Source organism: Corvus hawaiiensis, chromosome 4 (assembly GCF_020740725.1).
Source record: "Corvus hawaiiensis isolate bCorHaw1 chromosome 4, bCorHaw1.pri.cur, whole genome shotgun sequence".
In the NCBI taxonomy this organism is placed as follows: domain Eukaryota; kingdom Metazoa; phylum Chordata; class Aves; order Passeriformes; family Corvidae; genus Corvus; species Corvus hawaiiensis.
The window spans coordinates 27843082-28072684 of NC_063216.1; the positions used below are offsets into that span (position 1 = coordinate 27843082).

The window sequence follows — 229603 nt, forward strand, 5'->3', positions numbered from 1 at the left end:
AAATAAATCAAATGCCTGGATTATGTGTGTGGATTGGCCTCCTGCAGACTGGGTGAATGAACCTATTTTGGGACAACACTGTCATTTATTGAAATTTTGTTCCTGGTTAATAGCCACTTAATAAGGAAAAACATGCGTGAGTGCCAGGAGAGTGATGTTAAGGATAGTGTAAATTTGCCCTGTTGATTAAAATGCTTGAGTTTGGCTTTTAAGTGTAAAAGCTGGGGGTGACATGTGACAAAACCCATTCAGTTTGTACCCAGATGTCATAAAGAGGAAGAAAACTTGGCTTTCTGTGTGTACTGAAGGCTCAGCAGAGCATAGCAGCTCAGACAATGGTGAGGTCAGAAACATCTCCCGTGCTAACGATGGCTAAACTTCCTGGAACCGTGGAACTTCTCTTGGCAGAAGTATTCCGCCCTGTAGGTAGGCAAATGCCTGTTGGGAATGGTTTTGGTGTAAATGGCTCTCCTGATAGCAGCAGGATGGGATAGGTGTCTAACAAACTCCCTCTGCCTGTCTACCCTCTGTTCTCAGGAAAACAACTTGAGCTTCATGGCCACACAAAGGACTGCCCGATTGGAAACTTTTTTCCTTTAGGAAAACTGGAGTTCAACTTACGTTACAAAAATCATGTATTGGAAGAATGACGATCCTCAGCTTAGTCAAATACAGATTTCAACCATTAATGGGCAGTTCCCATCTGGTTGTGCTAGTTTGCTTTGCAGACATGTGATGGAGTTACTGTGATGTCCAGTAGGTAAATTCCTGTTTTCCCAGATAAAAATGGAGATAGAAGTTAAGAGATGACTTTGATAGAGAACAGACTTACAGGACTTTGGACAAGAAGTATGTCAATAAAGCCACATGCTAGGACAGGAAACATGACTTAATACTGTACCTCTTCATTTTCTCTCACACACAGCTTCTTGAAATAAAAGTACAAATTCAAACTCTGCAATGGTTCTGTACAAAATCAGGTACTTTTCAGGCTGTAGTTGTGTGATCATTCAACCAACTTTGTGCTTTAGAGGGTGTTACAAGAACCACTTGACTTTGAGAGTTAAAGATGTGTAAAGAATGGGAATTGCAGTTGCCCTTGCTGTGTTCATAGTGTGATAGTCAAGCTTTCCCATTGTCCCCGATGGCTTCCCTGGACCTGCTGGAGGGGAGGCCTAGGGCTGGAAGTTGGATTCAGCCCTACAGCCTCTCTAGGAGACCGTAAGCCAGTGATTTAATACAGCAGTGCCTCGGGTCCCTGTCTCTGTAATTGGGATAGTATTTCTTCTCAGGGAGTGAGGGCAATAAATCAATAAATCCCAAATGCTCTCATGCCAGAGTGATTGAAATTTTCTCTACCCCTAAAAAGAGCAGGATTGGTTTACAAATCTCTTCAGCTCACAGGCTGGAAAACTCTTCAGAGAATTTTACTAAGTATCTTTTACCTAGGAAGAGTCTAGATCAATATTTTCCAGGCAGAGAGGTGTGCATTTTGTTCTTTATTTTCCACTTGTGATTCCTCCTCGAGAAAGAACTGAAGCTGCAGTGGTCTTTGCTTTGACAAGATATCCTGCCATTAATCAGAAGTGGGATTATTAAAGCACCTCTTCCCGCTAGCAAAAAAAAAATCCACTTATAGAAATACAGTTTATAAAATACAATTTTTAACTGTCTCACCTAAACAGCCTTTTTGGAGACAAACATCATTAGTGCTGGAGCTGCCTCGCCGGTCGCTTGCAGTGGCTCAGTGGGATCCCAGCTCCATGTGAGCCCCACAGCGCCTGCCCCTTGCCCCCCCAAGCTAGGCAGTGGGCCCAGTGGGCTCAGAGGGACTCAGAGCTTAGGAGATGGTGAGGAAAAGACGAAGAAGTTCTGGAAAGAGAAATAGACTTAGGAATAAATGAAAAGAAATTGATAAAATCCCTTTCTTTCCAGTTTCCTCTTCACTCCCGAGTCTGCGCGAGGTGCATGCAAGAGAATGCAGTGCTGCTGCTGTCTACCAGAGATGGCAGATCACGTGCTGCTTGGTCTTAGCCCATCAGATTTCCTTTTCTGGTGACACAGTTGGGTATGGTGTGGGTTGGAGGAGACAGCATGCATAGGGAGTGGCTGGTGCGGGATAAACGCTTGCCTGGGCATGGCTCTAACCTTCCATTTTCTTAGCAAGGAGAAGAAGAGTTCTACGAAAAGAAAATCCAGTCTTAAGCAGGTGAGATTTGCTGCCACATTTAGAATCATAGGATGTTAAGGGTTGGAAGGAACCTTAAAGTTCCTCTAGTCCCAACACCCCCTGCCATGGGCAGGGACACCTCCCACTAGGCCCAGTTATCCAAGGCCTTATCCAACCTGGCCTTGAACACTGCCAGGGTTGGGGCACCCACAACTTCCCTGGGCAACCTGTTCCAGTGTCTCATCACCCTCACAGTAAAGAATTTCTTCCTAATATCCAGCCTAAAATTCCCTCTTTCAATTTGTAGCCATTAGTCCCTGTCCTATCACTACAGATCCCGATGAAGAATCCCTGTTTGGCTTCCTGGTAGTCCCCTTCAGATACTGGAAGGTTGCTATGAGGTCTCCATGTGACCTTCTCTTCTCCAGGATGAACAGACCCGACTTTCTCAGCCTGTCTCGGGTCAGATTTACTAGAAGAGGAAGCAGGTCTGTCTTGCTTCCCACTTCACACCAGGCTCTGCACCTCCTGTGTCCTGCTGGGGCCCCATAGCTCCGTGTGCCTCTGGTCCTGTCCTGCTGACCCCACACTCTGCTGCTGCTGCAAACAGTTCCTCTCGCCGCCTTTGGTTTTCATGAAAGGCACGTGAAATACGTCGCTTCCTGGAAAAGTACTCCAAATACACTTGCTTTGCAATCATTTGATCCTTCATCCATAATTTCAGTTCATCAGTTAATTAATCATTTAATCAGTTAATAAGACTAATCACTCTTCCCTGGAAGATGCTCATGAGAACTGCCAGGATAAATTGCTCCCATCTGTTTTTTCCGTTCTTGTCTCCCACTCCTCTGGCTTTGGGCTCTGCGCTGGTGTTAACAGGTCCCTAAAAGAGGGGCTCATTCCAGCACCTTAGATGTTCCAGTCCAAAACCTTCTCTGCCATCCCTCTCCTCTGCAGTTTGGGGCTCGCTGTCGCCCCGTAAGCTGGCGCTGCGTTGAGCAGCCACCTCCTGCTGCGAGAGGATGATACACAGCTCAGGCAGTGTTACCAGGGGCTTGCCAGGTTTAAGTGAAGGAGAGCAAGTCCAAGCACCCAACCCATTAGGGGCCTTTCCTAGAAAAAAGATCACCTCTGCCTTCAAAAAGCTTTGGAAAGCCTTAAAACAGGTTGCTTTCCACCTTATATGACGGTACTTCCAATCAAAGAGGCAGCTGAGGATTGAAAGACTAATGTTCCCACTAAAACACTATTTTCCAGTAGTTCCTTTTCTCATTCTTCTAAGAAATGCATCAAAAATACACAGTTGGGTTCCTTTTCCTCACTAAAGACCAAACACACCGTATGCCTGTGCCATATGTTTAGTCTGCACTGCCCCGTGCTTCTTGACAAGCCCAGAAACCAAGGGAAATAGTCTTCAGCCTTAACACATTCCCACTGCAGGGAGCCCTGATGTTCACACACACCTCCTCAGGTCAGATTCCTCTCCCGCAGTCATTGTCATCATCTTTAAAACAGCAAAACTTACTGCTGGCTCCCGGGCTTTTGTTGTAACCAACCTTGGCCATGTGTGAACTGGCTCATGCCCCAGACCGATGTTCATAGGCTGGGAAGCCCTCCTTCCTTCCCTGGCCCTCCTCTTTGCATCCCATCTTTTCCGTGGCACTTTTATCTGCCTCCTCAGTCTGCTGTTCTCTCAGGCCAGGTGCTTTGCTGCAATGCTTGGCCTCCTTTCCAAGAGCTTCCTTCCTCTCGCTGGTGTCCTGGTTGCTGAACTATAAACCTGTCCTCTTGTGTGGTGGTTGCTCACCAGCTTTTTCAGGGAAATTCTTGATTGGATTTTCAGGAAAATTCTTGATTGGATTTTCAGGAACCCTGGAAAAATGGCCATAAAACAGTATTACTGTGTACGTGCGGTGAATCTGATTTTTAATTTGCTGTCTGTGCAGTCTAGTGGGGCTGGGCGCTGGTGGCACATGGCAGACCTGCTGTGTGTGTTCAGACCAGCCATGTCTGTCCAGAAAGGTCCACACCAGGAATGTGCTGAGTTTATTATTCTTGGTAGCAAATAGTGTTTTCTCTGTAAGGCTTTCCCCATCTTCCTCTTCCTGCTGTGCTGAGCTCTCCCCGACTGCTGGGCTGGACTGTCTTGTCCTCACAGACAGACAGAAACTGAGCAAGGACAGACCCCCCTCTTAAACCACGCTGCTTCTGTAGGCTGGGCTCAGAGCCTGACCTTGTATTGTCTGCTCCTTCCATGCTACCAGGAAAAGCCACATACTTTTGATGTACCCAAAAAATAGTCTTTCTCTGAATTAGTGCTGTCTCTTGCCTGGTTTTGACTGTTTTTGCGACCAGTGTCAGAACTCTCCCAAGGTTTCTATAGCTGTGACCGTCAGGGTCTGGACCACACGTATTGCCAAAGAGGCAGTGTGTGTGTCACGCTGCATCCTCACCCTTGGCTGCTGAGCACTGCCCTTGCCAGAGCTGTAGAAGGAGCCCAGGTCCAGCTGCCTCCCCTCAAACTGTCAGCAAGATTGTCTCCTTTGATCTGCACTCAGTGCTGGATTTTATCCCAGCAGCCAACAGGCGAATGCCACAAGTTTATTCTACAAAGCTCAATTAGAGCAGCTGGCGCCAGCAGCGTCCCTGCTGGCTCCAAGCCTGCATCAGGAGAGGAAGGCTGGTGCAGTGGCTGGGGCATGAGCTTGGGAGTCCACAGGCTCAGCTGCAAATCCCCACTCTGTGGCTGTTTTCTAGGCTACACCAGCGAGCTTCTGCAGCAGGAGCTTGTCACCTCCATGCTGTGCAGGGAGGGACAACATTCCCTGCCTGACTGGAGGAGATAGAAGCTATCATGGTGATGGGGAACCGTGTCAACAGAGGCTGCTGCTCCTGGGAAATGCTGCATGAATCCTGCTGGATCTACAGCGGGGAGGAGGATGGGGCCTTGGGTGGTGGAAGGTACAAGGCACATAATGCCTTCTCACCACTGATTAGCAGTGTGCCTTTCAGCTGCAGGAGCCCCGCTCCGTGCCCCTGCGATTATCCAGTGCCTGAGTCATACGGAGCACTGCCCTCAGAAGGATCTCGATCTGAGCAGAGCTGTGAGCAACATGGGTGTTCTTTACAAGGGCCCTTGCCCAGCGCAGAAGCACCCACAGTTATTTCCTTCAACATCATCAGTGTTAGAGTAACTTCTGTGAAAAATCAGAATCTTCTGGGCTAAACGTGCTATGCAAATGCTCTTGCCTGGCTGGTCTCTTTTCTGGAAAGCTTAATGTTTATGCCAGCCAGGAAAAGAGGTCTAAGTAGAGTATCAGGAGGCAGAAAAAGAGTGCAAGCAATTTCTGCTAGGAAACACAGTTGAACCCTATTTGCACAAGACCTAGTTTCAAGGCAGTAAGGAGCCAAAAGCAGATGCCACCTATGTATAACATACTGTTCCCTTCCCAGAGACTGTCAGGAAGGTCCCCACAAAAAAGAAAGGCAGCAAGGGATATGCAGCAGCTCAGAAAGTCCATGGTTGCCATTCCCTTCTTTGCCCCTTGGTAAGCCAGAGACAGGGCTGGCCGACACGCTTGGCCGCGGACAAATGTGCCTCTCGGGGTACAGGGAGTGCGGAGGGTACAGGGAGTACGGAGCCTCGGGGCCATTCCTTCCTCTCCTCTTGAGCAGATTTCAGCACCATCTGCTCTCTTCTGTCTTTGGAGGAGTCAGCCGGGTGCTTTTGTCCCTTCTGGCAAAGCTGTGCTGCGTATGTCCCCCATCGGGTGTCAGGTACCCCGAGGCAGCTGGGACGGATGCGCACTCTCAGCCTTGCTCCAGAAAGCTCCCACTGCAGCAGTCCAAGGTCCTTCTTTCTCTGCTTTTCCCTGTCTGCAGCCTGTTCCTCTGGATCAGGCACTTCCCAAGGTCACAGCTGACTCCCAAGGTCAGGCCCAGGCTTTGCTTGTGGCCCCTACTGTAGGGGACAGGAAGGGGTTTGGGCTGGGAAGGAACCTTCCCTTCCCCCCTTTGTCCCTAAAGGACCCACAAGCAGCATCAGGCACTCGAGGGAGAGGAGCAAGGGCAGAAGGAGACATGGGGCAGCCATGGGGCTCCCTGACCTGGGAACTGCTCTTTGGAATTACTCTTTTTCCTGCATGCATGAAGTATTACCCTACTAAACACTCCTAGATGATCCCTGGCTAGGCACCAGTCAGAGCTGCAGATTTTAGAGTAGGAGAAGTGGGGGGACTTGCTGATGATAAGCAGCTTCCTGGGACATGCTGCCTCGAACCTCAGTGGCCACACCAAGCTCACAGTAAGAGCTTTGTTGTCTGCCTTCCCTTCTAAAATAATACCTGCCCCTGTGCTGGCTGGAGCCCGTCATGGGTGGGATTAAGCTGAACCCCCCAGGTAAATTATGTCCTTGTACCCCCTCTGAACTGCTGGAAGGAGAGGGGGAATGAGGGAAAGCAGGTAGTGAAGAGCCCTGGCAGAGTGGAAATGTCCGCTGGCCACCCTTGTGCACCAAGGGGACCCCGGGCAAGGGTCCCAGCGCTGCATCTTCCCTGGAAGCTGTGGGGCTGCTCCAGCTCCCGCACGGCGCGGCTGCGAGGCTCTGCTGCTGTGCCGGGCTCGTCCCACGGGAGGGCACTGCCTGCTCAGGAACAGGCAGCCCGGCCGGCGCTCCTGGCAGGCATTAATGCAGCAAATTAAACGGTGCTGGCAGATTCTGATTGACAGGTCCCTAGAGAGCAAAGTCCCTTGTTTTTTCCATCCCCGAGGGGATCAGGAGCAGCAGGAGGAGCAGCAGCAGAGAAAACCCTTTCCCAAGCCCAGTACTTTGCCCTTGTGGATCTGTTTCTGGGACTCAGCCCATCCCCGTGTATCTTGACCCCTTTGCTGAAGCCGTGGGTATCGGGCCAGCCGGCTCCTCCACTGCGGACGTTCCGCAATGTCAAGAGCTGACCCTGCAGAGGATGCAGAGGATGCCGAGGCCCAGCCCTTGCTGCGCACATGAGCTGCGGCACCCTCGTCGCTCCGAGCCCAGGGTGCAAGGCCCGGAGGTTTCAGTAAAGGGCAGGCGAAATGAGGCCAGCGGGGTTTGGCGTCATTCGCACGTTACTCCTCTCCACGGTGTAAAACTGGCACAAGTGACAACACTCTGCCAGAATGGTTCACGTCTGTGTTGGCTCTGCCACAGCCAGGTCAAAGCTGGGATTTGCAGCCAGGAAGATGGAGGCAGTCACCCATTTTTTGCTGCTGCTGTTGTGGGAAGCAGCATGGCCTGTTGGGGTCCTGGATCCTCTGTCTGGGTCCTCAGTGCAGCTCTATGTCTGGCAGGTCCTCAGCACCCCTCTATCAGCCAGTGGTCAATGGCTTTAGTAAGGAGTAGCCACCATGGACACTGGGACATCACAGATGTCCTCCCTACCCTTGTGGGCATAAATCCCCAGTTAGAAGTCTTTTTAAGACCTGTCCCATGTCCGGGTGACAGGGCCCTGTCCCCTCTCAGGCTGGAGGGGAGTTTCTCATGTCCACGGGGCATCTTGGTGGCCCAGCTACTCTGGAGCTCTGTGGAACCAGCAAAGTGTGGTACAGGTATGCTCGGTTTGATCAGAGGTCCTGTAAATGCCCTGCCTGGGTGAGGAGCTGCACACTGCACAGCAGCCCACATGTGGTCCAGCTCCATGCCTCTGCTTAGCGTGAGGGATGATGTGTTCCCCACTCTTGGAGGTAAAACTCAGGCTGATGGCATTTAATTCACACCTGTTTAATCTGCATAGGTCCTACTCAAATTTTATCCTCCATCTGTCTCCCTTCCCTACCAAAACTGTTGGCCCTTCTTTCTTTGTCTCCAGAAGGTGTCAAGAAGAGCCTGGGGAGATGAGGGGAGAAGGTCCCAGCAGCTGGAAGGCACCTGGGAAGGAGATGCCAAGTTGTCTGGAGCCCCCTCTACCTTTGGGGATACTTCCAGGACATTCAGATAGCCTGTCCTTTGCCATCCTTAGCACTGCTCACTTAGCAGCTTTACTGATGTTGACTGTACCTCTCCACAGACCCTCTTCCTCCATCAGCTCTCCTCAAACTTTTCTCTGTCCTTGGCTGCAGTGCTTGGCTTTTGAAAGGCGAGCTTTGTGGCTGTCTTCTTCCCCCGTGGCAGTCCTCACACACAAGCAAGACAGCAGGCTTGCGTGTCTGACGCTTGGCCTCTCTCTGTAGTCATCTGGCACTAAAAATTATCTGCAGAGAAAAATACTGGGCTCCATACCTGGGTCTTAATATCCTCCCTCACCAAACCATAATTACTAATTAACACTCCTGGGTGTTTAAACCATTTCAATGATGCAGTTAAATGCCCGATGTTAATTTAATAGCCAAGTATCTGGGTTTCCCCACATGAGGAGCTCTCAGAGCGTCTCCCACTAAAGCAAAGTGCAGCCAGCTCTGGCTGTGGTCCACATGAAAGAGGCAGCAGAAGAGTAGCAAGCACATGTTGACAGCAGACCCACACATGTGAGGGCCTGGGCATTACTCAGTAGTAAGTGCTCCCTCGCCCCACACTGGCCCCCAAAGGGAGCCCCCTCCTCAGCCGTGCTCTGCCTCCATGGGATGGAATACCTGGCACCACTGCCAGCGCAGGCCAGCATGCCTTGGGCAGTGCAGGCCCTCTGGAGCTCAGATCCTTTGCCAGAGCCATCCTTGCAGATTGCTCTGTCTGAGTAGGGCAGCACTCTCTCTTGGCAGATGCCCTGCCTGCCTTCTACCCATCCCTGGCCAGCATTTGAGAGCATGTCCTCAGGTTCAGAGGGGGACTGTCCAAAATCAGCCCTGTGCAGGGCCAGACATTGCATTCCTCTGACACCTGAAAGCAGGGAATGACCACTGGCCCCAAAGAGGTCACGAGGCTGGGGCATGAGAGGGACCTGGCTGAAGGCATCGGACCAGACTTTGCTTGCTCCATCTCCACTCTGGCTGTGCTGCAAGAGGCCTGCTGCCTCTCCTTCCCCACTGCTGGGGCTTGAGTCTGAGGCAGGAAGTTTTCCAACCCAAATATTTTAACTGACCTCTCAGTCACGAGTCTTTGGCTTCCCTAAGGCCTCAGTGGCTCAGTGCTGTTGAGGAGAAGACCCTGGTGCCATTCTCACCCCTGGCATACTCAGGGCCTGCCAGAGCACACAGTCAGCAGTGGGAGAGGCAAGCACGTGGCATGGGGAGCACTGAGAACTCGGAGGGGCACAGGATAACATATTAGGGTCTCTCACCTACCTAAGTGTTAATGTGCCTGAGGAGAGATGGGGAATGAGAGCTTCTGCCCACGCACAAGTCGTTTGCTTTCAGTGCTGCCCCTCTAAGACATCACTTAATATGACATTAATTAGTTAATGTTTGCAAAGTGCTTTGAACATGAAAAGTGCTGTATAAGTGCTGAATATTAGTAGTAATTATTATGGCATGGAGGCTGGCGCTGTCTGAGGAGCATTCCCCACACCTAATTTCAGGCCGGTGCTGCTTCCCTGGCTCTCCCCCTCCCTTGCCTCATCCCATAAAAGCCAGACAGAGAAGGGGAGAAGCATCTGCACCCTACGAGGAAGGAGCCCCTCATGGAGCTGTGTGGAGGGGGCGAGCCATGCACCCCCTTCATTCCAGGCAGGACATTGTTTGGGAAGTGTAGCCATATCTCCCCAGTGCCCCACTGGCACGGGGGAGGATGAGGGAGCACAGTCTTGCCCCAAGCTCTGCAGCGGGCCAGGACTGGAAACATCACAGGGTGGATGGAGGAGATGTGGGGGGGTTCCTTCAGCTCATCCCACCCATGCCTGAGTGGGAGCACCCAGCACTGGTGGAGGCTTCAGAGCCAGGCAAGGAGATGAGGAGGAGGTGAGAAGGTTTTGGGGTCTGTGCACTAGAAGGGGTGGGAAGGCAGCTGTCTCCTAGATGTGCACGTGGCAGGGCCGGGAGCTCCCTGGTGTGCCCCAGACAGGCTCCTGGCCTGCTTTGCTGCCTCTCCCCTCCCTGTGCCCTCCTTCTTGGTGAGGCTGCTGCTGGGAAGGGTCCCTGGAGGAGGAGCAGAAATGGGTCGGCGGGTGCCCCCAATTACCTTGGCAGCAAAGTGTCCTGCCAGCTGGAATGCTGGGGTGAGTGTTAGGTGCTACAGGGGCCCAAAGAAGAGGGAGGAGCTGTAGGAGGTTGTGCTGGAGAGGGTCCAGTGAGGGGCAGAATGGGGACCCACTGGTGCTGGCCAGGGGATACAGATGCTGAGCACAGGTACCAACCTGTGCAAGGTGCATTGGGCAACAGGGAGAACTGCAGTGCAGTGATCACACTGCAACCCAGCAGTGTCTGCTGGGGCTCCTGGAGCCAGCTGTGCCTTCCTTGCTGCTGACAAATTAACTCCCCTGGTCCCACCTGCTCATTCAGCTCGAGGTCCCATTTGTCTGCTGTGGTCAGACCCTGGCCACACTTCAGAGAAGCTTTGTCACTCAGGCAGCTGTCCTTCTGTGTCACCCCTCTGGAGCTAGAGGTGACGGAGTCTGACGGGGATTCTGGTCTGCTTCAGAAAGCCATGGAGGGTCTCACAGCAAGTGAGAGCCCAGTGCAGGGTAAAGAGAAGCTCATTGGTGACACCCTTGCTGCCAGTGGTGAGTGAGAGGTGAGGGGGCATAGCGGTAGCCTAGTCCCCTTTGTGGGGATCACACTCCCTCCTCTGCTGCCACCTTACCTGTTGTTGGGTCTGCATCTCCAGCTCTAAGTTATTCCCTCACTCCAGGCTCCTACACTGAGCATTTCCACCAGGCACCCCCTGCCAACCCAGCTCCTGAGGAAATTGCCAGAAATCCCATGAGTGGCTGAACAAACCCCCAAAACAATGCTAGGGTCACTTTCTTTTTCCTTTTTGAGCCCTCCAGTATGTATGAATTCTGACCTTGCTGGCAATTCTTGGCTTGCCACGAGAGCCACTGTTTTCCAGTAGGAGTTGGAGCATCAGCCTTTGTGGTATCTCCACCCCAAGGAGAATGGAACAGGAGGGAGATGCTGGAGGCTACAGAGAGGCTGGAGCAGGTGTTTTGGAGGGCAGCAGAGAAAGCCCACATGTATGACTTGAATTTACCCACACTTACTTCAAAAAAGAGCTGTGGCAAAGCCCTCTCCTCTTGCCTCATCCGTTCCTGTATCTCAAAGGCTATCACGAAGCAAGACCGTCCTCTGAATTTACAATGAGGACAAAATTGTCCACAGCAGTAGATTCTCTTGCTGGATTTTAAGGTACTCTTCTGGCACTACTAATGCCCCCAATAAAGCCACATAAACGAGGACCAAGTTATAAAAAAAAAAATCTTTATTTCATGTACCAGGATTTTTTTTTTGTCATTTTCTCTTTTTAAAATTTTTTTCTTTTTAACAGTCTGAAAAAAACCACGAAATAAAGAAAATGGAGGTTGGTTTCTTGTACTGGTTTGAGCTGGACATGAGCAACACCCTGGGGAAGAAGCTTCCCCGCCAGCCCTTGCCTCCTGCACACGCTCTCCCGGCGCCCTCCCGCCCTCTCCCCTTCCCGCCCGGCCCCGGGGCGCGCTCAGCCCTGTGAATGCTCCCCAGCTCCGAGCAGGCTTGGGCGGGCATGGAAACCCCAACGCCACCTTCCCTCTACGCTGGGATCTGGGGAACTGGCTTTAACTTTTTCCTCGGGGGCCACTGGAGGGGGTGGATGTCCCCCGTGAATCTTTCTTAAGGGGCTGGGGGGCCACCGGAGGGGATGTCAGCAGTGGGCTGGGGTCTGAACACCCAGCCAAGGCGCTCGCATCCGCCTCTTGCTCTGTGATGCCGTTTTTGGGGGTGACCCCGTCCCTCTGCTGCCCCCCGCCCTACCCCAGAGCGGGGAGGTGGGGGTGAAGTAGCAGTGGGTCGGGGGGAGCGGGGACGATCGGGCTGCTTTAAAGCAGAAACCCCGCTGGGACCTGGAGCGGGGACTGCGCAGCTCCTAAAACTGGAGCAGCAGGAATGGGGACGGAAAAAAAGTCGAAAAGTGGGTCTGAGCTGCCGAAGGGCTCAGTGGCCCCATCCTGCAACCCTCGGCTTTGTGCCTGCCGCGGGCGCTGCTGCTTTCGGGGGGCAGCCCCAAAGGGGTCCTGTCCTCGCCCCGGGCTGGCCGGTGTCTCATGGGTGTCACAGAGATCCCCCATCACCTCTGCTGCCACCTCCCCTTCTGCCTCCATCGGCAGCGGCTCTTGCGGAGGGAGCTGCATTAAAAGCTGGCATCCCGGTGTCCCGTTCCCGGCGTGGCGGGGAGGGAGGGGGCGGCAGCCAGGCCGGGGGCCCGGGGCGGGATGGGGGGACCCAGCTTGCCTTGCCTTGCTGCTGTGGAGGAGACCACGGCAGTCGGGGATCCCCTGCAGAGGGGTGGGGAGGAGGACAAAACCCAGCGGGCATGGGGACACCCAAGGGCACCTCTCCCCGGCACGGCTGCTGGGGCTTGGGGGCTCGGGGGGCTCTCTGGGATGGGGGCTCGGGGGGCTCTCTGGGATGGGGGCTGGCAGGCTGCACGTACCAAGGCCAGGCAGCCTTCGGCAGGTTTTGGGTCAGGGTGTGCTGTCTGTGCCCAGGCGAGGACAGGAGCGATTTCAGGGGGCGGCTGGGTGGCCTCACCGTGCCCCCACATGGCTGCAGCCCCACTGATGTGACCCAAGGGGGATCTGGGCAGATTTGAGGGGCGCATGGCCACCCTGCGGAGCCTCTGGAGCATTCACAGGCGAGCATGCGCACACCAGGGCACGAGTGTGTGAGCGTGGGCACATGTGTGCGCGAGTGCTGTCCCCCCCGCAGCATCCCGTGTGTGTCCCCCCACAGCATCCTCATCCTGAAGGGATGGGAGCCCCAGCTGCCCTCCACCAGCCCCCCCCCGCCCCGTCCTCTACCTGTGCCTCCCACACAGCTCCCCACTCTCTCTTTTCCTTTCTTTTTTCACAGTTTAAAGCTGAAGAAAACAAAAATTAAAAGAAAAAAAAATACTATCTGTTCTTCTTGCAAGTAAATCCACTTATTATATTTACATTTATTTATAGCTGTTGTTTTATTAAAAAAATTGCCACTTTTTTTTTTTAAGAAACCTCTTTTGTCCTTTTTTTTTTTTTTGTCTCTTCATGTGTGTCTTTATTTACTGTGTCTGTTTGTTTTTTGCACTGTCACCGTTAACCCCAGGGTCCCCAGGGCCGGGGAAGTGGGGACCCTCCTGGGGACCCTGTGGAGGCGTGACTCAGCATCAGCTCCTGCACTCCCTAGGGTCACTCTAAACCCCTACGGACCTGTGGGGGGACGAGCGGATCCCCACGGATCCCAGGGGAATGGAGTGGATCCCCATGGGTCTCGGGGGAACAGAGTGGGTCATGGCTAACTCCGGCACCCAGGATCCTCCATAACGGGCCCAAGGACACCGAAGTCACTGGCAGCCGAACCCCCATCCCCTGTTCCCCAAGAAGCCTGTGCTGGGCTAAAGGTAAGTGGGAAACAAACCATAAAATTAAAGAATAAAACCTCCCAAAATTAAAAAAGCTGCCTCCTCCTCCTCTTCCTCCCACTTGATTTATTGTCATTTGTTATTTCTTGGTTCCCTTTTATTTTTTTTAATCTGTTTTTATTAAATGTTAAAATAATGGTACATGGGAAATCATGCATTTTCTTTTAAATTTATTTCTATTTTTTAAATCTTTCTCTCAGTTTTAAAGTTTTTCTTTTTTTTCTTTTTTCTTTTGCTTTTTTTATTTTAAGAATTTTTTTTCACTGTTGTCTCTTTCCTCATGTTTCCTTTGCGTTTGTTTGGTTTTTTTTGTTCACTCACTTGTTTGTCTGCTTATCTGCTTGTTCCTTCGTTGGTTTTTTTTTTGTCAGTTTTTTGTTTGCTTTTGTTGTTTTTGTGGTTTTTTTGTGGATTTTTTTTTTTTTTTTTTTTTGCATTGGGAAGGTCCCCACTCCACCAAGGGGCACTTCCACCTCCTCCTTCCCCACCCCCCCTGCTGCCCCCTGCCCCCTTCCACCCTCCCCACCCTGCAGCCCACCCCTGTCTCCTCCTGCCCGTTCCTGCCCCATTTTCAGCTCCTGGCGACGGCTTCATACCGGGGTGGTCCGGCGGTTGGCTGTGTTGGTGTGGATAGAGTCCTTGTTCTCTTTCTGGATACAGTTGTGAACCTGGAGGAAACTGTTATCCCTGTCGGAGTTGTAGGTAGCGGTGGGGGTGGTGGTTGCCTTCAGCGGGTCCCTGGTCAGGGTGTACATCGAGATCTCTGTTGATGGGAGGGTGTTGAACCCTTTGATCCCGACGGGAGAGGCATCCCTGGAGTGTGAAGGCTCGGTGGAGCGGGAGCTGGAGCGACTGCGTCTCTGATAGCGGTACCGGTAGCTGGGGATGCGGGTAATGGCGGAGGACTGGAGGTAGTCCGTGGCACGAGCATTGGCGCGCAGCTGTTTGTGCCGGTCTATGAACATGTGGACAGCCAGCACTCCCACCATCTCGGCTATAATGAAGGACAGGGCCCCGAAATAGAAGGACCAGCCGTAGGAGTAGCTGTTCTTCTTGGAGTCACTCTTGGAGGGGTCTCCAGCGTTGGCTGATATGTATACGATGATGCCAATTATATTACTCAGACCTGCAAGCCGTCCGGCGGGGGAGAGAGAAGGATATGTCAGGAAGGTCACACATAGCAGTGGTGGGGGCTGTGGGGTTGAATCCCTGCCCATCCCCTCCTGGTGGACAGTTTTCCTTGGGAAACTCGGGCAAAACCCTCCTCATGTGCCTGCTGCTTCCGTGGACTGCACTCCTGGCTGGTCCCTGAGAGATGTCAGATGTTAGGGAAACACTCTCCCTCCATCAGCTCCCAAGGAGGGCAGTAGGAAAGCCCCTGCCTGCCTGCCTCTGATGGGCGAGCAGGCAGGATGGAGAGGCATCCCTGTGACACTGCCTTCACCCCAAATAAAGCTTGTCAGGGCTGGGAAATACACACACTCCTGCCTAGGCAACTGCGCCCCTGCAGACGTCCTGGCTGGGCAGCCCCCCAACGCCTGGAGCCCATCCCTGGGGCATCAGGCCCTGTGCATCCCTTTACCTGCAGACACGAAGAAGATGCCGGCACTAAGGATGATGTTGTGTCGGGTTTTGTAGAACTCGCTGGCTGCAATGCAGAGTCCACCCATGAAAAGCAGAATCACACTCAGGATCGGGAAAATACTAGAGGCTCTAACAGCCCCTGCAGAGGAGAGAGGGAGGGCGGGGCAGAAAGAACAACAGAGGTGTGAGAGAGAGGAAACAGGGGCGTGGAAGTGGCACCGGAGTGAGGGGAGGGGGGCACGCAAGCACGTTTTGTGGGTGTGGGTGAAGGGGAGAGACAGAGGGCAACGTGCCATAGGGGAGTAATTTAAGGAGAGAATAAAGGCATTGGGGAATGGAGGGAGGGAGGGAGAGAGAAACAAAGCGTGTCAGAAAAAGAGAGTGGTCCAAAGCAACTCTCCCATGCTCTGGCCACTGCTGCTGCCAAGAAGCTGGTGGTTCGGCACGGGGAGGCAGAGAGGGCTGTGGGGCTGGTGGCTGAGCTGGGAGCCTGCCTGTGTTGTCTGTTCCCCCTCACGCTGTCTTTTCCTCTGTTTTTGCGGGGACTGTGGGCTGGAGGGGGAGCCCAGGCACCATTCAGCTTCTTCTGCGGGGCTCTGCCGCTTGAGCCTGCACTTCAAAGAACAGCAACCCAAATGCTTCCTGCAGAGCTGCTCAATCTCAAATCCTCCCAAAAGGGCATGAGCATCTCAAGGAGATTTTTTTTTTTAGGGCTGAGAAGGAGCTCCTGGTGCCATGCACTGCTCTGCAGCTGCAGTGAGGATCGAGAAGCAAAAGTCCCAGCCCTGTGTGCTGAAATGCGGGGCTTATCCTAGTGATTAAATGACTGGGCTCCTTCCAGAGGGCAGTGATGGGTTTGGATGTGCCAGTTCCCACACACGCACACTCTCCATCGGTCGATACGGGAAGAGCTCAGCCAGCAGAGGGCAATGGCATAGATGCACAGATGCACGTATATGCTCATATGTGCATGCAAAACATACCCCAAAGCTTCTGGGGGGCCTGACTCGTGCTCACACAGCGAAAGGCCAAGCCTGTGTGTACGCACACCCACGCACACAGGCACGCACGCACACTTCGCTTGTGGGCGGCTCGGTGGGAGCCACCGCTCTGCCTGAGTCTGCGTTGAGAATATTCATTATTTTTTTTTAACTAGGAAGGCCTTCTCTCCTCCCTTCACAAGAGAAAATAAGCTGTTAAAGTGTGAAATGAAGCCTTGCTTGATAAAGAAAGGTATCAGACGGGCTGGTGCAATTCTGCTTGTGGAGCAAAGATCTGGAAGGGGGGATGAAAGCTAATCCTTCCTTGCTTGCGAGAATGAACCTACATGAAGCAAATGCAGGACTTCTTCCTAAGTGAGCAGAGACCGCGCTTCAAAGACCCCGTTGGCCTCTGGATCCTGCCAGGCACAAGCAACCAGCTCTTTGAGGGGGGCCTAGCCCACTGCTTGTGCATGGGGAATGCAGAAGGCAGGGAGAAACCTCTCTTGCTTGCTTTCCAGCTCTGCCTGGCTGTGTTTCAGGGAACAGGATAGCAGTAATAACCATCTTAATAGCTTCTGGAAAGCAAGATGGGATTTGACGATGAGAAGCTTAAATGGCAGGAAGCAAACATCAAGTAGACACCCACTATTGAGAGGGTTTCTAGGGGGATGCTTGGTCAGTCCTGCAATCTGGTCCTGATGCATCAGTTTTATCTGTGTCTTAATTCTGAAATTCACGTCTGTTGGGAGAACACAAAGTTGCTGACTGACATGGGGAGCTGCAGGTGTCATAGGATGGAGAAGGACAGCAGCCTTCCTCAGCCTCTCAGGAGGACCATGCCACCAAGAGAGGGGCAGAATATCATCCAGTCTTCCTGGCTCCAGAGCCTGTGGCCTAAAGAGAAGTGGCTGGTGTTTGTATGCTCTCTTGAATCCTCTGTGTCTGCTAGCAAAGAAACACAGGGATGCTTCTGCTTCCTCTCTGATAACAGGCATTTGATTTCAAAAAGCCTAAGACACCTAATGTGGATGGCTGGCAGAAATAATGTCTAAGCCCTTCTAGGCCATGGACACTACCCCATCACTGTCCTGCTTCCCTGGGGCATGAGGGAATTGCCCAGTCTGATACTAATAAGCAACTTCCTAGCTGTTCCTGATGGTACCGCCAGGCATTGCCCATGCAGAGCACCCAGGGACTCCAGTTTGGCAGAAGTTCTGGGAAGAAGATCTTCAGTGGGGTCCCTCTCCAGGCAGGTCAAAGCCAGCAGAAATCCCACTTCCCTCAGGAATGACCCAAGTAGTTCTTTATTGACTTGCCAAATCTCTCTTTGAACCTGGTTCTTTCTTAAAAAGGGCTCTACCCTGGGGACACTGTCAGGTCCTGACACTGGGCCAATTTTTGTCTTCAGATCTTGTTCCCTCTGAGGGAACAAACCCATCCTTCTTAAGATGTTTGGCCCCTTCCCCCAGCTCTTTTTTCTGAAGTGCACTTGATGCTGCAAGCAGCTTCCTTGCTCCCAAGCAACTCTGCAAGGGCTGGTTTGCCCTCGGAGGCAGCCTGCAAACCTTTGGCATCCCTGTGCCAAACCAGATCAAACCCCTGTCTTCAGCTCTGCTGTCCAGGGGCCATGCAGCAATTAAGAGACCGGTACTGCAGAAAGGCAGCTGAAAGAAGCAATCTCCCTCAGTTATTTACAATTTACAGTGGATGAAGGACTGTTTGAGAAACCAAGAGGAAGCAGCATAAGATCTGCCTCTTTTCACATACAAATGAGCCTCACAGATCCTAAATTATCTCTCTCATCCCTGCCGCAGGGCTGGGTCTCCACATCTGGCTTGGAGCACACCCGGCTGACAAGGAGCTATTCTGAAAGACTCCCGGTCTTTGGAAGCCTCTGATGATTAACCTTGGAAGGTCAAAAGCACTTATCTCAGATTTCTGTCGGGAGAAGATCTCATGATGTCAAAAGACGTTGGGCTTGTGGAGGGAGGGCAGGACAGTGAGGTGGGGACCTAAAAGGAGGAGTGTTCCCTGTTCAGCTGTGCTAAAGGAAGAGTAAGCTCCTGCCTCTGGGGTGGGTGGAAATGCTGGCTGGGGAGGGCAGCCGGGCAGGGCAACGCACGATGCGGATCTGTCCTGCTGGCCAGGATGCTGCTGTGCAAAGCAGTCTGACCTTCACCCACACACCTGAGGCTGGGCTTGGAGCTCAGGCTAGGCTTCCTTACAGACATGCCTTGTACCTAGGGTTCAGCACCTCTCCTAGGGGCTCTGGGTGAGCACCAGGTCTTTCCTTCAAAGGGCTCTGGCTGTCCTTATTCCCGCTTCCTGCTCCCATCACTAAAATCACTAAAACCAGCAAAGATCAGATCTGTAGCCTCTGTAGGGAAGTGGTGTTTGGGGAAGGGTGAAGACAGCAGTAAGAGCTCCTCAGACAAAACCCAGCTAATTTCTTAAGTCTGGTGCCACTGGAGTGTCAGATAAGGAAATGTAAATGTCTCACACATGGACACGCACACACACACTGCCCCAGCTAGCCCAGTCTGACCTAATGCCCAATCAGCTGCTTTTCAATGGATTTGAATTGAGACTCTGATTTTATATTGCAATTAATTGCTGCTAATAAAAAAAATGCCATTGGTTTTTACTGTGAGTTCGAATTTGCACTGTCTCATGGGCAGGGTCCCAAGGAGGTGAGAGTGGAGCCAGTTTTAGGGGGTCACAAGGCTCTGGGGTCTCCACTGAGCCTCACAGGTCCCAGTGTCTCCACCACCCTGTGTTCAGAAAACAAAAGGCGCCCGACGCTAGCACCTACAAGCCATTGCAAAAAGAGCCTGTGGACTTACGGAGGAAATATTCTGCTGTATCGGCTTCATAATCTGCATCCTCAGGGAAGTGATCGATTTGCTTACACAGACCTTTAAAATTCCCTAGGGAACAAGAGGAAAAAAGAACAAATGAGAACACCAGAACCTGCCTTGCAGGAACAGCTGCCCTCTGCGTCACCTTTTGTGCCCGCCTGCCTTCCTCCCAGGCAGCACGCCCACTCGTGTGTGCATGCCCGGGAAATGCCCGGGGCCTCTCCTTGCACACTCGCACATGTATCTCCCTCTTACTTGCACAGGAATGTGGGCTTTGCTGTCAGGATCCAGCCTGACGCCCACCTAGCCCAGCACGCCTCGCTCAGCAGAGGAGAGCACCAGAAGCTCCGTGACTCCTGCCGCAGACGGCCGGGAGAGCTCTGCCCGCCTCTGAGGGAGGCAGGATGGGAACAGGTGCCAGAGACTGGGCCATCCTGCAAAGTACAGGTGTCAGGGTCCCCTCCCTCAGCATCGACAGGCGTAACTGTGGGTTACATCAGCAGAGCTCAGTGTTTCCCCTGGCGTGGGCTGGTGGATCCCAGCAGTGAGGGGATCGTGGCAGGATGATCGGGTGTGGGTTGCGAGAGTATTTGTTTCTCTCAGCTGTGAATTTGCTGCCCTCTCATTCCATGGGCAGGATACATCCCTTTGTTCTGGTTTGGTGTGAGAACAAAAGCTCTTAATCTACTTTCTCCATATGACTGCTTGTTTTTGCATACCTTTGTCAGGCCCCTCTTGTGTCCTCTCACAGACTGAGGCTACAAGAAGCTTGGTGCAAGTGCGTGTATGCAGCTCAGCAGCAAAACGCCCTTGTGCTGGGGGAGCAAAATCTTCCACCATGAGTGAGGGAAGCTGGGCTGGACACAGTTCCATCAGGCTGGTGTATGCACAGGGCCTTCTGCTAGTTTTACTCATGGGGCTCCCTTTTTCACACACTCCATGGCCAACAAGGCCATCCCAGCAGGAGGCCAGTGACATCTTCCAAGTCTTTTGTTAGCTGAGATGTCTACCAGACTCTTATTTTCATCATTCATGTCTCGACATCAGGAATACCACTCCAGAGAGGTACTCCTCAAGCCACATCATAATTTTCACCATGACCACTGGTTAATTAGCATCTCAAATGATCAGGTTGTCCATTCTTGTACAGGGGTCACCACGTGAAAGACAATTTCATTCTATCTCCTGGGGTTCCCATAATTTTTTTCTCCTACCCTCCATTCCATTTCCCTCTGGACACTTGCACTGACTGGCCATCAACACAGAACTGATGGACATAATCTGTCCAGAAAGGAGAAATGCATTGTCTGCATGAGGTGTGTGGGGAGGCATTGTGATCCCATGGGCCTCCTTGCCAGAGGTCAACCAACAAAGTGGCTCAGGCTCATTGATCCCTCAGCAGACGCATTTGGAGCCTGAGTCTGGAGAGTGACAAATGCTGTGGCAACCTGGGTGAGCCTCCTGCCACCCTGACCCTGACCCCAGCTTCTGGACCAGCTGGGTGTGCAGGGCAAGGAGAAAATGAAGCCACCACACTTGAGGTTGTTGCCTCTGGGAGGAAAAACAGAGCTCTTCCAGACCAACCCTACCCAGGCTGAGGACTGCAGGCACCATGTCAGGTCCCCAAGTCATGTCTTGGGAGGTCTATTCCTGACGAATTTGAATGATCTTTCAGTTATTTGTGAATAGATGGAAGAGGAACCAAGCTCAAAGGGTTCTCCCTGAGTTTCTTGTTGAGAAATTCTTGATGGATTAATGTTTGGGATGCTTTGGGAGGCAGTCCTGAGTAAATAGCTGAGTAAATGGAAGGCAGGTATGTGGGTTCCTTTAGGTCAGCCCCCAAATTTGACTTCTTCTGCATCCATCTGGCTTGTGTCTGATGCCTCTAAGGTATCTATCACATTTAGCTACTCATTCAAAGAGCTTGCATAAAGAGACTAGAGACAGCAGAGAGGAGTGTGTGTGTGTGCATTAAGAGGTAAGTAATAGGAGAAGAGAGTAGGAACAAAGCCTCTCTGTGTAGCTCTGACATACTATTCCCACACTGAAACTGTGGGTTATGAAAGAAGGTTATTAATCACCCATCCCCAATCCAGTTAACCTCGTTCGAAAAGTGTCTGCTTCTCAGCCATGGCTCTTCTGGAAAGGCAAGCTTCATAGCCAAGCAAATTGCCTTGGCACACTTCCATCCTGCTAGTTGCCCACTAAAATCCCTATGAGGCAGCAGATACAGCAGGAAGTGGGTCCTTTCCCTTGCTTGCCCCTGACTGCCTGGGGCCATCTGCCTGCAACAGATGAGCAGCCCATCATCCTGGTCCTTTGGCTGAGGTCACTGCTGTACAGTGCACATGAACACTGGCACTCTCCGGGGCACTGGGGAGGTCTCCAGCTTCAGATTTCAGTTCCTTGCCCAGCAGGTCTTGAACACCGAGTTCCTCCTGCCCATACGTGCTGGGAGAGCAGGCAGAACCTGCATGCACCTCCCAGGTGATGTTCCTGGCACGCAGCCGGAGCCTCCCAGTTGGAATCAGCCGGGGAGGGAAGGCGCAGTGCATCTGGAAACCCCCTCACTGTGTGACATCCTTTCCCTGCTTCCTTTTTTCTCCCTCTCCCCCGCTCTGCTTCTTGCTGAATTTGAGGCTGATTAATTCCTATGTAAAGAATTGAGCTGCTTGGGGAAGATGCTGCATCTGGTGCAGGCTGTCTTTTATATGGACTTGTGTGGGATATCTGGGTAGAGGTTCAGCCACCTAGGCAGGCTGAGGGCATATGCAGGCTTTTTGAAAACCTGCTCCTGTTGCTGAGCCTCCCAAAGGCTTTACTGACCTGGCTTAGCAGGGTACTTGGCCATTGGAGTGCCCAGCCTAGGCTTCCTTAAAATGCTGTGGCACTGTGGAGCTGCCCTTCTCCACAGGCTGATATGCTGTGCCAGGTTGATTCCCCTCCCTGGATCGACCCTGCCGGGGTTCCCGAAGGCAGCGTTGGTCCCACTTTAGCCCCTGCATTGTCTGTGCTCAGCACAGAGTGCTGTGGATCTGGATGCTGACTGTTCGCCTGTGCTACCACACCCTCTCCTCCAATGCCTCCTGGCTCCTCTGGGCGATGGATGGGGAAAGGATGCAGAATTTAGGTCATTAATGCGCTAACTGGGAATATAAGAGAACAAGATTCAGTTTTTGCTGTGCCACAGGCGTGCTGTTAAAACCACTTTTCTCTGCCTCAGAATCCTACCCTGTAAAATGGGGGTGACAGCACTCCTCTGCCTGGTGCCGTACGGGGACGTGTTAAACAGGGCATGCTGTGGGTGTGCTGGTGCCAGCGGCTCCGAAAGCGCACGGAGTAGGTGAGTGATGGATGGCAGCGGTTCAGAAACCCGCTTGGTGTGGGGAAGGCCTTGATGTCACTTCTTGTGCCAAGGTCACTCGGCAATTCTCTGACGGACATCTGTGGCCTGCTGAGATGGTACAGCAGCTTCCCTGGCACCTGTGCTGGTGGAAGCACGGAGGGGGGATGGAGCAGCTCAGCAGTGCTGCTGAGGTCTGACACAACAGCCTTTTCTTGTGCTGCATGTGTGGTTTGCAGAGCCAGGGATGGTGAGAGCCGTGTGTCACCCTATAGTTAATACTCCTGAATGCCTGAGCAAGATCAAATCGTTATGTGAGAGGGCATGTAGGGCTCTGAGAACCCCCCAAGAAAGTAAGAGCAACAGCTCCTCTCTACTTGAGTCCCCTTGTCCTTCCCATTCTTCCCAGCTCAAGGAATTTCATGCTGTAAACCTTGAAACAGGGCATGTGTCTCTGTCTTCGCCCATACGCCTCTCTGAGAAACCTAAGGCACGTGCTTCCACCTCCTCCCTGTAGCTCTCCCAGTGCAGTTTGGGCTCTCCCCTCATCCTTGCTCATGCTCACCCATCAGATCTTCCTCCTTTTTCTCAGTCCCTCTCATTCATGGCAGCCACCTCCCTCTCTCAGGCATATCAGTGTGGGCATCCTCTGAACAGCCTGCTTTGGGGTGCGCAGGCTGCAGAGGAGGAGGGAATGAGCATCAGCCTGTTTCAAAACAGGAAGGCTGGGGATGCCCAGGTCCATGGAAAAGCAGAGAGCAGTCCCCACATCCCCTGTGTGTTACTGGGAGTCATTAGTCACCACTGTTTGCTTGTTGCCTGCCCAAACTTTGGAAAATGCAGTCCCAAAGAGCCAGGACTGGTGCAACAGGCGCCCCTCCAGTGCCTGGCTGAGGACTGAAGTTGCCCAGTTGGGTCATTAAGAGCAGAGACAATCTCTCATACTGCCAAAAGGGACTAAATATCTAAGATGCATGAAATTCAACATCAACTGTGCGTTCATCTCTTAGAGAGACCTCCTCCAGTGTGGCAGGATCATTGTTTGGGTATAAGCTGTCTATCCAGGACAGCTGGCAGCCGCCAGCCCTGCTGCAGCAAGACAGACTGAGTTACCCCTGATGAGAACCTGGCTCGGTATTGTTGGTGATACAGTTTATTTTTGTGCCGCTTTGTGCAGCCCTGTCTCTTTCAGAAGTCTTGCTTGCCTGCAGAGTGCAATCCATTGCAAAATAGTAAGTTCCAAAGAATGAAAAGCTACTCCCTTCCTGAGAGGTAGGAACACTTTTAAATGGTCAGGACCATACATCTGAAAACTGCGAGCCAGAGGCAAAGACATCCAAAAGGAGAGAAGCAGACAAAGAGGGACGAGAACAGAAAGACCTCTTTTCCCAGAATGATTTGTGATATTTCCATTTATGGAGAAAAGCAATCCACTGAAAGCTTTTCTTCAGTCTCACTCTCTAATTTAGCAGAGGTTTTGGCATGATGGCTTCTAGAGAAATAAATAAAGGGGGCTGGATATAGCTCTTGTCTCTAAAAGGTGAGAAAGATGGCTTGGTGTTGGCCAAGGATTCAGTATCACTTTCCGTCATGCACTCCCTGTACCATTTTAGGCAAGCCACTTACTCCCCCTCTTCTTTCACTCCAAATGGGAATAATGGTATTTCCCAGGAGAGTAGGCTGAGGATATTTATATTAAAAATATGAAAGTGATCAGACACTGGATCATTTGGGCCAGATAATTCTTCCCACCATCTAGTTCAAATGTAACATGCTCACTTTTGATGTGACCTTCTCCTTACATGAAGACTGTGCAGACATGACAGTTCTCAGAAGCTCCCATTTGTGCTGCCTGCCCTAGGACTAAACTTTGGCGCAGATTAAACTGTTTTTGCTATCTGCACATGAAAGAGATACGAGAAATAGCACACAAAGGGCAGGTAGTCAAACACAAACGTTTCTGCTCCAGGATTCTGTTTCTGAGCAGAGTCCCTTTGGTACCAGGTGGTGAAGTGGGGCTCAGAGCCAGCCTCTGGGCTACGAAGACAAATTCCACAGCTACAGGGCAAACTGCTGGCATGCCTTTCTTACACACAAAAGGCTTCCAAACCAGGAGAGGAGGTCTGCCGTCCCTGTCAAAAATTGACACTGGTGACACTGAGTTGTTAATGCCCAACCTGACATGACTGCAAGACGAAGGAGTGAGGTTTCATGAAGTGACAAAGAGCACAGGAAAAGCCTTTTGAAGGCATTTTGATTGCCCTCCTCCCTTCCAAGAATGAAGCACTTGAGAGCACACATAATTTTGGGAGATTCGGAGCTGATGAAAAGGCAGTGGCAGGGAGCACAGACAGTGCTTGTGGGCATCTGCTTTTACCCACCTGTGCTGACGCGCCCAAAAGAAAGACTGGCCCTTCAAAAGGGCTCATTTTCCCTCTCTGGGAATCTCTCCATAGATAGCACCTTACAAAAATTAGGCCATCTTTTCACCTGCCTCAGTACGCAGATTACAGGTGTAGGGTTAAACCAGCAAACGTAGCACAAGGTATGAGTGTTCTGGGGCTTGAGCATGTGCTGCTCTTGCAGCTCTGACCCTGCACAGTGGCAGGGGATGCTGTGCTAGGGCAATACCTTTTAACCCAGCTGAGTAATTTTAAGACTGAAGAGTGCTCAGAGGTGCTTAGGGACAAAGGGACTTTCTACTACAAGGTGAAGATCAGTGGGGCAGTAAATGTGGTCTGCAGAGCTGAGCCTGGGACAGTAGCGGAGATCCCATGGGAACTACAGGCCATCAAAAATCTTGCCTCCTTCCTGTCCAAATGCAATGCACCTACTTTGACGTGGTCTTCTTCAATGCAAACATGCAGCAGCGCATGTGTTAAAACCCCCAAACAAAACCCTAGCAACATAACCAGTATGTTGCATACATAATTCTCTCCCTGGGGAGAGGATAAAAGAACAAACCACATGTGACTGATATCAAGCCCCATCACTTAATGTGCCACTGGAAATCATTCAGATATTGTGCTGAAGAAGCCTGTAAAAGAACTGGTGCAAAATAGAAATTGATCTTATAGTTATGAAAGAATATCTACCCTGCCTACGAGGTAGAACATTATACCAGCTCTCCTCACCTTATTATTAATAATCATGTTTATTACAGCTGTTGCCAAGGATCAGATGATAAAGGGAATTGCAGTAAAAATGTTACAAACACTGTCTTACAGACCATTGCTGCCTTGATGAGCATCGAGGAAGAGGTGTATCACAGCACATTAGCAATGACCAAAGCTACAGCAGTAAAATGGCCTGAACATACAGGTTCTGGGGAGATTAATTTATTCAGGAGATGGCAGATAAATAGGAAAAGAAATGCAGACCTAGATGGGAAAAATAAGTGGGAGAAGCCAGTATGGGGCAGCACTGAGGAGGAGACGATGAGGTGGAAGGAAGAGGGTATAGAGAGCCGCCAGTGAGCACCAGGAAGATTAGTCCCATCCAAACCAATACCAGGCTCCTGTTCCACATTTTTCAGCTCTTCTCCTCACTTACTCCCAGCAGCCATCCCTGACAATCACCTGGCAAATGAGAGGGGGCTAATGACAGAAGGCTCATAGAATCATTTACGTTGGAAAAGACCTCCAACATAATTGAGTCCAACCTTTGACTGATCACCATCATGCCAACTTAAACAAGGCACTAAGTGATGAGCCATGTCCCGTTGTTTCTTGAACTCTTCCAGGGATGGTGACTCCACCACTTCCCTGGGCAGCCCTTTCCAACGCTTAACCACCCTTCCAGTGTGATGACCACACACATGCTGCTGGAGGTGACTTAGGTCCCTCCTGTAGAGCCTCAGCGGTGTGGGAGTGCAGGAGAGCCCATGCCACCCTGGTGTTGCCCGCATGGTGCCTTGCAGAGCTCTGCTGCAGCAGCCAAGGGGGCCCACGCTGTGCTAGGGCTGGACTCTGCACTGCTGTCAGCCTGGGACCGCTTTGCATTTTTCCTTGGAGGTGGCAGCCTCCCCTCCTTCCCACCCTGCTCGCTGCTGCTGCTGCTGCTGCTGCTGCTGCTTAAGTAGCCCATAGGCTCTGCCTCAGAGCTGGCTATAGCTATTCCATGTACGTGGGTGGAGATGCAGTGGTAGCAAAACCTATTATTAAGATTATATGAAGATTTCCATTTATAAACACCCTCTTTTTACAGGGTTGTAACTTTCAAAAATATCTTCGCTGTGGCTTGAAATTTCCCGTGCTTTGTCACAGGCAGAGAAGTGAGATTGGTTGGGAAAATTGGGCAAAGGCTCTTGAATGCTTTTTGGTGCAAAAGCAAATCCAGCATGTTTGAGCTTTACAAACTGAAACATTGCGGGTGGCTGGATTTCAGGGACTGCTAGACATCTGTCCAAGTCACAAATGCAAAACCTCAACACAGCAATAATAAAAATCATTCAAAAATTCTTTTTTGCAGATACCCAGTGCAAGCGTCTCCCACAGTAAACAAATGCCTCTGTTTTCTAGATTTGCCAGAATCAAACCTGGACTGAATTTCTTCTGAAAATAGTACTTAACACAAAAATGTATTAGGCTCATCTAGATCGTTGAAAGCTGTGGGTAACTGTGCTCCTCCTAATGTTCTATTTTTTAAATTTGCCTTCTGGCATTACAAATAGTTTTATATATACATATGTAACAAATGTGTGATTTCATTTATATGTCAATGAAATAATTTGGGGTTTATAATGATATTTTCCTGTGTGATTCAGTGAATGAGTAAAGCATGAACAATATATCTTTGTTCCTCAGCAGAGAGATCAGAAACAATTTCTACTGTTGTTACAGTGATTAGTGTCACTCTAGGAAGGAAAAATATATGAACTTTCTGGCTTACAAGCCCTATATTAGTATTCAAGGTATACTAGCTGAGTTAGTAAAAGTACTGCCTTTGCCTTGCAAAAAAAGAGAACTGGATTTTAAATGAGCTGGGAACCAGAAATAGAATTGAGAAAAGGGCTTGTAAGGAGTTGCGCTCAGATGTGGTAGCATGATGTTGGGTTTCAAATTCCAAGAGCACAACTTAAGTGCTGGACCTGCTGTGGTGGAGGATGGAGAAATAAAGGGAGAAGTTGATCAGGACATGGAGAAAAGTACAAGCAAAACAGAAAGGGCAAGTGAAAGAAATCAAGAAATTACAGATTAAAAAAAAAAAAATCAATCAATTTGTAGCAAAACCATTTATATGTGTGTATGTGTAACGAGTCAAATGTGACACTACAATTGTGAGCCGAGTGACAGGAAGGGTGATGCAATTATCTGCAGTGAGAGAGAAGTGATGTGCTTAAGGTGTGGGAGGAGAGGATGCTCCGTAGCTACCACAGGCAATCCCAAACCACAGCTGCACATCCAGATGTCAGAGGAAGGGAGACACTCATGTAAGCCTGGATGGAAAGGGGTGAATGGGATGGAGGAAGTATTTAAGAGCTGTTGCTTCTGTTTTCTTTTTTTTTCCTTTTCCCTATCATGGCAACAATATTGTAACTAGGACAGTTTTTGCATATAGGGTTACAACATCAAACTCTCAGAAATGAGAGCGTGTAAACAACATCCTAGCTGGATGAGGCCATAAGGACTGAACCATCTTGAATTTGGACTCAAAGACCCAGAGCTCAAATGGGTTAATCTTTCCCCAGAAGTACAAAGAGGAAAACCATGGGCTACAAAATTTGTGATTAGTTCATCCTATCAGGTTGCATTTTTCTGCTCAGATGTAACTGTGTTGCTGATCTATGAGTGTGCATCAGAGGACAGAGCCAGGCTCACCTTGTATAGTAGGTCATGTTTTGGATCAGTGGTGAGACTGTAACTCTAGTGGTCACTGGAGTTAACTGTGCACAGACATGGATTTAACAGGCAAGAAAAGAGGGCAAACCAGCCCTCCTTACATGGTGAAAAGTGCCCTGCACAGCCTGGGGCAAGCCATAAGCTGTGCATGCCTTGGTACAGGTATGAGCTCAGCCCCTAACTCAGCAGGAATCAGGGCTTGGCTATTCCCAAACTCCGAATCTTGCAATTGCAGTGCTGTGTTCACAAGGCTTTTTGAATGCAATTTCCTTAGTCATTTTTAAATTATGAAGGAGGAGAAAAGGCACTTCAAATCTTTCATCTCCAACTCCACATTGGATTTGTCTCTGACATATCCAGCTGGATCTATGGGGAGACGCTGTCCTCAGTTAAACTGGTGTAAATCTAGTGTGACTCTGACTGCTCCTTCAGCAGTTAGGGCCACAACCAAGAGAGGAATTAGGCTTGCAGCTGTTAATTAGCTTATGAAGTATGTGGTGTGCTTTAGGGTCCTTCAGGATGCAAAGCGCTATATAGAAATTATTATTAGTTATTAATAACAAAAATACCCAAGAACCCCAGGGAAATAATCCAAAGAATGGAACAAGTCAATGACAGAGGCAGCATTCAATCCATCCTCCCTCTTCTGCGCCACTTAAGCTCTCCTCCCCCTTCCCCTCCGAGACTCAGACACATGGAGGAAGGGAGAGCCCACCATCACACGTGTTTAGCAATTTGGCAGTCTCAGCAAGTCTCCTGTGTTCTCCCACACAACATCATCAGCCTGCAGTAGGAATTGTGAAATCAGTAGCAGAATTGACACCCAGCAGTAGAAATTTTGGGGAATAACAGTGTGTGGGAATTCCTCAGCTTGCCTCTCAGGGAAAATTGCAACCCTGCCCAGTGGTCTTCAGGGCTTTTTATTTCACTGCCCTCCCTTCCTCTGGGAAAACGACTGAGAAGCACTGCTTGCTTTCTTTAAAGATCTCTAGATGAGAACTGGGGGTCCATTTGCTGATGCCTGAGTTGGGGTGAGTGGCTCCACTGGAAATTCACAACCTGTTCTGGCCATTCCAGCCCAGGAGATGAGTGTGAAGTCTATTTTAGGTGAGGAAATAGAACAAGGGAAGGGCTGGACTTTCTCTAGTACTTTTTTACCCCAGGGAACCCAAAGCCCTTCATGCAACACTGACCGAGGTCCCCCAGCGCGGTGGCTCTGCAGATGAGCGTGGCAGCCATTACGCGCTCACTGAGCTCACACACACTTGCCCTTGGAGAGTGGAGGCAGCTTTGCCCAGGCAGGGAATATTGGTTGTCCCTTAGTCTGCTCAGGAAGTGCACTGGGATTTTTGCTGTGCCTTCAGGCAGCCCACCAGAGATGGCCAGGAGGGAACTGGGCGTAGGATTTCCTTGGCAGGAAGCCCTGCTGACTGCAGCGCTTCAGGTTGAGCTGCAACGTGCAGGGCCATGCACTCACGGAGCTTTTCTGCCCTGTGTCCTTTATGCCCTGGAATGCACCACCTACAAATTAGAAAATGAAAGCCTCGAGGAAGAGGTCAGGACTTTCCCATTTTGCAATTTCCTCTGGCAGTCACTATGTCTCACCCTGGAGCTCTGGTGTTTTGGGAGAAGCCCGACCCAGAACAGATACCCCACTGTGCTCTGGGGAACATGCTGGGATGAAGCGAATGTGAGTGTGCTGAAACTCTTCAGGATGTTCACTCCTGGTGAATCCAGTCCTGACCTGGACCTCACTCACAAAACTATCCAAAACCTCCCAAATGTTCCTAAATCAATAAGGAATAAGGAACAGGAGGGAAAACAGGGCAGGAAGGGCAGAGGACTGATCTGATGTACAGTAAGCTCCTTCCTACTGACAGCTGAGGAGGAAGCCACTGGTCCCTGCGAGCTATCCACTCACAGAAAGATGAGTTCCTTGACTTTGCAATGTCCCCAGGATGGGGACAGCCTCCACTGCAGTCCCTTCCCAGTGAGCCTGAATACTGAATCCAAACATGGCTTAATATTGTTTCCTGCATTTCCCAGCTATGCTAGGATTTGGGATTTGAAGAGTTGTCTGGATTGCATGTATGCGTTCCAAAACATTTTAGGCTCATACCTCCCTGTGCTTATTTCGGTGCAATTGCTGGCAAGGCAAATATCCAGACTAACAACCACACTGGTCTGTGAAAGTTGTAGGAAAGCATTGCCCTCCATGCTGAAAGAGGCAGGACACAGAGTTTGCTTTGTTACACACATTATGCTTATTTTTCACTTGGGTCACTGGAATTCAGAAAATGTTGGTAAACACAGCTTATATCCCACAGGGCCATGCAGGGTAGCTGTGAGTCTGATCAAATTGCCTTAGCACAGCTATGCCAAGGCTCCCAATGTCTCCAAATGAGCTACTGCTGTTCTAACTTGCTGCTTTACTCATAATCCACCTCAAACACTGGGTGTTAAAGTAGATATTGCACAGATTTGATTTTAGGTCCCTTTCTATGCAGCTGAGCAAAAAACAAATGCCAAGCCTTGCAAGTGCTGCTAGCTTTTAGAGGCTGCTATTAGAACATTAATAATTTTATTATTGTTATTTCCTCAGGGTTGCGGGTACCCCAGTGATTTACAGGAAAACAAAGTGATTTGGCCATCTCCTGAAGCTCTTACAACAAAAGTTAGACTTAAGCACAGCACTGGGCTTATTTAACAAGCAAAGAGTGCCAGCAGGGTGTTTGGAAAAGGGAGGTTTATAGCAGCGCAGTATCATGAGACATTTACGGTTGTGTGCACGTGTATATCCTGTTAGTTTATGCTGGCTTTTAAAAAGAAAACCATAGAGGGGAAAGGTGTGCTAGGTTTAGGGATGATGACTGCAAGAAAAACGAGTGGAGGTCAGTGAGGGAAGGGTGATTTGGAAAGGGGAGGCTGAGGGGAAGGCTGCAAAGGAGGAGTGTGAATCTACCTGTGGCACAGCCAGGGAAGGCATACGGGGGGAGCAGGTACTGCTGCTCAGTCATAATAACCCTTTTGAAGCTTGACTGCAAGTCGTGCCTGCTCCACCAATATTTTTTCATCCATTGAGCACACTAATTTATTACAGGAGAGTCTGTAGGTGTGAGCTATGTGCTAAGGGTAATCTCTGAAGCGTTTTCAGCTACTCTACACGTAACATTGCTCTTGCGTCCCAGGGAGGAGGCTATTCATAATGGAATAAAACTTACTCACAATACTAGACTGGGGAATATTATTTCTAATGTGATCTGGTCCAGTTACACTCAGTTAGAAACCTGAAAGGCCGTTTCAGGAGTTTGAATCATGTCCAAGCAGGTACCAAGCCACCTCCAGTGTCCTGGCTTGTACTACCTGGAGACACATCCTTTGGAGCCTCTTACACCAAGTTGTACCTCCATACTCCCCACCTACACCACACACGGAGTAACGTAGGTCTCAGAACTGAAATTTCCCTGCTTTAAAGCCTTTAACACAAGAACTTGTCTCCTAAACACTGCCAAACCCTAAATCCCTTTCATATATGCCCACTTTTCCTTGGAAAATATTATCAGTTCTCCACTGGAGTCACCGGTCTGAAGTACCAGCCCCTTCCTCAGTTTCTAATTTACTGCTATAGCTGCAGCAGTCTGTGAAGTAACAACAAAAGTTGTGCTTCATCTTAGATCTTAACCTCTTTCTCTTACCTTTGAACTCAGTTGCCAGACAAGAAATGTGCCAAGATCAAAGAACAGCATCATCTCAGCCTCACTGTGTGTTTGTCTCTCCACGAGTAAATCCTTTTTTTTTTTAATCTGTGCCACAGCTACTGCTGAAAGTCTTTATTTCTTGAAGTTGGTCAGCATTTTTCAATGAAAATTTCTCAGAGGGATGCAGAGACTTTGACCCGGTCACCTGAATCCCAGGGGAATAAAGTGAATACCTGAACTATTGGCTTACTGAAAATTTCAATGTATCTAACTTATGGTTTTGGTTTAAACAAAAAAGACAGAAAAAACTATCTTTGTCCCACCCCAGTGTAGAACGGGAAGTTTTATAAATCCAGAGCTTTGTGGGATGGGAAAGTCATTGTCCATATTTTTCCAGCCTGGTCTCTGCATCTGCTTGACTTCATGTCAGCTACCATGCACCTTACTTAGCACAGGTTGGCAGCTTCTCTTTGGGTCCTGCTGGGACAGCTGTGGCTGCTGAAGGCACAGCTGGCCAGCTGTTCCTGGGGCACCACTTGTCCACTGAACTCTACTTACAGTTGCCACACCTCAGTCTACCAGTCTGCTCCTTCGAAACTGACCTCTAAAATCCATTGTGCACCAAGGCCTCTTGATCGGCACGGCCTTGGAAGGTGCTGGCCTTGGTTTTGCCGAGCCAGCATTAGAGTCATGTCAACCTCAAACATGGAATTCATTCTGTTCAGTAGTCTATGGTCCAAACTGTCCCTCGTGAAGCCCCCTTTATTGAGCGCCTAAATGAGTTTTGGCCAAGCTGGAACCAAAACCGTGCAGGTTTTCCTCTTGTTTCCTCTGTGACCTGACACAACAAATGGATTGTGCAAATGCCTCTTGAGGGCTGCCCTCCACTTGTCCTGCAGGGCTCCTCTTTTCCTGGAGTGCACTTCATGGTGCGCTGCGGAGCAGAGGCGATTGATACATCGAGAGAATGGACGACTTTGCCTAACCCCGGGATCCTGTAACAACCCCAGCACTGGAGATTCCCCTGCAGGGGGTGGGAGGGGTGGGGGTGTGGAGAGAAGAGAGAACATTTCCTCACAAGCTGGAAGCCTTGTGTATAGAATACCTGTGGAGACTGGCAGGGAAAGCAAGCAAGCTGGGACTGGATGTCTTCCAAGCATCAGAGCAAAACCGAGTCTCTCAGTGGAGGATGCTAAATTTTGACAACGGGAAAGAAACAGATAGACAAGGGGTGAGTGGGAGGGGAAAGCCTTTCCCTGATAATGCTGTCTGCTTGTAGCGCTAAGCATTATTCTGTATTTCCACATGCCATCATGAATACACAGCATTTTACTGGCAGCTAAACAGGCAGAATTTTGTCCCCAGGATTTTGCAATGCAAAGACCCCAGCATGTGGGGCACTTGCAAGTGAGGACACTCAGCTCTTCAGAAGAGGCTCTCAGCAGCCATTAGGCAGCAGCTACAAGGCCTGGATCCTGCTCCTGGTGAGGTCAGTGGGAAAACAGTGGGGACAAGATTAGGCCTGAGACCTGCAGGATGGAATGAGGGAAGGAAGTGCCTGAGAAAGGTCACAGTCTGAGTTACGGCATGTTCATACCTTGTTTGCTTCTGGCTTTAGTTGGGTATCTCTGAATCATTCCTCATTCCAAAGATGTAATGTAGTAAACAAAGTTAATAGTCAGAAGGGGCAAGGCTTGCCAAGGGCATAGGAGAAGTGGAAGTCATTAAGGCAGGGAGAGTAACTGCAGTAAATGAGTCCTGAGGGCAGGCACGAGGGAGGTGAATAAGGTTGTGCGGTGGAAGGAGGGGAGAGGACAGCAGGAGAGGAGGAGCACAGTCATTGCTGCAGGGCAATGGAGGGGGCTGGGAAGGGGCAGATGTGCTGAGTGAGCACCGAGTAGCATGGGAGAGGAGACAGGGAGCAAGCTCCAAGAGAGCCACGTGAGGCCCTGAAGATGAAATGAGAACTGAACTTTGATGTAGAAGGAGACTGGAAGTCAGCACAGGGATTCAAGAAGAGGGAATGACACAAGTGGAACAGCAGGTAAGGAAAAGATAATGTAGCTGCTGCATGCTGGGTGTTTTAGTGTGAGTATTAAGCCTCCCCTACAGTCCTGCTGGGCCTCTCTGGCTCTGAGAATTGAGCGGGTTTGTGCTTTCATGATCTGGTCTAAATAGCTGGGTAAAACATTTTCCCTGTATTGCTTTTGCCTAATCAATCAGCCACACATCAGGAGTGTTCATTCGTAAGGGAGGCAGTGGCGGGGAAAGGGCTGTTGTGAGTAGTGGGATGGGTGCCACCACTGCAGCAGAACAGTGTCACCGTGGGACAGAGGATCTCCCAGCACAGCCCACAGGTTGTAGGGTGCAGAGCATTTCTACAGAGAGAAAAGTTGTGGGATTGCCTGCAATCTCATTACTTCCCCACAAGTTGATCAAGGGGATAATCCCAGCAGTAGAGCGTTTCCACACACTGTGGGTTCCAAAGAAGATCAATACCACTGTCTCTGTTGTTTATTGCATCTTCCCTAGGTCATGCCTTGTCAAAGGTGTTTCCTGCAGGACAGAACTGCCAGAATAAGCAAGAAACATTCCTGTTCCTGTGGCTTCTTCTGAGGAAAGCTTCATCTCCGATCTCTGAAAACTTGAGTAGATTCTATGTATTTCTTTTTAACAGCTCATCTCTCCTTTCACTTCTGAAACATTTTTCTACATGTGAATTTCCTCTATTTTCTTACCTTCCATGATTTTTTAGACTTCTTAGTTTTTAGCTTATTGATCCAACTCTGGTGACTTTCTTCATGCTGCCCCTTCCTCTTTCTTCTCCTTCTTTCTCAACTATTGGCATGTGGTTTCTCGACTTCAGTTTTCGGATCTCTGGGACTTGGTCCTAGTAAGCCCAACTTTTCCCACCCTACCCAGTGCTGCCTTGCTTAATTTGCACCAATCCCTGTTGTCTCTTAATCTCAGAATTAATCTAAACCTTTGATTCCCTTCAAGCATTTTCCTCATATGCCTACTTGTGCTCATCTGCAGTTTGACTGGCTCCCTCCTTTCATCTCTCTGTTCATTATGGCAATATTTCAGTCCTGTGTTAATCTCCATTTCTGTTCAACACCATCAGCATTAAAACCCAAACCCAAAACTAAACAAAATCCATCACTTCTTCAGGATGCTTTATCAAGTCTCTGACTGTCAGTTGTTTGGGTTATACTTTCAGGAACAACAGTATGAATCCCTCCTTCATATCCACCAGAAGCAGGGCAGCTTATCAAGGATAGTCTTGTTCCTATTCCTTCTCTGTTTCTCAGGTTGTATTAGCCCTTCCTCCCTGTTCCTCTGACACCACTATTATTCCCAGCACACCCATGTTGTTCTCACCTCCTAGCCCTTTTCCAGACAGAAATATACTTTTTCCATCTTTCAATCACAGATTTCCCTGATTTATCTCGTTTAGACTTAACAGCCCCCTTTCCTGAGCCTTTCTCATGCCTTTCCTCCTACTCTCTTTGCAGCCCTGGAAACATCTGACATAATTCAGTCGCTCAAGAAAACAACTACTTCTCTTGACCCTGATACCTCTCATAATTTAGGCCTATCTCTTTACTCTGTCTTTTTACTTTACTCCTGTTTCCAGTAATTCCATAGCTTCTGGTACTCTGCTCAGCTCTTTGCAAAGAAGCCATTATCTGCTGTGTCCTCAGGCTCCTCCATCGACACTGCCGTTCCACTTAACAAGCACCCAGAGCCTCCTTATTCTTCATAGAGCACTTAGGAGAGTCACTCCCTGCTGTCTCTCCTACATGACTGTCCTCGTCCATTTTCACTCTAGGTTCATGCAGACCGTAGTGCAGGAACCTAATGATCTCCTCTCTGCTAATGATGCCTGGTCCCATTTCTTTTTTACCTCGTGGCAGCCTTGTGAAATGGTTGCCCACTCCATCCGTCTCGAGGTATTCATTGTGATGAAGGTACTCTCGTTTCTTAGCAACTGCTCAACTTTCAAGTGGTTCTTCAGAGGGGGATGCCTCTTCTATGCTGGGATCCCTTCCCCAGGGATAAATGATGCTTTTAATCTTTTTTTTTTCTTATACAAATTAGAATCATACCTAACATTCATACTGATTTTCACTCGTAGAGCTCAAAGTATTTTGCAAAATCAGTAAGCACTGTTTTCTCCATTGTGGAGAGAGAAGAGCTGAGTCACGGAGACATTAGGGCCAATATTTTCATGGGTTCATTCATTTTATGCATCTTCATTTCTGGGAACCCAGTCTGAAATAACTTAACCTAATTGCTTTGCTGTAGGACTTGAAAGGGAGCAGTAGGTCTTGAGCACCTTTGAAAAATACAGAATAGAACAGTAGGTACGAAATATCTCAGATGAGGCACAGAGAACTGAGTCCCTATGAAAATGTAGTTGTATACCATCTGATCAAGACCACAAAGAGCTCCCTTACTTCTGGCATCAGAGCCAGAGACCTCCATTCCTGAGTCTACTGCTGCTTCAGGGTTTTCTTTCTGCCTTAAGTGGTGGAGAGATGTGATGGTGCAAAGCGTCAGGGTATTTTAGAAGTTTCAGAGTAACTCTTCAGTTTGTACTGTGGCATATCCACACCTCCTCAGTTGTTTTGTTTTTTTTTTCTGTGAGGAAGGTAGGAAACAACACTGTCCTAGAAGAACTAGTGGATTAGTAGCTAGACTTAATATTGAAATGGTGGAAACTGGTTCAAAATTCTTCTCACCCAGCAAAGACTTCACCCTGGACTTCTTGTATTCTAGATGAGTTCATGAATTATTTAGTTCTTCTGACCGCCTCTTCTCTTTCCCTCCTTCCGGCCAGTGAGTCCATCTCAGATCTAAGCAACCTTTTCCACTGAGACTAGAAAGTATGTTCCTGCAGTGTCAGCTTCAACAAACTGCCATTCACAGACAAAAAACGTGTTTCAGTAAAAAATTTCTGTGAGCTCTATTGGCCACTTTGATGTCAATGGTACTCAAATACACACAGCTTTTATAACTGTGTTGGCTTGTCCCTGCTTACCCACAGCCTCTCTTGCCTAAGAAAGTTTCTGGATTTGTGTCAGCTTTTCTCAGTTAACTTCTTCACAGGTAGAATAGTTCCTCTTAATCTGAAAAGCTTCAAATAATCTGTATCACTTTTCTGTCCCTGTTTGAAAGCCATTCTGCATATGTTCTGTGATGGTTGATGAACAACTCAACATGAGCCAGCAATGTGCGCTCTCAGCGCAGAAAGCCAAAGGAATCCTGGGTTGCATTACCAAGAGTGTGGCCAGCAGGACAAGGGAGGGGATTCTCCCCCTGCACTCTGCTCTTGTGACCCCCCTCACCTGGAGTGTTGTGTACAGTTCTGGTGTCCCCAGCATAGGAAGGACATGGAACTGTTGGAGGAAGTCCAGAAGGGGGCCATGAAGTTGAGGACTGGAGCACTTCTCCTACAAAGACAGGCTGAGGAAGTTGGGGCTGTTCAGCCTGGAGAAGAGAAGGTTGTGTGGAGACCTCATTCATTTTTTCAAATCCCTCTCCTTTATTTTCCAATCTGGTTTGTTTCAGTCTGTGCCATTACTTAAATTTCTCCACTAGCAGGGGCTTCCTCAGTGTCCCACAGCTTCAGATGTTGACATCCCTTTTTCCAATACTGCTTCCTTGGCCTGGACTAACATTTCTCTCTCTGCTTTTTGAACTCTCTCTCTCTCCCCTGTCTTGATTTCAATTGATAACAGATTTTTTTCCAATTTTTTTTAGACTTTAGTCCTGGGTTTTTCCACTGTGAACCCAAGCCAGCCTGTGTTTTTCTAGCACTCAGTACAAATGTTACAAAATACAGGATTCGAAAGTAATGTAAAACTGCAATTCCATGCACCATCAACAGAAAGTCCTTATTTCTTTTGAAGAGCCTGGGAGGTACCCACTTATTCAAAACTATTAACAGTCTCTCCCCTGTGTTTTCAAATAATTCTTGAAGGAAAATAATAGCTTCGCCTAATTTGTTTGTTGATTGACTTTTTGACAGCACAAGGGCAATTCAACCTCTGATTTGTTTGCTAATCTGTTTCTGCCAGCATGGCTTTAAGTATATGAGATGTGAATTTCAGTTATTTTCTAACTGGACACATGTACTCAATGACTTTTATCCTATGCCATCAACTGAAAATGGAAAATGTTTGGGTTTCCAGTTCCCCCACAAAAGAAAGAATGTATCAAAAATATGCCCAAAAACCCAGATGCTTTTGCAGCTTTTCCCTCGGACAAAAATTTCCAGTAACAATTTTGTAGTAGCTTTAACTCATTAGTAGTAGTGTCTCATCAGAGCGAATACTTTTTGGTTACAGAATCAACATTTGCTTTTTACAAACATGTTCACGTAAATGTTGCTATTTGAGGGAAAATCCATGCCAGTAAATATGTTTCTGGAACAGTCACAGAAGGCAGACAAATGGAGTGGGAGCACAATTGAAGCAAATTTGTTTAAAGTAAACTGAATAATCATACACAAATATTTTGTGTGATATTTGCTAAAACCTATGTTCTTGCCCATCTGATGACAGCTACATAATTTTTGCAAAGTAAAACAGGAGCATAACCTCTCCCTTCAAATGGTAGGAGTTAACCGACATTGGGAGATGTACCATGCTGAATTTTTGTTTAAAGGGTAGTGTTAGAGGTTAGTCTAAAAATTCAGGTCACATACACTTTTGACTCCAAATGCATGTGTGCACTCAGTCAAAGTTTGACTGCAACCACAGAATCCTTCTTTGATGAAGAAAATGTGACTGCAGAATCAATACTTTAAGGATAATGACAGGTAGAGGGTATGAATAGCTCCCTTCTCTTGGTGGAAATATATCAGCTTTCTCAATTATTGGTCTGTCCAGCTATGTTTCTTTCCTTGGCTGCTGTTGTAGTACAGGATAATCTTACAGGTGCTATTAAGGAGCACCACATCTTTATCCTGTTTATTGGACAGCAAGGGGCAAGTGTGGAGGAGTCCAGCAGTAGTTAAGGTAGTTTAAGCTGTGTGAGTTACATGCTGGCAGGACAGGGAGAAATGCACATTATAGCAGCTCACACTGCCTCGGATTCACTCAGTTCAAGCTGTGAACACAACCAAATATATACATTTTGCTGACATTTTTATTAATTATAGACTTCCATCTTTTCCATCCAAGCCAGTGAAACAGCTCATGCAGCTTGCTGGGTGAAAAGCCTTTGCTCCTGAGTGGGAAAGTCCTGGAATTATACCCCAGATGTTGTATGAAGTGAAATGGCTGCAGCACAAAGTAATGGTTGTGGACAAATAAAGTTGTCATTGGAAATTTATGTTGCAAACATCTGATGAACTGTTCAAAAGAGAGACAAGAGATGACAGTGTTGCCACATCGAGCTCTGGATCAATCATGCCACTGTACACCATTACATGCCTAACATATAGATTATCAGCCAGCTGTGAAGTGATGAGCAGCCCTGGGAATCTCACATATTCGAAAAGGAGCAAACCGCCAAGTGCTCGTCATGGGGCATACTGGTGAATGTGGGCAAACAAATTTGGGGCTGTTTGCAAAGCCATATGACTGGGTTCCTCTGCTGCACAGCATCAGGTTTGGAATACAGCATCTCTCTCTAACATAGCCCCATTTCCTAGCTGGCCTGAGAAGCCAGCTCCAGGCAAGTGGGATTAACGACACGCTGATACGCACGCGTGCAGGGAATTAATGGAAGTGGCAGTAAAGAGGAGATGCCTGTGACCAATGCAGCCACTGCTAGGTGAAAGGGGGAATCTTCTGATCATACAAGACACCCAAGCTGTTGCCAGGGTGCAGCCTCCCCGGGAGCTCGGAGTTTGGAATGGCTCCTCTGGCTGCAGGTTTGACTGCCCTGACCAGGATAGATCCAGTGGGCAGCCTAAAGCCTGCTTTGTGTGTTTGTCTAACACGTCACAGTAGGAGGTACTGCTTCATGAAATACTGTTTCTAACTGCAACCCAGGGCTTTCCAGACCAGTGGCATTGGCTGACAGACATTCACGTGGTCTCAGATTGCCTTTTATTGTGTTTCTCATCCTCTCATTTGTCCAATAGACCATTGAACTATTGAGCAGCTCTGGCTGACACAGTTTTGCAGCTCTGAGACCTACAGCACATGATCCTCAGTACATGGGGACTATGATCTCTTGTCACATTAAGGGAAAAAAAGGGTAGTTTTTATCTGAAAACAGCTGAACTGGTTGATGTTGCTGTTAAAACTTTCTGTCTACTTGGCACTGCATGATGAAAGTTGTATAATCCTTGAGCTGTTGTGCAATTTCCCGAGTAAGGAGCCAAATAAATAGGATTTCAGAGGAATATCTTTTCTTTGTTCTTCCTGACAGGACATTATATCTCAGTGGAGGAGTTCAAATCCGGTGGCGTCCATGCTGACCAGAGACAACGTCACTGCCCCTGCTCTGGGACTCTGAGGCTGTGCTGTGATATGGTGATTTATCCAGCCTAACCCTTTGCCAACAGTAAGCAGTAAGTTCTGTTTCATGCACAGAAGCCTCTAAGATGGCTCACAAAGAGAAGTCCACCCCTCCCCAGGACAGAGGGGAGCCCCATGTGCCTTTGACTTCAGGGACTAGAAACAGTGTGCGTGAGATTTCACCAGCTGGTGCAGAGAGGCATCAGACATGTTCCCATGGGTTCATAGCCCTCAATTCACACACAGTGAGCTCCCAAGGAGCTTGATTCCACAGAGCACATTTTCCTACATCTCTTACTCTCTGGCTACTCTCTCATTACTGTGATAAGGTAGATGAAACAGTGCTATCTCTTTTCTTGTGTGCACAACCTAGGAAAAGCCATACAAGGTGCTTCCTTTGGCTTTCTTACAAGCATGTGGCCCAAGCAGGGCTTACAGTTTTTATTGATTTGAGATCCAAGATGGGCTATTTTCAGTTCTTGATTGGTACCCGCTGAGGACTGCCAGAATGAGGAGATGGGATAAATCTCAAACGTGTGATGCACAAACCACTAAGACGGAAGTATAAATTTTTAAAAACCCATATGTCTCTGGAACTTAGGGCATAGCTGCTCTTCAGTGATGTACCACATTCACTCAGAGTTCTGCTGGGATGTGATATCCATGAAACCTGGCCCCAGCTGAGTAAAGCCTCGAGCAGACTGGCCTGGCCTCACAGCTGACCCTGCTTTGAGCAGTGGCTTGGACTAGAGAATTTGTGAGGTTCCTTCCCACCCAAATGCTCCGGTTATCCTATGATTCAAACTCAAATACCACCTGCAAATGTCTGACTGGCCTTTTCTTTACTGACACCCCTTGCCCTGTGACCAGAGGGTGCATATAAACAAGCACAACTGGAGGTGAGAATCAGTATTATGCCATTGCAAAGTCTGGAAATACAGTGATTCAATACATACACAACATGGTAATGACCAGACTATAGATACCTATGCAGTAACTCTAAAATTCTATTCTTCCACAAGATCCAGCTGCTGAAATTTGTGTTACAAACAGAACTTATAAGGAGAAAAGGAATCAGATTGAAAAACATATACAGGCAAAAACAGACTTTCTCAAATTGGCAACGTGTTGATAGATTTCTGTCAGTGCAACATATATTAAAGTAAAAGAAGCTTCCATACTAGTCTAAACATAGGAAATGCATAAGTGCTCCAGTGGATCCACCCCATTGGCTGGTTGCGATGTTCTTCAGAACTGGTAGGTCTCTGAGAACATTTTGGGATGAAAGTCCAGACTTCACCTAAGACACAGTATTTATGCATATTATTTATGATGCATTATTATTTTTATTTCCAACTTACCAGTGAAACTGAATCAGAGAAAAACAACTGAAACTGAATTCTAACTCAGGACAGGGATGTTTTATTCAGCTTGGGTTGACCATGGGTCTCACATTTGAGAAGAGCAGGAAAACTGGAATCCCAGAATCCCAGTGAAGCAACCTCAACATCCAAAAAAACAATGCACTTCACTGCATTCTGTTGCTGCAATGTTCCTGAATTCTGGTGGGAAGTAAAAAAACTGGCTTGTAGTTTACATGAAATTTCAGCAAGAATCCAAAATCTATCGACTTCTAAAATGACCAGTAAGCCCCAGTTCCTTGCCTATCCAGCCTGGGGCATAAACTTCCCTCAGAGGCACACCAGGACTGTGCATGCACTTGCTGTAGAAGACAGAATTGGGATTATCAGTTTTATCTCTTTTCCAGTGGGGCTTGTACAAGTTCATTCCGTTTCTGCACTGACGAGACCGGTGCAGGCAATGAGGTCATGACTGCAGTTACCTTGGACCTTTGAGGGTCCCTGGGGAATCATAGCCCTTTTCTCTAGGAATGCAGCTGCATGCTTTCAACCTGCATTTATCTTACAAAGCAGTGTGTCTCGATTTGAAGTTCTGCACAACAGGATTCTTCATAATGGACTTGACAAATCTGGGGCAGTGCATAGAAAATGTCCCTTCAAGGGAACAGGTTCAGGTGCACCGACACCGATTTTCACTCTTCAGCAGATGGAAGGCTATTTAGAGGTGGAACACTGAAGATGGCATTATTTGCCAAGAGTTGCATTCCAGAGTTAAAAGGAAAGGATCTGTCAGAGAGGTTATGCTGGTAAGAAGCTCCCAGACCACCCCAACTCCATTGCATCAGGAGGATTGAATGATCAGTGACCTTGAGCAGATACTTCTCTAATGGGGGTAGAGGCCTTCGGGAACACTTTGTTCCTGTGGAATGTGTCCAAGGACAGATATGAGGTGTGTCTAAGGAATGAATCTAAGACAAAACAAGAAGTGTACAGCCATCCAAGCAGCTGGAAAGAGGTAGCACTGGCTGACCTGACAGACTTGTTTGTATGTGCATGGTGAAGCCTGAAGATGAGCTGCCAGGGATGGCTGAGCACAGTCTCTCCCTGAGGATTTCTGGATGGGATCCTCAGCCTAGGATCTGTTTCCCTGGGAACTCACTGAAGCATACACCAGTTCCAGACTGTGTTGCCATGCTCAATAGCTTGTGGGAGAGGAATAAAGACAGTCTTGCCACGCTGGACTTAAGAGGTTACTCTGAGGAGTGGGGATCTTCTCTGCTGCAATGAGAGAAATGTCCCAGGCAGGAATAGAGTCCCAGGGATAGGGGTGTGTGACATACAGAATAAAGCTAAGATGCTAAGATGACCATACTTCAACTTCTGATGAATGGCAAAAGGAGAGGGATGAGCAGGCTTTTCCTTTCTTTGTCCTATCCTGCTGTTGTACTCTCTAAGGCTTCTGAGGTATTGCTAACTCATTGTGTTAGAATCTGCTTGTTAACTCTTCATGGAGTTAATGAGAGGAGTGAGAGCACATTCGGGAAAAGGTAGAAAGAGAGAGAGTATGGGAAAGATCTTGGAAGGAAAGCCAAGGACAAGCAGATACAGTCACGATGCTTTGGCTGGGATGTATACTGAATAATACTTCCGAGTTGTCCATAAAGTCAAGATCCTGGCAGTGGGTGGATCTGGATGCTAACGCAGCATTTGTATGCTATGAAGAGAATACCATGGGGAGTCAGTCCATTTTCCTCATTGGAATGATCAACTCAAGTGAATTAACTTGGTTTCTAACGCATCCAACCTTAATCATCCTCCTTTGAAGTTCTTCCTCCTCATTCATGCTGTAATTGTGCCCTTTATAAAAAATCCAATGTGTCTCAAAGGCAGCTGGAGTAGAAACCACAGAAGGGACATGGAGGCCTTTTATCCAAAACAGACCTACACTGAAAATTAATCCTGGTTTTGGACACAGTAATAGCTCTCAGATTAGAGAGACAGAAGAAGGTAGCATGGCTGGACTGCTAACTATGCCTCTGCTTGCTGCCCTTGAAAGGGACTGATTCAGGGGACTTTGTTCACCCTCACTAAAATACTTGTTGAGTTAGAGGAAGGTAGGAAACCTTGTTCTGATGTTACATAAGCACATCATGTAACTTAAACTGAGGGATCAGTTCAACTCTGTAACTCTGAGCAAGCATAACTGTAGTGAAATAAAATTGTTACAAGAAGGAGTGAGAAGGGGTTTAGGGACTGACTTTCCTGTCATATCTCTCGGGAAGAAAATCTTGATGAAAGCCGCCAGTATTAATGAAAGCCAATTGGAACTTGATAGGAATTATTTTGCTATTTTGTCAGCGTTGGTTGGAACACAGGGATTTAGAAAGATTTCCTTTGTAGAAGTACATCTAGGAACACTGTGATGTCTCCTCTGAGCTGTGAGATGCACAAGCCTTTGGGAATTTGTATTTCTCTCAGGATCTGGTTTGTATGCAGCTTTTCAGATTTTCATGGGAGACCAACAAACCCACATTACTGGCATCTGTTAACTGAATGAGAACACACAAGCCCAGACCCAAATCCTACCTACATGCCATGAAGGAACTAGAAGGATAGAAGGGAAATTCAGGTTGCCTGGAATCACTGCACCTCTTCTAAAAATTGTCCCCATAAACAAATACCTTATCACAGTGGGGTAAACTGCCAAATCCCAAAGACTGGGCTTTGAGAAAGCCCTTCTCAAGTCATTAAACAGGTCCTATCAAAGAAATGGCAAATGAGAAAGTGGCCTCTGTTACTCACTGTCACGATGGGTCCAGGCACTGGAGAGGTAAGGGGGCACAGTAAGTGGGAACCAGCACAGCATGTAGGGATCCCAGAGAATGGAGCGTGCTACAGTTGAGCCACTTCCTAACTGCATTTGCTGGTATTGCACTTGGCTCTGACCAGAGCAGTTCATTGTTTTTTATTGGAAGCACACAAACATTCTCTCCCGTTTGAAAGGAAGGAGAGGGAAGAGCTCAGCTGCAGCGAAGAATAGAGAAATCAGAGAGTGAGGGAGAGCTGTGAAGAAAAGAGCAGGTATAGTGCATGTCCGATGAAGTCCATCTGTTCCTCATTAACCAGATGTCTCCCACCCACCTCCTGAAGTGCCATTGACTGCGTATTGTCAGGACAAGAAGGGGATAACAATGCCACCATGGTGCAGACATTCATACACCAACAGGAGTCCTGCCATGCAGCCATTCCTCCCTCTACTACCCTTCCAGATTGGATGCCAAGTCCCTCTTTTTCATAATCAGCTTTTGAACAGTTACATCCTCATAAAGCTTTTTGCATTCTAATTGCCATGTGTTCCATCCTGCTCTGAAAATGGCAAGTTATTTCAGCCCACTTTACCAGAATCAGACCTTACTTCCTGTAAGTGTGTCACGACTTCCTGCAGCATTTAAAAGAGAGAGAAGTGAATCCTTGCTTTAAAAAGTGATTTCTGCTTGCCAAACTTCATCATTTTAAGAGTCAGAGAGTCCTTGGATTCACACCTGTATCCAAAGTACAGCAGTAGATTTATGGACAATTCAACCTACTAAAGATTATTCAGAAATGCAGGAAGAAGCATAAATTACTTTCTCTGTGTTGTTAGCCAAGGATCATTTATAGTAAGAGCCCATCGAATCATCCTTAGTCCAAGGGTGATCTGTGCATTGGGCATGTCAGCCCACACAGGAAAACTCTGTTTTATTCTCTAGGCTGTATTCACAGCCTGTTCATGGCAAGTCTTCCCTTACCTCCATGTCCCTGATGAAAGCAAAGCACTCTGTCCTCAACCCTCTAAATCATTCCACAGCACAGCTCATAAATTGTAGTGTGCAAATGGAGCATCTGCTGAGCTGCAGCTACAGATAATGTGATGCTTCCACCTATTTTCCTTTGTAAAAGCATGCAGGCTCCACTGTGCACTGGGCCCCTGACTCACGTAACAGCTAGAAAATAGCCTGTGTCTTAATCTTGTCTTTTTTGCTCCGAGCTCCTGCACATTGAACTTGAATGGCTGGAGGAGATCCGGGTGGGCATGTGTCCTCCAGAAGCAGCAGCTCTGAGCACTTGCCAGACGAGCAGCTGAGGGCCTCAAGAGCTTGTTGAGATAAATATCTGTACCTCTTTCAGAGTCATTGTAGTTAGTGAGCCTGCAACGCTACTAGAATAGCACTAGGTTTAAATGCCTTGTGAACAGCTGCTGCTGAGCCTCATGTTGATGTGAGACCTCTGCATGAGTTGTGCACTCTCCTTGATGTCACGGTGTTATTACACTGCTGTAACTATGAGAGTAACTCCAGTGTGGATTCCTGCTCGCTGTGACGCAGAAGAGTCCTTCATACATCAACAGCGGTTGGTCCTTGAACCCTGGTGGGTGATGACTGAGACTGCACACAGGGGAGATGGGATTGCTGAACCCTGTGCATGTTGCAAAAAGCTGAACAAAGCCAGGTAAGGATGGAAAGGATTAAAGAAAGACTTGGTTGAGGAACGAAACAGGAAACTTCATCAAGAGACAAGACAGAATGGATAGCAGAGAGAGGAGTGAATGGTTTTTTAAAGAGAAAAGCCTTGTTTGGTGAGGGGAAAAACCTCGATCAGAAAAGACAAATTATGAGCTGGCATCTGAGGCAGGAGATCTCCCATTGAGTCCAAAGGAGAGGGAGCAGTGGGTGGGGACATTGTATTTATTGTTTTCTCATGATCTGTTTTTCCTGAGAGGTGATGGGTTCAGACATTGTATGCAAATTTCATCCTTTTCACAGAGGTGTTACATCTGGCAGTGCCTATAAGTGAAAGTATAAACTCATGCCTTGAGATAGGGTTCTGTGAAAGGCTGTACTTAAGCCACCTGGGGAACTTGTGTGAGCCTGCAGAGAGAGGCAACTGCAGTAGGAGGTCAAGTTCCCAAGAAGGAAGGGTCGATAGAGCTCTGTGCCCCTCTAACATCCCTGGAGATGCCCAGTCAGGTGTAGTGCTTTAGTCTCTCTTTTCGCTCCAGAGACTAAAAGCACACTGGAAACTCAGCAGCTGGATTCTGCGGCAGCAATCTGATTAGTGTCCAACAAATGGCTCCTAGCCAGGTTTGTGACAGCCTGATCAATCAAATTCACAAAATCCCTTTTTAGCTTCACAGCTGACATTGGGAAAGATCTGGGAACATATTTGGGAATTGAAGGCACCTGCTGAACATGAATGAGAAAGAAAAAAACCCCATAGACAGGCAGGTGGAGAAAGAGATGAATGGAAGATGGTGTGATGATTCCATGTTCTGGTGTGTGGAAGAAAGCAAGCCACCTGAGGTGCCAAACTGCGTCCTTGCCTGCATCACATGGCAAACATGAGGCTACGCTGTGATGGCAATTTAATGTGGATGCATTTCCATGTGTTCCTTTTGCAATAGGAAAACACACCTGAAAGTTTCTCCAAGCGAGTTACAACTGACACGGAAAGCCTGAGGAGAAAGCTGGGATCCAGCAAGACATGGGAAAACATACCCAGAGTGCCTGTTGTTGCTATTAAACACCATCTGTCAGGAATTCAGTATTGGATTCTTCTTACATCACAAAGGCTAAATGAGATAATCTGCGTCTTAGCCTCACACGCATCATGGCTGAACGTAAGAATTAGTAGTTTATGCTCACTTGTAGTAGCCATGGATTTGACCCAATATGACGACTTCATGCCTTATTTTCCTGACACGGCCCAAGACTTAAACAGCATGGATTTCATTTTTCTTTTTTTCCCTTGCTGTTTTCTTCTTCTCACTCAAAGCATTGTAGAATTGGTTAGTTTTCTAACAAAATCTTTTTTAGGTGCCAAGTAAGCCTGCTACTGCAGCAAGAACAATACCCCAGTGTTCTCTCTTTCCCCTTTGGTTCTAACAACCTTTGAGTATCAAAAAGGCAGTGCTTTGCAGAGGAAAAAAAGATAATAATGAACGACTTAAAATAGCTCTGCTGAGGAAAATATGAGTTTGATTTCAATTTCAGAGGGAATAACTTTTTTCCTGGCTCACTCACTGACTCTCTAATAGAAGACCAGCAAGATCTGATGTGGCTCCTGCAGAGACCTCCTATGTTTAAAGGATTTGGGAGCTTGCAAGAAGTACCGTAGAGCTTTAATCGGCTCTAATATGTTACTGATTGCAATCCATGACATTTCCCTGGAGCTTTAGAGAACACCTGTGTACTTCACACTTGGAAAACAGTCAATATCCTTCCATGGTGTGATAGGCAGTGGGGCCAGGTAAACAGCACTCTGGAAGGGTGGTGGAGTGATCTGGATATGGACTTACGGCTTGACGAAAAGTGAGTTCAGCTCTGCTGCAGTCTTTGTGAATACTTGGCTAACCACTTAACCTTCCCATGTCTGGAATTTTCCACAAATAGAATGGGCATGGGAGCATTTTCTTGTGCTCCAGGGACACTGGGTGATGGAAAGCATCAAAGGGTGTAAAACCATGCACTACCAGAACGGCTTCTATTGCTCTGAGCCGAGGACAGCAATCGCATGCATAGAAAACACAAGTTGAAACCTCACCCAGCAGCGTTGGTTTTGCTGCTGAAAACTGGGACATTGCCTTCAGTAAATCATCTGCTAGCCTTTGTTTACCTGACCAGTGATGGCACCAGTGGGTTTGGAATGTCATCTTGATTGGCACCAGTAAAACTTTCATACCATGATCTGCTACTCTGTTCTAGAGGGGCCATGTGTATCACGGAAAATAAACTTATTTTGAGAGGTTTAAAAAAATTATTGAGACTATCCTTACATTCCTTTTCTGCAAAAGTAAGCAGCAGTTACTACTCAACTAACCACACAGACCTCACAGGGGGCCATAATGATCCTTAAAAAAACCCCTAAATTAGTCTCTCTATGCATAAAAATGTCAACATTTTAAACTCATGCCATTTGAAGTGACTTCTGTAGGGAAGCTGTGGATTTCCAGCTTTCTCAGTGGTATCTGAAGCAGGATGGTTGGTGTGGGGGTTAAAGGTGGCTTTGTGCTGCGTTTGTGTTTTTCTGATCACCAGACCAGAAGAGATGGGCTTGGTCTCTGATGCAAGCTGGATTACCTCAAGGCTGTTGTAACATATACCTGACCAAATCCTGACTGAAAATAAGGGACCACTGTAGCAGAGGACTCCTGGAACATGATTTCTTGTTACTTGTACTGTTTATCCTTTGGCCACATCCCCTCACTGAGGAAAAGTTTCTGCATTCCTTGGCTATGTGGGAGTTCCTGATAACAGGAATCTAAACCACCAGTGTGCAGCAATGTTAGCACAGGGCAGGATCTGACTGCATGGAGTCAGGCGGCAATACAATTAACTGAAATAGCATGATGCTTTCTGTCTGAAAAAAAGAAGCTGCTGCCTCAAGACTAGATCTTATTCATTTTGGGCCTTGGGCAGGTGTTATTTTGGAAAGCAAAATCACAAATGTCACGGTGTCTGCTTAAACTAATAAATGAGAAAAATGCACATTTTCCAGGGAAGAGGTACTTCAGCCATGAGAAGTGGCCTTAACCCGGTGCAGTAGAAGGCTATGCAGCAAACCCTTCTCATCATTCCCCTGATGCACTCCAACAGGGCTCCCAGTGAGTTCAAGAGATGGTATCTGAGGAACCCAGCATGACCTCAAAAAAACCTGTGTGGCACAGCAGTACCTGATAGGACCAGTGCAAATCCCCATGATAACCTAGCATGACCCACAAGACTGACCCTGTGACAACATTTGATTTACGGCAAATGACATGGATTTAATCACTCACTGGAGAATGCCGAATGACGCAGCACAGCGTTGCTCACTGTGGCTCTACTGAACTGGCACGCTCCGATTGGCTTCGGGAACACACCCATTGGGTGATTCATACAATTAAAGAGCTGCCAATCCTCCCAACACTAATGAAATGCATCTCTATTTTACTGGTAGCACTTTCTAGCAACCCATTTAGGCTTTTCTGCTGCTCTCATCACCCTGAGGTATGAGCACATCACAATTGATGGACAGCTGGTTTGCAGTTGAGGTTAAAAGGAAAACCTGGTTCCAAATAGGATGGAATGGAATAATTCATGAGTTTATAAGCAGAGTACAAATATTCAGTCAGATAATTAATTGCTATACTGACTTAGCACGGGTTGGATGACGTACCCCCACCTTGGGAGGGGGACACATTAACATTAATCCAGAAATGCTAAGAACTGTGTGTTCTAAGTAAACCAGCGTTACAAAATTGTAGCGTGTAAACTATATCTCACATGGGGTTTGTGATTTCCTGCACACCATGAGAAGACACTGTGGTTCTTCTCCACTGGAAGGAAAAGAAAAGATAGCTTCAAGGTGCACAGCAAGCTGCCTCCTAAGATCACTGATGTATGAGCATCCATCAACCAGAGCAGGTGTATAGGGCTCAGTCCTCAAATTCATTCCAGTTGATTCAGCCCATTTAATAGCACAAAACAACAAATAATTTTGCTTACATTCCATCTGGAGACATTCTTTCCGTAGGGGAAACTTTGGATGACATAAATTAAGGGACATGTGGGCTCTGCTTAAGACTCTTCTCTTCTTTTGTCATTCTGGACCGACTATGATCCAGACATGCTGGAAGATTTAGTCTATCTAGGACAGCCAATAGGGTCTGTCATGAACTAAACTAGTTCAACAGTATTCTCTCAAATCTTGCAAAGGATCTACATTTTTCTATTAGAGCCTCAGTTTCCCTTACTTCCCTTGGTCTAACACCCATGAGGATCCAGCTCGCTTTCTTCCCTGCTTGAAGATTAAATCTTTCCTCAGCGTAGGCTCTATGCTGATTCCCCACTCATTTTTTGCTGCTGTACAATTAAAAATGAGATTCTCCCTCCTTCACTCTCTCCACCCTCCTAATCTAATGCCCTGGTGTTATCCTGATAACAGCATGTAGAGATGTGAACAGATCTGCCTCCCATCTTGTCATCTTCTCTCACGTATCCGACCCAGTTCCCAGGGCCTGATTTTGTACAACTATGAACGTTTAGTCTTGAAAATTGATCATTGGCCCAGAGGCTAAATGTTTGTTACCCGGAAAAAAAAAGATGACGTTACAGTTATTCTTATTTTAGGTCCTGAAAAGGGCAGGAAGTCCTACTATGTTAGCAGTGAAATGAACAAGAGTGGCTCAAGAGGGTCTTGACAGGTTCCAAAAGTCACAACATTTGAAAGAACAGTCCACATCTGATCACCTATCAACAATTTATCAATAGCTCAGTGATTAAAAACAAAGCTCTTTCACTTCGTTAAACACATTCAGTGCCGTTTGCTCTACATTCCAAATGGCTGAACTGATGTTCCAGTGCAGCCTATTTTTAGTCTTTCTGATTAGTTCATTATTTGGGAAAAGCTACTGACTGTGTATCTGTTGCAGAGATCTAATTCTTCATGTGGATCCCAAGGAAGAGAAGAAGTTCATATAGGTCTTAAGAATTTATTGGGATGTGGGTTCGACCACCATCCCTGCTGTGGTGCAGCTCAGTGAAGTGATGAGCATGGAGCTTTCCTCTCCTTGAGTCTTGTCCTTTATTTTTGTTAAAGGAAGAAACCCAGTAATATATTATACTTTTTTTTTTCCCCAAGAAAACTAAGATGTAGATTGACAAAACTAGCAGTCTCAGTGAGAATTAAACAAGATACTCAAGTGATCTCTTGGGTGTCTGAGTAAATCACCACCTCCAGATCAGATTTTATTTATTTTGAGAACAAACTATTTCTTTGCTGGTAAATCCTGCAGTTTTGTCATGACTCCAATGAATTTTCACTGGTAAGTGACAACCCTAGAGACAGAAGTGGCCGTGTATCCCCAGGGCAGATACCACATGGGCAAAAGCATTCCAGCATTGCCTCTTCAGCAAGCTTCAGCCCTCATGTGAAAGGACAGGATCTGCAGGTCACATGGAGATCTGTGTCCTTCAGCCCTGCCTGCTAAAACCGCAAAGGAGAAATCCAGCTGTGATGGCATCTTCTAGCTCACAATTTCTCAAGCACTTGCACACATGTCTGGGCCAAGCTCCATTTCAGAACCCCAAATAATACAGTACCCTTCCCATAGGAACAGAATGAGATGTGATCATTCATTTCTTTCAGACCACCTGTGGTTACCAAGCATGGGGGAAAACCCCTCCAGTCACACAGGCATGCCTGTTTGTGGATATGAGAATTAGGTTTGGACTGAGAACTGAGAGAGGATCTTACTGCAAGTCCCCATGGCACAGTGTAATGTGACCTTGCATGGGTTTTGGAATCTGCACACCTGAGTAAGTGCTGCATCCTGACAGCTCTCAGACACTCAGCTAATTTGCCTGTGAAGGGCACCATGCTTGAGTAGCCATTAGATCTTGAAACACCTAAGCTAGCTTGCTTAGAGTTATTTGGGAATCTCCTCCTGGCAGTGCCTGGTGCTGGGGAGGCATGCCCTGTTCTGCATTCTGTCCTGCCTGGAGAAGGAGATGAAATCAGTTCTAGGTGCAATACCCTCTTAGTGATGTCAAAAGCAACAACACAGAAACAAGTTCTACACATTTTCTGTCTTCTGCTATGCTACCTTTCATATGTCATTTGTCATCTTAGATTGTCACTTCTTTGATGTAGGGACAACAGCTTTTGTGTATGCACAGTGTCTAGCATAAAGGTGTTTCCACCCTATGTGAAGCAGTTTTGGTGCAGCTGCAATGGCACAACGGCAAGAAAAGGTAAAATTCTCAGAAAACCTCTGCCGAAGAAGAGCAGCTGGAGAGGAGCATTAAATGTTAGTTCCCCTGCTTTACCAAAGTTAATCTAGCCAAGCCATGGGTTCTCTGCCATGAAAACTGTACCCAAAGACTCCAGAAGAAGGACAAATTCATGTGCTTCCAGCTATGAGATCAGCAGAGAGCCTCAAAGTATGAGGTGGTCATAACTGCCTTTCTTGGCATCACCAAGTCAAGTCTAAAATTTCATGCTCTAACTAGTTTGTTTCTTCTTTTTGCTAACCTTTTCTTTTTCTACGTTATTGCATGTAGCCAAAACCACTGGTCACACTTTCCAAATTGCTGTAGGTCCAAAGTTGCTTGGTCTATGGGATTAATCCTGCCCTGCCTTTCTGTGTCTGAACCCTTCTTTCTCCCATGGACTGGGGCAGGAAGAAGCAAGAGGGAAGGCTGTTAGTGGTGGCAGATGTTGGCATCAGCAGGTGAAAATCCATCCCATTCCACAATTCAGAGAAGGTGGATGAGGGGGTCAGTCTCTCCATCCATCAGCTCAAGCTGATACTGCTGCTTCTCTCAGCAATTCATACCTCTCCTACCTCTGAGTCCCAGGGTTTCTTCTGACTCATCTTCCTCTTTCAGACCATGTATCTCAATTATCTCCTTCCAGCACTCACACTGCACTCCTATTACCACCTTCCCCTGTCATGCTGTGGCCAAGTCCTTGGTCCCCTCTTGCCTAATGTTTCCTTCTGGCCAGCCATGCTTTCCAGCTGTCACAGACCCTTCCAGCCCCAAATGTCTCTCCATTACCAGCATGCAGAGATGCTTTCCTTCACAGCTGAGTCAGTTTATTCCCAGAAACAACCCATCCCTTCAGTTTCCGCAGAAGAATAAAAGTCCTCCCTGGTCCTGGTGCCTTTATATCCTCACAATGCTCTTTCTCACAGTCTTGCTTTGCTCTAAATGCTTTCCCCCTCACTGTTCCTGTAAATGTGGGCCAAGCTGTAATGATGCAGCACTCAGAAAAACACCTTTCTCCTGTGATCTTAGACAGCCCCTGGAATTAATTCCTGGAAAGCCATTCTTGGCCTTTCTGAGTTATGCTTTCCTGTGAACAGATGGACAAAGTGATGGATGAAGAGGGGAAGAACGGAACAATGATTGAGATAGAGTGGTGCAATGATTAGGTGCTCACCTAAAATTTAGAAAAATTGTCAATCCCGTGCATTTTCCTGTGCTGTGCTGCTGTTTGCATTGCGATTCACGCAGCAGGGTAGACATATTATTTTCTCTTTTGCTCCCTTTCCCAACAGCAAAGCAGCTGCACTGCTCTGCTCTTGGAAGTTGTTCCCTTTGAGACTACTGAATACAATTCCAATGGAGCCTTCAGCTGAAGGACACTGTGCAATGTTGAGCTCCAATTACCTCCAACAGCAAGCCTGTTCACAGCTGCTCTGTTGCCCCAAGCCCTTGCACTTCATGAGAGACTCTATCATCCTCCCAGGTTTCCTCCCAAATTCTCCAATTGAACTTTTTTTGTGAATTTTCTCTTCCTTGAAAGAAATACATGGCTCCTACTTTTGGAGACACAAGGGGAGCAGGAGAGATTAAAATAACTCCATGTCTAGAAGACTTAGAGGTCTAGCCCATTGTGCAATCCCTCCAAGCCTGGAAGATATGAAGGAACCTAAGCCTGGTTATTTCTTGAGGGAGCAGCTACATGTCTGCACTTCTGTTATTTCACAGGTCATCTTACAATTGTGCTGCATACACTGAGATCATAGGGCTCCAGGCAGGCATTTTGAGCAGTATCTAGGACAGAAGCTTCTACACCAAATTGTAGCATCCCCCATACCAAAAGCATGCACTGCAGTAGTGCTCTGAAGCAATTGGAGGAGAAAGGAGCCTGGAGATAGCTATTCCTGGACCTTTCCTCACGCCCACCCAACTGCATTTCCACAGTACATTGGGGATCTCAGTCTCTCACTCAATTGTTTCCACTGGATACCAGCCCCTCTTGCTATCCCCAAAATACACTAAACCAGCTCTTCACCCTGCTTACAATGTTCCTGCTCTCTGTGGCCAGTTACGAACTCCCAAACACAGGGAAACCATCCATCCTGTGGTCATGAAATTCAGTAAAACTTCATAGTGACTCCAGCTTATTCCCTGTACTGAATTTCTTAGTCTCTGAATATTTGATTTCTGTCTCCCTCCCCCCTGCCTTCAGGCAGGATGACATTCTTTTCTGCTCAAGTCCTTTCAGGCGCTACTGATCTTGAAGCTCCCCAATTACAACCACTTTTCTTGCTATGGTGACACCTTAAGAGACAACAGCAGCTGCCTATAAAGGGCCTCTGCCATCTGTTTCCTCTGCCACTTCTTTGAGACAGCTCTAGTTATATACAGAAAAATATTTATCACAGTTCATTCACTCCTCACTCAAAAATGAGCAAGAGGAAAATGTCTTCTTTCATGATTCTGCCACTACCCTTCAAAAACCCATGACCCTCAGCCTAAGGAAAAGGGCAATGCTTGAATCTAAAACGAAGCAGCAGAAATTCTTGATGATTGATCCCTTGAGACCCTGTACTCTGAAGGCAATTCTGGGGGGCATCTACATTCGGGAAGGACTCCTCGTGGCTGTCTAAAAGGCAAAAGTCAAAATTAGACCACTTCATCTCAACCACCAATCTTTCATACCGATCGTATCTGAAAGGAGATGCACGTGTGCACACGTGCACACACATATTTGAACAGACTTGGTTGTGAGTCCTTTTTCACCACTTCTCCAAAGAGGCTGAATGGGATGGGATCAAGGGGACTAGTTTCTACCCGGGAGGACCATGGGCTAGAAATGTAAAGGGAAGGGCAGAAATGTCATCAGGCGCTAGGGCTGTGGGAGAAAACTGCAGACATGAGAGATGATGTGGAGAAAAATGGAAGAGAAGAAGAAACAGTGAATTCTGAAGAATAATGATGAAGAGAATGAAGAAAAATGGAAACCAAGGGTGAAAAAAAATTGAACTAAGAAAGAAAAATATTATGCAACATCCTCAGGAGGAGATAAAGCTCCAGGAACAGGTTCTCAGAAATTTACTGTTTACAAAGGACAGGTCACAGTAAGGTTGCAGAAGTCAGCAAACAGGGTTGGATGAAAAGTCGTTTGATTCACAGTGGTCTGTGATACTGAATGGACACAACCTTAAACCTGGGAAATATTCAGTGTTCAAGCATGATCCATCTCACTGCAGCTACACTGGTGATATAAACAAGACCTGAAGAAAGAGAGAAGTTCTCTGAGTGATAGCAAATTTAAGAATGAAACGTTGTTATGAAGGAGTGGGAGGAGAAAAATAAAACAGGCACTAAAAAAAAAATCATGTTCCGAAGGAGAATGAAAACTGAGAAATAGGAAGAGAAAAATCAGAAAGGGATAGAAAATCCAAGGAACGGAGGTGGATAGTGTTATTCTTTATTTGACAGAATGTATTCTTTATACAACAAGCTAAATCAGAAATTTATACTTGCTTGCTTCTAGCAAAAACACACATCAGAAAAATCCCTACCCATGAATAGGATGACATTGCATTCTCAAGTTTTTGTATACCATCCTCATTTTCTGTTTTTCACAGCTAGCAGATAGGAGTGTATGCTCTGGGGGAATAGGAAGTGCAGGATAAAGTCCCTATGCTTCTCTGGGGAGTTATAGATTTGATAGGAAGCTAGTATAAATACTTTAGTCGCCTGTGCCACAGAAACAGAAGTGGATTTCACCTATTCTGCAGGGCTTGGTATGAAGACTCTGATTGTGTAGTTTGGAATTTTATGGAAGAACTTTTCTGTAACACAAGGAGAATAAATGGGGCTGGGAGGCAGAAAACAGTCAATAAAAAAGAGATTCAAATAAAGATAGAAATGCAGAAAGAAGAGAAAGGGAAAGGTGAATGCCAGCAAGTTCATGGTCACCTCTGCCATTTTACACACTCACCCATCCAAGGTGAGGAGTCTGTATGAGAATCTTTGCCCCACAGGAAGGGCAGCCAAGTCGAATTTTTCTAATGAGGGTGAAAGATGATGAAAATGGGAATAGTTTGAAAAGGAACTGCTGGCCTTGGTGAACAGCTGGCATAAATAACTGCAGAATCTCATTAACTTTGGGGCTGTCTCACCCACTCATACTAGAAGTGAATTTAGCCCCTGGTTTGTTGGGTACGTCACTGGTGGAGCGGGGACACGCAGTGACCTTGGGGCATGGCTGTTTAAAGCACGCACAGCCCTTCCTCAGCCTCGCTCTCCCCTTGCCTACATGGGCAGTGTTAGCAGCTCCATCCAAGTCACCGAGGTTACATCAGTGCACACGAGGGGAGAACTGGGCCTCCATCTCTTGTGCATAGAAACACTACAGTACTGTACATCATCAGATGCCAGTGCAGTAATCATTTCCACAGATACAAGAGAAAAGAGACAACCTCGTTTCTAATTTAGTCGTGATAGCATCAAAGAGACCCAAAGCCTATTGCTTTCTGGGAAGCAGGGACTTCAACAATAATAATTCTTTGCACATATATAGCACCTTCATTGCCAACTACTTACTTTATACCCTGGGGTGTGAAGAAAAAGGACTCCACTTAATTCCATATGCTCTTAATTGCTTTCTATCCCAGATACTTCCTAGAAAAATATGATAGAAATACCTAAACTCACTGTTAATTTGTCAAATTAGGGCAGTCATTGACATCAGCAGAAATGCAGGCCTAGTTTGCATCTTACATTGCAACTGCACAGCATAGCATCTAGAAACAAAAGAAATGCCAGACAAAGTAAATCTGAGCTCTGTTTAATCCCTGACAAATGTTTCAGGGAAGAGGCAAGAACCACATGGCAGTCAGATAGGGGATAGACTGCCCTTGTGAAATGTTATCCTAGTTTTTATGGCGACTGACTTAATTGCTGAATTACAGAACACCCAAAATGCTGTTCACATCCATTAGGAGGATGCTTAATTTTCGTGAACTCTGTCGTAAATGCCCACTTGCTTGCTAAATGTTGTTAAAATCTTGGCCATGAGAGCTCCAGTGGCAATGAGCTCCACAGCCCTGATATGCATCAAATGAGAAAGCTTTAACTGGGTCTCCGGTGACTCATGTCAGGTCCTCTTGTCTGTGTGTTACAAAATGGGGAAATCAAGAGCTACTGATCCACCTTCTCTAGCCCATTCATTATTCAACACAATCCAATCACTTTCCCTCTCATTCACCTCCTTTTCCAGGCAAACATGCCTAGCTTTCATGCACACAGTCTTTCCTACTCTTCCTTGTCCCTGTCCCCCTTTTATGAACCCTATTCTTTGCAACACCCCACCCTTGGATGGCCCTTGCTCCTGCACTCTCTGCTATCTTCTTTGCTCTACTCCTTATGCCTGGGGACTTGCTGGTGGTGGGTTTTCTGTCTGCAGCCATGTGCTGCAATAGACCATTAACAGCAGTGTCCCCATTTCGGCACCCCGTGAGTCACCACGGTTCATGTAGAGCCCTGCATGGTGCACAGTCCCCCTTTTCTCACCAGCCAGTGATACCCTCTGCCCCTCCTCACTGAGGTTCATTCAGGCAACCATGGGGCTTGGAGCCTCCAGACCCATTCACCTCCCCACCTTAGGTATTCCTGAGAATCTCAGAGAAAATCATTCCCCTGAAAACAGTTCAAAAAGGACGACTGCTCACTGACACTCTTCTCCCCGATAACCAGAGATCCTTCACTGTAGTGCACAACAACTGCCCCAGGGTTATGGCTTCAGAGACCCTTATTCTCCACTTGGATCCTGGCCTGATCCATGTCTGAGGGTTGCCAGGGAGAGCATTTAGGGCTGCCACGAGCTCCTTCCAGCCCAGTTGCTGGCTGCACGCAGATGAGCCAGCTCATCAGCTGAGCTGCCAGTGAGCCCTCCGGCCATGGGAGGTTGGAGGCAGCAAAGTGGAGGGAGGTTGGCTTGACCACAGGCAGTGAGAAATGAGGGGAGCAGAGGGAGGGGCTCGGGTCTCACCCCCCTCAGAGGTAGCTGAGCTGCCATAGGGGTAAGAGGAGATAGCGACAGCAACTGGTGTCATACACTGCTTTGAGGAGGGGGCACTGGCTGAAGAAAGGAGGAGGGGGACAGCCAGAAAGAGGTTGGAAAAGTGTTTGTTTAGAGCATACAGGCAGCACGGCTCCAAAAGAATGGGGTCCTTTGGCTGGGGGGAATGACTGTATGTAAGATGGGGTAAAGCCAGGGGAAAATGATGGCCGGGAGAAGAGGAAAGAGGAGAGATGTGACAGCAGGAGCAAAGGGGACAGAGAAGAGCAAGGACAAGATAATATAACAGAGGAAAGAGCAAGGGGGATGGGCCTCAGAGAACTTGGAGACAAACAGGGAGAAATAATGAAGGAGAAGATGCTTTTGAGAGAAAGCACAGAAGAGACATAAAGATGAAAGGGAAAAATAAAGAGGAAAAACAGGGGAGGGAAACGAGAACAAATTGAAATGGAGATGGATAGAATGAGTCAAAGATGGAGGGTGAGGAAAAAGCTGGGGTCATACAGGCAAGAGAAAAATAACTTTTAGGCGTATTGTATTTACATTCCGTTCTGCGTATGCCTAACCTGCTCCGCGTTCTGTGTTTCCCCTGCTGGGTGGCTGCTGCCTTGGGTTGGGGGCTGTGGGGGGGAGGACATGGAGCAGGAGCCCCATTGTAACCCATTCCACCAGGAGCAGCCCCCTTCCCTCCTTGAGAGCCCCCTTCAAGGGGGAAGGTTTCGTGCCCGTGAAAGGAAGGCAGCAGCACATCCCCTGACAACGAGTGCAATATGGAAGGGAGAAGCAGCGCAGAATGGAGCAGCGAGGGCTCCCCCTGGGATAAACCGGGTATGCTTGATTGGGAATCTGCTCTTAAAACAGGGGCAGGGGGCAGAGCCATCTGAGAGCCTGAAATGTTCCCTGCTCCCCCCGGCAACCTCCTCGCTACTGCTTTTAAATTAAATAAATATGGAGATTCTGCTGTCAAACCTCAGCAGTCCTCCTCCCCCAAAACTCTTGCTTAGATCATACCAAACCGCAACCAAGTGAGACGGGGGCTCAGAGGGCTGCATGGGGAAAGGGGTGGGTTAAAAGGGAAACATTAGATAGGAATAGCTCCTGGTCTCCCTGGCAAAGAGACATTTGTTCTAGCTCTGTGTAATTTCTTTATACATTACTGCTGCCACACTGCATCTCCATGTCCCTCCCACTGCATTTCACTCTCACTCTTTTCAGCAAGGCAATTTCTGGTGCATTTCAGGACAATATTAACCCATTCCTCTTTCTCTGTCAGCAGGAAGATTCATAATTTAAAAGCAATTTAAAAGTCTGTTCTGGCAACTCACTAGTGAGGAACAGCATTTCCTTGTCAAATCTTACAAAGGAGCTGAGCTTGCAGGTCTCAGCCCCTCAAATCCCTGCCTTCTCAGTGACTTCAGTCAGGTGTGAATTTAAGCTGAGAGGAGAACCAAACCCACCCAAGTCTGGGATCCTGAGTAATTCTTCTTCACCATCTGCCACCCCACTTTTTAAAATCCTTTGTCTTCCTCTTCACCCAAGGCCTGTCCAGCTCTGAATCCTTTTTCTCCCCAGCAGATGCAATGCCAGCAGCAATCAGCTCTGTGCCCGGTCATTTCCTCCTGCTGCATCTCATGGCTGGGCTAGGATGCTCCTGGTCCTGAACTGTGAAGACATGGAGACCCTGACTTAATCTACTGCTACGTCCACTGAATTTTCAGAAAAGGCCCTGGATTAGGTCAGCAAGGATGCGAGGAAAGAACCCTGGTGGGTTTGTGGATCCTTGGAAGTAGGACGGCAGGCAATTCTGCAGAGCAAAACTAGGGTCGTTGACAGAAACAACGGCTGAAAGAAAGAAAATCATGAAAGGTAAGAGGGAAAATAGGGAAAAAACCCTACACGTAAAATGGATGTGAAAGGAAAGAGGTGCACCAGGAACAAACAGCAGTGGGAGAAGGCAGTGAGAGGAAGCGACGCAGCGCCAGAATCGTCTGGCAGAAGCCTGTCCACTGCCTGTGCCCTGCCTCACTTTGCTGTCAGCTTTTCATTTTCGCAAACACTGAATCTGCACTTAGCTCTCATGCACTGTTCAGATATAACAAGCTGGAAAGGGAACAGATCAGCTCATTAATTCTCCTTGGGAAGGGTCTCTAGGCAGGAATTATTTTCTCCACCAACATCCATTCAATTACTTGCCTTCACACCAGTCAGATCTACAGGGATGTCTAACCCCATGCGCATCACTCATGCCTGCCTGCCCTGGACTCTTCTCTCCCGCCTTCTCAGTATAAAAGCCTCCCAGACCTATCCGTTTCTTAATAATAATGACAACATGACAAAACCAATAACCTACAGATATAAAATACATTTCATTTTCTTGCTTCATAAGACCCTGATAAGGCATCGTCCCTCACTTTTTGAGATCCTGTAGGAGATCTACAGGAGCTAATGAAAGAATTAGAAAAGGCATCACTCATAATAAAAAGTGGTTTTAAAACATTCAGGGCCAAGAAGGAATTAGGCTGGAAGTTCCGCAGCCATTTCAAAGTTGTAAGAGGTGCAGCATCCATGTGGGGCATGAGCTTGCAGATCTCAATTGTTTGCTGTTTGTGTGTGTTTTGTACCTATACAGTTAAAGGGCTGAGAAAAAACATTTTCCTTGAAGGGCAGAGACTTTGGAATGGCCCAGAGACCTATCTGGGCAACCCCAAAGTCTGAGAGAGAATCATCTTGAGGAGGATTAGGAAAAAAATCAGAAGCATGATCTGCAGTAATGTGAACTGACACCACCTGTCTGCTTGAGTCCCATGATGGAGCAGGGGTGCACTGTAGGAGAGAAGAAAGGGGGGAAATAAATCCGAATAGAGGAGTAACTTCCCAAATGGCACTCTTCTTTGAAGTAATACAAAGATCTGAAAATGCTGACTGACAGTCCATTGTAGGGAATAGAATGACTGAAGAGAGGGAAACCCAAAAATTGAGAGCCTGGGGACCAAATTCTCCAAGAGGAGCTTGCAATTCTGACCGCAACATACCTATGCATACAGCCCAAGATAAGTGCTCACATCCTTTTTTCCTACTGGAAAAAAAGGCCTCCTTCTTGTCCAAGAAGAGAAAAGACAATTTAGCAGGATAACTTGAACATGAGGTGTCCACCATCTCTGACAGCCTACAGTGTTGACTAATGCCAGTGTTCCTCCACGTTTCCAGAAATGAAGGCAACATCATCAGAGGCTTCCTACCAGTAGCAGATGGCAGTTTGAACTCCTTCTTTGATTATTTTCTTGTTAAAAAGCCTCCTGCTCTTCTCTTCACTACCTCTCCTCACTCTATAGACCTGCCCTGACATCCACCCCAGGCAGAGGAGTGTCTATCCCACATCCTTTGTCAGGTGCCTCTGCCACACCGTGGGCAGGCTGTGAACTGATCCAAGGTTTTTGTCCTTTTTACAGCCTCCTGGGACTAAGCCCTTTCCTCCACAAATCTACCCACTCTATGTATCATGGGGGAAAGGAGCCTTTGCTGCATCCTTCTCTCCCCTGTTCATGAGCAGGAAGCTTTCACTGGGAGAGGGAATCAACCAGGGACGCTCTTCTGATTCCTTCTGACAAGAAAGAAGATAACCCCCCTAAGGTGATCAGACATGACAGTAAGAACCCTGCCATCCAAGGGCTGGTGGGGATATTTGGCTGTGCTGTCCTGGGACCAAGAGAGTGCCAGCCACCACCTCATGCAGGCTGTGGGGCTGAGGGAAGCCAAGCAGAGGCATCCCATCAGTGCCAGTGCCAAACCTATGCTGTGCCACCTCATGAGGCAAACCCATGCTCAGGGCCTGCACAGCATGTGCCCATGGGGATGGTTTTGCCCTCTGCTGAGATGCTCTTGCAACAAATTCTTTATCTAAGTTTTAGTGCAACCTGTGCCCTCAGGCGAGGGACTCAGAGCTGGGCTTGACTTCCCTGTGGTGCATTGCACCCTCCTACCCCACTTGCTGCTGCTGCCCAGCAGTTGGGAGCTGGGGGATTGGGCCAGCCCAACCCTCACGTGTGTGGGGTGAGTGAGAGCACGCTGCCAGGGCCGTGCAGGTTGTGCTCAGGCTGCATTTCACACCCTTCACGCAGGGCTATGATTTTAAGCCCACTGGAGAGCATCAGCAGGGAGAGCAGAGGACCTGGGCTGGCAGCACAACACTGGGGGCTGGGGGCACTTCAGAGCTTTTAATTGGAAGTATCCTGGCACATTCTTTTTCCATGCAAGCCACTTCTCAACAGTGCCTGTGGGGTCCTGTCAGATGTAAAGGAGAAGGAGCCCCGAGCTCCTCCAATCTGACAAACCTCACCCGCCCCTTCCTCCTCCCCCTCAGACCGCGTCCCTCTGGGTACGGCTCTGTGGGCAGATAGACATGATCTGAATTCACTGCCTCTCCTGGCTGGGGTCCTCATACCTTCTACCTCCACCCCAGCCTCCCTCCGCCCTCCAGCCTGGGGACATGGCTCAGGAAGGGAGTTCATCCCCGCAGCCTCTCTTCCCTGCATGGCTTTGCATTTGGGCTTTTTTTTTTTCCCTTCTATCTCTCATTAATTTTTAATTAAGGAGATGTCTCCTTCCCTGGTTGTAATGAATATCTGTGTGAAAGGCTTTTCATTTTTTATTAATATATACCTCTATGTATTTATCTATTTGCAGGAAATCTGTGCATGTGTGTGAGCAAGTGTGTTTAAAACATCCCCCATTAATTTACTGCTATTGATTTTCTGGCGTGGATACAGCATATAGTATTCAGCATAGAGCTCCTCTGCAGGATATGTTAAAAGGCAGCAGTTTGGGTTGACAAAGGGCACTAAATGCAGTATGCGTCAAATAGACCATCGCTCAATGAAGTCACTTAGCTATTCAAAACATGTCCAGCCATCACTCAACCGTTTGCACCAAGAATGGGGGGGAAATTCACGCTTCTTCCTGGACACAACCATTTCCAAACAGCAGCTTTAGCTTTCTTTGGTGAGAGACATCAAAACATACATAGTTTATTTCCCCTTTCCCCCTGCCTTCCATCTCCCGGTGCCGGGTTAAGAAAATCAGTTCTGCGGTACCCACTTGCCATTCTCTCCTGACAGGGAGCTCCAGGCACACCCAGCTCCCGTGGACACCGGCAGACACTGATCTTATCCCTGGATGCCCATGAACCCCTGGCAGCCCACCATCCAGCTGGGAGCTGATTCACAAACAGGGCTTTCACAATGGGCTGGAATGTGTGCTCCTGTGCTCTCACTCTCTCCTTCTCACTACGTGTGTAACATAAACCACGCATTTACATCGGTTGCCCCTCTCCCTCCAGCACAGGCTGAAGACCACCTCCCCAGCCCACACGTACGCCAATAGCAGGACTCAGCAACACATATTTAAAAGCGAATCACTGGCCCCTCTTTTCTTTCCCCCTCCCTTTAGAACGTCTGATTCCAGAAGTTGGCTGCAGTGGTGTCTCTTCTGTCATCAGACATGTCACTGAGTTGCTATTCAGTTTCACCACATCAGACTTAGGCTGATTTCTCCATTCAGAGAGTTGTTTATTTTAAGCCTTTACCATAAACCTTAAAAAAAAAAAAAAAAAAAAAAAAAAAAGAGAAACCAAGCGAATCCCCCCCCAACAACAAACAAACTGGGGAAAAATCCCAGCCCCAAACCAATGAGCAGCCAACTAGACCCCTCTGCACCCAGCCCAGTGAGATGTGGTTGCTTACAGACATTACAAAATGCTCTGAACTCTGTTTGAGATGACTGGTATCATTCTGCATGAGACATTTTGGATGTAACAGGGTTGCTTCTCTTTCTCTCTTTTTCCTTCCTAAAGTGAACTAATAATTGCATTCGAAGTGCTTTGCAATCACCTCCTCCCCACATAGCCCCTCACTCACAGTCTTGTCTTTGCAAATAAGCCATTTGCAAAGAGAGCAATTATTTCACTCTCTGGTTGCAGCTAGAGCACAGCAATAACACAGCATTTTGGCATTGCTTACCCAGGCAATACAAACAAGATGAAGACAGGCAGACTGCACAGTTGCTTTTTGAAAGGATCTCTCGGTGGTTTTGTAACACACACATTATTCCAGTTGGAGAGAGGAAGTGAATTTTTGGGGAAGGTGGGAGGGGGGAGGGTGGGAAAGAAGAAGGGAGAAGGGAATGGAACAGTGAATGTTTTGCCTGTCTTCTTGCCTCTGTGTCCTGAGTAACTGAGCCCACCACTCTCAATCCACGGTGAAAGGAATGAAGTGAGAAAATGGTGGAATGTGGAGGGATTTACTGGGGGGAGGAGGGAGAAATGTGGGGTGGTGGGAGAGGAAGGGGTGGGGGGGGTGGGGGGTGTGGAGGTCCAGAATCAAATACCTTCCAGGCAGCAGGTTCTCCATAATCCAGAATGGGTCATGACTTCCTCGTTCTTTTTGCTGGTTTCGTTCTCACTGACAGTTTTAGTCTTGCAAACCCCTCTGGAGTAAAGCCAGTAGTCGGTCCCCACAGCTATGGTCATCAGGCTGAAGGCAGCGAAAGCACCAACGGTGGTTAAAAGCATCTGAACACCTCTGTCAAAGAGCCCCATAATTCTTCATTATACAAATACCCAACCGCCTTCTGATTCTTGGGGTGTGTGTGTTTAATAAAATAAAAGAATAATAATTCCGACTAATAATATAATGGGTATAGAGAGAGAGATAGATATCAAAAAAGGGAGGTAAGAAAGCCCACGGAAAAGAGTGTAAATTAGAAAGACCACACGGGAAGAGGCTTGCCTTTTAAATCGGAAACGTTCTGGTTGAAATATAAAAAAAGGAAAAAGGAAAAAGAAAAAAAAAAAGAGAGAAAAGAACCAAGAAAAACCAAACAAATAAAGAGAGAACCCCCCCCAAAATGAGACGCCTTAATCCCTTTTTCTAAAATTCTGGTCTCCAGTTTCCATATGTAATGGCTAATTTGGAGATGGCTTCCACAGTGAACAGGGGAGCAGCAGCAGCATCCTCAACACAATCTCTCATTATCTGGACCTAGACAGTTAGAGACTGTAAGAGCAGAGATGCAACCTTCAGTCTTCTTGCTTAGCTCTGCAGCCTGCGCCATGAAAATCCTTTTCCTTCCCAGTTATCTTCCTTGGGTTTTTATTTTTTTTTTTCCCGGCAGCGGCAGTCGCTCCAATCCTCTCTCACTTTTTCTTGCTCGCTTCTCCTTCCTTTTGCTCGCTCCTACCACCAAGCCAGAGTGCCCAGTATACTGTAAGCCCTTGATTTCAGCTGAACAGGTGCCGAGGTCTTGCCTCCCATGGCTTTTCCGCACAGCCGCGGCGCTCGCTCCCGGCGGAGGTGGGCGAGGAGAGAGGGGGGCTCCTGGGGTGGGGGGTTGGGGAGGGGGAGGAGGGGGACAGGCGCGGCGCCCCTCCGGGCGGGGGGCGCGGAGCGGAGCCCGGCTGCGGCACCCCCTGCCCCGCGGCGGCTCCCGGCGACTCCCGGGCCCCGCTACTGCATCAAGGCGGCGGCGGCGGCGTTGGCGGCGCGGCGCTGGACGGCTCCCCCGCGGCGGCGGCGGCGGCGGCGGCGGCGTTGGTGTCGGTGTCGGCGCTGGCCGGCGGTGCTGCAGGACAGCTCCCCGGGCGGCGGGGCGGGCGGAGCGCTCCCGGGCCGGCGGTGCTGCAGGACAGCTCCCCGGGCGGCGGTGCGGGCGGAGCGCTCCGCGGCCCGCGGTGCTGAAGGACAGCTCCCTGCCCGCGCCGCCCGCCCTGCCCGCGCCGCCCGCGCCCCAGCATCCGCGGGCGGCAGCCGCCCTCCTCCTCCGCCCCGCTCCGCTCTGCGCGGGCACACACAGGCAGCAGGCAGGCAGCGAGGGGCGGGGGGGCAGCCTGCCCCCGCCCTGCGCCTCGCCCGCTGCTGCCGGCACCGGCAAGGGTCGCTCCCCCGGGGCCGCCGCGGAACCCAGGGGAAGACGGAGCTGGGGCGCTCCCTCGCTTACCGCCTTTCCCGCCCCACCGCCGCCCCCCAGCTCAGCCTCCTTCGTATCTCCGTCGTGGGTGCCCGGAGCTGGGAGTGCGACCCGCACACCGCAGTTAGACCCGCACAAAACTTCAGTCAGCCGTTTCTCTCCCCAGGAGGGGTTGAAATGTAACGTGGAAGGGTAATTTAAAAAACAAGCATGTATTTCTGCTCTTATTGCTGGTGTTACGATTTTTAAGTGCTTGATCTTCACTCTTCTCGGGTTTGCTGCAAGTTGCATATGGCTTGGTGTTGCTCGTTTTCCATCCCTCTGCCTCCCCCTGACCAGTGTTGTGTGGATCCCTGTGTTCTTACTTTGTCTTTAGAGCTTTCGGCAAAATCCCAATGCCTGCTCCAAGAAGCAGACATTTTGGGAAGATTCTTCATGAGAAAGGACGATTTATGATAATTAGTATCATTTTGTTAAGGACAGGAACCACCAAAATTGAGTACCTCCACCCCCTCAACCCTGGGAAAGCAATCCACCTTTCACATCCTCATTTTACACAGAAAGATGCATGAGCTGAATGGATGCAGACTGAAATCTATCACTGCTTAAGTTTTCTGTGTCAGACACAACCTGATAGTACAGGGAGCACATACAAAATTGTGCAATACTGACATCTAAGTATGTCATAATCCTCTCTCTCTTCCTCAGCAGTATCATTACACCAGGTTAATTACATTAGTCACCTCCTGGTTCTATACATGTAGCTGCTCATTAATGCAACAATCATGAAGAAAAGAAATCATCTAATTCTTGATGCTACCGATTTTGTTTCTCTCTGATCAGATTCATTGTTCACTGAAAAATGAGACCAGAAGATCTGCTTTAGGTTCACTGCTGTTCTATGCGGGGGAGCAGCGCTGGGGGAAGAGGGTGCTGGGAAGTTGAACCAGTTGGAGGGCTTCAGCCATGCTGCAATTTCATAACTCCAGTTATCTCTTCTCCCTACTCACTCTCTGGGTGCAGACTGGGACTGCCCTTCCAGGACAATCTGTCCCAGGACTGATGGACATGAAGGGCTCTATAGCAAGCAGCCAGGGGGCCACTGGCTGCCCTACAGACCCTTGATCATTTCCCCCATTTGGAGGGCACAATCCAGGCTGCCCTCATAGCTGAGACTGAGGCAGAGGCATTTACCAGCAAGCACTCTTGGTGTCCCACATCAGCCATGCGCAAAGCACCATCAGCAGGCAGAAAAGGCCCCGGGGAAGGCAGAAAGAGGAAGAGGTGATAGGAGACAGTGCAGTTTGAGACCACTGAAATATTTTTTGTGGACAAACACAGTACCTAGTTCATCTGGGGGATTTCCAGCCTTGCCCTCTGCCTTAGGAGCTGGGGGGAGGGGGGCTCTTTCTGTACCCTTGGAGCTGCTGAACAGCTGGTGATGAACGTGGGGGCAGGTGCATATTGTACTCTGCATTTTTAGTACTCTGAGTATAGCCTGCTGCAAGAATGTGGAGGATGGTAGTTTGTGGACAGGCTCTCTGGACTGTTGTCCTTGGTGCAAAGGAATTTGAGAGGCAGAGAGATGTGGAGAACACCCCTAAGATGGTGGGAGATTATGGCTTTACAGGGATGGTCTGTGTTGAGGAGGAAGTTCCCTGAGGCTCTTCGTTGGGAAAGCTAGAGAAGATCACCCGAGGGCCTCTCCTCCCCTTGCATTTTGCCTGAAAGAAGGAAGGGGCCTTGAAGAGGGAAGGCATAAGGGAAGAATAAGTAATTCTTGGGATTCTGAGCATTTTCTTTTTGTATTTGTGGTTGTTCCTTTCCAACCCAACCCTAATATTCAAATCTTCTCATTCTTCAAAGGAAGACAGAAAGTCTGGGCCAGGGGCCTGAAAGATTCTGAAGAAGAAAAAAACTTCATTTGGCTATTCTTGCACTTAAATCCATCAGGCACAAACATCTCATGTGTGGACAAGAAAACCACTCGGGAAATCTGCAGACCTCATACTTCCAAGAAAAGTTGGCTCCTCAGTTACTCTGTACTCTCAAATAGTGTACTACAGCAACAAGAGAAGGGCATGTTCTCCCCAAAGAAACTGCCAGTATAAGAAGGCCAGGTTTGCAGGGTGGCAAAAGGAGTGAGACCTATGAGAACTCAGCACATCTCAGGATCAGAACTAAACACGCCTTCCTGCCTCACACTTCCCAATTGCCAGAAATAATTCTCCTCCTGCTACCCTACTTATATACTCTTAGACCATCCACAAGAACCCCTCTACAGATCTAAATGCCACAGGAGAAGAATGGAACAAAGGCAATGCAAATGCCAGACTGTCCTGTGTGACTGCTTGTGCTGTGGTTAGATGCTGTGCTGAGATTTCATCTTTCCTACAAAGAATCATTAAAAATGGTAATACAAAACAAGAATACAAACACTGTGGCAGATTTTTACAACAGTCGCATCTTCTGAATAACGCAACACAGAATGACATCTAGAGAAAAGTAAGGAGAGAGAAATTAATAGTCTGGAGGAAATAGAGAGATTTTAAATTACATTTTAAATTACTTGAAATGAGAAGCTGATGAGACAGGGAGCCACAGGAAGTCTGCTTCCAATGGCAAACCAAGAGTGCTGCTATTTGTGGAGAGAAGGGGCAGTGCTGTAGGAATGAAAGGGGCATGAGAAAGATGCAGGAAGCGAGATGAAGGGCACAAAGTCGGAAGCAACTCCATGGGATGGTAATGAGACTGAATAGTGTTTGTGGATTGAGTGCTGCAGTGGAGCTCTTTGGCACATAAGATAAAATCAAACAGCAATAGTGTATAAAAATTTGATCTAGGAATCTTCATCCTGGGGAGGCCAGCTCAGAAGGAGCTGCTGTAATGAGATGTAAAAGAGATAGAGTTGATGCAGCCATATTTGCAGGCAGAGCAGAGGTGTTAATAGGGAAATGCACCAGCAGAGGAGATGTTAGGAAAAACAAACTGGGGTTAGGGTGATGATCATAGAACTGGAAGCCAGTGGGGCAGGGAAGAGATATGGTATATAAAAAGAATGAAAATACAAGATATTTCACTGGAGAAGAAAAAAGTCACATATCTGTATTGTTAGAAAAGCAGATGGGGTGATCAGAGCAGTCATCACTGACATCCGAAGCTGAGGGTCCCAAAGCACTTAAGAAACATTATTCGCATCATATGTGCATGCTGTTGGTTTTCTTAGACCAGTTCAATAAACTAGCAAGCCATGGAAAGAAGATTTGTGGTTTTGGCCAGAGAATCTCAGGTGAAGGAGCTAGAGATGGAGATGATAGACACAGGGAGATAAATGGTGATGGAAAAAGCCTCACTGGTCCTCTCTTCTTATCTTCAGGTTCATATAACTGGAAGATCAACAACACAGTTTAAACATCAGACATTCAATACTACAGCAAAGTCATCTCTAGTGTAACATTGTGACCAGAAAGTAAGAAAGAAGGGAGATACAGGATATAGAGGTCTATCAATTAAAATGAGCAGATTTCCATGCAAAATGGGTGGGGGTACTGCCCTGAGAGTGCATTAAAAAATTCTTGTGATAGACAGGAGCGGACTCCTGTCTATCACAAGATGGACACCAGTATGGGGTTCCAAGTATGAGGTTCTAATGCTGTCATACAAAAGTCCCTCAGTTTCTCACTTATGTCCTCTTCCAAGCTAAATGTTGTACCAATGGTTCATTTAGCCTCACAACAGTCTTACAAAGTAACATGTTCATTAGTTTGTGGAGGCACTAAGGCACTGAAAAATCCAGAACATAATCACAAAGCACACCAAAATGAAAGAGTTTGCGCTGATTTTAGTGGGATCTGGGTGCTGTTACGAATGAATTGGGTGCTCATGGGTACCCAAGATAACTGTTTCAGATTGAGTCTTGAAGCTTGAAGCACTCCTGTGCTTTCCATGTGAGACTCCTTTTTCTCACACAACCTTTTCTTCCATTGAATGATACATTTGAAGATGGTTGGGAAACAAAAAGTGTCCTCTCATGAGCCCTGGTGGTTGATTTCTGCAAAAAAGGAACGACTTCCTTCTCTATTTGGAAGAGATAGTTGGAGAAGACTGAGACTCCCAGGATGAATTTTCCGCCATGATGAGTTGCTGGGATGTGAACTGTTTTGCCTCCCTTTCTCTTTCCATGCTATGCTAAGGTTTGTATGTACAGCAGCCTCCTAATCAATAGAAATAGAAAAAAAATCAATACCTGCAACCCATTAGCTCTAACAGAGGGTAGGCTGCTAACAAGTCATTCTAGCTGGAATTCTAATATTTGGTAAAGCGCCCTCAGTGAGGATATATGCATATGTGTATATATATATACACACAAACTTACCGAATCCGACTAGCAGAGAAAATAAGTTGTGAGAACATTCCCCCTCCCACCAGCACGTCTATCCCTATGTATTTACATAAGTATGCTAAACTAAAGACACTCTTCCCCACTCAGATGCTGTGCCTCATACTTATCCTCTCCAGAACACACATTTTTCTATTTTTCTACACTTAATCTATAATCCCAGGCTACCTTCATGTTGGACTATCTTGCATATAAGTAAAATACATGCCTCTACACTCCCTTACCCCTATGTTAACCATGCACATAGAAATCCAGCTTTAGACCCACTTATTCCCAAGCATACACCCATTGTTTCTCCTCTGCTGTATCCCCAGATCCTTCATGGAAATCCTCTTTTGAGTTCCCATTCATATCCAAAGCCAGGCACAGACATCTAGATACATCCAACCCTGAAAGCATATTCCAGGCAACAAAAAGTTGATGAAAAGTTTTTGGCACAGGTTTTGTAATCAGAATCTGTTCTAGGGTCTAAGGCACAGGGAAAGGTCTCCAGAATGGACCAGAGAGGCAATGGGTCTCACTGCCCATTGTGCCTGGAATATGGGCACCAGTAACTATGTTGCCCCCAGTAAAGCCTTTGTCCTTTTATCTACTGACTGTAACTAGATTAGATTCTCACTCCTGATTTGTCTCTCACGGAAGGGGTGGTCTCTCCAGGTCAACTTCAGAAACTCCAAATTAAAAGCACTCATCATTTCTTGACAAACAGTTTTATGAAACTCCACTGAGGAAATGTACATGGGCTGTGGTTTGGTTCTTAAAGAAAAAAAAAAGCCTGTTTCCACGTAAACATAGCAATCACAGAATTGCAAAGAGTAAGTCAAGAAAGAGAGGCCTTACTTTTTTCTAAAGGCTTTCAGAATCTTCTTGGAAGCATCAGTGCAATGATAAATGCTGAGGTAAAGGTGAGGCCTACAGTGAAGACGGTTTGTGTTGACACTGATCGATATTCTCTGATATCAGTCTTCCTTTCAGTGTAAAGGGCACAGATGGGGACAGACAAGAGGATCTTGTGCAGCCGCATCTATTCAGTGTCATCATTTAAAGCCACAATCCAGCCCTAATATGAGCTTTTGCCATCCAGACCTCTGCAGCCACAGAGGTATCACTGGGGCTTCCTCCACGGACAGACTTGCTCTCCTAGGTCTGGTGGTACTGACACAGGTAACCCTTCTGCAAGACAGCTATGCAGACTTTCATCTTTAGGATACCCTGAGCTTTTCTTCTGTCAGATAGCTTAGGGTATTGGGGCAGGAATATTGGACATTAAACATCTCTGACACTCAGTGGTATATCAGGGTTAAAAGGATACTTGAAGGAACATCCCAAGAAAAGCAAGAGAAATGGTTAGTGTCTAGGATAAGCTATTTCATCCCTCTGAATTTTCGGAGGGACAAATCAAGAGAAGCACATATCACAGCACCTATTCAGGAGTTCAGTGAGCTGGCATTCTAAGAGAATTCAGAATCACAGTATCCAACTGATGCCAGTAACAGGCTACCAATTTCAATGTGAGAAAGATTTACTTCTGTAGTCCCACATAGTCAGGGAGGCATCCCATGAGGACCTGAGACACTGTTTCAGAGCAAGTCAGCTGATATATTGCGACCACAGAGCTCTTGTATTGTATTAATTCCTAGGATTTATTTTCACATTACCATTGTAATGGTTTAGGATCCCCCAAGTGAATTCCTATAGAGGAAGTAGGTTAAACACATCAGATTAAGCCAGTCAGATGTTAGACTGGAGCATTATGGTGATGCACAGAAGAGTATTCCATGGATAGAAATTGTCGAGAGGTGGTATTCTCTGCCTCGGGAATAAAGGCCTCCTTTAAAAAAGTAAGCAAAACACATACATCTATTTAGGCTTCTAACTCCATGTTTAGACACTGAGGAACTGTCCTGATTTTCAGTTGTGCTAAGCAGTCAGCATCTCACATCGAATTTAGAGAGATGCAGGGGCTCCAAACACCTCTAAAAATCTGGATTTCTGTTTTGATGTTTTAATGTCATTTTAACAGAATAGCTTTGATGTCATAAACCAACGAATTTCTTAATAGAAATTAAATTGAAATTCCCAAGGCCACATGCTGGGCTCATCAGTATCTGACACAGTCGTTCACTGCAGCTACTGACCACTTTTGAAAATTTCTGGGAATGATCAGGAAGCAGGGTTTACTCATATGGTGGCAAATCATGGGAAGTGAGTAGCCTACTGAAGAGCAAAACAATTCCCAGCAGTGCGCTTGGCTCATACAGCTCCACCAGCCTAAGCTCAGGGCCTTGATGATGCCTTTCTGCCACTGTGGGGGTCTCTTTGGCAGCACTTACCCCAGCAGAGGCTCACCAAGCACTCCAGCCCATCCTCCAAGGGTGTGAGGTTATGGTTCTCCTTTGTGCTTCTCTAATCTGTTTGCTTGGTTGTTGTCCTCTTTGACACGGCGAGCAAGTCTGGCAGAGGACACAGGGAAGCATCTCTCAGCCATGCTCTGCAGTCCATAGCAGAGACATGGGAACATGCTCAGAAGTAGGCAGCTCGGAACAGGAGAAAGGCTGTTCTTTCCCTGGGTTATGGGGGTGGCTGGGAGATGAGCAATCCCCTGTGCAGAGCTGGTCCTCCTCCCATGCTCACCACTACTGCATTCTCTGACAGGACGCTTTTCCTGCGTCTGTTAGATAAAACTATTCATTTGCCATCTTTCCACTAGCCAGTCTGAAATGACAAAACACTTCTCTATTTCACAGACCATTGGGACTCTTCTCTGCAACTGACCTATATTGGTTATAAGCTTCATTTGTTCTGGCCTGCACTCCTCTCTCTTCTCCCACATGGAGCACATGCACTGCTCCTCCCCCTCAAACAAACACCTTTACACATCCAAGGACATTGTAAAAATAAAATGATCACAACCTGGCCCTCCGGGAACCTTGGTTTTACAGTTTGTCCCACTCTGATGCCAACAGAATTCAACAACCCAGTTCAAGAGAGACAGACAGTGAGTGAGAGAAAGCAGGCAGACAGGCACAGACAGAAGGAGATGGAGGAATTGGGGAGAGAGAAAAGGAGCAGAAGGAAAGAAACAAGGCTCCTAGTCTAGAACACAATAGAGAAAGGGGAATGGAGTTATAGGGACAATAAAAAACTTCAAATTATAGAAAATTGAAGGAAGAGAGAAAGTAGTAGATAAAATAGCAGAGGAAAGAAGAGAAAAGAAATGGTCAAAGGGAAGAGGGGGAGGTCAAGTTAGGCAGCAAAGCAAAGTGGTGTCTATGAAACAAGGCAGAAGAAATAAGAAGGTGCCTGTGAATCTGAGTACTACTTTTTAATGTCTCCTTTTCTATTGTGAGTACACTGTGAGGAAAAGGGCAAGAGGGAAGGGAAAGGGGGATAAATAAATACCTGAGCTGCCATCTTAAACAGCTTCTAATAGTTAAGCAGGTACGCTTGAAATAGGCAGTCCACAGGTTGCAAACGCTCGAGTACACATTGCAGTTCGACAGGCAGGAAACAGTCTGCACTAGCATAGTGGCATTTACATTCCTGGGTCCACTGGGTCTCTCCGTGCAGTGGCAGTGAGCCCTTGCATGTATAAAAATGCTTCTGTTTAGTACTGGGGAATTGTGCTCTGATGTCTGCCCTGTGTCCTCTCAGGTTCCAGTAAGAAAACCTCAGCCCCAAGCACATGAGTGCTGTTAGTCTCCCTTCTTTTCATACAAATCCCTTCCTCCCCACTGATGCCAGCTCTTGTTTGCTCTCCAAGGATTCACCTCACTCTAGCCTTGTTCTTTTGTTGCTCTGCTTTCACTCTCCCCTTTCCTTATAGTTCCTCTTCCTCACTCTCATTCATTCAGCTCACCCTTACACAGGCCTATATAAACATACACACACTAAATTTATCTCCACCTCTGTAGTTATCCACTTACCTATGAGTGTAGTACCTGGCTGGCACACATCTCTCTCCCACAGTCAATCCATTGATTTCCACACCACAACCCTGCCAGATCTGCCTGTCTTTCCTTCTTTCACAGCCTTTCTCTTGCTGCCCCCCAGCCAGTCTGTTTCTTTGTCTCTCCCTGCACAGTTCCTTATGTTTTTCCTTCTCTTCAATCCATTCTTCTTCCTTCTCCCCAACTCTGCCCATCTGTCTGTCCCTCCTCCCCACAGTTCTCTCCAGCTGATACACATGTACCCCAGTGTCTCTCTCTCCCCTTCTCCCCCTGCCACATTTCATCTCTTTGTGCCTCCTACACACCCAGGCCCACACTTGCTCTCTCCCATACTGAGAGGAGGCAGCAGCAAAGAATTTGCTGCTGACCGCTGCATTGCTAGGAGGCAAACACATGGCCGGCCTTGTGCAGGCCAGTTTCTGCCTGAGTGCCCCAAGTCACATATCCCCAGCATCATCTCCAGCACTGGGAAAACAGATGGTATAATAAATGAGCGCAGTCTGATAAAAGGAGGAAAGGGTGCCTGCCTCGGACGCTCCTCACCCGCACAGAGACATACATCCGACATCGGCACAGCCCTCCCGCTCCTATACCAGTCCAGCTTTGTGCCAGAACTAGCCAGCTGAACAGGGCACAAGCTCTTCCCTAGTACCAGACGGAGAGGAGAGGGGGAGGAGAGGGTGGCAGTGGATAGAATGAGCAGTGGCTATTTTTCTGACCACAGCTTATCATCCTGGAAAGCAAAGTACATGGGAGGAACTAAGCAGTCTTAAGGTCATGGGGAGGGCTGATACATGGGGAGGTGTAGCAGAATTGTGGGGACATATAACACCTCCACATGCAGAGACAGAAGGGAAAAGGCAAGAGGCATGGACAGGGAAGAGGAATCAAGTATCAAAATAGCTGTGGACCAAGATGGCATTCAGGGATCATGTCTATCTCAGTGAAGAAGGAAAGCCAACTTACTGGCAATCTTAGCTGTGAGGGCCATCTAGAGCAACGACATGTTCTGCTTAAGTGAAATAGCCCCATACATAAAAAGGTACAGAAACCAGAGGGCAGGGTTTGCACTACTCTGCTTTTGCTCATACCAGAACCATCCTCCTGCTCTTATCCAGTTCCATGACACTGTCCAAGAATGCTCCTTTACCTCCTCCACTACCTCCCCAGATACCTCCATCCAGAGCCTTGCAGCATTCTTTCTTCTGCGTTTTCCTGTTAGAAGAAACCCATACTTATTACCCTTTCCAAACCCACCAGCATTCCTTCCTCATCTAACATTTTCACATTAATTGCAGCCTCTCTCTGCTGACAACAGCACTGAAATGCATTATCTTAACCCTGCAAGACATCTTTCCTAGACACTCTGTTCTGCTGTGCCTACAAGCTGATTTTATGCCTTATGCTTCAACTGTAATCTGAAACTCAACACTTCCAGTTTTACAATCCTCAAAATGAAGCCACTCAACATCACAGAAACAAAGTCCTAAATACGGCCCACAATGGCCACACAAAACTGTTAGAGAGAGCAACACTTCACAGGAATCAAAATGAATTATCAAAAGCAGGGAAGGCAAACCAACACAGAAAATATTCCTTCCATTCCTTCTGCTGTATGAACTGATGATGAAATTTCTGTTGCGAGATATTGATGCTCAAGTTGTAGTGGGCATTTCTGCTTGGTCAGGTGAGGTGCAGGTTCTCTTTCCATTCCCTGAATGTATTCATGATGCAGCATCACAATTAGGCATAAATGTATGTGTTGTTCCCCACTCCCCCCATCCCCCCTCCCCAAAAAAAAGGTTTAAGCAGAAAGGTTGGGGCACTTTCTGGCAAAGGAAATAGAGATAGCGGACATAGTGCTGAATTAATTTGTGGTTTAAATGTGTTTTATGAAGATGTACAGGTACCAACTGTAGATATCTATTTCCCTCCACTCAGAAGTTCCCTCAGAAGAGCTGTACTCAAATATGAATTTCCAACATCTCTTCACACTCTTCCACCCTGATAGTCTGATAGTGCCCTTAGCATAGCTACTCTATTTTTTCTGGTCTCACCTGGATGCGCTGTCTCCAGCCACTGCTGCTCACAGCATCACAGCTTGCTGTTCTTATCTCCCCACACTATTCCTAGGTTTATCATTCTGGATTCTTGCTACTGCCCTTTCAAATCCCAGTGTCAACCCTGTCACACAGACTTTAACTCTTCCTGCCTTGTTCTAATGCAGGCCCTACATCTTCAGCCTAAACTGATGGCTACCGGTGACCTTCCTCATCATGGCTCTGAACCCCCCTGTCTGCCCTTGGCCTTGAGAGCTTGGCCCTGAAAATCTTCTTTCAGTTTTTTATTCTTACCACCTGCCCTTCCACCTGCAAAGTCTGCCCTGTATCCTCATTTTCCCTCAGTAGCTCATGCAAAAATTACTTTTCCTCCCACTTCATTTCCATACAGCATTCTAAAAGACAGGAAAAGCCTTAGGTCTTCCCATCCCGAAATCCCACCCTCCCAATCTGCCTCAGCAAGTCTTTTGGGCTCTTCATGAAGGAATATAGACCTACGTATGTCCTACATATTCCTGTTCCCCTACTGGTCCTGCATTTCCCCTGTCTGGGACACAGAACTCAATCGCTTCTGCCTTTATACCCTTTTCCTCACAGTCCCTAACTTGCAGCCCTCACATTGTCTATTTTTCTAGTACTTGTGCAGAAAGATTACAGGCTCCACATATCTCCAACTGATGTGTATCTGGCTGGAGGGAAACTCATCAAACTGACCCCATCCCTGACCCCAGCTTGACATGTAGGGTCTGTCACATTTCCCTTTTAAACATTGCCAGATTAAATCTCAGAGACCAGGAAAGGGAGCAATTCTAAGCTTCTCTTGACAAACAGCTCTAGGGGAGGAAATATGTGAAGCCATGACAGAAAAATGAGAGAAAGACCTCCAAGGAGTAAAAAAAAAAAATCTATCAAAAACCCCAATCAAAACTCCCAGTTAGAAGGAGAACAGCCAGTGTCTGACAAAGTTACACTGCAGCAAGCTCTGAAGAGGCGAGATGAGGCTGCCAGGACTCAGCTGGTGGTCTCCAGCCAGGAAATTACACCCTAGACTGAGCAACATCCCCATCTCTGAGGTGACTTCGACAGGGAGTCACAACAGCTAAAGGGCCCTGAAAAGACTCGAGACTGAGTAGCTCTCTTCTTTCTCCCTCCCCCAAGAATTGTTGTTCCGGGTCAACAGAGCCAAGGGCAACTGGCACAGAAGACATTGCTCTCCAGGCAAAATGACAGCAGGAGGAGGAAATAGGACACGAGAAGTAGAGAGATGATGTGCCCCTAGGCCAAAAGAGATGTTGTGGAGGCCAACGTGGCCCTTGAAGAGCTCCTGCTCTGACTCCACCTTAGTTGCAGAAGGTCCTAGAAGTCCCTCAGCCCTAGGTTCCACAGAGTACCATCTGCAAGATGGAAAATTTACTTGTTAAGAGCAAGCAGAGGTGGATATTGTCCATCAAGGAGAGGATATGAGATAGGAAAAGGACTGAGAATGCATGGGGAGAGAGGGGTCCCATCATGCAGGTGTCAATAATAGGGATGACTTTTTGCTATTAGCAAATAATCTGCCATCACACTGCTGAGTTTGTGCAGGCAGATGAGAACACAACTGAGAGCAATTGCCACCTGAACGTCATAGATATGGTAATTATTAAAAACAGAGCACAGCCTTGAGCTGCATAAGGACCCCCCCAGATCTGCATAATCACCAGTAGAAAGCAGTTGCTGTCTCCAGAACAGAAATGCAGTGTTTTCCCTGCTGTCAGCACCTGCGTCAGGCTCCCAGTTTCTCTTGAGATACAGCTCTTAATTGGGATAGATTGTACATTTTCTGCTGCAGCCCAGCCCAGCTCCCAGTTTAATTGCTAGTTTATGACTTAGCCTGTTTTGTGCTTTCCATGCTACTTCTTTCCTCACTTAATCTAACACAATTATAGAAAGCATTGCTGGGAGGACCTCAGGAGGCCACACAGTTTATCCTTCTGCCCCAAGGCAGTATTTCATTTTCAACAACATCATGTGTCTTTTGCTATCAGGTCAGATCGGTCCAAGATGTATAGTGGGTAAAGAAATGAAGCTTACCCAGGGGAGTCAATTGGCATAAAAGACTAAATCCAGCTCTTTAAGTCACCAAAGTTATATCAGAAATAACCCTGGTCCAAATGGTGTCATTTATCAGATCAGTCTTTTAAAAGATGTCCTTTCTTAACTTTAAAGTCTCTAAAATGAACAAATCTCTAGAAGAAACTGTTTTGACAGCCCCATTTCAGTATATTTAATGCTTCATTATGAACAGCAGTGACCACTCCATTGTTAAGACTTAACAGACCACAGTGTGATCGCTTTGAAACTCCTATTAACTCTCACAATAAAACCTGATCTTTCTGGAATTTTACATCCTGAATTTCACTATACAATAGACTACATCTGGCAAGACAAAACAGAACCATTAAAGCATCTTTAATATGACAACTTTACACAAATGAATTTCCAGTAAAATTTCAGAATGCCAGACAGCTTCTTAAGGCTTTTTCTTCCAAGACAATTTGACTAAAAATTCCACTTTTGTTTCCTTTCATCTATTAATCTAAGAAGAAATGTCTTGCAGCCTTGAGAATAGATAATGCAGAAATTAGAAGGATTAAAAAAAAAATCAGCTGGTGATGTATCAACCTAAGTAAAGCAGGGCACAAGTATAACAGAGATTCTGTGCAGACCCATGAGGACCAAAGGAGAGGTAAGAAGGAGGGACTCCAAAGAGGAAAGAAATGGTTTTGTCTAATCAAACAAGCAAACAGGAAAAAGGACTACATATCTATTAAAAACAGTTTAAGGCCTGTTTGTTTCCTTCCTCTTCTTCTGAAATTTCAGTTCTGGTTGAGTTGGGTCTTTTCTGTGTTGTTACACTCATGCTGAGCACCTGCAGCACTGCACAGCTGGACAAAGCAGTGGAACTGTAAGAAGACAACAAGCTTCCTGGTCAGCAGACAGGCTTTCTGTCTTCCTCCCACTGTTCTCCACAGCATCGGTTATTCAGACTGAAGCTAAGCGTATTAGTAGCAAACATGCATCCTCACCCTACAGATGTGACTGCCAGTTAGTAAACAGGTAGGAGAAACTTAATAATGCCTTCAGACTCTTACTCATCCTGCTGGTCCAGCTCACTTACTCACCACCCTGAAATCCTTCACACAGAGACAAAACTATTTCCCACAACCTTCCCATGTTTGGCTCCCCTGTTCTCTACCCACTCTTCACTACTAGCTTCTACAACCAAGGGCACAATTAAGCCAGGAAAACAGTAACAACCACCACTTGCATCAGGCTGGTACTACATAGCACATTAGCCAGGAAGGACAATATATTATGCTTTTAAAATGCATTTGAAAAGGTTGAGATTGTTACTGTCAAACACACCATTTTGAAGGACATTAAACTGTGTCCACATTAGTGCTGGAAATAGTCCTGTAAAAAGCAAGCTGGACAACATGCTTTAGACATTTTCTAATTGTAGTTATGGCCTGTGGAAGAGGGAAAGGGGCAGTGGGTGAATCCCTACTGTTAGCTAATTAGATCATACATTTCCTCTCTCAGGCAATACATCTTTCCCTGCATGGGCAGCATTTTTCTTCACTACTCAAAAGCAGCTTCCCTATAAATCACAAATCACCACTGCAAGCATTCCCTTAATGAGCTCCTCCAGCTTTTGCATTTATTTTATAAAACAGCATTCACCAATCTTCATCTTACTCGTGAATTTGAGTGTTTATTTGAAGTTATGGGAGGTCCTTCTGGTGCAGAGAGATGGACTCCCTGGTTAAAGATCGCACAGAATTCATTTTATTACCTATTCCCAAGGAATCCATCCCCCCTAGATACACCATGTCACAGGTGACATACACTTCTGGTATGTTATTTTCAATATGAAAAAATATGTGTCTTGTTTTGTGATCACATCATCAATAGAAACAGGGGAAATGAGATACCAAATGAAAACAAACCTTCTTTCGTTCTTTAACTAGATCAGCACAGCATCCAAAATAGCTTTTATTCTTACTAGTCAGAGGTACCAGCACTTGCAAGCAAAAGTCTATGCAGCCTATGTAAGTCAAAAGAAAACACCCAGGATTAACAAGAAAACCCATGTAAGATACAAATGCCAGTAATGCCAATCCAATTCAAAAAAGCTGGTTCTGTCATTTTTGAGTCGGCTTCTAGCAAAAGAACCTCTTGTTTTCATTTCTTGCAGACTGAGCTGCTACTCATCCTCTTTAACTGGTATTCATGCTCCCTAGTGAGTTCCCAGCATCAACACACTGTTGCCAGTGAAATGAGCCCGGTGCTTCTCCAGATTCTTGAAGTGCTTAATAAACTCTGCTACAACATCTGCAGCCATATTTCTTACGTTCAATTCAATGTACTTTTCCTAGCACTGGGCATAACAATGATTTTAAACCACATGTATAAAAGTCTTGAAACACAGATTCCTGAAAAGACTGCCTGAAAAATCACTTAGTGCTTAGTCTGTACAAAACAGCTTCCCTTGCCCAAGGGAGTCTACCCTAATCTGGAAGAGAATGGTTAAATTTTTGAAATTCTTGGTGTTAGGCTCAGTTACAAGGCAGTACTTTACCACAGATGTTTTTGCATACTGCATTAGCAAAGACTCTTACATGCAACATCAGTACTCCACACGAAAAAGCAGCTCTCTCTAGGCTTTTACCCTTTCTAATATGAAACTTCTAGCCAGACACAGCTGAGTCAGAGTAACTTAGCCAGGCTGTCTTTAATTTCCTTAGTCTGTTTCCACTAGCAACATCAGAACTGTGGTCTTTTATCTGAAATTCAATGACAAGCAGAGAGACTTTAATAAGAGGACTCTGATTTTGAGATTGAGAACTGAACCTAATCAGAATGGTATTGCCAAATTCAGCTAACAAAAATGACACAATATGTAAGATGATAAAGACATGAAGAAGAAAAGGTAATTTGTTATAAGTTTTAGAGTCATCCTTAGAATAGAAAATGTATTGCTGCAATTTGACTCCATTTTGCAGTTAAGCCAATTTGGATGTGCCTGCAGGAAGCCCTTCCTGCCCACTTCAAGGGAGGTGGCAGCCTCTGGAGAACTCCTGTGACCTGGGACCAGCAGAGGGCACTGCGTCACCAAGTGACAGCGGTTGGACGCGACACAGCTCCCACCAGGCAGGGACAGTGAGCCACGCCGAAGGGAAGAAACAGATTCTGGAAATTAGAAACATGTATTAGTCACCAGCATGTCAATCCTACAGCTGATAAGGGCAACACTGTTAAAACTGGCTTCCAACTCTGGGCACTCCTGGAAACACACCTAATCCAGCTCTGTCTCCACACATCTCAGTCTCCAGGTGCTGATTTTAGGGCATAGGCCTCCTCCTGAAAACGCTTTTCAAGGGGTAGGGCGAAATGGTTCCTGCCCTGCAGTGTATGTATCAAGGCTGGCTTAAGTCAAAAAACATCCTGTCAGCTTCCTCTCTCCTTTTCCAAGCCTCTAAATCCTTGCTTGTAGCAGCAGGAAGTCTGTTCAGACAAAAGATATCAAAGCAAAGAGCTGGCAATTTCCATTCTGCCTTCCCCTTTCACTCTCTGCCTCCTCCAACCTAGCAGACTTTCAGTGAGCAGAGAACCAAGTTAGAGGACATGAAAGGAATGCTGAGGTAGCAGCTTCAAAGAGTGTCTTTCCACTTGCTTATTTCTAGTTTGAATTACCAGAGGATGACCATGAAGTAGCAAATAGCTCATATTTTTTCTTCTCTCTGTATTCAGTCCAGCAGGATTCCCAGTACTAGAAGAAGCTTAGAGGATAAATAAATCATACCAGTCAGGCTAATGAGTGAAAAGTTTCCACTTTCTCTTTGTACAGTTGGTGGAATAACTTTGCCAGGATGTGGAAAGGGGCCTCAAAATTTTTCATTTCCTTCTGTAAAGAAATAAGAAAGTTGTGAATGGCAGATGGAATAAACATTTGACTATTTCTGCTCTGCTTCACCAAAGAAGGATTAAAACTGAGTTGGATGACAAACAAGGGGAAGAGAGTCCCCAGTTGGCCTGAAAGAGAAGATAACATTACAAACATCCCCTTGCACAGATGGTGAAAGGAGCAAATACTCACCACTGACATCTCACAATATTCCAGGCCATGTTTCTCAGCCCACTCCTGTGCTTGTTTCTGCTCCACAACTCGACGATCAGCTAGGTCTGTTTTATTCCCCACTAAGACACCTACAGAAAAAAAGACATGAAACAAAAGGAAAAAACCCAGCTCATCAATGCTGCTTGTAAGCCATAAATGCTGGAACACTTGTAGAAGTAGCTCAGAAAGTTGGAGGTGTGGAGAAGAGCCTATAACTACCTAGAAAATATTCCAAAAAAGGAAACATATTCAAGCCTTACCTGCTTTGTGATAAAAGCAAAGGATTTGGAGGAAGCCATGTCTGCCTTAAAACAAATGCTCTATGCCACAGCTGAACAAAAACAACTGCTGTCATACAAGAGAGGAGTAGATAACAAGGATCACACCCATTCTTACCTGGGATGTGCACCCCAACTGCTTGAGCCCTCAGCTTCTCCAACCATTTGTCACAGTTGTCGAAGGATTGCTCATTAGTGACATCATACACAAGGCACAGGACATTGGGTTGCTCCCACTGCACAGCAAGAAAGGAACACTGTCAGCTCTAATGAAACTGATGTGGTCAACAGCCAGGCTGTAAACACAGCAAACGCAGCTGCTAAGATGAGAATAAAAAGCCTAACACCCAGGAATCCTATGCCCTGGCTGAGGTTTCACATTTCAGTTGACCCAACTAAATCACTGGCATTGGGAGAGGTGGTCTTGCTTTCTTCCCTAGTCCTGTCTGTACAGTCCTGCCCCTTTACTTGCATCAGCTCTGGCACTCATCTGATTGCCAGGGAAGCTGATTTTTCATGCTGAATCAGCACAAAATTAATCCTAGGAAAAAAGTAGAGAGGTTTTCTTCCAGTTTGAGAAGCTGAGCCAGCTTCTAGAAGAGTCCCTTCCAAACCAGATTTAGAGCAAGGGCAAAAGCGGAATCGCTCTTGTAGACAATGAACCATTAGGTTGACTTAGCCGTCTTATGAAAGCTCACATCAATTAACTGATTCTGCTTCTCAAAATGAGATAACACAGTAAAGAACCATACAGGGAAGGTCACAAATACGTGAAGGAAAAAACCCAAGGGCAGGATTATGCTCAAGGACAAGAATGAGTTCTGTTGGATCAAACACATCACTGTAACACAAAAAAAATCCTCCCACTGTTGAAGTTGGAGCAAAACAGATGTTTTTCTAAGAAATAAAAATAACTTTAAACAACAGTACATAGAAATTTTCAGTTAAAATTCCCTATTTCTTTTATAAGAAAACTGCCTATCTACTTTCCTTTCTCTGGAAAGTATTTCTTCTAGTATTTATACAAGTTTTAGAGAGGTAGAACAGGATGCGTTGGCAACTGAGGTAATTGCTCCCATTTACACTAAAGACAAAGTTTGCTACATCTGCCAGACTGGGGAGCTCAGATCTTCAAAGCAAAAGCACTTCTATGGAAGAAGAGGACTGTTACATAAGACTTACCAGTTTCTCCAGCATTTCAGAAAATAGATCTTTTCCTGCAGAGTCAAAAATGAAGAATTCCTGAAAGCGGAAACAGAAATAAAGCTCTTGCTAAGAAAAATGCAGTGTAGGGAAAGGTTTTGAAAGTAAATACTGCAACTTGTAACTCCAACTTTTTATTTAGTACAGCAGTGCCACGTCCCTAAGGGACAAATTCCCTGCACTGAGAAAACTCCAGATAGTATGAGAAAATAAATAGCTATTTTTCAAGTATAACCAATAAAAGAGTTACTTCCAAGGCCCCAAGTCCGGTTTCCATCCCTACTGGAAACAGAATATGTGGAGTGGGACAGTAACCTCTACTATTTATGCAAAATTATACACATTCCATTAATGGGAGTATAGGGCATTAAGGAAAAATAATAGATAAGCTTCAGCTTCTGTAGTTCCAAGAATCATGAACTAAACCTGAGTGCCCTAAAGGACAGAGCAGAATCTCAACAAAGTTGGCTATAACTTTGGTTTAAAATGCTGTGTTGGATACAAGTATAGAAAAATTACATTTTTAAGACTAAACTAACCCTGGAGTATCAGCAATTATACATGATCAGCCTCATTTCCCCAATGCAACTTAATTGCCCTATGAACATGCATAGTGATCTTCCACCAGAATGAGACTCATGTGGGGCTTGAGCTTTGAATGTCTCTGACCCAATTTATGTCACAGAAAACTCACCACACTATCACTTGTCTCTGGAACTGATACGGCCTTCACCAACAGTTCTATGCCCATTGTCTGTCAAGAAGAATCAGGAAAATGAGGATCAGGAGAGTTTTTAAGAGCCTGTCCAACTGCATACCAACTGTGCATTGGATTGAGGCAATTCGTGTGAATCATTACAATTCCATCAAACACAAGACTGCTAGAAACTCAGCAGTACTCCTCCTAGCTCTGGTAACCTAATCTCACCAATATGTCAAGGACTCATAGATTTGCTCAGTTGGGGGAAAAAGGAGGAGAACCAAAGAGATTTGCTTATATACAGCTCAGAGTATTAGCTGAAGTCTGCGGGTCTACGTTCACTCTCACACTGCTGCTCTAACGCATGCCTTAGAACGTTTTGCACTAACCATGTGATGAGTTAACATATGGGACTGAGATTATTTGTGCTTCTTCCACCTTTTATCTCATTCTGCTTTGTAGCTCATTTGTTTGTTCTATTTCTATCCTTAAATTCTGGTTTTCATCTTTATTTCAATGAATAAACAGATTTTAGGGTTTTTTTTCTCCACACTCATATTTTCCTTTTTTTACTTTACTTATATTTACTTTTATTTTTATCCTGCTTCTGATTAGTCATCACCATTGATTCTTACACTGAAAGACTGCAAACTGTATCCTCTTCATCTGGGAACACTTTCTGTAGATTATAATTATCTTGGGGCTATGCAGCACATCTTGGTGTTTGCACAGTGATAAGCACACTGTCCACATGCACATTTAATAGTTGGAATTAAAAGCTTTCTCCTTCAGCAATGCTTTTTCATAGAGTACTCCCTAAAGGGGGAAGCTCTCTAACACTACAAAACCTTATGAAAACATTGGTTCAGCAGGAAAATCACCAGATTAACTAAATTATTCTGCCTTAAGTTAAGTTTCAACACCAGCACCTACATAATGCAGACTTATAGAACTTAAATGCTTTCTCTTCAGGGTGTAAGAAAGAAAATCCTCTAAGATCCCACCCCAAATGTCTCAAAATCATATTTATTTTGTTCTAGGCCTTCAGTTTTCCCATTCATTTTAGAAAAATGTTAGATAGCCGTCTGAGCCTGTTATATGCTTACCAATGTGTAGTTCTTCTGAAAATGAGCCCCATCACTGTGAAACATCTGGGCTAAAGCACTCTTACCCACAGCTGGATCTCCTGCAAAACCAAAACCACAAAACATTTGTTTCACAGTAGACAATCTTATTTTTCCTCAGTTCTGCTACTATCACATGTTGTAAGAGCTTGGATGCTCTAACCCTGAATACAGGCAAGGTAACTGTCACATGAAGCACAAAACAATCTAAAAGGTAATACCCACATGAGGAAATTAATATTGCCATTATGCGTACTGGTGCTGACATCTGATTTCTGACCTATGCACAACAGCAAAGGACTGCCAGATCAGGGTGGAACTGCTGTTTGTTCTAAAATTCATGCCTACGCCACAGCCCTTACCTAGGAATTAAAATTTCCCAGATATGTTATCACGTAGAAAAAAATGCAGTGTGATAAGGGACACTGGGCTTCCTAGGAGGCTATTTCTTCTCCTCAGGTTACCCATTTCCCCAGACTCACATCCTTGTTATATATTGAGATGAAGATTCTTAAGCTGGTAACATTCCTCAATGAACTGTTCTTGCTGACCCTGCTAAGAGAGCAACTCTTGCTGACTCAATGCTGCTGGTGGCTCATTAGTTGCATCCTGGGCATAACAGAAGCAAACATCAGAGAAAAAGCACATGGCTGGAGAGAAGAGCCTGCTGATTCATCCCTGTATGGAAGGAAAACCAAAGGGCTTTGGTTTTTGCTCTTCTAGAGCCAAGGCTTTCTGATATGGCTTGCACAACACTTCAGGCAAACGTGACAGCTGCCAGCTTTGGCCTGCTCTTACAAAACTCTGTGAAATCCAAAGCAATCTCAGGATTACAGAATATACTGAGTTGAAAAGATCACCAGGTCCAACTCCTGGCCCTGCACAGGACCACCCCCAAGAGTCATGTGCCCACGAGTATTGTCCAAATGCTTCTTGAACTCTGTCAGGCTTGGTGCTGTGACCACTTCCCTGGGGAGCTGTTCCAGTGCCCAACCACCCTCTGGGTGAAGAACCTTTTTCTACTATCCAGCCTAAACCTCCCCTGACACAACTTCAGGCCATTTCCTCAGGCTCTGCAGAACTTACATATGTCCATATTACCTCATGAGAAAGATCATAACCCTTTCTAAACAAAGACTTAATGCTTCCAAAGAGCTTCTAATTTCTTCACATAATGTCTCACTAGCCTGGACAGTTAAAAGGACAGGAGCCAGTAATTAAATACCTCAGTGGTTCAATCTTTACTCTTAAAGGTACACTCATAACAGCCAAGCCTGTAATACAAGTTTTTACATTATGTTGTTAATAAATAAAGCCAGAAAGGAAGTATTTTACATTATGTTGTTAATAAATAAACCAAGAAAGGGGTATATTTTTGACTCTATTAGAGCTTCCTAATGGTGTTTTGAAGGAAATTGGTAAAGCTCTCTGCTCACATACTATTACAGAAGAAGAAGGGTGTTTTGGATAGTGACAATTAGCCCCTAGATGCATTAACCAAATGCAGTTCTTGTTTAAACATTTTTAGCATACTTGCTTAGTTTGAGCTCAGTGGGGCTCATAATATTTAGACAGGAAAATCTGGTAAGTCAGCTTGTTTGTTCTCTGATCAGTTCAAGCTTGTGCGGAAGACAACACTCTGTTCTGAGTGGAAGCTATTCTGTATTTCAATAGACAATTAGATCTGTCTTTGTAAAATGAGATAGAGAGGCACACATTGCTCCAAACTGTGCAGGCATCAGCCAGCACGAATTCTTAACTAATGCGTTGCCTTCCTTCTACTCGACAGCCCCAGGTGTTCTCTCCCTCTTCTTACTCTTTGCCACCATCTTTAGTCCATCACATCACTACACTTCCTCAAAGTAAGTTTCCTTGCCCTTTTTAGTTTAGTCTCATGTGCCAGTAGTGCATCGTACAGTACATATTTGATCCATATTTCTGTTATCCTGCCAGAATCTGTAGGGTCTTTCTAAAATGCCTGCTACTGCCAGCTGTCTCTCTACAATGAAAACCTTTGTGTAGTGTCTCCATAGCAGGCTCAGACAACAGATTCTTTTACTTCGTGTCTGTAAATTACCCTTGAGATACACAGGAATCATCTTCTATTGTCAATTTAATAGTCTCTGTTTTGCTAATAAAAGCCCTTTTCCCCTGTTCTCTTTGACCATGGTGTAGCTCCCAGTTCTGTGAGTCACTGGCTCTTCATAACCATTTCCTTAGGTCCACAAGAGTTCCCAGTTCCATTTCTGATGGGTTTGCTCCTATCTGTGTAATAGCATTTTCTTGTTCCCTTTAGGTTGTTGTGGTTACTCATATCTTAGGTCCCTTTCACTACAGTATTTTTTTCTGCAACAGAGAATCTATTTTGCCTGGTCTGCTTCATTAATTTATTATTTTTAATAATACATGGATATTATTGTAGCACACAAGAGAATGACTTATGGGATAGGACATTCCTGTTCTTTGTGCTGTGAACAGAATTGAAAAGGCAGCTCCAGACCCAATCAGGATTAAGGACATAAACAGATCATCCAAAGAAAACTCATGTGATTTTAAAATGGCCGTGGAATTGGCCTTTGGTAACGCTAAACAACGAAACTGGAAAGACTTCAGCAAAGCCAGTATATTGGGAGCAGGAAACTTCCAAATTGGAAATGATGCTTACATTTCAAGTGTAGAAGACGGGCAAGATATTCATGCTGCTCACAGCAGTAGAGGCACAAGGGAGATTAATTCTTCTACCTTTGCCAAAGACCACTTCTGGCTTTGCGTGAGTTGATGGCCAGCTGCTTCTGAGGTTAAAAAAGGCAAACTTTTTATTCTGGATGAAAGAATTTGGAGCGAAGAGTTAAACCTGGGAGTTGACTGCACACAAAACTTTTATGGAGTTGTGCTTTTGGCTGAAGCTGCACAGAGCTTCAATGTAGAGGGAGGGGAAAAAAATAAAAAGTTTTCCTCACTCAGTGTTAACAGCCAGCTGTACTTACTTTCAACACCTCCATAATCCATCCTGACTAAATAAACCAGTGTCTTCACCTCACTTTTTTCCCAGGTTAGCCTCCAAAGTACTTGGAGAAAAAGATGCCACTGTGAAGTACACATGCTTCATGCTCCTACTCTTGGTTTAGGCTTTACCTTTCTATCATATTCTCAGAATCATCCTAATTTCTGACATTAATTTTTCACGTCAGCAAAAAGCAAGACTCACAAATGAGACGGGACTTATAGCTGCCTACACTGCTCCCTTCATAGTTTCCCCAATCTCTGCACCCACACTGCAGAAATACTCCTTTTGATTTGGGTTTGGGGTTTCTTTCCTCTTTCAGAGCCTGTCCTTGCATTTCAGCCGGTCCAACTACACCTCACACCCTTCCCGGGCACAGCTCGGCTGCACGTGGTAGCGGGGGCGGGCACCGTGGTAATAACACACACAACTTCGACTCCTCCCCAGGCAGCCGAGGTCCTCACTTCTCTCCCGTCGCCTCTCTCCCTACCTCTTCTCCGGCGGGGCGGCCCCTCCACGAGGGGCTGTGGGAAGCCGGGCCGCCGGCGCTGCCGGCCTCGCCCCACCCCACGGCACCCGCTCTAGGCCCCTGTAGCCAGCGGTGTGGATGGGAGCGGGCGGGCCAGACTCACCTGCCAGCAGGCACTTGGCAGCGAGCTTCACCATCGCGCCGGCCCGGGGCGGGCGGCAGGCCCGGACGGCGGCACCGGGGGCCGCCACAGCGCCGAGCCGCGGCCGTGGCAACCGCGCGGTCCTGGCAACCGAGCGCCCACCCCCCCATTCCCATTGGCTGGGGGCTCTGCTCATCAAGGCCATCCGCAGTTGTTATTGGTTCTCTCCATTTTCCCCGCCCACCAGGCGTGCTGGCAATCAAATGCGACGCCCCGCCCCTCCCGGTAGCACCGCGGCGCTGCGGGAGGTGCGAAGGGGAATTCTGCCTGGCAATTAAGGACGTCATCGGGAGCCGGCTTGTTATTGGGTAGAACGCAGGGGCCCGTACCACGGGGCTGAAATGACCCTCTGGGGGCACGGCAGAAAATGCTAGCAGTTACGGGCAAAGAGCTGCGGCAACACCAAGGCGGGAAGAGCCAAGCTGGGGGAGAAGCCTCCATTTCCTGCCTGTGAGCCCCCGGCACGCGATGTCCGTGCGGACGGGCCTGGGCTCCGTGCGCCTCGCTGCGCATGCGCCCGCGGGGAGCGCGTCCTCCCCCGGCCCGCGCGGCCTCGCGCTCGGCACCGGCTCCCCTCAGGGCTTGGGGCGGGAGCTGCAGCAGCCTCCGAGCTCCAAAGCCGGCCACGAAGCCGGCTCAGCACGTCGGGAACAGGCGGGTTTTGAGGCCTCTGTGACCCTGTGGAAGTGGAGCTGCGCTCCTTCCCTGCCCGGGTCAGCGGCTGATCCGCTCTCCTTTCCTCCAGCGCACGCTTTCCCTTGTGTTTGGCTGTGTTACTGGACTCGCGAAGAAAGTCCTCTTGGTCGCTGATTTCTTAGCTGTTTTCTTCTTAGTATTTCAGAATTTTGTTCTTTTTCCTCCCCTCTTTGTTAATTTTTGTAGCCTTTCACACTGCTGTAGGTTAATTTATTTATTTGTTTTTTCTTATTTTTAAAATATTTCTACGAAGCTCTCCCTTGGCTACTATTAAATTATTTCTATGCCCTTATTTTTATTCTTTGAACTTATTTTCTGTCTTCCTCAAGCAGTGCAAGTCAGTGGATTTAGGGTGGGAGCTGAAAAAGGTGACCATGAAACTTTTCCTCTCCTTCCAACCCATTTGAAAGAAGTCTGCCATCAGAAAGCATGCCATTAATAGCAATCCATATATTTTTTAGTCTCTAAACTTTGCTTGGTTGCACTCTGGATTGTTTATTCTGGAGCACTGAATGTGCCTAGTGTGGAAAGCAGCAAGCAAGCTTGGGAAGAACAGAATAATCAATAATACATCTGTATTTGGGTTATAACATTGGACATTCCAAGGGTTGTTTTGGTTGAAAATAAAGTTTTCCAAGTTTTGTTTTAATGTCAGGGTAGTGCCTGCTTAGAAGGCAGCTTTTTTTTACCTTTCCTGGGACAAATTATGTGTTTGGGACTTTGTGACATATCTGCCAGACACCTAGCCAGGGAAGCAAATAACATAAAAATAAAGAGAACCTGTAGCTAAATCAAAGGAGTCTTCCATATGCACATAAAATAACATTGTTTCTCTGATAAAAACATGAAAGGGACTTCACTAGCCTGAGTGGGCCGACTTTAATTGGAGATGATGACTGTAGTAAAATACAGTGATGGAGTCACTACTGGTTGTTCCTTTAAAAAGGAAAAGAAAAATTAATCCCTGGTCTCATTATTACTTTCCCTTTTTTCCATCCCCAAATCCTCCATCACATAAAACAGATGTGGGCTATTGATGTTCTCCATCATTTATGTCTAAATAGCTTACCTCCTCTTTCATCTTTTCTGCCTTCCACTCCATGCTCCAAGAAATTCACTTGTCTCTGTGTTGTTCCATTTTTTGCAATCTTTGCATTATCCTTTGTTGTCCATTTGTAATATTGCCCCAGTTTACTGACAGGTCTACATGAAAAGGCTTTGAGGCTCCATTATGATGTACTTGAGGTTTATTGATCGTGGCTGCAGTGTGGTGGTATCCATCAGCATTTACTGAGGTCGCAAGCATCCCCTAGCATTTTACACTGGGATCTCTGGAACAGAAGGCATAGATTATGTTGGAAGTGAGATTTTCATTGCTATTGAAAAAGTCTGCTTGGAATCTGGATATCTCCTTTCTGCTTGCTGCTTTCCTATTAGCACCCTGTTCCTTTATCCCATTCCCTCATTTCCTACCTCTGCATGCATGTGTGCACAGAACTCTTAATGGACTTGTATCCTCTCTATTTCTTCTGTCCTTTTATCCCACACTATTTTTTTTTTACCCAATCTATCTTTTCCTCTGCCTGACTTCTCATAGGTATAAGTTGTTCCCCTGCCAGCATTGACAGTGATAGATTAAGGATGGAATTACTTATCTGCACCTTGTAATCCAAACAGAATCACAGTCTGCTGTTGGCAGTCCACAGGGGTTGCTGCTGAATAAATTGGAATGCCAGTAGCTGTGCTCACTGAAGCTTCTCTCATCTCGAATACGTGAGAAAGAGGGGAAGAGGAACCCTGTGGATTGAAACAAAAAAAATACCCCAACAACAGAGGGTGATGCCCTTACCCTAGAGAAGTGTTTATTAGGTTAAATTCTCTATTTAGCAGCTGAGGAGGAATAGAACACTCTTTTCATTCACACATTTAATTTTTCCCTCAAATGAAACAAGATTATTTTGAGTGCCCCTTCTCTCATGTGAGCAGGATAGGTTTCCCTGACAGCCACAAGACCCTGAAATTTGGAGTCCCTTTCCTTTAGGCAGTGGTCACAAACCAGCAGTCAAACTGCACGTGTCATGTGTAGCTCGCATTTCATCCGGCTGCAGAAGGCAGCGATGGTGGAACTGCAGCTCCAGCAGGAGCGGCAAGGAATCTCAGATACACAAGGTAAGGCTTTACATTGAGGATTAAAGTGAGGTCATGCAGTCTTTTAGACTGAGGTATGGTTGGTGTTCCAGATTCTGCTGGGCACTGCATAGGTCACTTCATTATCTTCTTCACAGAGCATACCTGTTAAAAAGTGATTTTTTTCTGAGGCAGAATGCACTAATATTCCTAGGACTTGTTTTCATAGTTGTTCATCTATTGATGCAAACATTCTGGATATGATCAGATATGTTCAGCATGAGCAGGTTACAACCTGTAACTTGGACATGCTGCCTGATAAAAGCTACTGAGGAAGAACTGTAGCTTTCTTTGGAGTAAGCAGTGCTTCTCAGGAGGGCATTCATGTTGAGGAAAGGGAATTAGTAGGTCTTTCTGCAAGAAATCTCTTAAATACAAAGTATTTAATCAGTTCTTTTTAAAATCTTATGTTGCTAAAAGGAAACAGTGTGACAAAATGGCATCAGGAGTATCTTGTGAATGAATATTCAGAGTTCTGGTGGCTTTTAAAATCTGTGTGGATTCTTATAGGATTGACTATGAATGTTTACTGGTATGTCTGGAGAGCTGTGAAAACTGCAAGAAAGGATGTGTAAATTTTATTGTAGATTTCCATTCTTTACACTTCCCCCAAGCAGTGGAATAAATAGATACTCCATCTATTTTGAGGGCTACTTCATTTGGCATCCCCCAAAACTGGCTTTTATTTCTCTTCAGAGTGAGGCTATTAGCACAGAAGTGAGAATTTGGATGCTTTCTCTAGCTCTGTTGATAACACCATTATAGTTCAGGTCTTCAGATTTTGCTCTTTTGTGGTAGGGGCTGAGACAGAGATCTGAAGGCTTTTTGGCTGAGAGTCGGTGCATTGAAATGTAAGATGATTATAAAATGGTTGAATCAGCCAAAGGATTTGTTGGCAGTTACAACAGCCCTTCTGACTGATCTGGCATATCTGCCATTTGTTTCTGATCTACTCCGTTGGGAGAGTGGAAGTTAGAAACGGATGGCAGTCGTGGCATCAATGGAAAGTGGGAAATTACTAAATGTAGGGTAGGTACCTCTACAAGGTGTAAACTTGGTTTGAGTATGCTAATCGTAACTGTTATGTCCTAGCTTTTGATGAATATGAAAGAAGGGAAAGATTTCTCAAGAATGCATTCAAATCCACAAGGATGAAGATAAAGAGAATTTCCGGAGAGTAATTATTCTGCATGTGTCTGGAAAAATTCCAGCTCAAATCTTTATCTTCTTGTTCGTGCACATGGAAGCTTAAAAAAGGGCCAGGAAGAAACCCTGAAATCTTGATTTAATTTTTAATAATACTCCCCAAAGCAGTCGATAGTGGATTGTTGATCAGGGAACTGGAACATCACACAACAGAAAGTTGTCTGAATCTCTCCACGGCTGAGTGTCTGTGACAGCCTGAGGGCTTGCTGTGGCCTTGTGTGTGGCCTGAGCCCTCCTGAGCTGCGAGTGCCATTATTGGTTGTGCTCTCCTGCACAGAGCTGTGCACAGGGGGACCAGATGCTGGGGAGGGAGCACTGAGAGTGCTCCTGCATCCCGGGGAAGGGGTTAACCTGCCAAACCGAGAATACATGAATATGTGACAGCTTTAAATGAGCTACCCAGAATTCCAGCATGCCAGTCATTATGTGCTGATGATGACTATGATAGCAGCTGGGGATCTTTTTTTGGATCTCTAGCTGCTGTCTGCTTAGAAGGCAGATGCTAGGCTTTCACTAATGCTGTATCTTATGTTAAAAACTGCAAGACAGATTATATTCAAATAATGAGATTTATTAAAAACTAGAAATTTATGTTTGGGTTTATATCCTGTGTGGTTTTTTAGGCTTTGAATGTTCAAGGTTTTCTCTGCAGACATGACAGCTAGAATTTTTGTCCCTTTGCTGAAAACTAAGATTCAACCATATGACTCCAGGATTTGGAGGTTTAATGGAGGAAGGAGAAGAGAAATATTTGAGACTCCTAATTAAATTTTCAAAAGTTTGCAACACTCTGTTTTCTGTTCTCTTCCCTTTTCTAACAGGCTAAATTTTTGGGCACCACCTTTTTCACCTTAATTATGTCCTTTCTTTTCAAGGTCAATTTATTATAATGGATTTGTATTATAATAAATTATCTTCTGCTCCAAGCTTTTCAAATCCTCACTCTGATCATCCCAGTACTTCCTGCTCTGGATTTCCTTTTCCTCAGACCCTGAGCTTCAGTGCCTCTGACCTCTGTCCCAGAGCTCTCTGTCCATTTACCTCCGGCTGCAGAAGCAAGGCTCCTGCTCCTGCCTTCCCAGTAGCTGCTCACACCAGCTACTTCCTTCCCATTTGTGACTGAGCCTCGCTGGTCAAAATCTTTGTGGCTTTCTTCCTACAGATGTAGGGTCTTGATTCCTGCTTCTGGTGAAGCCTTAAACTTCTGGGCTACACAATGAACTGATAAAAATTCTGAAGCAGAAGGATTCAGAGCTTGTAAAAATAGGATAAAAAATTACGTGGGAGCCCTTCATTGTTACTTGTTCGATGCTTTGTATTCAACAGACTAGATGGAATTTCAGGTTAATTTTGACCTATCAGACCTTCAGTGGGAGATAATTTAAGTTCTATTGTATCAGTTACCTTTCAAGCATTCAAAATGAAGATACATTTGAACACTAGGATTCTCAACAGCCTAAAAAAGATAGAGACTCATGAAAGCTGTGGGCAATGTCTCCTAAGACTCTGCTTTGCTAAGAAGGCTCTCACGTGTGAACAAGGAAGTTAATATATGCAGAGAGAACAGAAAAACACTGGCTCTAGTAATGGAGGTTGTTACAGAACATAATTGAACACTGACTGCAGCAAAGCTAAAAGGAGACTTGCATTACAATGACAAAAAATCTTTATTTTTTCCCCTAACCTCTGATTTCAGCTGTCTGACTAAGAGCAGGTGCTGGGCAATAGCTCAATTTCAACAACCCATTGCAGCTGAAAGAGTAGATGCAATTGTGCTGTATCCAGCAAAATTGAAAATTGCTTTAAAGGAGAGGAATGCAAATGTTTTTAAGACAGAAAATCTTCATTCATCTGCAGAACGAAGCATAAAATTAGCACAGCCTCATAATTTTTATTCCTCTTTATAAAGCAGTAATAACTGTGAGGTAATTTGCTATTACTTATATATTTTAGTATCTTTCTAGTGATACTTTTTTTAAGCTGCATTGCATTGTGAATACACAGGGAGTAGAATTTGTTAACAATTAAAATGTTATAATTAAAAAAATCCTTCCAGACAATGTTTGCAAAACCCGAAAATGTCTGAACCACTTGGGTTTTCAGCAACCCGTGGACCTTTCCTCCAGTACTCAATGGTTAAGCCTTTGACCTCTGATCCTGCACCCCTCATGACCTGTCTGGAGTCACAGAATGGTTTATGCTATGAGGGACCTTAAAGATCATCCCATTCCAGCCCCAATGCCATGTACAGGGATACCTTCCATTAGACCAGGTTGCTTCAACCCCATCCAACCTGGCCTTGAACACTTCCAGGGATGGGGCATCCACGGCTTCTCTGGGCAACCTGTTTCAGTAAAGAATTTCTTCCTAATACCTGATCTAAATGCATGTTAATAGAGAGTTACTGTGTTGTACCCTCTGAAGGCCTAAGTTAAAGCCAGTGTTGTGCTACTGTAACACCAGTGAAACCAACTGCATTTCTGTACATAAACCTCACAAAGCATCTTCTGGAGTTAAAAACTGTTGTTGCAATAAGAGTTGAACAAGCTGATTCAGGCACTGACAGGGTCCTTTCACTTAGATTTTCCTGGGTGGGAGACAGAATGGATTTAGGAAGGAAACTTCTTTCTAGCTGCGTGTTCCATAGGCTAATTAGCTTAGGCCTTCCTGTTAGGTCCATAGGCCTTTCAGTATTTATATTTGGATCATCTGATCCCTTTATTGTTGTAGCTCATGCAGTTCCTTCTATTTTTCTGGAGAAGGGACTCTAGTATTCATATTTATATTAACTTCTGTCTTTAAGGGTGCATCAACCTTTGTTAAGCTTTGCTACTTTATTGACCAGAACAGCACTAACCAGAAATGTGCTTGCTCACTTGCAAAATAATTATCCCACATTAAGAGATCCTACAGTCTGGGAAAGTTTTGGTGATTGATCTGTCATGCAGACAGCTAACCCTGTTTTGACACATTAGCTTCACTTTCCTGTGCTTAGGAGAAATGTTGTTTGAAATGTCTGAGCCCTAGAGAGTGTTGATTTCTAAAGGGCATGTCTCTTTGGAAAAGGGAATCAGCTAAAATGCTTGCTCAAAATGAAGAAGCAGGAGCTCAGGTTCAAGCCCACGTTAGCAAAGAGAGTCCAGGACTTAGAGGAGGTATTTAATCACCAGCCTGTACTAAAGCCTGTGCTCTTCTCTCTGTGTTACCCATGGCTCCTGAGTGGGGTTAGAACAAGAATGTCAGCATGTAATTTAACCACAGCTGGATTTTGGTGCGGTAGGGCATGCCTTATAATTTCTCTTTCATTTGAAGTTGCTTTATAAATAAAAGAATGGCTTCTCTAGCTGCCAGCCATTTAAATCTCAATCTAGGATTTTAGAGTCAAATGAAGTTACTTTGTGCATTATGCTCATTAATAAAAATTTTGTGGGCTAACTTTTTACTTCAATGAACCTTTAGGCATAATTTTAGATGTCGTTTTGTTAAGGCAAAACTTGTTGCAAATATTGTGCAGTGATGCACTTTGTCATTCCATAACAATATTAACTCTGTTTTGAACATAATGTTATTAATGTTTAGATTATATGGCACAGAGGCTCTGCTAAAACTGTGTGTGTGTTGCAGGAAAGGGAAACATGAACTGCATTGCCAGTCTTAAAAAATATTTAGTTCAGTTAAAAAAGGCAAAAGAAGCAATGAGAAACCTTTGCATTGATAAAGTAGTGTCGAAGCAATCGCAGGACATTAGGCAGTGTTGAGCTTGGGACTGGTGGATAGACTGTAAATATAAATCCTAGTTCAGCTTCTGCAAAGTGAACAGGTGTTGTGGCCTCCAGTCCATTGATTCCCAAAATAAGACATGTGGAAAATTGCTGATCCATGAAACTCCATTAAGAGCTTGGCAGGACCCTTAATGCATAAACAATTATGCATTTGTTGGTTAAGGATTTAGTAATGGTAAATGGTGATTGGAGAAATCTTAAGAGTTGGTGACAGTCTGCTAATACAAACTTTCTGTTAAATGCTAATGTCATTTGTCAGGCAGTGATGGTTTAGCTATGACTTGAGGATTTGGCTCTTCTTCCTCTTGAGTTGTAGCTCAGAGCAAGCAATTTCTTCTCTAGCAGTACACAATACCAGTATGAACAAGTAGTGTCTATTTTTTTAATGTGTCATTCAATTGTGTCTCATTACAAACCACTGGATATGAATCTAAGTAAAGGATACGTACTGATTATTTTAAAATTTGTCTTTAACATGATGGCTGAAGTATTTTTTTTTCTTTCATAACTTCTACTGTATTACAACAGGGAAGAAAATTATGGAACACTTACTGTTCAGGGCAAAGAAGATATAAGATTGCAATTAAGAAAATTAAGGTAAATGTTTCTTGGAGAAATGTAATTTTGCTCCTTTGCTTATGCATCTGAAAATTAAAACATCTTTCTTCATGAAATAGTAAATTGCAGGGTAATGTGGATTTTTTGTATTTGTCTAGCATACTATAATCCACACTGTGCAGAAATCCTGATTAAATTTTGTAGCAAATTCTGCTTTCTTCAGGCTTTACTGTAGTTTCTGTGACAGTCTCAAAGACATTAAAGCAAGAGCAATATGAGAATGAATAATTCAATATTTTGTATATAAAATGTTTTGTCTTATATTTTGTTGTAACTTTAAATTTTGCATTTGTTTGCTGTATTTTGAGTCATGTCTAGATAACATCCAACTAACAGGAAAATTATGAAAATTTTTGCTGATTTGAAAGGAAACAGTTGAAAATTTGGGAGAAATTTGAGTGGGAAAAGTAGGAGTCTATTGAAGATCCAGCAGTGGAAAGAAAGTAATAGTTTGATGGCAGTTGATAAAACAGTCATTTTGTCTCTGGGCAGAGATTTACTTGTATTACCCTTCTATTTGAATTATTTTTCTTTGGTGATAGATGCATATTGAAATTTGAACTTTTAAAATGCGCTTGGGTGTGTTTAAATAGAGCTTTTGAGAATTCTGGGTATAAGATCTCAGAATACAGGACCTGAGTATACCAATTGCATATTTGAATAAACTGACCAAATGCGTGTTTAGAATATCTTGTACGGTCAGCATGAAAAGTAAAGATGGTATTTTGGAGGTCTCTCTACCCATTGTGGCTTTTTCAGTTTGAAAATAAAGGATATTTCTTTTCACCTTCTCCATTATTTTATGGCTGAAAATTTTCAGGCCAAATTAGGAACTCAGTGTTGCCTGTTCCAGAGTGATTGAGGTAACATGAAGAAACACTGAGACAGGGATCACTGGGGTATTCAGACTTCTATGCTAGAGAAACATCCCCATTGATGTTGCTGTAACGTGATTTATTTCACGTAATCTGCTAGAAATATTTTTTTTAGACTCATTAGTGGCTTTATTTATTTGCTATTTGTTCTATTGGGTTTTTTGGGTGGTTTTTTTTTTTTTTTTTTTTTTTTTTGCTTGTTTGTAAAGCCCAGGCTAAAATTTTAGCTTTCGTGCCATCCAGTGAAGCATTAAAATACAAATCCTTGCAGCTTCAGAGAATAGAAAGGGACTATAAAGGGCTTTATTTATATGGCGACTTTTATGTCGGTTGTGGAATTCCCTGGAGCTTCATTCTCACTGCTGCAGTAGCGGGGTTCCGGATGCCTTTTCGGTAGCCCTGTGATAAAGCTCCTGTAATGACGCTTTATCGCCACGCGAGGTCAGCAGCTGCCGAGAAAAAGCAGGAAATAAACTCGCTCTGCTGCAATCCGTTTTCATTTGCTTTATTTAGAATACTTAAAAATCAATACATCCTTCAGAACCGTATATACAGTGTGCAAAACCAAAGGATTTCTTTTGAACGCACAGCATCTTCAGCAAAAAGTCTTCCTTGCGATTTCCTACAGAGTGAGGGTCTAGAATGGCTTTAGGGAACGTTTATTGGCTTCCCGAGTAGCATTGGGTAATGGCTGTGGCAGAGGACCGTGTTCTGTACAGGGGGATGATGACAGGGGTTCAGCCGTATCTTTTTGTCTCTACTAAATTTGTGATAATAAATCTACATTGAATAAGGTATTATTGCCGCAGGGAATAGTTTGGAATACAGAAGTGGAAAATATCCTTCCTTTTTACTGCAGTCTGCAGTAATAATCGATGCTCTGTCAAGATGTGGGGGAGAAGTTGCCTGAAAGGATTCCCCCCCCCCCCCCCCCCCCCCCCCGCTTTATTCTTTGCTTTAAAAGCAAAACATCCCCAACAACACAGGTAAAAAGCATAAACTTGGTGCCAAAGTTACTGAACAGGATTTGGGGAATAAGTATTGAGATCTGTCATTGGCTTACGATTGGCTAATAATTTCCTTAGCATAAATGCCACTTTCCTATATGTAACTCCAAAGAAGATATTCACTTCTCTGGTAAAGTTTTAAAATAAATTCTTTCTGATGGGATTTTTTAATTTACTATTTTAACACTGGGATTATCAGCTGCAGTGTCACACCTGAATCTTGGTGTTCTCTTTCCTGAAATTCCTTTCTTGTGTCTATTCCATTCTTCCTGTCCTAGATAGTTGTGTAACGTTGCTAGTAAACATACCCTGTGTCTCAGAAGTGACTGCTTTTTAATAGTTTATGAAGTTATCTTCATGTATGATTGGCGCCAACTGATATTCCTGTCAAACCTTTTATCCAAAAATCCCCCTGCACTGGGCAAATTTTAAAAATGATACAGACAAGGATCAATTTACTGATCACCAAAATGCAGCAGAGGAGATGTAGATTAAATATTAGGAAATACTTTTTAGCTATAACAGTGATTAAGTTGAAAGAACAAACTGCCAAATGAAGTTGGGTAATTGCCATCACTAGAGATTTTCCATCACTAGAGATTTTCCGGACTATGAGTATGCATCCATTTAGCAGGGATGGCTTAAAAATAATGCAGTCAGTTTTGCCACTGTTCAGAACTTGAACTGAATGACTCATTATATGCATGTTTTATCCCAAATAATTTTTAAAATTTCTTCCTACTTTACCCTAGCTAGGGATAAAGCAGCAGCGATGTCAGCAAAAAACCGGTAACATTTTCTCTCAGCGTGTGCCAAGCCTACATGAAACAAGAAACAAGTTGTAGTGAGAGAGAAGAAAGCCCAGATTGATGTGACCTTTATTATTTTAACAGTGTCTTTCAGCACAATTACAGAGTTGCAGGATTGCAGAGAACAGAGCTGGAGTATAAAATAACATAAATAAATAGAACAGGAGCCAAAGCAGTCAGCAGGTGGTTGGAATTGGGCAGTGAAGGATGGGTGAAGGGTTTGCATTGGTCAAAGCCTTTATGATTCAGCCACCATAGTTGCAAATTCTGGAGAAGGGAAAGAATTTGAAAAAATGTTTAAAATACCAAAATTTAAAGAAGGAGGAAGCATATTAAAATGAATACAGTCACTGGTGTAGCAGAAACATCACAATAACAGAAGAGCAAAGAAATCCAAGTTAATTAAAGGGAAAGTATGATTTGGGAAATCTTACAATGAAATGAAAGGATGTTTTGAGAGTAAGGGAGAAATGCTATACATGCCAGACCGTAAGACTTCCACCACTATTCATCTGAAGAACTTGATTAGTTCTCGGTTATTTCTTTGTAAATCTCAATGGGATGAAGGCAAGAACTAGAAATTTAATCTTGCAGTGAGATAAATTTCTTTTATATCAGAGTTTGGCAAAGAGAATCATTAATGAGTCTTTCAAAGTATTCGTGTCCCGTATTATAATTATATTGCATTTAAACTCAATTTTGTAACTGTAAATTGAGTGAAAACGACAGATTACAAAAACAGAAGCCGGATACCAAGCTATGTAGCAATTTTGACCATGTTGTAAGAATGAGAAAAATTCCTGTGGTATCAGAGGGCCAGGATTTTACCCTGTGGCTTTTATTAGTGTTACATCCATAATATTTACATAAATGTATCTATCTGCAGTTTGGGGTTATTTTATGCTTTAGTATATATAATGCCTTTCAGCTAGGAGATAAAGCACGGAAAAGGCACATTTGTATCCTGGTGAATAGCTGCCTGGTTATAATTCCTAACTGCATCTAACCTTGGAAGAGTTACACATGAGAATACCTTGCACAGTTGTATGTGCCTCAGAGCACTGAAAATGACAGACTGGAGGGAATCCCAAGAAGGGCAACAAAGACGATAAAGGGATTAGAAGGTATGCAGAGAGAGTGGTTTATGGGTTTAACATAATCAGCTGAGAGGAAAATGACAAATAGGGGAGGCAGTCGTCTGTAAAGGCTCAAGAAAAAATTACTGAAGTTTGGAGTAATGAAGAGTAAAGTCTGGCAACTTAAAACGATAGAAGATGAAAATTAGGCATTTTAAGGAATATTCTAAAGTTCAGTTGAAAAATGCTAAAGTCTAAACAAGTGAGATCTTAATTGGCTGTTGTGTGCAAACAGATAGCACTTTTGATGACGTGTCCAAAAAACACGTTGCCAAATGCAGACAAACCAGACTGAGAAATAAAAATGTCAGAGGGTTTAAATTAATTCCAAATTTATCCATCGTTTTGAAAGATGTACATCCAAATTAGGATTAGTGATGCGGGTTACTTAACACAAAACATGTATAAATCCTGTACCTGGTGGGTACATAGATTGAAAGTGTTGCAAACTGCATTTAAGAGATAACATAAAGTGCTTGTGATAAAAACCCTAACTATTCTGGGCAGGAGAAAGGCTATGATTATTAAATCTCTGTGTGAATAAATCCTGCAGAGAGAAACATGAACTGCAATGGATGAAACCTTTCCAAAAGGGAAAACTAACTCTGCATATACTGTTAAAACAAGTTGTCATACTTATTACAGATAAATCCTTTTACAATAATTTGTATCTACAGAATATGTTTGGAAAAGGTTATTCAGACTTGCAGCCAAACATTTTCTATAATACATTTTGATAGTGCTATTATCCCTTAATAGCAATATATTTCACAGGTACTTTCTGACAGCCAGCAAACCATAAAATACTCCTTCTTGAGTAATTGTAACAATTTAACTTTTCCCAGGATTTTCAATGTATTTTAAATATTTAGAAGATGTTCTAGTTGAATAATCTTGTAAATTAGTTCACTACTCGTTTTTGTATGAAGGTTAGTTCAACCCCAGGTGGCTTGTAGAAGCATTGTTACAAAGTGTATTCACATATGCAAAACTTCTGAGATAAGACACGGTATATTGGTCCCTGGTAAATGGTTATTGTCTCTGACTGGCCTGTTAGCAAGGGAATCCTTGTGATTTACTTCATCCTTGTTTCCAGTTGTAGTTATGCTTCCAAACAAAATTAAGTTATATCTTTCTTTGCACAAGTAGTAGCTTTAAATGGCAAGGATTTAGACCATTTTGTCATGCAAAGTAATTTACTAGCTGTTTTGTGTCAAAGCTCTGACTTAAAAGGAAAAGATTGTTTCACTGTGTTCAGTACAGTTTAGTACTGTATACCAGCCTAATGCATGCCCTCTAGGATTTTACCGAAATGACAGACATGATTACAGAAGACACGTTGTAGGCTCATGACTTCTCTCATCAGATTGTTTTTTACATTTTCTTTACAACAGCAAATCTGTTTAGGAAACTTCATAAGTAATGACTTACACTAATGTATTTTAGAAGATAAAAGAGCACAAAGCAGGACAAGAACAGAAGGACTTCCAAATGATTTTGGTTTTTTGTTATGGCTTTCACCTGGTAAGGTCATGACTTAATAGTTGTAATTTTGCACGCTTAATGTCAGATTTTAACAACATTCTGCTTTACAGGGATAAAAATTTGGATTTGTTCTGCCTACAGTGCATGATCTTCGAAAGTTCGCTATGTACTTTCTCAAGTTCATTAATATCAAGAAACTAAAAGACATGACGTGCATGTCCAATGCCAATACACAAAATAGATTTTAAACAACATTTTGACTTTTTTTTCTCCTCTTTCTTGTAAATATTTTCCTGAAGCTGGCAGAGCTGCTTCAGCATCATTTTTCAGCCTGATCTGAAAGCTAAGGTTGCTTGTGTAATTAGCACAACCTGGTCTTGACCTGCAATATTTTTCAGATTCATCATCTTCTGACTGCATTGGTGGAATACGAAGGGGATTTGACACTGCACAGTAGATGATCATGCCTTACAGGAACTGGCTGCAAGTTTTCAGCTCTTTGAAACTGGTCCTTTAGCCACAAATTACAAATTGTGATCGGACAAGAGGTAAACTGCTGAAACTATTTCAGAGCTGAATGGTCTTTGTGGGAATGAGAAAAGGTTTAAAGCAAGAGACCTAAGAAAATTTGTAGTGTGAGATCCCAGCTAGAAGGCGGCTGATTAGGTTGGGATTGATGTTTGTGATGATACATCTGAGAAAGTTGTCTCTATGGTGTTAAAAATCCCTAAAGATCAGTTCTTATAGCTGCTGTGGCCTCCTGAGGGACAGCATTCAAGGGCCATCAGGAGAATTAACATTAACCCTTGTGAAAGGCTTCTTGTTTGCGATCTTTAGTGATTTAGGAAGCTGATATTTGAAACAAGGGGTAGAAATGATGCCTGACAATTCAGCTGCAGGGAAACAAAAATGGTTTGCAACAGAAATACAGCATTGCAATACTGCATATGAATGTGATGTACATTAGTGACTTTACATTTTATTTACATATGCAGTTACATTCTTGAATTGGATTTATGGACCAAAGGAAAAACTGGGAAGTATCTGTCCTCCTCATCCTTTGGTCACAGTCCCAACTGTTAACTTTCGTATGTATCTCAAGCCTTTCTGGTGTAAAAATTGGCTGTTAGAGTAAAATTTAAGAAATGGAAAAGAAACCAGTAGTGTTGTATGGTAGGGGTATGGTCAGAAGAATCAAAAGATAAAAGCACATCATTCTCTTCTCATTATCAAGTATAAATGCAGAGTAATTCCATTTCAAAGTTAGGGAACAGTAAAAGCTGCAGATGAAAGAGATAAGGAGAAGAGGCATTTCTTATTGTTTTATTACAATGTACTGGGTTTCAGGCATTGTTTCAACTCAAAGGAAAATGTTATGGTAGTCTTAAATATAAAGGTTAATGCTGTATTTTCTTGTACAAGCCAAAATCATTATGCAATATTGTTCTTTTATTCTGATTAAGACTAATTTTGATTTGCAGCCTTCTGGAATAGCTGAAAATTTATCTGATGTGAGGCTGGTGGATCAGCTGTAAGCTTACTTATCTGAATTAAGTTTTCTTTTGAAAAACTTGCCCAGTGATTTTAGTACTACTGTCACTAATTTTAGTGTGTATAAAGAAGACCCATATACTAAAGAATATGAAGTTTCAAGTAATGACACCCACGTTGGATTCAGCAGCACTGCTGAAGTTTAGCAGGAGCTTCCCCACAACCATAATATAGTCATAATTGGAGAAATTAAGAGGCTTTGGTCTAGGAACAGGGCCATAGTTACTGATATGCCAGTGTGCATCACCTGACTGATATGCTGGTGGCTGATTTTGTGTGTCATCTTCTAAGTTGGGAGACTGTGCTAGTTAACTGTTTGCTTTTTATTTCTCTTTTAATTGACCTGTTTGGTTTTTCGGTTTTTTTTTTAAAATAACATTTTTTACAAATTGCAGAGATTAGGTAACACAGAGAAGTGTGAGGGGGTTTAGGTATTTTTTAGATTTCAACATATGATATGGCTTATCAATATGGCAAAACCCTAGCAATTGTCTGCTCTCTAGGTGATTTAGTACTCTGGCCACAAACTTTTATCTCCTGCAATGAGGAAAGTTTTAGTTTAGAATTGCATCTCTTCTTGTCTCCTTCAGTGTGTTTCATTCACTCTCACCTCTCAAAAAGAGGAAAAAGGAGAAATTTTGTATGTAGGCTAAGCTTATTCATCCTAAGGGGGAATAGAAAACAGCACAAGCTTTTTAAGCAATGCTGTGAGAGGAAAAGTAGTTCTTTTCTTGTATTTCTCATATTCAGTAAAAGGGAGTGACAAGCTTTCTTAGGTGTGAAGACCCTGTAAACACTAGTATAAGCTGGATAGACTTTTATTGTATAGAAATTCTGTAGCAAAATGGGTGTGCTTTGAATTTTAAGAGCAGTGCTTTGCTAAGTCACACACTACTTTCCCGCTAAGTAATTATCAAGCAGAAATGCTGGCGGCTCAGCTTTTATTCTTTCCAAGCTTTATAGTCAGGCCTCGGTCTCTGAACTCGCAGTGTCCTGATCCTCACTCCACTGATATCAACAGACAAATTACAGTAACTGGAGTGGAGTTTGGGGGGGGTACTTAGTCCTGCGCTGCGGAGTGCCCGACCCACAGCCGGGTTCTGTGAGCTCCTGCCCCCTCTAGTGTCACAACTCGGCTCCTCTTCCTCTAACGCCTTCAAGCAAGGTATGGCAAATGGAGCAGGACTCGGCGTTTCATTAAAAACAAATTGTGCCCTTCAGAAGGTCACAGCCCCCAGTGATTACTAGGTTTCCTCAGTTCTTGTGTGTAAGGGTAATATTCGGTTGTTACTGTCAAAGTTACTCCTGTAATTACATACCATCAGCGCCAATTTTACCATCACCATCCTTATCTCCAGCAGCCAGAAGAGCCTTCGTTTCTTTGTCTGATAGGTCTCTTCCTTCTGGGGTAAAGCCCTTCAGGACAAACCTAAGGAGGAGGCATAGAAAAAAAGGAAGGTTTGTTTGGGTTTTTTTTGTTTGTTTGTTTGTTTTTAGGTTTGTGGGGTTTTTTTCCTGCAGAACAATTATACTTCATGTTTATTTGTACCACTGATTTGAGGCACAAGTTGGAATCTAGGGTTGTGTCTTCTGTTGTTGACCTTCTTTAACATTCAGGAGAAGCACTTTACTCTGAAACTGCATTTGGTTGAAGAGCTACCTGTAAGGTATTGATCATTCATGTGTTTCAGGGATCTTGCAATCGAAGTGACAACTAGCTATCTCCAACAATCTTTAGATCATAGGCTCAGCAGACAACTGGCATAGCACACAAATACTAGTCAAGAGCTTGAGCTGTATGTTACTACCTAGAGTCTTGTAAAAATAACCTACAGGAAATTAGACTCTTAAGGCGGAGTTATTTAAGAAAGGATGTAATTTTACTTACTTCAATTCTTCTTCTTCAATGAAGCCGCTCTTATCTTTATCAAGAATATGGAAAACCTTCTTCACATCTTCTGGGCTCTTCTTTTTCAATCCTACCATTTCGAAAAACTTTTTGTAGTTAAAAGATTCAGCAGCTGTAAGAGATGAAAAAACAGAGAACTTCTTAGAAAATTCCTTGAAACACACACCAACACATACCCGTGGTTTTCTTCCATGCTGCTGTTTCTCCTAACCTGGGAGGAACACTCGAGCCAAGCTGTGGTAAGAGCTGGATGTACTCAGTGAAATCGTCCGTTCTTCACAGTTGCTAATGGAAATAAACAAAGGGGCAGAGGGGCAATGTCTCCGTTTTGCAGATGAAGAGCTGAGCTACAGAAAGATGAAACTTGCCCAAGGTCATACAAGAAGTCTGTGATAGACTTGGGAGCTTTGGGAGCTGAGGTCTACTGTACTCGGTCTCATTTCAGTGCCTTAAACCTGTTTGGTGTGTTGTTTTTGTTTTGTTTTGGGATTTTTTTTTTGCTAAGTTTTACACTAGAACAGGCATCTGAGAGCGAACTCAGACTATTAGATAGCTGTCACTTTTTGTCATTCCCACCCCTGGAAAAAAAAAACCCAAATGCTCTTGCTCAAGCATTGGCGAGAAGTGTGTCACAGCACTGTTTGTTTCTTTTCCTGGAGACTTACTAGAAATCAGTGTTGCATTTCAACCGCTGAAGGAATGTGCAGTCGTGGTGTGTGAGCTCAGACACTGCAAGAGAGTGCTGCAAGGCGCGCTGCCTGCAAGACCTTGCGAGGAGCTGTCTCCGGGGAGGAAAAAAAAAAACAACCCAGAGCCCTTGAAATCGGAGCCGAGTTTACCTGCTCCACCTCCCTTGTCCTTTAACCGCGCCCGCTTTTGTCTCACCCAGGCAGCTTAACTACTGTGATGTGGATTAGAAATACCACACAGTGACCTCCAAAACGTGCGGTGGAGTTTTTTTTTTTCTTCCCCATGCATTCTTATTCCCGCCGCATTCTATTTTCCCATTACATAAAATTAAGGAGGCTCAATCTTTCGTGATCTGCTTGAGATCTGTCATTAGTTGCTGCTAATTGCATCTGCTCCGGGACTTGGAGATGGCCGTAGAACAATGGAAGCTAATGAGTAAAACAGCTGCTGGATCCAGCAGAGCAATTTGTCGCTCCCTCTGACTCTCCGGCTTCTGAGCTGAGTCGGGCTCAGCGGGTCTTGCGCTTCTGTCTGTTCGGGAAGGTCATCTCACAGAGCAGGACAGGCAGAGGCGGCTCCCCGAGATGGTGCGGTCAGCCAGGTAGTTTGGGGGAGGGGGGAATAACGTGCATCCCGGAGCACGATTTCTGGCGTTTCTTTGAGAGCAACCTTAACTACCTGAATCTCTGCAAGCACGAAGAGGGTTTGCTGTCAGTTTTAGGGGTCGCGATGAATGAGAGCGGTAGGGAGCATCTGATACCCCGGGGAGTCTGAGAGGGAAGTGTGGACCACTGCAGCCATTCGACATGCAGGGAGCCCCTGCAGTCGAGCAGTGCACCCGCTTGCTCTACTGTTGCCTTCGGTCCATCCCGAAAAGCAAAGCCCACCCGGGGATTCTGCAGAGGAAGTACAAGAGCGGTTTCTTATATTCTTGGAACGGGAAACAGCAGTTTTGTAACATCTGAAACTAAATTTCAGGGATGAGTGGGAAGCTGCCGACATCCACTGCTGACTTTTCTATCCCACACCAAGATAAAATGCAGCTTGGTTCGCCGAGGGGTTTGTTCCCTTTGAAAGTATCCTCTCGGTAGAAGCAAAGTCTGTCCGCAGTTACTGCTTGCTTTCCTTTAAAATAAATATTTCACCTCTGTAATGTGCAGGACAACTTTGCTGAGGATGCAGCCTTGTACTTCATAAACCTGTCAGAGGCATTCATTGAACATCTGAAAACACATCCTCATTAGAAATATTGTCTAGCCAGTTCCTCTAATCTTCCTATAGCTAAAATAAATGCACAGCTATCCTAACCTGGAGAGATGAAAGGAGGAAAAGAGAGAAGGAAAAAAAAAAAGAAAAAAGCACTCACCTGAAAAGGCTCCCACAGCCTTCTTGATATCCTCAGCGCTGAGCAAGTCAGTCATAGCCATCCTGCAACTGTTTGAACAGGGAAGCAAGTGCGAAAAGATTAAAAAGTGCTTTTCTCATCATTTCTGCTCATATGACCAAAGCTGCAGTGCTGTGTGGGGATGGCACACCGGGAAAGGCTGGACCGGTGCCAGCTCTATAGCTCTGCGTGGATAAGTGCCATGGGCTGTCGCTCTCCAGTTTGCAGAGCACCAAGTAGTCCACAGACACGAGGGTTCAGCTAAAGAGAGGGCACGGGGATGCTTTTGTGGGGACTGGGGTGAGGGAGGACGTGGGTGGGGGGCGCTCCCTGGGAGGCTGGAGCCTAAGCCTTACTGGAGCAGTGCCAGAGTCTGCTGTGATACCGGCTGGAGAAAGAGTTTTGCCAAGGTCAAGTCCTCGGGTGCAGTGGACAAACTAGTGGTGCAGAGCAGAGCATTTTCCTTTAGTCAGTCAGGATGAGCTTTACCAGTTATATTCAGTGATGAGTAAGGAACTGCAGCATATGCCAAGCTTCAAGCTGCTCTTGAGGTCGGGAAGCAAATGCAATGTAGCTTTTGAGTATTTGCCTTATTGTTCAACCACTTTAAACATCTCCTCCTTCTCCCTTCCCCCTCCCCTTCACACACATATTCCTTTTAGACCTTGTTTCTTTCGGGCCAGTCCATATTAAGCATCATCCTCACTGAATTAATTATCACATCCCTGCGAATCCTACAGATCCCGTTTGTAATGCACAATATGCTGCAGAATCTTCCACGATAGGGTATGGCGAAACGAGATGCGAGGTGACAACACGCTTGTGAGGAGCTCCTGTGCAGTAGTGGGTTTCTCAGGCAGGACCGGGCACTTCCCATTGGTGTTACAAAAAAAAAAACAAACCCAAAAAACAAAAAAAAACCCCCAAAAAAAAGCATTTAGGATTTGTAGTATGTTTTCTAGGGTTATTTTCTCCAAGAATCTGTGCCCATTTTTCACATAAAATATGGCAAGTGGTCCAACTTGCTCTCAGAGTTTGGGCAGGAGCCATTAGGCTGAGGTAGCCAAGGTTAGAGCCCAGTAGTAGGGCAGATCTCTGCAGGAGTATTGGCATCGCAGGAGAGACGGGGGAGGACAGAGCGGTGGCAGCGAGATCCCCGGGCGCGATCGACGGGTACGGCCCGGTCCCGCTGCCATAATCACACCTCTCCTCTGAATGGGGCCACCGGAGAGCAGCCTCGGAAAGGGGGCGGCTGGTGCAGAACCTTGGGTTGTGCTGTCAGTAATTGCTTGGTGCTTTTAAAAGTACGAGCCCCATCCTTTTTTTTTTTTTTTCCCACGGCCCAAGTGCAGCTATAATGGGTAAGGCATTACCATGCCACTGAATGCAGAAGGACAGAGGAGGAGGTGACATTGGGGTCCTCCCCCTTTTTTTTTTATTTCTTCTTTTCTTTCCTAAAGGTCATCTCTTCATTGTGGGAGGGACTGTCATTTTTCTCTCGTTGGAACTTTCCCCCCGGTCTCCCTTTTCCGTGTATTTCCTGAGATGCAAGAGATGCTTAGTTTTCTCCAAGGACAAACAAGGAGATGGATGGTGGAGCCAAGTCCCTCTCCCTAGGCTGAACGCATCCTTCCCTGCTCTACAGGGAAAGAGGAGCTGAGTGCTGGGATGCTGAACCGAGATGAGCAGCAGCCCCACAGAAGAGCTCTGTGCACCTTCCTGCATGGGTCGTTCTCGCTCAGCGGCCCCTGTTGTTTTGGAGCTGGGAGGTGGAAGGGTGCAATAAAGACAGTACTCGGCTGTTCGGGTCTTTTGTGTTAGCAGAGTTCAGCTCGGAGAGCACAGGTTAGAACCCTATTGTTAGTCCCTTTTAAACGTAGGGGAAATGCAGACCCATCAATATGCAGCTATTTGCCAGAGATCAAAGTGCCATATCTTATGAAATTGATGTCCCTTTACTTTTTCTTAACTGAGGGAAGAGAGGAGAATCTCTTTTTCCTCCCAATGCAGACACCGCCGGCCCAGTGCTACATGGCCCTCTGCTTTCCCTGCTTTCCTGCGTGCAGCATGGGTGCGGTCTGAAGAGGAGTTGGGCCTCAGTCCTCGCAGGTTTTTCCCCTTTCTCACGAATCTTTTGCAAACCCTTCGATGAGCCACAGAGCTTCCTTTTAGGTCCCTACAAACAGGAACGCACTCGACCACCCGCCAGTGAAGATGCTCTCCTGGCGCATGACTCGCGTTTCGGCGTTAACCCCGCTCTGCTGACAAGGCAGAGCACACATTTGGAAGGCTGCCCTCGGGGGTAACTCGAGCCGGTGGCTGGCAGAGGCGATGCGCAGCGTTGCCTGCTGTGCTGGCAGACGCCGATCAGGTTAACTAGCCTCATGCCAAGCCAACCGGCCAGAGGCGCATTCCGTGTCTGTGTCCTGGGGACGGGAACCCGGCGGCTCCCTCCGCATCCCTAACGATGCGCGAACTGCCCCGCTTTCCCTCCGTCATCAGATCTGTCAGCCCTCTATGGCCTAATCATGCTGTGGAGGCGAAAAGTGAGAGGTGTCAGAAAAATGAGGCTTCAGATCAGGTGGAGCCATCTGTAGAGCGTAAATAACATTTCCCCCAGCTCCGAAGCCGTGTGTACCCTCCACAGCCAGAGAGGTGAAAGCAGCGACACACAGGTTTGCGAAGCGGACAGATGGAATCTGACATGGAGGAGCGGCAGAGGCCCAGCTCCAGCGTCAGCAGTGTCTCTCTTTAAGGACAGCTAGCAAAATTCCAGAAGCTTTTAACCACCAACCTGTAGTCAAAACTGTTATTATAGTAAAAAAGGCGTTTCACGAATTGACAGTTTCTCACTCGACCCTTCGTCTTTTTCTCATCATCCCTGCGAGATGAATGACGCGTTTTCCTTTATCTCTGAGATGCTGCCAATTTTCCTGCCTGAACTATTTGCAAAATCCACACCGTGGATTTTTCCAAGTTGTCTGCACCAAAACTTTTGTGTAGATCAACTCCCCCTTGCACCAGCGCCAGGATGATGATATTGTTACTAAGTAAAAGACCAAATACATTAAATAGAAATCAGCCCACCCTTGCCAAAAGCAAACCAGTCGGGGAGAATTTCCTGAACAGCGCAAAGCCCTCACACCAAGAGTTGAAGCAGAAAGACGACGGTCCTTTGCAAAAAGGGTGACGCATTTCCTTTAGCTTCCTAGTGACCACGCCAAAGAGAGCATCTTCATCCCATCGCTTACAATCGTCTGTGCAGATAGAGAGGTGCCATTTCTAGAAGTGTTCTGGGTGGTTTGGGGTTTTTTGTCTTCGGTTCACAGCTGGCTGTTTCAGTAAATTCTGTTCACGAGCCCTTGCTCGCGTTCTCGTTCACTTTCTTCCCTTCCTTTCCCGGTTTTGTCATTTCCACCTTCTCCCCCGCTTTTCTCCTCATTCCCCCTCAATGAGTTCACCTATTTACTCCTTTTAATGGTCTATTCTTCTCATTTGGAATCTTCTCTGCGGGAAGCTATTCCGCAGTGTTTGAGAGATTTGCATCTCTTTGTTTCCGGGCTTCTGTTTATGGAAAGGGGGACGGGGCCGGAGTGATGGAAGATATCATTATCTGCGAGGTCCTGCTTCTTCCCTGGAGGTGGTGAATCCACGTTTGCTGTGGAAATTTGGGCATTTTCTTGCTACTTACCTCTTGGATTTTTCGTAAGCACGCTTGAAAAGGTGTTAGGTAGGGAGGTGGTCAAAAGGAAGTGGAACTCGGGGTAGGAACCCCATTTATATAATCTCTCTCGCTCTTTCTATTTTCAGCAGGTGATACCCACTCCTCACTGGTATCAGATATTCAGGGGTTTTGTTGGCGGTGTCACATTTATCTTTCCCTTAACTAATAGAGGAACACTATTAATAACCCTTGGCGCTTACCTTCCCCTGGCTGTGAAAACCCATTACATTGGCAAACTGATGGTCCTCTTGAAACTTGAATGTTAAGGGGAGAGGCAAGCAGTATAAGTGAGCTGTTAGGGGACAAATAAGCAAATAACAATGATAAAAATGCCATTGAGACCTATTTTCCATTGTGTAATCCACCTAGGGACACTTTTCCTGATATATAATGTTTTTCTGGCAAGGGAACACATTTTGCGAAGGACCACGAATCATACATCTGATGAAAGTGGCATCGGGGATATCACGATGCATCAGGAGGTTCAGTTTGAGACATGGGACTCCGCTCGTGAGGTGAATTGGAAGATGTAGCCCCCTCATCAGCGTGAGGAAAAGCAAAGATAGGCTCTGAAGTTCGCCCTTTTCTCTCTTTAGCCTTGCTACTTGAAATAAAATAGAACATCTCTAAACTGCCTCCTGCACCTGAAACTACAACATTCAGCTTTACTTCTTGGCCTTGAAGGAAGTCAGAAATATTTTTTTTCCTGCAGGAAACAGCAAACTCAATTGTGTAATTATGATTGCTCATACTTACAGGGGCATGCAAAATCTGCATTCAGGGCCCCATTGGGCAAGGTACTGTAGAAGTCTAAAAAATTTACAACCTGAGCTTTCTTAGGACAGACAGGGAATTGTAAACGAAGAGATCCTATATATGTATATACAGCCATTATACATTGAGTGTAACCTTTTCAGCATATAAATTCTCTTTATGCTGAGTTGCTCATTCCAAGGAGAGACACCTTTGAAGACACTTCTATTTTTACTCTGTCAAGCAATAATAACAACAATAAAAATGCCATTGAAATGTATTTCCCATTCTGTGATCCATCTGGGGACATGTTTCCTGATATTTAATGTTTTTCTGGCAAGGGAAAACATTTTATAAAGGATTATGCACTGCATTTATCTGTAGTGCATTTATCTGTAATACATTTATGAGTAAAAAAAAAAAAGTTTTTTCTGTTTTAGCACTCAAACCCAACATTTCTTAGGTTAAAAAGCAACCAAGGTTTTGTGATACAATGTAAATTATCTTTTGGGAAAGGCGGGTGCTGCAAAAGTGAGATCTGAGTTTTCTAGCTTGATGAACTGATCTTAGAAGTGAGGAAAAATAATTGAGGTGTGTATGGGTTATGGGTAGGAATATTCAAAAATATTTCTCTACTGCCAGTATAATTTATATGCTGAGTTCTGTGATAAATTAGAAGTACTCCAGCAACTTCAGATAATTTCTAAACAGGCAGCTTTATTGAATCAAGCATGACAAAGGTTAATTCAATCATTTTTGTTCTCTCTCTCTCTCTTTTTTTTTTTAATTACACTTCCTGTAGTGGTTTTTGAGTTTTCAGTGTGCTACAGTAGTATGAGAAGTAATACTACTTTTCAGTAGCGTCCTTAATTTCTCACAAACATAATGTCCGTACCCTAGCTCAGACAGGTGATAATTACAATGTGAGGTAGCTGGCTCTTGTGGGTCCAGATGTTTCAACCACATGATGTGTTGCCTTTGGAACAGGACAAGTCATGGTACAGTGTTTGCTAAATTCAGTCAGGTGGGGTTTGCATTAAGCTTTCACATATTATAAACCCTTGGTGTAGTACCAAGATTAGATTCTGGTTTAGACATACCAGTATCTCAGGGTTGTAAGCTGCATGCTTCATTTCCATTTGGTAGCTGGCAGAACAACTTTTCTCTTTCACATTCCTTTGGCAGCTTAGAGAGGGTAAGGATTGTAGGAGTGTCTTTTTGGCTAATGGAGTGTGACTTCCATTTCTGTCTACTCCACTGGAATGATTGCGTTTGTCTACCAGTGAAAGGAGAGCAAGCCAGTCACTGTGATTCCTCTGCGTAATTCAGCCATGGGAAAGCAATCCTGATTATTGGAAATCCTTTCTTATCCTTTTAGTTAGTTCCTGCTAAAGCTTATTTACAAAGAGGGAAGCAGATTTATGACCACATTCAGCATATAGAGAGGTCTTTCTTACATGTCCAGTATTTAATTAATTAAAAGGGGTTTTGTTGTTGGGATTTTTCTTTTTTTTTTTGGTAAGAAGAATACAATCAAAATCTGACACATCTAGGTTATTCATACAAATCTTCCTGAAGCTGGAAGGTGTGGAGAGTTGTGGCAACAGGCTCACTCAGAGTTCACCTAAGTGAAATGGTAGAATTTAGGGAGGAAGTTTGTGTTACTGCACTTGTCAGTTTTGGTAATGTGATTGCACATTTACTATCACCTCAATCAGGTTCATTCAGGAAAAAATTAGGACTGGGTTTCCCCTTCGGAATACATATATGGTGCAGAGTTGGGGATACTCATCCATTATAATTTCCTTTTATCTTTCCCACCACACATAACTAACTGTAATTTGAATAATAAGGTGTTCCAGGTCCCTATCAGCCAATATAGCCAAAATTTTGGATGTCACTATCACAGCACTAGCATCTCACCTTGCACTGCTACTATCTCCTATGTCCACTACACGTTGTGACAAGCAACTTCAGTCTTCAAGGATACCAGCCAGTCATCTTCTGCTCCCCAGAACTCCTCCTTATTTGTTAAAGAAGTAGTAGAATCATAGAATCATTAAGGTTGGAAAAGACCTCCAAAATCATCAAGTCCAACCTTTGACTGAACACCACCAGCACTAAGTGCTACATCCAGTCGTTTCCTGAACACTTCCTGAGATGATTACTCCCCCACTTTCCTGATCAGCCCGTTCCAATGGTTAACCACCCTTTCAGGGAAGAAATTCTTCCAGATGACCTGCCTGAACCTTTAGTCTGCCAAGGATGTTATGAAGATGAGTGTTTGTATGTGTTGCAGAGGAGAATGGGCAGATTCATGGAAGAGAGAGCCACTGAAAGTTATCAAACTCCTACAGGCCACATCTAGCTTGTGAAGTTCCTGAGCCAAAATGGTTGTGATTTGGGATAGGATTAGGGGAAGTTGTCATAATCTGATTGCCTTGTGATTACATTCCTCCAAACACTTTTGTCTATGTCCACTGTCACTGTTTACACTACTGAAAATGTCCTTTGTTTTGTATGTATTAATTATAATTTCCTTCTGCAATGGCCTGTTCTTGGGTTTGCCTGAGGGAAGTCTATATTCCTAGGATGGAAATGTAGTGGTTCCATTTTTACTGATTTTTCCATTCCTCTGATAATTGCCTCAAAAACTGAAAATAGCAAATGGCTACAAGAGATACCCCAGAGGTAAGAAATAGGTCACTACTAGTCTATGCTACCAGTGGGCTTTGGGGACTCCCCAGCTTGTATTGCAAATGGTGTGGAAAAGAAAGTGAAATGTCTCGCCCAAAGGGGATAATACAAATGAAAAACAGAGATAGGTGTAAGCCCCTGGTGAGAGTTAGGCTCAAATTACCAAACAAGAAAAAAGCAAGTGCTGAAAGAGTAGGTCTGTGTATCATAACACCTCCTAGCAACTCTCAAATGGATATTTACAGCAGGAAAAAAAGCTGTTAGTCCCAGTGGGAAACCCTGACCCCAAGGTTAAGAGAATGGAAACAGTTGGTTTTCTTTACAACAGACACTTGTAGGTATCAGACATTTGTCATAATTGACACTCTGGTGGTGTTCACACTGGGATGGATAAGGCCCATGTAATTATTACCACAGGGGCTATATTCCAGAAAAACTAGCACAGCAGAAAGATGGTTTCATTACTTATTCCTATTTATTCTAGGCTGCTGGTGGGAGAACAGTCAAAGTATTTAAATCAGGATAAACAGCTTTTGGGGAAATTGGACCTTAGTTTTAGCAGCTGGAATCCTGTGGTAACCCAAATTTTGATAGTTATTCTTTAATTAATCTGTTGGGGGTTTTTCTTTTTTTTTATGCTCTTATAATTCATTTCAGAGCTGTTAGTGCCCAGTGAGATGGACTTAAAAGTCAGAGGTTTGTAAAGCAGTCATATCTTTCTGGGTTAACAGCAAGTGGGAAGAATTTTACAGCTATGATGCTCAAATGGCAAGTTGGGGTTTTCCTGCCAACCTCCCAAGTGGAAATTGCTAGATATGGAAGTCTGTAACTATTAGCAGAACAAGAGCACTGTTGTGTCAGCTGTTTATTTATTGTCAACATTTCATTAGAAAATAGTTCTTACATTAACACAATTGGTAAATGAGATATCTTCTCAAGTTTAAGTGATGATTTGAATCCAGCTAAGGAGAATAACAGTAAATAAAAGTCATTATTCTGTAGTGTTGTTTCCATCATCCTAATGAAATGAGTTGATCAGCATCAGCCCAGTTGTTAATAAACAAATACAGACAAAATAAACTTATTTGGACTAGAAGAATAACTTCGTGTAGTCCATGGCCTGAATCAGACCCAAACACTGAATTCTCCTGTGCTTTTGCTTCTTTGTGTCTTTAGGTTGCCTAAATGGAAGACTACAGGAAGGAAATGTCTGCTCTTGCTACCTCTTCTAAACTTCTTAAGAGAATGGACAGACATTCAAGTGTTAGCTTGTCCATCTGCATTCACCAGGTAAATGTCAAACTGAAAATCTGGGTTTATCTCTTGTAACACCCTTATTCTCTGTGTTCAGGAAAAAAAATTATTAAAGAAAGACTCACAGGCATGTTCCTAAGGGAAGTATATTTTCCCTGCCATTTCCACTGTATCTCAACTGCTTCTAACAATTTCCTTTTAGGTATTCCTTCTGATAATCATCTTATCACCCTGTTCACAGTCTTATGTATGGAGATTTCTTTATTTTCCTATGAAAGTGAGTAAGTTTATTCCTACAATTAAAAAAATTATTTGCAAAAAGGAAATACATTTGTTGGACTAACCATTTTTATAGAAACTTAAATTATTTTTTCAAAATATTTGAATATATTTATCGATTTAATTAAAAAATTATATATTGTATTTATTTTATATATTTAATTTTATATATTTTTAATAGATTTGTATATTTTTAACATATTTTTTATATTTTGCACCTCTGAATGGATCCTTATTATGAGCATACTTTTTTTGCTTGGATGTTTGCATTGTTTCTCCTTCCCCAAAGGGTTCACAGTGGCAGTCTCTTGCAGGAATCACCTTATTGCAGGTCCTTTTTGCATTTCTCCTTTCAAAACTTTGTATATATTCCTTGTGTAGGTAAAAGAAGTGTTGTAATCTAGAAATGGAGCATCAATGCACTTGGTACAGATGCATCAGCCCTTTAGGCTCATGCTTTGGTATGTTGATGGTTGTTTGTAAGAGCCAGTAGCATCCCAAACCCTTTGAGTTTGGATCTCACTGGGACACAGAAGCTGCTGTCTTGAAGAAGAATGAGATATTTCAGAAAATTGATCATTAATAACTTGCTTGTGGATGATGCAGAGACTCGCAAGACACAGGTGATGTGCTGGTTGGCAGCATTTTGCCTCTGAAATTTATAATCTCTGTTATTTTTCTGCACTTCTGTTGACAATTCTACTCTGTTATTTGTGAAAGATAAAGCAAGTATTGGGGCATACTAAAAACCTTGTTGATCTCTGAGGTAGTGTAGCTCCATGTCTTCTGTTACTATCACCTGGCTGCCTAGGGACTTATTTTTCCAACACTTTCTCCTGTTAAAGGGTAGACAACTGAAATGCCAACAAACCAACTGTTTGCATGAGACCACACAGTATAGTGGCACAAGAAATTACATGTCACATCCTGTCCTGAGGTGGTATCTTCCAAAATGGACCATCCTTTTCTTTTTTGTTGCTCTAGATCTTGATGGTGGGAAGTATAGCTTGTGACAGCAGTTTTACTTCGGTGGAGCAAAGTGATCATTCCTTTCACACAGAGGGTTTGTTACTTGACCTCTTCTTTACTACCACATTCACCCTGTTGTCTCTTTTCAGTTGGGCTTCTTTTACCCTTTCTTAATAGAGCTAGATTTGTTCTGATTATTAATATTATTCAGAAGCCTGTATTCATACTCATATTGTAAAAATGCTTAAAGCTGTGTTCACAAGACACAGGGGAAGGACTGTGGCTCTTCCTTCTCCCAGGAGAGGGAAAGTTTGCTAATGCCCTGTGAGGGAATGACAGATGATTTCTCTTTCAGGTTATACATGCTCCAAATCCTCGCCACCATTTTTCTCCAGCAATGAGGAGACAGATGCTACTGTAACAGCATAGAACTTGTGCAAATCCGTTACAAAGACCTTTATTTCTGCTATGAATAAAAACAAGTGACTTGCTTCACCTTTCATCCTATTTTTAGATGAGCTTACGTTTCTGAAGGATGTATTTGATTCCCTTTCATGGTTTTGGCTAGTTTTCTGTTGGTTTTTTTTTTCCCTTTACTTTTAGTGTGATATGGGAGGATGAGGTGCGAGAAAGTGTCTATTTCTCTGAGCTGTTATGTTGGTATTTGTTAACCTGACATTTTGTGTGATGTGCCCAGTTCCCTTTCTAGCAGTTTCTAGTAGCCATGGGAATACAGACAGCAGAAATCACACTTTTCACACACAATTTCTCTCCTGAAAAAAAACCCCAAACTGGTGGAAAGGATAATCAAATTATTTCGTAAACAAACCTTTGATTTGGCTTCAGAGTAAATGCTATGGAGTCTGGGGAGCAGAAGTTTATTTTTATTTCACCAGTTTAGTGTAACCTGGTTTGCAAGGATTGCTTTTACATCTGGAGAGCTGCAGTCTTGACTCAGTTGTCTTTTGAGGGTCTGAACCATCTTCCATGGCTGTCATTGAGACTCTTGTGGTTTTTAATGGAGATTTCACCAGGCTGCTCTTCTAGAGCTTTTCTCAGGAACTGCAACGTGATGGGGATCAGTTGGTACCACTGAATAATTACTTTCTAGAGAGAAGGCCAATTGGTTAGGAGTTTCATTGACACCATAAATCTATGTGGGTACTGATCTCTTGTTAGATATCAGTGACTGCTGAAAACTACTGATGTTTTAGATTGTAATCTAAAGGCAGAAAAAAACAGCTAAAAGATTTTTATCTTATGCTGTTTTTTCTTAAGCACCCATATTTTATGCGTGTGCTTTTTTTATTTATAACAAAGAGTACATACTGAACTGTCCTATTTATGTTTTGTTTTGTGCTATTATTTTGAGGGTTTTTTGTGGTTGCGCTGTTTGCTTTGGTTTTGTTTTTGTGTGTGTGTATGTAGGATAAGTAATTGTCCATCTTCTGACATAGAACCACGGAAGTCCACAGTTCTGGAATGAGGAATTATCATATATTGTTACCAAAACTAACCAGGTATTGACATACAAATTTTTCAAACACTGTCTATTTTATTACTCACTGAGACTGGGAGGAATATCTGTTGTGGTAAGTACTTATGAATATGTGAGAGAAGCAAACAAGGGAATGATTGATTGTGTGAGGACGAAGACTGGGGAACAGATACATACATGCTGAGAGAGAGAGATGCAGATAAATACCTTTTCACCATGGGTGTCAGCTGGAACAGGTGCCTCAAGCATGCATGCAGCCTTAACCTGCGTGTGTGTGTATACATTCCTCCTCCCTACACAATCTACGCTTGTAGAGGAAAGTATGAACCTATGTGAAAAATTACAATCGTGTGCAAGTGCACACCTGATGTAGAGTTAAATGAAAATTGTTTCAACAGCTGAGCTCTTGCTCTTATAAGATCAGGGAAATTGTGGTCATCTTGAAAAATGTGGGGAAGCTTTCAGAAACCTGTAGAAAAAAACATAGTTCTCCTATGTTTTGCTAAGTGGAACATTTGGAACTTTCTGCTCCCCTACCAGAAGTGCATCTGATACACTGTACAGGGATTTCAAAGTTTAATTTAGCTTAACTCTTGGCTGCAAACAACTGCTGATAAATTTAGTTGGGGGATTAGGGAAGGCTAATAGCTCCTTAAAAGGAGCCTGAAGACGAGACAGCAAAACAAAAACATCTGCTGGAGTCTCCCTTAAAATCGTAGCTCACCATACAGTCATATTTTAGAGAAATAAATAGGTTGGATTTGGGTGAGAAGTGATTTCTGCAGATATAGACACTTGGAGAAAGAAAGCCAGATGTGTTTTTAAGGGAGTTGTTCCCTTTGCAAAGTGAAGGAGGAGATATTTTGACTGGAGTCAGTAGCATATAGCAAACACCCTTCTCCTGTGGTTCTAGACAGTTTGCTAGCCCTTTAAAAATAGCTATTGTTAACTCCTTTTCCCTGTTTTATGTGTATATATATATATATATATTTTAATAGACTGTCATATTTGTATAGTCTTTGGACTTCTTTGGCAGCATTACTTCAAGTGTACATTCTTAAGCATGGCCATCACATCTTCTTAAATTTCCCTGTGGTTAGTAAAGTAGTGTTAAGCAGTACTTCATATGCCCAGTCAAAATGGAGACTCAAACCAAATCAATACAAGAAAACTCAGTCCGGTGTTTATTTTGAGAAGAGACTTATTGGACATTACTAGAAGTTTCTCTTCCTAGATGCTTCTTTCTCGCTTGTTTTATACTACATCAAATTTTCTAGATCCAGCTATAACTGGGGCCTTTTATAAGTATTGTACTTAGATGTCTCATAGCAAGAAACAGTTCTTATGCCAAATGAACTGTGATCTTGCACAGTCTTCTTTATCCTTAACTTTTAGACTATGAATAGTCCCTCTGAAGCTACATTTGGAGCCTAAATGAGAATGAAGTAACTATTTAATACCTTTTTTCCTGCCTTCTTCACATAGCCTTCTGCTATCCTACAGTTACATCTTTAGTTTTTCTATTGCCCAAGGGCCCCAAAGAGAACTTGGGTGAGAAAAGGTTAAAAAGAAAAAAGTATTTGAATAATTATTATTAAAACTAAGAGGGAGTAATCATTTGATAAAATTTCAATCTGCTTCAAAAGAAATGTCCTTTCACAGAGTGTTTAATTATCTTGGGGGTTTAGCAGCTAGATGGTTATTATTTCAGCAAAGAGTTTATTGAGATTTGCAGAAGGATTATATATGTAAAAGCAGAGTGTCTGTTGTTAGCCTGGCTAAATCTGATAGACTTTGAAAGCATAAGACAGTCATCTATAAGAATGTGAACTATATTGCCAAGTCAAGCAAGTATGTGTTGTTTTCAATTTTTTTTTTTTGCGTTTCAACTATCGGAAAGAAAATACTCAGATTAGAAATACAGGTCTGCTCTGATGAATCAGAATGTGGATTCAAGAGTGAGAGAAACTGACAATTTTTCTAGTATAACAATTTCTGTTATGTTCATAAACTCTTTGTATATTTACATGATGATGTAGGTGGTCTGGGAAGCCCCATGTCTTGCATTTAAAATATGTGAACAGTAACTTTTCTGTAGCTGAGAGCAAAATGTCACTGACTTTTCAAGTTGTATCTCTGAAATACCAGTTGGAGTTATGTAGTTATGTGATGAAAGTGTTATTTTCTGTGGTTCTTGTTCTCTGAATCTAGTCTATTTATAAAACTCTGCAGCCTTTCTGACTGTTCACTAGTTAACAGCCTAAAGAGCCCAATTTCAAGTTGTGTAGATGTTTCTTCATCCTTTTTTTCATGGTGTCAGGCATATAGCCAGGCATGCTGAATGTCTGTAACTGTTTTATTTCGTATTCTAAGACTCTTGATGTCTAAAGGCCACAGCACTAGCAAGAATAAAGAGACTGAGGATAATGGGAGATGAACTACTAAGGCAAAAGAAAACCTGAATAAATGTATTAATTGCTAATCAAATTACTGCATGTCTAGTGCTTGTATGGTGTATAATTTTAGTGTCTCTATTCATTTTCATGGCAGACATACTTCCCTCCTCCCCCGCTTTCGAGCACTGAATACTTGATGTGTCAGGCAACATTTGAGGAAGGCTGCTCAAAGGTACTTTACGCACCAAGACCTCTTGACTATTTTACAAGTATCATTAATGCAGACCAGGTTTTCCCTGGGATTACCAGGTCAGTTTATAGGTTTCTTGGTCATTCCAAAGCTTCCCCACACACTTGATATACTTGATGACAAGAGAGCTGACAAAGCATGAGCAGGCCCGAAGCCAAATAATTAGCTGCTATTTAGGGGAGGTGCCTTGAGGAATTACTTTCCAACTCAGAAGTTCAAGACTAGAAGAAAAAAGGTTGGGATCAAAAAAGGCAGTAAAAGGTTATGTGAAGAGGAAAGTAGATTAAATAGGAAGATGGGCTTGGGGAGGGATGAGTGCCACAAGGGGAAAATGGTGAGGTGGGAAAAGATGATGATAAAAGAGAAAAGAATTTGCAGATGAATGAGGTAGGAAGTATAAGCAATGGAGATAAGTTGATTGCTCCTTTCTGTCAATCCAATCTGAGAATATTACTCAATGCCTTTTACTATGACGTTATTAAAGGTAATGATTTTAGAAGTGTTGATTTTAGGAGAACTTGGGTTTCATCTCATTCATTTTTTTTTTTTAATACAAGAAATTTAATTTTATAGCACCATACCATAGACTGTCTGAAGTGTTCACAGTTGCCAAATGCCTGTGAAATTTTAATTTAGGTCAAGCAGGTCATCTTGGATATGTTGACCAGTAACTCTGATAGAGACTTCTGTTGTCTGAAGATAGCATCTGGTATCTGAACATCGAATAAATAAGGTTAGAAGGGGCTACCACTTGTCATATATGCAACGAACAGCTCAAAGCTGACCTAATATAAAGGATAGGCTATGCTTGTCTAGCCAAAGTTTGCACATTTCCCATGATGGAGATCCCATACTCCTTCTAGGCCCTTGTTCCAGTGTCATGTTGAATATTTTTTCTTATGTCCACTGAGATTTTTTCACTTGTGCAACTCTGTGTCTTGTCCTTTCATTGTCCAGGAGTCTAGCTGTGTCTGCTCTTTAATCCCACTTTATTTAGTTGGAGTAACAATTATATCTCCCTCCCAGTCTTTTCCTTCTTAAGCTAAATGGAGTAATTTACTTCAGCCTTTCCTTGTATGTTGTGTGCTCCAGCCTTATTTGTCCTTGGCTGAGCTCTATCAGACTGCCAATATTTGTCTTGTTTTTCAGGGTCCAAAACTAATGATAGTATTCCAGATACAGCCTGATAAGCATTTACTAGACAAGAAAAATTATTGCTCTTGACCTACTGGCTACTGTTTCGTTAATGCAAAAAAACTCCAACAAACTGAAGTGGAAGTATAGAGAGAGAAATAAAGACTACAAGCAATGAAGATCTATGAAAAAAGAGGAAAAAGCAAGGATTTGAGCAAAGCTTGGTCAGCAAAATTGCAAGTGTTGCAGATCTGAGACTGTAGTTGTGCTAGGCAGCCATGCTGTCAGACAGTGGAAAACAGGCTCTGATTTATTACCTTTTATGATGCAGAGGTCTTGGCAAGGAATATTACAACCTCAGGCATCTAGAGACTTTCAGGTACCAACAGAGTATATTCCAGGTCATTCCCCAGAGGGTAAGGTCAAGATTCTTATTCATCAGTTTTCCCTTCCTATCTCCTAATGTAAATCATATTGGCGTATCTAAGAGATATAATTTATAGCCAGCCTGCTGGGTGGTCAGCTTCACATCTCATAAATTAAATGGCCAGACACATGTGGGTCAAGTTTGGAAATGCACTGCATTTCTTTAGGGGAAGGATGGATTCTTCCCAATTCTTCCTTACATTTGATTATTTCCACACATTCCTACTTTTACTTTTTATGTTCCTCTTTTTGTCAGCTATGCATTGTCCCTTTTTTTTTTGTCTCATTCTCTTCTCTTTCTTCAGTGGAGCGTATTAGTGGTTGTAGTAGATCAGTATATAAAATTATCTGACTTTTATGTGTAATCTTTTGTTTATCTGACTTTCCAGATATAGAATAAAGGACTATGTTCCCCTTTTCAGCCTTCCCTCCCTTGTTCTCTCTGCAGAGGCACATATTTCACAATGAAATGAACTGCAAAGAAAGTTCAAAGAAAGTTCTCTGGATGTCAAAGATCATGATGCTCTCTTGCAGGCAAACAGCAGAAGGAGATGTCCCAGCTCTTCTCAAATTCTAAAGAAAGATTTAAATAAGTCTCAGACGGGTCTGTGGATTATCACAGCACTCACTGTACAGCAAGGCCTGAGATCCTTTTTCTTTTTTTTTCAGACCAGGTTTGTGCTTGATACTGCTGATCAAAATAATTATCACAGAAAAAGCATTAGGGAGGATGATGCTGTACCATCCAAAGAAATCTTTAGGCAGTGCAGGTTATTTCGTTCTGCCATAAAGTGTTAACAGTAGAAGTTATTGATATAATTCTGTTATCGAAATTCTTCTGTTTTTTTCTTTTTATCCTGCAGTCCCCTCACTGCATGTTGTTGATACAGTCAAGAGGAAGAAGAGTGGACTGGGGAGAATACAGTGGTGTGGCGTGTTCTCCTTCTGGCAGTATCAGCACCCAGGAAGAAATAAGTAGTATTGAAAATGGATCCAATTTAATACTGTGGAAAATGACAATTCCACTAAAAGGCACCAGCAAAAATTGCTCCAGTGAGCTGGAAGCAAAGAGGGGCATCTGTTTTTTCTGGTTAGTTAATGGGAATACCTCCAGTTCAATCCCCTATTGAGTACATCAGCCCATGTTGTGAAGGTTACTTGACCATTCTCATTTCAGTAGAATGTATTACAGCGCAGACTATCTCTGTGAGATGCAGATGTTAACCAAGGTGGGGAGAAAGAGAAAACAGATTCTCTTTTAAATCCTTCATTATAATATTGCAGAAATCAGTTCTTATTCTATCTCATCAGGGTGGTGTTAAAAGACCCTTGTGGCCAGCCTGATTTAGTTTTAGAGCAGCCAGACAGACTCTGATATGGCGAAAAAAAGAGAAAAGGGTGTGTCTTAAGTTGACTGAATCTTTGCAATTGCTGGCAAATCCAGTGGATGGATCTTCTGACAAACTGGACAGGGAGAGCTGGAGATAGATCCCTGGTAGATCTAAGAGCCAAAAATCAGCTAAATATCTTGGACAAGTTTGGAAGCTTGTTTCTTTTTTCTTGTTTGGCTCATTTCCTTGCCCCATCCCCCCTTCCTCTGCAGCAGCAGCAGCATTGAAGGGGGTGCACTCCGTCTGGCAGGCTGTTGGAGGAGTCTCTGGCCTCAAATTACACAGCATGAGAACTCTGTGGACAAAATTAGCAGCAGAGTTCTCTGTATTAGGTGCCAGGGAAAAATGTCACATTCAGCAGAACTCAAGAGGTGAGATGTGGAACAGAAAGAACCGGAACAGGACATCAATCCCCCTCTACCTTTTACTGTTTTTCAACAGACATATCTGAGAGTGTCATAACCACCTTGTTTGGACTAAAAATTATTTGGGTAGTAAATAGATTTTACTGTTTATCTTAGTCACAGGCATGTTTGATTTTTACTCCACTTCCTCCTTTTCCTTTATTTTGAAGTTTTCTTTTTGCCTTTTCACAAGGAAGACACTTTTCAATCATGAAAAAGTGCTGTTGACACACAGTTTTCTGCCCCCTTTTCCACCTACCTGTGTTACGATTCCTGATGAGAAACCCACTGTTATGGCACTACACTCACATCGTGCAACAGCTTGTACAAGTTGTTTGTAGTGAAATCTGAGAAAATGAATAAAGTGATGGCAAATGAATAAAGTGATGGCACATAGGGCAAAGGCACTAAGGGAGAGAGGAGCAGCTACTCAAGAACTGTGTTCTATAGATTCTACCTCAGTAGCTGCTGTCTCATTCAGAAAAGCTATTACAGAAAAGGTCATGGTTTGGGGGTGTGTTTTGGCTTCTTTCATACATCATAAAGCAATAAAATTCTTGCCACACCACTGTTAGATTGCTCTGAAGCATACATGTGAAAGAGGCTGCATTAGTATCTACATGTGGAGATGGGTTGTCAGGAGAAAAAACGAATTATTTGGGGCTGTGCCCATAGACACATACACTCACTATTGTCAGAGCAGACTGATTTTGTAAGACAAAGTTATCAGGCAGTGTTTGTTTAATGTATTCCTCCCCATTCATTCTCCTAGTCATGTTGATGTCTGCGCTGTGAGCTGGGCTGGGAAATCGATCTGTGGCTTAAAAAAGTGTTTTTACGGCTGGCTTAGTTAGCTGATATATTTTGCAGCACAGCCTCAGATGTGCCATCCTGTAAGGCAGGAAAAAAGCAAGAGTATGTGAAGACAGGGAATTTCCTAAGCTGATACCATCACCATATACTCATTTCTTGAAATCACAACTTCAAAGTTCTCCAGTACTTTTGTTTGGCTCAGATTATTGAAGCAATCCACAAGCACGATGATGTATTCCAAGACTAAATAGCAGTCTGGGCAGAAAGTTAATTTCCTTTCCTAGTTGTTTTCTGTAGTAGGACAGGCCCATTGGCTACTGCTGTTTAACATATGTGATAGTTTAGCCATTACAGTATTTTCTGAGGGTTTGGGAATCTGTTCTAAGGCCTGGCATCGGTGCATTACTGGCACATTTTAGAAGACCTACCTTTTTGTGTTGTTTTCTGTTTGCACTGCAGGTGATTTGAGGGCAGGCTGGTTTCTAAAGATAATGGTTGTAGTTTCTCAGTTTTTACCTGATTTCCCCCAAGAATTATACCTCTACTGAGCATTTTTCCTTCTCCCCTCCCCCCTCATGAGAAAAGTCTTAGTCAGCCCTACTTTACAGATGGCAAAGCTAAGGCAGAAGGAATTACACACAGCAAGCCAGTGGCTGAACTTGCTGTGGCAGTTAATTAAGAGGTCTCTTTTTCAGACCCAGTCTCACATAACGAAGCAGCCTTCTGCCTGTTGAGGTATGGGAGACATAAACTCCAGCCTTCCAGACTTGAAATGTACAGTCCAGCCACTGACTTGGGATTGAATTGCTTATTGAAACGTTAATTGGTGCATTAATTCCACAAGTTTATCTTTCAAGGAATGAAGGCTGAGGTACTAAATGGCCAGTAGGTGAGGCAGCAGGTGAGGCAGGCTGTGAGGAATAGACAGAACAGAACTTTGAAAATCACAGGACTGATATTTTTTGCCTCTATATTTGCCACTTGACTACCTATCTTAATCTCTAGCCCCCTTGCCCCCTGATTTTATTAAGGAATATTGTCCCAATTTATGAACCATTAGAAAATGAGCCATAAACTCTCTACAATGAGCAGACTGGATGTTTCTGCACCAGAAAATTGTGCTTCTTTGACTATATCAGTGTATCTTAAGTAGTACAACTCCCCTAGGGTAAAGACAATTATACCAGTGTAAAAGTGCATATCCAAATATAGCTGAGTCCCGAATGAGAAGGTACCTTTTTACAGTAATAACTAGGTCCACAGTAAGGCACAGATTTATTTCCTTACCTTTAGAAACCTGAGGTGACAAAACTGGGAGTATAGCCATTTCATAATTCATATATATTCCTAGGAGACAGATAAAACCTTCATAGGGAGCATTGGCCCACTTGAGGTCTTACTTACTGGTCAGTGGTGCCTGTCTTTCTTCACTGTACAGAAAACTTCACTTAACTAAAGACATTATCTAAAGTTTCTAAATTAGCTAAAAGGAATTTGGTCACAGGATTTCTTCAAATGGATGGGGAAATTAAACTGTTAGGAATGCATCACTGCACAAATTTTAGCAAATCCCAACCCTGTTTTGCCATTTGGGGAAGTTCAGTGAAATCTTTTTGAGTAATTTTAACAGGTCTTTTGAACTTGTGAAATAGATGAAGCAGAATTTTGTCTGTCTTGAATAGCAATAACTCTGACAGATTTTTGATTCTCAAGACGATTAGAAGACTTAAAACACAAAGACCCTCCTGCCACAAAGGTGCACTGCTGCTATGCACTAAAACTAGATTTTAAAGTTCTGGAGGGACGGTTGTAGGCACAGCTCTCCTAGGAGTTCTTGAAAGGAACTTTCCTGCTTCTTTGTCTGCAATGGCCAGTTACCAGATTTTGACATTGGAGAAGTTGACTGGAGCACAGGATTCCACCTCCAGCCCATATCTGTCATGCACAACAGCAGTGACAAGCTCTGCCCTATTTCTTCCTTATTTGCCTCTTTTATCCAGGAAGTGATATGTGATCTGGATGAAGAAATGTTCTCTTGTTGGTTCTGAGCTTCCATTTTTCTCACTTAGTCTAGTCCTGGGCATCAATATCCGTCTGAGCTCTGCAAGAACAAAAAGCTCCATTGCTCATGAAGGAGTAGTTTCTTCTAACTCTTCTAATCTAAGTGATTCTACTCTATCAGGAAGAAATCCTGTATATTTTTAAAAGATTTTCAAAGGAAGCAGGTTTATTTTTATAGAAGAATTGTTTTCCACAGAGAGGAAGATCATAATACTGCTGTGATATTGGTCTGTGCAAGAAGAGCTGGCGAGATCTGCCTACTGAATCATGAACCATCAAACCTCAGAATGGTACTGTTGGTTACGTATTTCCAAAATAGCTGATAATGTCAAAAGAAAAATCTCACTTTTTGGGGTGTTTTTTTTTCCTGCAATACTTATTCCTTATTTTGCTCAAGCAGTAGAGGTGAAAAAGCCAAGATTCAGGTATATGATTTAGTTTGATGTTCTGAGAAGAATGTCATCAAAAAAAATGCTGCTCTTTCTTTAACATTTGGTTCTGTAAACCTCTTCCATGTTGAGTAATAATTTATTCTGGAAATGACACCATTAAATTCACTGTCAGGATCAGTGGTAAATGCTGACCTTTAAATTTCTTCAGTCCAAGATGGATTATTTAGTTGTATTTATATCAGCAGGGCATGAAAAGGGTCCTTTTCTGCAAATGCCTACTAGCTACTTTTTACCCTAAAAAAGCAATAATGAAAACTGTGCCCAGATTTAATTCAAAACACATTTACAAATTCTATCAATCCATACTCCTGTGGCTTTTTTAAACCCAACACAATGCATGAGAGGGAGAGTATCCATACATTCAGACATTACGAATTGAGCCATTATCAAATGAAGAATACAAAACCAATTAGCTCAACTCTCAACTTATGCCCTCTTTGGTTTTTTTCCCAAGAAGTTCAGAAAGATAGGACAACTTCAACTTTGGGGGTTTTTTGTTCGTTTTTTATTTTTTTAATGGTTTTATTTTCAACTGTCCTGAAGGCATATAGGAAAGAAACAGTCTTGTTGCTTACTATTGTGCCAACTGCCTCCTAAGGATTTTGTAGCACTACCTGCAAAAGAGCTCTGAAGATTGCAGAGCAGACATGAATAGCTTATCTAATGTAACTTTTGTCCAAAAATTTTACAGAACTGTAATTAATTATTCACGTGCTATAATAAAAATAGCAACTATTTTAAACATGGTTTTACACATGGTATTTGAAAATAAATATTGTAAAATCTATTGAAGGATTCCGTAAAGCTGATGGTAACCATACAAGAAAAATCTGTAACAAGTATTATTAAAGGAAAATGGAATAGATCCCTGAACACTTCCCAAATCAGTGTTATTACAGTTGCAGCTCAGTCTCAAGCAACCACAGAAGCCAAGACATCTGACTGCTAATGCTGTGCATGCTACAAATATTCCACATGTCCTTTGAAAACAACAGGATGAATGAGAGTATCTTGCAAGCCAACTCTGCCGTATGTGTTTCTATTTGATGTTCAGCTTCCTTGCAGTGATGGCTAAATGTTATTTCCTTTGCAGATTAATCTCTCATGAGATCAGAGATCTTTTAAGAGTATTATTCTTGTTCACTTTATCCTACCACTTGAAAGATTCATGCTATGGTGATTGAGCATAACTGCACAACACTTTTCTAACATCAGGTGCATCAGAGAGAAGCCATTATTCTATAGAGACGTGCAAAACGGTACAGTAGCTGCTGCCCTAGCAGATGTGGTATGTAGTGCTGTCATCCAAACTTGATTCTGCTGAGTATTTCTGCTGCATTTTTTGATTTACCTTTTATTAGCAGTTCATGTATTGTTAGTGATTTAGGGCTACATTCCTATTTTTCATTAAAATTCCTCACTTGCTTTGGTTGTTTGGTCCTAGCTGATACTCTCGGATTTCCAGGGTATCCTTGTACATGTGTTTTCTAACAACAGGTGCATTGGACAGAAGGCCACAGTTTCACAGCTCACAGGCATGTCCAAAATAATACAGGAGATAGTGAACTGTGAAGAGGCATGTAGTGGTGGCAGCATATGGTCATGATTCAGCCATCTGAGGATTCTCTTAGCAGTCTCCTTTAATGAACTAATTTTTCTTCTGTATTCCTTGCACTTGGATGAATTCCTGCTTTCTCTTGCACATGTATTTGGGTTGGTGCATAGCACCACAATGACCATGCTAGCCACAGTGTATGGATGAGTTTTCTCAAAACTGAGAGCTGTGACATCAGCTGATGAAATTGGATACATTCCTAGTGCAGGCATATCTCTTGACATAGGTACTGTCATTACGATATCAGTTCTGTAATGTGCATTTATTTCATTCATAAAATAGTTATTTGAACAGAGAAAGAATGTGTGTTTGACTAGGGACAGCCTATTTTCTCAGCCCAAATAATAGAAATTGTTATTTCTAAGACAGTATTACAATAGTAGAAATGAAGAGAAAACATGTGGTAGTTAAAGCATTGATTTGGCACAGAAGAACACGGCAAAGCAGTGTGTCCAACCTTAGTCTCACAGCCTTGGTGATCCCTCTAACCAATCAGCTATCCACTCTTCTGAGGTAGAAGTCTGTCTTTTCTCAGAAAAGAAAGTCTTTTTTCTGGTTGAGTTCAGAACAAGAAAATACTGCAGAATCATAAACTTTCTTAGTAGGTTTAGCATTATTCTGTCAGGTTAGTATTATTACTTGCTGTAATCTCCAGTAGAGAGTAGTGGAATTGAGCTGCTTTCAGTTTGTTTTACTCGTCTTACAGGAAAGCACCTGCATAGACAATTTGTTTGAGAGTTTCTGTTGACATGTTTTCTAAAAGCCACCTCCTTAGATAAACAATGAATGTGTATTTTTGCATTGTGTCATATTCTCTGTCTATTAAAAGATGTATCTGCATTGTACCTAGATTATCTTTACAGACATTTGAAAAAATTAGAATACCATTTCTGTGAGTTTCTTGTCAAAGCTATGATATGTAGCAGAGTAGCAGTTCACTCAGAAACTACAGTTCAGAGCTTTGTAGGTTCTCCTGGTCCCTTCTGATCAAGAGACACTATATCCCCTCTGAAATTCTATTGTGGTGCCTAGAGTTATCCATGGACAGGAGATGGGTGAAGGATTTACTTCATTAAAATGCAATGCAATGCGATGCAGTTACTCTCAAGGCTGATGATTACAGCTGTAAATAGAGTTTTATTTTGAAGGATGCTGGTTGATTTTTGCTCCATTCAGATGGGAATTTTTGTTCTTGGCAGCAGAAGGATGAGAAGGAAGCAAATATGTATTGAACACTAAAATGGAAGAGAGTCAAAGACTGAAATGGAGAGGCAAGGAGGCACATAATAGCTTTTGACTAAGGCAGATAAGCTGTGTTGCAACTTAGCCACATTGTTAAGAAATCATGGTTTCCTTTCTTCCTTTTATTTTCTTCTTGAAAGATTGTCAACTGATGTTATATAAATGCTTTGTCACTACAATTTGAGTACAAGCCAGAGTGAGCCATTACCTTGTCTATGTATGTGGCAAATGTGGGTTGTTTGGAGCACATGAAGCCAAAAAGATCTCTGGTCATTAAAGGACTCCTGTCTTACTTTCAGTGATCCATCCTTCAAAGCTCATCCTGTGCCCGATGCCCTGGTGTTTGACAAGGTTGAATTTTCTGATGATACATTCTGCTTCCATTTTAAAATTTATTCTTTAGCTCCACCTCCTGGCTCTTGGTCTGTGAAAAGGAGGATCCTTGGGAATCACAGAGCCTCAAGAAGTGATCAGAAGTATTCATCCTAGTTTACAAATATTAATGTAGAGGTGTATATGGGGATATTTTAGCTGAGGCAAAATAGACTTTGCTGAGCCCACTCATACTGGCTTTCAACAGAAGCAAATGTTTCGGTGGAGGGTTGGACAATGGAATATGTGGCTCATGGTTTCTGCTTTTTCTTGGGCTTTCAGTTTCTCAACTGTGGTAGTTTTGAGACATGACAGACAGCACAGCACAGTCTTTCTTTTTTACTGTTTTTCCCGTGGTACTTCCTCAAACTCGTGGGGGTGGGGAGGTAGAGCAGAAATTGTCTGACACTGAAACATTAAAAAAAGATCTCTGAGGCCTTGCAAAGGGGTCTTGTTTCATGCAGGGAGAATTACTTTGTGTTCATCCTGTTAAACCAGGAACTGCCCAAGAAGTAGAGGAATAGATCTTAGTCATCCGGATTTAAGAAGAACCATGTCTCTTCCCCGACAGCTGCGAGAAAAGAGGTAATGTGTCTCTACCTTCTCCTGCCTCCCCACAAGCCTCATGTAACTGCTGTGATCTGTTCATTTAATTAGGATGCAAGCATCTTCGGTGATTCTAAAAAGCTTCTTGTTATTGTAACTTTCACACTTAGGCTGCTCAGGGTACAGCAGACCATTTCTTATGCTGGAGTGGACTTTCTTTTTGTGGGGGCTATTCACCACCTAGGACATAGTGGGTCACTGTCCTCTTTATAGCTGCAAAACAGTTTCCCTTTATTGGAGTTTATGATATGAGTGTTTGTGATATGACTAATTATATCTCTTGATTTCTATAACCACATCCCTCTTCACAGTAAGGGGTAGTATTTACAGTATTGTGGGTGGTGCTGATTCATGGCATTCTCCATTTACAGCACTCTATTGCAAGATGTTGCATCATTACTTCATGCTATGCCTTGTGGAAACCCCTGCTTGGGATATTCTCCTAGCAGAATAAACTGAGACAACTACCACTTTTTTTGTGTTATCAGAATATTTAACATTTTGTCAGCTTGGCATTTCTTAGATGATCCTTTTAAAAGTTTAAAAAGTTTTATCTCATTTGTTACCTTGTTTTCCTCATTCTTGATGCTTGTTACTCAGGTGTTAATATAAATACCCCTCTAACAACACTGAGTTATAAGATTGAAGCAAAGGTGAATTTGTCTTCTGCTTGTCAAAGCTGTTGCACCAAGCAGAAGGTCACAAAAAGCACCTGCTAATCCATGCTGTTTTGTTGTGTGGACAATATAGGCGAGTAACATGACTGTGTGGTCGTATGGCTGCTCTTTAGGTGTTCCTGCAGGGATCCCTCCTCCTCACTTCAAATCCAATTCTTTCTAGGATCTGCAATGCTTATTCTAACCTTGCCTTCTACCATGTGTTCCTTCACACATTTTTGACATTTTCAAAGAAGTATCTTTGTGCTTGCTTCAGGTTGTCTGCTCTGACTGGGAGATTAATGCCAAGGTTGCAGGTTCGATCCCCGTGTGGGCCATTCACTTAAGAGTTGGACTCGATGATCTTTGTGGGTCCCTCCCAACTCCAAATATTCCATGATTCTATGCTGAATCTTATCTGCTGTGACTGGGAGGTCTCTCTCTAAATATTTGCTATCCTACTCATTTTTTTTCAAGTCCTCTTTAAGAGTTTGCTTTATTGTGATGTTTGCAAGAAAACTTGAAAACATTTTGACAGCTGGTGTAGGCACCACTAGTTTTGATACAAAAAATCCTATATTTTTGTTTCTTTGTTCTTTCTCTGTTTGTGCTTATCCTGTTGTTTCTTTTCTTATATGTATGTGGTATATTTTATGCATATTGCACAGAGTAAAAAGTTTTTAGGATTTAGCTTTGTGCTGTCAGTTTCCACAGCACCTAGCATAACAAGTTATTTTCTCAGAACTGTTTCCTATTCCCTACAGGAATGCAGTAATAACAGCAGCATAAATCATGATATATAACGATCTCCTTAGAATAAGATCTCCTGATGCAGAGTTCCTATTGTAAATCTTCTAGATTAAGGAAGGATTAGGAATGCATCCACAGCTGATCATATTTCTCAGGAAAAGCTTAGCAGTTCAAGTGTTTGTTTTGTAGTCCTGTTCCTCAAGCAAGGATAGGAATGAGAGGGGTATTTTTCAGGCATGATGAATCTTCACAGTGGTCACTGACTTGTGCTGAACCTATTGAAACTTGACATCTCAAGATCAGACCTCCAGAGGAAGAGAATGACACCATGAGTTTCTAATGTCTTGATTTTGATAATAGAAAATGTGATATTGCCTGTCTTTGCTCTGTGTGGCATAGGATATTTCAAAGGCTATTTTATTATTACCAGTATGAGTAACCTAAATCTTCTGTTCTTGCTTCACAGTGATTTTGACCAGCTTCCAGATGATGTACCTGTTTCAGCTAACATTGCAGATATTGAAGAGAAGAAAGGCTTTACTAATTACTATGTAAGAAGGGAGATTTATGCTGCCTCTATATGCCTTCATCTGTGACTGGTTTGGTTGTGGGAAGCAAAATGCAGTTATTCTGGTGTAGTTGCTTTTTGGCATGAGTAGTTCCATGTGGAAGACTTCTTAGTGCTTTATTTTTTCTGGACTGGAGGATAGTTATTCCAGATTTAGTCTAAACATTTATTTTCTGAATGAAATGTGAGAGATATCCTCTAGCATTGTAATTATTTTCTAATATCTGATTTATTTCCTGTTGGAGTGCTGTACCTTTGGTGAAGATGGTGGGAAAAGAATTCAGAGGGTAGAAGGGCAGAGTCTTGCTTCATTATTCCATGGTACTGGCAAGCTAGGATGCTCCCATCTTCACAGGAGGTAGCATATTAAGACATGAAAGAGCACACAGGAAGGGAATAGTAGGGAAAGACACTAAGATTTTCTGAGGGTTTTAAATATGACCACCTCAGTCTGACTTCTGCTGGAGACATTGCTTCCCACTGCAGTATTCAGGTTTTATTCTGGAATACAGTGATGTTTGGTTGCTCAGTCTTTATGTTTTCTGAAGGATCTGGCTGCAATGTGACTCAGAGGTCAGTGCACGGAAGTGGGTTCCTTTAGAGCAAAGCAATTTTGTCAAGAGAAAAATAAAATAGTGGTTGAAGGAGGTTGGACCATAATTCCTGAAATTATGTACATTAAAGTCAAAAAGAAGTATGAATGCCTTCAATTCTGAAAAGCAATTCATTTAGATGTCTGTTTGTATCTAAATTTAGATGTCCAAGGCATCTTACTGTAAAATATTTGTGTTTGTCTCCCTAATGTGTTTTGTTTGTCACTGAGGGAAAGTGTGTAAGCATAAAGTTGAATCTAGTAATTTCATGTTTCCTTTTAAGATTATATGACAGAAAGCAGCCACAGAGACATGCTTCATGTGCAAGCTGGACCCACACAAATACCACACTGGTGCTAACTTGTTACTTCCTAGTTCTTGAGTTTGCAATGCTTAACTGAAGGCTTGCTTTCCTCTTCCCCTAAGAGAATATTCCCACTAATGGAGCACTGATCTTATGTTCCAATTTTATTCCTCACGTTCATTTGGTGAGTATTTATAAGCATGAACCTCAGCCTGAATCCCTCTTCTCTGTTTCAGATGTTTGTCATTGAAGTAAAGCTTAAAGGTGGTGGCAGATACCTGATTTTCCGGCGCTATCGTGAGTTCTATGCCCTGCACACCAAACTGGAGGAGAGATATGGGCCAGAGAGCAATAACAGCCCATTTACCTGCATGCTTCCTGTACTGCCAGGTAAGCTGTCAGTACCAAATCTTTGCATAATCAGCAGCTTTTTCAGCTCAGGCTGTCCTAAAGAGGAATGCACTGAGAGAAGCAGTTGTGACAAGGAACTAATTCCTGGCTATGGATGCCAGAGAAGTCATGTTCCAATGACAGTCCCTTCACTTGTGGTAAAGTTCATTTAGAAACCTAAAGTCCTTTAGAAAATATGTATTTTTTTTGAGCTTCTACTTTCTCCTGATTGCTTCATTTTTTTTGACAGCCTCCTTTTATTTTTTTCCCTTCAATAACTGTCACAGGTTTTATATTTTCCAGGAAAAGTTTTTGTTGGTGCCAAAAAGGAAATTGCTGAGAAAAGGATTCCTATCCTAAATGTCTACATAAAGGTAAAACTTAATTTTAAGTAGAGAATGCACTGAGCACTGCAGATACTTAGCAGTTGAAATCAGCTAAGACAGGCAGTACTGTTAGAGTCCTAAGTGTCTGCTTCTCTCTGCATTGCTTTCCTGAAGACAGTGCCCATGCTGTGGTACGACCTGCAGTCCTCTTCCCCAGATTGTTCATACTGTAGGATCTTCTGGAACACGCGGTTCACAAAGGCTCACTCTCTGCCTTCATCTACAGATAGATATCCTTACCAAACCCCCCAAGATGTATGAGGAAATGGTGAATCTCCAGGTGTTGCATGAATAGAATTGGTGTATGCATCTAAGGGACTAGGAGAATGGTGTGTGGGTTTTGCTTTAACAACACCCACTATCTAAGTGCCGTGCAGCCTCTTGCTCACTCCCTCCTCCCCTAATGGAATGGGGAGGGCAGTCAGGAAAAGGTAAAACCCATGGGCTGACATAAGAGCAGTTTAACAATTGAAATACAGTCAAATACAATACTAATAATTGTAATTAGAAGGGAGGTAACCAAAAAGACAGAGAGAAGTAAAACTAAAGAAGAAAACAAACAAATGATGCACAATACAATTGCTCACCACCTGCTGACCGATGGCCAGCCAGTGATCAGTGGCTCCCGGTCAACCCCCTCCAGTTTATATACTGGGCATGATGTTCCCTGGCATGGAATATCCCTTTGGCCAGTTTGGATCAGCTGTCCTGGCCATCCTCCCTCCTGGATTCTTGTGCAGCTCCTCACTGACAGAGCATGGGCAACAGAAAAATCCTTGGCTCAGACTAAGTAAGCCATTAGTTAGAAACACCTAAAACTTCCATGTGTTATCAACATTATTCTCATGCTAAATCCAACACAGCACCGTACCAGCTACCAAGAAGAAAATTGACTCTCACAGACAGAATTAGGACAGGTAGGCTTCTGAGATCACCTGAATTAGAGTGAAGATGCAGCATACATCAAGGAGAGATATTCTTTGTGCGCAGGTTAACTGAAGACCTGAATTTTAAATCAGTAAAAGTCTGAAGCACTGGCCAAGACTTCCACTACTTAAGATTGCCTTTTTTCCACAGTCATTCATGTTCTAAAGAGAAAGACAAAAAGCAATTTACTCCTGCAGTAAATCAGGTACAAAAAGAGTGAAGCAATACATTGGCCAACTCCAGGAGTAAAGAGGAGAGACTGTCAGCTGTTCAGCTGCATCCTGCTGAGTGAGAAGGGAGAGGAGGGAGATTTCTGGCAGTAATGAATATCCTTCATGATCCTGTAGGTCAGAGAGGTATATTTGTTACATGTAAATAAACACAGAATTGGTCTCTCCCACTGTTACACTCTGCTTCCTGCTTGCTCTTGGCACAGAACCTGCTCTGCCTCCCTGCTTGGGTGTTGATGGATGAAGATGTACGGCTGTTCTTCTACCACTCAACCTTTGACGGTGAGCAGGTGCCTCACAGACTGAGACGGCTTCGCCCACGGACACGCCGAGTGTAAGTGATTGACATGTTTTTTTCAGCATTGCTTGATGTAAGAGATGCTGTCCAGTTTTGGGGGGAGAGAGAGATGAGGATCACCACTGTGTTTTCCAAGTGAATCCATGAATTCCTGTTATGAGGGTCTTTGTGGTGGAGTGAACACAGACTATTTCTTGTTTCAGTAATCTCACATTTTTAAAGTGGATGTGGCACTTGCATTAAAGGAAAATTCCAAAATGAGAATATACCTTGCTTTTTAAAAATACTGTCCAGCTCTATGTGCCTGTATTTCTTTAATGGTAATCTCTACTATAATGTGCAGAATACACAGGCCAAGCATAAGGGCATAGGCTTGCACCACTGAAGTCGATGTGAGTTTTGGCACTGAATTCAGTGAGATCTGGTTCAGACACTAAATGAAACTGAATACTTAATTTCTTCCTATTCTTTGTCTAAAAAAGGGCCTGTCCTACATAGCAGCATTGACACCCCTTTGGAGAACTGCTAAGTAGATGTCATACTTCATTACCCTCCAGATAAATTAATTCTCCTTTCAGCATTCCAAAGATGGACTTGCTTCCTTTTCACCCACCTCAAACAGTGCAAAAACTGCATGTGTGTATGATGGCAGTTTGAACTAAATGCCATAAATGCTAGAAACAGAGATGCCCAGAAGGCAGAGTAGGGGGACTGAGCAGTCTTGTGGAAGAGAGGTCCAGAATACTGACTGTATTGAAAATTCCATCTGTTCTCAGCAGCAGACACCATCAGATTGCTGCTGCTCTGCACTGAAACCAAGAGAACTAGGGCAGTGTTGTTGCATCCATATTTATTTATTTCAGTGCTGCACCCAGATTCTCATGTAGTTTATGTAGTAGAAACACAGACACTGTACTACTGTTTGTGTAGCATTTTTAATGACTTAGAAAGATCTGTTTACCTCCCTGTTGTCTCATTTCTTTGCAGTAAGAGCATTTCAGATCAAGTGCCTGTTTTGGACCGCACAGCAGCTCCGCGAGCTGAGGTGAGTACTCTGCACAACCTGTCATAGGACAGGAGATTAAACTCTGCTTTACTTTGGTACCTCATCCATCAAGTTGCCTTATTCAATTAGACCTTGGGGAAAGAAAGTGAAATCAACAGAGAAAAACAATTGATTTTAAGAACAGGGAATGAAACAAAGGATGGAAAGAGACGTTCTGTTCCTCATCACTTTAATAAGAAGGTCCATTGTGAAATCAAAATGACAGTGACAGGAGATTCAAAACTGAGACATGTACAGGTTACTGCCACATGGTCCACATTTGCATAGTGCTACCCATAAGTTAAATTTAAAACAGGCATAAGCTTCAGCTTCATTGACTTCAACATATGTTTAAAAGCTTTGCAGGTGAGGCATCTTAGTATTTTCTGTAACATAAATGTTCTACTGAAAAATGCCCATGCCCTTGTCTTTTGTGGTATATTTTCTCTCTATTAAGCACATGAGACTGCTTTGTAACTAGTATTTGTCTGAGCAGGGTCTTGCTTCCTGAAACATGTGACTTTGCCCTGTAAGGTTAAAAACCCCATGCATCGGCTTTGAGGTTTGTTGGTTTTGTTCTTTACACAGAGAATGACAGGTCTTGGAACAGTCATATCTCTTGGGTTTTATCTATTAATTTATAAATATTGAATATACCTACCAGAACTTTTCAACAGGTGAAAAAAGGCTTTTGAAAGAGCTATTAAGTAGACATATGAACCACTAGCACAACAGTAGCCATTGCTTTGTTTGTTTTTTTAACTGGGAGAACTCTTGGCATTAACAAGACCAAAAGAACTATCACAACATAGAATGAAGAACACTTTTTCATTTTTGCTCCTCTAAGAGCATTTAAATGGCTACCATGTTCTCTAAGGACAAAGGGGGAGATGTGCATTTTTGATAACTCAGCCCCTTTAACCTTTTGTTAGGGTGGTAGCATGTATTTGTCTCCTCTTTTTTTCCCCCCCTGAAGAGGGTGTCTAAGTTCCATTTTAACAACATGTCAATCTCCCAGGCTTTCCCAAATCTCCCAGTTCAGCATACAGACCTGAAAGCTAGATGTAAGAGCAACAGTGAGTTACCCTTTAATTAAAACACAACATTCCTGAAATTTCTTAAGGCTCTTTGTGATATTTTGCAGCAAATCTAAAAGCTGTAAAGCTGCAACCAGAAATAATATATCTTTTCAATTCTCAGGACTTCAAGCTGTCATTTGTCTTCAGCTCTGTTGTCTTACTTGCTCTTAAGTGCTTTCAACTTATGCATATTTATTTCTCTGGTGCTCAGTGTTCTGCCACTTTAAGAATCCTTGCATGTAGCTCTCTCAGGGCCATGTTTATCCTAGTGCTTTCACTGCTTCTTCAAAGCAGTCTTGTGTGTGCTGAGTAGGAGAAGAGATTGTGAGAACTGCAGACGACGGTCAAATATATGTGACCTTATCCCAGAAATACATATGTGATGACAAAGTGCACACTGTCTGCTGCTTTATGCTTTCTCCTCAAGAACACAACAGAAAGATTTGCTTTTGTCATTCTGTGAATTAATAATTTCGAGGTTATTACTTTCCACAGGCACTGTTTGATTTTCCTGGAACCAATAAACTGGAACTCAGCTTCAAGAAGGGAGATTTGATCTATCTACTCAGCAAAGTAAACAAAGACTGGTTGGAGGTAAGACTGCAATAGCAGTACTGAATTATTAGCATACCTTGAAATATATGAGTAGAAAGGGCTCTCCTGGTCCTCGTGACCTGCCTCTGCCTTTCAAGGAGAAACTGTATCATAATCAGGTCTTACTGTCAAGAACAAATCCTTGATTCCAAATTAGTAATTGTTTGGTTCCTTGATGGTTTTTAGCTTACAAATTTTCTGCCCTCCAGACTTCAGTTTTCATTTGCATTTGCTTCTGCTGGAATGTTTTTTTAATTCTTTGGAAGTGTTTAGAACACAGAAAGGCCACAGAAAGGAGATGGAAACTCCATTTCAGCGATTAATTGGTTTCTTGCCTCAGGGTGAGTTGATGTATGCTTCATGCTTCATACCACAACACACGTCAGTCTGATTAGGGAGAACTTGGGTAATACAGCAGTGTTCTGAAAAAAGGATGAGGAGAACATACTGTGTGTTTGCTGATATGATATCTCTCCTTGTTCAAACACCACAGCCTTCCTTGCTAACCATCTGACTTTCATTTTTTACACACTGTTTCACTCCCCTGCCTGGTATTTGACTATGTAAATTGTATAATCTTTTTGTAGGCATGCCATCAGGTCACTTTCATAGGATTTCTTTTCTTGATTATAGTGGAAAAATTTGTACTGTTGTTTCTATGTTAATTAATTGGATTCCAGAACCTATTGCATGTGGCCAAAATGGCATGGGTTTCTGGATTCTAATATTTCCTATCATTCCAGGGAACTGCTGGTGGTGCCACTGGGATTTTCCCATGTGCTTTTGTGAAGATCATAAAAGATTTACCAAAGCAGGAAGACACAGTTAATAAAGTCCGCTGTTATTATTATGATGAGACTGTGAGCACTATCAGGTAATAAGAAAATAGTCTTCCAGTTTACTGCTGAAGAGACACCACCAATTCTCTTGTCCTGATATGTAATGATTAGATGTCTTTTAAATACAGGGATATCTCAGTGGAAGAGGATCTGAGCAGCATTCCATCATTCAAAGATCTAATGGAATTGATGAGGTACAATGCGAGCACTTAGTTGTATATTTGATAATTAAACATTTGTCAAGTTCATGTCGCTCCAAGTTTTTCCACATTCTACTTGGACACCACCATGTTTTGTGTGTGAAATACTTTTCAAGTGTCTTGAAGAAGTTGCACTTTGACTTGGCCCAGAGCCATCTGTGCAGACACTAGTCCTCCTTGGGATTGTCAGCAAGTAAGGAATGACACACACTTCTGACTCAGTTATGATGGGTAGAAATTTCCATTTCTTGTACTGAGATCAGAGCCGTGCCCCCATGAAAGCACCTTCTGTCTACTACACTTCTTCAGGATGCAGGACACAGCCTTCTAACACCCGTTAAACTAGTGTCAAACTAGATTAATCTAGTGTTGAACATCAACACTTCAGAACATTAAATACTAGTAAATATTAGTAACAGAACAGCTGTTCTAATATTCTTGCGCTCCTCAGAAAGAGCAAAAATAAGTAGGCAAAAGTGGGTAGCAACAACAGTCAGCTCCTTTGTATGGCAATTCTATCAAATACACAGATTAATTGTGCCATTTGTGTGGTGTTACTGGAAATGGTTCTTGTTTCTGATAGATTCCTTAGCTTAAACACAACACAGCATGAAGGTGGCTGTATGGCTTCTAGTACTAGCTGTATCAAGAATGCCAAAACACCCAAGGCTTTGTGTGGCTTTTATCAAAATTAATTAGACTGTCAGTATATTGTTCATCATGTAGCACTTCCCAGGCATTCCTTGATTTCTGGGGATCAATCCATTTCTTTTCTCCCAGGCAGGAGTTTAACCAAGATGACATTGTTTTGAATTACCGGGACCCTGACGGTGATCTGATCCGCTTGCTCTCTGATCAGGATGTTGAACTCATGGTGTCTCAGAGCAGAAGAAGGCCCTCTGAGAAGCACTTTTTCTCCTGGAAGTTGCACATCACTCACAAAGATGACTTGGCTATCTACAACACTAGTCCAGGAATAGGTGCTACTCAAGCAGTAGGAGCAATGTAAGGGCTAAATAGATATCCTTCTCTGCAGGCAGTTTCCTTCAACATGCCTTTGCATTGTCCTTGAAATGAGTGATTTTTTAGTAATATATCACCTTTCAGTGTAAAATCTGTACTTAGTTAACTTCTTCAGCTTTTTATCACTCCTGTGCAATAGAGACATCTACATAGAGGCCAGAGAAGGTGAGGAATAGAGAAATAAAATCACAGGCCATGTTCACAAAGCAAGTCAGTGTTAGCCTGCAGTAGAGGTGTCCTGATCCCCAAGACCTGCTCACATCTCTTTTCTCACTCCCAAGGCTAATTATTTGTCCATAATATCTTCGTAAGCTTTTCTTTTTTTTCTAGACTCCCATAATTTTCTCTTCATTTGCTGATCTGAAGGTTTGTGTGCCAGTGTGTAATTATTTCTCTCATGTTGGAGTCTGACTTGGCATTCAGAGTTTGTCCTAGAAGCATCAAGAAAACTTTTTTTGGATTTCGGTGAAGAAATTGCAGCCCAGCTCAGCTTTCTTCTTTTCCACTCACCAATATATTGAATTCTGTGAATCAAACCTAGTACACCTGTGGTGTTCCCTATAGGCCTTTATATAATTGTACAAACTACTTGTTCCATGTTCTGGGAACTCAAACAGCAATTTCTTCTCTACCTTCTGCTTTCTGACACTGTACTTCAAAGTAGAACTAACAAGAAATTACTGTATCAGATTCTTCAACAAATAAAGTTAAATATTAGTTCATCAATTTTTATTTAAAAGCATTTTTTGATGGGGGGGACTTAGTTGACATTATTTTACTAAAATATTCCAAAATGTGACTTCCTGCATCAGAGTCGTTGTAGCTATGCAGTTCAGCAAGGAGATGAAGCAATATGCAATGATTATGTCCGTGACATTACATGTTGTGATACATAAGAAAATGCATCGTAAGTTTGAAACCTAACAGCATGTATGGCCTGCAAAGCTTCTGGTGTGCAGAATTCCTTGCTACTTGTTCCTGGAGTTCAACAGAGCAAGTGGCATCCAAAGATTTTCACTGACAGCTAGATCCTGTGATGTAACCAGTAACTCAGCACATCTCTCTGACAATGGAGGAACATTTTCAGTGAGAAAGGAAAGGGAGGGAAAATGTCTGCTGGGAAACAACTGACCTCTTTTATAATGGGTGCTGGAAGAACATAAACACACTGGCCTTTGAAAATCAGAGCGGGATGATCCCCCTCTGCCTTTAAACTGCAATGCAAAAGAAATTCTTCCTATCCAGCCAAGTTACATATTCCCCTAACTGTCTGCAGGTTTTGTATGGACACCTTCTGACACACAGTTTCCTCAGATACTCCCCATATTCTTTGTCTTGCTCTGCATGTTTCCCTTATTCACACTATACATTTTTTTTTGCTTGTTTATTGATGCAGTTCTGGTGAGAGAATTACTGTGCTAACAGTGGTTTTGGTCAGTACCATGGGGATTTAGAGGAGGAGTAGCAGTGCAGGACAGACAGACTCTGGCAGTTTTATTCTGTATCTGGGCACTCATCTTAGTCCCCCACTGTTTATCCCTGAGAAGGCAATGTCTCTTCCTTATGGCTACCTAACATTCCTAGGGTTTATTTTTGAAGGCTATTGGGCTAAGTTTTATGGTTGGATTAAAAGACCAGGCTGCCTTGGGTGTAGGATAACTTCAGATCAACTATTCTCACCAGTTTGCTTTTGTTTCTTCTATGTACTATAGTACTTATAATTTATTATTAATTGTTTTTGAAATGGATAATACTTAGAAATATTACTCAAAATAAAGAGTTGCAGAGATAAAGGTAGTTCACTCTCCCCCAATATAGATGTACAAACAAAAGCTCAGAGGCATCCCTGCTAAGTCTAGAGTAAAGCAAGAAACAGCACTGGAGTGAAAAACAGAAAGCTCTTTCTTTATCTTTCTTATTTCTGCTCCAGTCAGTCCTTTCTCTTCTTAAAATACATTAGTCTCATGATCTGGTAATTGCTAACACACAGATTGGCAATGACAAACTTCCTTTCCCTCCCTTCCCAGTTAACCTAACAGTCCCATCTACATGCGTGCTTTGGGGGCTAAAATAGGAAGTACAGACTTCCTATTTTGTGCAATTGCACAGACCTTCCTTGATAGGGGAGGTGTCAGCTTCTCTGAAAGTGGCATTTGAGGTTCACAAAAGATGTAGCAGTTATTTTGAAGACTAACTTGCCAAAAAAATCCTGTGGTTGGTTTATACTTCTGTCTCCAGTTCTAGGCAAGTGTGGGTTTGCTGATTTCTGCATCAGAGGATTCTGGTGCTGTGGAGGGAGGATGGACAGGGAGAGTCACCCATCAGGTTGAATCATCTGCCTCACAGACATCCCTGGATCCAGGTAAGGGAATGGCTTCCTTTCTGGGGGAAGCATAATGGCAGAGTCTGCTCTCATACAAGGACTTGTGAGTTACTGAGGGATTTCTTAGCTGTAATGATTTATTCAAGGACTCAGCCAGACATTTCTGCTGCAAGGAAGTGGCATTCAGGAATCTAAAAGTCAATAGAAATTTAGAAGGAGTTTTTCCATGCTCTCCTAAAGTAGAAAAAACTCTCAGATCTGTAATGTGCTTGAGTAGGTGTGTTTATTATGATTTTGAGAGCAATGAGAGATGGCCAAAAGGATTTAAATTCCGGTATTGAACAGCGTGGTCCGTGGTCCTGGAACTGCTCCATCTGCTCTCACTCTCTACAATCACCAGAAAAGAAAAGAAAAGAAAAGCAAGAATTTCAATTTCTTTGGTATTATGTCTAAAATTTGCAACTTGTTTGTGGGGCACCTAGAAAATGTTGAAGGAAACTCTCAAAGTGAATGAATATGGAAATTCAACCACTATAGCTCCTAGGAACTATGTGGTTGAGATAATATTTTTAAGGAAATTAACCACTGTTGTGGTTCATTTGGAAGGCTTTAAGCATAAAGAGCAAAAGAATGAAATTAATTTTAAGGATGACTTTTCATCACAGATTAGGATTTTTTTCTTGTTGCTACTCAGCTGACTAAACCCCTGCACTTCCTTGGAAATGTACATTTACTTCATTCTTTGCTTGTGTTGTAACAACATGCAACGAGAAGACATGGACTTTGTCCTACAATAAATGCTAGGGAGAAGTTCTTTCTGAATGTCACTTCAACGTGATCTTAAAGAAGTTCCCTTATTCAGTTTTACTTCTCTTTCTGTGAAACAAAAACAAACAGCTCCACAGTAAGCAGGGCAAGAGAGTAGCCAGCAGGCAATGAAAACTCTGAAATTCTGAGTTAGGATCAAGCCTGTATGCAAAGGACAGTATCAACATGAAAGAGGTTTTCATCCTGCTGCTGAATCTGTATTTGGCCTTCCATGTTCAAGCCATTCGAGGTGAGATTCAAATTTATATTCTCTTTTATCCTTCCATTATTGCCTTTCTTTTTGTATCTGTCTCCTTCCTTCAGCTAATGCTCTTCCTCCTTTTCTGCTTGCTTTTCTTCTTCCTTCTTCTCCTGTTTTCTAAGCCGTAAGAGAACAGACATCCTGATCAAAACCAGCATGTGGCAGGTGCATGTGCAGACAAATCAGTTGTATGTTGGTGGTATGCACAGGTGAAATACTGTATAAATGGATGAGATTAACAAGCTGATTGGATAATGAGTGAATGGAAGGGGGGCTAGACCCTGATAAAACATAGGAAAATGAAGGGCTGCATAATTCAGATGGTAGTGCACAAGAGTAGGGACATGTGGCCAGACACAAGACAGTGTGGTGGGGCTACCAACAGGAAAATCCAGATGACCTGATTTCCTTCTTGCGGAATAGCTGACAGATAAAGCGACCATCTGCCATATCCATTGCTTTTGTTTCCTTTCTTATGCAACGAGAGCTTCTTTCTCCTTTTTTCTTTTCTTTTCCCTTTTCCCTTTTCCCTTTTCCCTTTTCCCTTTTCCCTTTTCCCTTTTCCCTTCCCTTCCCTTCCCTTCCCTTCCCTTTTCCCCCCTTCCTTCCCTTTTCCCTTCCCTTTTCCCTTCCCTTTTCCCTTCCCTTTTCCCTTCCCTTTTCCCTTCCCTTCCCTTTTCCCTTCCCTTTTCCCTTCCCTTTTCTTTTCCCTTCCCTTTTCCCTTCCCTTTTCCCTTTCCTTTTCCCTTCCCTTCCCTTTTCCCTTCCCTTTTCTTTTCCCTTCCCTTTTCTTTTCCCTTCCCTTTTCTTTTCCCTTCCCTTTTCCCTTCCCTTCCCTTTTCCCTTCCCTTTTCCCTTCCCTTTTCCCTTCCCTTTTCCCTTCCCTTTTCCCTTCCCTTTTCCCTTCCCTTTTCCCTTCCCTTCCCTTCCCTTCCCTTCCCTTCCCTGCCCTGCCCTTCCCTGCCCTTCCCTTCCATGCCCTGCCCTTCCCTGCCCTTCCTTCCATGCCCTGCCCTTCCCTGCCCTCTAATTTGATTTAACAGAGCTGGGAATAGGAAGTGCACCATATCTGCAACAAGACTAGGCCTGTAGGTATCCTAAAGACAGCAGAAAAAGAGTGTTGTCAGGAGCTGTGCCCCTTTTCTAATGCAGATACCTCATGTCTGCAGTAGCTGGACAAGTTGTGCTGCCTGGCCCAGCATCAATTGCAGGAAATCTTCCTTTGAGATCTCTTAGGGAAAAGGTATTACAGTGTAGGTCAGACTGGGTTCTTGGCATTCTGAGCCTTAGCCCTATATTCAGACCATCCTTTTCTATGTGGGATGCTCCATTTCCTGGTTGTGCAAGGAATACAGCAGAACTTACTTTGTACTGGTTTTCGTAGAAGATCAAAGTAAGGTCCCTCTTATGCCTGCTGACTAAGACAGCATCATTCTGTTCCGATGGGTTTTGGCCTGTAAAAAGCCCCTCAAACAAGCTGATTACAGCTCTCATCAAGAAAAATTATTTGAGAGAGCACACTCACGTATGCACACTGTCATCTTTGTCATCTGAAGGTGCAATATCCCAATAGTGCAGCGTGGATATTACCTTAAGAGAAAATAAGGAAGCATAAGAAAGCACCTTGCTTCATAATACATATGCCAGAGGCAGTCTGTATTTTTCAACTTCACAGTTGTGAACTTAAAACAAAAAATATCCTTGATGAGAGGTCTGGCCATCTCTGGATCATAAATCTAGTTCCAACAAATTAGTTTGGACATTCTTCTGAGTCATAACAAGACTATTCCCAGAGCATCTCACCTTTAAATACACCTTTCTAGCATTATAAACTTTGCTAGGAAGTTAATAGCAAAGCAGTCCACACACCAACACGCAAGGATGAGATGATCACCATATGTCTGCTGGTCATGGTATCTACTAATCCTTGGAAATATTCAGTGTTTGAAAAGTGATACCTTGGCTAGAACTGTATGCCTTGCAGGCACAAAGAGTTCACTTAATTGTTGTTAGTTGTACCTTGGTATGGACACTCGTGGAGATGTGCAGAATGGTCACAACTCTGCACATATTTTCAATGAGTCATGCCCCATCCCTGGAGATATTCAGGGCCACACTGGATGGGGCTCTGAGCAAAGTGGTGCAGTGGAAGGTGTCCCTGCCCATGGCAGGAGGCTTGGAACCACATGATCTTTAAGGTCCCTTCCAACCCAAACAATTCTATGAGTCTATTCTATTCTATTCTATTCTATTCTATTCTATTCCATTTTCTGGTGCCAAGAGGAGAGTACTGTTATCAGTGCCTTACCCATTCTGTACCTCCTGCTATCTCTCACCATTTATATTTTTAATCACTGCATCTTTTTTGCCTGAATTCCTTTCCCAGAGAGTATCCCAATGAAAAGCTTGAACTGCTACAACGATTACAACTCAAAGGTGACCTGCACATGGATGGAGCATTCAGAGGCTCATGACCTTGTTGCTATGGTTCTTTACCAAAGGGATAATATTATAATGTAAGTACCTGAAATGTGCTGAGCTAGATAAAAGTACAAAGGGAAATTGGCCATTACTTGGAATCCTGGGGACCAGCAGTCAGGTTTTCAGAAAGCACATCCACCTCTCTTTCTGACTGAAGCAAAAGTTGTGCCTGCTTCTGAGGCCTCATCCAGGAAGAGAGAAATGAATGGGCTATGCCAGTGGAATTCTTTTTATCACCTTTACAATTATTTTCCATAATTTTGTTGTAGGATCATAGATATGAAATAAGATGGGGCATATAGGATGTTAATAAACAGCATTAGGGGAGAAGGAAGTGTCAGAACAAGTGTAAGTACCGTTTGTAAACCCTAAAGGGAGGAGACATTCCTCCTGTCATTTTGCCCATTTAGGAGCATCACTGAGAGTGTGGTTTTGATAACTTTTGAGAGATATGTATAGACTGTATATTTATTAGGTAGAGAGGACTGGTAAGTTCTCTATCTGTGCCATCAGTTTTCCTCCCAGAGATACCGGTGTGTTTATGACAGTATCTCTCTGTTACATCTGTTTCCTTTTGAAAAGGAAACCGAATCACCAGACTGGATCAATGGGGAAGATAAGGAAGGACAGAAATGGAGGAATAGTTAAGGGACAGAGGAAGGCAAAGATAGATAGTTGAGAAGAAAATTATTTAGAGTCTAGGGATACAGGAAGAAAAGGAAAGAGGAAGAACTCTTGATTTTATTGCAAACAAGAGGGAATTAAGAGACCTAAAAGCAGATGAAAACAGTGGAAGGACTTTGGAGCAGGACCTTGAAGTTAAATACTTCTGGGGAAAGATGATATAAAGTTACTTGGACCTTTGGATGATTCTCTGGAACATTGTTACATGATGAAGTGTGTGGATCATGAAACTTAACTGAGGTGAACTAATCAGACAAGCAGGTATTAAGCATGGACAGTCACACAGCTGAAATCAAAATGGCCAACATTTAAACAGGATCAGCTCATGGGTGAAGAATAGTTGACTAAATCCCAAACTGTAAGGTAATGCTGGTGAGTAGATAGAAGTAACCTCACGGCTTCACACCCCTTGGGCTGACTCTTTTGCTTGAGGGTACACACACACCGCAGTGTCCAATCCATACTTCAGCAATATCCCTGGCTTCCTTGCTGATACCCAACTTACAAAAATAGCAGTAGTGCTGAATAATGCTTGCTGACATATAGTTGGCTAGAAGACTCCATCCTATCCTGGAAGAGAGTATTTGGCCTTAAATATTCACAACTTAATATTTCTCATCTGAGCTAGAACAAGATAATATACTGGGCATGAGGCCATAAGCACAAACAAAATTCCAGAGGGTACATAAAGAAGCAATGCATCTCTCCAGCAGCTAAGGCTACTGCAACCACACAAAGATTATCCTCTCCTGCCTAGTTTAAAAAATAGTTTCTAATTTTCATGATGCTACTTGGCCTGGAGAAAGGCCATCTGAAAGGATGATTAACATTGTGGATGAAATCTTTAATGAATACTCAAGGTCCCTTGGCAGAACACAACTACTAAGGACACAGAAGTACATTTTGGTTGAGAATCTTTTTCTAAGTGTTTTTCTGGTACTGCAAAATGAAAGTCTTCAAGCAGCTTAGGATCTTTACTGCCTTTCACTCTGAATAAAAGGTGTATTTACATGACGTTAATTTTCATTATATTATTTCTCATCTAAAAATATGAGATTATATAGAGCTGGCCTAAAAAGTAACAAAAATGAACTGGTACCGTAACATTCTGCTGCACAGCTTCGAAATGGGGAGGCAAAATTCCAGTGTTAAAAATATTTCTCGTACTAACTGACACAAACCAGGACTAATAGGTACAGGGAGAAGGGGATATAAGTGCCTTAGTCAATTATAACAGCAAGATGGGATGAAATTGCTTTCAAGTGTTTAGTTTTGCACTACCTACAGGTCTTCAGATCAGACCACTTTATTTGCACACAGGGAGGACAAGGACATGTTTTGCAAACGCCAGACAGAGAATGACTTACATGAAGCTCCAGACGTGTATGTGCACTGGGTCTGCCACAACACTACAGAACATTTTGGAATAGGGGTAGATCATTGGTATGGCTTCAGACCTAACAAGGTGCTTCAAGCGGAACTGGATGTTGATCTTTTCCAAAATGGTAAGGCTTAAATACCAAATTCTCATTTTTCAATGAATTCTGAGGATTTTTGGGAGTGTATTTGCTGTTCAGCTGGAATTGAATTGGACTTCCATTGTGAAAACTACCAAAGAGTTCCACATTGAGAGGGTTGGGCAGGGAGAGGAGAAGGCAAGTTTCTGGGAGCAGCTGGACCTGGTATCATCTCAGGAGCTGGTCAAGCAGGAGGTACTTGATGTGTCAGGGATAAGATACTCTGGAAATGGGGAAGCTTACCTAGATGTTTTCTTCCCCTCTTTGTGTCCTTTCTGCATTATCTCCTCTCACATGTTGTACCTTCACCTTCCAGTTCAGCCCCTCCCACCTCAAAACCTCTCAGTCACCTTGATGACATCAGGAGACTTCTTGCTGACCTGGAGAACAGCCAATGGAAGCCAAGGGTTGGGCAATGCACTGAAGTTTGAAGTCACTTACAAGCGGGAGTGGGAGTCCTGGGAGGTAAGAGCAGAGCTGAGCTGTCCTGGTTTGGGCTGCACCATTTTGGGCAGTTGAAAGTCTGTGGTCTTTCCATTCTCGGGGACTGTGAGGCGATACAACAAGTGTTGTTTTGGGTCAGGTAGAAGGGGCTCTCTTTCTGTTTGCAAGTGACTTGCTCAGTGAAATACCATTTGTCCTGAACTGAATGCTGAACTGAATGCAAAGATTTCTTCTCCACTCAAACAAACCCCCAACCACTGTACTTGGATTCAAGTTGGAGTTGATTTTGCCCTGAATCCCTCTTAAACTGAATTAAATCACGTTCCAACAGGATGCTGTGGGTTCATGTGGGGAAAACAGCAAAATACATTTGAAGTTGCTCCCCCTTTGAGACAGATATGTTTTGGGTTTTTCTTTTTTATGGATATTGGTTTTTTTCTAAGTTTTTAGGAGTCCATATCCTCTGCCCTATCGTTTCCCTAGATCTGCATATGTTTCTGCTCTGTACCTGTCAGCCTGATCTTTAGATTTTAAGGGAAGTGTCTTGGCCCGATTCCCACATAATTCTGCACTGAGCAGTGCTATGAACTTGTGTAGCTGGAGCTGAAGACAGTCTGGACTTTGCAAGCTGCAGGAGTTTGCTACTTGTTGCGGGGAGAGATTGTGCCTGACAATGGCCATGCCCCACCCTTCCTGCACTGTGCTGCTTCAGCCCCTCTTGTGTGGGAATGAGGAAACACCACATGGCAGCCTGTGCACGGACCATCACACACGTGGGACTGTTGGAGATGCAGCCTGGCAGTCAACTCCTCTCACTCTTTTCCCTGTCTTCCCTCCACCTCTCCATTCCCTGACTCCCCAATTTCCTCCGTCCCTTCCTCTCCCCACTCTCTCCCAACAACAGGAAGCTGCCTTGCTCTTGCTCTCCAACACCACACATTGCAGTCTCAGCCGTGAGGACCTTGTCCCAGGGAGCAGCTACGTTGCCCGTGTGCGAGCCAGACCAGGGCAGGCCAGTGGCTTCTCTGGGCAGTACAGCGAGTGGAGCACAGAGGTGTCATGGAAGACCCCTGAAGGTAGTGTGGGATGGAGTGGGGCCATGCAGGGTTGGAAGCTGAGAAGACAGAACTTTCCTGTCACTTACCTCGCACTTGTGTTGTCTGAAGGTGGCCTTCAGCCCAGGAACCTTCGCTGCCTCTTCAATGGTGGAGATCGTCTGACATGCAGCTGGGAAGTGAAGAAAGTGATCACCACCTCTGTCCTCTTCAGCTTGTTCTTCAGGGCCACCCCAGCATCAGAGTACGCGCTCTGCCCACGGCAGCATGTCTGTGCCTCTCTCATGGGGCTTCTGCCTGTCCCATTCCCCTGATTTCATTCATCCTCTTTTATCCCCTCAGAGAAGAGGAGTGCTCTCCTGTGCATGAGAAGACTTTGCCCCACACCCCATATGTGGTCCAGAGCTGTGAGATCCCTGTTAGTAATTCCAACAGCCAGAGCCAGTACCATGTGTCTGTCCGGGCCAAGACGGAGGAGAAGCTGATTGAAGCCTACAAAAACAGTGAGTTTCTGTGTTGTTTCTTGCTTCTCCTTCTTGCTTCTTGGAGAGATGCCTGTTTGAGCAAGAGGGGCAGAGGACAGTGGTGATGAGGAAAAGTAAGTGGGAAATGGAAGAAACAATCACTGATGAAGAAAGGAACTGTATCAGGCCAGAGCTCTGGGATGTAAGTGCGGAGTACCTTGTTACTCTGAGGAAGGTGACAGTGATGGAAACTGTTGTGCAGAAATTCAGGTTGTGACCCGGAGCTTCTCAGTGAGCATTTGCCACCCTGCTGACTTCTCTGTGATTCACATTCATGAGTGTCCCAGGTGACAGGGAACTGTGGTGAGAGGTGTTTGTGAGGAGTAGGAGTGTGTCACTATGTGATTTCTCAAGAAGCCAGTGAGCTCTTGTGGATTTGTACAGTGGCCCCTGGAACACTAGATGAGGTAGGAATCCTTTGCCCAGTGAGGTGCACCATATGGGTCATCTCTGCCTGCATGTCTCTGAAGGTATTTGGGTGACTTTTCAAACTCTAAAACTAGGACAGCTCCTGCAGTGGGTGAAAATACCAGGAGGTAGCTCCAAGAGAGCTGAAAATTTCTGGAAATGTGGTGGACCAGCACAGATATTTCAACTACTGCTTTGCTGTTTTTCTGTACACAAGGAGTGCTGTCAGTATTCACGGGTATGGATTTTCTGTTATTTAGTGGTCTACTGGTTTATTGTATTTGACTACAAAAGGAAGATGTGGAGAGTTAAGAAATGTCAAAAAGCTGAGCCATTTTACATTGCACAAACCAACTTTGTTTTCAGTCCCTGGAAATGATTCACAATGTGGAAACAGAGAACTGGACCAGTAGGTTGGTAAGTGCTCTGAGACATTCATTCAGTGTGTTCCAGTTCAGGTGCTGCCGCCTGCAAATGTGTCAGTAACAGCAACAGAGAACCAAGAGTATGAACTAAGGTGGATAAAACACAAATTGAATTACAGCTTCATAAGACAGAGATACCAAGTCAAGTACTGGGAAAACAACCGATATGAAAAGGTAACTTAAAAAGTGCAAGAGTCCTGAATATTTCTCTGCTGGTCAAATGGAAAGGCAGTTCTTCTCACCTCTGTCACTGGTGTTCATCCCCTCTTCCCAGACTCTCCAGGAGTTAAATATCAGCAATGATGAACCTCCCTTCATCTTCACCCTGCAGATGCTGGCAGCATCTACAGAGTATAGGGGGAAAATGCGTGCAAGGGTGAATACACCTCCGGAATATGAGGGACCTTGGAGCGAATGGAGTGAGGAGTTCACCTGGAAGACTGAGAATGGTAATTTTCATGCAGCTGCTTCTGTCAGGTTTTGGTGGACTTTTAATGGCTGGAATGGCTCTTTAGTATAAAACATTCTCTCTGATGGGGTTGGAGTGAGATGCAGCCATGGTCTAGTTGGAGTCACTTACCAAAGGGGCTGCCCTGCCTGCATCCTTGCAGTACAGCAACAATGCTACGGAAGGAGGCGAGTGACCTCTTAAGCTTCTTTCCTACTTGCCTTCATAAGGTGAGTACAGCTAACCATAGAGTTTTCCACATGGAGAAAGAATCAAAGACATTCTGCCCAAATGATTATCTTTGTTTTCTGATTCCAGTAGTCCATTCTGCTGTCAGTGATTAAAGAGCCTGATACTTTAAGAAGATAGAACATAAGCCATTAGCTTTTTATATTTGCAGAGTGACTATAAGATTGTGTAAAACACACAGTGGAGTCTGCTGGAGATAAAATCTTTACATGTTTTTGCTGTTTCTGGACTTAGAGGCAGAATATCTGCCATCATACAATCTTTTGCCCAAATTAATATGATCTTACGTGGTTTGTCCTGAGAAAGGTTGTAGTGGTTATACCATGGGCAAATTTTTATGTGTGTATTCAGGAAGAAATTAGTGTGCTGTTGTGGCTGTTACCAGGTTAGCAGCTCTTAGAAAATCTCTGAGACCCCATTTCCTCAGAAATGTACAGAGTCAGGCAGACTTAAGATGTCTGAAGGCACGCTTATTGTTCATGGTGGAGTAAGGTTCATAACCATCTTTTTATTAGCTTAAATTGTTTAATTCTGATGTCAGTAAAAGCTTAAGAAGTGAATCAGTAAAGGAAACAATGAACTCCTTTGGTCAGTACACTGTTCAGGTCATGTTTGACCTGTCCCACTTTGGAGGATACCCCAACAGTTCAAAGGCCTTAAGATCCTGCCCCTCCACATATCACATTCCCTGATCTCTTCTGATGCATAGTGACCAGAGTGAAAAACCTGTTGCAGGAAACAGCCACTCTACAGGTATCCAGCTTTTTCTCTTTTCTCTGTTTCAGTTCTGTCACCTGTGGTTCTCCCAGTGATCCTCCCAGCTGTCATCATCTCTTTGCTGATAGCTGCTTATTGCAGCTTTAAGTATTTCCTCAGGTAGGCTTGTGTTGCAACAAGGAGGCTTAGCAGCCCGTGTGGGTGGCATAAAGTCTGAGGCACTTCTTGTCCCCCAGGAGAGAGGTTTGTGTGGAGATGGGCCTTGGTGGGCAGCCTTGTGCATGGCTGTGCAAGGGAGAGGGTTGGGTGGTGCTGTGCCAGTGCCTCGGTTGTGCCTTGCTGTGCTGAGCAGCACGCTGTATGGGGTGCAGCCTTTTCTGGTAGCAGTCACGTTGAGAAGCAACTCTTGAAAACTGTGTTCTTGCTGCAGGAAGAAGAAAATGTGGGAGGAAAAGATTCCAAACCCCAGCAAGAGTCTCCTGATCCAGAGCTACCTGGGGGTAAGAGGGAACTGTATCTTGAAGGGTTCATTATTTCTCTCTTTTTCAGGACTTCCAATAATCATAAGAGCTCTTCTTGTTTTCTAGTCCACAACAAACAGATATCTTCATTTATCTATTGCTTGTTTTTAGGAGAAATTCTGGTCCTACTCAATGTAACAGTGCTCTTATATTTAGCAGACCTCTTTGTGCTGTGCTTGTCAGCACAACTGTGATTTAAAATCAAAGTAGAAAAATTTTCAGTACTCTAAAATTTCCTGCTCCTGTGCTTTTAAAGGGGGTTCTTAAAATCTGCCCAGCACTTGTGGACTCACCAACTCTCAAAAGCAGGTTCCTAGGGGATACTGCCAAGTAGCTCCCTGAACAGCTTGAAGTTTGCTCTCTTGAAATCCAGAGTAGCAGTCCTACTGTTCCTTTTTCTTTCTTCCCATTACTCTGAAAATTTTAAACTCAATCATTTCATGATCACTGTGGCCAAGAAAACCACCTACTATCAAATCCCTCAAGTCCTCTATTCACAAATAACAAGTTTAGGAGGGCATCTTTCCTAGTTGGCTCACTGAGTACTTGTTTAGGTCAGTGGTAAGGCAATACGGGTTTGAACAAACCATCTTCTGAAGAACTGAACACACCTTTGAGTTGTATTAGTGAAGTTGTATCCCTGTCACTGGGTGCTATAGGCTCTCCTATTTGTTTTCTTTGTCCACGAGGAACGTACAGTTCTTGATTCTACTGCCAGTGAGATACTGCTCTTTGGTCATGTCTGCTTTTTCATTTTCAGAAAGGACACTTGGGAAGTTGGCCAACAAGCAACCAGCTGGACTTCAACAAATACAACTTTTCAGAGAAGATGGAGCAGCCTAGCTTCCTTCAAGTCGTGGACAGGTAAGTGAACAGCACATAATAGTGACACTGTGGATGGTCTCTAAGACCTCACTGTGTCACGGCAGGACATAATCAAATGTTCTGTCACTAAAAATCCCATACAAGTTCCTTTTGAGGAGGAGATTCAATTTTTTGCTAAATGGGTAACTGCATCTGCGAAAAAATTTTTTCTAAGCCTGTGTGTAGCTATGTGTGTTTTCAACTAAAATTGGTTTATATTTCTTGTTTACCACAATAATCTCTCTCATGAGCAACTTTTAACTTTCCCACATTCAGGCAGGCGAAGACTTTGGCAGAGTGCCTTGAAGAGCAGACTCAAAAGACAGATGTTTCCCCTGTTACACTGGACCTACAGAACTCATACCAAGCTTTAAATGAGTCAGAGCATGCCCCAGTTGTCTGCTCAAGTCAGAATGCTTGTCATTCCTTTCCCATTTCTAGGAGAAACAGTGCTGATGCAAGTATTGCTTCCCACACAGCAATCCCTTGCTTTGATTTCAATGGTCCATACTTGTACAGCCCAGTGGTGTCCTCTCACCCTGATATACATGAGACCCTGAAAATGGACCCCGTGGGGCTCAGTAAGAAATCAGTTTCCCTTCAGTATGTGACACTCCCAAGGGAAGACTCTCCCCAGGCCCCACAGAGGCAAGAACAGCCAGGAGCAGCTCCTCCAAAGGACTTGCTCCCAGATCAGAAGGAAACGATGCAGCACCTTGATGACAAGGAAGAACTCTCGTGGGTCTCACCAGCCTGTGGGGAAGGCACCAACCAGGGAACAGAAGAGCAGAACTCTCCAAAGGTTCTCAGCTGTACCACGTCTCCTCAACAGTGCCCCTTGGAGTACATGGCCACGGACAGCCCATTACTGCCCTCAGCCATCACCTCCACCCATCCTCCACTTGTCGCAGCTGGGGAATCACCTTGTGGCTCACAGGAGCCCCAGCCTGCCAGCGACCACTCTTGCCATGAGTTTTCTCCTGAGAAAAATGGTGTCACAATCCCAGTTTCAGTCCAAGCACCAACCTCGTCTCCTGAATTGCACCTGGATGTGTTTGGTGACTATCTTACTGTGCCTGAAGGTCTCCATGAACAATCAAACCCCACAGAGATTCCTCTGCCTGTCTTACAGAAGGAAAATGGTATTCCTAGAAAGCAGCCTTTGTCAGAGGGTAACTTGGTGGTGTTAAACCCTGACAGCACTGAGCCAGTTTTCCTCTGCCAGGTTGGTGACTATTGCTTCCAGAGCCTAAAATCCAGCATGAAGATGGACAATAGTCAGGAAGACCACCAAGTCAAGAAACTTTCTGATGGTGAGACAACACTTGGGAAGCCTATATGTGATGATGAATCCATCACTGGCAAGGAAAAGGATGTATGGAAGAGGAAAAAAATACAGGCCATTCAGCTTTTCAAAAGCCTGAAATCAGATGATTACTTTTCCTGGCAGCAGTCTTTGAGGATCAAAGAAGTCTGTTAAATGGGTAAATATTAATGAATATCAAAGAGACAGGTAACTGAAAGAGGTTGCAATTATCTGGTGAAAAGGAACCTTCAAACCTAGGAACAAATAAACACCAGTTCCATTTTCAAGCTTCCAGTCCAATGTGTTGAAAAACTTGAAGTAGCTCAATCTCATTCTCGGTGGCCTTCACAGATTTGGCATGAAAGACAACACAAATATTGCTCTTTAGTGTTTTTCAAACTTTTTGGCTTATCCATGATGAACAGTTTATCCTCCTCATGATCCTGTGACCCATCACAATCATCTTGCCATTATATCAGATTGTTTGGCAAAACTCATGGCAGGAAATGCAGACTTAACATTTGAAAGGCTATCAGAAGATGACAAGCTTGGAAATCTTGGAAAGAAAAGTTATATTCTTAAAAGCAATTTTGTTGAACTTTTGTGTATTTGTAAAAAAGCTCTAAAAGTCATCAAGGAACTTTTATATCGCTGCCTTTCCACTATGGCATGAAATAGGTATTGTCTAAGGTGAAAAAACCCCAGACAGTTACAGAAGCATAAATAAAAAATGAGAAAAAAAAATTGTTGAAATCCAGGAAAACTTTCTTAATGCTAATGTGCATTATATCACAATGGATTCAAAGGGTAAGAAGGAAACATTACTGGGACACATAAAGCAAGTTGTAGAGACCCATTTAGAAGAAGAAACGTTACTGAAAGAAAACTCAAGGGCTCCTAAGGTTCAGTGAGAGGGAGTGGGGCAGATAACACAAAATGGCAGGTAAGAGATGCTGGGAAAGTGCACAAGCCTGTATCTGCTTGTTTTTTTCTATTTCTAAGTGTTAAAGTACTGTATGATTTTCTTTTAAGTTCATTGACCATTTATACACTATATACTTCATCCTAACATGTAATTGATTCTTAGTTTGGTTTGTTTTTCCCTAAATAATGAGTGTTGAGAAAGAGGAGACTTTTTCCCCCAGTTTTGCTGTAAAGAAGGTGGTGCAAGATAAGAGCATTTGTTCAGAACTGCTACTCTGTAGTCAGTGAAAAGGCTTTGGCTTCAGACCTGAAGGTGGACTTGATTTCCAAAAAATTTTTTTTTCTTCAAATATAAAATCTGTATTAATAAACATATTATTTCTTCCTATAAATATTTCCTTTCATATGCTAAAAATATTGTGTTTACAATAAAATTACTATCACCTCATTTGCTCAGGTCTCAAAAAATTCTATAGGTTCAGCTGTGCCATATGTGAGGTAGGACATTTTCTCCTGACTCAGCTGTATTATTTGACAGAGAAAATGAGTTCTGTGTCTGTGCCACCCGATTCCTCCTGCTGGGTTAATGGGACTGTGCTGATTCAGAAATTATAGTGAAATTATTTGGGTTTTTGAGAATTTAACCCTTGTAAATACCATTTTAAATCTGAAAGGTGTGCGAATTGAGCTTGGTGCTCTTGACAGCAGAAGGCAGGCAGTTGCAGCCTCCAGGAGAGAATACTGATGAACACTTTGAGGGATTTTCAATTTAGGCCTTTTGTAATCAATGTATTTTTTTGTTAGTCTCTTCTTTGGCCTTTTATGAGTGGCACAACAATTTCTTCCAGGCTGTATAATTGTGCTCTATTGAAGCATGTCCCAAAAGGAGATGTTCAAATTCATATGCAAATATTGTATCTGAGTTCATATCTTAGATATGCATCACTTTACTGGGCCTTGAATTGCTGGGGTTTAATAATCAAGAAGAATAATGAGTGGGAGAAGTTTTATTCAACTCAGTGGCTTTTGGATAAAGCCCATTTGCATTGTGATCAGTATTCTGAGATGTGATAAGTACTCTAAGAGCACTCTGTTCCTTCTGTTCCTCTGCACTTCACTGGGCATTTGCAGAGGCTGATTTTGGTGAAAGGATTTACAGATAAAAGCACATTTGTTATGATCCCACAGAGATGATATTATCATCTGAAGATCACTTTAGGAGCCTGGAATTTGCAGAGTAACATGCCATTGTCAGGAAAGGGGAACTGAGCAGTGGTTTGCTTTCCAACTATAACAATTCATTTAGGGCAGAATGAGTTTCTGCTCTAGGGACTCCTTCTTCAGTATCCACCTAAGTATCATTAAATAAAATATGTAATGCACATTGGAAGCAGAGCTCATCATCTACGGCTCTTCTCTGCCAGAGGAATCCACTTCTTACTGGCTCGCAGAATCAAAACTTCCATAAACTTCATCTGTTGCTGATCATATGAATCTTCCATTCTCTTCTGCATGAGGTCTGTAAAAAGCATTTTACAATCCTGTAGCCTGGTGATTCAAGACTTAGAAGCAGTCATGAGTCCCAGGTCTTCAACTTCCTGATCATTAGCTTGAGCCACAAAGTTACTGCACAAAGGCAAGTTGCTGCTCCCTTCCCCAGTGCTAGGTACGGATATGCAGGAGAGGAATCTTCATTCTGATGATTCAGGAGCCAATTATGACATGCTCCTCTCTGTAGGGCTTCTCACTAAGTAGTTCCAGCCCCTCAGCCTTATATCTGCACGAGTCACCAATGTTTCCTATACAGTCAAAAAACGAGTTATGAGATGATTGCAACCCTTTCCTTACTGCATACTCAAACATAAAAGATTCTGCCCATGTTTTAACAGCAGGCATTTTTCCTTGCTCTGAAGTAATCACTTTATTATTCCCTTATCATAATCTTCATCAACCAGAAACATATTACCTGAATTTGCATGAGAGTAGGATAGGAGGTATATTGTGACCTCAGTAGCTCTAATTAAGGTCAACGCTGAACCGGTCTGCTGCTGTATTTCTGTTGGCTTCGGGGTTGACTCTTATGTAAGGAAGGAAAATGGGGCTGAATGGTTTGCTAGAAAAAGAAACCTGCAGTAGAAAGCCCTTCAAGACCTCAAGGAACAACAGCTGGAGGATTTCAGAGAATCCTGTGCCTCTGCTGGGTAATGCAAAACAAAACCAACCCATCCTGCGGTCTCTGCATAGTTTCATGTTCACAAGCATGTTGTACACACCATCTTACTCCCATAGAACTCCACTCTGTCTCTTCTCCTCCTCACTCCCTACATGCTCTCTCTGCTCTCACTATGGAGATGAAATTTCCACGAGAAGAAACTCCACATGTCACATTCTCTACATGGGGAATAAGTAACACCATGACTTCATGCCTCTTTTGGCCCTTTATAAATCCTTTCAAGTGTATGCCAGGATTCCATATGCTCCAACCCTGACCCTAACAACTCCTCATAATACACAACAGATGTTTCACCATGAGGTTCAGCAGGTGAACCCAAACTCCTCTGCAATCTTGTACAACACGAACCAGCTTTAGGTCAAAACCGTTCTAGGTTGGCTGTGTTCTTTCCAGCTTGTTGGTAAGGAAGCATTTGGTCCTCATTCTTGAAGGATGATTTGTTTGTCTAGAGAAGTAGTTGTAAAGCTATCTGAAACAACTGGACAGCTTTTCCTATTCTCTTTTCAAAAAATTTCCAGCTCCTTGCTCGCAGTGTGCACATACATTGCAAAGGTTTGGGATGAGTACTTTTTAATCTTCTAAGCTGTTTGTCCTTCTGTGGCACTCAAAGTTATGTAAGATGTTGACACACATTTTTGAGTTTTTTTCATTCCCCGAAGATTCAGGATGGATTCATGGTGCTGTTTCAGCATCTGAAGACACCCTTTTCCTCCCTTCTACTTGCAGCACAGACTGTAGTACAGGATCAGAAGACTAACACACTGGATCTAAACAATCATTCCATCTAGCCCAGGATTCTGCCTCTGCCAATATTTGCAGTGGATGCTTAAAGCCCAGGTATAGTAAACATGGAACAATATCCAGTCAATAGGTAAATCCCAGCCCAGAGCTTTCCAGAGAAAGAGATTCAACTAATGCCTTTCTAAAACCACTAAATTTTTAGCTTCTTAATATCTGATAGTAAAACATTAATAAATTTTTTCATAAATAAAAACTTACAAACAAAAAAATACTGCCCATATTTTCCTGGACCAATTTTGTGCCAACTGCTTGGTAAGTTGCCCCTTAGATTTTGTTCTAGGAGAACTGATAAACCATCATTCCTTATTCATCACCCCTTGTTTGAGATGCTACAACCTTCTGTCAAATGATTCCTCAGCTGTCTCTTTTTCCAAGCCAGCAGGGTGAGGGAGGAGATTCTGCCCCTCTACTCTGCTCTGGTGAGATCCCACCTGGAGTGCTGCAGCCAGCTCTGGAGTCCCCAGTGCAAGGAAGACATGGATGTGTCAGAGAGGGTCCAGAGGAAGACCATGAAGATGGTGGGAGGTATGGAGCCTCTGCTGTGAAAACAGGCTGAGAGAGCTGGGGGTGTTCAGCCTGGAGAAGAGAAGGGTCTAGGGCCACATTATTGCAGCCTTTCAATATATAAAAGGTATTAAAAATAAAAATATGCCCTAGGGTATATCACCATGTCCTGCAGCCATAGGGAGGAGGAGAGAAGATCCAGCAGGCAGGAATTGTGCAGCAAGATTGATTTATTTAATTATTTACAAACTCTTTTATAGACTTTTTTCTTCGTAGTCTAATTGGACAAAGGATCAGCCACCCCTTGGGGGTGATTGGCTAAAATCCTAAAACATCCATTGTCAAAATATTTTTATACTGTACCATAAACAAGACTTCTCAAGGCTGGTGTTTGGTTGTTTACATAACTCTGCTACCTCTTCTGTGAGAGAGAAAAGTCTCTCACGGGCTTAGAAAATAGCAAGAAAATCCTTGCTAGCAGCATTTTTGTATCCACAACAAGGTGGTTTATAAAGAAGATAGAGAGAGACTTTTTTACCAAGGTCTATGGTGTCAGGACAGTGTGCAGCAGTTTTAAACTGGAAAAGGATAGATTTGGATTGGATATGAGGAAGAAATTTTTACATGAGGCTGGCAAGACACAGAAATTGGTATCTCAGGGAAGCTGTGGATGCTTATTCATTAGAAGGTTCAAGGCCAGGTTGGATGGGGCTTTCAGCAACCTGGCCTAGTGGAAGATGTCCTTGTCCATGGCAGGTGGTTTGGATCCTTCCAACCCAAGCCAGTATGTGAATCTCTGTTTCTATGATTCTAATCTCATGTCCCATTTATACCTAATAGCTTAGTGTTTTCTCCATCATCATCAGGTTGGAGTAACCCAGATAAAATGTTACCTTTCTCAGTCACTCAGATCTCTCAGGTGAGAGATTTCTCACCACTCAGTCTGCCAGATAATTAATAACTACATCAAAGATTATAATTTTCCTGGGAAAAATCACTTAAATCCTTCCTCCAATATGAAAACTAACCATTCATTTTTCTCATTTGTTTTCTGTATTCAAATTACTTTAATCTACATGACAACCTTCCTTTTATCTCTTGGTTTCTTGGAAATGCATTTGTGAGGGACTTCAAGCTCTTTAGACATCTAGATATGAGGCATTAATTGGATAACCCTGTACATGTTTGCTCTGGAGTTCTTCCAAGAACTCTACCAGTTTTCTGGGCCACGAACTACTCTCTTTTGTAGAGATATGTTCACACTTCTCCAGAATATTTTTCTCTAGTATTTCTATTTCTCATTATAGTTTGTATCATCCTGTACAAAAGCCAGCCTGATTGGTCACTACTTCCCTGGATTGTTCTCTGAGTACTCCTCAAAAGCTTTCATTTGGTATTTCTTTTTCTTTGATGCTGAGGCCTGCTAAAGCCTTTGATTATTTACCTCAATTACTTGTTCAGCAATTGAACATTTAAGTTCCGTTGCAGATTTATATGATATGAAAGCAATTGAGTAATAGTATATGTTATGCAAGGTTTGTAAAGAAAGTAAATATGTTTTATTGAACAGTAAAATTTAGCTGGAAAAGATCATTCTAAGTTATCATTTTTCTCTACATGTCTTGCCTCATTTACTTTTTCAGAACATTAAGTTTACAATAACTCTACCTTTATAGCATGGGTAGACTTACAAAAGGCCCAAGTTCACTTTAAATTTAAATTTGTATATGATTCTTTAAACAGCTCCTTTATCTACTGAAAACATTTGATCCTTTAACAGCTTCTTGGCCTTATTTTTGCCAGTTTTTTCTTAAAACATTATTGTAGCAAACTTGTGCCTTTCATTGTTTCAACTTGTACGAGGTCTTGTATATTATTCAGGACCAAATCTGCTTGTTTTCTTGTGAGTGCTTTCACAAATAACTCCAAGAAGCAATCATTTACAGTGGCTAAAAATGTAGACCCTGTAGCTAGATTCATACTAGCAAATAAAGTAAAATAAAACAAAGCATTTGTCTTGATTTGGTTGCATAGTTTTATACACTCTGCTTACCCAGGTTATTGTTTTTCTCTGTGTTTTTCTTACCTTCTATTCTATCCCTTTTCCTAAGCCATAGGCTTTCTGTGATTTCAGACCACACAAATAGATCAGTCCAAACAATTTATTTTCCACATCTGGCATCATTTCCTTGGTTTTCATTTTAAAATTGCCTCATAGTGTCTTTAATCTTAAATGTCAGCAGCACTGATTCTGTTTTGATTAGGTGGAATCCATCTTATATAAACTTAATCTGCTTCAAAATGTTACCAGATACTAATAAATATAAACCCCTTTTCCCCTCACAGTTTAATCAATCATGCAGTGAGACTCTGTTATCTGACAGAGTGTATCAAAGCAGGACCATTGAAGAATGCTACAATACAGGACTGCTTTTTTCAGCCTCCTGGTTTAAACCTTGCTTTCAGAACCTCTCACCTTCTGTTTCTTTGTTTTTGGGCCACAACCACTGGGTTTTTCTTGGCAGCTACTGAGAGAATGCCCAGATACCTTGTGCCCTCTCGTCTTTTCAACTGCATGTGTCTTTTCTAGAAAAATGTTTTTCCATTTTTGTATTTACTTGCTCATGAGAAATGAAGGAGATGTTTTCCTTCTTTCTGCTCCTGAAGGGAGCCCGTCCTACTTAAGACACCTTTCAGTCCTTGCTGCACATGGTACCTGTTGGGTAACTCATGGTGCAGTGTTGGTAGTGTTCACGTAAGTCCCGATCTCCTTTTGGGAGGTGACCTCCTCCTGGAGGTGGAGACCAGATCCAGCAGGTGGTACCTTGGCTGCCGTGATATCAGTCTGTGACATCACATGCCTGACAAAACTTCCACTGCGTCCAAGAGAAGCTGGGGATGGCCTACACAGATATGGCAATACCCACACAGTGTCTAAAGAATGATTTGGCTTCATCCTCATGTTCTGTCTTGGAGCTGAAAGGCTCGACTCGTCTACCAATTCAGTCCAGTTATGTCCTGCTTTGGGATTGAAGTTTTTAACTGATTTACAGATGGCCTTTTGGTGTCTTGTCAGTTCATGATTCTGTGTTTGCTGAAAGGATTAATTAAAGTATTTCTGGTCAAAGAGCCCATCCCAGCAGCCCTGAAGAGATTACCACTGAATTTATGGCAATCTGGCCACTGCTTTTTATGTATACCCATGAAAGTTGCTTTCACTATGGCTCAGCAAATAGAGAAGGAGAAATTCTGGGATTTAGACTGATCTCTCCGACTTGCTATCAAGTTTCTGGAATTTAGACGATCTCTCCGACTTTGTATCAGACGAGCTTTCTCGAACCCCTACCCTAGGCTGCTGCTAAAGGCTCTAACTGGATTTCACTTTAGATAGGGAATTAACACACCAGATAACTCCCTTTGTGTGACCTTTAAAAAGAAAGGCACCACTTCACAGCCTGACTCTACAGAGGAAGTTGCCTTTCAACCTTCCCAAGCCAGAGCTCCTCAGGCCTTTTTAGCACGGGTATGTCCTGACAGTCATTTCAGTGCAAACTAACGAGGTGACTGCTGCTGCCAGACTCTGCCGTGAGACCAGCATGGTGAACTTGCTGTCACCGATCCCGCCACATTCCAGGCAAGCACAAATTGCTGCAGCAGCTTTGCTGAACAGAGATGCCTCAGTTCCACTCTAGGGAACTTTAATCTCACGTTCACCAAGCATTGCCCTGCTGCAGAAACACTCCATCTGATAGGTAGCTCCTTGGTGTCCAGGGATGCCAGAACTGAATTGGAGTAAATTAAGTGAGAGGAGTAACAAAGTATTGCTTGGAATCACACACAGTGCGACTGTGTTTAACAAGCATGAGGAAAAGAAAAAGCAATTATTTATGAATGACTGAAGTTTCAAGAGACATAGAGCATGGGTATTCACTACCAGTCATCATCTTTCTCCACTGAGGTCTCTCCATCTAAGTGGGAAAGTTCTTCTGCCTGTTAAGAAGAAACTGAAAGGATAAGTTTACACATCTCTCTCTCTTTTTAAAAAAAAATCTGGGAAAGAAGCATGAAGAGAGAAGAGTGTATGTGTGCCCTTTGGGAAATGTGAAGATGAAAAGTCTCCATTCTCAAGCTCTGTGTCCATACACTGTGTACAACATTCATTTTTACAGTATACCCTGAAAATCATTGTCAAGTAGCTTTCCCTTCTTCTTCCACTCCTTTGCTTACTCTGCTTTCGTTTTTGCTTCTTACATTTCTGCTTCTTTTTTCATTTCTGACGCACTTCCAGCTGTCACTGATTCCTAAGAAACTGTGTACGCTGTGGTGGATGTAGTCCAAAGTTGCTTGAGCTCTGGTACTTTCAACTGCTGAAGGCACTGCCCAAACCTGCAGTACTCTGTTCACAGAGGCTGCAGTCCAGGCTAGAGAAAACAGTAAGAGGCTTCACTGCCTCTCACTTCTTTAGATGCCACCAGCCCCTTCCTTTATTACCCAAAGATCAAAAAGATAAATGTATGTTAAATTACACTGTCTCCATTTGAGTGTATTTGCCTCACTTCTATTGATGCAGAGTGATATTATCACTTCAATTAAAATAAGTAATCAGAGTGTGGCTTGAATTTTAATCCCTTAGCTGTGTAGGTTTGGTTTAAGCAGAATCCATATTTAGTAGTGCTACTATTAAGTACTCAATAGTGCCATTACCTACTCAGTTATGCTACTATTTGAATGGAGACAGCTTTATACACCTCAGGCTTAGCAACAACAAAGTGCCTTTAAGACAACATTCACTTTGTAAACCAATATTTTGTTTAATGACTGTTTAAATTTATGGAAACGAATTTTCCTTTCAGAAAGCATTGCACACCAGGAGAATGGTGATTGAAACAGAAAAGGGAACAACCAGCAAACTTGTCAGCCTCTGTTAAGAGATCATTACATCTCACTTGCAGAAAAATATCACAGTTCTGGGAAACTGGTTAAGCAAAATGTAACTGAAAATACTTACTTCCCTGTTCTTAATTTTATGACAGCTGATCAGGAACCTAGTTGCTGGACCTGTGCTAAAGTCAAGATTTAGTTTGTAACACAGCTGGCAGAGCAGAGGCACAGCACCTGTGTGAGTGAGGAACTCAGCCATTACTCATAAGTGTTGGAGCCTCTGGGGTGCTCAGTGAAAGGTATTGAAACAAAAGGTGACGAAAATGTTTGTGGTTTCATTCCAACTGGCAACTACCACTCAGCCCCCCCTGGTGGGATGGGAAAAAGAATGGGAAAGGGAGGGTAAAAGTGAGAAAACTCGTGTGTTGAAGTAGACAGTTTAGTAGGGAAAGCAAAACCTGCTCATAGAAGCAAAATGAAACAGGAAATTCATTCACTACTTCCCATGGGAAGGCCATCCCCAGGAAAGCAGGGCTCCTTCTATTTCATGTTACAGTGATTTGGGAAGACAAATGCCATGACTCCAAACATTCCCCTTCCCTCTTCTTCCCTCAGCTCTATATGCTGACCATGATGCCATGTGGTATGGAATATCCTTTGGGTCAGTTGGGGTCAGCTGTCCTGGTTGTATTCCCTCCCAACTTCTTGTGCATGCTCAGCTTCCTCACTGGTGGGGTGAAGCAGAAAAGGCCTTGACTCTCTGTAAGCACTGCTCAGCAGTAACTAAAACATCCCTGAATTATCAACACTGTTCCCAGCACAAATCCAAAACACAGCTCCATAACAGCTACTGTGAAGAAAATTAACTCTATGAAAGCCAAAACCAGCACATCATTGCACGCTGATCTTTCCAGAAATAAACACATGCTGGGGAGATTATAATCCCTTGCCTAACATGTGATTCACAGTACTGGATGCCTTGGACTCTGTGGTCTCTCAAGCAGTAACTCTATGATGGCTGAAACAACCTTGGCTTGGCAGCATGTTTCACTTTTTGGACCTGAAAGTGACTTGGCTCAGGCACAGGTGTTTCTTGCAAGATTAGGCTGCCCTTGGGCTGCTAGGAAAGGCAAAATCATTCCTTGCCATCTTTTGGCTGCTGTTTCTAAAAAACAGAGCACTCTACAAGCTGATCCTGGGCCCCTAGTTCTCATGACAGCACAGACAGCTTCAGCTCTTGTTCTTGGAGTTTGAATTCTCAGGGAAGGGCACATTCACTTTCCCTGGTTAACAGTGACCTTTCCTCAACACAGACACAGCTCCCTCTTGCACAGAGCTTTTTCACAAAAGAAAAAGGAAAAGCGGGTTCTCTGCAAATCCACCTATGAGGTATGTTTGTTTACTGATAGAGGGACACGAGTTTTTCAGCTGCTAGGCTTTTGAAATATGTTTTCCTTGCCAGGAGGCTTTCTCCTTTCCATGACTTTGTAGCTAAACAGAGTGGGTGTCTCTCACTTTTGCATATGACTTCCCAGAGGGAGAACTCCTGCTAAGGCAAGTGGGCTTATTTGGTGGGCATGGTAATGTATTCACCAAACGAAAACAACCCACAAAGGCAAAGTTGAATGTCCTGCTTAATGAGGCATCTGGGTTTTTTGCCTTATACAATAAATCACTCACTCATATCTTACCCTTACTGACATTTTACTGAGACCTCTCTTGACTGCTAGAAGAGCAGTGGATTGCTGAGAGCATTTGTTTGGCTTTTAAAAAATCTGTAATTATGTTTTTAAAAGTTGTTTTTCTAAATGTCTGCCACATTCTTTCTCTTGTTAAGGGGTACAAAAGTCAACACTACACTGCTTAGGTTCTGAGGGTGCTCTCATTCAGCTTGGACCCTTGCTTATTGCAAAACTATGTGGAGAATTACCAGGACTCAGAATTATGCTTATCCTAGGACACTGATACTGATGGGAGTGCTCAGCTAAATAAATCCCCATTTATTACCCAGTTGGTGTTGGTACTTTCATTTCCTCCAACAGCAGGCTTCTCACTGGGGAGAGCTGCTCTTTTAGGCTTCCTATGTTATACTCACACTTGCTTGACCAGCCCTCCATCTGTGTTAGAGTTTCATAGAACATCAGGCCTCTGCAGTTCAGGAAGAGAAACAAAGGTACCATCACAAGTCTTAGATGATCGTTCACTGTGTCAGAATGGCTGTGATCCCTTTTGGGGGGTGAGAAAGGGAAAGATGTGTTTGTGGTTTTAGCCAGTGTTATGAGGCCCTTTTGATTCAAAGGCATGAAGCCTAATGAGGCTTCAAAACATCAAGCTTAACCCTTTAGACCTATATTTTGAATTAGAATATTTAATTTTGTCTATTAGAAAACAATTCCAACTTTTCTGCACAGGTTGTAGACCAGTCTTACTTTTCTTGCATGACCATTTTGATTTACAAACAAGCAGACTCAAAGAGTTGAGACTTTTTTAGTTCTAAGATTCATGATAAAACTCTGATAAAAAACAAAGTCCAGCCTACTCAAAGAGCAGCAACTGATGTTGGAGACTTCTTGCCACTTTCCCATGAAGGGCCAATTTTGATTAGTGAAATAAATGCAGATGAATACCGTGGATATTCTAGGAGTTCTCATCACAGAGCACCTCACTTCTCTGTCTCTGTTTTCTCCAGTCCAGTAACTTGTGTTCATTTTACCATTTCCCATGGGGTTCTTCAGCCCAATCTTCTTTTCAGAGAGCCTCCCAGTGAAGACCCCGCAGTGCTCCAATGACTTAGTATCTCTTACCACTTGCACATGGGTGGAGTGTTCTGAGGCTCACCAAATCGTGAATGTGACTCCGAGCTTTAACAACTGCTGAAAACAAAGTTCCTGGCTGGTGTCCTGTGAAGGGCCTGAGGAGACTTGGTTGATGAACCTAAGAGATGGAGCTGGGCAAAAAGACATGGACTGGTCTTGCAGCTAGCATAGTATCCAGCTTGCAGACACCAGTGTTATGTCCAGGCTAGGGAGGAAGCTGGTTCTGTACAGGATGAGGAAGAACGGGAAACAGAGCATGTTGATCCATCTGGTTTCATTAGCTTTTCAATCACTGTCCCCTGCTTTTGCTGTGAGAGCACACACACAATATAGCAGGACATGCTAATAATTGCACTTGAGTGGAGAATAATGTGTTACACTAGAGGCAGTGGTGATAATACCTAATCAGATTGGCAAAGAAGGCTGCTTCTTCCTTATGCCAGCAAGAACACAGCTATGTTGAAATTATTTCTGCAAAACAAAAACTGTGAGAAACACAGAAGTTGTATGTGTGTGTTTCCTCTCAGATATACTAGATATGTCTTGCATTATCTTGTTGCTACTTCTGCTTCCTTTCAAGAAGAAAACAGAACAGTCAGACTGGAGAGTATGAGAGAGAGGAAGGAACAGAGAATAAAGAAGAGATAGGGGAAAGAGAAAAAGTATAATAGTGGATGCTGGAGATGGAGGGATAAACAGCAGAGAGATGGGAGACAGGGAAGAAAACACATGAAATAAGAATAGGAAGAAATTACCTTGGTTTTAATTCTGAGAAAGAGCTGTAGGATTCATTCATTAATTGACCTGACAGCTATGAAGCCAATGGAGAAAGTGGCTCTTACAATCCCTCGGGTATTGAACCACATTTTAAATGTTAGCAATTTGCTGTGGGTTGAAGTCTCAAACCACAGAAGTGTTCCTGCAGCATAAAGGACTTCACAGTCTGCATGGAAATAATTTTCTGTTTGTAGGAGCTCTGCAGCCCCACAGTCCTCACAAAACCTCTGTCCCAACTGCTGGTTGCATTTCTCTGGTGTCCCTTCTTTGGATTCTCTAGCGTGAGCACAGCATAACAGACATGTGTACACATGTAAAATGTCAAGCCTGCTGCTAAGGAAGTCACAAGCTATGCTTGCTGAAGGAAGGTCAGCTGGGAGCTGAGGGTGATAGCAAGGCATTGACCTCCATGAAAACAGTGTAATCCCACAGTAACAAGAAATGCAGAACAGTGAGAGTGACTGGAATCAGCCATCAATCCAGATCCCATATGAAGTCCCTATCCAGCAGCCAGACTTAAGGTCAAGCTAGGAAGTCAATCCTGTGGATCACAATCAGCAGTGTGCATTACCAGGCACCACCAAAAGCAGCTTCTGAGTGAAGGAAGGGAGACCCTCAGCCAGGCTGATTCCAGCTTAGACAGTCTTGAGCATGGGCAACCAAACCCCTTTTGGGGGAGGGCATGAAAGAGGTTGTGCTCAGGCACGAGACACCCACCAACCCAAAATAGTTATTGTGAGTGCATCTTCCTCTGAGGAAAGCAAGAGAATAAAGCAGAAGTGTTTGATATTAGGGAATTTATTCATGTCACTTAATGAATTACAGGAGTATGCCAGCATAATGTAATATTGATTTAGAAACAGAATATATGTGGGAAGGTTTCAGAAACCACACACTTGGGCTGTGTAGCAGCATCCTATTCAGATAGTCATGCCTTTTTCCCTTCTGCTTAACCAGGAGCAAAGAAATGGTTCTGAACAAAGAAATGGATCTGAAGGTCCCACAAAGGTCTAAAACACCCTGACTGCCAGAACTTCATGATACCCTGTGTGTGTCACATCCATGGATATGATCAAGAGAACTACAACTTCAAATTTGACCCGACAGTGCAGGCAGAGATAAATATCTCCTTGTTTCAGAATGATAAAGGTGAACCACTAAGTCTTGTCTCTAGTCTTAAGTATTTAAAACATTCTCACACTATAGTATTTAATATCTAATGCTAAAATTCCTTACTAGCCATAGGGTAAGAGCAGGTTCAACATGGGTATCACCCATTGTGATGGGGGGGATAAAGCATTTTCACCCATTTAGCTCCTAGGTCTGTGTACACCTTCCAAACATCTATGGAAATTGTAGGGAGTTACTGCAGCTGCAGACCTTGACCTCCCTGGATGGAAGTCTGAGGATAGAAAACTGCTTCCTTTCTTCTTCTGCATTTCCTTCGGAAATAGGTTTCAATAAAAGGCAGTGGAAACCTTGCTGGCTGAATTCCTCCCACCTTGCCTGAACACAACTTCCCTCTCATGAAAACACACATATTCCCTTACCTCCTCATCCTTTAGAAATGACATACTTTCTGCTCCTTGAAGCAAAGCCTGACTTTAAAAGTGGAATGTAAACAAAAAAGAGCTGCATTGGTCCCAGCCAGTGTGTGGCTGATCAGAAATAGCTCCAAATAGTCCATAATGCCTCAAATTTATGTCATGTCTTCAAAGACAGGGTGGGAAGGTGACCAGAACATCCTCTTTGGGAAAATATCCTAGGTTGCAAAGCAGCTGGGGAAGCTGATACAAATTAAACTGACTCCTGGGTCTTGTGATAATTATCTGGCTCTTAGGAGCCAGGGTCAGGTCTTTTTAATTTGTACTTTTGTAAGTCATGTGAAGGAAAGATGGGTTTGTTTGTTGCTTCTCAGAAATTGTTGTCTTCTCCCTTTGTCTAGTTTCACACTCAGTGTTTGTAAGAGACAAGGGCCCTTTATTTTCCAAAACTAACTGCAAAATATCCCTGAAAACTCGTGAGCTTCATAAATGCTGATGCTAGCAGTCACAGTTATTAGTGCCAAATAAATCAGGGCCAAGATGTAGTATCACACACTGCCTTGCAACTGCTTGCACTGCTTTGTTGTCAGCACTCCTGCTGCCATGGTTTTGCGTGTGCCAACCAGTGCTCTCCAAGATAACAACCTGGCACCGTTTGGGAGATAGCACAGGGTAGAAATCATTCCCACTGGGCAACATGGACCCAGCTGTATCAGGTTAGGCTGCATCCAGTGTCCTTCAGCAGCATTCCAGCAGACTTTGCACCCAGGCTGTGCAAAGCACATCCTTTTTCACTCGGAGTACAGCTGTAACACAGTGTGTTGTGCACTTTGAAGTGAATAAAAGAGACATAGAACTTTAGCTGCATTTTAGACCACAGAGGCTCTGTGGGAGACCAAGGAGAGCAAGTCTGTGGATGCAGCCAGTCTGTGCCAATTTACCAGACAGCCAGAGAATGGTCCCTGCTCCTGTTTTATTTACAGGAAAAACATGGATTTTTCTCAAAAGCTGAATTTTGCTTTCATATCTTGGAACTGGAACACTTGTGGTTGGCAGTTTCCATGTCACTCTTCCTGTGACATAGAAAAGTCTGAGGCTGGCAACTTCTGAGGAAGGCACAAGAGATGTGGCCAGAGGTTCCTTCTGGCTTCCTGGAAGACAGTGTACCCCGTCAGGTCATCTCCTGTCTGTGTACAGTTGGCCCCTTAGAAAGCTGCCAGCTAGAGAGCTGTTAATAGCAGCCAAGTCCTGTGCTTTTTTTCATCCAGCAGTGGCAAGGAAGACAATGCATGGGTGTTCAGAACCCTAAAGAAAGCTGTTGGAAAAAGAAAGTATAGCCAGCCTTGAGATTCAGAAAAGCCTGCTGGAGTTGCAGGGCTCTTAGATAACCAAATCAAAAATTCGAAAAATAACACCATTATTATCCCATTTTCTTTCCACAAATGCTACCTCTCCTCTCCAACTTCTAGTCCAACATGGTGAAAGATCTCAAATAATCCCATCCCTTTTTTAGTTACATTAATGTATTTGGTAAAAGGGACAGGCCATAATTCCTAGGCACCTGCATTTAGATAGGCTTGTTTCTCATTCCCCTGATAGGTGTGATTGGCAGGGGAAGAAGTCAGATTTAGCTAGAGCTTCTTTCTAAAAATAGCTAATCAATTTCAGTTCAAGGCTCTCGGGTTATAGGAAAAGAAAATGGTTTCACTTGGGGACATAATGAGCTTGGATAATCAGTTTTTCTGCTCAGAAGCAATGAATCCAAGGGTTTAAAAGAAAAGGAATATTATTAAGAGGGGGAAAATGGCAAGTCAGCATAAAAATTGGTAGGCCTGTTCACTAAAATCAGCAATAGAACCTTCTTGTATATTCTTCAATGCAGCCCTCATCCCTGTTTTGTCCAAAGCTGAGAGAGCCTGTTCTCCATCTGTAAGGAGTTGTTGTTCTTAAACCTCTTGCACTGTTTCCAAGTGCAGTGATCCCACCCCTGACACTGGGTCACTGCTCTTCCAGCTTCAGTCCATGAAGCCTTGGCTCTGTCAGAGAGGAGTCTGCATCAAGGAAAACACAAAGAGAACCCTGAGGAACACACCATTTCAGTTTTGGTTTTGTTTTATACTTTTCTTGCTCCTTGGCTCCTTGACCACTATCAAGTGGAACACCACAGGTAATTCCTAACCCTCAAATCACCATTCTGTCTTGATGAATAAGAGATTTTACTACCTTCAAATGTAAGACACAATTGTATTTTAAACCCAGTGCCTGAGAGTGAAATCCACTGAAGTCAATTCACCTGCTCCCTTTTTGTTGTGATCTCTCATCACTTCACGCAGTGCTAGATTTTTCTTTTATCCCATTATAGGCAGGATCAGCAGTAAGTACTCCATTCTTCTAGGAATACAGGGCTTACCTCAGGATAGATGTAGCTCTGAACTTAAATTTTACTTCCGTGCAAGCTTTACAGCACAAAGGATTGAATCGAATAGTCAGCTGAAGACTCTAATAAGAGTTTTTGCAGTGTCTGTCTTCTGTTCTTACAGTTGTTACCATCTCTTTATATGAGCCGTTCAAAGTCATTCACAGTGGAAATACGAAAGGTTGGAATCATTCAGGATAGCATGAGATAGGAAGAGGTCAGAGGGTTAAATGAAAAGAAAAATGAAGTATTGTTTGGAGAGTAGTAAATCTTTATTAAAGGTGATATCCTGCAAAATGACCTGTGCCTCAACTGCAGAGATGCATAAACCTGAACTGGGAAGTAGCCATTACTGCTAGAGAAAGTTGTGAGGAGAGTGCTACAGAAGCTGGGATGCAAGTGGTTTCTTCTACTTCAAATCCTTGTGGTCTGATTATACTTCAGGTGGATTGACTGTTTAGAGGTGACCCAAACAGTTCTTAAACAGCAATTTCAGTGAATGGTTTAGCTAAACCAGAGAAGAACCCACTTTTTTTCCCCAGTTTCTGACCTGTCAGATAACAACAATGGCTCAGAGCTGCCACCCAATGATCAGACCTTGTAAAATCACTTAAATACGGGCTACCTGTGTTGCAAAGCACCGAGTCCTGTGAGAGAATACAGTGGAGGCAAAAGAATTTCTTGCTGTGTAAAATAAGGCAGTGCAAGGCCATTTCCACCTCCACTCTCTTTCTACTCCTCTTTCCCAACATCTGCACATCCCATCACTCGTTGCCTTGTCTGCAACAAGGATCTTTGCTTAGAAATTTTAATTGGTTAACCTGTTAACTTTTGCTTTGTTGTTTTTTGTTGTGTGGTTTTTTTTTTTTTCCCCTTCTGTACTGATTTTCTGCTGGTTTATCAATTTGACTCAGTTCAGAGCTTGGACAGGGAAGTGCTAACACTAGCACAAAACAGGCAAGAAGGAATGAACTGTTGAGGGCCAAAGAATGGATAGAAGGGAGATTTCAGCTGCAGCGAGCATGAGTACTTATTTTAGCTCTGTTCTTGTCTAACTGCATATGACATGATACCTGGAGATTGCAAAGCTGGCTTTCCATACGCATGTTTGGATATCCAAAGCACTCTACAACACAGAGTGCCACACAGGAAAATGCTCCTTGCCAAGGTTGTGGCTAAATTAGTCTGTTCAGCACTCAAAGACTTCAGGTATTGATTGTTCCCAGTGGCTGTGCTGCCTCACTGAAAGCTATAATCTCAGTTATCTCTGCAGCTTTCATGTGTCACCTGTCTGAAAGTGTTTATCCCTGGCTGAGCTGTACCACTTGGCAAAGCAAAGAAGAGAGGAGGATCGACACATGTATGTTCATTTGTCATCAAACAGCTGTCACCCATTTGAGTGCACTATACAACACCAAGTATTTTATACTATTTAAGTGCTTATAAAATATTTTCATTTGTAAAAGGTGTACACAGTGACTTCACTGCAAGAGGCAAGCACCCCATTTTGTGCACAGTGGTGCACCAACAGGACCTTCTAGTCCATTTCTTTTCTAATCTACTCTCTTTACGAGCCCTTCATGAATAGCAAAAGGGCATTTGTTTCCAGCTGAACCATAATCCTGCAGTCTGCCTGCTTGTCCTAGTGTCTATTTCTAATGGCTAATAGGCATTTTTAATGTCTAGTAGAAACAGATCTGTAAATTTATGTGTGGATCCATCCCACACTATGTGTTGTCTATTAGCTGACTGTGCCCTGAACTGTGTGCTTCCAGTATGCCAAACAACACCAGAAGATGTCTGTTCAGCTCCATGTTTTCTGGATTAGGACCTGCTGTGTTCTCAGAAGAGAGTCCTCATTATGTACCTGGAGTTATATTGGCCATCAGTGCTGGATGTAACACAGAGAACCGTCTGTTCCTACAGAGCTGTGCTGTTCAGGAGAGGCGAGAGTGGTGTGTGCTCAGACAGCAGCCACTCAGTACTGATGTACCAAGCAAACCCACAGAGAGGTTTCTACAAGCTGCAGTTTGGCTGGTCTCCTTAATTTGAAAGACTTGGACATCTGCCTGGAAATATCCTAAGTCCAAATGGTTAATTATTGGTGGTGGAAAATGATTATCACTTGATTATCATATTAGCTAAATTTTAACCTCCTTCGCTACTTGAACAAAGTCAGCACAGTGTTATCTAATAACCAGCCAATGGTGAAGTAACAATCCTAATTCTGTCCCAAAACAGTTCATATCATGGAGCAAAGCATCAATCTTCTAAAATGGTGAGAGCTTAGGACCAGATAGGGAAGATCAGGGCATCACTATTCCCAGAAACGTACTTTGTGATTGCTGCACCAAATTGCTACACTTTGGAGCTGGAAGGCAGAGTCCTGCAATAAAGACCATTAAATTGGTGAGAAAAACACATCAGGAAGCACTAAAGACTCTGCATATCCTGCATCTTTCAAGGCTTGGGTGGTCCTTACTTACTGTCCAGATACACTCTCGAACTTTACGTTGTACAGACTGGATGCTGGATTCCCGTGCTTCTCTCTGAGAGTCACTTACCTCTGAGTCAGGGAAAGGGCTGTCAGGGGCAAGTAGGGCTTGTGAGAGCTTCAGTAAGGGTACATGAACATTGTGGGGTGATTTGTGCGTTGGAGGAGTCCTGAGGCTTCTTGCAGCTTTCCTGTTGCCTTTAGGTGGAATAGGCTGTTTGTTTGTTTGTTTGTTTGTTTGTTTGTTTTTCCCTGGCTTGGCCTGCAAATAGTATGAGCTTTCATGAACAGCCAGATGCCTCCTCAGGTGAATTTCCATTTGCTTTCGCACCTTTCTGCTGCTGGGACAACCCTGGTTGGTTTCCACTGCATCCTCTGCACTCTCTGGAGCACTGGGGCAGCTGTCAGTGTCATGAATCTTCTGGCAAACATGAGTTTCTTCACACACACACACCCCCCTCTTCCACCACTGCCCTCTTACACCATGCACAGGTCCTGCTCCAACTTAAATGCTGAGCAGATGAATTTCTGTGTGGGCTCCTCTCACCACCAATCCTTCTGCAAGGGTGTGTACCTCACACCCTATTCCTTCCCACTGTACTAGTGACCAACAAAGTGATTTTTTTTGGTACTCATATTCAGACTTGCAGTGCTCTTCCCAGAGATGCTTTAATAGAGAGGAGAGAAAGCACCAGGAACAAATCTGCTGTTGCCAGCTAGCAGACGATGGGTTCAGGTTTCACAGGCAGGCTTATTAGTCGGCAGAGGAAAAAGACTCGTTGCTGAATGCACTCAAATCTCCAACCTTTCATCTTCTAGGGCTTTTTTTTTTACCCCCATATTTCTCCTTCATTGCTTTCTGCACGTTAACAGCTAGGAAATACTTCTCAAACCATCTCCCTGTAAAGAAGGCAAATCATAGATCAGTTACAGCTCCCTCCTAGTGCTATTATACCCCAAGGACTATTCTAGCTGTAGAGCTTCTCTCTTGTTAAAATGCCCGTTTCTAGTCCCCTTGTGCTTTTGCCCAAATCCATCCTTTGTCCTTGGCAGAAGCAGCACCCATCTCAGGAATTCTGCAATATACTTTTCCTGGCAGAAGTCATACCTAGCTCATTAATTGTCCTTCCATGCCAATGCCTGGGATCTATGGTTGCCTTCTGAAATACATCAGGGGTGTAGGAATCTTTCATCAAGCTTCGGCTCTTCAGTGGGCCACCTGCAAGGAACAGCAAATAAGGAACTGTATGTAGAAATCACCCTACTGCAGTCCTGGAAATGAACAGGGGAGCAACACCAGCAGTCGCAAGGGCTCAAGATAAGGTGTGTGTTGACTGCAGTACTTTTGATCAGGTTTGAGGCTGGGTGCTGAAAAATAGCTTCATCATCACCCAGGAGGTTGCTTGTGTTTGCCAATTTGTCTGCTTTTCATCTTCAAGTATGAGATGCACACAGAGAGTGCTGTAAGGTATCATCTTTATTTGTATCCCAGTGCCCTTTCATCAGTCAAGTGTCCACTTACCTCCTGTTGAATCTCCTCATCCATGTGCAGCTAGTAACAGCACAACTCCACAAAACCCCCACCATCTTACCACTCCAGGCCTTCCTGATCTCCTTTTCTGCCACAATACTTAACAAAGAATTCCCAACTGACTTCTCTTTTTATCCCCTCTTGACTTCTAGCCACAAGGGGGCTTTACTTTAATCTCTAATTCTTTCCTCTTCACCTTCCTTTTAATCACACCTTTGTCTTGACAATAATGATTTTGAGCTCCCCGAGGAAAGATGTCCTTCCCTTCTGTGTGACCACACAAACCCAGGACAATGCAGTCCTCCATACCCAGCAAGGTCTTGTCATGGAACATACTGTATAAGGAAAAGGAATCTGCCTTATGCTGGTACATGAGAAACTAGAACCAGAGACAATCATTTCAGAGTTTCTTGGATGAATGCTCAGTTTCCAATATTTTCTTAGATGGAGGGATCTTGGGGAACCTTGGAAACAGAGGTTTGGGAAACTTATTTCAGAGCCCCGCATGTCTAAAGGCCTGGAAGAGAAATTATGTTGGCACCGGAACTGGAGGTAACTAGCAACTGAACATGACAGGGAACATTGAACTGCAAATGGTGTCCATCTGGACAGCTCTGGACAAGAGGACAGAGGCTATGAATCATGTTCACTTTTCACACCTTGAGAAAAAAAAATAAAGAAAAGAAAGGGACAGATGACATAAATGGCAGTGTCTAGATTCCAGTTCCTCAGGTACCACAGCCTGGAAAAGCAGTGACTTTGGATAGAAGGAATAAGAGGGGAAAGTGAGTACTACCTATAGTCAGATCTCTAGCCACAGCAACGTGGCTGCCCTGAGCCCTGGCAAAGCATAGATGGAACCAGCTTTGAAGGTCAGGGATGGGCGGTGTGTCTCCTCACCTTGGCAGAGATTTACATTCAAGTTGTAACTCAGCTGTTGGTAATCTGAAAGAGATGCCCAGGCCAAGGAGTTTTCTGTCATTTCAGTAGCGTTGCTGGGTCCTTTCTGTTCTGTTTCTAATGCTGCATTGCCCTGAGCTTGACATTTCTGAAAACACAAACAACAGGGAAACTCTGTCAGTCCACATTCCCGAAGTGCAGCAAACTCCTGGCATTTCCACCCCTGCACAGCTCTTTGAGCTATGACTAATCTCTGGGACCTGGGTCTGTCCTTGAGTCTCCCTCAGTGGCTTCTGTAGGCATTGTACTTGTACGGGACAACTAGGATGAGAAGTGTCTTTCCTGCAGAGGGAATGTCTGTGTAACCCTCTGTCATGTCTTGCTTATTGTGTGTGTTCCTCATCCCAGGGGGACTTGACAGGTTTAGCCCATGTGAAGGCTGTGACAAGCTAAAACTGAAGCCACAGCCCATGGTGGTGAATATGGTAATTGTGAGCCTGCTGGCACTAGCAGCAGGACAAATGGGATCCGGATTAGGTAGGAATGTACATGTGGATTCATCAGATTAGCTCAGGACGTGACACAGGTCTTACTTTCTGCTCTTGAGGCAGTTATGGGAATGAAGGCACCAGCCCATGGGGTAGGAGCCTAGTGCTCCACCAGGGCTGACTTGAACTAGCAGCAGCTTGGGTCTTACACTGACAGGTCTTTGCAGCACCATGTCCCAAGTATTGGGATCCTGAAGATGAAGTTTCTGTATCAGTCAGACTCCAGGAGTCAGTGCTGCATGCTCTGCAGATCCTCTCCCACAAAAAGAACAGGGCCACAAGAGATGAGGAGAGGAAGACAGTCCTGACTCAGAGAGAATGATCTGCTTCTTTTCTCTATTGCTCTTCTTTCTTTTTAAAGAAGAGCCATACACTTACACATGATCAAAGTGGAGGAATCTGCTGCTAAATAAACTCCTGTGCTAACTCCCACCTCCTACTTAAAACAAAAACATGTCTGTTTTGTTATTATTCCTACATTCAGTGGGAAGAACTTTCCAGTCTGCTGATGTAGAAATTCCTCCTCTCCCATTTTTTCCAACAAAACAGAATTTCTGTGTAATGAGGCAATGTGCTCATTTCCCAAACCCCATTCATCAATAACTTTAATTTCCCCAGTTCCTCTTGGACAAAATGACACCAAAGCAACTGTTCCTACTTTCTAGTTTGTAGCTATATATGATGTTGCTGTCACTGTTATTATATAAACATTGCAACTGCATGTGATTGTTATTGTTCATTTTCCTTCTACCCCTGAAGGTCCAAAGTCAAAGCACTGCTCAGAGTATCCTACATCTTGAGGCCAAGAAGGACTTTAAGGCCATTTTACCATCCTCCTGGATAACAGAAACCACAGAAGTATGTCTACTTATTGCTTTGCTAAGCCAATTCTGTGAGGGACAATAGGCAACCAATCAGAAAAGATATATCTTGATCAAAGAGCTGAAAAGGATTAAACCTGATCTTTCTTTCTGGATGAAATGTTTAGCATAGACTAACATTCTGACTTTCCTGACATGCAGCCTTTGAGGAAACAGAGAGCTGTTTTTCCCAGGCAGAAAACATCCTTAGACAGGTGTGGGAACTGGCCATTCTCACCAGCCACCCGACGTGGCCACGAGTGGTCTCACAGGCCTTCCGCATTTGACTAAATCTCCAAACTATGAGGAGGTTTCAGCGACTTTCCAAACCTGAGGAGCCCCATGGATGTGAAAATAACATTTCTCTCTTCCTTCTCTCTTCCTCTTTATTTTTTATTAAAAAAAAAATCCAAAGATCCATGATCTACCAAGAGGCAAAGCCTCTTCCATAACTACCTCTCTCACCTGGTCCATGATCCCTGCTGTGGTGACTGGTGGTTCGTACAAGCAGGCAGGTCCTGCTGAAGTCCAGGTATGGAGGTGGGATGAAGGCTGAAGAGTAGAGATGGTTGCTAGGGAACAGTGCTCCCTCCCTCTATGAGCTGTGGGCTCCAGCTCCATGGGAAATGGAACTCACTGGGTGTGGTGAAGGGTTATCCTCGCTTGTATTGAAAAAATACACAAGGAGCAGAATAAAAGGCTCATGTCTCATGAAATACCTGTGCCCAAAAGTTCTCACCACACATACAGGATTTCTTGGTGACTTTCCTAACACAGTCATGATAATCAACAAGACTGTATTTCAGCAGAACTGCATCTTTTAGCATCTCCAAATGCTTCACATGAGCTCTCTGACCTCAGCCTTCTTGTTGGGTCCTTGTTGCTGCCTACCTGGAACACCAGTAGAGGGCAATAAGTGTGCCATACCAGTTGATACCATACATTTCTTTTTGATGTCCCTTACCTGGGCCCCAAGGAGGCAATATGCCACCCTGTGGGTTGGGTCCAGTTGCCATACAGAAGGTACCCCCATTTTCCACATTACAAATGGGAAGATGGTGGGCTGGTGAGAAGTCTTACACAGAGTCAATGACAGAACCACAGCTGGGCCCTCCCATGGCCAGTACCCAGCGCTGTATTTTAGCACTGGACTTTTCATTCATTCTGCTCCTGATCTCTCACCAGGCCACTGGAATTTCTGCAGGTCTTCAGGCATAGAGTGTAACTCTCTTTCATGTTGCAGAGCTCCTTTTCCCACCCAACACAAGTAGGTTGCAGGTAACAGAGGAGAATTAGAAATACTCACAGATGCAGCATCTAAGATTTTATTAATTGTCAAAAATCAAAAGTTCAATAGAAATCTAATGATAATTCTTATAAAAGTTGGCAAAATCCAAATCAACCGATTTTTCCTTTACTTCCACCTCCTCCCTTTTGCTTTACCCTGGGCTGGAGACAGCTACTAGACCGCACTGCCCCAGACACAGCTCTCCCTCTAGGCCTTGCTGCGCTTCGACTCGGAGACCTTGTAGTGTGGTGGGGCTCGGTGGAACCACTCGGACCAGGAGCCATCGTACACGGCCACGTCGCGCTTGCCACACAGGAAGGCTGCCAAGGCGATCTGACACGCCGTGACACCCTTGCGGCACGTGGCCGTCAGCGGCTTCGAGAGATCCACTTTCTTCTCACGGAATATTTCCTGGATCTCCTCAATACTCTTCTCATGCCCTGTTTCTGATAGGAATGAGTGGAAGGGTATGTTCACAGCACCAGGGATGTGGCCAGATTCCAACCCTGCAAGAGTGAACCAGAAAAGGAAACATGAGCAAGGACACATTAACGTAGGTGATGAAAGACACCCACAAGAGACATTAAGAGACATCACTGCAGATAGTCTCACTCCCTCCAAAAGACTCATTTGTTCCACTTGATGACGAAGATGCAAAGTGGTATTGGACTAAAAAGAAGAGGACAAATTATTATTCAGCTTCGATGAAGTCAAAACTTCCAGAATATTTAGCAAACTATTTCCTCACTGAAAGCAATGAGATGCACAAATCTGAAGAAGCTCTAGACATGACAGGAATCAAAGAACTTCCACAGAAAAGGCTCTAACAAAGGCATTAAGGGCACATGTGATAAGAGGAATAAAGCAATGCATTTCCAACCTTCCCCAGGCATGCCAGCAGTGTGTAGTGACACAGTGTTCAGAAGCAGGAAGTGTGGCCTGCATGTGGAATTTGTGAAAGTGGTTATCCGTTCACAGTTTATTCCTGCATCACCCCAAAATCATATTTCAGAAAAGTAAATAAGAGAAATCATAAAGCAACCTTAAAGTCAGCCACATCACTGCTGAGGCAGCTATCCTGGGACAGTGGGGTCAGAGAAGTCAGAATTTAGATTTTGTATCACTTCTTATCTACTCCATGCATGAAATCAGCACAGGTTCTCTTTTTCTGCTGGTGTATCTGACCATTTCAGGCAAGTTCAAAGCTGCATGTCAAAACAAGGTCTTTAGAGAGTAGCAGATACAAAAATACGATGGACAAGGTTGGCATCACGCCCTTCAAATTCAGACTCTTAAGGCTTAATAATGGAAGCTTTTCCAATGATTTTGAGAGGCTTTGGATCAAGCCTCATTGGAGCCAAAAACATTATCTATTACACTGAAAATGCATTTCAGGGAATGGTTCCTTGCTAGGTTTGAACTTCTAATGAGACAAGTCTGAAAAAATCACATGAATAGTAACCTGTTTCACTGGCAGCTTTCCACTTGCTCAAATTATTAGGGTAACTGGTCTCAGGATATAGGAGAGATTGAGGCAGTTTAATCATTTGACTTTGTTACAGTCAAATGACTGAACTATACCTAGTCAGGGACTGACATCACACATCATAATGACACTGCAGTTTCATCACTATGCAGCGTGGTAACATGACATGGTGAGATGTAAGGAGAAAACAGCTTTGGCATGGAACTGAAGGGAATTTTTGCTCTGCTGGATAGAGACAGAGCCTAAAGACAATCAAAGCTGCCCTGAGTCAGCTTCACAAGTTCTCTTCCTGTTCCAGATGGACCCTCTTTGTCTCTTGATTCATCCTTCCCGAGTGCACAGTTGTCTAGGAGTCACCTCATGCATCCTTCAGAAATGTTTAGCATTACTGAGAGAAGTTGGGAGAAAAACTGCTGACTTCTGCAGGGACTAACACTTAAAAAGGAAAAGAAAAAAAGAAAGAGGCAGTGTTTTGGACTGATGCTTTCACCACATTTTTGCAGTTCCAGAAAACAACAGTTCATCACTTCAGTACAGAGAACTGCAAAACTCACTCATCAATACAGTGTCTGTATGACATAGAGGAAACAAAAAATGAAGCAAAAACTGAGAAAACCTTGTGTATAGTTCTCAGACTGCAAAGCTGCTTACTGGAGCCTCTTACACGTCTGCGTTAGGCTACCACTTTCCCACAGAGTAAATGATCCTGACCCTGCCATTCAGCAAAGGATTTCTGCAAGGCTCTGCTGCAGTACTGGTGATCACCCCAACACAGACAAGTCGGTGAGCCATCCTAGGGCACTGGGAAGTGTACTGAGACCAGGAAGTCCTGGAGGATGAACTAGAAGGGAACTCTTGCTCAAAGAAGCTTGCTGGGCAATCAATATTGCTTCTCTAGACTGTTCATGCATCTTAAAATAGGTTTGTACCCCTCTCTTATTGGAGACTGACAATTCACCAGCCTTAAACAACTCTTCAGGTAGGAGCTGAGCAGATCTGAAAAAACCACTCTCATTCTAGAGCAGTTTTGACTTTGATCTGTAGGGAGACTTTCTTGCTCCAGAGATTCAAAAGTCTGTTGGAGTCAGAGACCAGTGTTTGCACTCTGTGGGTGCAAAAGATGGGGAATTCTGTAGAAACTGCATTTATTCACATATGTGGGTGTTCAGCTGAGAGAAAGAGCTGAAACTGCACAACCACAATTCCTTGGACTGCCTAAGAAGTGCTCTCGAGTGGCTAAGGAAGCTTTACCATCTCTCTCTGCTGGGTCAAGAGCACAGAAACAAAGGACTGGAAGGCAAGGCTGGATGCAGCTGGGATCTGAACAGGGGAGAGGATACATCTGCTCCTGCCCCATGTGAAACAGAGGATACTCCACACCAGATTCATGCAGTCACCACTAAAACTCCAGGAAGGAACCCTAGGACTACAGAGCCTGGGCCCCAGCTACTACAGTAATCATTTTATAAGCTGCCTTTCAAAAAAGCATCCACCTCAGAAACAGTTTGGATTCTCATCATGAAACTTTCCACTGAGGCACCTTCTGGCTCATGTGAGGAGGAATACTCATTTCCAGTGTTGAGATCATCACAGTCAGTCCGTACACCATTTGACCTTGAGCTAACACTGCCCTTTGGCTGAAACAGTTTTTCTGCCCTTCTGCTATTGCTCCAACAGACTGATGGCAAGCACTCCCAACAACCTCGCGTCCTTAGCCTAAATCCAGTAAGAGCCCATTAGATACACTTTTCTCTGTCTTGGCCACCCTAGACACAGCTCTAGGTGTCCAGCAGGCTTCTGGATAAGGAAGTGGTATTTCCTAACACCACAGTTGGTAGACAGGAGTTGCCAAGGCTGTTGCCAAGTCTAAATCACATGTGATGTTCCTGCACTCAACTAATTGATCCAAGTCTTACCTTCCTCTACTGCTTCCAAATGTGGGTCATCCGCTTGTAAGAGAAACTCAAGCAGTTCAGTGTTTTGGGCTACTAAGCACTCATTTTGCTCTCTGTAGTGTTATACTTCCTGTCACTCCTATATCTGCAGGTGGCACCTCACATAATTCTCCCCATGCGATCACTTAGACCTTCCCATGGCTGTGTCAGCAGCACATTTCAGTAACAACTCCCTATTTTCAATGCCTCAATGATTCAGAAAAACACGAAACAAAGCACAGAAGCATAATGATGGGACCATGCTGGCAACTTCCAGCCCCATAGATCTTTCAGTACTTGCTATTCTTATCTCACTTATCTGCTTTTTAGTCAATTTTTTTTTGTAATCTCACAGTATTTGTGCTATTTGCCCTCTCCTCATATTGAGATAATAAATGCCCCTCTAATGTTATGTCCAAAGCACTGATGAAGTCCAAATAGCACAACTCTACCTTGTAGGTGCTTCCAATGGCTAGAAGAAAAGATCAGACATAACTTCCAGACACGCATGTTCCCATTTTTCTTATCTGGCCAACCAATTCTGTTGGCAAGGAAATAAAGCCCTTGGCTGCAGTGCAAGTCTACCAACATATTTTACTCAATTTTGTCTTCATTTAAAATAATTTTTCTTGAAGGGTTTTTTGAAAGCCTCCCAGTCTATCCATGTTAGAAGACCAGCAATTGCCGAGGTTGTACTGCCTATTTTAAATATGAACGTTGCAAGTGTTCCTGTCCCACAGAACCCTGCTTTGATTAAATTTATCAAATTCTTGCCTCATGAAGTTAAAATGTCACATGACTGATTTTTGACACATATTTGGGGTAAAGATAATTTGCCTCACTGATTTGAGAATGGGGATATCTTTTGGTTAGCTCTCTCCCTGCTCTGCAGACTCATTCTTAGGAGAGAAGAAAACATGGCAGCACAGATTCAAGGATCAGTATAATTCTGAGACCACACACAAATAATCTTCCACCTGGAACCCCTGCTAACCGCACAGCAACCTTATTTATTCTTTCTCTCTTTGTTCTCTTTTGTTCACTCTGTTCCAGAAGTTTTTGTTATTTGTTTTAACTCCTTTTGCCAAGTCTCACTCAGCTTGGTGTCTGGCAATTCTTCCTCACAATTTATAACCTGTAATATGTTATCTTCTTCACTACTTAATCCCCTTTTCCACATCTGTTAGATTCTCTGCTTACATATTGTTTTTATTGTTGGCTATTTGTCTAAGACCACAGCCCCTCCTCTGCGACGAAAGCTCCAGATGAAATTCCTTAATGTCAAAAAGATAAAAGATTTGCTCTGCCCATATTTAACTCCCTATGGCTTTGGAGTGTGCAGCTGCAGATAGCTCTTTTCCAAATGCCTCCTCTGTTGCCTCCTTGTTTATCTCTCTCTTCCATTCAAATGGTATGTCTTAGAAGGGACAATTACTGATCTTGTCCAACCTACAGTGAACACATTGTAAGGAACACTTTAGGCTTGGTCCTAGCCAGGTCCCTGAAAGTCCTCGTAGGTTCCTGTGGATTGAAACAGACTTCGATGAAGTTTCTCACTCTCCATTGCTGTGCCCCGAGTATTACTACACGGTCAAAGCAAAGCCAGTCCAGACCCAGTTGCAGAATCCTCTCGAAGGAGAGAGAGAGGAAAAACATTTCATTCTTATTCCCATTGAATATTCAAGATGAGCAAAAGGTTTATGTTTGGGGCAGGCAGGATGGAGAGCTGGGAAAACGGGCAAAATATGGAGTTCTGTATGCCAGAGGAAGACAAGGACTACTTCAGGGCTGAGAATGAGAAGAAAAATACCTATAAGTTCAAGAAATGATTTTGGGTTTGCTCTCTTTTTTAGATGATGGAGTTCTTGCCTGGCAACTTTCTCCTCTGAATTCAGAAATTCACAACTTTTCTGTATGCACTTGGTTAGCTACAATTCTTGTTCATCAGTTTTCAGTGCCCAGCACTCAGAGGGTCAGTACTGGCAACCATCATGTAATTATTTTTATCATCAGCCCTGGACTGCTAGTTCCTGCAGAAACACAGCACTGTGCAGGGGCCCCTCAAAGTACTCGGTGCATAGGTCAGGGCTGCACATCTGTCAGGCTTATGCTGCACACTCTGCATGAACATCCAAGATTTTCACCCAAAGCAATACCTGCATTTAAAACCTACGAGACCTGGCTCATAGAAATGCCTGTTTTTTTCCACTCTGGCAACTTTGGTGAACCTCTTCCAGCAAATAAAAAATAGTCCTGTATTATGGCTTATCTTAACCAGTGCAGAGGTCTAAATCCCAGCAAGGATAAAAATAAACCAGGGACAATTAATTCTTACCACAAAGAACTGAAAAACTAAAGAGGCGAAAGAGTCAGCTGCAATTAGCCTCTTCTAGAGATGGAGTTCACAGAACAGGAGAGATTAATTGACTTAATTAGGAAGTCAAGAACTGAAGCAATAATTAAACTGAAGTCACCTGAGAAGGCAGCAAGTTCCTTAACCTGAAGACCATTAGTCTTCTCTAAATTGCATCCTCCCTGATTGGATGACCCCTGCAATTAATCAGCATTGATTTCAAATTGTTCTTTTAGGTGTAAGCACTGTCTTTTACCCACTGCTGGCTGATGTGCTGCTACTAGGTAGCTTGGTTCAGAAAGCTGTCAAGTTCCTGTGGAATGAGCAGCTGCAGCTGGAGTGCTTATCCTGCTGGATCTGCTGTGGGAAGCAAAACTGGACCACCACAAATAAGCTGTTCCATGCTGACTCATTTCAAAGGAAAAATCTGTTTCGAAGATGCTGTTGGGGCTGCAGTATTTGTCACCTGATGACAACCCTCACCTTGGGAAAGAATGCAAAATCCACCAGCTCCCAGCATGGAGCATTTTAGTTACATCTTGAGGTTAAAATTCAACCTTCGATGGGCCGTGGTAGAAGAAATAGAATGAGCAATAAGTCTAGCTTTCCCTTTCCCTTCCACAGTCTTCTCCATCACTCCCATTACCTTTCTCACCTTCCACATTGTCTTTACACAGCTCAAATGTGTTGCGGGGGCTCACTGTAGACACCTGGGCCACCCACGTGTACAGAGTCATTTACAGCCAAATGCTTCTGAAGTTTGGATGCAGGAATGTACTTCAGGACATGGTGTCACACTAACTAGCTGCACAGCAGCAGACACATATGTGAACAGCCAGGACAGAATGGCAACAACCTGCGGGGCAGTGGGGCAGCACTGCCTGGGAGCCACAGCCCGCCGCACGTTCTGGCAGTGTGGGCTCTGCTCAGACCTAACAGCTGCTGCTGAGCTGTCCTGTGCTTTCTTCTAGGAACTCTTTCTTTTCCAACCATTTCTGCGATTCCCTCGTCAAGGAACACATTCAGTGCAGGTAGCTCGGTGTGCAGCTGCAGTGTCAGCCGCAGGTTGAGCTCTGGGTGGTGAGAGCCCCAGGCAAGAGGCCAGGAACTGGCGCCGACCTTTTGCACAACAGAGGGCACAGGACCTGTGGCACAGCCAGGTGACTGGACACTGAGACACAGCAGGAGCCAGGACTCAGCTGGAAGAGCCAGGACTTCGTCACACACGGGGAGGGTATAAAAGTTCAGTGTTTCCTTTGTTCAGGTCCCTCCTCGGAGACACCAGCTCAAGCTGTTACTGTGTTACTGTGCTGTTAATAAACTGCTTTAAGGAACCAGACTTTTGAGGCTCTGCTAAGGGAAGTCCAGGCTCAAGACGGTAAGAAAACCTGGTCTGTGTGTGTGTGCAGGGTGCGTAGGGAGCCAAGAGGGACACCCACCAGTTCAGTGGAGCTGCCTGCTGAGAAGGGCTCTGGTCCCAGCAGTTAAAAGTTTCTGGTGGTGGAATTGTGATCGCCAGAGTGCTTCCTAAATGGTCAGTCAGGAAAGTTTCCTTTACACCCTTTCAGAGGGGAGGTTATTCTGGGATATACCAAGGCTTAAATTACACAGCAAGGGCCTCCTTTAACCAACTTCTATTTCATTCCAGGCACACTGCTGTACCTGCTGTCCCCACTGCACAGGACTTCTCCCACCCCTGCTGCTTGTGTGTCCAGTGCTTAACAGAGGTAACAAAATCAGTTTTTGTTCCTGTAACTTGGGGCATCCAAAAGAGAGAGCTAACACCCGATACATTTGCCAAAGGCTTCAGGCTTTTCTTACATAAGTAAAAGAACAAAGATCAGCTCAAGCAAATTCTCTATTTGCTGGGAATCAGAGCGATAAGGAGAATGTCCCTTGGGTTACTGTATTACCTAAAACCTCGGCTTTTGCTGGTGCCCTCATTATGGTGAGAGGTGCCTACATGAATACTGATAGTTTGTGTGCGTCTGCTGGTTTTTGATAGGACCCTGAACAAACCCCTGGGAGCTCTCATCTCTCATGTTTGCATTTTGATAAACTTCTGCAGGGTGCGGGATGGGAGATCCAGGAACCAAATGACTGCAGCCCTTTTCTGCTATTTCCTCCTGCAGCTTTAGACCTAACTGCAACAAAAGCATTCAGTGATGGCACTGGGATCTGAACGTGCAGCTGCGGATCCCTTAAGGTAATCAATGAGTCAGGCCGAGGCACGCCTGTGCATTAGGAAAACCTGTCTGACGGCTGCTAGGAGCTGTTACTCCCAGTGTAGTATTGACATTCATCCCATTCTGGGGCAGGTGCCAGTCCCACCTCCATTACCTTGGTCCAGCTCTGTCCCCCGAAACCGACCCTCGGGGCGGGAATCCACCACCTGGAACTTTAGGGACGACACGTTCTGTACCATCTCCTCAAAAGTCTTCACCAGGGCCTTGTTCAGCCTGGCCTTAAAGACAGCCGGGGTGGGCTGGGTGACCTCCGCCGTGACGGGGTGCCCCTCCTTCAACCAGTTCTTGAAGCCACCGTTCAGCACAGAGACCTCCTTGTGCCCAAAGGCCCGGAACATCCACCAGGCGCGGGGGGCGTAGAAGGTGCCCACCTCGTCCCCGTCGTACACCACCACGTGGGTGTCATTGCTGACCCCCAGCCCCCCCACGTAGTCGGCGAAGTGGGACTCGCTGGGCAACATGAAGTCGTACGGGGAGGACTTGTCCCGGCACTCCTCGATGTCGAAGAACGACGCGCCGGGGATGTGCCTCTCCTTGAACTCCTGCCGGGCGTTTCGCTCCTTGGGGGGGTACCAGGAGGCGTCCAGCACCCGCAGGCCGGCGCCCACCCGCCCGGCCCGCACCGCCTCCGCCAGCCAGGCGGCCGTGACCAGCGCCCGGCTGAGACCCTGCCGCGCCATCTCGGGGCACCGGCGGGGGCGCCGCCGCTGGGATGCGCTCCCCTCACACAGAGCCCGACACAGCCCGACACACGCGAAATGGCGGCGGGAGGCGCGGCCCGAGGGGCGGCACGGAGGCGGCCGTACGGCCGGGACCGGCCCGCTGGGAGCGCTCCCGCCCTCCGGCGGCGGTGGCTGGCGGGCATCGAGGCCCAGCGCGGAGGTACGGGGCGAAGCGGCGCGAACCGCGGCCTCGCCGGGCCGGGGGGGCTCGCAGCGGGCGGCGGCGCGGCCCCTGTAAGGCCCCGGCTGCAGGTGTGCTCCGGGACGGGCAGAGCCGTGGGGCCGTGCCTCACCCCGGGGCACTTAGTTCCTGGGGCTGCCCTGCTCCCCTCTGGCCGCTGTCAGTGCTGGCTGGGGTCCCTGGATGGGGCCAGAGGGGCTGCGTGGGGCTGGGCGCAGGGCAGGACTGTCGCGGCTGTCCCGCTCGGGGCAGTGTTTGAGATGAGCTCTGGAAAACTGCTTTCAGGGCTGGAGCATTTCGTTGTAGGCTTAGCCAGCACCTCAGTGCAGACCTGGGTCCCAAAATGCATCTTTGTCCAGTCGCTTTTTTGAAAGGCCGGTCTCTAATGTGTGATTTTCTACCTTCTGCAGTCAGGTGGACTCAGGCAGAATCCAGAAATTGGCTAATCTCAGCCAGGACTCGGGAGCGATGTCGCAACAACTCCTCTACCGAGCTCTGGTGTCTGCAAAATGGCTTTCAGAAGCCATCAAGTCCCAGCAAGCTGGCCTGGCCTTGAGAATCGTGGATGCATCCTGGTATTTGCCGAAGATGAAGCGTGATCCGAAGCGGGAGTTTGAGGAGCGCCACATCCCTGGTGCAGTTTTCTTTGACATTGACCAGTGCAGTGACCGAACCTCGCCTTACGATCACATGCTGCCCAAGGCTAGTGACTTTGCTGAGTATGTGGGGAAGCTGGGTGTGGGGAATGATTCCCACGTTGTGGTGTATGATGGCAGCGACCAAGGTCTCTTCTCAGCACCCCGGGTATGGTGGATGTTCCGGGTCTTTGGACATGAAGCTGTCTCCCTTCTGGATGGTGGCCTGAAGAACTGGCAGCGAGAGGGGAATGCACTGAGCTCTGGGAAAACCCAGGTAGCTCCATCTGAGTTCCATGCCTCCTTGGACAAGTCCCTGGTGAAAACTTATGAGGATGTCTTAGATAACTTGGATTCCCATCGCTTCCAACTAGTGGATGCCCGCGCTGCAGGACGGTTCCGGGGAGTAGAGCCAGAACCCCGAGATGGTAATGTGCCTTCTGAGACATTGGCATTATAAAGAGGGGCTTAATTTAAGGTGCCCATCACTTTGACTCCTGTAATGATGGGAAATAATGGCTGTCTTTTATGGGATGGGACTTGAGGCCATGTGTCCACCTGTCCTCCTCTCCTTTTGACTAGCAAGTGCTACCCTTTGAAAATTCAGCAGTGGGGAAGCCATGCATCTTTTTTGCCTCATGAGGGGCTGGGGTGAGAAATATAGCTTTCAATACACCTCAAACATTATCACTGGTCTCTTCAAGTACTGGTGCTGCTCTTCCCCTCAGAATGGCCTGTGGAGGTGCTTCATCAGCGTGGGTTGCTCTGACGGGGAGAAAGATGTGGAGGGAACAAGGGGAAAGAATGGAACTTGACAGGGTTGTGCCTGTGTGGTAGCATGAAGGTTACACATATACCTCCTTCCTGAGCAATCAGTAATCTAGTAAAACAAAGTGTAACAGAAATAAATGTATTCGTTTTAGCAAAATACACTAAGCCAATAAATATTCCTCCCAGTGAAACAGAATAGGCTTTGCAATAGACTTGTCCCAGACAATAGAGGTTAATTCCTATCCATATTGTTTTTTCCAGGAATTGAGCCTGGTCACGTCCCTGGGTCGACGAGCATCCCCTTCACTGATTTCCTCACAGAGTCTGGCTTAGAGAAGACCCCTGAGCAGATCCGTACTCTGTTCCAGGAGAAGAAGGTGGACCTCTTAAAGCCAGTGGTAGCCACGTGTGGCTCTGGGGTCACTGCCTGCCACGTGGCTCTGGGGGCCTACCTCTGTGGCAAGCCAGATGTCGCAGTGTACGACGGGGCCTGGGTGGAGTGGTACATGCGGGCACAGCCTGAAAATATTATTTCTGAGGGAAAGGGGAAAACAGTGTAATAAGCTGCATTGTCTCCCAGCTGTGCAGGTAGTTTGCCTTGAAACAGGATTTGGAAAAGATGGGTTTAGCATTCCTGGTTAAGTGTCTTGAGATGAAGGCATTGGATAACAATTATGTGCACATGGTGCTTCAGCACTTTCTCCTTACCCTGCTGCTGCTGCTGCTGCTTAGGAGGATAAAGATGACAGCAGTTCTGGGCAGCCAGCTCTAGGTAACACTGCCTGAGCAGATAGGGTGGAACACATGTCATCCCAGGGTCACTTCCAACCTCAACCATTCTGTGGTTCTGTGACCATTTCACCATATCAGATGGATGGCAGAGAGTGCTGCTGCCAGCATGGGGAATTAATTAAGCCAAGCTCCTGACTCAAAACATTCAATCATGTTCATTCATGGGATGGTCATCATACTTATATAGCTGTGCCTCATAATCCTGCTCTCTGCCTCTGTCCCACCCATGCACTTTATGGCCATTTTGAGTGCAAAACTTTGTGGAAGGACATGGCTGTTAAAGGAGCAAATATGGTTTTAAGGTTGGCACTTAGGCTAGAGACTTGATCTGTATTTCTTCTTGTACTTGGACTCTTTAACTGCAGTATGTACTTAGCCAGCCTTGTAGCCCCATGGTCCAAAATCCCCCTTGAGAAAAAGAAGAGATTCTGGGATTTAAATAATGTAAATAAACATGTTTCAAGGTCTTTCTGCTGAATGAAACTTATGTGAGTGTTGCTTGGCTGAATCCTTTTCAGGAATTCTGTTTTTATGGAATCACTTTGTCCACAGTGAGATTCAAACGAGCTATTTCCTTCTCTCTGTGAGTAGAACCACACCTCTCAACAAGCTCTTTGATCCAGGAAAGATAATGGCATGCCTCTCTCTTGGATCTCTGCACCACCTTCCTCCTTTTGGTCCTTGTCCATTTGCTTTTTGGCCTTAAGGTCCAAAGACTGACAGTTGTCAGTCACAGCTCTGTTCTTGAAGCACTGGATGTCAGCTCACATAGCAGAAAATGGACTGCATGGTTATTTTCATTCTTACCATGTAACCTCCTAAAAACTTAGTAGAACTGAGACCTACAGAGGAATAACCCACACTGGCACCTATTTTTCCCAAGACCTTTTTCTCTTATATCTAAAAGTTGAAAGCACACCAGGTATCCCTGATAATGTTCAAGAATTTGTTCTCTCTGGGATTTTCTTCATTACAAAAAATGCCCAAAACTAAACAAAAAAACCACAGAAACCCTCCCACAAAAGAAGCTTGCGTCTTTTCTGGCCTACTGTTAGCTTAGAAGTTAATGAGATGGTTTCTTCTCTTGGGCTTGCAGCAACAGGTACCTGTAGATATCTGTGGATGATGGGGTTGCCCTTTCTAAGGAATGCAATGGATGCTTACTGTCACAGGTTTGACTGCAAGGACTGGATTCTTCCCTGTTGCTGAATGTTTTATTCTTTGCATTTCCTCTTGCCTCTTTTGGCTTCTTCTTCTTGGCCTTGGCTTGTATGCATGCAAGCTCTATTTCTGCTCACCTCCTGGGGAGCTGGAGTTTCACTGTGCAGTTTATTTCTTCCTCTGTCTTCCCCACTCACACATACGGCCTGACAACCCAGTGACTGACAGCCTGCAATTTCCCTGCTTGCATCCAGACTGACAACCCAGCTCTTTGAGGACTTGGGGCTGGCATTGCAGCAAGTGCTGAGTATACAGGGTGCACAGGGGTCTGAAACAAGTGACCCTTTAGTACACAGAGAGGCTGATTTTGCAGTTTTGTGGCCAGACGAGTGCTCTGCCTGCTCTGTTTCTCCAGGAAATTTTAGTTATTAGGAAAATTGACATATTGCTTCAGACTTACTTTCTGTCTCTTGCATGTCCTTCCAGGATATTTGGTGATGCATCTTAAGCACTGTGTTTCTTTTTTGCCACTGACCCAGCAGTCCTTGGGGTCAGGGGGAATCTCTCTGCTTCCTCTCGAGGCTGAGATGCTTTTCTCTGTCCTGTGTGTCGCAGGGAGGTGTGTGGCACAGCCGTGGCATCCACCTGGAGATTGCAAATTAAGTGCAAATCTTCCCTCTCCCCTCGCTCTACATTTCACTCCCATGGCTCGATGACACCTAGCTGGGCCCTTCCCCCTCTCTGGTATTTATGCCAAGCTTGGCAGTACTCAAGTGCCCTTCTCAGGCTAAATTTTCTGCTACAAAATCTCAGTAATTCTTCACAGCTTTTGGCAAATCTTTTCCCAGATGCTTAGCTTTGCCTTGATTTCTCCACAGAGGAGAAACTGAGATCTTCTTTCCCACAGCAAGATACTTTGTTTTTCTGGGATATGCTCTCTTATGTCATGTATCAAAAATCTATCCAAGAGTGTCTTCTGATGTTCCCCCTCCTTGTAGTTGAGATCTGTTCTCATGATGCAGGCAAAGCACTGAGAACGTTGTGAAGACAATGTTTTCAAAGCCTGGAGACTGCAAAAACCTATTTTGAGCTATAACAGATGCTACTGGACATATGGAACAGCTGAGGGGACTTACACCAGGACTATAAATGTTCTGCAGATCTTTATGTCCCTGACTCAGTGGGTGGGTTTCCTATGGGAACTGAAAGCTGGGGAGAAGTAGATGTAATGCAAATCACTAATGTTCATTATTTTCCTGTGGAAAATTTGCCACAGGGAAATGGGAATAGCATATCTTTGGTGGAATAGGGCTCATGGTAGGCAAAAAGTTGCCTAAACAACAGCCCTGATGTAGGAGGAAGGTCACATTGACCTGTGGCTAACTTGAGACTAGAGTTTTTACAGCTCTGTATGCAAATTTGAGAATCCCAGGCCAGCACGTAAACTCTTTATTGGTTTATTGGTATATTTTACTATCTGCAATACTTTTGTCCTGAAGGAGATTGAGATTTTGTGAAAACAGTCTGCTCCAGTCAAAAGTAATCCCATGGTCCCCTGTTCTTCACTTGTCTTCTTTGCCACTTGCCTTCCTCTTCCTTCCATACTGCTCCCTAGCAGTCAGGTTGCACTATTTCATGCTTCATTTCCCAGCAAACTTTTTGTTCCCCTGCAAACTTTTCCAAATTCTAAAGCAGCTGTTCTTCTACCAGCAACACTGGCCCGAGCACTGCATGAGCCATGGTAATTGCTGTTGCCTGCAGAGAGATTTCATGTTCCTCCCATCTCTCCTGGTCCCAGCTTACAACCAGGTGCTACATAACCATTCTGTCTCCTTCTCCCAGCTGTCTTCCAGCAAAGGTGCTGAGTGATGCATGTACACACACAGACTTTGCACGCTGCTTTGAATGCAGGTACATTGCTCACAGACCTCATGCAGCACAAGGAGCTGGAGAAAGATTCACTTGCCTGCATGCCATGGGGCCTTTCTCTTCCTTCTCCATGAGCCATATGCCTGGCTCAGCTGGCAGTCAAGCTGGACTCTATTACTGAACTGTGTTCACCCCCAAGTCCAGTGTAGGGAATTTTATTTGCCCGATTCACTGTCGGCTTAATGGCAAAATGTCAGAGCATCACTTGTCTTCCCCTCTCCGCTTCCTGCAGAAAAGAGAGTGGCACTGATCCTACATGGACATGCCAATTAGTTCTTCCTGGTTTCTCCTCTGGTGTCTCACACCATGTAATCCCTAATATGTGTTCCCAGCCTGTCAGAGTGGTGACACTGTCTGTGCCAACACATGGTGATCCCTGCACAACATAACAGTTCCGTAAGAGCAGCTCCACAACGCCGGAGATGCATCATACACCATGTACCAAGCTGGCTCATCAGAGCACTGCAGTGTGTGCAACCTTCTGCAGGATTGCATTGCAGGCCTGACTGCTGAACCAAGACATTCCCATTTACCCCCTGCTCTGTTCTGTTCAGCTCTTGTTCAGCCCAGTATCCAAGGGCTGTCAAGTTTTTCCTGCTCCCAGTCTGTCCGTGCAATGGTCCCCATGATTTCACTGGGTACTCAGCAGGGCTGTATGGTCTTACACCATCACACAGCCCCAGGTAAGCTCTTGTTTGCTCTTGTCTCTGTTTCTGTACATGTGTTTTACAGACAGTCATCATAAAGGCAGGAGGAACAAGTCATAGAATTGTAAAACATTAAGATTGGGAAAGAACTGTTATAATCAAGTCCAACCTTTGACCAAACACCACCGATTGTTTAAATTTACCTCTCCTGTATTCTATTGCTTGATTTTAGGGGAGCTTAACAAGGGCACATTAATTGCATCTCAGAACTACATCTGGTGATGGTGTGCAATCAGGTCTGTATTTAGCCCACACCAACAACTCATCAGAACATTTTAGTTGGTAACTCACCCCACACTGGCTTCTTCCTAAAGAGGATTTTCACATACTGTGGGGAAATCCCTGATCTGGTGGGCTTCCAATACATTTTTTGCTGTATGTTGCAGAAGAGAAGGCTCTGGTGTTGGAAGTGGTGCTCCTTGACCTATTTCCTATGTCTCTTTAGATTTAGCAATTAACTTTTCACCCCATGGCCCTGGGGTGAGCAAGACTTGAGGTTCCAGCCACAGGTGGAGACTGGTATTGATGGAAGAAAGTATGCCTTCAATATAGATCACCCTGGACTTGTGAGCAGCATTGTCAGGCGGGAGCTTGGAAAAGAAGGTGTTGAGAACAAGAGATGGACCCTAAAAAGCAGCAAGAGGCTGAGGGGCCGTGAGAGGAGGAAAAGGAGAGGGTGAATCCTTGGTAAAAGAGGGGAAAAAAATGAAGGCAGGGCAGATTTCTTGGAGGGGGAGATAAGGGGTTTTAGGCTGCCACCCAACTGCTGCACTCATATCGGAGAGCCACAGTCCTCACCCCAGTTCTGTGCTGGAGCTGCAGCCAGTACAGACTGCAGTCCTCACACACCAGAGTGCAGCGCAGAGGTCTCCAATTTGCTGTGGTTTGACTCAGAGCCAGAATTAGGAGGACAGCAGTCTGACAGCCCAGAGCTGTATTGCACTGTGTGATGCTTCAGCTTGGGTCAGTGTTAGTGTGAGCATCTTTGATGCACTTTACTGCTCAGTGGAGACTGGTCCAAGGGCTGGGCAGTAATTTTGGCCAGAGCCTGCTCCGTATAGGTAGAAAAATTTTTTTTTCATGCTCTCTCTGTTAATGGTCACTCTAGCATTGGTTCAAAATTATTTGAATTTATACCTTGGGGCAGCTGGATTGTTCCTGTGCTTAAATTAGCTGAAGGTCAGCAATCTTGAAACCTTTTCCGTGTTGCCCTCTCTTCCTCTCCTCCCCTTGGCACTCGTCGACAGAAGAAGCAAAGTACACACGCCATCTTTGTTAAGGAAATCCTGGGTGATTTGGGGGAAGGGTGATGCTGCCTTCTCCTGTAGGGAATGATTTGCAAGTAAAACAAGAAGGAAGGATGAGAAGAAAAGGAATGTAAAACATAATGTTTCTCTTTACCCAGCCTCTTCACTCAATAACGCCCCACCTCAAAAACGCAAGAAAAATAAAGTGTTGTATGTCTCTGCAGTGCTGCATTACCCTGTCAAGGAAGAGACAGGAAGTTGCTTAGGTGGAGGAAGGTTTTGAGCCACAGTGGGGTGAAACACCAGACTTTCCTTTCCATTTTTAATGCGCTTGAGCTGCTGGCAAGCACAGCTGTGCTTAGGTGGGAGTGGGAAAAGCAGAGCTGCTGGAGAGAGAGCTTGTTCAGGTAGTGTCCGTGCCAAGGAGCGTGTTTGAACAGAGTCCCCTGGGGCATGAACTGCTGAGCACCAGGCTCGGCCTGGCAGGAGCGAGGGACAGAGGCAGGGCTAGATTCCGTAACGCGGGATTGGCACATCGGCCTCGGCGGGCGATACGTGCCTGGGGCAGAGGTAAAACTCCCCACAGAGCTGAGTTACAGTCTGAGCTCTCTGTTGCCCAGACGCGACCAGGAAAGGCAGGAGCCCAGGGGAAGGGCGCGGCGGGTTTGTGCTGGTAGAGCAGCACAGGGGGGAGTTTGTTGAGTCAGCAACTCCTCTGAGCTGGAAGAAAAATTGTTCCTGCCTCCTGCCAGCACTTCATGCAGATCCAGAATACAGTTCCCAGAAGTGTCCCTACATATGTTAGCGAGAAGGCAACTGTGCATATTTTGCTGCAAGGAAGTATGGCAAGTGACGCGGCACTGAGCGGTGAGCCTGGGGTAATGGTGTCGTGAAGGGAATGCTGTGAATTACAGCGCTGAGGGGCTTATCTGCCCACTGCCAGGGAGCAGGTTGTGCTTCCTGTCTCCGAGGAAGCTTGCAGACAAGACCCAGGACTGGAAGCAGGCTCAGTACCAGCCGCAGGGCTGGGGTCGTGTGGTGCAGTACCCTCCGTTACAGCATCCTCATTGCAGGAACAGCGAGCTGGGAAAACTACAGTTCCCATCACCCTTTTGTGCATATCCCTGCGAAACTACAATTCCCAGAACCTTTTAATGAGCCACAGAGGATGTCTATGGAAATAAATTGCCGACGATTTTTGCATAACACCCTGCACCTCCGGAGTGCTGACCGGCCCATGGTTTGTGAAAACGGGAACAGGGGAAAAGCCAGGGAGTGTCAGCGCTGTGGAGCTGTGGTTTCGCCCGCCCCAATAGTCGCAGTGATATCCTCCAGCGCCGAGCGACCTTCCTCCTCTCAGGACTCCCTTGATAGTCACAGGGAAGAACCTGGCCCCCGGGAAACACGGCTGCAGCGGAGGGAGAGGCAGATAAACTACAGATCCCGGCATTCTCCGACAGGCAGCACCTGCGGCAGTCCCTGCACGCCGTGGGGGAGGTGGGGGTGAGGATGAGGATGGAGGGCAGGGAGGAGATGCAGGGCGCCGTGGGGCTACGCTGCACCTGGGACATCCCGCCACCCGCTGGCACCCAGGCCAAGTGGGTGAGGCTCAATGTGGGGGGCACCGTCTTCCTCACCACCAGGCAGACCCTGTGTCGGGAGCAGAAATCTTTCCTGTGTCGCTTGTGCCAGGGCGAGGAGCTGCAGTCGGACCGGGTAAGGCAGCTGGGTTGCCTCCCGCACCGTGCCCCACCGAGCACGGGGAGGGCTGGAGGGATGCAGGGACGGAGCCAGACCCCGGCAGCTGCAGGAGCAACTGAGTGAGAAATGCCTGCTCTTTCCCCCTCCTCTCCCGGGAAGGATTTCCCCATGCCAGATCTCACTTTGCTGTGTTGTAGCCTGGCACCTGCTTTCCCGAGCTGGGGAAAAGAGAGGCCATCTCCCCTACGCTCCTGTTCTCCTTCCTCTTTGTCTCCCCACATCCTGGGTCTATTTCCCAGCTGTGTCTGCCTGACTCAGCCTTGTTCCCTGTAAGGGGATCTCTGCTCTCTCACCCCAGGCCTGGATGCACAGTTGCACAAAGAGACTGAGGCCTATTTTTTGGGCCTTTTCAGCTGGATTGATTCATGCTGAGGTGGGCATGCTGAGCAGACCAATACAGGAGTTAAAATCCAAGCTGGGCTGACTTGGCTAGGGACTCTCAGGGACTCATGGTTTCCAAAGAATCTTAGAAATTGCGGACATTTTTGCTTAGGTTTGTATTTTCTTGTATTTTAGGGTATTCAAAGGTTGGTTACAAGTTTCCCTTGGGTTTTTTCTCCTTGTGATCTATCTCTGTTGCTAGGATGAAACTGGTGCATACCTAATAGATCGGGACCCCACTTACTTTGGACCCATTCTGAATTTCCTCCGTCATGGGAAGCTGGTCCTGGATAAAGATATGGCTGAAGAGGGTGAGTCGTGGAGCTCAGAAACCTCCCACTTACCATCACTGCCATAGTCAGGAAAAATAGGACTTGTTGTCAACCTTGTTGTCTCGTTCTCCTTTTGGGTGTTGATGTGGGGGGATTTCAGCGAGCTATCCCTGCAAAGCATGATAATGTCTCCTTTACTAAAGGGGATTGGAGTGGATGAGGAAGGCATCCTAGCAGGTGTTGTGGCATCATGACTGTTTGTCCAGCAGAGATGTCACCAAAAGAGAAGTAGGCAAGATCTCAGCCTCCATAAGCCATTTGTTACTTGTTCCCAATCTACTTTTAACCAGGCTCTGTGACTGAGTTTTCTATTAATGACTGAGTGTTTCTAATTAGGAATGAAAGCCCTGAAGACCAAACAAAACCGAGCTCTGTAATAAAGACCATCATTAATCAGCAATATGCACTGTATGCTGCTTGTGCTCTGACGGGTTGTGGACTGCAGAAATTCCAGTGGAGCAAGCCAGGCAAACCAATCCCTCATTTGAGGTTGACAGTGGGTCCAGTAGGACGACTCGGTCACATCACAGTGTTACCAGCCAGCAGTTCACAGTGCCTTGTTATTTTTTGGATGCTAGGGCCTAATAAGGAGCCAATTCCAAAGACAGGCTGTGCTGTCCAGCCCTTTCCAAGCACAGTTTCTGCATGTTCATTAGTCTTCTTGCCTCTCTTACATATCTTTACCTAAAGCAAGGAAAGTTTTCTTCAGAATAGTCTTATCAGTTATAATTCCAGAAATATATCCAAGTAATGGTACAGGATTGTAATAAGCACAATTTTGAGGTGTTTCATCCTTGACAGTTCTTGTAATCCTGAGGTCAGACAGAGTTCATCTGCAGGTTTTAATATCAAATCTAAAACATAAACAGGAGTCCAGTTCATTTGCACTGACTTTTGTTTTCCTGCTGCAAACATTCAGGCTGGCATAAAACTAATCCATTTGGCAATTCATGGCTGAATGAGAGACACAGAAGAGGTCTGAGTGTGTCAGGTAGTGAAGGATCAATCTCCCCACCTACATTTTCTGTGTACTGCCCTGGGGACATGTGAGTGTTGGCTCCCAGCCACCTTTCCCTTACTGACCCTTTGGGAACCAGCTCCCTTTTCCTGGAGGACTGTTAGCAAACAGGTGAGTCTCAGGAGAGGTGATGGATGCAGACACCATAGAGAAAAAAATCAAAACTTTGCTGTTTACCTGTTTTGAGTTGAAGAACAGGGAAGAGAACCAAAGATCATCTAAAGTCATATGGGGCTGCAATTCCAAGTGGCCCAGGAGGTAAATTAGGCTTTTCTAGGGTCTTTTGATGACTTGTCAGAACCAGAAGTTGTGGTTCTCTGCCTTAATAAGAGTCTGAGCAAGGTGATAACAAGTTATCATTGAGAGAGACTGGAGCCTACAGTTGTTCTCCTTGGCCAGTTATCTGGGAAAGGTATTAGCAGTCCTCAGCACAAGCCTTCACTGGCAGTGCCTGTTTTGTAGTAGCAGGCAGCATAAGGAAATTGGGGTGAGCATTAGAAACAGGATGCAGAGAGCCAGGTTTCAATTCTCTGCAGTAAGTGTTTCAAGCCTGTTAAGAAGTGAAGCAATAGTATAATTTCTCTCTATGGACCTTGTGAAGCTCAGAATTGATCATTTGCAAGTTGAAAAATAAAGATGGGCTGTTAGCTTTGTGGTCCTTCTGTCTGTCTTTCTCAGGGATCCTTGAAGAAGCTGAGTTCTACAACATCGGTCCTTTGATCCGAATAATCAAGGATCGAATGGAGGAGAAGGACTACACAGTAACACAGGTATGGCAAGATAGAGTGGGGTGAGGAAAGCAGGGGATGTAAAAAGGGAGAAAGATGAGTCTAGAGGGAGAGAAGACTTGAGAGAAGCAGCAAGGAATGGAAGGAAGCAACTAATTAGAGATTATGTGCTAATCCCTATGCAGCAAAATTTTGCAGGGGACAAGCTACCACCAATTTAGTTACAATAAACAAGTTGCAGGTTTGTTTTGCATCCCCAGAAGTAATGCTGGATGTAGCCCCTGAAACTAAATCAGCTTCTCTAGCTTTTGGAAGAAGGCAGCTGGTTGCTGTGGGATATAGAGGAATGTTTGTGAGGAGAGCAAAGGTGTCATGGAGGTGTCATGGTGTGGGGAGTCCTGGGAGTGTAATCACAATGAAGAGCATGGTAATACCTGTAGAGAAACCTGGAGGAAACAGGTGAAGAGATGGCTGTGAAAGAGTTAAGTGCAGATAGGGAATCAATCCTGTGGCACAATCACACCCTGTCTTGGCCAGCAACCTTTGAAAATCTGTCTTAGGGGGGCGATTGTCTGCTATCTCACTTTTCATCTTGTCTGCCTCAGGCTGTAAGCCTCCAGCAACACAGTCATTTTGTGCTGAAAAACCCCATTAGCCTTTGTTGCATTTGCAAAAATGGTTTTGTAATGACAAGTACAAACTCCCCATCAAAAGAGGCCAGTATCTTCTGGGGACAATGCAGGAAGCATTTAGCTCAGTCCCTCCTCTCCAGAAGAGATACTGTTCTTGCTTCCAATGACAGCACAGTATGAAGTTGTTCGTGGTTTCCACTCCCCTTTCACCTGGGAACGTGGGGAAGGACAGGTCTGTCAAGGAGGGGTATTACCACTTCATTTTGCAGGAGGGGAACAGCTTTTAGCATGTGACTGTTGTCAGTGTTCGCTGCAATTTTGCTCTCAGGTGCCTCCTAAGCATGTCTACCGTGTGCTGCAGTGCCAGGAAGAGGAGCTCACTCAGATGGTTTCCACTATGTCAGATGGATGGCGCTTTGAGCAGGTATGGATAAGGCAGAGCAGGGGGGGAAGGAGTGGTTTTTTGGGGAAAAGATCGTGGATACCATACAGTTGCCAGGCAAGGCTCCTTCCCTCTCTGAGAATACTGGGTAAGTCATTCACTGAGCCATCACACTGGCTCTTTCTTGCCCCTTTCTAGAGGTTTAGAGGATACTGTGTGAGGCCAGTCTGTTTTGCATGCTGGCTGACTTCTCTCCTGGTTCTCTGTGTTGTCTCCTCAGCTTAGTTATGAGGCCTTTCCACTGGGATTATGGATTGGACTTGATGCTGCATGGTGGACTTTCTGCCTTGCTCCTCAGGTGGAGTGGATGTTTTCAGGAATGTGTGCTTGTGATTCTTGCTCTCATCTTTTCTAGCTTGTGAACATTGGCTCATCCTATAATTATGGGAATGAGGATCAGACAGAATTCCTGTGCGTGGTCTCCAAGGAGTTGTACAACTCCCCCAATGGCCTGAGCTCTGAGCCCAGCCACAAAGCCAAGGTGAGATCAGCTTTGCTATGGCCCTGCTCCCATTGCCTATGAGATCCTTTGCTCTTTGCTCCTTCTCTCTTTTCTCTCTCCCCTGCGACAGTGGGGCACCTCAGTGGTGAAATACAGGGGCCTGTCCTGGTGTTCAGCACCGTGGCATTACACCCAGTGCCCAAAAGGAGGAGTGTGTGTGTTGGAAGGATGGTGTGTGGCTGTGTGCGGCAAATGGCTTTAGCAAGTCACCCTGGCACTTCTCATGCTACTCTAACATCCCCCTCATGCCTCCTCATGCCCATTCTGTGTGTGTCACTGCCTATAGGGCATTATTTCCCTGAAGGTTTTGCAGCATTGTCTTTCCTTTTTCCGAGTCTCAGCCTGAGGGGTGGATATCTCCTGCTCCCCTTTTGAGGGAAGGACAGAAACATGTGGCAGTGCATGACACCCTGTAGACACCCAGGATGCAGGAAGGAACACTAGCAACTGATGGCAGTTGTTGGGCGGTGGGGTCACAGCACTTGTAAGTGGGTTAGATACCCTGACGTGATACTCCAGAGGAAAACAAGTCTCTCTGTTCCCTGACCTAGAATTGTGTTGGCCATGGGGAAAGGTCCCTTTTTATTCCGGTGTTATGACGATTGCTTTGTTCCGTTGTGTGTCAGAAAGAACTGCCGTGGCTCATCTTGCAAGTATCTCCACTCTTTCTTCCTTTTGTCCCGCATGCTGGGCCACAGAGCACAGAGGAGGACCTGGAGGAGGAAGAGCAGGAGGTGGAGGAGGAGGCAGAGGCAGAGGCAGAAGCAGAAGCAGAGGAGAAAGGTGCAGCAAATCCCTGAGGAAAATGATAAAAATAACCCCCCAGGCATAGACCCGTCCACCTTTCTGGTGAGAGCTCACAGCTAGCAGCAGGGAAGGACTAGAGCAGGTGTGGGGTGTGGGGGCTGTCCTCTCCAGGAGTTGGAGTCTCTCTGGAGATAAAGCTGATAGGGGAGAGCTGTTACCATGGCTGCTGCTTTGTATTTTAAACTGTTTGGTTTATCTACGGTTTTATTTTTATTTGCAGACTGTCCATCTATTCGGGATTGTGCTAAACTCTCTTCCTGCGGACCCTCCCTCCTGCTCCCTTCCGTGTCCATCCCAGCACTGTCATCTACCTCCCACATTGCCTCACTTGCCAGCCTCCAGCATCCTTCCCTCTGCTCTCTTTGTTCCCCAGGGCTCAGAGTGGTCTCTGCCCAGGGCCCTGTCTCTCTCTGCTCCTCACTTTTCCTCCTCTGCAGGTATGTTACCTGTCTGCACTACCAGCTCCTGCCAGCCTGAGCTCTGCATGAGTGACTCACTTCCCTCTTGTGGGTATGGCCCTGGTTTGTAGAGCTTGGGGAGGGGAAGGAGGGAGGTGTGAGGTTGACTCATCCCTAAGATGGCTTTACCTATGCGTGCCTTCACCTGCCAAGCAGATCCTATGGCTCTGGACCAGAGGCTCTGGCAGCAGAAAGGAGAGCGCAGCTGGGAGAGGGGTGGAAATGAATGCAAAGCAGGCAGGGGTGGTTCAGGGAAGGGGTGGAATTTTGCCACGTGTCTGCGTGACACACATGCCAGATCGCTTCTCCAGGCTCCGTCTGCAGCTCCTTTGCCTGCCAGCCCGGGAGCAGTTTGCAGAAGGCAGCCTGTTGTTTTTCCCTTGCTGGGCTTTTCCCCCACTGGCTGTGCCAGGGTGAGAGCGCAGTGGGAAAGGTGGCAAAGGCAGAGCAGAAGCAGCTGGTCCCCATTGCAGATGTTCTCACAGCTGTGTGCAAAATGAGCCTCTCTGCTCTGCCTCCTGGTTAGGAAGGCTGGCTGGCCGACATGCATGGGGCTGGGTACGGAAAGCATTAGAAGGATTCCTCTCCATACTGCACAACTGTGAGGCTCTTGTTAAACTGGAGATGCTCAGTGCCAATCTCCACCTGTCCTGATGGAGGGCACTTGTTAGCTGGCTGACGTTTCTCTCTCCCTCTGTTTGAAAGCCTCCTTGTCTATGGCTGTGGGACCTGAGTGTTATTATCTTAAGACTCGGTGTATGTTAATCACATGGACTTTTTCTTCCTTTTGGTCTGTTTTCCCACTGTCATTCCTCATCTCTTTTCTTTTTCTTCTGTTCGTGTTTCCTGTCATTTCCCTTTTTCTGATTCTCACTCTCCCCCCCATGCTCAGTTGCTTTTTTTCCTACCGTTGACTTTGTTTCTCTTTCTCTCTCCTTCTCTAGCTGTTACAAGCCAGAGATCTGAGGACATGATCTGAACACTCCAGTCCAGCCTTTTCATTTCTTGTTTATATCTTTATTTTTGTACTGCAGTGTATGGCAGCCCCTTGTCCCACAGTGACACCCCCAGCCCCCTTCACTCTTCACATGCAACCATTTTTTTTTTACAAACTCAAGTCGGAGGCCTGAGCTTCCAGCCCTGGAGGAGGGCAGATGCTCCATGGAGCCCCTGGGCTGCTGTAGGAGCTGGAGCCCACGGCCCCCTCCTATGCCTGGCAGTCTGGCTTTCCTTAGTGTCACAGTGGCCCCTGGTGGGGACATGAGCGATCAGCCACTGCAGCCTGCGGTCCCTTCGTGAGCACCCTGGATGCAAATGGGGACTGAAATGGTGGCAGCTGTGGAAGAACCAGCCCTCGCCCTTTCGCTGTTGCAGGCAACTGGTCTGGGCATGTGGCCCGCGGACAAATGCAGAGCCACCGTCCTTTTCTGGGCCACCTGTATTGCTTGGAGGTGTCCCTGTGCTGGGTATCATGTTCCTTGGTGCCTCCCTCCCTGTCCCCCAAAGCAGCCCTGTGCCAGCAGTGTGAGGAGAACGGTGTGCTTCCTGGGTACCAGGAACATGCTGGTACCTGATGTTGTGTCAGCCAGCACCAGGAGATCCCAGTTTTGGGGAGCGGGGTGTTTGCTTCACTGCTATGTCTGAAGACTCCTGAATAAAATTCACAGTCTGTTCCTCCTTGCCGCCTCTCATTTCAATTGGCAGGAATTCACTGCTGGTGTGTAAGGGGGTGGGAGTTGGAGAAAAGGAGTTTGGATTCATCACCTGGAGCCACCAGAAGCTGCTTGTGCTGTGCCTGTCTTCTGGGGGCTGGAGGTTCTTCCCACTGTCAGTGCGTGTCTGTGTTGCATCCCCACTGCAGGCAGCTGGGCTACAGAGCAGGTTTGCTTATTGATATCTGCACCCTTAAATCATGACAATCAGTGAGGACCACCTGTCTAGCGAACGTATCGACCCCAGGGACATCTGGGGTAGCGGGTGGGCAGGGGTGTGGAAACTTTTACCAGTTGCCAGTGCCAGGACTGGAGTGTGGTCAAAAACATACAAACCTCAAGATAATTTTTAGCAGAGTGAGGCAAACTAGAGCCAAAAAAATTCTCAAATTAATTTTATTTCTAATTCCAGAGAGTGGCCAATTGTGTACACACACACACACACACACACACACACACACACACACACACACACCTTTAGTTAAAAAACCAAACCCGCAGCAGTTGCAGTTTAAGCCCTGTGCCCTGAAGCCTTCTCCTTCACCTCCTGGATTACCTGAGATAGGAGATGGAAGCAGTTGAGACGCCCTGATGTTAAAGGTATTTGGAAGGGCCAAGGGAAGGGGATTGGAGTCTGCTCCAGCATTTTTACTGGGGGAAGTGCAGCAGTGGAGGTTGGGTGCTGCTCCAGCAGGGAGGCAGGACACGTGCTTGGGGGTGCAATGCTGGACTCATGCCTGGGAGTCAGTGAGACGTGAAGAGTTGCCCGGCTGAGCTGAACAGCACACTGAACAACACACGCCAGCTAAGAAAAGAAGCAATTAGGGAGATGGAAGAGGAGGAGTGATGGGAGGGGAAGGGGGATGAAGGATAAGCAGCAGGAAGGAAGAGGGAGGCAGATTGATTTCACAGTTACTGGAATCTCTAACTACATCAGTCACATTTTCTTTCAGCAAATGTTCCAGCATAGGACTGTGGCTGAATCACATGGTTCATGGAAAGTTCAACTCCCTTTATTCCTCTTCTCAGAAACCATTGGCTTGGGACTATTGCTGTGTGTCATGTCATTGCCCACAACTCCCCCACCTCCCTCCCTTCCCCCCTCTTTTGGATGGATGGCCTAAAACCCCCTTGGGATGCTCCCTGGGAAGCACTGATGGGGAAGAGGGTCTGCCTGCTTTTCTCTACAATCCCTGCAGCAGCCTTTTTTTAACCCTGTTCAGAAGAGCATCCTGGGTCTGACAACATCCCACACTCTTTTTCTGAGAGGCAAGTGAGCAAGATCAGGAATGAGTGCCATGTGAGTGTAGGTGTGATAGGGAGAAGACAGAGATGCACTTTTCTCAGCTCATGGTTTGGTTCATCCAGCCCAGCACTTGAGTGATCCTGGTGTATACTCCATAATGATTTGCACGTGCACATCCCATTCCCCAGCTGACCAAACCAGCCAGAAACCATCTGCCACTGGGTTCTTTGCAGGCCAGTGGACCTCCAGAATCACCCTAGAAAAAAGAAAAGTAAAATGAAGTGATGGTGATCCACCAGGTTCTGCTGCTGCCTGATTATGCCATCTTTGAGCCCCTCTGTATACAGATTCCTGTATCCCCTCAACTCGTGCCTGGGACATCTGCAACATTCCTTGTACCTTAGGTAGACGCCAGAAACAGTGCAAACATCTGGCTCATTTATTCCTTCATCGTGCAAATTCCTCCCTCTCAGCCAGGTCCCAAAAAGCTGATTGCTCTACTGATTCCTCTTCCTGTGTATGGCATTTCCAAACATGTGGCAAGCAAGGAAGCTGATGGAATTTAACTGGATTCCTTGAGGGATGGCAGAGAGGAATTCCTTGAGATTGATAGTAATGAAGGAACAGGCGGGTTACTGTGTATGACAGGCGCTAAAGAGGCTGAGGGTGTAAGAGACTGATGTAGTCACCTGACTTGAAAGTGGGAGGTAGAGTGGAGAACAGGCTGAAGTGAGAAAAGAGTATTTTAACTGTATTTGGATCCTGTCTAAGGCAAGGATGCTGGGAAGAAGTGGTCATGAGAGCTTAGATCAGAGGAAGTGTTGGAAAAGGGACCTTATACAGTCTTTTCCCCCTCATTTCAGACTGTGGATTGCATTTATGAGACTTGGGACACATCCCACCACTGGTAGTCACCCCTGATCCCACGACTCCTCTGTCACCTGGCAGGCATCCTTCTTGCCCTGGTAGTAGCCAGCACACAGCATCCTGGGAGTAATCATGTAGTGATAGGCCTCACTGCAGATGTTTTGCTGGATGAGCTGCACGTCCACCTTCTGCAGAACATTGCTGATGTGCCCTGAAAGGTAGAGCACCAAAAATAGCACAGGTGAGCTACGGTGGAACTTCCCCCAGCCCATGCCTACCTCACTGCATGCTGAAACCTGCCATCGGAATTTCTGTTCTGCTCTCCACTGGCATCACAGTCTCTGACTTTCAGCAGATCACTTTTTCTGCATGGAAGAAGTAAAATTCCCCTTCATTCCTTTCCCTACAAGGATATGTTTTGGGCACTTCATCTTTTGGGACAAGGGGTATTCTGCTTTGGGGAAACCTCTGGGTTGTCACTCTTGGGTTTGTTTCTCACTGAAATGGTTGTTAAGCTCGTCTGTCTAAGAATACAAACCAGGAGCGTCCAGTTCTGTAAAGTCTCCTGAGTGTTTCCAGTTAGGAAGCAGCTGGAACAAGTCTGTGGGTGGGTGAAGGCGCTAAGTTGACCTGAAGGGCTGTTCTAGTCCTTGGAGGAAGAAACACACACTGTCCCCATATAGATTACCAGACTGTCATGCCTGCCTCTCCAAATGGGGTTTCAGGGCACTCAACAGGTAACTTTGCATAACCTATTATCCAAAATCAAAAGGAGCGAAGAAAGCACAATGTTTTGGGATGAACAGAAACCTCTTGTGCCTAGAACACATCTGAACCTATTTTTCTGCCTCAGCACTGCTGCAGTAGGCCACTAAGAGACCTTGAACCTACCACCTTCCTTGAGGGCTCCCCAGCCAGTGATCCAGCAATGAAGGCCAGGCTCAAAGATGTGAGAAGGAGCAGGCAAGCAGATGGGCTGGATTAAGGATGAGATGATCACAGGATGGTCCAGCTGGAGCAGGGCCACATCATAATCATGGCTGTCCTCCTCGTAATAAGGGTGGAGGAAGAGATGGATAACCTTGAAGGACACCTCTGTATGGCCGGTGGCATTTTGCAAGTATTTGCCCAAGTAAACGGTCCAGATGGAGGGGGAGGCCAGCCTGTAGGATGCAGCAGAGGAGCATGGGACCCAAAGGGCAGGCTTTGCAGGTACTGCTATCCCCATCCTAGCACATGCTGACATCTCCATCTTTATGTGGGAACAACGCAAAGCCAAAACAAAGACGGAGCTGTGAAGCATCTTCCACTGTCATTGCCCCCTCAAAGCTGCTCTGCGAATGCCAGCATTGCCCCCTTTTCCCTGCATGCACCCCCAGATAATACTGCATGTATCCATACCCCTTTCTTCAGCTCCAAGCCATGGAGAAGCATGGCTGAGGTGCCAGATGAGGGGTGCAGCTGCCCCATGACATTTTCTCCAGTCAGAAGAGCTTCCAATTATGCATGACATAGAAAGCAATGCAAATCTTTCTATCCAGCACCTCCCCTCTCCATTTACCTCTCGTCCTGGAAGCAGTGCGCAGCTGAGACCACCCAGCGGTCAGCAATCAGTGTTCCCCCACAAATGTGGCGGCCCCGAACTTGCAGGCTGGCCTGCCATGGCCACTCCCCTTCCACAGAATTCATACCACCCACAATCCTGCTGAGAGGGGCTTGCATCCCACAGTCTGAGGAGGAGACACAGCAGGTACTTCAGGGAAGGAAGGGAACACGATACACTGTGCCTGCCTTTCCTTTCCTGCTTAGTTGACTGAAGAGTTTGACCTCTAATTGCTTGTCTTACCCAGCCAGCAGATGCTTTATGTACTGTCCAGGATGGGTCTAGTGAGCACTCTCTCCCAGCATTCCCTACCTCCAGCTGCAGCCTGGGGATGCCTTTGGGGCAGCATGCTGACTGTGCTGCCTGCTGTGCTGTCAGGAAACCCTCCCAGTGATTCACTGCCTACCAAGGCTGCAGAAAACAACAAGTGGGAAAATCAAAACATAAACTCCCTCCCTGCCAGTAGCCATGCAGACATGGGTGATTTTCCTGTCTGGAGCCTTGTACAATGGCATATAAGCCAACACAGTGGTCGAACGGGCAGCCTGTGGGTAGAACCAGGCCTGTGAGACAAGTCTGTCCGGCCTGATGCCTCAGCCTGAAGGGAGAGGCAGGGAGAAGCTGTCCACAGAGCAAGTGCCTGCTCACAGCTCAGCACAGAGTTGGCTCATTGCTGCTGTCCCTGGCACCGCAGGATGGAGCAGGGGCACTGGTACTGTGGGACTGGGGTGGGGAGAAGGTGGTGGAACAAGGGAGGGTGGGCGCTTCTTCTGGGTGGTGGGAAAAGAGGGGGCAACTTGCAGCTACGTGTCTTCCTGCACCTGCCTGGCTGAGGTGTGGCTGATCATTTCCTCACCACAGTGATTCTCATCAGACAGGTCCTTGCAGTCCGCAGTGGTGTCACACAGGGGGTTGGGTTTCTTCACACAGGTCCCATCTTCACAGCGGTAGGTGAAAGGACTGCAGGGGACCCCTGCAAAAAGGAAGGGAAACCAAGGCTGAGAGAGGACAGCTGGTTGTAGATGCAGCCTGAAGTCCTTTAACTGAGGAGAAAGGGCAGCAGAGAGCTTGGGGGAACTCCATAAATGATGACAGGGAGTTTCCTGAACAAACAAACAGCTCACAAACATTGTGAGGAGGCTGGGCGAGTTACCTCCCAGATGGTGCCCTTATGTCACATGGGGGAAGTACACTACAGACAGCCTTGGCTCGAGCACAGGGGTGGGCATTTGTCATCCCAGCACTGTCCCCTCCCTACCTCCACTGCAGTATTCCTCATCACTCCCGTTGACACAGTCCAGCTGCTGGTTGCAGACCCTGCTGAACTCGATGCAAGTGCTGTCCTCACGGCACTGGAACTTTGCAGGGCACACTGCACAGGAGGGAAGCACATGGGAATCAGGCATGCAAGACAAGGTGTGAGGTCAGGATCCTAAGTCCTGTAGTCTCTACAGCCTCTTCCCACACCTCATAAGCTGTGCTTAAGACCAGCTCTGGTATAGTGCAGCTGCGTAGCTTTTGCCTGATCTGCATTGTAGGTGTGCCTGGACCCTGTCTTACACTTTGTTGTTGCTGACTTAACTTTTCTTGTCTTGGTCTCAGACCTGCCTCAGCACTATGTACTTGCCTTGAGGTCCATGGACTCCTCAGTTACCACCACCAGTCCTGGTTTGCTTGCCTTGTTAGGGTTTTGTAGGACTGCATCCTGTCTGGTGATGTCACTATTCCTCCTGCCTTGCTGTTACCCTCAGCTCGTGGGTCACAATCCAGCAATGGATTCCGCAGTGTCCATGAGTTCTGCTGGACACTGGAGGATGGAGATGGGCCTAAGCTGCCTGCCCATCGCAGAGTTTGATTTCTGTTTACAGATTTCCATAGCAGGAACTGTTCTGTTTGTGTGTACCATTTTCTTACTGCAATGACTATGATTTCTTCATTAATAGCATGAAGCTTCTAGATGACTAAAGGCACATGAAGGTCTGAGACATCCTGAACTTTGATGTTAAAGACAGGGACTGTTCCATATAGACATAGAGTGAATAGTCAGAGATGCACCAGTGGCAAGAGTACGAGAAAGGAAGAAATAATAATGTCTCTATTTTCTTTTTCAAATATAAAGTGATGTTTGAAAACACTGAGAAAGTGTGGGGTTTCTGTCAGTCTTGGTCTGTGTCAGCCTGTGGAACTGAATGACACGATATCCCTGGGGCCAAGGAGCTACTGGGATTCAAGAAAGGATTAGATATTCATAAGGATGCAAAGGTATCCATGTCTACAGGAGGGAAGAATGCAAACTGTGATGTCAGATAGCTGGATGATGGGACAGAGCACAATATCAGCAAGACTGCAGACAATACAAAACCCAACTTTGGTAATCCTGTGAGAGCTCTCACATTTCTAGCATTGAATTAAAGCTTCCTTGAGAAATATTTCTCCTTCCTCTGACTTTAGACTTTTCCTACACCTTCCTCTGAATCTTTCAAAATTGGCCACTGTCTCCAGTGGTTCAGGGCTCTTTATCTGTAAAAAAACATCTGTAGGAAACAACTAATGAAAAGTTAGTGGTGGCAGCAATATGATGAGCCCCCCATCACACCAGAGATGAGAGAACAGACGAATTAGGTGTTATGTCTAAGCCTGCATCACTGTTCCTATGAGAATGGGGCTCTGCAGGAGTTCTGAGATGCTAAGGATGGAGTCTGCATCAGCACTAACTGCTTTTGGCATGAAGAACTGACTGAGGCTGATCAAGGACTTTGATGTTCCCAAACTGGGGCAAAATATGTGAGTGAGGATTTGTACAGATTAAGTGTCACAAATGGCCTGGGGGGAAAGAGGAGACAGAAGGGCAGACGGTGGGCTTGGGGAAGTGTGAATGGGGAGGGGGATGCTGAGTGGTGTGACAGCAGAGGGGGCTGTAGGCCAGGGCTGATGTTGGTTGTAGACTGAGTGGGAGGAAAGCAGGACAAGGTGGGGGACTGCTTGGGCAGAGGACTTCTTTCAGGCTGCCTGGAACTCTTGGTGCTCTTGGCTACTAGGGGACCCTCTTGGGAAGGCTGTGCTGTGACAGGAGACAGAAGCATTACTGCTCCTTCCAGAGCAGGCTAAAGCCATACAGCAGTGGGATGAGACTTCTAAGGGCACAGAGGTTTAAGCTCCTGAAGTTGAGGTACAAGGCTGTGCCTCGGCCAACCAAATCCTCCCCATCCCTCCCTACCCTTGGAGGAGTGAGGGGCTGTGTCTTGCTGAGACCAGGGACCAGTGGGGAGAAGAAATCACTCACCACAATTTCTCTCATCCAGTCCATTGGGGCAATCTTTGATCCCATCACAGGCTGGGACGCACAAACCGTTCACTAAACACAGGAACTCCCCAGGACAGGCTGTGAAATTACCAAAAGAGAGTAATCAGTCGCCAGTGACTGGAAACTTCCCGGCAACAGAGCACCATGGCTTGAAAACAAAGTGCAGAGTTGCACACCCTCCTGACCACACAAGCGTTGCTGCAGTGTGCTGGCAGCACTCACTGCACTCCCCAAAATCTGCCACGTCATCTGCTCTTGACAGGGGCATATGGAGCCAGGCTATGCACCAGGGGAAAGAGGGCTTTCCGTGTTTCACATTGTACCAATGGGCAATATCCAGGATAACCCCCTGTCTGGCACGCCATACCTCGGGGTCACTGCAGTTTCATGTCTCCTGAATGCCACGGGAAAGCTGAAACAGACTCTTTGGAGCTGTGATCAAAACTTACGTGGGACCTTGAAGGAGTTGCTGTTAGACACGTTGACAGGTGCATGTATTCAGGGACTGGTGTGCATTACTGGCACCCTTTAGGAGGGAGATGGTGAAGCCTTGGAAAGACAGACTGTGGGTGGCATTTGCATATGTGTGTATTTGTGTGCGGTTTTATTTATGTCTTGTTTGCACGGATTCCAAGGTGAGCAGGAAACAGCTCTCTCTAAGAGATCTTGTAATCAAAATTTAGCAACAAATATTGCTTCAAGCAGAGGTGCTTTCTCCTTGAATTCCCAAGGCCAGCCCGTGATATTGACATGAGGGTAAGATTTTAAGCAGCTTTGTGACCTTGGGTTTTGTTGCATGGATGCTCTGGCCACAAGAGGCAGGGCCACATGTGCAGAAGCAGCTTTGCACATAATTGCCTCTTCTTTTGGGGTCATCACTGGTGTCACTGGTTTGTGAGCATCTTCCTGAATGGTGGATGGCACCTAGGGTTCCTGGGCTGTGCCTTGTGTTTCTCCTGGCACAAGCCAAGTGCAGAGGGGTTGCTGGTCCCCACCACCCCACTAAGGAGCAGGGAAGAACCTGAGCTTACGGTCAGATTGCTTGTACAGACTGTAAGCTGCCTGTACGCCAGGGCCGGTTAAGGAGATCTGCGAGGTGAAGGTGATGGTGATGTCAGCAGAAGATGTGACTGGGATCCTCTCAGCGTAGGCTTGCAGGGTCCGCAGGCCACACAACCTGAGGGGAAACACAGGCGGGGTGGCTTGGAGAGGGAGGCAGGAGACAGAGCAGGGCAAGGGGGCTCAGAGGGGCTGGGGTGGGAAGGGGGTCACACAGACTGGGTGCTGTGGGGAAACCAGGAATACAAAATGCCTTCAGTATAAGTGAGATACAGAGTCCAGAGCGACCCTCCTATCTTTGCATATTTCCCACTTTCTGGCAAGCACTGAGATCTGGCCATGCAAAGCAGTTTAGTTCTTAGAATTTAAGAAGATTCTCCTTTGTCATCTTCCTGAAGAAGCCATGTTGTAGAAACTGTGGCACTGACAGTTTAAGAGAGGAAGGCAGGGAGAGAAAAAGTGGAAATCCTAAGCCAGGGTAACATAACCTCTTGATCAGACCCTTCATAGGAAAACAAGTTACCTCCACAGGAACCATGGAGAAGGCACTAATGAGATGGGTCGGGGGAGGTTTTGGAGGGAAACAGGTAATTTTACAGTTAGTGGGAGGAAACCCAAAAGCTGTAGGTCCATCTATCTCAGAGCTTGCTTTGAGGAGAGGGGAGCACAACAACTTCTCCATCCTTTGCACCCAGGTAGTGGTGAGCAGCAGGCCCAGCTACATATGGATGCTAATTGTGGGAAGTCCTGCAGGGGAAGTGGCTGCAGTCAAAGCAGGAGGATATGGAGCTAAAGGGAAGATTTGTACGGAGGTGGATGCAAGGCAATGGCACACACAGATAATATTGCAGAGGTGGTGACAGGCAGATTTGCAAACACAGGAGACGTGGGAGGACACCAAGGTTACACACAGAGGAGAAAACTAAGAAGCCTGATGCAAACAGCAAGACAGGGAAAGCAGGTTGGTAGCTCGAAGCAAATCTGTAAGAAATGTGTTCACTGGAGAGAGAGTGAACAAGACGAGCAGAAAAGCAGGAGGCACCAGCACCAAGAGTGGCCACTGAGTGCAGCTCAGTGTGTGGCTCTTCTTCTTCAAATACGGTGACTGAAGTGAGCAGGGAACCTGCAGAGGTTTAATCCCAGTTTTATCCCAGGTAGAAAGTGAGAGACAGAAACCAGGACCCCACCACACACCTTCTGTTCTGAATTATCCACTGGCCTTGGGTACAGGGCAGGTCATGCTTCTGTCTGCTGAGTGCGTAGGCGTCGAACCAGAGGGTGACCCCATAGTCGAGGGATGGGACCTGCAGACAAGGGGGTGCAGAGCAGAGGGCAGATGGCTCCCAGGAGCGTTACAGCACACTCCGTAAGTCAGAAACGAGCAGAGCAAATGAGAAGGCCAGACTTATCTGGCCACATTGCAGGTCAGAAAGAAGCACCCTCTAAGCTGGAGCTGTGCCACAGCCCAGGGTGCCTCTGCTGTTGGTGTCAAAGCCTGGCAATTCCTCTCAATTCCTATCAATGTGGTTCTGTTTTGAAGAACTCCTCTGGAGATGAGGTTTCAGATTCCTCCTCAGCTATGGCATCTCTGTGCTGGTATGCAATATTAGACTCCTTCCCCTTCAGAAACACACCTTATGTGGAGGTTGGGCAGGCTGCCACCCTCTGCTTGCTTCTCATGATGATCTGACTGAGAGCCCTGGCTGTACCCCCCACAATGTGCAGAGTGCTGCCTGGGTTTTGGGGATGGGATGGATGCTCTTGTGGGAGCTGGCTCTTACCATCATGTGCCAGGTGCACTGCGTGTTGGGCGAGTAGTAGCTGGGGTAGTGTGGGGTGCCGATCTTCCCCTGCAACTCCAGGCTCTCCCGCAGAGTTATGTTCACTTCACAAGCTGTAAATACAGACATTCAAAGCCCTGCTCTCTGTCAGCTCAGCCTCAGCCCGGGGAGGCCATGTATCCAGCCCACTGGAGGAGAGAAGGGACTCTAAGGCCTGATGCCAAAGGTGACTGGGGTGCTGTGCTGTCTCCCTTCAAGCAGCCATTTCTACCCAGCAACCTTTGTAGCCTCCCCCTCTTGTCCAGAGAAGTGTAATGGTAATGTATTTTGCTGTCTTAGTGTCTTATGTTAGATTGACATTCATCTACAAGCGCGTGTGGATGCGATGTCCAGGCCACATCTGGTCTGTCCATGCGTGAGAGCTTGGCCTTCTCCTAAAGCATCACAGTCACTCAGGTGCTGCGTGCCAGCCCCTGAGCTGTAAAGTCTCAAGCCACATGCTAGTGTATGAGTCCAAGTGAGGCAGCAACATGTAACCTGCCTTTTACTGACCACCCTTGCAATCCAGAGGGAATTCTGCCCCTAGTAGGGATGCAGGACCTCCAGGAGCTCTGATACTGCAGGAGATAACCCATATTCTCCTTGTAACTACAACCACCCTCCTCCAGCCTTCCTCACCTTCGAGGGCCACCGCCTGTGCTGAGAGGATGAAGGGGTCATAGTAGCTGTACATGGCTTTTTTCCACACAATGGACATGACAGGGCCAGATGAAAGGACTTCCACGATGGGCTCCTGCCGGCTGCAGCCATAGATCCTCAGGGGAAAGAGATAAAAGGATGGGAGTGAAGCAAGCAATAAACAAATAAAAGAGAAGTACGAGAAAGAGAGACAATGGAGATCTGTGTTATCCACACACAGCAGTTGTGAGGCACTGACTGAACCAAACAAAGGGCCAACAGCGACAGCTCCTGCTGCATGGCTGTGCGAGACATATCCCACATCAGTGACTTCAGCTCATCAGCAACAGGCAGGTTGTACATCAAAGAGAACCTCCTCTGATGTACTCTTGACACCTTCCCCTGCTGTGGTGTGTCGTGCCATCCTGCCTGCCTTCCCCAGCGTGTTCTCCCTGCTCGGGAGCTACCTACGAGGTGATGAGGTGTTTCTCCAGGGGCCCGGCTGCATCGTACATTGCCAGGCGGTCCCTGCAGTCAGGCAGAGTCCACTCCAGGCGTAGCTTGATCATGTAGCCCTTGAGGCCATGGAGGTGCCAAAGACAACTGGAGGCCAGGTAGTCAGGGCCCTCCAGCCTTAGGATGTCATCCTCCTGGACATAGCTGTACCTGTAGCAACCTGAAACAGAGGTGGTTGTAAGGGAAATTAAGATATGGGACTGTCACTTGGTACATCAGCGTAAGCCCTGTTTTAGGGTAAGGCTGACTCATCCCAGTGGTCTCGGTTTACTTTTACGTATGTTGTGGTGGCACTGATCCTTTCGTACCATTGCCCCAGTTTCTCTTTCTGTAAGAACTGTCCCCTTTTCCTTGGTTAAGCTAATACTACCTCAGGCTTTAAATATCAGCACAGCACAGTTATCTTCCACTGGCTTTAGGTTATGTTTTTACTTCTTTCTCCTCTCAGCCCTATATTCTTCCTGGCTTTACATCTCCCTCATCTGAATTCCAGGTTTCAGAAGACTTTCACACCAGGACTTTTGAGTAAATGTCAGCTTAAAGGTGAGCTTCTAATAGCATATCTAATGCAAGCTGCTAGACAGAGAACTCACAACACTGCCTGAAATTACTAAAAGCATCTTCAAACATTGCCAAGACAACAGACTCCTAAATGAGGCACATCCAGCGCAGAGCCACGCAGGAAATCCCCACCCCACTCAGCAGTATTGCATGAGGCCTGGAATTAGCAGTGTGGTACCAGTACACCAAGCTATTTCACAGTTCTCATTAGTAGGGAGTCTGAGGTGGCTGCATTGCCCCTGGCAGCTGGTATCTCTGCCCAGAGCCATCCAGCACATAGCAGTCATGTAGTTTGGATCTGGACAAGCAGCAGCACTGGTGCTCCCCTGCTCCTACTCCCCTTCCCAGGATTTACAACTCCAGGAGGCAGATAAGTTTTCTGTCCCCTGTGAAAATCCCTCCCATAAAGTCACGAACTCAAAAGGAAAGGAAAAGGTAGCCTACCCAGAGTGGATTTCAGCACTACTATGTCTTTCACACTGGATTCTGTTAGAAAAAAAAAATACAAAGGAAGATAAACAAAAGCATAAACTGGATAAAAAAAGATAATCTGATAACCTAGCATGGCAGGTGAGGACTCCCTTCCTTCCTCACGTAACTGGCTCACTTACAACTTCAGCATGGGGCATCCTGCAGCTACCCCTCTGTCAGCTCTCAGGGACCTGTTTCAGTCCTGCCTTCCCCAACCCATTTCTCTGGGAAATTTCTCTGCCCCTGACCCACATCTGGCAGCCCTAATTCATGCTTTCCAGCCCACCATGGGCTTCTCTGCCTTTTTTCCTGGCCCATTTTTGTGTGCTGTTCTGGGACCTCTTCCTCTCCCCAGGAGAGCTGGCATTGCTTCAGGCAGTCATCCCCCTCCTCTGCCAGCCACATCACAGGGCACAATCCCACTTCCCAGAGCCTTCACCATCTGCTGTCCCAGTTTAAAGAGTGCCCAAACACATGGGAGCTACTGAGGGTGGAGAAGGAGTCCTCTTTTGATGACCACTCTGCAATGGGCTACTTGACATCCTTATAGAGTCCACCTTTGGAGCAGGGAGTTGCAGAGAAAGAGACCAGCAAGGGCTACAAATCTGTGCAAAATACTCACGGGGTGGACAACACTTTAAGAGACCTGGGCTTTTCTCCAGCCTCCCAGCTGAACTGGAATCAGCCAGAGATCAGGTGCTACTGGGAATAATTGCCAAAATAAAAGGCACTGTGAGGTCAGCTGGGTGTGAGGACTGTTGTTGGGGGTATGCCTAGGTCAGGGCTTTGGTCTGCTGTAGTTTCCAAGCAATTCTATGGGGAGAGATGAGTGGTTTTGTCATAGGAAAAACAGATGTTGTGGAAAAGAGGATCCTGCAGGCATAAGGCAGGATCCTAGCGAAGCTCATGTGCTGTAGGGAATAGTTTGTGCAGAGCTGGTAGTAAGTACTCTTTTATCTGAAGGTAATAAGCCCGAGTTCCTGAAAAACGAAGTCCTGAAAGACTTTTGGGGAAGAGGGGAGCTGTGTTACTGGGGTGAATGTGCCTGTTAGTAATAAGTAAAGCACTGGAGAGGTTCCTGTGCTACTCAGTGGTTTGCAGCTCTGTGTCTCAAGGCAGAGTGAATGTTTAGAGCTGAGCAACCCGGCAAGAGTCTGTCAGGAAGCAATGAAGTGCTAATGACCTGCTATGAGCTAGCTGTTTTTTCACTCTAACTGTACAGGGCAAATGAAACCAGAGGTTAAGCCATTGGCTGGAGGTCACCCTGGCTCAGCAGTATAAGAAGTTTCTGGCTTTTGCCTCAGTTATCGGACTATACTTCTGACTGGAGAGGGAGGTGGAAAGGACTAGGGAAAGCAGAAGGAGCGGGATAAACCACAACTGGTGTGTTAAGTCCAAAATAGAAAGAAGTGTGGTCTGCTGAAATGAATAAAACAGTGAAACAGATGCAAAGCAAGTAAGAGGGAACTGGGAACAGCTAAAATTATGGCACCATCATTTTTATTTGTTTATGAGTTGCATTATGAAGTGAGCAAATAAAATGAAAATCCTAGATGAGCTGACTTGGAAGGATTCAGCATATTTCCTTGTGATATCTTTGTTAAGAAAGTTCGTTTAAATTGGCTGAGCATAGGGTCTGGTATGCTGGAAACAAATCATAAGTAGAAATAAGGAACTAATGGTAACTGTGGGAGGAGATGTCTTGATGAGATGCCAATGCAGCTTCTGACTAGGGTCTTAAAATGATTATCTGGATGAGGGAGGGAAAATCATTTAGAGGAAATTGAATTTTCTTTATGGACACCAAAAAATGACCCACAAAACAATTGGGATGTGGGGGTAAAAGGTAAAGGAGGTATCTGTAGGATATAATAAAAGAAGCTTTATCTTAGAATAATGCAAGATAGCATGTCTAGGAAAAAAGAAGAAACCAACTTGGAGATGTAACATCTCATGGGAAGAAGAAACTTGGAAATAGGAGTCCCAAGAGGAGATAATAAACACAGTGTATTTTAAAACCTGGGAGATTTGGGACTCTGTAAGAGGGATCAGACCAGGCTGACAAGTTAAGCCTCATTATAAAGATCATTATAAATATAAATTCCATTGGACTTGTATGCATTGACTATAGCTACATCCCTAGTGCTTTACCTAACACTTACTTTAGACCAGTTTTGCATGGGTGGCTTTTTAAACAGGCTGTGACCTTCACTGTGGGCAGCAATAAATAATCCTTAAAATCATACGTCAAGAACTGAAGTGACAATGATGCTTTGTCTCAGAGGAAGACTTAGTGGTGACTCAGATATGTTGCTTTTGTTCTCTCTATCAAATAGTCTGGAATAATCTCCCAAAGGAAAGCAGGAAACCTAAATGCTCTCTATTTTCAAGCTGAGCTGATCAAAGTCATGACCTGTCTAAGATCTTGCTCTACAGAAGCCAAAGCTGATGGCTGAAAAAAAAAAATTACCTATCTGATCATGGTCAGGTGCATCTCCAATAATTTTAATCCTTCAAAGGAATTATTATTTTTTTTTAACATCAAACTTCAGTTTTTCTCTATCAGGAAAAAATGTGAGTAATTGTATCTCCTGATCCTTACTATTTCCCTCATCCTCTTCAAATTTTTTCTGTCTCCTTCAATAGTGAGTCCTGGCCTTTTCTCCTAACATTATACATTGTGGAGCATTTCTGAGTGCTCAGGCCACAGCTGAGCAGCTGGTACTTACCCAGGAGAACCAGAGAGTCTGGGTTGATCCTGTACTCCGTCTGGTAGGACAGGCTGCCTGAGCTGTTGAAGCTGGTGGAGAGCTCTTGGTGGAGCACTGTGTTTACCCTCTCAGCAGTTGCTTCCTTCTGCTGACTCTCAGGGATTTGGAGGGTGAACCAGAAGAAGAAGGTCAGGGCTCCCCCCCTAACAGAGAAATAGCATGTGAAATAGTCTTGCTCTTCATCTCCAGAATTACTGGAGAGAAAAACCCGGGAGATTAACCCTCCCCACTGTTTTTCCACAATCAGACACATTTGTGTAGACTTTCCAGTTCTGCTGCTGTGACCCAGAGGAACCTCTTTGAGTGGGGCAGGAGAGCTGCAGTGTCCATGGTGTGGTGAGTCAATGCTCGGTGCTTTATCGGAAGAAGCCTTTCTATGCCATCTGGCTTTAGTGATGACCATATGAGCTCAAATTAATGTGGTAATTAATCAAGACTAGTCTAATGAGTAGTCTAATTTCAGGTAGAAATGACCTTTGAGTACTACTGACCAGGGGTTGAAAATAAAAGCCCAAGACTTTGTCTCATCTCCCAGTGGTGACAAGTGTATGATTTATGACCAGGAACCTTACCACAACCCATTAATGCTGGGCAGGCTAAAGCTGCAGGAGACTGAGACTGGGAAAGTTCTGTTCAACCAGCTGGCAGAGAAAATTGGCTGGGGGAGGGCAAGGAGATGTTGAAACACATCTTTGTTCAATAAAAGGCTGGAGGAAGATGTGCAAGCGAAACACTTCTTTCCCCAGTTGAAAATGGAATCACATCAAAGCTGGAATGTTCCTCAGGTGAAGGACTGATTTAGGGGTGTGGTTTTCATAGGAAAAAAATCAGAAGCAAATGACCATCAGTCTGGAAATTATTTCTGCTATCCTGATCTACTGTTATGACCTGCAAAGCTGTAGTCCCACATCTGTCCCATTCCACTGTTACCCTGTTCCCAGGTGGTCCATGCTTCTTGGCAGGAATAACTTTTTCATGGTGCATTCTGGCCTCTCCCTTCTGGTGCCTAGAGTCAGGCCATAAAATAGCTTTCTTGAATTAGACAAATCAATTTCCAGCTGCTTAGTTTCTACTGACAATGCCAAGACAAATTTTTTTTTAATCTCTTCCCAATGATTTTTTTTTTGCTCTCTTGAACTTTTGCCTCACTGAAAAATTTCTCAGTTTTGGCTTTTCATCTTGACCTGGGATAAACAGGGACATCAAAATATCCCCAGCTCTGTTATGCTGAAATCATTCTGAATCTGGACTGTCCAGCCTAGCCTGGAGCTCATGGAAGGGACTGCAGAAGTTTGTCATGGGCAGATTTCAGTGAAACCAGAGTACAGTTTACTGGAAGCTTTCACACACAAACAGGCAAATATGCTGTGGGTGCTACTCACCCAAAGGCATACACCGTGCTCGAGTTGTAGTATCGACCCAGCTCCGTGGCACGAATCAGTTCCTTCAGCTGCAATGAGAATGTCGTCTGAGAACTACAGCGCAATGTTAGAGTGCCTGATCTGATGTTTCATCCCTCTTGCCATACAGGCAAGTCTGCCCTTGGATGGGGGTGCCTTACCCCTTCCTCATTCTACTGACTGAGCAGCCTCAGGGCTGGCTCCGCTCATGAAACTGCCCTCACCATGTTCTGGAGCTTAGCTGACTCCACCCAGAAGGCTCTGGACTCCACCTGCCCGAGGTCCAGGGAGTACCGGCGGTTGAGGACCTGGAGGCTGCCACAGTAAAACTGCAGGACAGATGGCTCCAGGTGCCATGGTCTGTAGTCTGCCAAGAGAAGACACTACTGAGTTACCTCAGTGATACATAGGAAACAGGGGGTTACCCATGTTTATGACTACCCAAAGATCCCCCAGAGTCACCAATGTGCTTCGGGCTGGGCATTGCTTTGACTATCCCCCATCCACCTCCTGCAGGGGGAAAAAAACATGTGAATTTTTACCTAGGAAATACCAGGTGGCTGCAGCAGCTCCAGCCAGCACAAGAAAGGCTATCCCAAGGGGCACATAGCGGAGGCAGCGACGTGAGTTAGTCTCTGATTTGTCATTTGAGAGCGAGCTGGAGTCTTCCTCCTGTTCCTCGGCCTCCATCAGGCGCGTCTGGTGACACAGCATGCCAAGGTCAGGCTGGTTTTTCTGTTTCCCTTTACACCCTCTCTGGAGGTGTTATGCCAAATCTGTCCTCCTCTCCTAAGATCTACAGCCCCAAGAGATGACTGTGCAAACCATGAAAGACTTTGCTCAAAGCAAATGTGGGTAAAACTGCTAAATCAGTGGGATACAGGCTTCCAGGACACTGTCCTGTCTACATCTCTTGGCAATCCCTCAGTTTTCAAAGGCATTCTCTGGGTTTTGCCTCTGTCAAAACCGCAAATGAGTACAATAATGAATTCCTCTGAATACAAAAGTGTTGTCCCCCAGGCTGGGAATTGTTTTAAAACTGGTATTTTATTGATCTAGAAATCGATGCAGAAGAAAACCTGTGACCTGAAATGTGAGCAAAAGTTGCATGATCCAGCCACAGCCTGGGAGCCTGAAGTTGCACTTTGCCTGCCATGCCATTTTTATCTTGATCTCTAAAAGTAAGCAAACCTTGCCATTCCCACCAGACCATGTGTTCCCAGGCAAAGCCAACGCTGGCACTGGCTCAATAGCTGAGCTAATAAGAAGAGAGCACCTGAGTAACATTCAGCCCTTCACCACCCTCTGCCTGTGCCAGGGGACACCTTCTGTTTTCCTTTACCCCACATCTCCCCCAGGCTGCTTCTTTTGCTTCTTCCTGACTGCATCCCTTCTGTCAGCCCCACACTCTGAGGATAAGAAATACCTTTGCCTGACAGAGCCACACTAATACTGGTTTTGTCACCCATTTTCCTCCTCCTTTCCCCTGCCACCACGCAGTGCATGCCTGCCCTCAAAGGCTTTCTGCATTTCTGTTTTGGAGGGGAAAGGGATGTGAATGCATCTGCATGGGAGGACACAGAAGTCTTGTGGAATGCTTGTGTCCTGTCTGTGTGTCTGTGAGTCATCTTTGTGCCCAGTGGTGCATGTGAACCTGGGGAGAGGAGTGCATGGGAGGGACTTGCTACAGCTGAGGGAAGAGGTGGCTGGCCTCATGCGCATTTTAGCCCATGTGGATGCCACTGAGCATCACCTGATAAGGGTGAGTGGGCTTTTCAGCCTCCTCCCCGCCAGTTGCAGAGCCCCAAGCCCTCCAGGCTGCCTTGCAACATGGAAACACATTTGCAGAGTGTAAGCACCAGGTAACTCACTCCAGAGCATTATGCCCAGCCTGGTGAACACCCCCACCCGGACAAGCAGTCACACATCCACTTGCTGTAACACACCCTTCCAGAGAGGAGGGTGGCACTAACAGGCCCAGCACAGACTGCCCTCCCTCGCTCCTTCTGGGGCACCTTTCTGCACAGCCTCTGGGAAGGATCTGCTCCCCAAGGAGCCAAGTTGGGTAGTCCAGGAGGGCAAGGGCACTTCTCCGCTACCACAGCATCCCTTCAGAAACAGCAGGCATAAGCACACAACCGCAGATGGAGGGGCAGGGGGGGAGGGCAGGAAGCAGCAGAAGAGCCTCTTTGTTAGTAGATTTGGTGGCAGGCACTGGGGTTTCCCCCAGAGCTGCAGACCTACCTCTAAAGCCTGCTGCTGCCTGTGAGACCTGGCCCACACCCCTAGGCAAGCCAGCTCACACCTGCAGGGAGAGCGGGAGAAAGCAGGACATCTATTTACCCAGCTCAAGGTCTCCTCAGTGATCAATAACCCCGTGCCATGTCCCTTCAGCTCGGCCTTTGTCCTGCACCGTCCTGCCGCAGTGGGTCAGCGTACCCTGCACGATGGCTTTTTCCTTTTCTGAAATTGAGGGTTTGGAGGCTTAAAGTGGGAGAAGATCTGCAGGCTGAGCAGGGGAAGTCCAGAAAAAGTCAAGGTAGGAGCACCTTCAGCTGTGCAGAGAAGAGCAACCCAGGAGACGGGTGCAGATCGCTTACGTTGTCCTCCTCGGGGGACAAGGAGTTGCTGAGCAACTGCTGTATTTCTTAGGCACCCTCTTTGGTCTCATCGGTGTGTGCTCCCCTGCACAGGGATGGAGCAGATGCTGGCTGGCAGGTGTAGATGGCTGGAAAGAGGGAAGACAGCAGTAGACAGTGGGTCTGGTTGCCACAGTGTTCAGGCGGATGAAAGCAAAGCACAGTGCCTCTCAGTGCCAGCCTCAGAGACTCGCTCTTGTCTGCTTGCAATTCCCGCTGCCCACTCTCCTGACACGGGGCTCCCCACACTCAGCTGCACCACCACTTATGCCTCCCTGCAGCATCTGCTATTCTTCCAGCCCCAGGTCCTCCTCCTCAGCTACTTTTCCTACACAACCTTCTGCTTGCAGTCCTGCAGGTCTGTATGTGCCCCTTTGTTTTTCACAAAAAGCAGAGACACCGCAGCTAGAGCAGAGTAAACAGAGTTATTCTGTCAATAAATGGGTGACTCCTGACCCAGGGCTGAGCTCCAGCCAGTGACATCGACCTGGGGTTGAGCTCATTTGAGCCAGGGCTCACTTGGGCTCATTTTGGCAGCTGGGCAGGGATAGATATTTTCAGCTCTGCCACTGGACCAGGTTTTGTCTGGGAGTGCATGAAGACCAAAAGCCATTGCTGTAGTTGCCTCATGGTGGATTTTAGTAGATAAACATTAAATGTAGATAGAATGCTGTAGTGTTTGACTGGGAATGCTTTCAGAACTTCTCAAGAGATTTGAGACCTGGTTTCACTTAAAAAAGTTACTTTGAACTAGAATTTCCACAGATAATGAGTGACTAGCTGCATCTTTAGGCACACATGTATTCATATACAGCTTTTCTGAGTTTACGCTATGAGGGCTTGCCACAGTGGGTCAGAACCTATCTGAGGGTATTTCTCAGTGCCAAAGACCTTACTTTTTTGAATTAAATTTTCCTGGAAGGAAGAATCGTCCTTCTCTGGTGTTTTCAGCAGAACAAAAAAATGCAGAATCTCAATCTGATCTATCTAAGCAAGCATACCACATCTATCACCACAGGCTTTTGAATCAACCAAGGACCCAAACCCTTGATCAGATGTGACTTCAGAGGAATTTTTTTACTGCAAGTACCCCTTACTTTCTGTTTCTCCACAGTAAAAAAAAGGAAGAGATGTGGGAGGAGGCTGAGAGTGATATCTATTTATGAACAACGTATCCTGGAAAGGAGATGAGAGATGTGACAGCTATCTTTGCTGTCTCTAGGCTTAAGATAAAGAGAGGACTCGTGCCTGTGGCTGCTAGCTTGATATTTTCTACACCAATATTTTCCACACAGTGCTGTTATTCAGCTTTGGTTTGCTTCTGGTACTGATGGACACGGTCGTGGCGTGTTTCTGTGGGTTTGTGAACTACACACGGTGTTTTCGTGGGCTCGAGAGGCGACTGCTCCCCGTGTGACATTTCCAAAGAGCTGTTGGGAACCCAGCAGTGAAAGGTCCCCAAATCACTGAGAGTGTTACAAACTCTGGCATTTGCAACCTGTGTTACTCACGTAGGAGACCACATGATCTCGTCTTCCTGGAAGAAAGGTCCGGTTATCGCCAGATCTGACGCTGAGCACTTCCTGCCGCAGTGTGTCACACATTCACACCCAGCATGGCTGCGAAAGCCATGCTAACAGCTTGCCAGCTCCAAAGCTGTCAACATTTTCACAAAAAAAAAAGGGGGGGGGGGGGGGGGGGGTGGAAAAATACTGAGCCAGCAGGACAGTCCTCAGGAGCTTGCAACAGGATCACCTCTAACTCTGCTTTCTTTTTTAGGTGTCTTGAGTCCCTTGGGGCAGGGAGTAGGAAGGAGAGCTAAAAGTATATTAGTCTGAGCAAAACTTTACCTAGTTCCCTCTTTAGAAAAGCTGTTAATAACTTCCCCCCACCCCAAAGGACAGAAAAACACTGTAGATTACTTAATATTTTGTTTATTTACAGAGAAGCAAACCTGTTTTTTTGTACTCAGCAGCAAGATGTACTCAGGAAGAGTACAGATACATAGTTTGGTCATGCAGAGAGAAAATTAGAAAGTCCAGCTAGAACTCAATCTAGCCACTGTAATAAAAAATAACAAATACATTAATAACAAAAAGAGGGTCAAGGAGAATCTCCATCCTTCATTTGATGTGGCAGGGGAATATTGACATCTAGGGTGAGGCTGAGCTACTTAATGCCTTCTTTGCCTCAGTCTTTAGCAGGAAGACCAGATGTCTTCAGGGTACCCACACCCCTGAGCTAGGAGGGAAAGTCAGGGAGCAGAATAAACCTCCTGTAATCCAGGAGGAGGTAGTTAGTGACTAGCTGTGTCACTTAGACACTCCCAAGTCTGTGGGGCTGGATGGGATCCAACCAAGGGCACTGAGAAAACTGGCAGAAGAACTCACCAAGCCACTTTTCATCATTTCTCAGCAGTCCTGGCTAGCCAGGGAGATCCCAGGTGACTGGAGGTTAGCCAGTGTGACACCCATCTACAAAAATTGTTGGAAGGAGGATCT

The 229603-nt window shown here is 45.0% G+C and overlaps 9 protein-coding genes and 3 long non-coding RNA genes across 28 annotated transcripts; 5 read left to right on the plus strand and 7 right to left on the minus strand.

Moving 5' to 3' along the window:
• Window positions 1-14196: 14196 nt before the first annotated feature.
• Window positions 14197-66049, minus strand: CACNG2 (calcium voltage-gated channel auxiliary subunit gamma 2). Of its 3 annotated transcripts, XM_048301835.1 has the most exons (5): window positions 65724-66049; window positions 65035-65180; window positions 19081-19164; window positions 15253-15393; window positions 14197-14796 (listed from the first exon to the last, which is right to left on the minus strand). In XM_048301835.1, the coding sequence occupies exons 2-5, from the start codon at window positions 65174-65176 to the stop codon at window positions 14261-14263; spliced, it is 903 nt and encodes a 300-aa protein (XP_048157792.1). In that variant the 5' UTR covers window positions 65177-65180; window positions 65724-66049; the 3' UTR covers window positions 14197-14260. The 3 variants fall into 3 exon arrangements, with proteins under 3 accessions (XP_048157792.1, XP_048157791.1, XP_048157793.1); XM_048301834.1 differs by having other exon boundaries at window positions 65035-66049; XM_048301836.1 differs by lacking the exons at window positions 65035-65180; window positions 65724-66049 and adding an exon at window positions 64668-64801.
• Window positions 66050-66512: 463 nt separating this feature from the next.
• On the plus strand, window positions 66513-69066 carry LOC125325111. The gene is made up of 2 exons (XR_007203207.1): window positions 66513-66804; window positions 68479-69066. It is a non-coding gene; the product is annotated as an uncharacterized LOC125325111 (long non-coding RNA).
• A 1367-nt stretch (window positions 69067-70433) lies between these two features.
• On the minus strand, window positions 70434-76702 carry LOC125325112. Its single transcript, XR_007203208.1, has 2 exons — window positions 74938-76702; window positions 70434-74593 (listed from the first exon to the last, which is right to left on the minus strand). It is a non-coding gene; the product is annotated as an uncharacterized LOC125325112 (long non-coding RNA).
• Window positions 76703-79455: 2753 nt separating this feature from the next.
• IFT27 (intraflagellar transport 27) lies at window positions 79456-90255 on the minus strand. 3 transcript variants are annotated; one of them, XR_007203257.1, is made up of 8 exons: window positions 90126-90255; window positions 86472-86551; window positions 85360-85419; window positions 84645-84704; window positions 83581-83698; window positions 83164-83273; window positions 82363-82971; window positions 79456-82256 (listed from the first exon to the last, which is right to left on the minus strand). XR_007203257.1 is itself a non-coding variant. In XM_048302203.1 (8 exons), the coding sequence occupies exons 1-7, from the start codon at window positions 90157-90159 to the stop codon at window positions 82873-82875; spliced, it is 561 nt and encodes a 186-aa protein (XP_048158160.1). In that variant the 5' UTR covers window positions 90160-90255; the 3' UTR covers window positions 79456-82256; window positions 82870-82872. The 3 variants fall into 3 exon arrangements, 2 of the variants coding, with proteins under 2 accessions (XP_048158160.1, XP_048158159.1); XM_048302203.1 differs by having other exon boundaries at window positions 82870-82971; XM_048302202.1 differs by having other exon boundaries at window positions 79456-82971.
• Window positions 90256-90740: 485 nt separating this feature from the next.
• Window positions 90741-144443, plus strand: NCF4 (neutrophil cytosolic factor 4). 2 transcript variants are annotated; one of them, XM_048300876.1, is made up of 14 exons: window positions 90741-93029; window positions 104364-104513; window positions 117850-117963; window positions 118130-118204; window positions 133728-133814; window positions 135708-135792; window positions 136943-137096; window positions 137400-137470; window positions 138846-138973; window positions 139925-139982; window positions 141557-141655; window positions 142399-142529; window positions 142623-142688; window positions 143479-143598. In XM_048300876.1, the coding sequence occupies exons 5-14, from the start codon at window positions 133783-133785 to the stop codon at window positions 143504-143506; spliced, it is 852 nt and encodes a 283-aa protein (XP_048156833.1). In that variant the 5' UTR covers window positions 90741-93029; window positions 104364-104513; window positions 117850-117963; window positions 118130-118204; window positions 133728-133782; the 3' UTR covers window positions 143507-143598. The 2 variants fall into 2 exon arrangements, with proteins under 2 accessions (XP_048156833.1, XP_048156832.1); XM_048300875.1 differs by having other exon boundaries at window positions 90744-93029; window positions 143475-144443.
• Window positions 100018-113252, minus strand: PVALB (parvalbumin). Of its 2 annotated transcripts, none has more exons than XM_048300878.1 (5): window positions 113191-113252; window positions 109482-109549; window positions 107405-107537; window positions 106836-106945; window positions 100018-101611 (listed from the first exon to the last, which is right to left on the minus strand). In XM_048300878.1, the coding sequence occupies exons 2-5, from the start codon at window positions 109540-109542 to the stop codon at window positions 101583-101585; spliced, it is 333 nt and encodes a 110-aa protein (XP_048156835.1). In that variant the 5' UTR covers window positions 109543-109549; window positions 113191-113252; the 3' UTR covers window positions 100018-101582. The 2 variants fall into 2 exon arrangements, with proteins under 2 accessions (XP_048156835.1, XP_048156834.1); XM_048300877.1 differs by lacking the exon at window positions 113191-113252 and adding an exon at window positions 109989-110074.
• Window positions 144444-145811: 1368 nt separating the features above from the next.
• CSF2RB (colony stimulating factor 2 receptor subunit beta) lies at window positions 145812-160124 on the plus strand. Of its 3 annotated transcripts, none has more exons than XM_048300873.1 (14): window positions 145812-146079; window positions 146938-147097; window positions 149496-149625; window positions 151562-151779; window positions 152108-152256; window positions 153140-153311; window positions 153402-153534; window positions 153633-153793; window positions 154676-154821; window positions 154979-155096; window positions 156130-156220; window positions 156492-156561; window positions 157343-157446; window positions 157723-160124. In XM_048300873.1, exons 2-14 carry the CDS (start codon window positions 147034-147036, stop codon window positions 158924-158926), a joined length of 2760 nt encoding a protein of 919 aa, XP_048156830.1. In that variant the 5' UTR covers window positions 145812-146079; window positions 146938-147033; the 3' UTR covers window positions 158927-160124. The 3 variants fall into 3 exon arrangements, with proteins under 3 accessions (XP_048156830.1, XP_048156828.1, XP_048156829.1); XM_048300871.1 differs by having other exon boundaries at window positions 145813-146079; window positions 154922-155096; XM_048300872.1 differs by having other exon boundaries at window positions 145814-146079; window positions 151595-151779; window positions 154922-155096.
• A 12346-nt stretch (window positions 160125-172470) lies between these two features.
• Window positions 172471-180745, minus strand: LOC125324486. Its single transcript, XR_007203002.1, has 3 exons — window positions 180574-180745; window positions 179251-179361; window positions 172471-179042 (listed from the first exon to the last, which is right to left on the minus strand). It is a non-coding gene; the product is annotated as an uncharacterized LOC125324486 (long non-coding RNA).
• Window positions 180746-183290: 2545 nt separating this feature from the next.
• Window positions 183291-192055, minus strand: TST (thiosulfate sulfurtransferase). The gene is made up of 2 exons (XM_048300402.1): window positions 191383-192055; window positions 183291-183775 (listed from the first exon to the last, which is right to left on the minus strand). The coding sequence occupies exons 1-2, from the start codon at window positions 191966-191968 to the stop codon at window positions 183477-183479; spliced, it is 885 nt and encodes a 294-aa protein (XP_048156359.1). The 5' UTR covers window positions 191969-192055; the 3' UTR covers window positions 183291-183476.
• Window positions 192056-192066: 11 nt separating this feature from the next.
• On the plus strand, window positions 192067-194876 carry MPST (mercaptopyruvate sulfurtransferase). Its single transcript, XM_048300395.1, has 3 exons — window positions 192067-192170; window positions 192602-193254; window positions 193859-194876. The coding sequence occupies exons 2-3, from the start codon at window positions 192660-192662 to the stop codon at window positions 194155-194157; spliced, it is 894 nt and encodes a 297-aa protein (XP_048156352.1). The 5' UTR covers window positions 192067-192170; window positions 192602-192659; the 3' UTR covers window positions 194158-194876.
• A 6060-nt stretch (window positions 194877-200936) lies between these two features.
• Window positions 200937-208171, plus strand: KCTD17 (potassium channel tetramerization domain containing 17). 5 transcript variants are annotated; one of them, XM_048300396.1, is made up of 8 exons: window positions 200937-201149; window positions 201778-201886; window positions 203604-203695; window positions 204614-204709; window positions 205083-205208; window positions 205928-206012; window positions 206257-206546; window positions 207439-208171. In XM_048300396.1, exons 1-7 carry the CDS (start codon window positions 200943-200945, stop codon window positions 206511-206513), a joined length of 972 nt encoding a protein of 323 aa, XP_048156353.1. In that variant the 5' UTR covers window positions 200937-200942; the 3' UTR covers window positions 206514-206546; window positions 207439-208171. The 5 variants fall into 5 exon arrangements, with proteins under 5 accessions (XP_048156353.1, XP_048156354.1, XP_048156357.1 ...); XM_048300397.1 differs by having other exon boundaries at window positions 206257-206473; XM_048300400.1 differs by lacking the exon at window positions 206257-206546 and having other exon boundaries at window positions 205928-206078.
• A 1026-nt stretch (window positions 208172-209197) lies between these two features.
• Window positions 209198-227459, minus strand: TMPRSS6 (transmembrane serine protease 6). Of its 5 annotated transcripts, XM_048302669.1 has the most exons (19): window positions 227013-227433; window positions 226807-226926; window positions 225006-225162; window positions 224688-224830; window positions 224446-224513; window positions 223022-223206; window positions 220266-220307; window positions 219216-219420; window positions 218745-218881; window positions 218067-218179; window positions 217480-217589; window positions 216258-216403; window positions 215206-215304; window positions 213181-213294; window positions 212779-212895; window positions 211881-212049; window positions 211211-211482; window positions 210394-210530; window positions 209198-209708 (listed from the first exon to the last, which is right to left on the minus strand). In XM_048302669.1, the coding sequence occupies exons 3-19, from the start codon at window positions 225151-225153 to the stop codon at window positions 209550-209552; spliced, it is 2364 nt and encodes a 787-aa protein (XP_048158626.1). In that variant the 5' UTR covers window positions 225154-225162; window positions 226807-226926; window positions 227013-227433; the 3' UTR covers window positions 209198-209549. The 5 variants fall into 5 exon arrangements, with proteins under 5 accessions (XP_048158626.1, XP_048158628.1, XP_048158625.1 ...); XM_048302671.1 differs by lacking the exons at window positions 226807-226926; window positions 227013-227433 and adding an exon at window positions 227440-227459; XM_048302668.1 differs by having other exon boundaries at window positions 226807-227433.
• Between the last annotated feature and the right edge of the window lie 2144 nt (window positions 227460-229603).

Bases quoted from the DNA above. Each gene is read 5' to 3' on its own strand.
- CACNG2 (XM_048301834.1), bottom strand. From the start codon at position 65,245: ATGGGGCTCTTTGACAGAGGTGTTCAGATGCTTTTAACCACCGTTGGT. The intron at 15,394-19,080 runs GTAAGTCCACAG...TCTCCTCTGCAG, and splicing joins TACAGCAGAATATTTCCTCC to GGGCTGTTAGAGCCTCTAGT. The intron at 14,797-15,252 runs GTAAAGGGATGC...GACGGCTTGCAG, and splicing joins CATCTTCTTCGTGTCTGCAG to GTCTGAGTAATATAATTGGC.
- IFT27 (XM_048302203.1), bottom strand. From the start codon at position 90,159: ATGGTGAAGCTCGCTGCCAAGTGCCTGCTGGCAG. The intron at 83,274-83,580 runs GTAAGAATGGGT...TTTTTTCTGTAG, and splicing joins AGTTGGGGTGCACATCCCAG to GTGTCTTAGTGGGGAATAAA. The intron at 82,972-83,163 runs GTGAGTATTTGC...ATTTCTTTACAG, and splicing joins AATATTGTGAGATGTCAGTG to AAGGAAATGAAAAATTTTGA.
- PVALB (XM_048300878.1), bottom strand. From the start codon at position 109,542: ATGGCTATGACTGACTTGCTCAGCGCTGAGGATATCAAGAAGGCTGTG. The intron at 107,538-109,481 runs GTGAGTGCTTTT...CATCTCTTACAG, and splicing joins GGCTGTGGGAGCCTTTTCAG to CTGCTGAATCTTTTAACTAC. The intron at 101,612-106,835 runs GTATGTAATTAC...TCCCTTCTCCAG, and splicing joins TGGTAAAATTGGCGCTGATG to AATTTGCAACTATGGTGGCT.
- NCF4 (XM_048300875.1), top strand. From the start codon at position 133,783: ATGTCTCTTCCCCGACAGCTGCGAGAAAAGAG. The intron at 138,974-139,924 runs GTAAGTGATTGA...ATTTCTTTGCAG, and splicing joins CGCCCACGGACACGCCGAGT to TAAGAGCATTTCAGATCAAG. The intron at 142,530-142,622 runs GTAATAAGAAAA...TTTTAAATACAG, and splicing joins GAGACTGTGAGCACTATCAG to GGATATCTCAGTGGAAGAGG.
- CSF2RB (XM_048300871.1), top strand. From the start codon at position 147,034: ATGAAAGAGGTTTTCATCCTGCTGCTGAATCTGTATTTGGCCTTCCAT. The intron at 151,780-152,107 runs GTAAGGCTTAAA...TTCACCTTCCAG, and splicing joins TGTTGATCTTTTCCAAAATG to TTCAGCCCCTCCCACCTCAA. The intron at 154,822-154,921 runs GTAACTTAAAAA...CCCTCTTCCCAG, and splicing joins AAAACAACCGATATGAAAAG to ACTCTCCAGGAGTTAAATAT.
- TST (XM_048300402.1), bottom strand. From the start codon at position 191,968: ATGGCGCGGCAGGGTCTCAGCCGGGCGCTGGTCACGGCCGCCTGGCTG. The intron at 183,776-191,382 runs GTAATGGAGGTG...TCACTCTTGCAG, and splicing joins GGGGACAGAGCTGGACCAAG to GGTTGGAATCTGGCCACATC.
- MPST (XM_048300395.1), top strand. From the start codon at position 192,660: ATGTCGCAACAACTCCTCTACCGAGCTCTGGTGTCTGCAAAATGGCTT. The intron at 193,255-193,858 runs GTAATGTGCCTT...TGTTTTTTCCAG, and splicing joins AGAGCCAGAACCCCGAGATG to GAATTGAGCCTGGTCACGTC.
- KCTD17 (XM_048300396.1), top strand. From the start codon at position 200,943: ATGAGGATGGAGGGCAGGGAGGAGATGCAGGGCGCCGTGGGGCTACGC. The intron at 203,696-204,613 runs GTATGGCAAGAT...TTTTGCTCTCAG, and splicing joins AGGACTACACAGTAACACAG to GTGCCTCCTAAGCATGTCTA. The intron at 206,013-206,256 runs GTGCAGCAAATC...TTTTATTTGCAG, and splicing joins AGCAGAAGCAGAGGAGAAAG to ACTGTCCATCTATTCGGGAT.
- TMPRSS6 (XM_048302671.1), bottom strand. From the start codon at position 225,153: ATGGAGGCCGAGGAACAGGAGGAAGACTCCAGCTCGCTCTCAAATGAC. The intron at 218,180-218,744 runs GTGAGGAAGGCT...CTGTATTTACAG, and splicing joins ACAGGCGGTGGCCCTCGAAG to CTTGTGAAGTGAACATAACT. The intron at 212,896-213,180 runs GTAGGGAGGGGA...TCCTTTTTGCAG, and splicing joins TGAGGAATACTGCAGTGGAG to GGGTCCCCTGCAGTCCTTTC.